The sequence below is a fragment of the Thalassophryne amazonica genome, chromosome 5, assembly GCF_902500255.1.
Source record: "Thalassophryne amazonica chromosome 5, fThaAma1.1, whole genome shotgun sequence".
Lineage (NCBI taxonomy): Eukaryota > Metazoa > Chordata > Actinopteri > Batrachoidiformes > Batrachoididae > Thalassophryne > Thalassophryne amazonica.
The window spans coordinates 110,143,430-110,387,222 of NC_047107.1; the positions used below are offsets into that span (position 1 = coordinate 110,143,430).

The 243,793-nt window shown below is 41.1% G+C and overlaps 4 protein-coding genes across 5 annotated transcripts in view; 3 read left to right on the forward strand and 1 right to left on the reverse strand.

Moving 5' to 3' along the window:
- fbrsl1 (fibrosin-like 1) overlaps nucleotides 1–19,004 on the forward strand; it is a 744,464-nt gene extending 725,460 nt beyond the window's left edge. The window contains 13 exon segments of the mRNA XM_034171080.1: nucleotides 1–29; nucleotides 197–292; nucleotides 4,023–4,094; nucleotides 5,123–5,152; nucleotides 5,429–5,500; nucleotides 7,139–7,157; nucleotides 7,160–7,198; nucleotides 7,201–7,269; nucleotides 8,472–8,555; nucleotides 12,866–12,949; nucleotides 13,735–13,987; nucleotides 16,614–17,449; nucleotides 17,452–19,004. The exon segment at nucleotides 1–29 is cut by the window's left edge and continues 22 nt beyond it. Coding sequence (XP_034026971.1) covers nucleotides 1–29; nucleotides 197–292; nucleotides 4,023–4,094; nucleotides 5,123–5,152; nucleotides 5,429–5,500; nucleotides 7,139–7,157; nucleotides 7,160–7,198; nucleotides 7,201–7,269; nucleotides 8,472–8,555; nucleotides 12,866–12,949; nucleotides 13,735–13,987; nucleotides 16,614–17,449; nucleotides 17,452–17,918 — 2,150 coding nt within the window. The 3' untranslated portion in view covers nucleotides 17,919–19,004.
- Nucleotides 19,005–58,538: 39,534 nt separating this feature from the next.
- On the forward strand, nucleotides 58,539–64,611 carry LOC117511117 (E3 ubiquitin-protein ligase CHFR-like). Its single transcript, XM_034171084.1, has 5 exons — nucleotides 58,539–58,663; nucleotides 60,802–60,925; nucleotides 63,129–63,228; nucleotides 64,260–64,369; nucleotides 64,466–64,611. Exons 2-5 carry the CDS (start codon nucleotides 60,817–60,819, stop codon nucleotides 64,570–64,572), a joined length of 426 nt encoding a protein of 141 aa, XP_034026975.1. The 5' UTR covers nucleotides 58,539–58,663; nucleotides 60,802–60,816; the 3' UTR covers nucleotides 64,573–64,611.
- Nucleotides 64,612–86,318: 21,707 nt separating this feature from the next.
- Nucleotides 86,319–111,561, forward strand: LOC117511116 (E3 ubiquitin-protein ligase CHFR-like). Of its 2 annotated transcripts, XM_034171081.1 has the most exons (18): nucleotides 86,319–86,438; nucleotides 88,601–88,724; nucleotides 90,943–91,042; nucleotides 92,075–92,184; nucleotides 92,283–92,342; nucleotides 95,471–95,665; nucleotides 95,880–95,954; nucleotides 97,586–97,760; nucleotides 97,956–98,110; nucleotides 98,874–99,036; nucleotides 99,127–99,326; nucleotides 99,428–99,544; nucleotides 100,069–100,152; nucleotides 100,450–100,520; nucleotides 101,058–101,145; nucleotides 107,273–107,380; nucleotides 108,143–108,215; nucleotides 109,657–111,561. In XM_034171081.1, the coding sequence occupies exons 2-18, from the start codon at nucleotides 88,616–88,618 to the stop codon at nucleotides 109,697–109,699; spliced, it is 1,926 nt and encodes a 641-aa protein (XP_034026972.1). In that variant the 5' UTR covers nucleotides 86,319–86,438; nucleotides 88,601–88,615; the 3' UTR covers nucleotides 109,700–111,561. The 2 variants fall into 2 exon arrangements, with proteins under 2 accessions (XP_034026972.1, XP_034026974.1); XM_034171083.1 differs by lacking the exon at nucleotides 95,471–95,665.
- A 4,100-nt stretch (nucleotides 111,562–115,661) lies between these two features.
- Nucleotides 115,662–230,370, reverse strand: si:dkey-112e17.1. The gene is made up of 11 exons (XM_034169603.1): nucleotides 230,217–230,370; nucleotides 187,054–187,393; nucleotides 186,426–186,930; nucleotides 166,243–166,294; nucleotides 163,456–163,561; nucleotides 160,657–160,799; nucleotides 140,479–140,829; nucleotides 140,059–140,164; nucleotides 137,260–137,402; nucleotides 117,196–117,417; nucleotides 115,662–116,372 (listed from the first exon to the last, which is right to left on the reverse strand). Exons 1-11 carry the CDS (start codon nucleotides 230,295–230,297, stop codon nucleotides 115,662–115,664), a joined length of 2,760 nt encoding a protein of 919 aa, XP_034025494.1. The 5' UTR covers nucleotides 230,298–230,370.
- Between the last annotated feature and the right edge of the window lie 13,423 nt (nucleotides 230,371–243,793).

Below are 243,793 nucleotides of genomic sequence, written 5' to 3' on the forward strand. Positions count from 1 at the left end.
TGGACAATCCATTCATCAGACATTCAAACGTGAGTCTGTGTTTTGTCACTGATTCAATTTCTTATTTGGATTTGACAGTAAAATCTTTCATGCACTTCATATTTGAGTGGTTCAGTAAGATGTGTATGGTTGGTGTGGTTGTAGTTGTGAGGTCTGTAATGGTTGCCTTTCGCCCTTCCGCCTTTTGTCTACCCAGTTTTTCCCCTCCTATCCGCCCACCATGCCAGGCATGCCGCCTCTGCTGCCACACTCAGGACCCTTCAGCTCACTGCAGGGAGCCTTCCAGCCCAAGGTTAGCCCCACATCCACTCCCACACTGCCACCACACAATCTGCAAACCAAGCACACAATGGAAAAAATAATAACAGCTCAAACTGACACAGAGAAACACCTGTGCCACACTCACACACATACCGTTCTTCTTTCTCAGCATTTTTGTCACATTTTTGTGAGATTGAAGAGGACAACATGCCCCAAAGTTGAGCTGTTTTGGAGTTTGGTGTCTTGATGAGGGGCACTTGGGGTGTTGAACCTCCCGAGGCTTCAGTTAGCAGCCAACTCTCTGCACTGACTAAGCTGGCATTCAATACGAGCACGAAAATGGGCTTGTGCACACACTGTTAAATCAGCGTCACACAGGACAACCAAACAGAATGCGAGTCACATCATGTCACAATCGGGTTGTATCTGTCAGGTGCTTTTGGCATCTGAGCGCAGTGGCTGCGATAATGTGTGACCTGCTGTCACACATTATCGACATGGAAACACTACAGTAGATACTGCTAGTGGTCAAAGCGGAGCGGTTTGACTACGGATTTCCATATGCACCCGGACATGTTGTTTTTCAAAGGAAAAAACAAAACTCCGCAGCTGAACCTGAAGCCACTAACTTTGGGTCAGGAAGATTTGTAGTCTACCAACACATACACAACACTCCATTTCCCAACCAGATTCACTATCAGATCAGTTTTGTTTCATCGCCCCGTGTGATGCTGGATTTAGTTTGAACACTTTACCTTTAAGGTAAGTTTAAAATTGTATCACTTCCACAACACCAACAACAGTTCTGCTCAGTTAAAGCCATGGTTTTTAGCCACAAGCCTCCATGAACCAGGTTTTCACAGGGTTTTGCTGTTACAGAGCACAAAAGTAATTAATTTAGGCAATTAGCAAATACGGTGTATCTGGAAAGTATTCACAGCGCTTCACTTTTTCCCACATTTTGTTATGTTATAGCGTTATTCTAAAATGTCCCATATCACGAGTAATGTGGGGATGAAGGTTGCACTCTCTATATGACTTGGGAATTTCACAATTAATGAGGAAAACAGGTGTTTTCAACTGTGGTCCTACCCTGTTTGCAAGTGAGGAAAACAATTGTCAGAATATTCCCACACCTAGTAATGGTTCTTTATTAAAGAGTACATGCGCCAGAGTAGCTGCTGAGAAAAAATAATGCAAAAACTACTTTTTTCCCCATAGGTTGTTGTGCATGACACCTTGCACAGAATACTGGACTGGGTGTGCTGTCTTGGATTTGGTGTCAGATTTATAAGCATCTGCTGGACACATAATGCGATCTACAACCTCACAACTATGACTTTAAAATCCTGCACACTGTAACCTTAAATCATGAAAGATGAATATTAAACTGAGAGTCTGTCAAGAGTAGCTCTTCATATATACTAGTACAGTGCCCATAAGAAGTTTGTATTGCTATATCAAATTGGGAACTAAAAAAAATTGAATTAAAAAAAGACCATCACCAGATCACTACCACGTAATAATGCCACATACCACCACCAGACCATTTAAATTCTAGTGTTGTGAAATGCCCTCTCCAGAACGCAGCATTTTCAAATGCCACCAGTTGTAATATAAATAATAAAAATCATAACCATTGAAAATACCTGTACAGTATTTAGCACAGTGCTTTAATTTTACCTCAAAATGTTTTATTTTGCAAATTATGTCTCATCATTTTTTTAATGGTTTATCTATTAAAGAGTAAAAACTGAAAGCCTGAAAGAAATTTCTGTAGGAAGAATTTTAGCAATAAGGGCAAGTGAGGGGAGAAGTGTTGGCTTCTTAAATACTTGAAAGACACTGGACTCATCGAGAGGATTTCGTCCTGCTATAACAGACTGATGCAGAAGGTGGCAGCAATGCAACAACAAGGATGCCAGCTGCCATTAAATGCCATAGAAGAAGAGAGGGTGCGCTTGATTTTATCCACAGGGTCACATTTTGAGAGGAGCACATTTTGTGTCAAAATAAAGCATATATATTATATATATATATATATATATATATATATATATATATATATATATATATATATATATATATATATATATATATATAAAGTTAGCAGTTTTATATGACAAAAAAAATGGAACATGGAAATCCATATACAAAAAGAGGTTTTACAAGATAGAGATGGAAGTACTAATGTTACAATGTCAAAATAAAGGTTTTGAAAATTAGTCCCAAAAATTTTCATAATTTCAATTTCAATTTATTTTAATTTATATAGCACCAAATCACAACAAGGTTGCCTCAAGGCGCTTCACACAAGTAAGGTCTTACCTTACCAACCCCCAGAGCAGCAGCGGTAAGGAAAAACTCCCTCTGAGGAAGAAACCTCAAGCAGACCAGACTCAAAGGGGTGATCCTCTGCTTGGGCCATTCTACAGACACAAATTACAAAACAATTCACCAAATGAACATACAGGAAATGTTGCCAGTGCACAGGACGGTTCCAGAACAGATACCACACCCATCCAGAGATGGGTGTGGTATCAAGCGTCAGAAAGACAACAAATACAGTGTAATTTGTCAGCATTAAGCAACAAGAAAAACAGAAGAAATACTAATAAAGGATGCACCCTGTCTGAAAGCTGAGGTCGATCTGACAAACAGAGAGCTAGGCGACGCAGATACACACATACACATACACGCACACAGACATTTCTTGCTTTATCAATAGATAATAAATATGCAAGCCAGTCGTGTTCCTGTACATCAGTGGCATTTATGAACATGCAAAAGAAACAGAATGGAGTAACACATGAAATAGCTGTTGACCTTGTTAGAATCTGGTTTTCCTGCCACTTCAGGGGACACCAGGGCAGCGCCCCCAGTGGTGGAAGACATACGTTTTCTACACACTACATGAAAACTAATAATGTTCTTGCTGTTGTTGTTTGCTGTTGTTTATGTTTTCTGTTTTGTATGCTGCTGGTGGGGAAAAAAGTCCCACAGATTGAGGAACTAACAGGGATATGAATAGAAGTTACCAGAAACAACTCCAGTTCTGATATGATCTGCAGCATTTAACAGTATTTTCTAATGATCTAAAAGACTGTTGTGAGAAAATAACTGCAGCAGCTGTATTAGAATAATACACATATTTTTTATGTCACTTATTATTGCAGTGGTTTAAAGCAGACATGATGGATAAATTTAGCTGACATAATTATGGTTGGGTAATATTCTTAAGATGCCTCTCTCTGGGATGTTAACAGTTTTCTCAGACAAACTCAGATGACAGACTGACCAGAAGTAATATGCAGCCTGTCAGTGTGGTGTACACCCAACTGTCCTCAGACAATGTTCCCACACCGGGCAGTCCCACATCACTGTGGAAAGGGACTTAATCTAATTTCTAACCATGCTACTGACATGCAAGTTGCCATTTCATCCGTCAAATGTCAAAGTTGGAATTGGTTGTTCTTTTCAGGAAAATGCCAAATTGTATCAAACACAAATCAGTCATTCGAAATCTAATTGGAGCTGAGTCATTTTGGGTCAAAATCTGCTCTGGAGCCCCAGTGGTTAAGATCTGAGTCCTAAATGAAATTTGTTGTTTTTGTCCGTTAGCATGGTAACACACGTTTTAGTGGCGCTCATCAGTAAATCCACTAGCTGATGTGATTGGTTGCAAGGAAAACCTGCATGAGAGTGAGTCACTGTGTCATTGCATGTGGATGACCAGTCACCATCTCTGTCTCTCTCTTCAGGCATCCAATCCCATCGATGTGGCGGCTCGTCCCGGAGCAGTACCTCACACACTCCTGCAGAAGGATCCACGGGTAAGGCTTCTTAACTTGTCTACCAATCAACCATTAAGGGACTGATTTGCTAAGATCGCAGATGAGTGCTGAATTTCATGGGCATTCTAAACTTTTGCACGTTGGGGTGGAGACAGTTTTGCAGGTGATTTACAAAAATAATTGTGAGCACGACAGTGTGTGGTAATGTAGCATAGAGAGCAGTATTAATGACCATAAGTGCAAAACAAAATTCAGTCAGCTACTTGCAGGTATGTGCCTTGTGCTTCATTACACAAACTCTGTCGCATAACTGAGCGAGTTCACGTGCTGGAAATTACACTTAAAATAAAATATCCTATTTCAGACATTTAATTATTGTTCCATCCAGGGTGTTTAAGTAGGCTGGTTAATAATTATGCTACGTTCCGCCGGTGGAACGCACAGACAGACCACTGGGCACACAAGCACAATGTAAAATGTTAACTCTCTGAATGTGCCTGACGTTTCCAATGAATGTTTTTTGTTTTCTTATCCTGTTCTGTGTATGAGGAGGCTTTGGCGTCTGTGCTGCTGGAACAGCAGTCTATTAAGTGCATGCCAACATTTCAAACATACAAAATACACACACTAGCAGCACCTGATAAATTCCCCTTTGACCTTCATAAATGATGTTTCTTTAATAATGTTAATGCGTGCAAACCTCACTTATTTACATGTTCCCTCCTCGAATTCCGCTCACTCAGAGGGGACACACAAGAAATTGAATATTCATTAAGGCAAGTGCACTAAATGGACAGTACATGCTATTTTGCACATTTGAAAGATGCGATCCTCAGTGGGCACTGTTAGTAAATCAGCATGCATGATTTTTTGCAAGTGCTATGGTGTTTGGATGTTTATACACATACACACTTTTAGCAAATCAGGCCCCAACTGTTCCCTTGTGAAATCCACACTTATTTTTGAAGGATTCTCTATTGAAATGTTAATGCATTAGACTTTTAAGTTCTAGGGTTTTTGTTTTCTCTTTGCTGATGACATTAATGATTGTCTCTTTGCTTGTACAGATAACAGATCCATTCAGGACGTCTGTCAGGGTGAGTGCTTGTCTTTGGACATCTTGTGTAGTAAATGGTTCACCTCTCTGGCCAGGCCACAAAGTCTAAACATTATCACTGATCAGAAAAGTGCAGGCTTTTTGGCTGTATTTAAGGTTCGCCATGAGGTCAGAGTTTGGTCTTCGTAATCAGTTGCTTGACTGAAAACTAATGAGTTCCTACTTTGCAGTTTGGCCAGAAAAATCCCCAAAACTCCTTCTCAGGTCCCCATATCAAAGCCGGTAGGCTAACCTCAGTGTCTCTCTAAATCTTTAGAAACCTGGCAAGTGGTGCGCAGTGCATGTCCAGATCGCATGGCAGATCTACCACCACCAGCAGAAAATGAAGGTGCGTCGGCTACATTAAGTCCCTACTGCAGTTAACCTTGCTGTCATGTAAAACATAGAACAGTATTTATATAAGGAAACTTGTCTTTAAGGAAGATCTTAATTTTCTATGAAAACAGAAATTTAACTTCAGTGTACTATTGACAAAGATGCATGACAAGCTTAGCTAAACCAGAAGCTGAATCCTAATTACAATATTTGTTATCAACAACATTTTAAAAGTATTTAAAGCCTCATTCGGATATCCTGTAACATGTCAATACAAACTTCATGTCAATACATGAAGGGGGGAAAATTCTAACCTCATAGTTTAAGATGTTTTAAACCAGAATTTTTTGCAGAAATTGGGGCATGGTCACTTTGACAGCTGCTGAGCCGAGCGCCTCCAAGTTTCACAGTGTCTGTAGCTCAAAGGCCACTCGTTGTTGTGGGGGGATGTGTCTGTCGTTTTGAACTTTTGTTACAGATACCTGCAATCACGTGGCTTGTTGTGGGGTGAAACATTATCAAAGAAAACCTGATCTTATTTAATGATGTATGCTAACAGCGTTAGCAGTTTAAGCAGCTATTGATAGCTTCATCAGTTAGGTCTCAGAAATGCACGATTAATGAGAATATAAGGGATTATAACCTTTAATGCCCACACCAGAGCAAACCGTTGGGAGAACCACTGCCCAGTCCTGAAAAATTGAGAATAAGCAGAGTAATTGCTGCAGACATGGATCTTTTGACAATTGATCTTTTGAAGATCTATTGGCTCTTCCGGGCCTCTATAGAAAACCTATGGGTGATGTCACCTATGGTTTGTCCATTATACTCTATGATAACATCCATCAACATTCCCAGTTTCACAACATTCTGTATTTGACAACATTTCTTTTTTTTTTTTCTTCTTTTTTTTACATAAAAATTGCTGCATTAACAAAGACGTTAGCAAGCTTTCTTCTTCTTTAAACTGAGAAATTGTTAAAATATTCAAGTGAGCTTCATTTAAAATATAAATCCTCATATATAATTTCTTTAAGGATGAGTTGTTACAAAATGTTAATGTAGTGTAAACACATTTATGAAACAGTGGGTTTTTTGTCTTGCCAATTAATGAAACAGATTAATTGATAATGGAAAACATGTTGAGTTGCACTTTGCTGGATTTGTTGTTTGCTAAAAGCTGCTTCTCTAATTATCTCTAATATCTAATGTTGGACCTGCTGATACTTAAAGTCAATCGGCAAAAAGCAAAATAGATCGATCCCTTCAATGAGCATATGTGCCTTTGTGTCACTGGAAAACCTTACCAATTACATGCTGTGTTGACTCGAACACATAAGTATTGATGCCAGAAGCTGGCTGTCAGTCACAGAGGCTGTTGTGTGGTGTCTGTTCTACTGGACTCTGAACCTCTGTTATGAAGGACTTAGTATACCACCTAATCAGCTTACATGTATTTGTTATGACACAGCTGAGCAGAATTAGAGACATGGAGCCTTTGCTGATGTGTCGGCCACCCACTGATCTCTGACCTGGTTTAGCTCAGGATGAATCCCAGCCCAGTCCTTGTTGTTGGAAATGTTTAGAACTCTTGCCAACTGACCTAATTTTTTTCACCCCTTACCTTGTTTTCTGCCTGTCTGAACTACAGCAAATGCAGCTGGATCCTCATAACTAGACATGAACGGGAAGCTTGATTTGTTCAGTCGACCCCGGCCCCAGGAGTCTTCCCAGGGTTCCCCTACCCTCATGACCTCACACGACCCCTCTTCTCCTCCACAGGTGGGTGTGGTCTTCAGTACCAGTGTTACAGATATGGTTCTGTTCTCTCAGCCTTCCAATACCATGATTTGTTTGCGCCTCCTCATGTGACTCTCTTAATTACGGTGTATTTTATAGCAAATTTTTTTTTCCGTTGAAGGGAGTCGGCTATGAATATGGATGACTCTTAGTTTGGTAATTGACTGATTCGCCCTGCGTTGGACGATAACAGAGAGGCAAACAGCCTTTGACTAGTAATTATTTTGTGGTATGTCATAGGCACTCCTGTAATTGTTTCTTTTATTAACAATTCATGAAATATGAGTGATACCAACAATACTTTTTCACCGTTTTCTGAAAAGCAAAAACCGACATCAGTAAGTAGATGTTGCAAATATGACTGCAGTAAAAGCTAAATATAAACATGAATTGTGCTGTTGCTTACAAGGATATTCAGAATGCCAAGAATGCCTATGTTTTACCACGGGAAAAGTAATCCAGTTTTTTTCCTGTCTCACTCACATCTTTTGGCTACTTATTAGGGGAGGTAAGGCAAACCACCCGCTTACATCCCCACCAAATATGATCAAATCAGGATCAATCAGGATGTTCCCAAAATAAAAAAATTAGCCTCAAGCCAGATATTCAAGGCGCCCATGATGGGTACCATAATATGATGTTTTGTTATTATTAAATCTATTGTTTGTTGCACTTGACTGTCATTTTAATGGAAAAACATCATTTGGCGCCCATTTTGGACACCATTTTTAATGTAATACTCATTAATTACATTATCTAGGCACAGCTGTATTGATTGTGACTGAAACTTGGAATATTCTTGAAAGTTAAGTCATTTATGTGTCATTTTAGTTCAACTATTATGGCCGCCATTGTGGTTGCTATGTTGAGTATTTGGCTTGAGGCAAGTTTTTTGGGGGGAGGGGGAACATCCTCACTCTGTTTTGAGGATATCGAAGGAACCTAAAAAAAAGTTGGTTAGTTTAGTTTGGGGGGGGGGATTGCGGTCTGAGCTCCACTCGTCACTCCACTCGTGACATTTATACCTTCCCGACACAACTCCAGTGCAAATCTTGAATGTTCTTGTTGACGTGTTACAGTTAAGCACTGCACCACTGTGCTGAATGACTCCTTGTAGATTTTCTGGAATTCTGATTAAATATTTCTCTTCTTGGTAATACTGTGACTTCTCTCTTCTCCTCAAGGCTCTGGTCACCCGCCTCCCTCTCCCTATGGCCCCACGCCTCACCCCAGTGGCTTCCTGCCTCCTAGCCATTTGGCAGGTAAGTGTAAGTAACTCCATGTTCATTATTTTATACATTCATCTCTCCCGCTCTGTCACACATTACAAACCATCACAGTGTAATTTTGTGATGCTTCTCGTTTTGATTTGAGCCTCAGTGTTAATGCACAGCTCATTTATGTGGTCATCAGCTAACCTTTACTTAACACTGAGGGAGACTGAGAGCTGGTTTTTACTTCACGTGGCTTTATGATGAATAGTCCGTGTGGCTCTGAATTCAGAGTTCATGTGTACAGCACACACAGACTGTTCTTGTGGTGGTGCTGTTGAACAGAGTTATTATGACAATCACCATTATTAAAACAAGAATAAACCCCAGTACCTATTAAACTCCTGCACCAATCATTCATCAAAGCCGTAGTCTGCTTTGTCACTTTTCCATCCTTGTTGCTCAGGGTTAGCATTGGAAACAATGTTCAAGAAGGTTTTTAGTCTCACACGACACCCTGTATATCATCCATAGAGTCACAGTGCACGGTTTGGAGTTGACTCCAGACTGTACTGAGAACTGAGGAAGTGGGCTGTAAAGGCACTGAGGGTAGACAAGAAGCCATTTTAGAGGAATCAGTGAGTATTTGATGCAGTGTCTTTGGTCTGTTGACCTTTGACCTGCTTAAAGAGGAATGGAAGTTCTGGGTTCCTTCAAATGCACACTTCATGCCGCCGCAATAATGGCAAGTGTCATGATATTGGACATGTCTGATGGCAGGGTTTTGTGGATCATCCACCAGCCAACTCTAATCCACCAAATCTCAGGAAGATTGCAAAGGTGGTGAAACAGCTGAAAGCAGGTAAAAGTGCAGAGACCTCAGGCAAGTGCAGATGCTGTTCTCCTGGCGCCTCAAGCAGTCAGCTTCAGTATGGGAGATAGGCATCTTTGAGCAGACTGCAGGAAAGGCCCTTTTGAAAGGAATCTGTGATCATCTGGATTTCAACAGCTGCAGGAGCTTAACACTGCTGTCTGTGTCAGACAGTTTAAATTTATTTCATTTTATATAGCGCCAAATCACAACAAAGCTGCCTCAGGGCGCTTCACACAAGTTAGGTTTAACCTCACCAACCCCCAGAGCAAGCACACAGGGTACAGTGGTAAGGAAAAACTCCCTCTGAAACCTCAAGCAGACCAGACTCAGAGGGGTGGCCCTCTGCTTAGACCATTCTAACAGTTACAAGGTTTTTATGAAGTTTCACAAAGCTGAAGAAACAGAAAACAGGTAATCAAAACAATGTCTGGCGCATCAGCTTCAGGCATGGCATCTCGCAGTCAGTCAAGCATCCCGTGGTCTGTAGCTGCCAAAGTTACGGACAAGGTACTTGTAAGCATCAGTATCAATAGGACTGAGTGCCAGCTGTTTGCTGCTGTTTACATGATCATGATGCAGCATGCAGGTGCCTCAGTGCTCAGGGCCCAGCAACCGGACAAGGCTAATGTCTGATTTATGCTCCTACAAGTATACAAATGTTAACATGATTGTGGCTGCACAATCATGTCAACATGGGCATGAACCTTTTGAAGTCCACCGTTGTGTTGGTGGGCGTTGCAATGTAGTTTACCGCTGGAATAGTGGGCGGGGGGCAACATGAAGAGCACCCCCCCCCTTTTTCTGGACTAATTTGTCCCTCAGTGACCCCCACTTCTTTATATAGTCATCAACCTCCAGACCAACGTTACATGCAATTTCCCTCCATGAACTTAATTTCATTGAATTTATTTAGTTATATAGCGCCAAATCACAACAAAGCTGCCTCAAGGCACGTCACACAAGTAAGGTGTGACCTTACCAACCCCTAGAGCAAGCACACAGGCAACAGGGGTAAGGAAAAACTCCCTCTGATGATATTGAAGAAGAAACCTGAAGCAGACCACACTCAAAGGGGTGACCCACTGCTTGGGCCATGCTACCAAAAAGGCTTACACTACAGAACACAATACAAAGACAATTGATAAGAGTCCATGCAGGCATCCAGTCCACAATCCTGGGGGGTGTCATCAAGCCACTCAATGGATCTGTTACTACAGCAGAGTCCATTCCGCTTCCATTCCAGAAATTATCTAATCCAGCACGTGGATCCAGTTGCATCTCCCGGACAGAGAGAAAAAGAAAACAGAATCAGTTGGCCAGAAAAACTCCACTTAAGATATGATTCATCAGCATTAAGCAACAGGAAAACAGAAGAAATACTAAGGTGGTCGCTGGCCACTAGCCCTAAGCTTCACTAACAGACCCAGACTTTATATAAATTTGAGGCCGTGACCCCCTCTGTTTACTAATTAAATGAATTTAAAAGGTAGGAAGCATAGTACTGTGGGTCATTTGAGCATCTTTTTAGTGTTTGGACTCTGTTTTGTAAAGTTGGTCATATTTGCAGACTTCCTGCAAATCGTTCCTCTATTTGATCTATGATTGAAATGTCATCGACGTGTGCACATCTAACACTTTTTAATATGATGGGCGAGGAAAGAGTGAAACAGGAAATGTGACCAGTCACAGCTCTTGTGGTCTCTGTCGTTTTGACGTGTAGTTTCGATTTTTGTGAGGTGCACGTTAGGCTATGGAGTGTGGCTTGGAGAGGGTACGCAGTGACATAGAGGGCTCTGCATCACTACACAACTGAGGAGACGGAGAAGCGTAAACCAGGCTTAACAGATTTCTCATGTATCACCTGATTGTGCCAGATAAATGGTTACATTCAGGAGATAGTGATGGATCTCCTGGGTGGTTGCCAGTTGTAACCCATGATGTGAATCAGCAATGAGCAACACCAGTCGATGCTCCTACACCTGCCTCGACCCTTGCTCAGACAACAGCTTGCAAACTATGAGATACAACAAGGTGTGTCTGTCCACGCATATTTCAGAAATTGCCCGGAATGCATCGAGTGAACTGTTCCCAAATGCAACTGTCTTTCGCCAATGGTGCAACCACATCTGTGTGAAGTAAAACCAGCGCTAACTGGGGGAGAACAGACTGGACAAGTTTGTTTTTGTTTTGTTGTTGTTTTTTTCCTGTAGAATTTGCCGAGGTCTTGTTCATCTTGACTGGTAGAAAGCAATGTATTTTCTGACATGCGCACCTTATGACAAAGCCTCAGGGCGCACTTGACATATTTGACAGACTGCTGTCGAAGTTTTGGAAAATTCAACTTAAATGGAAAAAGGCTTGGCATCAAACTGGCCCTCACTTTCTAGATAGACAGCTGGGAATGTCCATCATCGACTAAGTGGTAAGAGGCTTGTCGCACCGCTCTTTGAGTGTGTCACGTACCCAGAACGACTCCTGATACCTCTTTGTGACTGAACTTGGAGAAAAGAAGCCAGTGTGTCTATCCAGGATATTTTCACACTTGATTTAGTGTCTAAAAGCAAACGTTCCTCGGTAGCTTTAGTGACGGCTAAGAGACAAGTGACTGGCAGCAGTTGTGCAGTGACAGAAACATCATTCAAAATGAAGCCAGGTGATGTGATTGGGACCAGAGGCGATTTGAAAAGCCCTGCAACCCAACTCATTTTTATATTTAATACCGTTACCACCTAGTGCTTTCATAAATCAGTCGCTGTGACTTGGCCTTGCTTAACCCCATGTGTAATTAATGGAAACTTTTGTACACCTTCTACAGTCATCCCTCGTTTATTTCAGTTTACCTTTCATACCGGCAGCAGTGGAGGATTGTTGATGATGTTTTTCTTTCTTATTCGTTGCCTGTGGGACACAGTTGTAAGGTGACTTAACAGAATAAGCCCTCAAGTCAGTTCAGTTTCTGCTCAAGAAGTCATGCAACAGCATTTAGTGAGCAGATTCAGTCCAGGGAAATCTGGTTGGAAACAGAGTATGATTCTTCAGTTTTGTCTTTTCTGCTTTGTTAACAAACCCCAGTGCTGAACATCCTTCAAAATGAACGTGGAGAAAGTCTTGTTGAATTAAAATCTCCTTGGAATTATTAGATGATGAAATAATAAAATTGGAGGCATATCTGATCATGAGCAGATCAACACTGGAGATGTCGTCTCCAGTCAAATCGTGTACATGTGGTCTAGCCTCATTTATACCATTTAAAAACCCCTCTACCCTACCACACTCAGAGTCAGAATCCTTGCACACCACTCCAGTGAGTGGCAGTGAATCCAGCATCCAGGTGGCCTGGATACTGCAGGATTACTAGGCAGAGTGCTGGGGTGGCAGCGCTAAAAACCACAGCTCGCTTGTAAGAGAAAAGCAGAGTTTAAAGGGTTAGTGTGGGGGTGAACTTTACTAACCAGTCACCCCTTTTTGCTAATCCCTGTTTGGCATTTTGCAGATCCTTTCAGTCGCTCCAGTTCCTTTGGCGGCCTCGGGAACCTTTCAAGCAGTGCCTTCGGAGGATTAGGCAACCCCTCGCTCGGTAAGCGCTAGCCCCCTCTCCTCTCCACTACTACTACTTGTTTCAGTCTGTCCCTGTAGCCAGTAACAGAGCAGGGCAGAATTCAGACCACAGGGAGAGATGGGACGAGGAAAATCTCGAGACACTTAGCTGTAGTTTCTGTGTCCAAGCAGTCCTAGCCCAGGGAGGAGCAGCACAGCAGAACAATACACCAAAGGGAACCCCCTCCTGGTCTTCTTCCACCAGCCATGTCCCCACACAGCCTGGCTTTAATCTGGCCATGCTCCTGCCAACGTGCACTCCCGGCTCTGCAGTATGGTGGCAATTCATCGATTAATTATTTGACAAGCCACTTCTGCACCACTATGAATGCCCCCCCCCCCCCAGCATACTTCTCCCTTTTTCTTCATCCCATTTTTCTCTGCCTATTTGGTTACCCTGTTGTGTAAATGGATGTGATTGGAATAGACATGCTGTTTAATGCTAAGGCCTCCCTTGGCCTTTCACAGCCCTCAACTCCAGAGGGCAAGTGAGACTCCCCTGTTTACCCAGTACAAAAAAAAAAAAAACGGGGGGGGGGGGCCTTTTGTCCAACAGCACATGGGTAGAATTTTTTTTTACCCCCCGTTTGTGGGTGAAACCATTAACCTCAATCTCTTTTAAGCAGACCTTTATTGAGAGACCCTCCAGAGACAAAGACAAAAGCTGCTTTTCTTGTTCAGCCTTTCTCATCTTTGTGTCCTCAAGGAGGGTTTGTGGCCACGTAACTTTCACAGGGTCACACGTCTATCCCCTCTCTCATCCAGGGTCCAATAGTGTGTTTGGCACAAAGGAGGGTCCAGGAGGACTGCCCACGTTCGGCAGCCCCCACCACGACACCTGGAACAGGCTTCGACGCACCCCACCATCTTTTCCTACCCCTCCACAGTGGCCCAAATCTGCAGACGCAGAGAGAAGTGCTTCAGCCAACAGTCACGAGAGAGAGCGAGAGAGGGAGCGGGAAAGAGAGAGGGAGAAACGAGACTCATCCATTGGGAAAGAGGAGAAGGATAAAGACAGGTGAGTTTGAGCCAAATAGGATATTTAACTCATACAGTGAAGGGGGGGGTCTGAATGACTGTTTCTGATGACACTTTGCGATTTTGCATGAAATTAAACATCAGCAATAATGTAGCTATTAATAAATAAGCACTGTTGCAATTTGGCCTTTGAACTTTTGTAACAGCAGCCAGCAGGTGGTGCTGTGCAAAGAGTAAACCTGAGTCTCCAACGCCAAAAGACGTTCTGGCCGCATACGCTTACAGCCCTTTGGCTTTAGCCTCGTGGTTGAACCGTCAATTCTCCCAAGACAGTGACTGCAAGTTTGAATGATACAGTACACAATACACTTGCACTGACATGTTATAAATAAGTAAAAAATGTAATTCATTATTAATGAAGGAATGCAGCCAGGGCTTAACTCTTCATCCGCCTGCCTGTCTATCAACGTTGTTGTCAAGTCGAGCTGTGCTTTTCAAATTGTTAATGTCGAAAGAAGCATATGGACCAAAAGAAATACTAACGTGTAAGTTGTTGACAGCTATTTTTGAAATTATGTAGTATACGAGGGTAGGCTGAAAAGTTCTAAGGCTCCCCATGAAGGAGTAATGCATTAACTGCATTATAGTGAGCCTTAGAACTTTTCAGCCTACCTTTGTAATATGATAATAATGAAGTTAAAAATGTTTGAATACATTTCCAGTTGGTCTTTTGACATGTTGCAGTACAGAACTAAGTGTTTCATGTTCTGCGTCACTGTAACTGTGTTGGGACATTTAACATGGGTCAGGCTAGGTCCAGGAGCACGCGTAGTCTTTGATGGCATGTGTCGCTGCATGACCACATCACGGAACCAACCTGTGATTGGGCTGGAAACAACACGGACAGAAAAAGATTCCATCCCATGTCCTGAAAAGTAGCACATCCCATTGGCTTTTTCCACTTGCTGGGGTCGTCAGTGCCGAGGCACCTGTTTACTGGATCAAGGCCAGAGAAGCGTGCCGCATGACAAAAATGTTAAAGCTGACGTTGCTTCACAATGCAAGTGGTACACACACATCAGGCACAAAAGCTTCATACCATACCTGAGTACAAATTCCACCCACCTCACTAGGCAGAGTACTCTTGCATTATCTTACCTCACCATTTGTTGTGAACCCATGTGAAGTGAACCAATGCATTTACCAACAAAAATTCAGAGATTTTTTTTAAATGATTTGAGTATTTAATGTCAAGTTGGGACACTCTGATTAGCCCAAATTTCCAGCAAGCATTTAATTTCACCAGCAGAACAGAGAGATTCTCTCACTGCCAAGTTTGAGGACTGTTGCACAGCAATTATGTTACACCTTAAATAGCAGTCCACTTCCTTGTTTTGGTACAGTTTGTTTGCACACCATGCGGAAACTGTACTCATGTACAGTACACAGTTTTCACACTATACGGCTTTGGGGTCAAATTTACTCTGATCTGTGCCAGAGGCTGTGGTGTGAAAGCGTCCTCTGTATCCACAAGTAACCATTTGTTTGACATGGAGTCATTCCAGCAATATCCAGCTTTGCTCAGACTGCCAGTTCTTCCACATTATATACAGCAAGTGATCAGATCCGATCTGTGTGTCCGTGTGGATGCTATACTAACAACATAGTGCCCACCTGGGCATGTAAATGGTGTTTGGTGTGGCATATTTGAAAAAAAATTGGAGCATTGCCTAAAGCTTTTGCTCCGTTTCACTACAATTTTGCAGTCACACTGTGCGTCTGAAGCACAAGTGACCCAGAATGCATCCATGCATTATTAAGCCTGAAATACACTGCAAATGTCATGTCAGACATACACAACACATGCAACTGGACTGGGTTTCAGCTACTTTCAGCTGTAGCATCTCTGATCACTCTTTCTACAACTTCTCTTTGATAGAATGTTTATTCAACACTCCGTATCTTCTGTGACCGTTTTTAGATTTGATGTTAAAGGTTAGTTTGGGCTTGTGTGTGTGTGTGTGTGTGTGTGTGTGTGTGTGTGTGTGTGTGCGCCGTGAACAACCCCAACTGAACCTTGGCTGTCAGCTCACGTCATGTTGGAAGTTTGGTTTTCTGTTTTGGAGCAAGTGTTATTTTATTGGAGTGGGGGGGGGCACAATAATGAGCAGAGTGGTCAGCAGTGGCTGGGAGCGATGGAACTTGGGAGAGTACAGCTCCAAACTTCATGTCCATCAAAAGTGACACAGGTAACAAAACGCCCAGAACAATTCAAGATGATTCAATCTTGCAACATCGGATCAGATTCAGATTGGAAATGCACATAAATCAGATTTTTACTGGCAGTCTAAACACTGCCAAGGACAACCAGATGTCTCCATAGATCTGGTTAGAGTCCAAGGAATCTATCTTGGTGGATGCAAAAACAAACTGGATAGAGGGCAGAAATCCATTTGGGGGGTTTCTGGTTCCTCACTTACCTTCTCAAGTGCTGCAATCAGGGTAGCTATTGATTCATCATCCTGTGGTTATGGTACTCATTGTGGATGGTTACTGTTCAATACATCAATGTGTGATATTCCAGACTTTTATTGAGTTGAGATGGATTTGTAATCTGAATTATGTGTAGTAATTGACTAGCTTCCTCTTCACCTCTGCCATCACAGAGATTCAGTGGATCGCAACCGCCACTCCAACCGCTCATCTCCAGCTTCTGCACCGATCAACTACCAGATCAGCAGCCTGATACGTGCCAGCAGCCAGAACTCTAATGATTCGGGTCGCCATCATAGCGGCAGCGTAGACCGGGTTCGCGAGGCAGAGAAGGATCTGCTGGAGCGCCACAGAGAGTCCTCCACGCTAGTTGATGTTAAGGTGAAAGAGAGCCGCTCGCCTGGAAAGGAGGTGCTCGAGAGGAGATCCTCCGAAGACTCCATCAAACCTACTCAGCGTTCTCCATCTCCTTACTCCAAGGCAGCCCTCACTGAACAGGGCATGAAAATGGTCAGCGGGCCCCCACCTACACTCAAGGACAGCGAGAGGAAAGAGCCCCCACCTACAGAGCTCCTCCATAAGGTCAAAAATGACATGAAGATTAAGGAGGAGAGGAAGGAGGAGCAAGAGGTTATGGTGGTGAGTTCCGAACCCGCCTCCCAACCACCAGTTCAGTCTCTCCCTGTTCCTGTCTCCCAACCTGGAAACCCCCACCACAATCACCCACCTTTATCCCAGCAGCCTCCTCTTCATTCTCCACGTGGAAGCGACATCCCAGCACCGAGCCTACATGGAGTCCCCATGGCACACTCACTCCCTTTTTCTATGAGCACCATGCCCCAGATGGGCAGCCTAAATGTGCTCGACCGGGCCCGCATGGCTCCCTTCATGGGTGTGAGCCCTCTTGCGGTGGGTAGGGAGCGGCTACCTCACCCAGCCTTCCCTTGGGACCCTCTTAGGGAGGCGTACCGGAGCCTGGACCTGCAGCGCCGCATGGACTTTCAGTTAAGGCTGAGCAAGGACATCGCTTCCCCAGCATGTACGAACAGGAGCGTGCATATCGTGAGAGGGAAGCTCACAACTACTCTCACCACGAACACCTGCTGGAGGTGCGCAGGGAGCACGAGAGGATGAGGCAGCAGGCGGAGGAGCGAGAACGGCTTCACCTGAGGGAGGAGCTGGACAGAGCACGACTCCATCAGTTGCACCAGTCCCCTATGGAAGGCCACCTCCCCCACATGCCCCCCTTTATGCCCCACCTAGGGGGCATGCCCTACCCTAGACTCAGCCCCTCCACAGGACACAACGGCCCTCTCAACAGAACGCCCCCTACTGCCGCTCTCAGTGCCCCTCCTCCCCTTGTACCAGCTGGCAGCGCCAGGCCAGCCTCGCCCAGGAGGACTACTCCGCTTACAACCACCCAAGACCCACGGGACTACTCCCCATCTCGCAACCCGAAAGAGGTAGAGGCACGGTAGCTTCTGAGGAAAAGTGCACAGTCTTAGTAGACCGTCACGTGTCCCGCTCCCCCAAAACCGACACGTTACTATGAACAAAATGCACTTAAGCAGAGAAGAGTATAAATAAATCCCAGAGGAAAGGGTGTGATTGTACAAAGTCAAAGTGAGTCAGGCTGACTTTTATTTTTTAGTGGACTAAAGGTTGAATCATGTCTGTAAAGAGAACACACGTGTGTTGTATGTTTATATTATCCAACGTAAATATTTGATAATTATTAATATATTAATCTAATACCTTTTTTTCAGCTTTGTGCAAAAGAGAGGTCCTGAAATGAGTTTGTACATTTCCTATCCTTGTTCCATGTATAGATATCATTTCTATGAATTTAATGTATTTTGTGCTTTAGTCACGCCTTTTACAATATTTATCCCAGTTGATTGTGAGACATATGCATTATGACCCACTGTAAAGACTGGATTTTGGTTTCAATAATTTAACCTCATGGTACCAGGATATCCTCAATGACAATGTACGACGTTACATTATTTGTTTTGCCTTTGAGATATGCAGATAAATATATATTATGAGGTCTTTGGTCAGTCTCTGTACAGAAAACTGATGTAAATAACTTGTTGACATTTCTTTGCTGCAAAATTGCCTTGTAAATTTATTAGGCTTTTTAACCATTTCTAGAAAAAACAAAATTAAAGATGGGAATCTCTTACCTGGTGGATGTCATGGTAACTGAGACACCTGGGCTGCGGTAGGAGGTTTGAAAAGTGGGTGTTGTTAGGGGGTCATAAAGGATCATCAGGAATCTATGCAAAGCATCATCCAGCACCCTGATGGAGGCATCACGCGGGGGTGGGGGGGCAGTAGGTGGACAGAAACTCAGATTACCACGTTTATTTTCACCAATGGAAATAATGGAGTTACTCAGACTTCCAGGTCACAAACTGGACCACTCACGGACAGAAAAGGAGTACACATTCAGTGGGCGGTTAAAGGACTTTCTCTGTCAACATTGTGGTGTTGTGCAGTTGTTTTTCTTAGGCTCTTGTATACAAAACAAGTAGAATTTTAGGCGTGAAAAAAATGACAATGAACATTTATGGTTTAAAATGTACGGAATAAAGTTTGGACCTAATGTCATATGTTTGTGACTTTTTGCCACTTTTTTACTCTTTTTTTCACTTTTTTAGAGCCGGTAACTCTGTGTATAAGGAGCTGGCCTGCCAATATGTAGACCTGGGTTCAAATCCCCTCATTCTATGTGTCTATAATTTCCCAGTTCACCCAGCTGTCAAAGGGTACTTTTTTGGCTGGTGAAATAACCTGGATATGACTCACGTTCCATCCAGGAGGTGTTGTAGACACTCATCCACTTCACGCTATAGAATCTAGAGATAAGCAGGAGCACCAGCGGGCCTTAGAGTCTATACAGGACTTATTTCTTTGCGTTCCCATAATGCTTGTGCCTCCATTTTTAGCATTTAGACCATGTGATGGCAAAGCGTTCAGTGCACTTGCTTCCAAAACAGAAGCTTTGTGGTTCAAGACCACCTGTAACCATTTTCAATGTAAGGTGGAGTTACATCATAAAATGCATCTGGTGTAGAATTTGTACCAAATCCAACATGCAGATCCATATCATATCTGCTGTGCTGTGGGCATAAATGGAGAAGCCAAAAGAATGAGAAAGAAAGACTATTTGCTCATCGTGTACAAGGCTATTACTTTGAAATCATAAAGCCAACATACTTGGCTGGCAGAGTATCAGATCATTTGACCATAAACTGTCATACATGTGTTGCGGATCTCTTCAGAGGCGATCAATGAGATTGGGCCGTGGCATTACAGGGAGGGACTAATAGGACATCGATTTTGTATGAAAGCCGGTTTTGAGTGTTTGTGTTACAGGTAACCGGTATTGACCGGCAGCCCAGCGGCATATTGACCTGCGGTCTGGACTCATTAAGAGGAGCGATGCCTGGGAGGCAGGCTATCAGGTGGTGGAGAAAAGGCTGTTCTCTTCTCCTATGCCTCTTCTCCTCATGGTCCCCATTCATCTGTTCCTCTAATGAGGCCGGAAGATGCTCCTGAGTGAGCTGAGCAGGGAGTCCTAATGCGCTCCGTCCGGCTATTGACAAGACCTCAGCTCTGCTTGCTGCCTGTCTGCAAATGGATGTTTTATCCTGATGATGACCCGAGTCCTCGTTTTGCTGCTATGTGCCGTGCGGCCCACCAATCCTGTCCCATGGCATCAGCCTGTAATGATGGTGTGGATCAAACCGTAGCCAGGTCATTAGGGGATGTTACTGAAAATCAATGGTGGTCCTGTGTCTCATGCACTCCAGCAGGGTTTTTTTTCTAGAAGGGCCCCTTGAAAAGACTGCTTGAATGAGGCCGGTGTATTGGGAAGACTTGAATCACTATCACTTTCAATTTAGCCTCCCTGTAATTGAGCCACATATTCTACCGACGGGGTCCATCTGTCAGCAGCTTTCTTCATGTGTGCTTTTAGTCCTAATCATCCAGTCAACGGCAGATACTTAACACTTGGATTTGTTACGCCATTGTGATTTTTTTCCACCCCGCCCATTTTCGTGTAACTATTATTTACCAACCATGCCTTGATGGTCGAAGAAAAACACACGCCTTACATTTTCCCCCCCCGACTCAATCACTCTGTCCTGTGCTCAATCCATTTAACGCCCAAGTGTGGAATGGCCCTCCGGAGATGAAAAGCTCCATCAATTTCACTCATCGTCTGGCAAGGTCAATTTATTTCAGCACACAGTCCATCATAAGATGGGAATCAATTGACACATTGCAGAGCATATCCAACCCAAGATGGGTTATTACAGCGGCTGCAATTGTCAGCTCTTTCCAGCACTTTTCTTCACGTGTCCATGCTTTTATTTTTTTCCCCTTCTGCTTCTCCTGCCTGGCACTGTGATTTTCTGTTTCATAAAATGGAACATATTTCATATTTGTGCAGACACTGTTACAATGACAGACCATGCTGTGTCTTAAAAAACAACTATGATACAAGATATTTGCTTTTTAAACATTTCTCCTGGATAATCCCAATTAATAGGATACGCTGGTATCTGAAGTACAACGTGGTCTTATTGTTCCTCTAATCCCCATTCATTTATCTGTGAGAAACCTCTCAACACTGAGGGTTGGGGATTGAATTTCCACGGTCTCAAATACCTCCAAAAACCACTTGGCACAGATCTTACCTCAAAGACTGGAGCAGGCCTAAGGGTTTTTTTAATGGAGCACAATGGCAGTTAATAACAGTGCCAAGCTAATAAGATGGGCAACAAATGAATGGATGAACCCAAGCTGCTTTTCTCTCTTGCTCGCTCTTCCCCTGCTGATAAAATATGTATGAAAGTGTTTTTGGGCAGCTACATAGCGCCTCCATGGACTCTACGGCCAGTGAGAGCTAATGCATTTGTTCCCATTTGAAGGCTGTTTTGAAATGGAGATTGGTCATGAGAAGAGGCGGCCCTGCCATCATCACATTTGAACTGCTGGGGCGTCTGCTGGACCTGGTGATTTGGGAAACTGGCGTTGAAGCTCATCTCTCAGCGGGGGTTAGTAAACTCTGACGAGACCAATTCTTCACCGCTAAACTATATCTGAACTGTGAACTGAACGCGTCCAGTCAAGGACTTTGGCAGCGTGATGCCTCTCATGGCGCTCATTGTAGACCCGGTTCTTTTGACCACCTAAAAAGGCTAGCGGCATCCATCCATCTATATTGCGGCCTTTTTTTAGCCGGCAGTGTCAACAGAGCAGCAGCTGACACTAACCAGGCCAGTCAGCAGTTAAGGAGCTAATTTGGAAACAGCCAAATGGTGTGAATTCCAGACGCCGGTGACAAAGTGCTGTCTAATGTCTTCTGGACCTTTGACAAATATTCTCCCCCAATATGACCGCTCAGGCTGTTTGCAGAGGACTGCCGACATCACATGGGACCCAGAGAATTCTTCGGAACAGAGAGAAGCCCAGATCTGAACAGAGGGAAATTAAGAGGGATGGAAAAGGAGGACATCCAGAACACCGTCAGCCAAAATAAGTTTTCCAGTTTGATTTGATTTTGAGGATTTTTCCATCATTTAGTGGAAGCTCACAGTTGCCCACACTGGCCATATTATGTACACGAGCCATAAAAACGAATAACATTTATGCAGCTGGGTGCGTCTGGTGGTGTGTTCATACGGGGAGCCGCAGGATGGCACCGCGCCGCTGCACCGCTGTTTCTGTTCTATGTATGGGCACTGGAGAAGTAATGGGGAGGAGTGGGTGGTGGAAAAGGAGGTTCTCAACTGCTTACAATGAGGTTTTAAAAAAAAAAAAAAAAATCAAGGCAAATGGAGGCCATACGTGACTCGTCCAATTTGGCACGGCCAACGCGCATGATTAGCCGTAGAGACATTAATCAAAAGTGGCTCAGTGTTTGCAGGGGCAGTGAGCGGCACTGCCAGCTGGTGACAGCATGGCTTGTGTGCACGGGCCAAGATTGAAGTTTATTTGAATATGGCTCTCGCCATGACCGTATTTCTCCAGAGCTCAGTTAGCAGAGCGTTCTCTGGCTCATCACTGCGATCGACTCCCCCAGCCGCTTGGCACCTGAGAAGGCGGAAGTTTTTCCAAGCCGCAGAATGAGAATTACGATTTAGTCCATCCTCTCCGGTGGCGTGGGCATATTCATAAGCGTTTATTCTGTTTGACGTTGGAAGAGATGCAGCAGCTCGTTCTTGGCACCCAGGATTGAGGATTTCCTTTCCAAAATGAAATTATGGAATTGACAGAGAGGCTGTGTTGCAGTCTATGAACTAATAACACATTTAAAAATACAACATGCTGTCTTTCCACATAAAGCCCAGTGCTGTAAAACCTGACAAGCTCGTCCAACTCATTACCTCAAACCAATTAAGCAAAGTTAAATAAATCAAGTGTCAATAATTACTTTAGGTAAAAACCAACTTGACAGATCAGTGTTAAATTAACAGTATTTTCAAGTACACTGCACTGATTCATAACCATCTGGATCATAAAAGATTTGATGGTGGTCTTTGTCCTATAGATGTGCTATAATTCATTTTTCTGCCACTAGACAAACATCTCAGGACCAAAACACAGCATTGAACAGGTCTAATGTGTGTGGAGAAAAAAAAAAGATTCCACTCTGACCATATTCTTTTTCATAGGCTTTAATTATTCTTATAATTATTATTATTATGAATTATGAACTAGATGTCAGAATAAGAGATTTTTCTTCCATAATTTAGTATTTACATGACTTTGCATGTTCTCCCTGTTGTTCATGTGGGTTCACTCCCACTTCCAAAGATATGCTTTGGAACTTTTAAATTGGCCGTAGGTGTGCATGTGGGTGTGAATCACCCTTGTCTGTCTATATGTGGCCCTGCGATAGACTGCCGTCCTGCCTGGTGTGTCTACCCCACCTCTCGGCCAATGACCGCTAGGATAGGCTCCAGCTAGCTCCAGCAACCCCCCCCAGCCCCACCCGACTCGACCTGAGATTGGAGGAAACAGGAACAGAAGATGAATGGGTGAATCATGTATTTTACAAAAATCGTTCCATTCACTTGTGTATTTATTTATTATTTATTGTATTTATATACGAATGAGACGCTTTCATTGCTATGCTCCTTGCTGCTGTCATTGCTTCCAGAGTAGCTCGTATAGATTAGAGCTTCATTTTATCCAATTAGATACTGTCTCCAGGTGAAAACTCTTTGCTTAGGCCTTCAGAATGTCAAGAGAATCCTCCTGCTGTTAAACATATGAAGAAGATGCTCTTGATTGTCATATTCCTAAACCAATCAGATTTTCAGTTTGTTATGCTGGGCGTGTTGTTTAGCTAACCCTGGCCTCCTAGCTGGCTGCAGTTATGTTAGTGGTATGGATGAACTGAACATAGAGCCAGTAGGCTAACAGATAACGTAGCTTTTAAGTTCAAGTACTCATTCATTTAAACTCTCTTTCTTGGCTTTTAGATTTTAGGTGTAGGGGAAATGGCTGCAGAGCAGCAGAAAGCTTCTGGGCTTAAGATTAAAGAGGCTAAATGAACATTCATGATGAACTTTGCCCATGTTCAGAAGTGTTTCTCTACTGTAGCTTACAGTCGCATAGGTGGTAGAGTTGGACAGAGACACCAACAAGGGTGCCATCTTGGAAGTACTAATGTTACAATGTTAATCAAAATAAAGGTTTTGAAAATGAATCCTCAGTTCGTCCATATTTCATTTTGGTTTCTGTCTGGACGGTTCCTCGTTGTTTGCATAGTTCCCATAACGTTAGCATTCCATTTGACTCTCTAACCTCCAGCCTCGGTCCCACCGAATAATGAACTGAAGGAGCCACGCATGGGTGTGGGGTGATTATTCGAAGAATGACCCACATTTTGATCTATCACGTATCCACTATGAAGGTGCCACTATGCGCCTCTCTGTACCCCACATGTGCCGCATAGCAACCTCTAGTGAGCCACGACCGACCTGTCATTACAGCCTCGAATGGCTCGCATCAGCCACACTAAGCCACGTAGTGCCATGATAGCGCCATGATAACGCCATGTTGGCGCACGTTTAGGCATGAGTTTGGTCCAAACCTCCAGCCCTCCCACACCTGGTCCCTTCAAAGTGTGGGTTTTCAATTCACAGAAGCATTTAAAGATGTCCCTTCTTTTTCTTTTTTCTTTTTTTTTTACGCAGTCCAAAAATAGACACTCCAGCAGAGTTCCGCAGTTGTTCACTGTGTGCCAGGCTGCTGTCCACCTGTAATGCACCAGACCAGCTAGACCCGAACCACGGGTTCCTGGAGAGCCGCCTCTGTGCTCCTCGCTGGCTCCGCAGCTCTCTGGCTTTTCTTCTGCGGCTTTAAACATACAAAACTTTGTTTGTCCGTTTATTTCTGCAAAATTGCTCTTTTGTGCGCGCGCTGCTGTTGTCCTTTCATGGACAGCTGCCTCTGTGCTCCTTTCCATCCGTGGCTTGCTGGCTTTATTTTTTCCCTGGCTTTAAACAATCATTTTTACAACGTGAATCCACTTTTGACTTTGTGTTTGTCCGTTTATTTCTGCAAAAACGCTCTTTTGCGCGCGGTGCCGTTCTGCATATAGAATGAGGTGGCCGTTTTATTATATACACCTGTGGATCATATATATATATATATACTTCTTTATTTCTTCCGCAGCTTACAAGTCACCATGATACAACTTTTAACTTTGTGTTATGTCTTCAAAATCGCTCTTTTGCACGCATGCTGCTGTTGTCCTTTCATGGACAGCCGCCTCTGTGCTCTAAGTGGCTTCCTAGTCCAACATCTTGCACGAACGCTGACAATATCTGAACGGATCAATAACTAAAGCTCCGACCATGCAAGCTGAATGTATCATCCTTGTATCGCTGAGGACTCGTCTGTGTGGGACGATTAGCAACATTCTCATACAGAAAAAATAGTGGCAACTACTTTATATCCAAACATTTGTGGCTGGCCTGCGTGTGCACACACGTGGTTGTCAAGACAACCAGACCCTCATCTGCCGGTGCTGCGGGCATGAGGACTGGGCTGGCTGCGCTCGGTCTCTTACCTGCTGTCAGTCACATTGATTTCGTTTAAAGCATCAAGGTCAATGTTCACTTCATTTTTCTTTCATTAGTTTAATTTTTGTTTTGTTCCTTTTTTAGCACTCTTGTTTTGCAGGCTTTTCAATGATGGGAAAAGTGCAGTATCATTCGTCCACCTTTTCTCAGCGATTTGTGACTTTGTGACTTTTTTTCCTACATTCAGCTATTCCTGTCTGCCGTGTGGAGAGATACTTTTGTGCTGCAGAATTGAGCCAAACTTGGCACACTTATACTTTGACATACGGGGTGTGACATAGTCTGAGCACTGTAGTAGTAGTAGTTGTCGTCATAGTAGTAATAGCAGATATCTCTTCTTAATGCAGCTTTAGTCACACCATAACAGGTCACTGTCATCAACAACTGTACTGCAGTAACACACTTGCAGGCAAACAAATATTTGATGAAAATAGTTTTTCTGTCATCTGTGATGAAAGTGTGCAGCGCGTTGCTCGATAAGCACTGGTTTTAAGACTATATTTAATGTTTGTCATCAGGACATTAAGAGTCTAACATACACACAAAACACGAGCTGATACAGAAAAATCCAGAGGGATCATAGTCTTCATTAGGTTGTTGTTGTTTTTTTGACATTCCAGGCCTGACTCTGCCTGCGTCTTTGATAATTTTGTCTCGCAGAAACCAGGCTTTGAAAGGCTCTTATCTCCTATCAAGGCAGGACTTTCATGCACCGAGATAACAAAGTACCTTATCTCGCTGTGTTTGTTAGTGTCACAGCTTAAGGGTCTTGTTGTAACACTTGCAGTGGAGCTTGCAGAGGGGATTGTTTGCAGATTAGTCGACAGAGGCCTCTGGAGGTTGGGTTCAAAATGCCTGTCTCGCAAACATTCTTCTATATGCATATGGACACGTGTGTATCAGGGTAACTGGCGGGCACCACACATACAACAGTGACAGGTTGGTGACTTTAAACACCATGAGATGTTTACCTCATCAGACAAGTCAAAATTAAAACGTAAACAAGAGCAATCTAACATTCCTGATGTCCGCCAAGGGTTGATGAGGACTCAAAATCACAGATATGTGATTCACATCGTGACCCAGACTTTACCTGGATCCAGATTCCACAACACAATGCAATAATGTTATATGGATCCAGAATGGTCCGACTGATCAAAATGTTGCAATCTGATATTTAATGCACAAGCTGAAACAAAACAGAGTCTTCCTGATCTTGGTTTTACATCATGATGTCGTGTCCGTGAAGTATACTCAACAAAAATATAAATGCAACACTTTTGGTTTTGCTCCCATTTTGTATGAGATGAACTCAAAGATCTAAAACTTCTTCCACATACACAATATCACCATTTCCCTCAAATATTGTTCACAAACCAGTCTAAATCTGTGATAGTGAGCACTTCTCCTTTGCTGAGATAATCCATCCCACCTCACAGGTGTGCCATATCAAGATGCTGATTAGACACCATGATTAGTGCACAGGTGTGCCTTAGACTGCCCACAATAAAAGGCCACTCTGAAAGGTGCAGTTTTATCACACAGCACAATGCCACAGATGTCGCAAGATTTGAGGGAGCATGCAATTGGCATGCTGACAGCAGGAATGTCAACCAGACCTGTTGCTCGTGTATTGAATGTTCATTTCTCTACCATAAGCCGTCTCCAAAGGCGTTTCAGAGAATTTGGCAGTACATCCAACCAGCCTCACAACCGCAGACCACGTGTAACCACACCAGCCCAGGACCTCCACATCCAGCATGTTCACCTCCAAGATCGTCTGAGACCAACCACTCGGACAGCTGCTGAAACAATCGGTTTGCATAACCAAAGAATTTCTGCACAAACTGTCAGAAACCGTCTCAGGGAAGCTCATCTGCATGCTCGTCGTCCTCATCGGGGTCTCGACCTGACTCCAGTTCGTCGTCGTAACCGACTTGAGTGGGCAAATGCTCACATTCGCTGGCGTTTGGCACGTTGGAGAGGTGTTCTCTTCACGGATGATGCGAAGGAGATATGTTGCACTGCATGAGGCAAATGGTGGTCCCACCAGATACTGACTGGTATCCCCCCCCCAATAAAACAAAACTGCACCTTTCAGAGTGGCCTTTTATTGTGGACAGTCTAAGGCACACCTGTGCACTAATCATGGTGTCTAATCAGCATCTTGATATGGCACACCTGTGAGGTGGGATGGATTATCTCAGCAAAGGAGAAGTGCTCACTAGCACAGATTTCGACTGGTTTGTGAACAATATTTGAGGGAAATGGTGATATTGTGTATGTGGAAAAAGTTTTAGACCTTTGAGTTCATCTCATACAAAATGGGAGCAAAACCAAAAGTGTTGCGTTTATATTTTTGTTGAGTGATCCAGAATCCGGATCCAGATCACCTCTTCCAAAATTCTTCCAAGGCTTAGCACCAATGTGTGGTGAAAATTTGGTAAAAATCTGTTAAGTAGTTTTGACGTAAACCTGAAAATCAACAAAGTGAAGCATACAAATTGAAATCCTGATCCAGAATCTGGATCCGGATCACCTCCAAAATTCAGTGGAGTCTTCCATGCCCTAATAAGTATCTCTTGTGCAAACTTTGTGGGAATCCGTAAAGTAGTTTAGATGTAATCCTTAAAAGCCTCTATAAAGTGAAATCTTGATCCAGAATCCAGATCCGGATCACCTCCAAAATTCAGTGGAGACTTTCATGGCCTAATATCTGTCTGTGGTGAAAATTCGTCAACATCCGTGCAGTAGTTATGATGTAATCCTGCTAATAGACAGACAGACAAACAAATAAAATGCTGATGATTTTACTACGTCCTTGACGGACGTAATAACCCCAGATAAGCTTCAATGAATGTTGTTCTAAAATTAGGACATACCATTAACCTTTTTTTAAATGAGCTTCAACAGTATTTGAAGTACTCTGGGCAGTCTGTGAGGCCCGATCCCTAATCATCGCTCTGCAACACACAAGAGCAGGCAAAACTCTGGTGGCTTCAGCCATCTGGCTATCTCACAACAACCCTTAGCTACACAGTGGCTCACTCAGCCAACAACTGGGATGTTGAAGGCCAGCCATTTAACACATCACAACAACAAGCTCTGCTATCAGGCAACAGGCTCTTCTCAGGCCTCGTATCTCTGCCACTAAAGAATGTCTCGTCTCTTTGCCTCCACTGGCTGATTTAGCCCTGTGAGAAGAGGAAACGCCTGATTTATCCATAGACTGGACAAAGCCTGTGTGACATCACCCTATAGAAACCTGGAACTGCCGAAATGACATCCTTGTCTGGGCATTGCCATGTTGAGAGCCCCGCCCACACTGATTCACGATGACCTCATTAATGCATGAAGGGTTGGAGCACAGGTAGCTTGGTTCAGAAAAAAGCCTGAACTTCCCCCTCTTTGAATCTGTACCACCAGCTAACAGGCTAGCATGGGTTTGTGTGTTTGCCGTGGCTATGGGTACGGACCCGTATCTACAGAGACCGTTCTAAAGATACGGAGGGTATTCTCCGGTGACGTCATGTCTTACCAACCAATCAGAATGCACAAATATGTCCGTACTCGTGCGCACCTGTCATTGTATGCGTCGGTTAAGGTTTAAAGCCTTTGAAACAATCCCTGTAAGCCTTAACTTTCAAAGTCCACTAATGCTACTGTATACGAAATTCAATGGGAGCAGTGTGAGTTTGGTAGTTGGAATTTTTACCCCAGTTTGACCCACGCATGCGCAGATGCGTTGCGCACTTCGCTTATTCTCCTCGGTCCATACCTTTAGCAGTCCCGCAGAAGATACAGACGTACGTATCCTTAGCCACTTCGTTGTGTGTTTATTAAATCATATTTTTGGGGACTGTACAGTGGTTTCCCTCACAATTTGCTTTGGTGCGGGCATTAAAAGTTATACACCGCCAACCCGTTCACATTTCTAACCGTTTTTCCCCACTCGACGACACACCCGCCGAGGATCAAACTCTGGTTATTGGCGACTCTGTTTTGAGAAATGTGAAGTTAGCGACACCAGCAACCATAGTCAATTGTCTTCCGGGGGCCAGAGCAGGCGACATTGAAGGAAATTTGAAACTGCTGGTTAAGGCTAAGCGTAAATTTGGTAAGATTGTAATTCACGTCGGCAGTAATGACACCCGGTTACGCCAATCGGAGGTCACTAAAATTAACATTAAATCGGTGTGTAACTTTGCAAAAACAATGTCGGACTCTGTAGTTTTCTCTGGGCCCCTCCCCAATCAGACCGGGAGTGACATGTTTAGCCGCATGTTCTCCTTGAATTGCTGGCTGTCTGAGTGGTGTCCAAAAAATGAGGTGGGCTTCATAGATAATTGGCAAAGCTTCTGGGGAAAACCTGGTCTTGTTAGGAGAGACGGCATCCATCCCACTTTGGATGGAGCAGCTCTCATTTCTAGAAATCTGGCTAATTTTCTTAAATCCTCCAAACTGTGACTATCCAGGGTTGGGACCAGGAAGCAGAGTTGTAGTCTTACACACCTCTCTGCAGCTTCTCTCCCCCTGCCATCCCCTCATTACCCCATCCCCGTAGAGACGGTGCCTGCTCCCAGACTACCAATAACCAGCAAAAATCTATTTAAGCATAAAAATTCAAAAAGAAAAATAATATAGCACCTTCAACTGCACCACAGACTAAAACAGTTAAATGTGGTCTATTAAACATTAGGTCTCTCTCTTCTAAGTCCCTGTTGGTAAATGATATAATAATTGATCAACATATTGATTTATTCTGCCTAACAGAAACCTGGTTACAGCAGGATGAATATGTTAGTTTAAATGAGTCAACACCCCCGAGTCACACTAACTGTCAGAATGCTCGTAGCACGGGCCGGGGCGGTGGATTAGCAGCAATCTTCCATTCCAGCTTATTAATTAATCAAAAACCCAGACAGAGCTTTAATTCATTTGAAAGCTTGTCTCTTAGTCTTGTCCATCCAAATTGGAAGTCCCAAAAAACAGTTTTATTTGTTATTATCTATCGTCCACCTGGTCGTTACTGTGAGTTTCTCTGTGAATTTTCAGACCTTTTGTCTGACTTAGTGCTTAGCTCAGATAAGATAATTATAGTGGGCGATTTTAACATCCACACAGATGCTGAGAATGACAGCCTCAACACTGCATTTAATCTATTATTAGACTCTATTGGCTTTGCTCAAAAAGTAAATGAGTCCACCCACCACTTTAATCATATCTTAGATCTTGTTCTGACTTATGGTATGGAAATAGAAGACTTAACAGTATTCCCTGAAAACTCCCTTCTGTCTGATCATTTTTTTAATAACATTTACATTTACTCTGATGGACTACCCAGCAGTAGGGAATAAGTTTCATTACACTAGAAGTCTTTCAGAAAGCGCTGTAACTAGGTTTAAGGATATGATTCCTTCTTTATGTTCTCTAATGCCATATAACAACACAGTGCAGAGTAGCTACCTAAACTCTGTAAGGGAGATAGAGTATCTCGTCAATAGTTTTACATCCTCATTGAAGACAACTTTGGATGCTGTAGCTCCTCTGAAAAAGAGAGCTTTAAATCAGAAGTGTCTGACTCCATGGTATAACTCTCAAACTCGTAGCTTAAAGCAGATGACCCGTAAGTTGGAGAGGAAATGGCGTCTCACTAATTTAAAAGATCTTCACTTAGCCTGGAAAAAGAGTCTGTTGCTCTATAAAAAAGCCCTCCGTAAAGCTAGGACATCTTTCTACTCATCACTAATTGAAGAAAATAAGAACAACCCCAGGTTTCTTTTCAGCACTGTAGCCAGGCTGACAAAGAGTCAGAGCTCTATTGAGCTGAGTATTCCATTATCTTTAACTAGTAATGAGTTCATGACTTTCTTTGCTAACAAAATTTTAACTATTAGAGAAAAAATTACTCATAACCATCCCAAAGACGTATTGTTATCTTTGGCTGCTTTCAGTGATGCCGGTATTTGGTTAGACTCTTTCTCTCCGATTGTTCTGTCTGAGTTATTTTCATTAGTTACTTCATCCAAACCATCAACATGTTTATTAGACCCCATTCCTACCAGGCTGCTCAAGGAAGCCCTACCATTATTTAATGTTTCGATCTTAAATATGATCAATCTATCTTTGTTAGTTGGCTATGTACCACAGGCTTTTAAGGTGGCAGTAATTAAACCATTACTTAAAAAGCCATCACTTGACCCAGCTATCTTAGCTAATTATAGGCCAATCTCCAACCTTCCTTTTCTCTCAAAAATTCTTGAAAGGGTAGTTGTAAAACAGCTAACTGATCATCTGCAGAGGAATGGTCTATTTGAAGAGTTTCAGTCAGGTTTTAGAATTCATCATAGTACAGAAACAGCATTAGTGAAGGTTACAAATGATCTTCTTATGGCCTCGGACAGTGGACTCATCTCTGTGCTTGTTCTGTTAGACCTCAGTGCTGCTTTTGATACTGTTGACCATAAAATTTTATTACAGAGATTAGAGCATGCCATAGGTATTAAAGGCACTGCGCTGCGGTGGTTTGAATCATATTTGTCTAATAGATTACAATTTGTTCATGTAAATGGGGAATCTTCTTCACAGACTAAAGTTAATTATGGAGTTCCACAAGGTTCTGTGCTAGGACCAATTTTATTCACTTTATATATGCTTCCCTTAGGCAGTATTATTAGACGGTATTGCTTAAATTTTCATTGTTACGCAGATGATACCCAGCTTTATCTATCCATGAAGCCAGAGGACACACACCAATTAGCTAAACTGCAGGATTGTCTTACAGACATAAAGACATGGATGACCTCTAATTTCCTGCTTTTAAACTCAGATAAAGCTGAAGTTATTGTACTTGGCCCCACAAATCTTAGAAACATGGTGTCTAACCAGATCCTTACTCTGGATGGCATTACCCTGACCTCTAGTAATACTGTGAGAAATCTTGGAGTCATTTTTGATCAGGATATGTCATTCAAAGCGCATATTAAACAAATATGTAGGACTGCTTTTTTTGCATTTACGCAATATCTCTAAAATCAGAAAGGTCTTGTCTCAGAGTGATGCTGAAAAACTAATTCATGCATTTATTTCCTCTAGGCTGGACTATTGTAATTCATTATTATCAGGTTGTCCTAAAAGTTCCCTAAAAAGCCTTCAGTTAATTCAAAATGCTGCAGCTAGAGTGCTGACGGGGACTAGAAGGAGAGAGCATATCTCACCCATATTGGCCTCTCTTCATTGGCTTCCTGTTAATTCTAGAATAGAATTTAAAATTCTTCTTCTTACTTATAAGGTTTTGAATAATCAGGTCCCATCTTATCTTAGGGACCTCGTAGTACCATATCACCCCAATAGAGCGCTTCGCTCTCAGACTGCAGGCTTACTTGTAGTTCCTAGGGTTTGTAAGAGTAGAATGGGAGGCAGAGCCTTCAGCTTTCAGGCTCCTCTCCTGTGGAACCAGCTCCCAATTCAGATCAGGGAGACAGACACCCTCTCTACTTTTAAGATTAGGCTTAAAACTTTCCTTTTTGCTAAAGCTTATAGTTAGGGCTGGATCAGGTGACCCTGAACCATCCCTTAGTTATGCTGCTATAGACGTAGACTGCTGGGGGGTTCCCATGATGCACTGTTTCTTTCTCTTTTTGCTCTGTATGCACCACTCTGCATTTAATCATTAGTGATCGATCTCTGCTCCCCTCCACAGCATATCTTTTTCCTGGTTCTCTCCCTCAGCCCCAACCAGTCCCAGCAGAAGACTGCCCCTCCCTGAGCCTGGTTCTGCTGGAGGTTTCTTCCTGTTAAAAGGGAGTTTTTCCTTCCCACTGTAGCCAAGTGCTTGCTCACAGGGGGTCGTTTTGACCGTTGGGGTTTTACATCATTATTGTATGGCCTTGCCTTACAACATAAAGCGCCTTGGGGCAACTGTTTGTTGTGATTTGGCGCTATATAAAAAAAAAATTGATTGATTGATTGAGTTATCATACATTAAGTGCACATTACCAATGAAGCCACCAAGATCTGCTAAAAGTGCTAGCACCATTAGGATTCAACATTTAAAATTGACAAACGTTTCACTCGGCACAAATATTGCCACAGAGACATCTTAGATGTTCTGTTTTACCGCCCAAGACACCATATTATTTCAAGTGTTTGTCTTAAAATACTCCAAACAAACAGACACAGTGACAACGTAACAGCTAGCAACTGCCGCAAGCAGACTGAGTTACAGGCTAAAAGAGGAGGAGTCACTGGGCTCAGTCACTGTCACTCAAAGCAACCACACCCACACTTAGAACTTTACAGCTTAAAACGTCTTAAACTAAGAGGTTAGGGGAAAAAAAAAAATCAACCCTACAGTTGTCATGGAGGAGGAAGCTATAAAGACCAAAACCATGTTTTGTTCCAGGCTGTAAACATGTTTATTTCTGCTCTAAAATTGAACATTTTAACATGGAGTCCTATGGGAATGTGCTATATTTTGGAACCAGCCTGAAGCAGCTAGTCAAGGAACTACAATATTTTGACTTCCAGAAAGGTGTCAAAATATGGCATCAGAGTTTAGTGCTTTGATTGATCCAATCTGACACAAAATTGACTCCATACATGCTTCCATTATAATGATTTTCATCTTCACTTTTGTATTATTCTGGAACTATTTTGGAAGTGGGCACATCGAAATTTTGCTTCTGCTCAAGATATCTGTAAGTGTGCAAAGCCATTGTCCAGAAGAAGAATTCAGAAGGATTAAACCTGAATCCTAACATTTATCCTGATAGACCTTATCACAGTTCAGGTTATTGCACGTTGTCCACATGCTTCAATCTCGAGATTCCCGGATGCACAACACGGAAGCCGGACGGTTTCGGCATTGGCTAACAGCACAAAAGTCAGATTTGGCAAAGACGGACACTGAAAGACATTTGCGGGTATTGAATGAAGGAAGTGGCTATTCGCATGGCGGCCGTGTCCATAACTCTCATTTGGCTGTTCACACGGCAAGACTCTGGTGGTAAACCTTGGAACTATTTGTATAAACAAACATACTGCATTAAATGAGTTATGGACACGGCAGCCATTCGAATAGGGTCGGCCTTTTGCCACCAGAGTCTTGCCGTGCGAATACTGAAATGAGAGTTAAGGACACGGCCGAATAAAAAAAAAAAATCAAAATCGAAAAATATTAAAGGAGTTAAGACATCTTGAATGCAGTATGTTTGTTTATACAAGTAGTTCCAAGTTTTGCCACCAGAGTCTTGCCGTGCGAATAGCCAAAAGCGAATAGCCCAGACTGCAGCGAGACACTCCTTCTCGAATTGAGCATAACGTTGCTTGGCCTCCGTGAGTGTTCTGGAACAAAAGCTCACAGGTTTCAACTGTTCATTGTGATCTTGTAGTAATACCCCTCCTAAACTGTAACTACTGGCATCTGCGCTGACAATAGTTGGTTTTGTTACAACATAGAACGCTAGTACAGGTGACATGGTGACAAGCTCTTTGACTTTACAGAAGGCATTCTCTTGAGCACTGTCCCAAGTCCATGTAACATCGTGTTTGAGAAGATCATTTAATGGTTTGGTGACCTCTGAAAGGTTTGGTAAGTATCTGCCTAAGTAGTGGATCATGCCAAGAATTCGCCTCAGGTCAGCAACGTTCTTTGGTGCCTCAAGTTCAGTTCTGTGACTGCTTTTACTTTTGCTTTGTCTGGTCTAATACCGTGTTGATCAATACAATGTCCAAGGTAGTTCAGCTGATGTTGCCGCAGAAGGCATTTCTCGTTGTTTAGCTTTAAGCCTGCTTCCTTCAGTATTTTTAAAGTCTTTTGTAATCTCTCATCATGTTCCTCTGAAGTATTAGAGTAGATAAGTATGTCATCCATGTAGACTGCTACTCCATTCTGTCCTTTTAGAAGCTCTGTCATTTCTCGCTGGAAGATTTCTGGGGTGCTTGTGATCCCAAACGGTAGTCTGTTGAAATAGTATCTGCCGAAGGGAGTTATGAAGGTTGTTAACTTCGCACTGTCTGGATCAAGTGGTATTTGCCAGAAACCACTTGCAGCGTCTAACAAAGAAAACACCGTGGCACCTGCTAGCTTGGGCAAAATATCATCAACTGTGGGTAAGACATATTTTTCTCTTTTGACTGCTTTGTTGAGCACTTTCAGATCTACACAGATTCTTGTTTGTTCTTTATTTTTCTTCGGCACAGGAACGATGGTTGCACACCATTCTGTAGGCTCTGAAATTGGTTGAATGACACCACTGTTCACCATGCGATCGAGCTCTCTTTTCACTTTTGGTAACATGGGCACTGATACTCGTCTGGCAGTTGGTACACTATAGGGAACTGCATCTTCTCTCAGAGTTATCTTTATTGGCTTTATTTTCAATCTGCCAACATCACTGGGGCAAGAGTCGATGATTTGTGCAGTTTTGATTTCTTCCATTCTCTTAATTAGACCCATTGCAACTGCTACATTTCGACTCAAGAGCTGCTTTGAGGTCCTCTGATCACATTGACTTTGAATCTGAATCTCTTCTCACCTTCTTATTGTGGTTGCTATAAAATGACCTAAACAGTTCAATTTTCCTCCAGGGCTGTCTAACTTATTTGTTGGCTTTCTCAGTTTTGGCTTAAAAGCAAGCTTATTAAATGTCTCTTCTGGTATAACACTTGGCGTCCCGTCCTGGGTGTACCCCGCCTCGCACCCTATGACTGCTGGGATAGGCTCCAGCCCCCCGCGACCCTTAATTGGACTAAGCGGTAGAAGATGAATGAATGAATGAATTTTGTATTTATTTCATTATTTAACAATGTTTTATGCTGGATCTTGTGGTGTGCTTGCAAATGTTGTAGAGAGAAGTGACTGTGACATCAAAATAAAAAAAGAACATTCACATCTAGCTTGGCTAGCAGGTAGCTGTGAATAAAAAATACCTTTAACCCTACTGTTGCCATCTAGTGTTGTGGAGGACTGGGAATATGTGCATGGGTACTGCATGATTTTAAAGCCTTTTTTTTATCTGTTTTTAAATAACTATATACTTGTAAGGTTATTTTGCTCCTGCGATGGGTCGAATCTGGTTGTTGTTGGTTTATTAGCATTACCTTCTGCCCATTGTGTGCATGGCCACGGGTCGACTCTAATCTGCTGTGCAAACAGCTCAGCACAGTCTGCAGTCAAAGCTCACCAAATTCAAACTGTTGACAGCATGCCACGTCCACAATATTGTACAAGACTTGTGCAAAGTATGTTTTACCACATTGATCTGAACACGTCAAAAAAGATTCCTGCTCCAGACATTGGTGATACTAAACCCTAACACTGAAGATGGAGGAAATATGAAGTGTTTTGTTGACAACATTCCACACAAAACTGTCAAAATTTTAAACTAATGATACATCCAACAAAGTCTTTTTTGTGCTTGCTCTTTCCAAGTGTAGAGAGCTACAAAACAAATATATAGTTTAACAAATGTAGTAAAGAGACCTCATGAAAGAGCACAGATGATGCAAATAATTTAATTCAATAGCATTTATGTAGTGTTGATGCTTGGGGCAACCATTGTGATCTCGGGGAATGTGATGGGGTTCAGTTTGGGGCTGGGTTTTTGAGTGTCCCTGTGTCCTTCAAGTGAGTCGTTGTCACCTGTCCTATCTCCTCGTTCCCTGCATGTGTGTGTATATTTGTGTGGGCGTGTCGCTGCTGTTTGTGGTGTGTATGTGTGATCATATCTGTCCTCCGTGCGCCCCTCCCGAGTCACGTGTAGGTGTGAGTTCTGCGTGTATGTTACGTTCGTGTCACCTGTCTGTCGTGCTCAAGTGTGTGTGTGGGAGTGAGTGCACAAGCATGCGTTCTGCTGCCAGTCATGTGCCTGCACGTGTCTCGTTTGTGCGAGTGCGTGTCTGCCCCCATGCCGCCGTCTGCCTTATCTGGGTTTGTGTTTTGGTGTGCATGTGAGTGTGTGTGTGTGCGGGTGGATGTATGCATGTATGCAGTCCTCAATGTGATTCTCTGTTCTTCCGCCGCATGCAGCAGTCATGAGTATGCCTGACAGCTGTGTGCGGTGATTGACAGCTGGTCTGTGTCAGTGGGCTCTGCCCCTCGTGTTTTGATTGATTGGTGTTCTGTTTTGTTCCCCTCATGTCCCGGTCTTTCCGTTTGCTTTCATGCCACACCTGTTGTTAATTAGTTCGGTTTGCTTTTAAGCCACACCTTTGTCATTGTTCAGTGCCGGTTGATTATGTTTTTCCTGTTTCATCTGCCATGTGTTGCATTCTCCTGGTTCCATCTGTCTGCACCTGCTTATCGTGGTTAGTAAGTGAACTCCTTGCTGTTGTTTTTTTGGGACAGTTGTTTTTTTGTTATCACCTTGTTTTGACTTGCACTCAGATTGTGTTGGTTTTGGTTGTTGGTTTGTTCACTTTGTCATTGCATTTTTGGATTTTGCCATTTGAAGGGTTTTGTCACTGTTGTACTATCAGCGTCACTTTGGATCATTAATAGGGCTGCCCGATTAGTCGCTGAGTCATGATTACGTCGACTATCAAAATACTCGGCGACTAATTTAATAATCAAGTTGTTTATTTTTTTAAGCTTTGTTTTTATCTCAAACTGCTGCTGTACCTTTCACTGCCTTTCTGTCCTTGACACACATGCGCCGTAGTGGCAATCCGGGTAATCCGTGATGTCACTGGAAAAGTCATTCCCAAACAATAATGAAGCTCAAAAGTTCAGGAACATTCTCTCTCTCACACACACACACACACACACTCATCTTCAACCGCTTAGTCCAATCAAGGGTTGTGGGGGGCTGGAGCCGATCCCAGCAGTCATAGAGCACGAGAAGATGGGAGAACATGCAAACTCCACACAGAAAGGCCACAGGCAGGAATTGAACGCATGACCTTCTCACTGTGAGGCAACAGTGCTAACCACTAAGCAGCCCAAGTTCGGGAACATTTTAACCAAATTAAAGAGAAAAACATGCAATGCAAAATTTGCAAGGCAGAACTTGCCTTCCACTGCAGTACAACAGTGATGCAGACGCATCTGAGAAGGGAAGATGTGGCTGATTCTGATGAAGTAAGACAGTTGTCTCGGTAAGCTAATTGGCTAGTTAGCCGCTAACATTAATGTCTACAGTGATCTACTTAGCTGTAAACGTTAACATTAACAATGATTTCATTAGCCTTAGCACACCTATGTGTTTGCTGTAACATTATAACAGCGGTCATGTTTGAATAGGAAATGTGATACACCAGTGTTTTATAATGCTACATTACAGTGCTAAAAAATACATTACTCAAATGAACTATCGTCTTAATTATCTTTATTTTTTGTTTGCACATACCTTAAACACTTCAACCTTGAAGCTAATGATGGTTATTTAAGAGCAGCTGTTTGCTGGTGCATTAAGCCTCAATTTACGTCTGGAACGATTAGTCAATCAAAATAATCGTTTTGACATCAGGGGGTGTTGCAGTTGAAACTTCCTACCCATAACTGGGGTTACAACTTTAACATTAAATGGCGACCAATCATAATCAGTGAAGGACTGTTGGCCTGTCCACGGGTGAGCATAGACTCTCCTTCGTTTTACACTACCGAATCCGGGGACAAGCACCGGCACAAAAGGGCCTCAGGGCCCAGATAATACTTCTTCTCAGAGGGAGCTGGGTGTTGGAATATTAACTAGGTTAACCCTGGCTATTATTCATAAAAATGGGCCAGTGTAAAAAGATTTTGTGCTTCTACAAAGCAGCCACTAGGGGAAAACACCTACACCATTTTCCTCCCAACATGCTCTGCTGTTGTTCCATTGAGTGGCAGATGAAAATAAAGCCTTGTGTTCCATATCTTTAAATCTTGCTCTCTGACCTGATTACATCCTTATTATTCTACCCCATTATTGTTACTGCTGGTGAAAGTCCTGATAATGTGCAGTCACTCAGCAGATGCACAACCTGCTCATTGCCATCTTGGATTCTTTGTTGTCACTGAATGGTTTTTAAATGAAAAGCGCGAGTGGCCTGTAATTATAATTCTGGGGGTATTATGAAATCAAATATCACAATGAATGCAATTTTATTTGCTTGTAATCTCTCTCACCCAGGCTAATAGGCATTTTCAAAGGGCACGCTTGGTGGGGTTTAAACAGCAGACCGTCTCGAAACAGAATAGCTGCTCCACGCTCTGGCTCTGTTCTTTTGTCTTTGATATGCAGGCAAAGAGCTCGACAGTCAGGGAGACGAGGCAGATTTGTCGGCTTGTGATCTCCGTGCCTCTCTGACAAATGAGTGCCTTTGGCAGGGCTGCAGGAGGTGCAGCATCTCTGCCCTGCTGGAATCCTGATGAGACTCTCCAGATCTGCTGGTAATGAAGTCAGGATAGCCGGACCGAACTGCCGTTGCCAGAAATTACCTTTAATCAATATACATGCGGGTAATTTGGCACGCAAAAACTCCGTATTACACATTCACCTTTCCGTTGCTACAAATCCAGCAGATGAATTCACACCCTGAGCCCAAGAGAAGAGATTTAATTAGAGTGCACATTATACAGTGGCAGCTGGGAGGTTCTGAACTAATGTTAGTTTACTTGTGTAAGGTAAAGAAAATTTTAGCATGAGCTAGCTAAAGATAGTTAAACTGAAGGCAAAAATTAGAAGGTACCTAATGTTAGTTTATGGGGTGACTATTCAATATTATGAAGGCCCATTGATCCGAAGGTCCATCAGGCTGGATATGGACATGGCGTAATGCCTGACCAAGAAGTCCCTGAGTGGTGGAGGAGTGTGTAGTTGGCCACCTGGAGCTTTAGCATTTCTCTGCTACCAGGCCAGGAGTCCAACAAGGACGTGCCATGGAGAAACTTTCAAATCCCATGGAAGACTGGATAATGGAGAGGTGTCGCTGCTGTTTTGAAGTTTTTTCATAGCACTACTGTTGCTATGCTTGATTATGCCTCGTTGAATGGGACATTTCATCTTTCACTGTATGAAATACTCTTTCCATTGCACAAATGAAAAAACATTCATTATTACCTCCACCAAGGAGATTATGTTTTCGGTCGAGTTTGTGTTTTTGTTTGTCTGTCTGTCTGTTTGTCAGCAGGATAACTCAAAACGTTTTGAACAGATTTTGATGAAATTTTGTGGAGTGGTTGGAAATGAAAAGAGGAACAATAAAATTTTAGTGGTGATCCGGATCACGATCTGGATCCAGGAATTTTTTTTTAAAGGATTCTTCACCATTGCAGGATAGGGGGAATTTTGACATCCTACTTTCTAACTCCAAAAAAACAAGGCAGAAAGGCTTGAAAAAAAATTAGGGTGTAACATAGTCAAATGTTCTATCAAACAACAAAGTTTGGTGATGATCGGATCCAGATTCCGGATCTGATGATCCAGAATATGCAAAAATATAGGGAAAATAGAAAATGTGTCAGTGTGAGGTGACAAATGAAGCTAGAGATGCACAACTAACACCAAATTGTAGCTGAATCTGTACTGATGCAGTAAGGTGTCATCAGATTTGATGTAGCTTCAAATGTTATGGAGCTAGATCCAGAAGAAAACCGCCATTACCGAAAAATACAATAACTTTTGAACTAATAAAGACATAAAAGTGATTCCAAGTTCTAGTGGTATGTTTTCATGGTCAAGGATGTCAAATATAAAGGAAAGAAAAGTGTATGTATCATAGTTTTGGCTGTAACACTGAATTGTTGAATAGATCACTGTGCCAAGGAGGGAATCTCTTTAGGGTCAGTGACCCTATGGCCTTGTTTGTAAACAATGTTAAATACAACACACTGCAAAGTGGAAATTCCTCATGACAAACTATACAGGGCCGGGGAGCACAATAAATTTATTAGATGAAGGACTATCATTTGGCATTATTATATTTTAGTGGCAATGAATATCACTATCCAGATTACTTCACTTAGCAAAAGCAAAGTGATGAGTCAGCAGTATACTCAGCAGTGGTTAAGTTCTGGTTCAGTGCACATCACTGAACAAAGTACACAAGGTGCAAAACCCACTCCCAGGTGTTGATGAATCACGCCTAGGATCCAGAAAACCCAGAGGCTGACATCAGCACCTTACTGTCACATATATTCTGCTTCGGTGCACTTCACTGAATATATGGAAGGTGCACTTCATTATGTAGCACATGCAACACTTAAAAATAGTTCTATTTCAGAATTTACTGTTATTTATTTAGAGAAGTGTTTCATAAATGTTAAAAAAATTCATATATTTGTAGTTTAGTTGAATAAATTAAATTTTGTCTCTTATTTGTTTTTGTCTATAAGCACATGCAATATCAATACGAGTATAACACCTAAAATAGATCCTTGTCATTTTATATTTTAATAATTTATAAACAAGACAAATGAGGCTTACATTTTGGTGTGCATCACTGCTTCTTTGAGGTCAAGAGGTTCCAAACAGTTCAACACGAACTTTAAATAGCAATCCAATCCAAAATTGTTCTCAGTCAACTTGCAAAAAAAATGACGATGTAGTCTGTACCTGATGCTGTGGACTGACTTTGTGTACAGACTACTGTCTACTCTCCTCAGTCCAGCAAAAAATCATGACAGAAATTTGTTGAGCTCTTCATCCAACAGTGCTTCTACTTGAGACGGGTTACGGCGTACTAGATTTCTTTTTTATGTGTTAGAAGGATAAGCACCATCAGTAAGGTCATTCAAATTGTCATCTGTCACCAAAACTAGCCCCGCCATGTTTGTTTTTAAACTAAGCACCGTCGCCGTGTCAAAGATTGCGAGAGTGCCACTGTGAGCATGTGGTTCACCAATGCTTGATTGCTGCATGCACAAAAATGCAACACGTCGTGTTTTTACGTTAAGGCGGTCACAGTGTGCAATGGTGCAAAATGTATGGAACCAAAATTGCATGGTAAATGGAACAAAATTGCAAATGGGACAAATGATCAATGTCACGTTACATAGGTGTTATATAATGGCCATTACTAGTGGCTAGCAGGCTACATGGTGGTTGCCTTGACTTGCCATAGTAGCTGTCACTCAAAATGACAACGCATCTAATTATTGTAACTTTATAGCTGAAAATTGTTTAAATGGATGCGTTATGTAAAAATCAAATCCTGTACAGTTGTTATGCATAGGAAAACCAATCCTTTGTTGTATCAGGCTGTAAATGGGTTTGTTACTGCTGTAAAATTAAACATTTTAACATGGAGGTCTATAGAAAGCGACTTGTTTTTGGTGCCAACCTGAAGTTGGAAGGTTTGGCACCAGAGCCTGTCTCTTATACAGGTTTAACTCAGGTCAAGAAATGGTACAGTCCACTGTACTGATTTTTCTAGGTATGGATATTGGAAATACACAGTATTTTAATGCCTACAAGTAGGAATGATGCAGAAATGTTTTGAAACCCCTGCTCCCCCCGCCAACACTATTGTTTGTTTGTCATTCTTGGAGGTTCCAAGTCCTAATTAGAGAAGATCAGACCCCCACAGTACCCACCCCACCCCAGTAATTCAAACTATGCTTTTAATCATTGCAGTCATTATGCATCATAATGACGGCACATTTGAACTAAAAATAATAATCTAACACAACAAAGTGCTTGTTAAAGTAACAGCACGTTACTATTAAATTTTGACCACAACCGTGAACTCTTGCAATTTCTCAGCAGTGACATTTTACCTGTGTTCATATTTCATTAGACGGCCAATCTGGGATGCAATCAGCCTCCAGCCAATCTTCATTACATCAGAGTAGGGTTGCCAACTCTCTGAAAAATAAATAAGGGACACCTCACCGCCAGGGCCGACCGACCATTGCCTTCACCCTTCCCAGCGTCTGTGTGAAATGATTTTTAACCATTTGACTGTTGACTTGACCCTGAATTTAAGTAGATGCACACATGCATTTCTGATATGAACACATGGAAAACAAGTTATTTAGCAATTTATTTTTAGTGCAAAATAAATTTTCACTCACAATTTCAATATGAGCATTCTGTCCTGCTTCAAAGCATAAAATAAAAAAATTATTTAAAAATAAATCTGTTGTGCTATTGCTTAACTTAAAATTGTATAAATTAACAAAAAAACAATTGAAAATTTGCATCATCCAAAACAATGTAACAGTGCACATTTACACATTTAGTGTAATTAAAAAGTGCAAAAAATAAAGTCTGAAAAGTAAACAATACTTACAATACTAGCTGTTGTCGCGCACCTTTTCCACCCAGCCATTATTTTTGTATTTCTGTATTTTTGCATTCTTTTTTGTTTGTTTGTTTGTTTTTTAGGAGTAGTAACGACGTTACAGACATTGCTGTCCGTAGGCATATCTGCAGTGCCAGTGTCGGTGTCGGTATCGATATCAGCCATGCTGCTTTGTTATTGTCGTCCAGCGACCGTCGTCGGCTCATGACGTCGGTATCTTCTTGCGAGCAAATGTCCCTCGACCAATGAGATAAGAGCGATTCTGTATTGTCAACTCGTGTCTGTCAGCTCATTGGTGAAAAGCAGGAGAGAGGCTGGGATCAAATTTACCGTAAGTTTCCATATAAAGCGCCAGTCAATTCCATTGACATTTTACAGACTTTTTGATTCTCACAGAAATGCGGGACAAACTGCGTCCTGTTTCAGGTCAATACGGAACGCACACTTTTATTTCCAAATAAGGGACGATTCCGTTTTTCAAGGGACGGTTGGCAGCCCTACATCAGACTTAACTGCTCCACCAAGCACACAAATGCTGAAACAATGATTCGGCAGCTCTGCTCCTCTGGCTATTTATTTAATCTGTCTTTTGGTGTCTAAATCCGGTTTTATCATATTAGGAATTTAAAACTTCCCGGGAGGATAAGTGTTCTCATTTCAAAGCCACAATCACCACAATGAGCAGGAAATAGCTCATACTGATGCAGGGTATTCCCAGTGCACGCCGTGCAGTCCAACATGGAGCCTGATTTGATTTCAGCTCTTTGTTTCATACAGCTGATTTAGTGCTCAGACACAGAGCAAGAACTACCCCTTGTGGCCCACTTGGCCCAGTACATCATGGTTAATAGCACCTCCAGCTGTTTCTGGGCCCCTCCTGATAAGTTAACCTTGTGATAACATGCTAATGCCTGATTAATGTTGCAGTAATTAGACACAGCGTTTCACACCCTGTTAAGAGGACATCCTCCAGCAATTAGCCCGAGCCGGGGAGAGATAATTTCAGAGAGCGCAGCAGAATCACGTTGCTCGGTTCATCTCCATTCCCACTTGGCAACATTAAGGTTTATTTTGTCATTATTTTGTTTAATTGCTCGTTAGATGTTTAATACAGCTGCCACAAGTAAGCTTTGATCCAATTAGTAAATGCTGATTGACAGAGGGGATGTGGGACTCAGTAAGCAGCACTGTGTGACCCCATCAGACAATCTGCAGTGGATTCAGGTGTTCACCATTAAATCACAAATATGTTTATAATAGCATTATCTAAAGTGTGACGTTGTGCAAAAATCTTTAGATATCCTGCACTATGCAGCACCCTCAAAATGAGAGTGCTGCAAATTAAAAGTACTGTTAGATAATATCTGTGCTAATTATTTGTTTTATGTTAGCTATTAAGTATTTGTGTTATTTGTTTGGAAGTTCTGAGAAATATGTTAAGTTTTACTCTATCATCTGTCCAAGTTTCAGATACAGGAAGAGCTCCCCCTGTTGGTGAGAGCCAGTAACATTAGAAATGTGAGACTAAACCACACCTATGCTAACACCCACAAGGTATAAAAAGTGTTGTATGACTCATTTTAGGGACCTTTCACAAGATGGACACTGTGTGAGGGTCCCAGGCGTGGTTTCTAACGTGACCTTGAATAAACTCAAAATGAGGAATACAATGGTTTGGTTTTTAGTAAGGGGCAGAATTTTACATAAAAAGAACCAGGTAGAAATAACAGTACCCAGTGAGCTTTTTTACTTAGACAAGATGTTTAAAAAACATCTACGCCCACCGTTGAAAAAAAAAAAACTTTAAAATATAACGCAATCCAGGGTTTTCATGTATCCCATAATTCCTTGCGCGCCAAAGAGTCGCTGCAGTCAAAACAACATAGAGAATCCACATGATGACAATTATAAATGAATATTATACTACAAAAACATTTTTTTATGCTTTTCATCACATTAATAAGAGACTGCTGCATGATACCCTGAAAACTTGCTAAAACAATTATAATGAATAATCCGTGTCTGCTACATTTAATCTGCGTGGAATTTAATAAACGCAAACCAAATTTCAGACATATTATATATTAGTCTGGAACAAAGAGGACAAACTGTTGTAAAGAACAATAATCAAGACGTTAAAGAGCAAACTTCACTTTCCCCCAGAACGACATGATCAGGAAGCGAGCGTAGCTCACAGCAGCTCCCATTGAAAATAACAGACAGTCAGACTGTGATTCTCGCATGTTTACATAAAACAAATGCAATAAAAATGTCTATAAACCCAGACAATATATTCATGAGAGTTTTAGGCACAGTATAAAAATAGTTTTATGTTGCGATGTTAATGGTGTTGTCCGTGTGCAGCAGTTAAAGTGCATCGTGATCAGAGCGTCTCAATGCAGTTCTCAATATTACTGAGATCTCACAGCGCGGCGACCACTCTGAGGTTTTGCAGGATTTGAAAACCTCGACCGTATGAGCATTGTCTTCTTTATAATTGGCAGTTGTTTAATTAATTATTAAGAGCCTGTTGTCTTGCGTACAATTTTTACATGTTCAGTAAAACCCCTCAATCAATCAATCATATATAAATAATTAATGTTTATGAGTTCAATGGCACGAATATTTCATGAGGTGAAAGCTGGAACATACCATTCAACAAGGCCAAGTGGAGGGATCCACTCAGCCGTTACATAATTTCCTGTATCGGACCGGTTTCCATGACAATCAGTCTGAAACACATATTTTCTTTACAAACCAGAAGCTAGAAACACAATTAGAAAAAGCAAGTCAGATGTGAACGTACTCCATAAATATCTAAACAGCAGCTGAAAAACACACAGATTGAAAGCTTACCAGCTAATGACTGGACCATCTGTTAGCAAGTTCCTGCTCTGCTCCGGTGTTCTGTCGAGACACCGGCCGTCAGCTCGGAGGTGAGCTGAGATGAGCAGAGGAGGTGAAGTCACTTTTTAAAATTTTCTTTTGTAGGTGAACTTCACCTCCGCTGCTCAAGCGAACGGCTTCACTTCCGCTCTGACGATGAACTCTGTCTACGAGCCTTCAGCAGCTTTCATATTCGGGCGTTCACGTGTTTACAATCCCAATTCCAATGAAGTTGGGATGTTGTGTAAATGGGGATGGTCCTGTTATACCTAATCATGACACTCACCTGTTTCCAATTAACCTGTTCAACCTGTGGAATGTTCCAAACAGGTGTTCTTTGAGCATTCATCAACTTTTCCAGTCTTTTGTTGCCCCTGTCCCAGCTTTTTTGAAATGTATTGCAGGGATCCATTTCAAAATGAGCAAATTTTTGCACAAAAACAAAAAAGTCTATCAGTTTGAACATTAAATATCTTGTGGTGTATTCAAATGAATATAGTTTGAAGTATATATATATATATATATATATATATATATATATATATATATATATATATATACACGAGTATACAGTGAGGAAAATAAGTATTTGAACACCCTGCGATTTTGCAAGTTCTCCCACTTAGAAATCATGGAGGGGTCTGAAATTTTCATCTTAGGTGCATGTTCACTGTGAGAGACATAATCTAAAAAAAAAAAAAAATCCGGAAATCACAATGTATAATTTTTTAATAATTTATTTGTATGTTACTGCTGCAAGTAAGTATTTGAACACCTGCCAACCAGCAAGAATTCTGGCTCACACAGACCTGTTAATTTTTCTTTAAGAAGCCCTCTTATTCTGCACTCTTTACCTGTATTAATTGCACCTGTTTGAACTTGTTACCTCTATAGAAGACACCTGTTCACACAATCAATCACACTCCAACCTGTCCACCATAGCCAAGACCAAAGAGCTGTCTAAGGACACCAGGGACAAAACTGTAGACCTGCACAAGGCTGGGATGGACTACAGGACAACAGGCAAGCAGCTTGGTAGATGACAACAACTGTTCTGATTATTTATTAGAAAGTGGAAGAAACACAAGATGACTGTCAATCTCCCTCGGTCTGGGATTCCATGCAAGATCTCACTTTGTGGGGTAAGGATGATTCTGAGAAAGCTCAGAACTACACAGGAGGACCTGGTCAATGACCTGAAGAGAGCTGGGACCACAGTCACAAAGATTACATTAGTAACACATGATGCTGTCATGGTTTAAAATCCTGCAGGGCAGCAAGGTCCCCCTGCTCAAGCCAGCACATGTCCAGGCCCATTTGAAGTTCACCAGTGACCATCTGGATGATCCAGAGGAGGCATGGGAAAAGGTCATGTGGTCAGATGAGACCAGAATAGAGCTTTTTGGAATCAACTCCACTTACCATATTTAGAGGATGAGAACAACCCCAAGAAAACCATCCCAACCGTGAAGCATGGGGTTGGAAACATCATACTCTGGGGGTGCTCTTCTGCAAAGGGGACAGGACGACTGCACCGTATTGAAGGGAGGATGGATGGAGTCATGTATTGCGAGATTTTGGAAAACAACCTCCTTCCCTCAGTAAGAGCATTGAAGATGGGTCATGGCTGGGTCTTCCAGCATGACAGTGACCACAAACACACAGCCAGGGCAACTAAGGAGGGGCTCCATAAGAAGAATTTCAAGGTCCTGGAGTGGCCTGGCCAGACTCCAGACCTGAACTCAATAGAAAATCTTTGGAGGGAGCTGAAACTCCAAACCTGAAAGAGAAGATTCTAGAGAAGATCTGTATATAGGAGTGGACCAAAATCCCTGCTGCAGTGTGTACAAACCTGGTGAAAAACTACAGGAAACGGTTGACTTCTGTAATTGCAAACAAAGGCTACTGTACCAAATATTAACATTGATTTTCACAGGTGTTCAAATACTTATTTGCAGTAGTAACATACAAATAAATTATTAAAAAATCATACATTGTAATTTCCGGATTTTGTTTTTTTTTAGATTATGTGTCTCACAGTGGACATGCACCTAAGATGAAAATTTCAGACCCCTCCATGATTTCTAAGTGGGAGAACGTGCAAAATCGCAGGGTGTTCAAATACTTATTTTCCTCACTATATATATATATGCAGCTGGTCTGCTCTGTGTCAGCCTGATCCCCTCAGATCTCAGAAGCTAAGTAGGGCAGGATCTGGTTAGTACTTGAATGTGAGACCTCTTTGGAACACCAGCGGCTGTGTGTTTCTCCAGGTGAAACTGGAGTTGCGTCAAGAAGGGCATCCAGCGTAAAACTTGTGCCAATTACCAATGCGAATCTGGCTGTATCTGCTGTGGCGACCCCAAACCGAATGAGCAACATATATATATCGAGCAAGTAAAGTTAATAATTTGTTTATTATATGGCTATATAATAATATTTAATATAATATTTATTTACATTTTAATGGTGTCTGCAGGAGGGCGTGCTTGTGCGTGTACATGAGCTTTTGAGAAGGGCGGAGGTTAGCTTTGAGTTAGTGTTAGTGTGATTTACAAGATGCGAAATGTCTTGTAAATCACTCCAGAGGTGTTATTAGATTTCAAAAACAGCATTTTCAGTTTTAGAAGTGTTTATTTCTTGCCAGCTTTTACATAATATATGACAAAGAGGTTATATTTACCATAGAAGTAGAAAGATGGAATGCCAGCTTCTGGTTTCGGGGGCTGAGGTTGTGCTGCACATTCGCGAGAGGACTTGGGGTTCTTTATTTCCGGTCTTTTGCTCTGCAACCAGCACTTCATTCAGGTATTATAAACTCCAATGTTCTGCTAGGAATCAGCTGTTAATGCTGCGAAGGTTTGCAAACAACCGGTTAGGTTGAAAGATCAAGATATAACCCTCATATCCCACATGTCTGGAACTATTCAGATAAAATATATCTTGTCTCCAACAAGGTAAGTTTTAAAAAGACAGTTAAAGTCAATTTTATTCAGTCAGCTAAGGGAAGAGGAAGGCCACCCTTTTATTTCATTTTATTTTTAAATGTGATTTGTTGTCCAAAAGACTAGCTTATCTTCTAGTCCATTATTTTCTAGTCTGACTCTCTGTACTATTTGTTGTTGTTTTCTTGTCTGAAACTTGGTGCTAAATTTGTTGTTTACATTTCACAGGCATAGAGTTGCTATTCATTTTAATTTATTAAGATCTTATTGTTCTCTGTTCAATTTGGACTTACTTTATTTCATTGGTATCCCAGTGTAAATGATTATATATAAACTATACACTTATTGCTGCTTACATTCATTGATGAAATTTATAATGTCTTTGTCATCTGTACATGTTTAATCAAGCTCCTCGATGTTGTCAAGTTTTAGCCTCACAAGGACCCATAATGGAAATAAGCCTTTATGATTATTGTGCCATCTGTGTATCATTGATATATTCACCTTTCTGTGTTTATATTGATTTTACAAAATTAACTCAATCAATTCTGTAAATACTGAAGATTTCTGTTTTACTCTAAATACTAGAAAAAAAAGTTGGGCTTCAGATCTGTCCAACAAGGCTGTCCACATTGCCAGATTGGGAACTGCTCGACTCAGCACCCAACAGTTTGGTGAACACCCGCAGTGCCAGCCACACGGTCAGCTGGTGGTCTCCAGTGACAGTGGTCACCTGCATCATCCTGTCAACTGCTGTCTGGTAGAATGCCGCCTGTGAGACCTCCCAGCTGATCCCAGATATCCTGGATGTCTTGATGCAAATACGCAGATGCTTCTCTCGCAATGTGCACAGTTCTGAAACTACAAAACTTTTATGTCAGTTTAAATCATAAAACCTTGCTGGTGATTTTTCACAGTTTTGGCAGCTTGATAGATACCGAAGGCAGGTGTCAGGTCCTTGTACCCCCGATCTAGTTCTTTCGGTCATGACCCAATGCTCGTGACTATAGGGGAGAGTAGGAATGAAGACTGACCAGTAGATCAAGAGCTTCATCTTTTGGCTCAGCTCCCTTTTCGTCACAACAGTACGGTAGACCAATTGCAACATCGTCCCTGCTGAATCAATTCTCCGGCCAATCTCACGATCCATTGTCCCCTCACTTGCAAGACCCCGAGGTACTTGAACTCCTTCACTTGGGGCAAGAAGCCCGAGTAGACAATCCATAGGTTTCTTGCTGAGAACCACAGCCTCAGATTTAGAGGTGCTGTTCCTCATCCCAGCCGCTTCACACTCAATTGGTTCGATCCAGTGAGTGCTGGAAGTCACAGGCTGATGAAGCCAACAAGACCACAGCATCTGCAAAAAGAAATGATGAGACCCTGAGTCCACCAAACTGGAAACCCTCCGCTCCCCGACTACGTCTCGATATCCTGTCTATGAATATCACAAACAAGATTGGTGACAAGTCGCAGCCCTGGCGAAGGCCAACCTCCACCGGAAAGTAGTCCGACTTACTGCTGAGAACCCGACCACATCTCTCGCTTTGTGAGTACAGAGATTGGATGGCCCTGAGAAGAGACCCCCTCACCCCATACGCCTGCAGCACCTCCCACAGTATCTCCTGGGGTACCTGATCATACGCCTTCTCCAAGTCCACAACACACATGTAGACTGGATGGGCATACTCCCAGGCACCCTCCAGGATCCTTGTGAGAGTGAAGAGCTGCTCGATTGTTCAAAGATAAAGAGATAAGATAAACTTTATTGATCTCACAGAGAAGAAATTCACATGTTACGTCAGCTCTTAAAAAACACACAAGATGGGTGCAAGTAGAGGATAAGCAATAATAATAATACTTGTAACAGTACGAGACGTAAGAAATGAGGTAGAAATAGAATATGTATGTGAATACATATGTCAAATATGTATTCATATACATAATACGACGCGGGAGTAACATCACTCCGCTTCACGTCGTGGTGTTTTAGACTGTGTCGTGCATTCAAACCATATAATGCATGGCTTCTCGTTGTTTAATCCTTACAAATGTCACTCACTGGAAATACTGGAGCCAAAACTGACCATCTGTCAGTAACCATATGTCAACCTACACAGATTGTCCGTAAATTATATGGATTCTTCCAAGTTTCAGAGGCATACGGACATACAAATAAAGTCTTACGGATATTCAGGGTTTGGTCTGCAGCAGTTCTGTAATCAACCGTTTCTGCAGCGCGACTCCACTTTGATGTGTGAACCAAGTGAAGCAATGCTTCGATCCACTAGCTCGTTGGTTCTTTGATTCGCTGCTCTTCAGAAACGGTAAGTCCGCTTCTTAACCCCTCTCAAGCCATTAAAATATGGTGAGTCACTTTTGTGTGGATTAAAGTCACTAACTGGGACTCTTGTCTTGTTACAGTCAACGAACGAGAATCGTCCTCCGTTACGTTGTCACAGCTCCAAACGCTGCGCGGCTCTCTGCAGAGACAGAGTCCGGTCGGTATTAATAACTTCAAAACAAATTGGCGCTTTAAATAAATGACATCTCTTTAAAATGTTGTATTACAGACAAGAAACTACAATTGACTAAAATGTTTTTTTTTTCCCAAAATGAGACGTCCTGCATTCTTTATGAATTAAACTGATGCTGACTGATTGTAATTCACGTCAGCAGTAATGACACCCGGTTACGCCAATCGGAGGTCACTAAAATTAACATTGAATCGGTGTGTAACTTTGCAAAAACAATGTCGGACTCTGTAGTTTTCTCTGGGCCCCTCCCCAATCGGACCGGGAGTGACATGTTTAGCCGCATGTTCTCCTTGAATTGCTGGCTGTCTGAGTGGTGTCCAAAAAATGAGGTGGGCTTCATAGATAATTGGCAAAGCTTCTGGGGAAAACCTGGTCTTGTTAGGAGAGACGGCATCCATCCCACTTTGGATGGAGCAGCTCTCATTTCTAGAAATCTGGCCAATTTTCTTAAATCCTCCAAACCGTGACTATCCAGGGTTGTGACCAGGAAGCAGAGTTGTAGTCTTACACACCTCTCTGCAGCTTCTCTCCCCCTGCCATCCCCTCATTACCCCATCCCCGTAGAGACGGTGCCTGCTCCCAGACCACCAATAACCAGCAAAATCTATTTAAGTATAAAAATTCAAAAAGAAAAAATAATATAGCACCTTCAACTGCACCACAGACTAAAACAGTTAAATGTGGTCTATTAAACATTAGGTCTCTCTCTTCTAAGTCCCTGTTAGTAAATGATATAATAATTGATCAACATATTGATTTATTCTGCCTTACAGAAACCTGGTTACAGGAGGATGAATATGTTAGCTTGCTCACAGGGGGTCGTTTTGACCGTTGGGGTTTTTCCGTAATTATTGTATGGCCTTGCCTTACAATATAAAGCGCCTTGGGGCAACTGTTTGTTGTGATTTGGCGCTATATAAATAAAATTGATTTGATTTGATTTGTGTTGGGTTAATTGCTGGGTAATTTAAGTAAATATGTTTTGTTCAGTTGCACAGTGACTTTGTGCCCGTTCACACTACAGGTGAAGGTATTTAGTTATGGAATTAGGGGTTGTTTTTAAGTGTATTTGTGGTTGAGTTAATGCTTCTGCTTGCTGATGAGGAGGTGTAGTTAGATCTTAGTCAATAGTATTCCAAATGGCACAAACTAAAGTCACTTTTCCAGTTTGGAATAATGAGGCACAGCAAGAGGTTGAATATTTATTTATATATTTCCCCGTCTTCTTAATTGGATGTGGGGGGGAGTGGTTCTAGATGTTATACAGAAGGAAGAATGGGTGTTTCTTTTTTTTTATGTTGGTGGAGAGGGGTACTCCGTTTGTGGGGTATGAGGGTTCTCTCCAAATTGGCTTTGCTGCTTTGGGTGGGTACTTCGTCTTTATCCACACGGAGTATTTCCCCCACTGTACTTAAGAGGAGGAGAGAGAGGGGAAAAAAGAAAAAAGTGAAGGGGAAAAAAAACATTAATTTGTTGCTATACTTTAAGGTGGTTTTCCACAAGCAATGTGTTTATTTTATTATTATGTTGTTTTTTTTTTTTTTTTGTTAATAATGAAATCTCAATTTAATAAAAATTAAAGTTAAAAAAAGAACATCACTAGAGAGATCTGAAAATGCCTGAAAATGCACCGATGCTCCCCATCCAACCTGATGGAGCTTGAGAGGTGCTGCAAAGAGGAATGGTCAAAACTGCCCAAAGATAGGTGCACCAAGCTTGTAGCATCATATTCAAAAACATGTGAAGCTGTAATTGCTACCAAAGGTGCATCAACAAAGTATTAAGCAAAGGGTGTGAAGACTTATGTGCATAGGATTTCTTAGTTTTTTATTTTTAATAACTTAGTAGAATTTTGAGGGGGAAAAAATGAATTTACTCCATTTTGGTATGAGGCTGTAACATAACAAAACATGGAAATAGTGAAGTGCTGTGAATAGTTTCTGGATGCACTGTATCTTTACCATTTGAGGTCACATGAGGTCAACAGTGCCATTTGTCTTCAGTGTGACAAGTGATGGAATCAGGCAGGATTCACAATTAAACTGTAATATTCCTATTCCACCTACCCCAGTGTGTTAGCACAATAACTCAAAACAATATACGAGGTCTGTTAGAAAAGTATCCAACCTTTTTTATTTTTTGCAAAAAACCTGATGGATTTGAATCACGTGTGCTTGCATGAGCAAACCTTGAACCTTTGTGCGCATGTGTGAATTTTTTCACGCCTGTCGATTGCGTCATTTGCTTGTAAGCAGCCTTTGTGTGAGGATGGGTGGAGTCTCTCGTCGGATTTTCTTCGTGTTGAAGTCTCACAGGACATGCTGTGACATGCCACCTCTCCACAATTTCTCAAATAGTCACACGACTGAAAAGCCACCGAAAGCCGTCTGAATCTTCCGAATGGTGGAAGAGGTGGGCATCATTTTTCGGAGTCCAGCATGTCCTGTGACACTTCAACACGGAGGCGCTTTTGCTCCGTAAGCAGCTTTGTGCCGAAGCCATCGGCATGAATTTCGCTGCAACTCTTTTCATGGCAAAATCTTCTGTCACAGTGGAATGTGCCGAAAAAGTGCTGATGTCCACCTCTTCCGCAATTTCTCGGATAGTCACACGATGGTCCCGCATCACCACAGTGTTCACTTTGGAAATGATCTGGTCATTTCAGCATGTTGATGGCCGACCGGAGCGTGACTCGCTCTCCACCATTGTGCGGCCGTCTTTAAACCAGTTGTACCGCTCCTTAATCTGTGTGATGCCCATAGGATCGTCACCGAAAGCCATCTGAATAATCCGAATGGTTTCCACCTGGCTGTCGCCCAGTTTCTGGCAAAATTTTCACCCAGTTTCTGGCAAAATTTTCCTTGCAATGAAAATCCGCCGAGAGACTCCACCCATCCTCACACAAAGGCTGCTTACAAGCAAATGACGCAATCGACAGGCGTGAAAAAATTCACGCATGCGCACGAAGGTTCAAGGATGGCTCTGACAAGGACTTATCTGTGGTTTAGAAGCACCTCCTACCCTCACTTTTACTAGCAGGTAGCAGGTCCAGGTTTTGCAGCAATGTTTGGAGCATGTATATTTCATCTTAATAGGTGGAAAAGTTTCACTTGCACAATGACAACCCAGCGTGATCCACTTACTCCGTTGCTACCAAAACAAATGGCGACCGGTTGTTGTGCCCAGTGTGACTTGGTTAATAAGTGCTGTAGTTTTGTCTCCACGGAGCCACATTCCACAGAATGGTTGTGAAAGCATGTAATTCATTTGGTGTTGAGATGTGACTGATGTGTATGTGGTTCCTGAGCTGAGATAGTTCTTCACATCTTGTAGTGACATTCTGACAGACAACGGTACGTTTATATTAGAGGTGACGCAACTGCAGAGGCTTTACTCCTCGTTCCCATGGCAACCTTCTTCAGCAAATCTGCATCGTTCATCCTTTGCTGTTTTCATAACACCATCGTCATCATCACTTCCTGCTTCTTTTTCATGTTTATATCTTTCCATAGCACTTATCTAATCCTTTTCTCATCACTCTTTCTCATCTTTCTTTATTTCTTTTAGTCCTTGTGTGCTTCATTGTGCCTTATCTTTACTTTCTTCATTTCTGTTTATAGCCTTCCTTCTATGATTACTTTTTTATTGTTCCTTCTTTTCTTAAAGTTCTCAGCGCTTCAGTTTCTTTTTTGCTCTTACCTTTCTTTTTAAATTGAATTTGGACGTTAGTCATCAATGTAGCCCTGCAGCAGCTCTCTTTTTTTCCCCCCAGTAAAACAATTTCAGTTATCAGTAGTCACTCATTTTCTCCAGGAAGTGCATCCTTTAAGTTCTCAGAGTTTCTTGTGAAACTGTTATAAAATTAAGTCTCGTCCTTAATGGACAATATGTGGAAACATAGACTTACAATATTTAGAGTCACAAAGTTCCTTCATCCTGTGTGAAATCACAATAGCTGAGGTAGAAAAGATGGTTCAACAGTACACTAAGTTAAATATATTTCAGGAGAGTTTGTTACAGGTGGCCCAAGTACATTTTTGGTGGCACAAATGTAAATTTATCTAAAAACCATTCAGAAAAGACAATTTTATGCAAATTCCTTTAGCAAACAGAATAAAAATGTATAATGATTTCCTTAAATTTAACTTAATTCAAGTTATTTGTATTTTTGGGTGTGTGTCCATGCATTGTAAATGTTGTCCACTTTCCCCATGCACTGTGATGTGGTTTCTCCCTGTTCGACTGCAAAACACCTTGCCTCCTGCATTTGTTTGCGTCAAAGTGATGAGAACTGATCCAGGATCCCTTTAAAAAAAAAAGAAGCAGATGAGATGTTAGACCTGCTCCTATTAATGGTGAAGAACAAAACTCCAAAGCAAATTGTTTACATACTCAAAGCAGAGGTGGGCAATACCGGGAATTTTGGTATTGATCTGATACCAAGTAAATACAGGCCCAGTATCGCCGATATCGATACCGATACTTTTTCATATTTAAGCTTCATAGATCCAAAGGATCCAAAAGACCTCAGATAGAATTTCGCCAAACATTGTAAGTGACAACAAAATACTTTATTATCATAATCAACATTTTTTTTAAAAAAAAAATATCACACACAACTTAAAACAAAATCTCCTGAGGTAGAGGGCTGACAAACCACAATACAAGGGTGTGCTGCTCCGTGGTGTGTGACACAGAGCAGTGCTGCTCTTACAGACAGAGAGGAGAATTTGATGAGTCTGCGTGCGCAGCAGTCAGTGCGTGCAGGAGAGAAAAAAGCTTGAGTATCGATCTTTTGACACGAGAATCGTTCAATATCAATACCAGCGTTGGTATCGATATTATCGATATTAGGATCGATCCGCCCACCTCTAACTCAAAGTATTTCAGGCTCTGCTAGAAATTAAGGATGAGGAAATTGATGCTGTCATTTAACAGTATGACCAAACTCAACAGCAACTGCTTGTGTTTGTCAAGTGCTGAGCTGGAAGATGAAGCTTGCACAGTCGAGGTGTAACGATACATCATGAGTTATGATAACTGTATTGTGGAGCCTGTATGTATTTTTTTTGGAAGTGAATATTGTGATACCATGAAAAGTCAACTACTGCACAGAAGAAATGCCCTCCTGCAGAAAAATCATAAATTAATATCAAATATACAAACAGGAAACAGATTACATCACAATTACAATTTATACTTCAGAATAATTTGTTTCTTTAAAGATAAACATTCACTACAGTTTACCCTCAACATAGTGTGATCCATGATCAGTGTATATGTATTGTATCGGGGAGCTATTGCTACTGCACAGCGATAGAAACAAACTCACTTTACAAAAGATGAGACTCATCAAGCAGGAACATCAGAAAGAGTTGATGAAGTTAAAGAAAGTAATTCAGGTTTCTCCACTTTTATCCAATAGAAAGTAATAAAAGAGAGAGTACCATCAAAAAAAAAAAAAGTGAAAACTTTTCACGAAGAGCTTGTTCAGATTTCCACGAGACTCAAAGCAAATTCTGCTAAGGGTCCACCCTATCGGATACCAAAGTTGGACAGAAAAGGTTTGCATGATTATTGTTACTTGCGTAACTCCTCTTTCTCTCTCTTTCTGTGAAGAATTGTTCAGCTTTGTCCTCTCATCAAAATATTGACATCCACATGACATGATAAGGGGAGGTGAAGGCGGGGGCCCTTATGGAATCTGTGGGGTCGAACTTGGGCCATACTAAAATACAAAATGGGCGAAAAGGAGCAAAGTGGGGACTGATAATCACGAAATGGGGGTACAGTGTAACGAAATGGAGCAGTACATGTAGTAGAGGCTGATGCGCCATCTGGCGTTCAAGAGATGAAACTTCAATCAATGGGTCAGTCTGTTCCATTTTGTTATTATCAGTCCCCATTTTGTCCCATTTAGCTAAAAAAAAAAAAACTTAACAAAAATACTTAATTGAATCATATTTGGAGTCAGTCTGCTCCATTTCACTACATTTAACTCCAGTTTCATTATTATCAGTCCCCATTTCGCTCCATTTCACTTAAAAATAATTAAATAAAAGTAAATAAATGAATCATAATAAATCATATTTGAAGTCAGTCTGGGTCAGTCTGCTACATTTCGTTACTTTTTACCACCATTTCATGATTATTAGGCTCCATTTCACCCCATTTTGTATTTTAGTATAGCCGGTCATACTTGATTTGTATAATAATTATTACCATAATTTGTGAAGTTTATTGACGGTTGTATAATGTCTATTTAGGATGGAGGCACTCGGTTGCCTGTGGTAGGTAATTTTGTAGCATGTTTTTTTATTTCAGTATATTGCCCCCCCCCCCCCCCCCCCCCAAATATACTGATTACGCCCTTGAAATTTGGAACGCACGCGCGTGCGCGCGCGCCTCCTCCATCAGCTGATGTAAATAATTATGTTTGGTCGGAAGTGTTTCTGTTTCGTTGGAACATGAGGGGAATCAGCTTTTTCTGCACTTATCGGAAGGACAACGTCAACATTTAACGGTTTGGTGACCTTTTGTCGTTTAGCTGCCTTCCTTTTGTGGCACTAACGTTTTCCTTTGGAATCGCAATTGTGTAACAGTTGGCCTTAGCAAGCTTGTTAGCCTAGCATTAGGTGTGACCATATTTCTGCGTGAGTTGACTTTAAGCGTCTTTATTTATCCCGTTGTTTGTCACTCCGATAGTTAAAAACAGAGGTATTCTCCCCCTATTCTTTATCAGACAGCATGGTTGTTCATAAACTCTATACCCGGGAAGCTTTTGAAAAGCTATGCTAGTTGTTGCTACAGCCGCGTTCGACAACACTGTTTCCTGTCTCTCAAACTTCAGCGACTCTGTTGAAGCTTAAACTCAGTCTTGGTTTGTTGCTGAAGGTGCAAGTTGTGAATAACTATTACAACTTTACGAAATCAACAGTTGCTGTCGATTCGGCATAGCCTACAAAGATTGTAGTCGGCAAAAACTTTCCTACAGCAAAATCAGCCCCGTGAAGTTACTCCTTAGTTGTCTGAACATGGAGTTTGTTTTATTGTGGTTTTTGTTTGTTAGCACCTTTTTAAAAGTTTGTGTAATATTTTATTTGATTTAAAAGACTTGTGCTCTATTAATGTGTTCTTAAGAATTAAAGGGGTAATTTTGTGCATTGACATGGTAGGCTAACTCTCCCACAATACGCTATGTTCCATAGCAACCAGCATGAAGGGTAAAACAAAGTTTTTTTTGTTGTTGTTTGTTTTTTTTTCCTCATAGGAGGTTTATATACTGGACAAAGCCTCTTCCTGACGCCACCATTTTGTTTTCTATAGATACCTGGTGTTGCTGACCAAACGATCACCTCTAAAAATTGGTCTGCCCTGTCTTCATTGTGCCTTCACTGCACATGTGTCTGACCCTCTACACCCAAAGTGATCAAAGGGAGTAATTTGATTATTAACCATCAGATGACAAAGTAAAACCTCTTAAATCATTTTAAAGTCAGTTTTAAACAGAAATGAGGCAGTTTTAAGCAGAAACAAGGCAATAATCAGTGAGTTGCTACTGATGCTCTCTAATGACATAGGCGCAGCAGCAGCACATAAGACTCAGGCGTGCTACTGTGGCGCTCTGATCACTCCCTTGTCTTTTACTATGAAATAATGCTGAATTTATGGGGAAATGATTGTTGTGCCAAAGTTTCAGATATCTGTCGCTGAGATGGAGTGATAATCAGTGAATCACTGCTGACGCTCAGAAATAACACGTGCAGCGAAGAGAGGGCAGACCGTTCGGTCGGCGACACTGGAACAGCTGAAATGACACCCCTGTTTGGGTGTCGCCATGTTGAGAGCCCTGTTTGCACTGATTTAGGTTGAACTCATTAATGCATAAAGGGGTGGAGTGTGGGTGGCTGTGTGTGACAGAACAAGCCTGAACACACCCATCTTTTCAAGTCCGAAGTCCAAACCACCACATAACAAGCTACTGTCAGTTCGGGTGTTTATTAAATCAGATTTTTGGGGACTGTGCTGCGGTTCTCCTCACAATTTGCTTTGATGTGGACATTAAAAATTATGAGCCACTTATTTTCTCAGTAATCATATGTAAAGTGGGTCTAACAAATGAAGCCACCAACGGCTGCTAAAAGTGCTAACACCATTAGCATTCAACATTAAAATCGAGCGGCTCACTCAGCGCAAATATTGTCAGAGACATCTTAGATAATCGGTTAGGACGTTTCATCACACAACAAGCCATATTATTCTAGGTGTGTGAAATAAAATGCTGCAAACAAACAAATGGGCAGTGACAACACAGCAGCTGCTGCAAGTGGGCTCTGAGTTACAGTTGGAGGCTACGAGAGGAGTTGCCACTGAGCTCCGCTGCTGTCACTCAAAGCAACCACGCCCACAATCATACAAACTTTATATCTTAAAATATCTTCAACTAAGAAGTTACAAAAACATTCACCCCTCACGTTTCTAATTGCGTTTTTAGCTTCTGGTTTGTAAAGAAAATGTGCGTTTCAGACTGGTTGTCATGGAAACTGGTCTGATATGGGAAAATCAGCCAATCAGAGCGCACGTAGCATTGCAGCCATATAATATAATAAAAAAATATATATATATATTATATATATATTTATTTATTTTTATTTTTTACAGAAAAAATATCAGACGATGGAAAGTCACAGTCAAGGTCGACCATGGGGGAAACTGGTCAAAGTGGACTCCATTGAAACTGAAGTGCTGCTTTTTAACAGGGAATGCACTGTCGGGCGTAAAAAAGGTATGCTGATTTAATTCACTATTTATTGAATTAATGACAAATGCTGTATTCTGCAGGAAAAGCCCAGTTAACCTGTTTGATTGTGGTTTTCCATAGTCATAAATGTGAGGTTACAGATTAAGAACAGTCCTGTCTGAGGCACCCAGACGTAGCTGTCAATGTCTGGAGCTTTAAACACAAAGGCTTCTTTTGGTGCACCAGACGTAGACACCCCCCTCTGATGATAACAAAAGATGTTTATTGAGAAAGCGTGTATAGAATGTTAAGTAGGTTTTTAGTATGGCCTTTCCTTTGGAAAAGTTTGTGTGCTTTCTTCTGGATGATTTTTTTTAGTGTCACTGTCATGAAAAATTACCTTTTTTTTTTTTTTAAACACTCTGTTCATTAAACTTTTCTGTGATGACAAAAGCAATTTTATAGCCAGTGGCAGGTGCCACAAATATCAAAACAGTTAACAAGCTACGACAACACTACCCCACCCCACCACCGACACACACACACACACGCCAAACAAGCTAGTGGAAAGTAAACAAGTGACACAAAGAACCAGTGAATACATTAGTAAATAACATTAAAAGTAAATAAATAACATTTTAAAAAAGTATACATACAAACATGCGTGTAACATGTTAAGTCTGAGCTGTAAGGCAGATTAAGAGTGCTCCTGCACCTTCTTTAATTTCGGTGCTTAAAAGAAGTTCAGATGCTGCCACCTTGCTCTGAGGGTGATGGTGTCATTTTAAACTCTCTTCTACGCATTAAATATGTCTGAGTGGAGTGCTGTCTGTGGCCAGCCACCAAGGATGTGTAATGTTAGTTTCTTATTTACTTATCTATTAAAATCAACCTTGATTGATGTCTGACAAAAAAAAAAAAAAAAAAACTCCAAAGAGCCTTCTTCAAATTCAGTCCAGTATAGCTCATTGCTTAACACAACTAGTACAAATAAAATGCAGGCTTTTCTGTAAATCATTTTATTTATAAATTTGCACTTTAACACATTATTAGGTCTGTACACAGTAGTTTAATTGAGACCAGCACCTAAACACAGTTGTCCTCACCTTGTCAATATGTAGTAAAATACAGGGACACTTGAAGAGCTGCCATTATTACCTCTGCCAATGACGCTGGGTGGAGGTTATGTTTTTGCCCGTTTGTTTCTTTGCGAACAGCCTGGAACTTGCAATTTTTCATATACTGTTCTGAATTTTTTACAGAGGATTCATCCTGATAGCAAGAACTGATTCAATTTTCAAGGTCAAACTCAGGAAATGTATAGGAAAAATCCCTATCCTTTAACATTAAATGAATCTTCAAAAATTTGTAACTCTGTGAAAAATGATTGAATTTCTTTCATATTTGAGAACATTATGTTGGATGGTATCCTTTTTCGACTGACAAAGTTTGATCTGGATCTGATCCAAATTACAGATTTTGTGGACATTGAAAACCCCATTTCATATATTTTACATTAGATCTTAATCAAATGTTCCCCATTCCCTCTCATATTTAAAAGTGAGTTACAGACTAGCACTCACTATCAGTTGACAAAGTTTGAGCTGGATCTGATCCAGATTGTGGATTTTGTGAACATTTGAATCTAAGATTGAAAAGCCCATTTCATGTACATTTTGCATTATATCTCAATCAAAAGTGCCTCTGTCACTCATTGTGTTATGGTTTACCTACACCACCAAAATTGGATGGTGGTTCTAATTTTATGGATCCATTCTGAAACTTAATGGGTTCTTCGTTTTATGAAAAACAGCTGTATAGATTTTGCATAATCCTGCTGACAAATAAACCAACACATGAAAAAGCTCAAAACATGTTCTCCTACATATTAATTACACAGTAAATATGGCTGGCCTGCATCCCTTTTAGTTCAGATTTTTTCCCACTCAAAAATAGAATAAACCAGAGTGAAGAACCATAATTCGTTCCACACTGTGGTGAGAGAGACGACATCCTCTTTGTGTACATCCTCTTCTTTCATTTTCCTTTCAGTTAAGGGGATAGTCTCAGCCATAGCAAAACATTAGATATTTACAAGTTTTTCAAGATCTTTTGAAAATACATTTTCAGAAATGGGGCAATGGTTACATTTCTATACTTTAACAGAACTACTTAAAATAACATTGTCCTGAAAGTCTGTCTTATCCTGTTCATTGTTTGTATTTCTGAGGCTTTTTTTTTTGGCCAGGATGTGATCTATCCTTTCCAGCCAACAAATTGGTCTCAGGGGAACACTGCAAGATTGTACAAGATGAAAGCATGGGGTTGGTGTGGCTTGAAGACATGAGGTACAATATATAGATAGACCTATCAGTGAATTTCTCAGTCATTGCATGGTCCAATACGACAATTTCCCATGGATGAATACCAGAAATCTTATACATGAGTACTGGCCATTATAGTGTAACAATGCTAAGTCAACTATATCTCTAGAAATCTGAAGTACCATTACATTACATAACTGAACACAGTTTATTCTGTATCTCTCTAAAGGATATTACATTTAGTTTCCTTCTCTCTCTGCCACAAACACACACTGAAGAACAGCACACTAACTGGGATTCCGTTGCATTGCCATCATAAATGTGCTTTACTGGCTGTAACTAATCTTCTCATCATTGTTTTGATACAATGGCATCAGGTGCTATTTTGGACAGAAATCTCAGCAGCACCGTGATGGCAGGAATCGTATTTTGTGGTTATTTCCTCAAACAAGCCACAATGTATTGCACTTTCATTTGTGCAGCTTGTGTACTTTGAGCTACTTTTCACTCCTCCTCTTCTTGACAGGTTTGCAGCACAGTAGCTGCAATCCGCTTTAGTTTTAGCTCCTCAACGTCTGATGTATTGGAGTGATTCCATGTTTGGACCCAGAAGTGTGCTGAGCCTGCAGCAGGCTGTCTGTTTTAACAGGCTCCAGTCACGTGAACATGTGTGGAGCCGTTTTCCCTCCACTCACCCTATAACTGCAACTGCATCAAGATTTGCACCGTTATGACTTTAAATAGAAGTCACCATGACAGAAAATCATGTAAGAGGGGATTGAGCCCATCATCAAACTGGTGGGTGTGGCTATAGATCAGCTGGCACTCATAGAAGCAAATTGAATGTCATGTCTGCCAGTTGTGACTAAAATTAAAAATGCGACTTTGAAATAATTTCAGCTTCATTTGAAATCAAAATGTGTTTGAAAGAAAACTGATTTGTATTTAGATGTATTCTAATCTGTGTAGATGGCTGATCTGTCATTTCTGCCCTTTTACAGAACTGCTTGAAGCACTTTAGAGTGACATTTAATTGCATATTTTTCTGTCTGTAGCACAAATGGCACGGTGATTAATATGTCCAAACTTGTCAAGAAACAGAGGCACATGCTGCAAAATGGTGACGTCATCTACTTTGTATTCAGAAAAAATGAACCAGAACAAAGTGAGTTTTCCCGTCTGTTTCTAACCTTTATGTGACAATTTTGTGGTTGTTTAAATTTATAGGAGGAAAATATTTTTTCTTCTTTTTGCTATATAGACATTGCATATGTTTACCGCTCAATCACAGCACAGGAAGGTACTTCTCCAGATAGCTATGGTAAGTACTCCGGTAATTCATCATGCAGTATCCAGTCTTTACTGTAATTCCACAGCTACAGTGTCATGGAAAAAGTACCATGGATTGGGAAAGCAAAAATTTAAGTGATGACTGTACAAGTGGTGACACATGGATTGGTATGTTTTTGTGTGTACAGCTCCTGGTAGGATTTTCATTTATTTATCTTGGTCAGGAAAATAAGTTTGAGCCAGTTTCTTATTGGTGGTGGTTTTTGGTGGAGCATTGAAATTCAACACTTCTAGCACAACACTGCAGTTTCAGTTTGAACCGTGGCTGAATTTTCGAGCTGTTCGAAAATGCCCTTCATCCCGTCAAAACATTTGAGATATAGTGCTTTTGGTAATCTCTTGAATTTTTTGTATTTTGTTATGTTGTCATACAGGCCGTAACATCACTCGCAGGTTTTCAGAAGGACGGTGTGCTATTGTTGATGTGAACAAATTGTGTGGTACTAGCCTGGCATAATGCATAATCACACCATGCGCTAGACCAGCAAGTTGCATCACGAAAGCATGCGCTAGATCACATTTGTGTGGATCTGTGATCTTCACACTCCAGTTTGTCACTGTAAAATAGCCCATGAATGTCCATATCAGTGAAAATGAGTACAGGATTTAAGTCTGTTTCTGCAGTGTTGTCCAGGAAATTAAACTGCAGAGAAATTGCGAAAAAGGCTAATGTTACTGAAATGAAGCTGTACAATGTGGACTGGTACTGGAAGTAGCACAGTTGATGTAAGTTGTCAAGCTTCTGGAAAACCAGACAGAAACACCGTTTAAATGGACTGCGAAAGACGTTAATAATAATTACAATAATGTCCACAGTTTATTATATACAACTTGTTTAATAGTAGTCACAGGTCATGGAAGGTCACATACAACCCCTGGCAATAATTATGGAATCACCGGCCTCGGAGGATGTTCATTCAGTTGTTTAATTTTGTAGAAAAAAAGCAGATCACAGACATGACACAAAACTAAAGTCATTTCAAATGGCAACTTTCTGGCTTTAAGAAACACTATAAGAAATCAAGAAAAAAAAATTGTGGCAGTCAGTAACGGTTACGTTTTTAGACCAAGCACAGGGAAAAAATATGGACTCACTCAATTCTGAGGAATAAATTATGGAATCACCCTGTAAATTTTCATCCCCAAAACTAACACCTGCATCAAATCAGATCTGCTCGTTAGTCTGCATCTAAAAAGGAGTGATCACACCTTGGAGAGCTGTTGCACCAAGTGGACTGACATGAATCATGGCTCCAACATGAGAGATGTCAATTGAACAAAGGAGAGGATTATCAAACTCTTAAAAGAGGGTAAATCATCATGCAATGTTGCAAAAGATGTTGGTTGTTCACAGTCAGCTGTGTCTAAACTGTGGACCAAATACAAACAACATGGGAATGTTGTTAAAGGCAAACATACTGGTAGACCAAGGAAGACATCAAAGCGTCAAGACAGAAAACTTAAAGCAATATGTCTCAAAAATCAAAAATGCACAACAAAACAAATGAGGAATGAATGGGAGGAAACTGGAGTCAACGTCTGTGATCGAACTGTAAGAAACCGCCTAAAGGAAATGGGATTTACATACAGAAAAGCTAAATGAAAGCCATCATTAACACCTAAACAGAAAAAAACAAGGTTACAATGGGCTAAGGAAAAGCAATCGTGGACTGTGGATGACTGGATGAAAGTCATATTCAGTGATGAATCTCGAATCTGCATTGGGCAAGGTGATGATGCTGGAACTTTGTTTGGTGCCGTCCAATGAGACAAGGCAGAACTTGCCTTCCACTGCAGTACAACAGTGATGCAGACGCATCTGAGAAGGGAAGATGTGGCTGATTCTGATGAAGTAAGACAGTTGTCTCGGTAAGCTAATTGGCTAGTTAGCCGCTAACATTAATGTCTACAGTGATCTACTTAGCTGTAAACGTTAACATTAACAATGATTTCATTAGCCTTAGCACACCTATGTGTTTGCTGTAACATTATAACAGCGGTCATGTTTGAATAGGAAATGTGATACACCAGTGTTTTATAATGCTACATTACAGTGCTAAAAAATACATTACTCAAATGAACTATCGTCTTAATTATCTTTATTTTTGTTTGCACATACCTTAAACACTTCAACCTTGAAGCTAATGATGGTTATTTAAGAGCAGCTGTTTGCTGGTGCATTAAGCCTCAATTTACGTCTGGAACGATTAGTCAATCAAAAACGTTTTGACATCAGGGGGTGTTGCAGTTGAAACTTCCTACCCATAACTGGGGTTACAACTTTAACATTAAATGGCGACCAATCATAATCAGTGAAGGACTGTTGGCCTGTCCACGGGTGAGCATAGACTCTCCTTCGTTTTACACTACCGAATCCGGGGACAAGCACCGGCACAAAAGGGCCTCAGGGCCCAGATAATACTTCTTCTCAGAGGGAGCTGGGTGTTGGAATATTAACTAGGTTAACCCTGGCTATTATTCATAAAAATGGGCCAGTGTAAAAAGATTTTGTGCTTCTACAAAGCAGCCACTAGGGGAAAACCCTACACCATTTTCCTCCCAACATGCTCTGCTGTTGTTCCATTGAGTGGCAGATGAAAATAAAGCCTTGTGTTCCATATCTTTAAATCTTGCTCTCTGACCTGATTACATCCTTATTATTCTACCCCATTATTGTTACTGCTGGTGAAAGTCCTGATAATGTGCAGTCACTCAGCAGATGCACAACCTGCTCATTGCCATCTTGGATTCTTTGTTGTCACTGAATGGTTTTTAAATGAAAAGCGCGAGTGGCCTGTAATTATAATTCTGGGGGTATTATGAAATCAAATATCACAATGAATGCAATTTTATTTGCTTGTAATCTCTCTCACCCAGGCTAATAGGCATTTTCAAAGGGCACGCTTGGTGGGGTTTAAACAGCAGACCGTCTCGAAACAGAATAGCTGCTCCACGCTCTGGCTCTGTTCTTTTGTCTTTGATATGCAGGCAAAGAGCTCGACAGTCAGGGAGACGAGGCAGATTTGTCGGCTTGTGATCTCCGTGCCTCTCTGACAAATGAGTGCCTTTGGCAGGGCTGCAGGAGGTGCAGCATCTCTGCCCTGCTGGAATCCTGATGAGACTCTCCAGATCTGCTGGTAATGAAGTCAGGATAGCCGGACCGAACTGCCGTTGCCAGAAATTACCTTTAATCAATATACATGCGGTAATTTGGCACGCAAAAACTCCGTATTACACATTCACCTTTCCGTTGCTACAAATCCAGCAGATGAATTCACACCCTGAGCCCAAGAGAAGAGATTTAATTAGAGTGCACATTATACAGTGGCAGCTGGGAGGTTCTGAACTAATGTTAGTTTACTTGTGTAAGGTAAAGAAATTTTAGCATGAGCTAGCTAAAGATAGTTAAACTGAAGGCAAAAATTAGAAGGTACCTAATGTTAGTTTATGGGGTGACTATTCAATATTATGAAGGCCCATTGATCCGAAGGTCCATCAGGCTGGATATGGACATGGCGTAATGCCTGACCAAGAAGTCCCTGAGTGGTGGAGGAGTGTGTAGTGGCCACCTGGAGCTTTAGCATTTCTCTACCAGGCCAGGAGTCCAACAAGGACGTGCCATGGAGAAACTTTCAAATCCCATGGAAGACTGGATAATGGAGAGGTGTCGCTGCTGTTTTGAAGTTTTTTCATAGCACTACTGTTGCTATGCTTGATTATGCCTCGTTGAATGGGACATTTCATCTTTCACTGTATGAAATACTCTTTCCATTGCACAAATGAAAAAACATTCATTATTACCTCCACCAAGGAGATTATGTTTTCGGTCGAGTTTGTGTTTTTGTTTGTCTGTCTGTCTGTTTGTCAGCAGGATAACTCAAAACGTTTTGAACAGATTTTGATGAAATTTTGTGGAGTGGTTGGAAATGAAAAGAGGAACAATAAAATTTTAGTGGTGATCCGGATCACGATCTGGATCCAGGAATTTTTTTTTAAAGGATTCTTCACCATTGCAGGATAGGGGGAATTTTGACATCCTACTTTCTAACTCCAAAAAAACAAGGCAGAAAGGCTTGAAAAAAAATTAGGGTGTAACATAGTCAAATGTTCTATCAAACAACAAAGTTTGGTGATGATCGGATCCAGATTCCGGATCTGATGATCCAGAATATGCAAAAATATAGGGAAAATAGAAAATGTGTCAGTGTGAGGTGACAAATGAAGCTAGAGATGCACAACTAACACCAAATTGTAGCTGAATCTGTACTGATGCAGTAAGGTGTCATCAGATTTGATGTAGCTTCAAATGTTATGGAGCTAGATCCAGAAGAAAACCGCCATTACCGAAAATACAATAACTTTTGAACTAATAAAGACATAAAAGTGATTCCAAGTTCTAGTGGTATGTTTTCATGGTCAAGGATGTCAAATATAAAGGAAAGAAAAGTGTATGTATCATAGTTTTGGCTGTAACACTGAATTGTTGAATAGATCACTGTGCCAAGGAGGGAATCTCTTTAGGGTCAGTGACCCTATGGCCTTGTTTGTAAACAATGTTAAATACAACACACTGCAAAGTGGAAATTCCTCATGACAAACTATACAGGGCCGGGGAGCACAAGTAAATTTATTTAGATGCAAGACTATCATTTGGCATTATTATCTGTTGTGGCAATGAATATAACATATCCAGAATTACTTCACTTAGCAAAAAGCAAAGTGTGACGTCCCGCAGTATACTCAAGCCGTGGTTAAGTTCTGTGTTCAGTGCACATCACTGACAAAAGTACACAAGGTGCAAAACCCCACTCCCAGGTGTTGATGAATCACGCCTAGGATCCAGAACAACCCAGAGGCTGACATCAGCACCTTACTGTCACATATATTCTGCTTCGGTGCACTTCACTGAATATATGGAAGGTGCACTTCATTATGTAGCACATGCAACACTTAAAAAATAGTTCTATTTCAGAATTTACTGTTATTTATTTAGAGAAGTGTTTCATAAATGTTAAAAAATTCATATATTTGTAGTTTAGTTGAATAAATTAAATTTTGTCTCTTATTTGTTTTTGTCTATAAGCACATGCAATATCATACGAGTATAACACCTAAAATAGATCCTTGTCATTTTATATTTTAATAATTTATAAACAAGACAAATGAGGCTTACATTTTGGTTGTGCATCACTGCTTCTTTGAGGTCAAGAGGTTCCAAACAGTTCAACACGCAACTTTAAATAGCAATCCAATCCAAAATGTTCTCAGTCAACTTGCAAAAAAAATGACGATGTAGTCTGTACCTGATGCTGTGGACTGACTTTGTGTACAGACTACTGTCTACTCTCCTCAGTCCAGCAAAAAATCATGACAGAAATTTGTTGAGCTCTTCATTCCAACAGTGCTTCTACTTGCGACGGGTTACGGCGTACTAGATTTCTTTTTTATGTGTTAGAAGGATAAGCACCATCAGTAAGGTCATTCAAATTGTCATCTGTCACCAAACTAGCCCCGCCCTGTTTGTTTTTAAACTAAGCACCGTCGCCGTGTCAAAGATTGCGAGAGTGCCACTGTGAGCATGTGGTTCACCAATGCTTGATTGCTGCATGCACCAAAAATGCAACACGTCGTGTTTTTACGTTACAGGCGGTCACAGTGTGCAATGGTGCAAAATGTATGGAACCAAAATTGCATGGTAAATGGAACAAAATTGCAAATGGGACAAATGATCAATGTCACGTTACATAGGTGTTATATAATGGCCATTACTAGTGGCTAGCAGGCTACATGGTGGTTGCCTTGACTTGCCATAGTAGCTGTCACTCAAAATGACAACGCATCTAATTATTGTAACTTTATAGCTGAAAATTGTTTAAATGGATGCGTTATGTAAAAATCAAATCCTGTACAGTTGTTATGCATAGAAAACCAATCCTTTGTTGTATCAGGCTGTAAATGGTTTGTTACTGCTGTAAAATTAAACATTTTAACATGGAGGTCTATAGAAGCGACTTGTTTTTGGTGCCAACCTGAAGTTGGAAGGTTTGGCACCAGAGCCTGTCTCTATACAGGTTAACTCAGGTCAAGAAATGGTACAGTCACTGTACTGATTTTTTCTAGGTATGGATATTGGAAATACACAGTATTTTAATGCCTACAAGTAGGAATGATGCAGAAATGTTTTGAAACCCTGCTCCCCCCGCCAACACTATTGTTTGTTTGTCATTCTTGGAGGTTCCAGTCCTAATTAGAGAAGATCAGACCCCCACAGTACCCACCCCACCCCAGTTAATTCAAACTATGCTTTTAATCATTGCAGTCATTATGCATCATAATGACGGCACATTTGAACTAAAAATAAGAATCTAACACAACAAAGTGCTTGTTAAAGTAACAGCACGTTACTATTAAATTTTGACCACAACCCGTGAACTCTTGCAATTTCTCAGCAGTGACATTTTACCTGTGTTCATATTTCATTAGACGGCCAATCTGGGATGCAATCAGCCTCCAGCCAATCTTCATTACATCAGAGTAGGGTTGCCACCTCTCTGAAAAATAAATAAGGGACACCTCACCGCCAGGGCCGACCGACCATTGCCTTCACCCTTCCCAGCGTCTGTGTGAAATGATTTTTAACCATTTGACTGTTGACTTGACCCTGAATTTAAGTAGATGCACACATGCATTTCTGATATGAACACATGGAAAACAAGTTATTTAGCAATTTATTTTTAGTGCAAAATAAATTTTCACTCACAATTTCAATATGAGCATTCTGTCCTGCTTCAAAGCATAAAATAAAAAATTATTTAAAAATAAATCTGTTGTGCTATTGCTTAACTTAAAATTGTATAAATTAACAAAAAAACAATTGAAAATTTGCATCATCCAAAACAATGTAACAGTGCACATTTACACATTTAGTGTAATTAAAAAGTGCAAAAAATAAGTCTGGAAAAGTAAACAATACTTACAATACTAGCTGTTGTCGCGCACCTTTTCCACCCAGCCATTATTTTTGTATTTCTGTATTTTTGCATTCTTTTTTGTTTGTTTGTTTGTTTTTTAGGAGTAGTAACGACGTTACAGACATTGCTGTCCGTAGGCATATCTGCAGTGCCAGTGTCGGTGTCGGTATCGATATCAGCCATGCTGCTTTGTTATTGTCGTCCAGCGACCGTCGTCGGCTCATGACGTCGGTATCTTCTTGCGAGCAAATGTCCCTCGACCAATGAGATAAGAGCGATTCTGTATTGTCAACTCGTGTCTGTCAGCTCATTGGTGAAAAGCAGGAGAGAGGCTGGGATCAAATTTACCGTAAGTTTCCATATAAAGCGCCAGTCAATTCCATTGACATTTTACAGACTTTTGATTCTCACAGAAATGCGGGACAAACTGCGTCCTGTTTCAGGTCAATACGGAACGCACACTTTTATTTCCAAATAAGGGACGATTCCGTTTTTCAAGGGACGGTTGGCAGCCCTACATCAGACTTAACTGCTCCACCAAGCACACAAATGCTGAAACAATGATTCGGCAGCTCTGCTCCTCTGGCTATTTATTTAATCTGTCTTTTGGTGTCTAAATCCGGTTTTATCATATTAGGAATTTAAAACTTCCCGGGAGGATAAGTGTTCTCATTTCAAAGCCACATCACCACAATGAGCAGGAAATAGCTCATACTGATGCAGGGTATTCCCAGTGCACGCCGTGCAGTCCAACATGGAGCCTGATTTGATTTCAGCTCTTTGTTTTCATACAGCTGATTTAGTGCTCAGACACAGAGCAAGAACTACCCCTTGTGGCCCACTTGGCCCAGTACATCATGGTTAATAGCACCTCCAGCTGTTTCTGGGCCCCTCCTGATAAGTTAACCTTGTGATAACATGCTAATGCCTGATTAATGTTGCAGTAATTAGACACAGCGTTTCACACCCTGTTAAGAGGACATCCTCCAGCAATTAGCCCGAGCCGGGGAGAGATAATTTCAGAGAGCGCAGCAGAATCACGTTGCTCGGTTCATCTCCATTCCCACTTGGCAACATTAAGGTTTATTTTGTCATTATTTTGTTTAATTGCTCGTTAGATGTTAATACAGCTGCCACAAGTAAGCTTGATCCAATTAGTAAATGCTGATTGACAGAGGGGATGTGGGACTCAGTAAGCAGCACTGTGTGACCCCATCAGACAATCTGCAGTGGATTCAGGTGTTCACCATTAAATCACAAATATGTTTATAATAGCATTATCTAAAGTGTGACGTTGTGCAAAATCTTAGATATCCTGCACTATGCAGCACCCTCAAAATGAGAGTGCTGCAAAATTAAAAGTACTGTTAGATAATATCTGTGCTAATTATTTGTTTTATGTTAGCTATTAAGTATTTGTGTTATTGTTTGGAGTTCTGAGAAATATGTAAGTTTTACTCTATCATCTGTCCAAGTTTCAGATACAGGAAGAGCTCCCCCTGTTGGTGAGAGCCAGTAACATTAGAAATGTGAGACTAAACCACACCTATGCTAACACCCACAAGGTATAAAAAGTGTTGTATGACTCATTTTAGGGACCTTTCACAAGATGGACACTGTGTGAGGGTCCCAGGCGTGGTTTCTAACGTGACCTTGAATAAACTCAAAATGAGGAATACAATGGTTTGGTTTTTAGTAAGGGGCAGATTTTACATAAAAAGAACCAGGTAGAAATAACAGTACCCAGTGAGCTTTTTTACTTAGACAAGATGTTTAAAAAACATCTACGCCCACCGTTGAAAAAAAAAAAAACTTTAAAATATAACGCAATCCAGGGTTTTCATGTATCCCATAATTCCTTGCGCGCCAAAGAGTCGCTGCAGTCAAAACAACATAGAGAATCCACATGATGACAATTATAAATGAATATTATACTACAAAAACATTTTTTTATGCTTTTCATCACATTAATAAGAGACTGCTGCATGATACCCTGAAAATTGCTAAAAACAATTATAATGAATAATCCGTGTCTGCTACATTTAATCTGCGTGGAATTTAATAAACGCAAACCAAATTTCAGACATATTATATATTAGTCTGGAACAAAGAGGACAAACTGTTGTAAAGAACAATAATCAAGACGTTAAAGAGCAAACTTCACTTTCCCCCAGAACGACATGATCAGGAAGCGAGCGTAGCTCACAGCAGCTCCCATTGAAAATAACAGACAGTCAGACTGTGATTCTCGCATGTTTACATAAAACAAATGCAATAAAAATGTCTATAAACCCAGACAATATATTCATGAGAGTTTTAGGCACAGTATAAAAATAGTTTTATGTTGCGATGTTAATGGTGTTGTCCGTGTGCAGCAGTTAAAGTGCATCGTGATCAGAGCGTCTCAATGCAGTTCTCAATATTACTGAGATCTCACAGCGCGGCGACCACTCTGAGGTTTTGCAGGATTTGAAAACCTCGACCGTATGAGCATTGTCTTCTTTATAATTGGCAGTTGTTTAATTAATTATTAAGAGCCTGTTGTCTTGCGTACAATTTTTACATGTTCAGTAAAACCCCTCAATCAATCAATCATATATAAATAATTAATGTTTATGAGTTCAATGGCACGAATATTTCATGAGGTGAAAGCTGGAACATACCATTCAACAAGGCCAAGTGGAGGGATCCACTCAGCCGTTACATAATTTCCTGTATCGGACCGGTTTCCATGACAATCAGTCTGAAACACATATTTTCTTTACAAACCAGAAGCTAGAAACACAATTAGAAAAAGCAAGTCAGATGTGAACGTACTCCATAAATATCTAAACAGCAGCTGAAAAAACACACAGATTGAAAGCTTACCAGCTAATGACTGGACCATCTGTTAGCAAGTTCCTGCTCTGCTCCGGTGTTCTGTCGAGACACCGGCCGTCAGCTCGGAGGTGAGCTGAGATGAGCAGAGGAGGTGAAGTCACTTTTTAAAATTTTCTTTTGTAGGTGAACTTCACCTCCGCTGCTCAAGCGAACGGCTTCACTTCCGCTCTGACGATGAACTCTGTCTACGAGCCTTCAGCAGCTTTCATATTCGGGCGTTCACGTGTTTACAATCCCAATTCCAATGAAGTTGGGATGTTGTGTAAATGGGGATGGTCCTGTTATACCTAATCATGACACTCACCTGTTTCCAATTAACCTGTTCAACCTGTGGAATGTTCCAAACAGGTGTTCTTTGAGCATTCATCAACTTTTCCAGTCTTTTGTTGCCCCTGTCCCAGCTTTTTTGAAATGTATTGCAGGGATCCATTCAAAATGAGCAAATTTTTGCACAAAACAAAAAAGTCTATCAGTTTGAACATTAAATATCTTGTGGTGTATTCAAATGAATATAGTTTGAAGTATATATATATATATATATATATATATATATATATATATATATATATATATATACACGAGTATACAGTGAGGAAAATAAGTATTTGAACACCCTGCGATTTGCAAGTTCTCCCACTTAGAAATCATGGAGGGGTCTGAAATTTTCATCTTAGGTGCATGTTCACTGTGAGAGACATAATCTAAAAAAAAAAAAAATCCGGAAATCACAATGTATAATTTTTTAATAATTTATTTGTATGTTACTGCTGCAAGTAAGTATTTGAACACCTGCCAACCAGCAAGAATTCTGGCTCACACAGACCTGTTTAATTTTTCTTTAAGAAGCCCTCTTATTCTGCACTCTTTACCTGTATTAATTGCACCTGTTTGAACTTGTTACCTCTATAGAAGACACCTGTTCACCACAATCAATCACACTCCAACCTGTCCACCATAGCCAAGACCAAAGAGCTGTCTAAGGCCACCAGGGACAAAACTGTAGACCTGCACAAGGCTGGGATGGGACTACAGGACAACAGGGCACGCATCTTGGTAGATGACAACAACTGTTCTGATTATTTATTAGAAAGTGGAAGAAAACCCAGATGACTGTCAATCTCCCTCGGTCTGGGATTCATGCAAGATCTCACTTTGTGGGGTAAGGATGATTCTGAGAAAGCTCAGAACTACACAGGAGGACCTGGTCAATGACCTGAAGAGAGCTGGGACCACAGTCACAAAGATTACATTAGTAACACATGATGCTGTCATGGTTTAAAATCCTGCAGGGCAGCAAGGTCCCCCTGCTCAAGCCAGCACATGTCCAGGCCCATTTGAAGTTCACCAGTGACCATCTGGATGATCCAGAGGAGGCATGGGAAAAGGTCATGTGGTCAGATGAGACCAGAATAGAGCTTTTTGGAATCAACTCCACTTACCATATTAGAGGATGAGAACACCCCAAGAAAACCATCCCAACCGTGAAGCATGGGGTTGGAAACATCATACTCTGGGGGTGCTCTTCTGCAAAGGGGACAGGACGACTGCACCGTATTGAAGGGGAGGATGGATGGAGTCATGTATTGCGAGATTTTGGAAAACAACCTCCTTCCCTCAGTAAGAGCATTGAAGATGGGTCATGGCTGGGTCTTCCAGCATGACAGTGACCACAAACACACAGCCAGGGCAACTAAGGAGGGGCTCCATAAGAAGAATTCAAGGTCCTGGAGTGGCCTGGCCAGACTCCAGACCTGAACTCAATAGAAAATCTTTGGAGGGAGCTGAAACTCCAAACCTGAAAGAGAAGATTCTAGAGAAGATCTGTATATAGGAGTGGACCAAATCCCTGCTGCAGTGCTGTACAAAACCTGGTGAAAAACTACAGGAAACGGTTGACTTCTGTAATTGCAAACAAAGGTCTACTGTACCAAATATTAACATTGATTTTTCACAGGTGTTCAAATACTTATTTGCAGTAGTAACATACAAATAAATTATTAAAAAAATCATACATTGTAATTCGGATTTTGTTTTTTTTTTTAGATTATGTGTCTCACAGTGGAATGCACCTAAGATGAAACTTTCAGACCCCTCCATGATTTCTAAGTGGGAGAACGTGCAAAATCGCAGGGTGTTCAAATACTTATTTTCCTCACTATATATATATATGCAGCTGGTCTGCTCTGTGTCAGCCTGATCCCCTCAGATCTCAGAAGCTAAGTAGGGCAGGATCTGGTTAGTACTTGAATGTGAGACCTCTTTGGAACACCAGCGGCTGTGTGTTTCTCCAGGTGAAACTGGAGTTGCGTCAAGAAGGGCATCCAGCGTAAAACTTGTGCCAATTACCAATGCGAATCTGGCTGTATCTGCTGTGGCGACCCCAAAACCGAATGAGCAACATATATATATCGAGCAAGTAAAGTTAATAATTTGTTTATTATATGGCTATATAATAATATTTAATATAATATTTATTTACATTTTAATGGTGTCTGCAGGAGGGCGTGCTTGTGCGTGTACATGAGCTTTTGAGAAGGGCGGAGGTTAGCTTTGAGTTAGTGTTAGTGTGATTTACAAGATGCGAAATGTCTTGTAAATCACTCCAGAGGTGTTATTAGATTTCAAAAACAGCATTTTCAGTTTTAGAAGTGTTTATTTCTTGCCAGCTTTTACATAATATATGACAAAGAGGTTATATTTACCATAGAAGTAGAAAGATGGAATGCCAGCTTCTGGTTCGGGGGCTGAGGTTGTGCTGCACATTCGCGAGAGGACTTGGGGTTCTTTATTTCCGGTCTTTTGCTCTGCAACCAGCACTTCATTCAGGTATTATAAACTCCAATGTTCTGCTAGGAATCAGCTGTTAATGCTGCGAAGGTTTGCAAACAACCGGTTAGGTTGAAAGATCAAGATATAACCCTCATATCCCACATGTCTGGAACTATTCAGATAAAATATATCTTGTCTCCAACAAGGTAAGTTTAAAAAGACAGTTAAAGTCAATTTTATTCAGTCAGCTAAGGGAAGAGGAAGGCCACCCTTTTATTTCATTTTATTTTTAAATGTGATTTGTTGTCCAAAAGACTAGCTTATCTTCTAGTCCATTATTTTCTAGTCTGACTCTCTGTACTATTTGTTGTTGTTTTCTTGTCTGAAACTTGGTGCTAAATTTGTTGTTTACATTTCCACAGGCATAGAGTTGCTATTCATTTTAATTTATTAAGATCTTATTGTTCTCTGTTCAATTTGGACTTACTTTATTTCATTGGTATCCCAGTGTAAATGATTATATATAAACTATACACTTATTGCTGCTTACATTCATTGATGAAATTTATAATGTCTTTGTCATCTGTACATGTTTAATCAAGCTCCTCGATGTTGTCAAGTTTTAGCCTCACAAGGACCATAATGGAATAAGCCTTTATGATTATTGTGCCATCTGTGTATCATTGATATATTCACCTTTCTGTGTTTATATTGATTTTACAAATTAACTCAATCAATTCTGTAAATACTGAAGATTTCTGTTTTACTCTAAATACTAGAAAAAAAAGTTGGGCTTCAGATCTGTCCAACAAGGCTGTCCACATTGCCAGATTGGGAACTGCTCGACTCAGCACCCAACAGTTTGGTGAACACCCGCAGTGCCAGCCACACGGTCAGCTGGTGGTCTCCAGTGACAGTGGTCACCTGCATCATCCTGTCAACTGCTGTCTGGTAGAATGCCGCCTGTGAGACCTCCCAGCTGATCCCAGATATCCTGGATGTCTTGATGCAAATACGCAGATGCTTCTCTCGCAATGTGCACAGTTCTGAAACTACAAAACTTTTATGTCAGTTTAAATCATAAAACCTTGCTGGTGATTTTTCACAGTTTTGGCAGCTTGATAGATACCGAAGGCAGGTGTCAGGTCCTTGTACCCCGATCTAGTTCTTTCGGTCATGACCCAATGCTCGTGACTATAGGGGAGAGTAGGAATGAAGACTGACCAGTAGATCAAGAGCTTCATCTTTTGGCTCAGCTCCCTTTTCGTCACAACAGTACGGTAGACCAATTGCAACATCGTCCCTGCTGAATCAATTCTCCGGCCAATCTCACGATCCATTGTCCCCTCACTTGCAAGACCCCGAGGTACTTGAACTCCTTCACTTGGGGCAAGAAGCCCGAGTAGACATCCATAGGTTTCTTGCTGAGAACCACAGCCTCAGATTTAGAGGTGCTGTTCCTCATCCCAGCCGCTTCACACTCAATTGGTTCGATCCAGTGAGTGCTGGAAGTCACAGGCTGATGAAGCCAACAAGACCACAGCATCTGCAAAAGAAATGATGAGACCCTGAGTCCACCAAACTGGAAACCCTCCGCTCCCGACTACGTCTCGATATCCTGTCTATGAATATCACAAACAAGATTGGTGACAAGTCGCAGCCCTGGCGAGGCCAACCTCCACCGGAAGTAGTCCGACTTACTGCTGAGACCCGACCACATCTCTCGCTTTGTGAGTACAGAGATTGGATGGCCCTGAGAAGAGACCCCCTCACCCCATACGCCTGCAGCACCTCCCACAGTATCTCCTGGGGTACCTGATCATACGCCTTCTCCAAGTCCACAACCACACATGTAGACTGGATGGGCATACTCCCAGGCACCCTCCAGGATCCTTGTGAGAGTGAAGAGCTGCTCGATTGTTCAAAGATAAAGAGATAAGATAAACTTTATTGATCTCACAGAGAAGAAATTCACATGTTACGTCAGCTCTTAAAAAACACACAAGATGGGTGCAAGTAGAGGATAAGCAATAATAATAATACTTGTAACAGTACGAGACGTAAGAAATGAGGTAGAAATAGAATATGTATGTGAATACATATGTCAAATATGTATTCATATACATAATACGACGCGGAGTAACATCACTCCGCTTCACGTCGTGGTGTTTTAGACTGTGTCGTGCATTCAAACCATATAATGCATGGCTTCTCGTTGTTTAATCCTTACAAATGTCACTCACTGGAAATACTGGAGCCAAAACTGACCATCTGTCAGTAACCATATGTCAACCTACACAGATTGTCCGTAAATTATATGGATTCTTCCAAGTTTCAGAGGCATACGGACATACAAATAAAGTCTTACGGATATTCAGGGTTTGGTCTGCAGCAGTTCTGTAATCAACCGTTTCTGCAGCGCGACTCCACTTTGATGTGTGAACCAAGTGAAGCAATGCTTCGATCCACTAGCTCGTTGGTTCTTTGATTCGCTGCTCTTCAGAAACGGTAAGTCCGCTTCTTAACCCCTCTCAAAGCCATTAAAATATGGTGAGTCACTTTTGTGTGGATTAAAGTCACTAACTGGGACTCTTGTCTTGTTACAGTCAACGAACGAGAATCGTCCTCCGTTACGTTGTCACAGCTCCAAACGCTGCGCGGCTCTCTGCAGAGACAGAGTCCGGTCGGTATTAATAACTTCAAAACAAATTGGCGCTTTAAATAAAATGACATCTCTTTAAAATGTTGTATTACAGACAAGAAACTACAATTGACTAAAATGTTTTTTTTTTCCCAAAATGAGACGTCCTGCATTCTTTATGAATTAAACTGATGCTGACTGATTGTAATTCACGTCAGCAGTAATGACACCCGGTTACGCCAATCGGAGGTCACTAAAATTAACATTGAATCGGTGTGTAACTTTGCAAAAACAATGTCGGACTCTGTAGTTTTCTCTGGGCCCCTCCCCAATCGGACCGGGAGTGACATGTTTAGCCGCATGTTCTCCTTGAATTGCTGGCTGTCTGAGTGGTGTCCAAAAAATGAGGTGGGCTTCATAGATAATTGGCAAAGCTTCTGGGGAAAACCTGGTCTTGTTAGGAGAGACGGCATCCATCCCACTTTGGATGGAGCAGCTCTCATTTCTAGAAATCTGGCCAATTTTCTTAAATCCTCCAAACCGTGACTATCCAGGGTTGTGACCAGGAAGCAGAGTTGTAGTCTTACACACCTCTCTGCAGCTTCTCTCCCCCTGCCATCCCCTCATTACCCCATCCCCGTAGAGACGGTGCCTGCTCCCAGACCACCAATAACCAGCAAAAATCTATTTAAGTATAAAAATTCAAAAGAAAAAATAATATAGCACCTTCAACTGCACCACAGACTAAAACAGTTAAATGTGGTCTATTAAACATTAGGTCTCTCTCTTCTAAGTCCCTGTTAGTAAATGATATAATAATTGATCAACATATTGATTTATTCTGCCTTACAGAAACCTGGTTACAGGAGGATGAATATGTTAGCTTGCTCACAGGGGGTCGTTTTGACCGTTGGGTTTTTCCGTAATTATTGTATGGCCTTGCCTTACAATATAAAGCGCCTTGGGGCAACTGTTTGTTGTGATTTGGCGCTATATAAATAAAATTGATTTGATTTGATTTGTGTTGGGTTAATTGCTGGGTAATTTAAGTAAATATGTTTTGTTCAGTTGCACAGTGACTTTGTGCACGTTCACACTACAGGTGAAGGTATTTAGTTATGGAATTAGGGGTTGTTTTTAAGTGTATTTGTGGTTGAGTTAATGCTTCTGCTTGCTGATGAGGAGGTGTAGTTAGATCTTAGTCAATAGTATTCCAAATGGCACAAACTAAAGTCACTTTTCCAGTTTGGAATAATGAGGCACAGCAAGAGGTTGAATATTTATTTATATATTTCCCCGTCTTCTTAATTGGATGTGGGGGGGAGTGGTTCTAGATGTTATACAGAAGGAAGAATGGGTGTTTCTTTTTTTTATGTTGGTGGAGAGGGGTACTCCGTTTGTGGGGTATGAGGGTTCTCTCCAAATTGGCTTTGCTGCTTTGGGTGGGTACTTCGTCTTTATCCACACGGAGTATTTCCCCCACTGTACTTAAGAGGAGGAGAGAGAGGGGAAAAAAAAAAAAAGTGAAGGGGAAAAAAAACATTAATTTGTTGCTATACTTTAAGGTGGTTTTCCAAAAGCAATGTGTTTATTTTATTATTATGTTGTTTTTTTTTTTTTTTTTGTTAATAATGAAATCTCAATTTAATAAAAATTAAAGTTAAAAAAAAGAACATCACTAGAGAGATCTGAAAATGCCTGAAAATGCACCGATGCTCCCCATCCAACCTGATGGAGCTTGAGAGGTGCTGCAAAGAGGAATGGTCAAAACTGCCCAAAGATAGGTGCACCAAGCTTGTAGCATCATATTCAAAAACATGTGAAGCTGTAATTGCTACCAAAGGTGCATCAACAAAGTATAAGCAAAGGGTGTGAAGACTTATGTGCATAGGATTTCTTAGTTTTTTTATTTTTAATAACTTAGTAGAATTTTGAGGGGGAAAAAATGAATTTACTCCATTTTGGTATGAGGCTGTAACATAACAAAACATGGAAATAGTGAAGTGCTGTGAATAGTTTCTGGATGCACTGTATCTTTACCATTTGAGGTCACATGAGGTCAACAGTGCCATTTGTCTTCAGTGTGACAAGTGATGGAATCAGGCAGGATTCACAATTAAACTGTAATATTCCTATTCCACCTACCCCAGTGTGTTAGCACAATAACTCAAAACAATATACGAGGTCTGTTAGAAAAGTATCCAACCTTTTTTATTTTTTGCAAAAAACCTGATGGATTTGAATCACGTGTGCTTGCATGAGCAAACCTTGAACCTTTGTGCGCATGTGTGAATTTTTTCACGCCTGTCGATTGCGTCATTTGCTTGTAAGCAGCCTTTGTGTGAGGATGGGTGGAGTCTCTCGTCGGATTTTCTTCGTGTTGAAGTCTCACAGGACATGCTGTGACATGCCCACCTCTTCCACAATTTCTCAAATAGTCACACGACTGAAAAGCCACCGAAAGCCGTCTGAATCTTCCGAATGGTGGAAGAGGTGGGCATCATTTTTCGGAGTCCAGCATGTCCTGTGACACTTCAACACGGAGGCGCTTTTGCTCCGTAAGCAGCTTTGTGCCGAAGCCATCGGCATGAATTTCGCTGCAACTCTTTTCATGGCAAAATCTTCTGTCACAGTGGAATGTGCCGAAAAAGTGCTGATGTCCACCTCTTCCGCAATTTCTCGGATAGTCACACGATGGTCCCGCATCACCACAGTGTTCACTTTGGAAATGATCTGGTCATTTCAGCATGTTGATGGCCGACCGGAGCGTGACTCGCTCTCCACCATTGTGCGGCCGTCTTTAAACCAGTTGTACCGCTCCTTAATCTGTGTGATGCCCATAGGATCGTCACCGAAAGCCATCTGAATAATCCGAATGGTTTCCACCTGGCTGTCGCCCAGTTTCTGGCAAAATTTTCACCCAGTTTCTGGCAAAATTTTCCTTGCAATGAAAATCCGCCGAGAGACTCCACCCATCCTCACACAAAGGCTGCTTACAAGCAAATGACGCAATCGACAGGCGTGAAAAAATTCACGCATGCGCACGAAGGTTCAAGGCTGGCTCTGACAAGACTTATCTGTGGTTTAGAAGCACCTCCTACCCTCACTTTTACTAGCAGGTAGCAGGTCCAGGTTTTTGCAGCAATGTTTGGAGCATGTATATTTCATCTTAATAGGTGGAAAAGTTCTCACTTGCACAATGACAACCCAGCGTGATCCACTTACTCCGTTGCTACCAAAACAAATATGGCGACCGTGTTGTTGTGCCCAGTGTGACTTGGTTAATAAGTGCTGTAGTTTTGTCTCCACGGAGCCACATTCCACAGAATGGTTGTGAAAGCATGTAATTCATTTGGTGTTGAGATGTGACTGATGTGTATGTGGTTCCTGAGCTGAGATAGTTCTTCACATCTTGTAGTGACATTCTGACAGACAACGGTACGTTTATATTAGAGGTGACGCAACTGCAGAGGCTTTACTCCTCGTTCCCATGGCAACCTTCTTCAGCAAATCTGCATCGTTCATCCTTTGCTGTTTTCATAACACCATCGTCATCATCACTTCCTGCTTCTTTTCATGTTTATATCTTCCATAGCACTTATCTAATCCTTTTCTCATCACTCTTTCTCATCTTTCTTTATTTCTTTTAGTCCTTGTGTGCTTCATTGTGCCTTATCTTTACTTTCTTCATTTCTGTTTATAGCCTTCCTTCTATGATTACTTTTTTATTGTTCCTTCTTTTCTTAAAGTTCTCAGCGCTTCAGTTTCTTTTTTGCTCTTACCTTTCTTTTTAAATTGAATTTGGACGTTAGTCATCAATGTAGCCCTGCAGCAGCTCTCTTTTTTTCCCCCCAGTAAAACAATTTCAGTTATCAGTAGTCACTCATTTTCTCCAGGAAGTGCATCCTTAAGTTCTCAGAGTTTCTTGTGAAACTGTTATAAAATTAAGTCTCGTCCTTAATGGACAATATGTGGAAACATAGACTTACAATATTTAGAGTCACAAAGTTCCTTCATCCTGTGTGAAATCACAATAGCTGAGGTAGAAAAGATGGTTCAACAGTACACTAAGTTAAATATATTTCAGGAGAGTTTGTTACAGGTGGCCCAAGTACATTTTTGGTGGCACAAATGTAAATTTATCTAAAAACCATTCAGAAAAGACAATTTTATGCAAATTCCTTTAGCAAACAGAATAAAAATGTATAATGATTTCCTTAAATTTAACTTAATTCAAGTTATTGTATTTTTGGGTGTGTGTCCATGCATTGTAAATGTTGTCCACTTTCCCCATGCACTGTGATGTGGTTTCTCCCTGTTCGACTGCAAAACACCTTGCCTCCTGCATTTGTTTGCGTCAAAGTGATGAGAACTGATCCAGGATCCCTTTAAAAAAAAAAGAAGCAGATGAGATGTTAGACCTGCTCCTATTAATGGTGAAGAACAAAACTCCAAAGCAAATTGTTTACATACTCAAAGCAGAGGTGGGCAATACCGGGAATTTTGGTATTGATCTGATACCAAGTAAATACAGGCCCAGTATCGCCGATATCGATACCGATACTTTTTCATATTTAAGCTTCATAGATCCAAAGGATCCAAAAGACCTCAGATAGAATTTCGCCAAACATTGTAAGTGACAACAAAATACTTTATTATCATAATCAACATTTTTGTTTAAAAACAAAAATATCACACACACAACTTAAAACAAAATCTCCTGAGGTAGAGGGCTGACAAACCACAATACAAGGGTGTGCTGCTCCGTGGTGTGTGACACAGAGCAGTGCTGCTCTTACAGACAGAGAGGAGAATTTGATGAGTCTGCGTGCGCAGCAGTCAGTGCGTGCAGGAGAGAAAAAAAGCTTGAGTATCGATCTTTTGACACGAGAATCGTTCAATATCAATACCAGCGTTGGTATCGATATTATCGATATTAGGATCGATCCGCCCACCTCTAACTCAAAGTATTTCAGGCTCTGCTAGAAATTAAGGATGAGGAAATTGATGCTGTCATTTAACAGTATGACCAAACTCAACAGGAACTGCTTGTGTTTGTCAAGTTGCTGAGGCTGGAAGATGAAGCTTGCACAGTCGAGGTGTAACGATACATCATGAGTTATGATAACTGTATTGTGGAGCCTGTATGTATTTTTTTTGGAAGTGAATATTGTGATACCATGAAAAGTCAACTACTGCACAGAAGAAATGCCCTCCTGCAGAAAAATCATAAATTAATATCAAATATACAAACAGGAAACAGATTACATCAACAATTACAATTTATACTTCAGAATAATTTGTTTCTTTAAAGATAAACATTCACTACAGTTTACCCTCAACATAGTGTGATCCATGATCAGTGTATATGTATTGTATCGGGGAGCTATATTGCTACTGCACAGCGATAGAAACAAACTCACTTTACAAAAGATGAGACTCATCAAGCAGGAACATCAGAAAGAGTTGATGAAGTTAAAGAAAGTAATTCAGGTTTCTCCACTTTTATCCAATAGAAAGTAATAAAGAGAGAGTACCATCAAAAAAAAAAAAAGTGAAAACTTTTCACGAAGAGCTTGTTCAGATTTCCACGAGACTCAAAGCAAATTCTGCTAAGGGTCCACCCTATCGGATACCAAAGTTGGACAGAAAAGGTTTGCATGATTATTGTTACTTGCGTAACTCCTCTTTCTCTCTCTTTCTGTGAAGAATTGTTCAGCTTTGTCCTCTCATCAAAATATTGACATCCACATGACATGATAAGGGGAGGTGAAGGCGGGGGCCCTTATGGAATCTGTGGGGTCGAACTTGGGCCATACTAAAATACAAAATGGGCGAAAAGGAGCAAAGTGGGGACTGATAATCACGAAATGGGGGTACAGTGTAACGAAATGGAGCAGTACATGTAGTAGAGGCTGATGCGCCATCTGGCGTTCAAGAGATGAAACTTCAATCAATGGGTCAGTCTGTTCCATTTTGTTATTATCAGTCCCCATTTTGTCCCATTTAGCTAAAAAAAAAAAAAACTTAACAAAAATACTTAATTGAATCATATTTGGAGTCAGTCTGCTCCATTTCACTACATTTAACTCCAGTTTCATTATTATCAGTCCCCATTTCGCTCCATTTCACTTAAAAATAATTAAATAAAAGTAAATAAATGAATCATAATAAATCATATTTGAAGTCAGTCTGGGTCAGTCTGCTACATTTCGTTACTTTTTAGAACCATTTCATGATTATTAGGCTCCATTTCACCCCATTTTGTATTTTAGTATAGCCGGTCATACTTGATTTGTATAATAATTATTACCATAATTTGTGAAGTTTATTGACGGTTGTATAATGTCTATTTAGGATGGAGGCACTCGGTTGCCTGTGGTAGGTAATTTTGTAGCATGTTTTTTTATTTCAGTATATTGCCCCCCCCCCCCCCCCCCCCCCCCCCCCCCCCCCCCCCAAATATACTGATTACGCCCTTGAAATTTGGAACGCACGCGCGTGCCTCCTCCATCAGCTGATGTAAATAATTATGTTTGGTCGGAAGTGTTTCTGTTTCGTTGGAACATGAGGGGAATCAGCTTTTTCTGCACTTATCGGAAGGACAACGTCAACATTTAACGGTTTGGTGACCTTTTGTCATTTAGCTGCCTTCCTTTTGTGGCACTAACGTTTTCCTTTGGAATCGCAATTGTGTAACAGTTGGCCTTAGCAAGCTTGTTAGCCTAGCATTAGGTGTGACCATATTTCTGCGTGAGTTGACTTTAAGCGTCTTTATTTATCCCGTTGTTTGTCACTCCGATAGTTAAAAACAGAGGTATTCTCCCCCCTATTCTTTATCAGACAGCATGGTTGTTCATAAACTCTATACCCGGGAAGCTTTTGAAAAGCTATGCTAGTTGTTGCTACAGCCGCGTTCGACAACACTGTTTCCTGTCTCTCAAACTTCAGCGACTCTGTTGAAGCTTAAACTCAGTCTTGGTTTGTTGCTGAAGGTGCAAGTTGTGAATAACTATTACAACTTTACGAAATCAACAGTTGCTGTCGATTCGGCATAGCCTACAAAGATTGTAGTCGGCAAAAACTTTCCTACAGCAAAATCAGCCCCGTGAAGTTACTCCTTAGTTGTCTGAACATGATGGAGTTTGTTTTATTGTGGTTTTTGTTTGTTAGCACCTTTTTTAAAAGTTTGTGTAATATTTTATTTGATTTAAAAGACTTGTGCTCTATTATCATGTGTTCTTAAGAATTAAAGGGGTAATTTTGTGCATTGACATGGTAGGCTAACTCTCCCACAATACGCTATGTTCCATAGCAACCAGCATGAAGGGTAAAACAAAGTTTTTTTTGTTGTTGTTTGTTTTTTTTTTCCTCATAGGAGGTTTATATACTGGACAAAGCCTCTTCCTGACGCCACCATTTTGTTTTCTATAGATACCTGGTGTTGCTGACCAAACGATCACCTCTAAAAATTGGTCTGCCCTGTCTTCATTGTGCCTTCACTGCACATGTGTCTGACCCTCTACACCCAAAGTGATCAAAGGGAGTAATTTGATTATTAACCATCAGATGACAAAGTAAAACCTCTTAAATCATTTTAAAGTCAGTTTTAAACAGAAATGAGGCAGTTTTAAGCAGAAACAAGGCAATAATCAGTGAGTTGCTACTGATGCTCTCTAATGACATAGGCGCAGCAGCAGCACATAAGACTCAGGCGTGCTACTGTGGCGCTCTGATCACTCCCTTGTCTTTTACTATGAAATAATGCTGAATTTATGGGGAAATGATTGTTGTGCCAAAGTTTCAGATATCTGTCGCTGAGATGGAGTGATAATCAGTGAATCACTGCTGACGCTCAGAAATAACACATGTGCAGCGAAGAGAGGGCAGACCGTTCGGTCGGCGACACTGGAACAGCTGAAATGACACCCCTGTTTGGGTGTCGCCATGTTGAGAGCCCTGTTTGCACTGATTTAGGATGAACTCATTAATGCATAAAGGGGTGGAGTGTGGGTGGCTGTGTGTGACAGAACAAGCCTGAACACACCCATCTTTTCAAGTCCGAAGTCCAAACCACCACATAACAAGCTACTGTCAGTTCGGGTGTTTATTAAATCAGATTTTTGGGGACTGTGCTGCGGTTCTCCTCACAATTTGCTTTGATGTGGACATTAAAAATTATGAGCCACTTATTTTCTCAGTAATCATATGTAAAGTGGGTCTAACAAATGAAGCCACCAACGGCTGCTAAAAGTGCTAACACCATTAGCATTCAACATTAAAATCGAGCGGCTCACTCAGCGCAAATATTGTCAGAGACATCTTAGATAATCGGTTAGGACGTTTCATCACACAACAAGCCATATTATTCTAGGTGTGTGAAATAAAATGCTGCAAACAAACAAATGGGCAGTGACAACACAGCAGCTGCTGCAAGTGGGCTCTGAGTTACAGTTGGAGGCTACGAGAGGAGTTGCCACTGAGCTCCGCTGCTGTCACTCAAAGCAACCACGCCCACAATCATACAAACTTTATATCTTAAAATATCTTCAACTAAGAAGTTACAAAAAACATTCACCCCTCACGTTTCTAATTGCGTTTTTAGCTTCTGGTTTGTAAAGAAAATGTGCGTTTCAGACTGGTTGTCATGGAAACTGGTCTGATATGGGAAAATCAGCCAATCAGAGCGCACGTAGCATTGCAGCCATATAATAATAATAAAAAAAAAAATATATATATATATATATATATATATATATTATTTATTTATTTTTATTTTTTACAGAAAAAATATCAGACGATGGAAAGTCACAGTCAAGGTCGACCATGGGGGAAACTGGTCAAAGTGGACTCCATTGAAACTGAAGTGCTGCTTTTTAACAGGGAATGCACTGTCGGGCGTAAAAAAGGTATGCTGATTTAATTCACTAGTTATTGAATTAATGACAAATGCTGTATTCTGCAGGAAAAGCCCAGTTAACCTGTTTGATTGTGGTTTTCCATAGTCATAAATGTGAGGTTACAGATTAAGAACAGTCCTGTCTGAGGCACCCAGACGTAGCTGTCAATGTCTGGAGCTTTAAACACAAAGGCTTCTTTTGGTGCACCAGACATAGACACCCCCCTCTGATGATAACAAAAGATGTTTATTGAGAAAGCGTGTATAGAATGTTAAGTAGGTTTTTAGTATGGCCTTTCCTTTGGAAAAGTTTGTGTGCTTTCTTCTGGATGATTTTTTTTAGTGTCACTGTCATGAAAAATTACCTTTTTTTTTTTTTTTAAACACTCTGTTCATTAAACTTTTCTGTGATGACAAAAGCAATTTTATAGCCAGTGGCAGGTGCCACAAATATCAAAACAGTTAACAAGCTACGACAACACTCCCCCACCCCGACACACACACACACACACACACACACACACACGCCAAACAAGCTAGTGGAAAGTAAACAAGTGACACAAAGAACCAGTGAATACATTAGTAAATAACATTAAAAGTAAATAAATAACATTTTAAAATAAAGTATACATACAAACATGCGTGTAACATGTTAAGTCTGAGCTGTAAGGCAGATTAAGAGTGCTCCTGCACCTTCTTTAATTTCGGTGCTTAAAAGAAGTTCAGATGCTGCCACCTTGCTCTGAGGGTGATGGTGTCATTTTAAACTCTCTTCTACGCATTAAATATGTCTGAGTGGAGTGCTGTCTGTGGCCAGCCACCAAGGATGTGTAATGTTAGTTTCTTATTTACTTATCTATTAAAATCAACCTTGATTGATGTCTGACAAAAAAAAAAAAAAAACTCCAAAGAGCCTTCTTCAAATTCAGTCCAGTATAGCTCATTGCTTAACACAACTAGTACAAATAAAATGCAGGCTTTTCTGTAAATCATTTTATTTATAAATTTGCACTTTAACACATTATTAGGTCTGTACACAGTAGTTTAATTGAGACCAGCACCTAAACACAGTTGTCCTCACCTTGTCAATATGTAGTAAAATACAGGGACACTTGAAGAGCTGCCATTATTACCTCTGCCAATGACGCTGGGTGGAGGTTATGTTTTTGCCCGTTTGTTTCTTTGCGAACAGCCTGGAACTTGCAATTTTTCATATACTGTTCTGAATTTTTTACAGAGGATTCATCCTGATAAGCAAGAACTGATTCAATTTTCAAGGTCAAACTCAGGAAATGTATAGGAAAAATCCCTATCCTTTAACATTAAATGAATCTTCAAAAATTTGTAACTCTGTGAAAAATGATTGAATTTCTTTCATATTTGAGAACATTATGTTGGATGGTATCCTTTTTCGACTGACAAAGTTTGATCTGGATCTGATCCAAATTACAGATTTTGTGGACATTGAAAACCCCATTTCATATATATTTTACATTAGATCTTAATCAAATGTTCCCCATTCCCTCTCATATTTAAAAGTGAGTTACAGACTAGCACTCACTATCAGTTGACAAAGTTTGAGCTGGATCTGATCCAGATTGTGGATTTTGTGAACATTTGAATCTAAGATTGAAAAGCCCATTTCATGTACATTTTGCATTATATCTCAATCAAAAGTGCCTCTGTCACTCATTGTGTTATGGTTTACCTACACCACCAAAATTGGATGGTGGTTCTAATTTTATGGATCCATTCTGAAACTTAATGGGTTCTTCGTTTTATGAAAAACAGCTGTATAGATTTTGCATAATCCTGCTGACAAATAAACCAACACATGAAAAAGCTCAAAACATGTTCTCCTACATATTAATTACACAGTAAATATGGCTGGCCTGCATCCCTTTTAGTTCAGATTTTTTTCCCACTCAAAAATAGAATAAACCAGAGTGAAGAACCATAATTCGTTCCACACTGTGGTGAGAGAGACGACATCCTCTTTGTGTACATCCTCTTCTTTCATTTTCCTTTCAGTTAAGGGGATAGTCTCAGCCATAGCAAAACATTAGATATTTACAAGTTTTTCAAGATCTTTTGAAAATACATTTTCAGAAATGGGGCAATGGTTACATTTCTATACTTTAACAGAACTACTTAAAATAACATTGTCCTGAAAGTCTGTCTTATCCTGTTCATTGTTTGTATTTCTGAGGCTTTTTTTTTTTGGCCAGGATGTGATCTATCCTTTCCAGCCAACAAATTGGTCTCAGGGGAACACTGCAAGATTGTACAAGATGAAAGCATGGGGTTGGTGTGGCTTGAAGACATGAGGTACAATATATAGATAGACCTATCAGTGAATTTCTCAGTCATTGCATGGTCCAATACGACAATTTCCCATGGATGAATACCAGAAATCTTATACATGAGTACTGGCCATTATAGTGTAACAATGCTAAGTCAACTATATCTCTAGAAATCTGAAGTACCATTACATTACATAACTGAACACAGTTTATTCTGTATCTCTCTAAAGGATATTACATTTAGTTTCCTTCTCTCTCTGCCACAAACACACACTGAAGAACAGCACACTAACTGGGATTCCGTTGCATTGCCATCATAAATGTGCTTTACTGGCTGTAACTAATCTTCTCATCATTGTTTTGATACAATGGCATCAGGTGCTATTTTGGACAGAAATCTCAGCAGCACCGTGATGGCAGGAATCGTATTTTGTGGTTATTTCCTCAAACAAGCCACAATGTATTGCACTTTCATTTGTGCAGCTTGTGTACTTTGAGCTACTTTTCACTCCTCCTCTTCTTGACAGGTTTGCAGCACAGTAGCTGCAACCCGCTTTAGTTTTAGCTCCTCAACATCTGATGTATTGGAGTGATTCCATGTTTGGACCCAGAAGTGTGCTGAGCCTGCAGCAGGCTGTCTGTTTTAACAGGCTCCAGTCACGTGAACGTGTGTGGAGCCGTTTTCCCTCCACTCACCCTATAACTGCAACTGCATCAAGATTTGCACCGTTATGACTTTAAATAGAAGTCACCATGACAGAAAATCATGTAAGAGGGGATTGAGCCCATCATCAAACTGGTGGGTGTGGCTATAGATCAGCTGGCACTCATAGAAGCAAATTGAATGTCATGTCTGCCAGTTGTGACTAAAATTAAAAATGCGACTTTGAAATAATTTCAGCTTCATTTGAAATCAAAATGTGTTTGAAAGAAAACTGATTTGTATTCTAGATGTATTCTAATCTGTGTAGATGGCTGATCTGTCATTTCTGCCCTTTTACAGAACTGCTTGAAGCACTTTAGAGTGACATTTAATTGCATATTTTTCTGTCTGTAGCACAAATGGCACGGTGATTAATATGTCCAAACTTGTCAAGAAACAGAGGCACATGCTGCAAAATGGTGACGTCATCTACTTTGTATTCAGAAAAAATGAACCAGAACAAAGTGAGTTTTCCCATCTGTTTCTAACCTTTATGTGACAATTTTGTGGTTGTTTAAATTTATAGGAGGAAAAATATTTTTTTCTTCTTTTTGCTATATAGACATTGCATATGTTTACCGCTCAATCACAGCACAGGAAGGTACTTCTCCAGATAGCTATGGTAAGTACTCCGGTAATTCATCATGCAGTATCCAGTCTTTACTGTAATTCCACAGCTACAGTGTCATGGAAAAAGTACCATGGATTGGGAAAGCAAAAATTTAAGTGATGACTGTACAAGTGGTGACACATGGATTGGTATGTTTTTGTGTGTACAGCTCCTGGTAGGATTTTCATTTATTTATCTTGGTCAGGAAAATAAGTTTGAGCCAGTTTCTTATTGGTGGTGGTTTTTGGTGGAGCATTGAAATTCAACACTTCTAGCACAACACTGCAGTTTCAGTTTGAACCGTGGCTGAATTTTCGAGCTGTTCGAAAATGCCCTTCATCCCGTCAAAACATTTGAGATATAGTGCTTTTGGTAATCTCTTGAATTTTTTGTATTTTGTTATGTTGTCATACAGGCCGTAACATCACTCGCAGGTTTTCAGAAGGACGGTGTGCTATTGTTGATGTGAACAAATTGTGTGGTACTAGCCTGGCACAATGCATAATCACACCATGCGCTAGACCAGCAAGTTGCATCATGAAAGCATGCGCTAGATCACATTTGTGTGGATCTGTGATCTTCACACTCCAGTTTGTCACTGTAAAATAGCCCATGAATGTCCATATCAGTGAAAATGAGTACAGGATTTAAGTCTGTTTCTGCAGTGTTGTCCAGGAAATTAAACTGCAGAGAAATTGCGAAAAAGGCTAATGTTACTGAAATGAAGCTGTACAATGTGGACTGGTACTGGAAGTAGCACAGTTGATGTAAGTTGTCAAGCTTCTGGAAAACCAGACAGAAACACCGTTTAAATGGACTGCGAAAGACGTTAATAATAATTACAATAATGTCCACAGTTTATTATATACAACTTGTTTAATAGTAGTCACAGGTCATGGAAGGTCACATACAACCCCTGGCAATAATTATGGAATCACCGGCCTCGGAGGATGTTCATTCAGTTGTTTAATTTTGTAGAAAAAAAGCAGATCACAGACATGACACAAAACTAAAGTCATTTCAAATGGCAACTTTCTGGCTTTAAGAAACACTATAAGAAATCAAGAAAAAAAAATTGTGGCAGTCAGTAACTGTTACGTTTTTAGACCAAGCACAGGGAAAAAAATATGGACTCACTCAATTCTGAGGAATAAATTATGGAATCACCCTGTAAATTTTCATCCCCAAAACTAACACCTGCATCAAATCAGATCTGCTCGTTAGTCTGCATCTAAAAAGGAGTGATCACACCTTGGAGAGCTGTTGCACCAAGTGGACTGACATGAATCATGGCTCCAACATGAGAGATGTCAATTGAAACAAAGGAGAGGATTATCAAACTCTTAAAAGAGGGTAAATCATCATGCAATGTTGCAAAAGATGTTGGTTGTTCACAGTCAGCTGTGTCTAAACTGTGGACCAAATACAAACAACATGGGAATGTTGTTAAAGGCAAACATACTGGTAGACCAAGGAAGACATCAAAGCGTCAAGACAGAAAACTTAAAGCAATATGTCTCAAAAATCAAAAATGCACAACAAAACAAATGAGGAATGAATGGGAGGAAACTGGAGTCAACGTCTGTGATCGAACTGTAAGAAACTGCCTAAAGGAAATGGGATTTACATACAGAAAAGCTAAATGAAAGCCATCATTAACACCTAAACAGAAAAAAACAAGGTTACAATGGGCTAAGGAAAAGCAATCGTGGACTGTGGATGACTGGATGAAAGTCATATTCAGTGATGAATCTCGAATCTGCATTGGGCAAGGTGATGATGCTGGAACTTTTGTTTGGTGCCGTTCCAATGAGATTTATAAAGATGACTGCCGTAAATTTCCACAGTCATTGATGATATGGGGCTGCATGTCAGGTAAAGGCACTGGGGAGATGGCTGTCATTACATCATCAATAAATGCACAAGTTTACGTTGATATTTTGGACACTTTTCTTATCCCATCAATTGAAAGGATGTTTGGGGATGATGAAATCATTTTTCAAGATGATAATGCATCTTGCCATAGAGATAAAACTGTGAAAACATTCCTTGCAAAAAGACACATAGGGTCAATGTCATGGCCTGCAAATAGTCCGGATCTTAATCCAATTGAAAATCTTTGGTGGAAGTTGAAGAAATGGTCCATGACAAGGCTCCAACCTGCAAAGCTGATCTGGCAACAGCAATAAGAGAACGTTGGAGCCAGATTGATGAAGAGTACTGTTTGTCACTCATTAAGTCCATGCCTCAGAGACTGCAAGCTGTTATAAAAGCCAGAGGTGGTGCAACAGAATACTAGTGATGTGTTGGAGCGTTCTTTTGTTTTTCATGATTCCATAATTTTTTCCTCAGAATTGAGTGATTCCATATTTTTTTCCTCTGCTTGGTCTAAAAAAAGTAACCATTACTGACTGCCACAATTTTTTTTCTTGATTTCTTATAGTGTTTCTTAAAGCCAGAAAGTTGCCATTTGAAATGACTTTAGTTTTGTGTCATGTCTGTGATCTGCTTTTTTTCTACAAAATTAAACAACTGAATGAACATCCTCCGAGGCCGGTGATTCCATAATTTTTGCCAGGGGTTTAGATTCTGAACTGGGTGAGACAAGAACATGCCTTAGGCCCCATGTTCATACAGCAGTTTTCTTTTTTCTGGTAGGAGACTGCCCACAAACACTTCATCCAAGCAAGATTCATCCAAGAGATTGTGGTGCTGGGGGGCATGTAGCATGCGCATGGAATTTGTTTTTGTGACAACAGTAAAAGACAACAACTAGTTCATAATGTGTAGCGATTGTGAAAAGTGCTCACCCTCAGCAGGAAACTGGCATCTGTCCAGCCTGCTATCACTGAGTTCATATATAGAGACTGTAGGTGATGCAGTGACATGTTTCTGAAAACTGTCGGAGGGAAAGCACTCTGGGTGTGATTTGGGGTTTTTTTTTCCCCCTATTTTTTTTCCCTTCTCCTGGGCATGGCTGCATACACTCCATTCTTATTTAGAGCACATGACCAGGAGCAAAAAAAAACACTGGTGCCCAGAAAAAAAAAATGGACATGGGGCCTTAAAGTATCAAGTTCAACTACTGCCACTATTTCAAACATACCGCATTAGAAGCTATTTCTTCTGTGTCTGAGCAGACGGAGGGATGCCTACTTACAATCCAGTGTCTCCACCTTCAGACCTGTCACTGTCTGTGGAGCCAGTAATGCTGCTGGGCCCTCCTAGAGATCCTATGAGAGAGGAACCTCGGCCATCCACTTCAACGTCCCGCCTCTGCTTTAAAAACAGTAGCACCTCTGATCCCTTGACAGCCACGCCCTCCGCTGCCTGTGGTAGGTAGTATAAGTTCTGCAAAAGGTGCATGTGTGAAGAGTAGCTTGCATCAAAAACATACCAAATACCTTGTCCAACAAAGAGTAAAATCGGCCACGGAAGTTGTCGGAAAGGGAGGGGTTGTTCTGGTATCCTAAAAAAAAAAAAAAATGACTTCTATAAAGTATGTATAAACATTTTTTACCTTTTTTTTCCCCCCCTCCATTTTACCAGTCCAAGCTAACGATGCTGCCCCAGTACCAAATGAGAACCTGGAACCAGAAACCAAGAGGAGGAAACTCTGTGATGGTTAGTGTTACTTGAACATAAACTTGTCTTTATTTGATTACCTCATTTCATTTAATCCCTGATGAGACTAATAAAGGGCTTGTTGTCACACCCTACACTATCCCTTCAACCCAAAATCCATTGTGCACCCCCCCCCCCCCCCCCCCCCCCCCGATTCAACATCATGCTATGCTCACCAAGGCAATTAGGTTTTGTTTTCACTCTGCTTTATGTGTGTGTGAGTGTGAGAGCATTATGGCTGTAATGGCAAAGTTAAATGAAGTTTTTCTTTGTTTTAAATTAACCAGCATTTTTTTTTACATTGTACATCTTATTAATTCTGTAATATTACTGCAACTGTCCTCATTAGATAAAATTTTAGTGTAGTGGTAATGTCGAGAGAGCGGAGCGAGGGGGGGGTGGGGGGGGTTGGGGTTGTAGTTGGGGTTGTAGTTGGGGTTGTAGTTGTGATGGTGCAGAAGGGGGGAAGCTTTTGAAAATTCAAGCTAAAAATTGGCCATTCTAGGTGTACCCAAAGGGGAAAAGCCAGGTATGACAGCCCAAGTCCCTTCATCATGTCCAGAAGGCTGGGGAAGTTTGTTGAGTGGGCAATCTCATTCTGGGTTAGCCAGTACATGGCCCTCAGTGAGGCAGTCGGAGTCCGTGGACATTTTTAAGTCAAGACTTAAAACCTATTTATATTCTCTTTCATATGAGTAGTTTTTATTTTATGTTTTGTTTTTTGTTTTTTTACTTCTGTTTTTAATTAGGTATTAGTTTTTTTTTTATGTTGAACTGTTCTGTGTGAGGCATCTTGAGACGGCTTTTGTTGTAATTTGGCACTTTATAAGCTGATAAAATTAAAATTGAACATTTTATTGAGTCTTAAATAAATATGAAATTGGTTACTGGATCCTTAAACTCGACATAATAAACTCTACATGGTGGATCTTTGATCTCTGGACATAAACAGAAATAAAATCTGTTAGTTTTGGTCAAAAGCATTTCCTTTCAGACATTTATTGGCATGAGTGTCTTTCCATACCTATGAGCTGTGCTCGCTGCAGATCAGGTTTATAAAAGAATGCCGGACGTCTCATTTTGGGAGGAAAAAACGTTTAGTAGTTTATTGTCTGTATTGCAACGTTTGTAAGAGGTGTCATTTTATTTAAAGCGGTGATTCATTTTGAAGTTATTAATTCCGAGCGGACTCTGTCTCAGCAGAGAGCCGCGCACCGTTTGAAGCTCGTTTCTCGGCTGCAACAAGACAAGAGTCCCAGTTAGTGATTTTAATCCACACAAAAATGACTCATGATATATTAATGGCTTTCAGAGGGCTTAAGAAGCGGACTTACCGCTTCTGAAGAGCAGCGAATCAAAGAGCCACGAGCCATTGAATCGAAGCATTGCTTCGATTCACGCTTCAAAGTGGAGTCGCGCTGCAGAAACGGTTGATTACAGACGCTGTATTGAAAATTGTAATGGTACAAAATAAGCGTAATGGTCCAAAATTATAGCGTAACGGGCCATAATGCAAGTTATGAACCATTATCATACAAATAGGGAATTAGTCATCTGGGCCCCCAAGGTTGTCTTCCTCCTTTTTTTGAGAACCACTGGTGTTGCATGCTACTACTTGTTGTGTTTTACAGACAAGGATTATGCCACAGAATTGCCACAAACATCAAATGCAGAAGTGGCAGATGGAGACAAGGGCAGTGTTGGGTTGGGGATGTCTAAACTGCCAACTGAGGGAAGAAAGCCAGACAAGATGGAGGAGTCCCTGACCTGTATTATTTGTCAGGATCTCTTGCATGACTGTGTCAGGTAAGATAAAAAGGTTATTTCATTCTTTCTTTGAGCCGGTAACCCACAGGGCCTTTGGCACTCTAGTTCTCATGGTCATAATTTGTCATTGTTGCTGATGTCTTGCATAAGTCCACCAACTGGCAGTATTTGGTGATATCAGACAGTAGACTCTTTTGTGTGCATGTGTTTATTAACCGCCCTTTTCTTCTTTAGCTTGCAACCCTGCATGCATACTTTCTGTGCTGCCTGTTACTCAGGCTGGATGGAGCGATCATCTCTTTGCCCCACCTGTCGCTGCCCCGTGGAGAGGTTACGTAAGAATCACATTCTCAATAATCTGGTGGAAGCCTACCTCATCCAGCACCCAGGTTAGTGCAGCTGATGCATTTTGCATTTTGATGGTAGTTGTTTACATGTTTGCAGTAACTGGGTAAGATGTTTCAGCTCTTATCCTAATTACTACTTCTAGTTTCACATGAGTGAAAAGTCTTAAAGACCAATAAGAAGTCTTTTTGAATTAGAATGAACATCTCCTACCTGGATGACTGAGAGCTTTTGTTTGCTTCCCTCAGGGTGTGGGATTGTGCGTCATAGGAAATTTGGAATTCTTAGGTGCCATTTCCTGCGTTTTTTAGGGCATATTTCACCACAAAATGCAATCACAGAAAAAATACTTTATAACCTATTTTTTAAAAATTAATTTTAACTTGTACAGTCTGAAATGTGATGCTGTGACATTATGATAAGTTACAGAAAACATTTCAACTATCTTTGGCTAAAGGGGTGAACAACATTGCTGTACCTTGCTGAATTATGGTCTTGCAGAAATTTATCGAACTGAGTCACTTTTTGCTGAATAGAACATTCAGAAATGACATTCAGCAGGTTTTGTTTGTCTATGAAAAGGCCACCGCCCCCCAGATCTGCCCCGGGTTGGGTAGTACACACACATACACATTGTTTTAGTTGTAAACCTTATTATTCCATTAATGCTCAGATGCTTCAAAGGGGATGGGCAAAAAAATCAATACCAGCATGGAAACAAGGCAACCAAGACCTGCTTATTAAAGAGCTCAATGAGCGCTACATTTTTTTGTTCCGTTGCGACTGATGTTTGTGTTTTTGTCTCAGAAAAAAGTCGCAGTGAGGAGGATCTGAAGAACATGGACAGACAGAACAAGATAACTCAGGATATGTTGCAACCAAAAGTTGAGCGGTCTTTCTCTGATGAAGAGGGTAGTTCTGATTATCTCTTTGAGCTCTCAGACAATGACAGCGATTCTTCAGATGTTAGGTAAATAGTCCCCCCCCATTTTAAATTTTTTATTGTAAATCATGAGTAAAAATTGTCGGTGTGATGATTGATTGTGGTTTTTGCCTTCAGCCAGCCTTTGGTGATGTGCAGACAGTGTCCTGGTTACAGGAAGGATGTTGGTCAGATGCTTTTTGCTACATCTTCAAATTATTGGGTTCCTGGTTTTCCAGTCCCTTCACCTTTTCCTCCTGTGCCCACTCCATCAACTCAGGAATGTTCTGCAAAGCCCACAGGAGAGGAACCCTCAACATCTTCTAATCACCCCTCAGGTACCTCCACTCATGATTACCTGCAGCACTGATCATGAACCAGCACTCTGAAATCCCGCTTGTGTGTCTGTATCTTTTATTTTTTCCTTCTCTTTTCCCAGCTTTTCAGGAGTACCACTGCCCCCCTCAGGCCTATCATCTGATTTGCACCTGCTGCCTCCAGCCGATGCCAGACAGACAGGCGGAGCTGAACAGCCGACAGGTTATTGCACAGCAATGTGAGTGCTCCCTGTGAGGTAACACATGGACTGTTTAAACTATACATTTACAATTAGTAAAACTATCATCTGACAGTGTATGAAATGTACATACTGAGATATAGAAGACTTTGAGGATGAACTTCACTAGAAAATAACCATAATTTATATTTTTAAATTAGTTTTGTTCGTTGATGAAATGGTAATATTGGTTTGAATGCTCATGAAACGTTTAGTTCCTACAAACACCGGTGTCATTGCTGTCTGCTGTTACAAGCTGCTCCACTGCTTTGTGCCACATATCACCAAAGTGTGCAATATCTGAAATATGGGTTTAAGAAACACCTGAGTATTTGACACCCCCCCCCCCCACACACAGACACACACACACACACAAATCCTGCATTTTATCTTCAGTTGGACATTAATAAGTGCTACATGGAGGTGAGCTGAATATGTATGTTTAATCTCCATAAAACACCTCGGTATGGATAGACTTGTGCGCTCAGTGTTCATAGTTTTGACGTTGTGTTGTATGTTATCAGGTGCACTGTGCCAGCGGCCTTTCTGCCATATGTACTGGGGTTGCCAGAGGATTGGCTGTCAGGGCTGCCTGGCTCCTTTCATTGGTATGTATTTTTCAGCAAAACAGACAGAGACCTCTGTCTCTGTTCTATTGTCAACCATGGTTCCATAAATATAAATCGTACACATTCAGGCTGAAAGTACAATCATGCCCACATATGTAACATTTATATCTTTATTGATCATGTCCAGATGTCATACTAAGAACACGCTTTCATATAAGTCCTAAACTATAGTTGCATGAATGTCCTTTTATTTGCTATTGTGTGCATTTCATTTTCAGCTGGGTAGTTGGAAGAAAAAAAAAAGTTTACTAAAGTCTCTTTAAACCTTTCTTCCAGACCTAAATCTGACAGATAAATGCCTGGATGGTGTGCTGAACAACAATAACTATGAATCGGAGATCCTGCAGGTAAATGTTTTTTTTTCTCTCTCTCTCTCTCTCTCTCTCTCTTCATACCAAACATTCTAGTCACACCCACTGTTTAATGTTCTTATTTATTATTCTTTATTCACTGTGTTTCTCTGAAGTCCCACAACAGTTGAAATTATTCTGTACACCTCAACAGATTTTTCCATTTATTAGTCTCTGTTTGTATACTTCAGTGCTGTCAGATTTTTTTTTTCTTTCAATGATGGGGAGTTAATCAGTGAAATCACCTGCTGATGTGGTTAGTAGAAATGAAGATTTTCTCAATCTTTGTTGAGACTACCAGTTTGGTATTTGGGATGACTTTCCCCCACACGCAGACAATTTTTATTTTGAATAAATGAAATTGTTTTAAAAACAATTTTCTATTTAACCAAATTAAATGTAACCAATTTAAATTGATCAGAATATGAGACAGCTGTGGCAAGTATGAAAACACTGGGAATCAAGCAACTGGGCAAAAAGCCTTTTTGTGGTACTGTGCTGTATCATCCATGTGTGTGAACATTCTTTTGTCAGAACTACTTGTCCTCCAGAGGGAAATCATGGCGAGATCTGCTCCAGGAGGCTCTGCAGGACTTACAGCAGGGAACGTACTCTCTGACTGGTAAGCTGTCATAGCCAAAGATGCATATGCCATATTTGCACATCTGAGGGCCCACCTGAAATTAAATTATTTTTTAATTACAGTTAGTTTTTAAATTACAGTTTATGAAGCACCCACCTTAAATAAATTCCATGGTCACATTGTAAAAAGCAAAAAAAAACAAACAAACAAAAAAATCACTGTTTTTCTCGTCTCTGACACTTCTGACTTGTGATGATGTTATCAGTTTGACCTGTGCTCTTAATATGAAAGACTGTTGTGCAAGAAACAGGAGCTGTTCTGTGACAATGGTTAGTTTTGTGCAAGCCCCAGTCACACAGTGAAGGAGTTAGTTTCAGTTTTTGTCCAATAAAAGTCACTTTTTACATCTGCAAAGTCAGTTTCTTGTCAGCTGATGTCCAAAGTTTGACAAAGTTTTGTGCATGTTCAAAACTTTGTGGAGATAAAGCAGACACCTTTAACGCTGCCTGCATCTTTGCTTGCCGGTTTGTGCTCTGCTTGTTTATTTTTTTCTGCGGCTCTCTGATAGATCATTCTGACTTTCTGATTGACCAAACTCCAGCACCAGCCAAGAATGGCTCATTTGTCAGATCATAAAACACGCATGTCAGACCTGAAGCCTGACTGTCCATAACAATGCCGGACTCCATAGCAGTTTGTGGAAGTTAATGGAAATATGGGACTATCTTGCACAAAGTGGGGCATCTGGTCAGCCAAAGCAGGCCGCACGAACAGTGAAGAAACATGGCGTCATGCTTTCAGACCACCACACTGCTTAAATCAGAATTTGACGTAACATGGAGAAAACTGACTTCATGTGTTCATGGCAACAGTCTGGATGTTCCACTGTTCAGTGAGAGGCTGATGGGAAAATTATGGATTTATTATTTTTTTTAATCTTCATGAGGAGGATCCATGAACAGCAACAAACATATTTAACTGCAGAGTCGCCTGGATTTAAAAAGGGATGAGCTTTTGAAACCAGAATGAGAACCAGCATTTTCTGCTTTAATAGAAATGCTGTGCAAAATGTTTCAGTGAAGTATTGTCCGTGTGGTTAACAATGAAAACTGACTGTGCATGTGACTATTTATTTATTTGCTGCACCAGACATCAGTTGACAAGGAACACATTTAATAAATGACTAAAGAATGGGGGGAAAACACAGTGATTCTTTATTTGTGAGGAAATCAGACACTTCAAACCCCAATAATGCAGAGCAGCAAGGACATGAGGAGTAATATCAGTCACAGTGACTTTATTGTGACAAATGTTCCAAAAGTACAGAGGTGAATCAGCAATCTAAAAAAATCCCACAAAACACAGTGCAGCAAAATTGACTACAGGGGCGCCAGAGTGAAACAATGAAAACACTGGGCAAAAAGATAAGAAAAGGAAGTCAAAAGGAGCGATCCGGAGAACTGGTATTTACAAGGGAACCATGACAAGGAGCAAGACTCAGGAAACATTCAACAATGGACCAGCGCTGACAGACAAACGAGAAAGTGCTTAACTCATTGAGTACCAGCCATTTTCAAAGTTCAGAACATCCCAGTGCCAGGATTTTTCAGCATTTGAGTGTTTTTTTTCAAGACCCATAGAAAATTGAGTTCTGTGTCCATGTCAATAACAAACATACCAAAAGAAACTTCAGACTTTCCTTTATCATCAGAAAAAAAAAAGTTTGTTTGTACCTCTTTCCATTCTTTAGTAATTGTCTGCAGAACATGGGTGGGTATCACTAAAAATGCTGATTTCTGACAAAAAAAACTGAGAAAACTGGCTTTTTGTGACAAGCAACATTTCAAGGAGAAAATGTCTTTGATTATAATTGTTTTTGCTTCAGTGACATCTCAAACATTATGAAAAGTGATCCTATTGTATAATACACCAAAAAAAAAAAAAACCGTCAGGGGAGGGACTCCGTCTGTCTCTTCTCTCGGCGGCGCGTCTTTTCCTTCTGGCTCCCGCGTATCGGACTTTTTTTATTTTAATTTTTTCAAAAACCTGATGGATTTGAATCACGTGTGCTTGCATGAGCCTGTCGATTGCGTCATTTGCTTGTAAGCGGCCTTTGTGTGAGGTGTGTGTCATGCACTTGGCGTTTTTTCATTCCAAGGAAAAAGATGGAACGACTGGAGCAGCGCGACTGCATCACAGTTTGACAGCCAGCCAGGTGGAAACCAGTCGGATTAGGAGTGGTACAACGTAAGACGTCCGCACAACGGTGGAGAGCGAGCCGCGCTCCAGTCCACACTCACACTACTACCACCCACAGAATGGGTTCCCTTGTAATTACAACTCTAATTTTTTTACACAAGCTAGATCAGCTGATTATCCCGCCCCCCCCCATAAATAAATGTAATTGGCGCGATAACGCGTCTTTGGCGCTGAGCGTTACTATCTGAAAAGACGTGTTTAAGCATCAATGGCACTCAATGAGTTAAGTGACAGGTGGGATTGACAGCAGGTGGGGAGATAACGAGAGGGTGGAACTGAAGACTCACGTGAATGAAACAGAGTGCAGAGAAATAAATTATCGAACAGACAGTACCCTGTGTAATAATAATCATGAACATAAAAGAACAACAAGAGAGAAGGAAAATAAACTACAATAATCAACCATAACTGAAGTGGAGAAGAAATCACAAAACCAAGAGCCAGCATAAAACTTTAAAGTACAAGAGTGAAAGAACAACATAAAAAAAATATAAGAACAGAACACAAAGACTAATAATTAACACAGAAAAGCAATGTGAAAACTCCACATGCGAAGGAGGGCAAATGGAAGACACACACTACTGACAGGGGCAGATGCAAGGGTGGAACAAAAGGGACCAGACCACTGACAGAACAACAGATAAACCTATACAGAACATAAGACTAAATGAACACATACACAAAATGTAAGGAAAGAAACAACTGAATACTTACAGAATATGATAATACTTAAAGAATTAACTATCATGAGGCAAAACCAAAAAACACAGCCAAATAGGCTGCTGGGCGAACCACAACAATTTTATTGAAATGGGCCGTCCAGCAAACACTATCTGGTCTTGTTTATGCAAATGCCCACCCCCACTTCAGGCAGCATTTTGAATGGAATGCTCAGACACATGAATATGGTAGTTTAACCATTTCCATCAGTTCACAGAAGGTCTGAGCAACATGAACTTTTTTTCCCCATTAGGAACTAACACAGTCTTCTTCAGGGAGATGAGCAGGACCATGGGCCTGCTGTTGTTGACTTTGCCTCTTGGTGTGAGGAGTCTTTTCTGGAGTTAAATGTGTCAAAAACTAAAGATATGATTATTGATTTTAGGAAGTCTACCTCTTTTCCATCACCAACTGTTATTAAAGATGCTGATGTTGAGATGGTGGAGAGCTACAAAAATTTGGGTATGGTCTTTGATAATAAACTTTGCTTCGAACCTCATGTTGATGTTATCTCCAAAAGGGTTCAGCAAAGATTCTTCTTTTTGAGGAAGATGAGAACCTTCCAGGTTTCTTCTGAGATGCCTCTCTTTTATAGAAGTTTATTGAATTGGTTTTGACTTTTTGTATTGTTGCATGGTTTGGAAATTTGAATTGTTCCAATAAGAGTTGTCTTGGCAGAACAGACAGGTCCTGATAAAGGCTAATGCTATTCTGGATTGTCCTAATCACCCACTGAAAAAAAGAGTTTGATCTTCTGCCCTCAGGCCGTAGTTTTAGGGCTCCTATGAGGAGTACTAAAAGATTTCAGGTCTCGTTTATCCCCAGTGCAATTTCATTACTTAATGGCAATTAGCCTTTGATGTTCTTGTTTATTTTGCACTACTATTGCTTATTTGCACATCCACATATTGCACTTTTGTAATACTTTGTTTTGTCATGGATTCTGGATTGAATATTTGACATTGTATGAGTATTGTTTTTATTGTTTTTATTATGTTTGATTTTAGACTTTTAATTGGGTCTTATTTTCGCTGTTAATATTATCTTTGTGTACCTTGTCTTTTGTGTGCTCCTGCTGCAACACTAATTTCCCTTTACGGGACAATAAAGAAATTCTGATTCTGACCTGTCACACCTTGACTATTTAGCCAGCATATGCCAAGCATATTAAAAACACTGGCATATGCTGGCATACATCGAGTAACTTATGGATAAGGTTTGCGTAAGTTAAAAGCAGCTTGAAGAACACTGATATTCATCGTCATATGTAGTACGTTCAAAGATTTTGGGCATGCACAATATATGCGGGATGTATGCCAGCGTATGTCTCATACGTCCTACACACGTGGACCAAAAGTTGTAGGTAAGTTATGCGATTGTTGACACGTTAGTTGTAAGTTACTCATGTCAATATATGCCCATTGATGTTGTCCATTGATTGGCTGTGCAACTGAAAGCTGCAGTCATGTGAACAGTTCAGACCTTTTCAAATATTAAAACCTATACTAGGAAGGAAATTATTAGTAATGGAGTGGAAGTCTCCATCAGCCCCATCTTTTACTCACTGGCAGACTTCTCTTGGCCAACTAGCTTCTCTAGAGAGGTTATCTTTTAGACTATTGAACAGACTAGAAGATTATAATCGCAGACGGGGCCCCTATCTGGCTTATATTCAATTAACGACGTCTTCGAGCTCAAATACTTTAGGCATCTGAATAGGTTTACACAGCTGAAACTGTATGCCCAGATTTTGTTTGGTAGCTTTTTTTTTTTACTACTTTATTTATACTGATATGTATACATATGTATATTTGTATATTTTATCTATAGACCATTTCTGTTTTGTATTGTCTTCATTATTTAATTTTTGTTTGTGGGTTAAATGTTGTTACAGTTCACTTGAAGTCACTTGTCTAGGACCAAATCTGATATTATATGGATTGTTGTCTGTTTATTATTATTGTCTGAAAACAATAAAGGTTAAGTCATAAAGTTCGAGTACCCTGATCCAGTCAAAAGTAGGCCCTGGTTTAAACACTTCATAGTAGCCAACTTAACAAGCTGGTGTCCCAACAAAATAATCACGCGGACGACATTAAGGTATCACATAGTTTTATACTTTTTTTTTTTTTTCTTCATGACAATTTGCCTTCAGAAACACAGCTAGCCTATCTGGTGTGAAACGGGCATTATTGAGACGCTTCAAAGACGCCTTTTGTTGAAATGGCTAGGGAGCATTTCGATGCAGAATATATTCTGGGACGGAGGAAGGTGTTGTTAATTTGCAGTTTTGTCTATTTTTAATTTGTCACTATTTTGTCAGTGTTATTTTTTGTTGTTGTCTTTAAAAATATCTCTGGCCTGGTGGGCCACAAGGTCAATAATACTGCAGGTTAAACCTTGCTACTGCTTATTTACGTAATGAGAATAAATGTAAAGTCATGTCACTTGAGATTATGAACCCTGCTGCAGTTAAATATGGTATGTAGAATGGATACATTTTAAATTTCACACCAAGTTCTGAAAGCTGATTCCCACAATATCATAGTAGGTAGTGTCATACATGGAGCAAATGAGCAGCTGTACTGAGTTGTGTTTGTGTGTTCGTTGACTCGAATTCATTTCACCAACAGTATTTTTGGGGAAATTCTGAATTGTGTGTGTGTGTGTGTGTGTGTGTGTGTGTGTGTGTGTGTGTGTGTGTGTGTGTGTGTGTGTGTGTGTGTGCGTGCGTTTTGTATTGTAAACAAATACAGTAATTACCAGCAGAGATGTAGATTCCTTGACAAAACAAGCAGAAAATCACTTATTCTCTTCTGTCACTCAGTTTGTCACCAGGGTGCAGTGCCCCAATTCTTTGTCAAGAAAAATCCTTAGAGTAAAGAAAATAATTATTTTTTTGTCAGGTGACAGAGATGCAGTAAAGTCTAAGCTTCACAGCTGCAACAGGTCTGAATTCAGCTGCCACTATCAGAAAGTAGCTCTTCAGCTAAACACATTTTATGTCACAGGATCATTACAGGCTGGTGACATTAATGGTATAGCTTTTTCTACGTGATGACATGGGGTGATACTGCTGGATACATTCATACTGGTTCATCACCCAGCCATAGTGTTGTGTATGAACCAGACGTTCTTATAATGAAGAATGGAATAACTATGTTGTAATTGTGCTTTTCTCTGTCAGATTGTCACATTTCTGCAAACACCGTCCTGTGCCGATGTTGTGGTCTGCGAGCCTTCAAAGAGCTGGCCTACAAGTACAGAGAGAACATCCCTTCATCTGAACTGCCAGGTCGGTATTCACTCGTCTTTGGTCTATAGTGAAACAGTCATACAGAGGCAGCACTTACTCATCAGACGAGAGCCGCACACCGATGCTTCTGACATCAAAGGAGTGACTGTACGAGGTGACAAAAAAATGCAGAGATAATAATAATAATAAGGCCCTTTATGTAAGGCTTTGTGCATGAATGAATTTCAACTGGACACAAGTTTGTTCACTTTAATATAATTTGAGTGATTGAGTCAGTGGAATGGGACATTACCAAAATAAATACACCAGATGGCAGTAATGCAACATGAAAATGTGTTGCTGCCTTAAAACCACAAAGAAGTCACAATGAAACTTTTCATTGTTGGAGGTAGCGATGATTTTGTGAGGGGGAGGGGCGGCTGGCATTGGCCCAACAAAAAAAGTCATGGGTTCAAAGCCCACCATGCCTATTCTGCTACATCTGGTGTGAAACAATCTGTGGCAACAGCCAAAAGAAGTTAATTGTGAAAAATAAGACTTTGAATTTTTATTTTGGTTATAAACCAAAATCCACTCATTCTTGAGGGCATCTGTCAAACGTTTGATCCACAGACGTTTTGTCTGCCAGTTGGCAGGTGACATTTGAAAGATCAGGTGTTGCTGTTGAGTCCTTTTGAATCCCAGATAAAAATCTGAATAGTGTGCCAGCTTTAGGCAAGTTAAATTTTGGTTGAGAATGATGGAACAAATCATCCCATTTAATGATTTGTGTTGTAACTTCATTTAATGTCCTGTTGGCAGCTGCTGTATCGGCGCGTCCTGACTGCTACTGGGGACGAAACTGTCATACACAAGTGAAAGCACACCACGCTATGTGAGTCTAACATCCAAACCACCACAGAAACTCATGTTTTTTTTGTTTGTTTTTTCTCAAACCGTAAACACTTAAGCCTGATTTATGCTGCTCTGCGTTGCTACGAGCCGTTTCCTTAGCCTGACGTGCACCTCGCAAAAATTGAAGCTATACATTGAAATGCTAGACTGCACTAGTTTCACTCCAAATCCCAACATATTAAAATGGCGATTGCATTTCAATCATGAATCAAATAAATAAATAGAAGTCCTGAAATATGGCCACCTTTACAATACAGCATTGAAAAACTACAAAGACACTCAAATGGCCAGCAATTCACGGAGGGAAACTGCACAGAACGTTGGTTTGGAGGTCGCTGAGGGACAAACTGCTCCAGAAAAAAAATGACCAGCGGCAGTGACAATGCAGGTGGCAAGAAAGTCCCTGCCTTGTTCTTTACGTTGCCACAACCACCAACGCGACAGAGAACTTCGAAAGCATTGCAACCATGGCAATGTGATTGCATGGTTCTGGAGCTGTAGGAGCATAAATCAGGCTTTTGTCCTCTCTCCTTTGAGTCTCCGTAGGCTTACGTATCCACACTGCTTGCAGCTCCTGCATTTCACCACTGTGAGGAGCCCTTTCAGAGTACAGTGGTCCCTCGTTTATCGCCGGAGTTACGTTCTAAAAATAGCCCGCGATAGGTGAATTCCGTGAAGTAGTCAGTGTTTTTTTTACAATTATTATAGATGTTTTAAGGCTGTAAAATCCCTCAATACACACATTTTCTCACTTTTTGATCCTGTGTAAACACTCAAAGTTCAAACCTTAGTACAAAAATAAGTCCAGTATTATAGAATGAAACCAAAGATCAAAACCTGTTTTCAGGCGGCCCAAACATTTGTTTGAGAAATAAAAATAGAATGTTTTCCTATAAATAATTATGATGGCTTTTAGAACTAACAAATTTAATTTTAACAATCAACCTACGAGGTTGGACACATAAGAAATTATTAATAGTAACTGACCAGTATGTCACAGTTCCTGTGATCGTGCCTCTTCGTCGTGGCGCCGCTCCGCAGCATGTTTTTCCACCTCGGGGCAGGTTCCTTTTTCCGAGTGATATGGGTAGTTGTTGGCGCTCTTTTTTTCTTCTGATCGAGAAGATTCTTATAAACAGGCACACGCAGAACACAATGCGCGTGCTTTTTCGTCGCTGCTGGAGCGCTCTGCATCAAAACGGCGAGTGTAGTCTCTGGACCTGTTGCCAGATTTTGGCTGCAACTAAGCACAGCAGACAGTTTAAAAAAAAAAAAAAAAAAAAAGCATGCAAAATTGCACTAAAAAAAAATCTGTGAACTGGCAAGACCACGAGAGGTGAACCGCGATATAGCGAGGGAACACTGTACATCCAGTTTGTCAGCATGTCCACCTGTTAATGCCACCTGTCTTTTACTTTTAGGAAATTCAACCACATATGTGAGCAGACTCGCTTCAAGAGCTGAAGGAACACCCGGCTGAAGGACACACCCCAGACCCCATTCAGTGGTTGTTCTGGTCACTGTGGCCAATTGCCTCTTGGGGTATTTGTTCTTTTTGGCTCATTATGCAAAGACTTAGTACAGAAATTACAGTCAGCATCCATTTCAAATAATAACGTGACACCGGGCTGTATAGAATAAAGCTATGCACATTAATCTAACATGCTTTTCACACCTGAGTGAGCGTTTCTCACAACCCACAGTTTAAAATGTGATCAGTTCAGAGTCAGTGCGTCTGCATTCAGGCCACTTTTGTCTTATTCCATTCTGGAGCTAATTAATAGCAGCGTGTTTAGTTAATATCTTGTGACTCATGCGATGAAATGTTTAGAGTCCTAAGCGTCCGACAGCAGGCGCATTCATCGTTAAAGCGCAGAGCTCGCCTGCCGGTTGGACTCAGTGCCTTGGATTGAACGACATAATAAAACAGGAGCTGCTTTCTACGTTCACATTACTAAATTTTTAATAAGAATGCCTGAACTCTGAGGGGTTTTCTGGCTTTGCCCATGCAGGATTGTGTTCTCAGGCAAAAGCCAAAATCCATGTCGATTGAGTTCATGTTGGAGAGGGATTTGCATTTTGTAACACTGCCTGAGGATCCTCTGGATAATCATCTCTAAGGTGATTAAAGCAAAAGGGACTTTAAAAATTATTTTTCCTTCCTTCCAGTATTGAGGGCGAAACTGCGGTTTGTCAATGCATCGGGTAGCTTGTATCTGTTCAGCATGCTGACGGTTATCAAACCGATGTCTTTGCATGATCACAGATTCATGTTTTCCAGCCCGAGTTCTCGGAACCCAAAGTATTTGAATGTTTTCCGTTTGTCCCTGGTTGGCGGAGTCAGGTGTGTTTGGCCAGTCGACAACAGCTGGTTGAAAAATGTAGCAGGCCTGATTTGGTTCATTATGTGTACGTAGTGCAGCAGGGAGAACTGGAAAGTACTCTTGGGTCTGAAGACCAGGATTGGGGCAATGATGTCATAAATTGATTTTTTTTTTTTTTTTTTTTTTTTTTTTAAACTACACATTTGGTTGGATCTCTCTCTGGTTCCTCAGGTACAAAAGCTGCTGTTGTGTTTGCGATTGCAGGTGAAGTGTGTTTCTGATCACATCTGCGTTATCTTAAGTATCACCACCAAGTTTGTCTTTCATCATGTAAATGGGCACAGCTTATGTCATCTCCTGTAAATATGACAAATCAGTTATTTACATTGAACATCTGCACGTAAGCTACAGGCCTTACATATATTAAAGAAATAACCTTTATTTCAGCATCTTTGATTGTGTAGAAAATATGTAAGATGAATAGAAATGTTTGTGTTGTACAACTATGAAGATATTTGCACATAATTAACATTTGGAAATCTTTTGCAGGATTTTATTTTTTTTAGTCCACGTATCACCGGAAAGCTGTCTTCATCTGGCAGCTGCCAGCATTCTTGATAATTTTCAGAATGCACTTAGAATGTGTTTTAAAAAAAAACTATCCTCGATAGTATAAGTGCTTAACGTTGGATAACGGTGTGCTTGGTGAGTCCTGTTACCAGCAGTTCGAGTGGTGACATTTGAAGATGAGTTTACAAACGGCACCTTTTCTGCCTTTTTTCTGGCTGCCTGTTTGATATTTTTGTTCTGTGTTATTGTTCTCCTCCCCAGTGACGGTGGGGCTACACTGGCATTCCTTAGCAGCTCAGGCCCTCGGCACGAGCCCGGCTGAGTTTTAATTATTCCCCACAGGCCACCTTAAGCCCAGCCAGCAGTCTGGCTGTTAAAGAGGCTTTGGACGAGTGCTTTGCATTCTGCCTGAGATGATGATACTATAGCAAACTTTACTATGGACCAAACTGCTCAGGACAACCGCTGAGAGAAGAGGCAGGTTTATTCCACCTTGTAACAGCTCCTGGGCATATGTGAGCATAAACTTGACTCTTCCGGAGAGCAGAAATGCAGCTGTGGAAAGTGTATGCACTGCTAAGTTTGGACTTGACATTAAGGTTGGCACTCAAGCAAATAAGTGTTATTATCCCTGTTTTTTGGAATATGAGTGTTTAAAGATTTTTGAAATTTATCTTGCTTTGTCTATTATAAAACATTAAATCCACAAGTCTGATGCCGTGTTGATACTTATGCTGCGAATCCTCCTCAGTGCAGAAAATGGACTTCAGTCTCCCACTTAAAATGGACACTTATTTTTTTTTACCCGAGGCCAAACTATGGCCATCAGGTATTGCAAAGACTTTTTGTCTGTCTCTGTGCTCAGCATAAGTCCAGTCCTATTACTTCAAATTCACAGGAAGTATTCTTAGGACACAGACCTTGGACAAGTTAAAGATGGCTAACCTTGACCTATTTTAAGCAATCAAAAGGTCACATTCTTTCTACACACTCTTCCATTGATTACATGCTCATGCAGCTGAGGGTGTGTTCTATATTTTCATCTTGGGGTACTCTTTGTATTTATTTACCTTGCCTAAGTGGTTTCACAATGGGCCTGCAACCCCCCCTTAGGAATTATAATAACCACATCTCAAAATGGATATTTTCCATTCTAAATTCTGTAGTACTCTAATTTCCACATACAAAAACAAATATCCATCCATCCATTTTCTTCCGCTTTAGCCAGAGTCGGGTCGCAGGGGCAGCAGCTCAAGCAAAGCCGCCCAGACCTCCCGATCCCCACACACCACCTCCAGCTCCTCCGGGGGAACCCCAAGGCATTCCCAAGCCAGCTGAGAGATGTAGTCCCTCCAGCGTGTCTTGGGTCTTCCCCGGGGGCCTCCTCCCAGTGGGACGTGCCCGGAACACCTCTCCAGCGAGGCATCCAGGGGGCATCCGGAAAAGATGCCCAAGCCACCTCAACTGACTCCTTTTGACGTGGAGGAGCAGCGGCTCAACTCCGAGCTCCTCCCGAGTGACCGAGCTCCTCACCCTAAGACAAAAACAAATCTGATCAGAAAAATATTCAGACTGAAGACAGCCTCCATTGCTGCTGTGTAACTTGTGTTCTGTTTCAGAAGGATAATTGTTTTGTAAACAAGTCATTGTTAGTTTCAGTTAGTGGTTACGGTATGTGTAAGAGAGTTGTCAAATCATAAAAAAAAACAAACTAAAGAGAAATTATTTTCTTGGGGGTGCAAGCTGGAATCTATGTAATTTTTTTTGCGATAGTATATACAGTGCATCCAGAAAGTAATCAGTGCTTTACTTTTTCTACATAGTTATAACCTTTAAAAAAAAATATTTTTTTACCCCCTCGAAATTCTAATCACAAACCCCATAATAAAATTTCTTTTTCCTCAAATTACTAAAAATAAACTGAGAATTCACATGTGTATTCACAGCCTTTGCTCAATACTTTGTTGATGCATCTTTGGCAGCAATTACAGCCTCAAGTCTTCTTGAATATCAATCAATCAGTTCAATCAATTTTATTTATATAGCGCCAAATCACAACAAACAGTTGCCCCAAGGCGCTTTATATTGTAAGGCAAGGCCATACAATAATTACGTAAAAACCCCCAACGGTCAAAACGACCCCCTGTGAGCAAGCACTTGGCGACGGTGGGAAGGAAAAAAAACTCCCTTTTAACAGGAAGAAACCTCCAGCAGAACCAGGCTCAGGGAGGGGCAGTCCTCTGCTGGGACTGGTTGGGGCTGAGGGAGAGAACCAGGAAAAAGACATGCTGTGGAGGGGAGCAGAGATCAATCACTAATGATTAAATGCAGAGTGGTGCATACAGAGCAAAAAGAGAAACACTCAGTGCATCATGGGAACCCCCCAGCAGTCCAAGTCTATAGCAGCATAACTAAGGGATGGTTCAGGGTCACCTGATCCAGCCCTAACTATAAGCTTTAGCAAAAAGGAAAGTTTTAAGCCTAATCTTAAAAGTAGAGAGGGTGTCTGTCTCCCTGATCTGAATTGGGAGCTGGTTCCACAGGAGAGGAACCTGAAAGCTGAAGGCTCTGCCTCCCATTCTACTCTTACAAACCCTAGGAACTACAAGTAAGCCTGCAGTCTGAGAGCGAAGCGCTCTATTGGGGTGATATGGTACTATGAGGTCCCTAAGATAAGATGGGACCTGATTATTCAAAACCTTATAAGAAGAATTTTAAATTCTGTTCTAGAATTAACAGGAAGCCAATGAAGAGAGGCCAATATGGGTGAGATATGCTCTCCTTCTAGTCCCCGTTAGTACTCTAGTTGCAGCATTTTGAATTAACTGAAGGCTTTTCAGGGAACTTTTAGGACAACCTGATAATAATGAATTACAATAGTCCAGCCTAGAGGAAATAAATGCATGAATTAGTTTTTCAGCATCACTCTGAGACAAGACCTTTCTAATTTTAGAGATATTGCGTAAATGCAAAAAAGCAGTCCTACATATTTGTTTAATATGCGCTTTGAATGACATATCCTGATCAAAAATGACTCCAAGATTTCTCACAGTATTACTAGAGGTCAGGGTAATGCCATCCAGAGTAAGGATCTGGTTAGACACCATGTTTCTAAGATTTGTGGGGCCAAGTACAATAACTTCAGTTTTATCTGAGTTTAAAAGCAGGAAATTGGAGGTCATCCATGTCTTTATGTCTGTAAGACAATCCTGCAGTTTAGCTAATTGGTGTGTTCTGGCTTCATGGATAGATAAAGCTGGATATCATCTGCGTAACTGAAAATTTAAGCAATGCTGTCTAATACTGCCTAAGGGAAGCATGTATAAAGTGAATAAAATTGGTCCTAGCACAGAACCTTGTGGAACTCCATAATTAACCTTAGTCTGTGAAGAAGATTCCCCATTTACATGAACAAATTGTAATCTATTAGATAAATATGATTCAAACCACCGCAGCGCAGTGCCTTTAATACCTATGGCATGCTCTAATCTCTGTAATAAAATTTTATGGTCAACAGTATCAAAAGCAGCAATGAGGTCTAACAGAACAAGCACAGAGATGAGTCCACTGTCTGAGGCCATAAGAAGATCATTTGTAACCTTCACTAATGCTGTTTCTGTAATATGATGCCACAAGCGTGGTGCACCTGTCTGTCTCTGGCCCGTTGTGCCCATTCCTCTATGCAGCACCTCTCAGGCTCCATCAGGTTGGATGGAGAGTATCGGTGCATAGCCATTTTCAAATTTCTCCAGAGATCTGAAAAATTGACTTTTAAAATACATATTTACACATCACCTACAAATTTGTCACCGCTGTTCATACCCCCCAAAAAGCCTTAATTAGGTGTTGAATTTTTTGCTAATTGTCTGACAAACCCAAGACAGGTTAAACAAGTAGAAGACATGATCTTTATTATTAAAATTTCACAAAAAAAAAAAGTTTCAACACTTAATACTGTATTAGTAAATGCATTTACATCAGTTTGATTTCCCTTTGAGAATCCAGTATCAGCAGCACTCTGGCAACACCGATTAATGCTTAATGTAGAGAACACTTTTGGGTTACTAAAATAAAAATCATACTTTACACATTATTAGCCTGTACTTAAGAAGAAGAAAAAAAAAGACCTCCAGCTTACAGTGAGCAGCCTGAATACATTGTTTTTTGTTTTGTTTTTTTTAAGCAAAGTGCACTGGCTGCATTATTACAAACCTCACTCAGCGGTGTCTAACCGGTTCACAAATCTAATTTAAAAAGGGGTCTAAAGAGAAGCTGGAAGAGGTCAAAGTACCTGCTCAGAAATACCTTTTGTCATCTTTGCAGTCTTTGTCAGTCTTTGCACTGCCACAGCAGGCATCTGCACAAAAAGCAGCGTAACATATTCCTCCTTTGTTCAAAACTTATGGAAAAACAAGGCTGAGACCAAGGCCAACAGCTATGTTTTCATTTCATACAAGTGGGTTTCAGGATTAAAAAGTGAGTGACACCTTTTACAAAGTGACACCAGAACAGTTCAGGACCTTCAGCTCTGGTCACATCTGCTTGGTCAAAGTGTACGACTCTGCTGATTTGTTCAGGGACAGCTGGGTGTCACTGCCATCAGAGAAAGCCGGGTTTAACCCATAGATGGTGGGTGAAATGGTAGGCTGTGGAGTAACTACTCTGGATGCCTGGTTCCCCCAAGACTCCCACTCAGTTCTGGGCCCATGGAGGGAAAGGCTGGCACTTCCTGCAGCCATCCTGTTCTGCTCATATGACCCGCTGACTGGTCTGTTCAGCACAGCAGAGGAAGAATCCTGACCCTGGTGCTCAGCTTGGACTAGTGGCTGCCGGTCTTCCTCTTCACAGATTGCAAACACTGGCATGCTGATATGGTCCTCCTCGCCTGAGAAGTCAGACTTCTTTCTGGGTTGAACACCCTCACCCTGACCCTGAGGGCAGGAGGACGAACCTGACGTGCCCTCGGAGAAGGCGACTCTGTCATGAGACGTTCCCGAGGCCTTGGTAGAGTTGGTCATCCCAGAGAGCAGGCCGAAACACGGCCCTGTGAAGAGGGAGCGGCGCAAGTTGCTGGTGGAGTTGAGGCGCCGCTGCCTTTGGGCAGGCTGCGCCAGGGGGTAGGAGGCACTGCTGTGGGACGAGTCGCAGATGGGGCTGCTGCCTGCCTTGGATGCCAGGTGAACATCTGAGAAGACCTTCCTGGTATCACCACCTCGACCATCTACTACAAGACTGGACGGAGCCTGAAATGAGAGAAAACAGTTTGTTTCATATTTAATTACTTTGAGTCTAATGAACCAAAATATCACAGAATTAAGTCCATCAGTTGCAATAATAACGGTATGAGAACAGAACAGCCACTTCAGAACTTCGTTAGAAGTTCATTCAAGAAAACAAGATCATTACCTCCACTGAGGCTTTATAATGCTATGAACTGCATTCATATATTGGCCAACAACAGGTTTCTGTGTAAAGACTGATTTAATGGAAATGTGCAGAGAATGAAGCAACACTCCCTCTGTGCTCTGAACTTTTGTTCCCTTTTACACTGTCAAGCTGGATCCCTATGCATTGGTGCGTATGATTTCTGTTTGCGACAGCCCTCCCCTGAGAAATAGTTGCCCCTCATTTAGGAAGTGACCGCTTGACTTAACTTTTCTACTGCCATTCATTCTGCTTAATGCAGAGGAGGGAGGGTTGAGGAGGAGTGGCCGAAGAAGGAAGCTTTGTTTATATCCTGAATTGTGCAAGTGTGACATCAAAAAAGGCAGAATGCCATCATCCATGCACCTGTCAGTACAATGACTAAAAATTAATTTCAAATCAATTTGAATGACAATTTTGGGTCCCACCTGGAATAAAAGCTAAAAACAAAAAACTAATTTGGGGGGGTGGAGGTGATTTTTAAGTTCAAAATACAGCCACTTTTGCTGAAACGGATCCTGTAACAATAAATTCATTCTGAAAATAGATTATTTTTTCCTTTGAGGTTAATGCAGATAAATTAAAAGTAAAACCATGTGAGTGCTCCTTATAAGCATTGGGTGTAATGGTTGTGGTACTGACGCTGTCCACCAGCTTGGTGAAGGGACTGCTGGAGTTCCAGCTGCACCACTTCTTGTGTAGCTGTGGGATCGGCGGGATGAGGTCCTGAAAGGTGCGGACGCTCCACGCCCTCGGCCTGATGCCGGACGTGGCACCAGGAGGTGCAGCGGTACAGTCTGGTGAGGCCCAATCACCTGCAGGATTCGAACCTGTGTCACTATGCCTCAGAAACCTGTCCCACTGCTGAGAAACGTGTTTAAAAAAAAAACAAAAAAAAACAACAGGTTGTTGTCACCAAATCACATGAATTTATGAAAAATTCCTAACTCATATTTATATAACAAGCACCATACTTGTTACACAATTCATATTTTTTTTTCCCCAATATAGAATATTTGCCCCCCTCAAAATTCTATTCACAACACCCCACAATAACAAAATGGAAAAACTTTTCATTTATGCAAATGTATATAAAAAATAAAATCATATGTACATATTCACACCCTTTGCTCAATACTTTGTTGATGCACCTTTGGCAGCAATTACATTACCTTAAATCTTCTTGAATATGATGCCACAAGCTTGGTGCGCCTATCTTTGGGTAGTTTTGACCATTCCTCTTTGCAGCACTTCTCAAGATCCATCAGGTTGGATGGGGAGCGTCAGTGCCCAGATATTTTCAGATCTCTCCAGAGATGTTCAATCAGATTTAGGTCTGGGCTCTGGCTGGGCCACTAAAGGACATTCACAGAGTTGTCCTGAAGCCACTCCTTTGATATCTTGGCTGTGTGCTTAGGGTCACTGTCCTGCTGGAAGATGAACCGTCGCCCCACTCTGTAGCAGGTTTTCATCCAGGATGTCTCTGTACATTGCTGTATTCATCTTTCCCTCAATTCTAACTAGTCTCCCAATTCCCGACACTGAAAAACATCCCCACAGCATGATGCTGCCACCACCATGCTTCACTGTAGGGATGATGTCTGGCATTCACACCAGAGTTCAATCTTTGTCTCATCAGACCAGAGAATTTTGTTTCTCGTGGTCTGAGAGCCTTTCAGTTGAGTTTTGGCAAACTCCAGGTGGACTGCTATGTGTCTTTTACTACGGAGTGGCTTCCATCTGGCCACTCTATCATACAGGCCTGATTGGTAGATTGCTGCAGAGATGGTTGTCCTTCTGTAAAGTTCTCCTTTCTCCCCAGAGGAATGCTGGAGCTCTGACAGTGACCATTGGGTTCTTGGTTATCGTCCTGACTAAGGTCCTCCTCCCCTGATTACTCAGTTTAGATGGGTGGCCAGCTCCAGGAAGAGCCTGATGGAGCTGAACTTCTTCCACTTATGGCTGATGGAGGCCACTGGGCTCATTGGGACCTTCACCACAGCAGAAATGCCTCTGTACCCTTCCCAAGATTTGTGCCTTGAGACAATCTTGTCTGAGGTCTACAGACAATTCTTTTGACTTCATGCTTGGTTTGTGCTCCGACATGCACTGTCAACTGTGGGACCTTATATGGAGCCAGGTGTGTGCCTTTCCAAATCATGTCCAATCAACTAAATTTATCCCAGATGGAATCCAATTAAGTTGTAGAAACATCTCAAGGATGATCAGTGGAAACAGGATCCACCTGAGCTCAATTTTGAGCTTCCTGGCAAAGGCTGTGAATACTTATGTACATGTGATTTCTAATTTGTTTTTTTATATATAAATTTGCAAAAAAAAAAAAAAACCTCAGTCATTACGGGGTGTTGTGTGTAGGCGTTTGAGGAGAAAAAAATGAAATTCATCCATTTTGGCATATGGCTCTAACATAGAATGTGGATAAAGTGAAGCGCTGTGACGACTTCCCAGGTGCACAGTACAATAGCTGTAGTCACATTGAGTACCCACAAGAGGGTGGTATTGTCCAAGCATGTGAAGAGAAACCGGCATTATGCAGAGCAACACTACAAATTGGGTTTCACTGTTCCGGCTCCGATAAAGGTCTTTTCCTCCCCCCATCCCTCAGTGATCACAGAACATTTTCGGCAGAAAAGGCATTGTGCTTGATCAACAAAGTTAACACTGAATGATATTAAGTGGTGGTTGTCGATAAAAAAAGTTGTTAATTATGTTATGAGAAGGCAATGAACAGAGAACAAAGTGTCTCATCTCAGTCTGACCAATGAAAAGGCAGAAACAGTAATGGTCACGATCGGTTGACGTTACCTGTAAAGACACCTTGACACTTGTACAAATTTGATCCGTGCACTGGCATACAATCTTGCGTGCCAATGAGTAGACTGTTGTAAACTGTGTGAGGCCCTGCGCGCAAAGACACAGTGTTTGTGAATAGGTTGCGCAATGTTCATGGCTAGTTCACGCAAGTGGCACGAAATTTATTTGTGCCAGAAACTGTGAACATTTCAAAAGTTTCTTTGTGCACTGTCACACAGAATCGCACAGTTTGCAACGGTTTACTCATTGCCACAGAAGACTGTGTGCCAGTGCAGGGATCAAATTCGTGGTGGCTTAACAGTGCAAATAGTGGTTCTTGAAATGAAAGGAAGAAAAACACCTCTCGTTTTTGCACAGGTTCTGCACAAACTTGTCAGCATCCAATGCAGATTGCAGCCACCTCTCCCATGTTGGCAGGTAAGGTAATACGCAGTTTTGATGAGTACAGGAGGACATGCCTGAGTCCCCACTTGTTGAGTTCCAGTATGGTGCTCTTTAACTCAGCATGCTGTCTCAGCACCTCAGGGTTGAAATCTTTGTAGAGCTGAATCTCATGTCCATTGTAAGTCAGGTCACCCCTCTTAAGTGCCTCGTGAATCACCAGATCTTTCATTTGATAACGATGAAAGCTCAGGATAAGTGGTCGTGTCTTCCTCTAGAAGACGGTTTAGGGGCTGAGCTTTGGTGCGCCCTGTCCAATTCCAGCAGTGAAGCAGTCGAGGAGTGGGGGGGGGGGCAGATCCTCAATAGCTTGAGGTAAACCCACAATCCCAACATTATGGCTTCTGCTGCATTCTTCCAGGGCTGCCATCTTGGATTTTAACCACTCGTCATTTGGCAGTGCAGAGTACTCTGCCTTGAGCTGGTCCAAACACTGATCAAAATCAGTGTGCACAGATTCAAGAGAATTAATGTGTAAACCGTCGTCACACCCTGCTGAGTGGACACTGTCCAGCTCGGATGACAAACTTTCAAAATAAAGCTTCAAGTCTGCAGATACCACAGCTCTGTGGTCTTCCATCAAAAGGCTGATTTCCACTATAGTTACAGGTGCGGCAAGTAGTGAAGTTTCTCATGCGGACTTCCTTTTAGACTTGGACATTTTGCAGGCGATCAGAAGACTGTAAATATGATAAATAAAACTGGGATTCCAAGAAAAAAGTGCAAGGTTTGCAAGGCAAAAAAAAAAAAAAATTGAATAGTGCAGCGGAGTCTACTCCATAAATGCCATACCAGAAGTCCAAAGTTCCAATTTGTAAGTCAGCACCTAAATGCACCACAGTGGATGAACATTAAATTAAAGGCCAAACACATACCATCATGTCATTGATATGACGTAGTAGTGGTAAACATGGTTCACTTTAAGGACTGGTTACTCTGCGTCACTCAGTAAAGCGATCAGCGTCACTTGAGGTCATGCCCGTATATAGAGGGGGTTCAAAATATACAAAAATACATGCAAAAACTAATACTACTAATCATCATCATATGTGGATAAAATATATCAGCCACAGAATGAGCACCATTGTGTTTAACCACTTGTTTATTGTAGTATTTAACTTATTATGTCCGCATCAGCTGGGATTATCCTAGTAATTCTTGTTTGTCTTCTAAATCAGGGCCACACTGGGGAAACATCTCATGCTAGCACCCGTGGTCAGCCCTGGTGCACAGTGGTGCACATTATTCTCTGGCTGACAATTGCGCATGTTCCATGTGTGACTTCTTTGATGTTGTGGACTTTACGTATTTAATCTTGGAAAACATTGTACAAGTGGGTGAGTGCCCTGCTCAGGTTTTTTTTTTTTTCTCCTTTTGTATTTTTTGTTCTCATCAGTGGAGCTGGTAGGCGTTGTTAATTTTATTTTAATTTGAGTGTGTTGGATTTTGGATCTCGATGTGTGCAGACTCTGTTCTCTGTACTGAAGCAACATGCTGTTTCAACCCCGTTATACAACCCCTGGCAATAATTATGGAATCACCGGCCTTGGAGGATGTTCATTCAGTTGTTTAATTTTGTAGAAAAAAAAACGCAGATCACAGACATGACACAAAACTAAAGCCATTTCAAATGGCAACTTTCTGGCTTTAAGAAACACTATAAGAAACAGGAAAAATAATTGTGGCAGTCAGTAACGGTTACTTTTTTAGACCAAGCAGAGGGGAAAAATTATGGAATCACTCAATTCTGAGGAAAAAATTATGGAATCACCCTGTAAATTTTCATCCCCAAAACTAACACTTGCATCAAATCAGATCTGCTCGTTAGTCACGATACGATACGATACAATACACTTTGTCCCCTCAGGGAAATTTGTCTTGGACTCATGCTAAGTGCCTTTACAAAAGGAAAACAAACAGATACAAGTAAAAACACAACCACATCCATAACAAATTAATATGACAGGAAGTCAGGAGAAACACCATAAGTATTGCACAATTCCAGTTTTAGACATTATTGTTTCATTAGGTCTCTCTCTTCTCATTAGGTCTCTCTCTTCTAAGTCCCTGTTGGTAAATGATATAATAATTGATCAACATATTGATTTATTCTGCCTTACAGAAACCTGGTAACAGCAGGATGAATATGTTAGTTTAAATGAGTCAACACCCCCGAGTCACACTAACTGTCAGAACGCTCGTAGCACGGGCCGAGGCGGAGGATTAGCAGCAATCTTCCATTCCAGCTTATTAATTAATCAAAAACCCAGACAGAGCTTTAATTCATTTGAAAGCTTGACTCTTAGTCTTGTCCATCCAAATTGGAAGTCCCCAAAACCAGTTTTATTTGTTATTATCTATCGTCCACCTGGTCGTTACTGTGAGTTTCTCTGTGAATTTTCAGACCTTTTGTCTGACTTAGTGCTTAGCTCAGATAAGATAATTATAGTGGGCGATTTAACATCCACACAGATGCTGAGAATGACAGCCTCAACACTGCATTTAATCTATTATTAGACTCTATTGGCTTTGCTCAAAATGTAAATGAGTCCACCCACCACTTTAATCATATCTTAGATCTTGTTCTGACTTATGGTATGGAAATAGAAGACTTAACAGTATTGCCTGAAAACTCCCTTCTGTCTGATCATTTCTTAATAACATTTACATTTACTCTGATGGACTACCCAGCAGTGGGGAATAAGTTTCATTACACTAGAAGTCTTTCAGAAAGCGCTGTAACTAGGTTTAAGGATATGATTCCTTCTTTATGTTCTCTAATGCCATTTAACACAGTGCAGAGTAGCTACCTAAACTCTGTAAGTGAGATAGAGTATCTCGTCAATAGTTTTACATCCTCATTGAAGACAACTTTGGATGCTGTAGCTCCTCTGAAAAAGAGAGCTTTAAATCAGAAGTGCCTGACTCCGTGGTATAACTCACAAATTCGTAGCTTAAAGCAGATAACCCGTAAGTTGGAGAGGAAATGGCGTCTCACTAATTTAGAAGATCTTCACTTAGCCTGGAAAAAGAGTCTGTTTCTCTATAAAAAAAAAGCCCTCCGTAAAGCTAGGACATCTTTCTACTCATCACTAATTGAAGAAAATAAGAACAACCCCAGGTTTCTTTTCAGCACTGTAGCCAGGCTGACAAAGAGTCAGAGCTCTATTGAGCTGAGTATTCCATTAACGTTAACTAGTAATGACTTCATGACTTTCTTTGCTAACAAAATTTTAACTATTAGAGAAAAAATTACTCATAACCATCCCAAAGACGTATCGTTATCTTTGGCTGCTTTCAGTGATGCCGGTATTTGGTTAGACTCTTTCTCTCCGAGTTATTTTCATTAGTTACTTCATCCAAACCATCAACATGTTTATTAGACCCCATTCCTACCAGGCTGCTCAAGGAAGCCCTACCATTATTTAATGCTTCGATCTTAAATATGATCAATCTATCTTTGTTAGTTGGCTATGTACCACAGGCTTTTAAGGTGGCAGTAATTAAACCATTACTTAAAAGCCATCACTTGACCCAGCTATCTTAGCTAATTATAGGCCAATCTCCAACCTTCCTTTTCTCTCAAAAATTCTTGAAAGGGTAGTTGTAAAACAGCTAACTGATTATCTGCAGAGGAATGGTCTATCTGAAGAGTTTCAGTCAGGTTTTAGAATTCATCATAGTACAGAAACAGCATTAGTGAAGGTTACAAATGATCTTATGGCCTCGGACAGTGGACTCATCTCTGTGCTTGTTCTGTTAGACCTCAGTGCTGCTTTTGATACTGTTGACCATAAAATTTTATTACAGAGATTAGAGCATGCCATAGGTATTAAAGGCACTGCGCTGCGGTGGTTTGAATCATATTTGTCTAATAGATTACAATTTGTTCATGTAAATGGGGAATCTTCTTCACAGACTAAAGTTAATTATGGAGTTCCACAAGGTTCTGTGCTAGGACCAATTTTATTCACTTTATACATGCTTCCCTTAGGCAGTATTATTAGACGGTATTGTTTAAATTTTCATTGTTACGCAGATGATACCCAGCTTTATCTATCCATGAAGCCAGAGGACACACACCAATTAGCTAAACTGCAGGATTGTCTTACAGACATAAAGACATGGATGACCTCTAATTTCCTGCTTTTAAACTCAGATAAAACTGAAGTTATTGTACTTGGCCCCACAAATCTTAGAAACATGGTGTCTAATCAGATCCTTACTCTGGATGGCATTACCCTGACCTCTAGTAATACTGTGAGAAATCTTGGAGTCATTTTTGATCAGGATATGTCATTCAAAGCGCATATTAAACAAATATGTAGGACTGCTTTTTTGCATTTACGCAATATCTCTAAAATTAGAAAGGTCTTTTCTCAGAGTGATGCTGAAAAACTAATTCATGCATTTATTTCCTCTAGGCTGGACTATTGTAATTCATTATTATCAGGTTGTCCTAAAAGTTCCCTAAAAAGCCTTCAGTTAATTCAAAATGCTGCAGCTAGAGTACTAACGGGGACTAGAAGGAGAGAGCATATCTCACCCATATTGGCCTCTCTTCATTGGCTTCCTGTTAACTCTAGAATAGAATTTAAAATTCTTCTTCTTACTTATAAGGTTTTGAATAATCAGGTCCCATCTTATCTTAGGGACCTCGTAGTACCATATCACCCCAATAGAGCGCTTCGCTCTCAGACTGCAGGCTTACTTGTAGTTCCTAGGGTTTGTAAGAGTAGAATGGGAGGCAGAGCCTTCAGCTTTCAGGCTCCTCTCCTGTGGAACCAGCTCCCAATTCAGATCAGGGAGACAGACACCCTCTCTACTTTTAAGATTAGGCTTAAAACTTTCCTTTTTGCTAAAGCTTATAGTTAGGCTGGATCAGGTGACCCTGAACCATCCCTTAGTTATGCTGCTATAGACGTAGACTGCTGGGGGGTCCCCACGATGCACTGTTTCTTTCTCTTTTGCTCTGTATGCACCACTCTGCATTTAATCATTAGTGATCGATCTCTGCTCCCCTCCACAGCATGTCTTTTTCCTGGTTCTCTCCCTCAGCCCCAACCAGTCCCAGCAGAAGACTGCCCCTCCCTGAGCCTGGTTCTGCTGGAGATTTCTGCCTGTTAAAAGGGAGTTTTTCCTTCCCACTGTAGCCAAGTGCTTGCTCACAGGGGGTTGTTTTGACCGTTGGGGTTTTACATAATTATTGTATGGCCTTGCCTTACAATATAAGGCGCCTTGGGGCAACTGTTTGTTGTGATTTGGCGCTATATAAAAAAAAATTGAATTGAATTGTTTAGAAATTTGATGGACATGAGGACGAATGAATTTTTGAGTCTATTCAGTCTGCTCCGAGGGACTGTATACCTTCTCCCAGAGGGAAGGAGAGTGTACTCTGTGTGAAGGACATGAGCTGAATCCATCAGTATCCTCTGAGCTGCTTTCAAGACAGACTCTTCATAGAGTGAGCTGAGGGACTGATATTGTTTCTTTCCAATTATCTTCATTGCATTGTCAATTTGTCTGTTAACTTTTGTTTTAAGTTGTACAGAGAGGTTGCCGTACCAGACAGTCATGCCATATCTGACTAGGCTCTCTTCACTGCCTGGTAAAACAACAACATTATTTTTTGATTGACTCCATAGTATGCATCTAAAAAGGAGTGATCACACCTTGGAGAGCTGTTGCACCAAGTGGACTGACATGAATCATGGCTCCAACATGAGAGATGTCAATTGAAACAAAGGAGAGGTTTATCAACTCTTAAAAGAGGGTAAATCATCACGCAATGTTGCAAAAGATGTTGGTTGTTCACAGTCAGCTGTGTCTAAACTCTGGACCAAATACAAACAACATGGGAAGGTTGTTAAAGGCAAACATACTGGTAGACCAAGGAAGACATCAAAGCGTCAAGACAGAAAACTTAATATGTCTCAAAAATTGAAAATGCACAACAAAATAAATGAGGAACAAATGGGAGGAAACTGGAGTCAACGTCTGTGACCAAACTGTAAGAAACCGCCTAAAGGAAATGGGATTTACATACAGAAAAGCTAAACGAAAGCCATCATTAACACCTAAAACAGAAAAAAAAACAAGGGTACAATGGGCTAAGGAAAGCAATCGTGGACTGTGGATGACTGGATGAAAGTCATATTCAGTGATGAATCTCGAATCTGCATTGGGCAAGGTGATGATGCTGGAACTTTTGTTTGGTGCCATTCCAATGAGATTTATAAAGATGACTGCCTGAAGAGAACATAAATTTCCACAGTCATTGATGATATGGGGCTGCATGTCAGGTAAAGGCACTGGGGAGATGGCTGTCATACATCATCAATAAATGCACAAGTTTACGTTGATATTTTGGACACTTTTCTTATCCCATCAATTGAAAGGATGTTTGGGGATGATGAAATCATTTTTCAAGATGATAATGCATCTTGCCATAGAGCAAAAACTGTGAAAACATTCCTTGCAAAAAGACACATAGGGTCAATGTCATGGCCTGCAAATAGTCCGGATCTTAATCCAATTGAAATTCTTTGGTGGAAATGGTCTGTGACAAGGCTCCAACCTGCAAAGCTGATCTGGCAACAGCAATCAGAGAAAGTTGGAGCCAGATTGATGAAAAGTACTGTTTGTTATTCATTAAATCCATGCCTCAGAGACTGCAAGCTGTTATAAAAGCCAGAGGTGGTGCAACAAAATACTAGTGATGTGTTGGAGCGTTCTTTTGTTTTTCATGATTCCATAATTTTTTCCTCAGAATTGAGAGTCCATATTTTTTTCCCTCTGCTTGGTCTAAAAAAGTAACCATTACTGACTGCCACAATTTTTTTTCCCTGATTTCTTATAGTGTTTCTTAAAGCCAGAAAGTTGCCATTTGAAATGACTTTAGTTTTGTGTCATGTCTGATCTGCTTTTTTTCTACAAAATTAAACAACTGAATGAACATCCTCCGGGGCCGGTGATTCCATAATTTTTGTCAGGGGTTGTAGCTCCCAACGTGAACCTGAGTACTTTGTTTTTGGCAGTCTCCATAACTGTTTGCTGCGAATACCCTATACTTGAGACCAGTCACGCAAGTGCACAAAGTAATCCCGATGTATCATTAGATGGTCTCTAACAGCCTAAATCTAAGTTGTTATGATTTCTGTGCAACATGTCCATTAAGCCCCTCTCACATAGAAAGTGTGCGCATGCCACTTAGAGACACATGTAGCACTCAAAACAAACATCTCACTATTCACAAGGAACAAATCACACAGTTGCCATCACTCTTTTGGTCGTGTTCTTAATACTTTCAATTCAACTCTACGTGTCACGTGGCCTCCACTTACACCTAACTCTGCGCGCGCGCACACACACACACACACACACACACACACACACACACACACACACACACACACTGTGTGACAAGCTGAAACAGCACCAGGTTGTTCATAAACAACAAATCCATGATAAAATGGAAGAATTAAAGAAAGTTGATAAAACACTGGCCAGGACGCAGCAGACAATGTGCGATGTTAAACACCACAGAACGCCGATACAAGTGAATCCATGATGAGTGTAGCATGCCAATGATCGCCACCAAAATGCTACACACACTCCTGTGTGATAGGAGCTATAGTGTCAAATACTATAAGATGACTGTGACCACACACAGAGGCAGCAGGATGTGCCATGTGGTTTTCGCTCAGTCTGCAAAAACTGTTGGTCTGTGTCCTCCCTGTGGTGTGGTTGTATCAGACTCATATTGAGGGAGGCAAAGTCCAACCACGCAAAGGTGATTCAACATGGCAGACGTGTCATAATTGCACCCCATAGTTTCTGGAGTACAAGTTGCATGTCTCATAAAATACACTGAACAGGGAATAAACCATATGCAAGAACACTGGAGTATAAGTCCCACCTTTTTCTTTATGTAGAACTCACTTTGTAACAGTGTAACTGGGGTGAGTTCAACAACAGCGAGAACTCCATGTAACATGTGCAAACCACAGCCTGTGCCATTCTTAACCCTCTGGAGGTCCATGAATGCTCCGGTGCATCCAAGTGTACTTTTCTTCATGTTTCTATTAATATATCAGTGACCGGAACATCATTCAACCACTTCCTGAAATTGCAACTCATCTGTAAAATGCATCTCTCTCTAGATTATCTTTGCCTTACAGCCAATCCTAGAGGCTGGAGACGGTCACATGGTATATTCCTCCTCCCTGCTCCCAGCAAACCGATGTCAGACATTACTGCAGAAAGGTACCCACATTTATTTACAGAATATGGGAAGAAATGCTTGGAATCATTTAAATAATAACACTATCAATATCACTAATTACAACCCCAATTCCAATGAAGTTGGGACATTCTGTAAAATGTCAATAAAACAGAATACAATGATTTGCAAATCCTCTTAAACCTTTATTCAATTGAATACACCACAAAGACAAGATATTTTATGTTCAAACTGATAAACTTTGATGTTTTTGTACAAATATTTGCTCATTTTGAAATGGATGCCTGCAACACGTTTCAAAAAAAGCTGGAACAGTGGTATGTTTACCACTGTGTTACATCACCTTTCCTTCTAACAACACTCAATAAGCATTTGGGACAGAGGACACTAATTGTTGAAGCTTTGTAGGTGGAATTCCTTTCCCATTCTTGCTTGATGTACAACTTCAGTTGTTCAACAGTCCAGGGTCTCCGTTGTCGTATTTGTGCTTCATAATGCGCCACACATTTTCAATGGGCAACAGTCTGGACTGCAGGCAGGCCAGTCTAGTACTCACACTCTTACTACAAAGCCACGCTGGTATAAACACGTGCAGAATGTGGCTTGGCATTGTCTTGCTGAAATAAGCAGGGACGTCCCTGAAAAATGACGTTGCTTGGATGGCAGCATGTGTTGCTCCAAAACCTGGATGTACCTTGCAGCATTGATGGTGCCATCACAGATGTGTAAGTTGCCCATGCCATGGGCACTAACACACCCCCATACCATCACAGATGCTGGCTTTTGAACATTGGCGCTGGTAACAATCTGGATGGTCTTATTCCTCTTTTGTCTGGAGGACACAACGTCCATGATTTCCAAAAACAATTTGAAATGTGGACCTCAGACCACAGCACACTTTTCCACTTTGCCTCTGTCCATTCGAATGAGCTCGGGCCCAGAGAAGGCGGCGGCGTTTCTGGATGTGTTGATGTATGGCTTTCACTTTGCATGGTAGAGTTTAACTTGCACTTTAGATGTGAGCGACGAACTGTGTTAACTGACAGTGGTTTTCTGAAGTGTTCCTGAGCCCACGTGGTAAGATCCTTTACACAATGATGTGGTTTTTAATGCAGTGTTGCCTGAGGGATCAAAGGTCACGGGCATTCAATGTTGGTTTTCGGCCCTTGCCCCTTACATGTAAAAGTTCTCCAAATTCTCTTAATCTTTCCGATTATATTATGGACTGTAGATGATGGATCCCTAAATTCCTTTCAATAACATTGAGAAACATTATTCTTAAACTGTTGAACTATTTTTTCATGCAGTTGTTCACAAGTGGTGACCTCGTCCATCGTTGCTTGTGACGGCTAAGCCTTTTGGGGATGCTCCTTTTATACCAATCATAACAATCAACCTGTTTCTAATGAAGTGTTTTTTAGAGCATTCATCACTTTCCCAGTCTTTGTTGCCCCTGTCCCAACTTTTTTGAAATGTGTTGCAGGCATCCATTTCAAAATGAGCAAATATTTGCACAAACACACAGTTTATCAAATTGAACAGTAAATATCTTGTCTTTGTGGTGTATGCAATTGAATATAGGTTGAAGAGGATTTGCAAATCATTGTATTGTTTTTATTTACATTTTACACAATGTCCCAACTTCATTGAATTGAGGTTGCATTATTCAGTCTTTCACAAAAGGAACTGGATGTGAAAAAAACTATTTTTTCTTTTTCGAGTGGGTGGAGTGTCGTAGCTGTGGACTGACCCTGCAGAGGTTGGTGAGCAAAAACTACAAAAATGAACATTTTTTGTAGCAGAAAGCTACAAAAACAAGCACTGTGTGAATGTTTGGTCCAGATGTGTGCAGCCAAATCAATTTCTAAAATCCCTTGTGTGTTATGTGTCCCACTTCCAAATTAGCCATCTGTCTTGTGTCAGCATTACTATCAATGAATGTAATGTCATGGCACCAAGTACAGAAGCTCATTGGCAATACACCAGTTAATTCAGACCCTATACAATTTTGGAATATTTGTCCAATTGTTATACTATAAACCTAGGTTTCTATTTATTATACCCAAGAACAGAAAGATAAGTTGAAAATGTCTGTACACACACTCAGACAAAGCATTCAATTGATAACAGCTGTGTCAGAATACATCAAGTTGCACCATTTTGAGTGTAATATGTCAAAGATTTCACCTGTTGCCCCCATAGCTAATTACTGCAACCTGCTACATTTCCTGCTCAGACACGATTTACTCCCTGAACACTATTGTGTGCCACCTTACTGGATTACCAAGGCGGAAATGTACTGATTATCTTGGACCACTTAGTTCCGCAGCCAGTCAGCTGAGTGTGTTGTTACTACGTACCAAACTCACTCATTACTTAAGTATATTATAGCTGTCAAGTGCAAAAACAGGGACCTTGGAATCATTTCAGCCACATTTGCGGTGTTGTGCATCCAAGACTACAGGCATGCCATTATAAAACAAATGAAAGAACTAATAGATTCTGACATCATGGGAGAGCATTGGTCTTAGGGTTTGAACAGGTCAAGAAAAAAAGAACAAGCTCAGATAATCCCCACACGCACGCACACACGCACGCACACCACACACACACACACACACACACACAGCCATGAACACACACACACACACACACACAGCCAACAGTCTCAACAAGAATTACAGAGCTTTAGATTAAACAAAACAGCAACACGTAGGTCAAACACATAAGGTCAATACTAGGGCTAGACTCGAGGGTCCAACTGGACCCAATGCAAATCTTGCTGGAGTGGGTCGGTCAGAACCTTGCTGCAGGCGGGAGCAGGCAGCTAAAAATAAAAACTGTGGGAACAGAAGTGACAAGATGACTCAGTCTACAAAGGAGAATAGTGTAAAGTATCCATTCCACACACTACTTTCATGTTAAGTAATTTAACAGGAGCATCGGATATTAAAGGAGCGAAGAGAGAAAGACAGCGCAGAGAGTTACTGAATGTCTTATAAAGGGCACATGAAACTGTCTTTAAATTGAAAACAACCAAATAGTAACGCTATTCCTGATCAATGTGTCAAAAGACATACAGGCCAGGGATTCAACAAAACAATCAATCAATCTTATTTATATAGTGCCAAATCACAACAAACAGTCGCCCCAAGGCGCTTTCCCATGAATTTCTTTATTAATAGCCTAAATTACGTGTTTCCTCCAGCAGGACCAGAGAATACACAAAATCAATGCACCTCTCTATTTATTGTGCGCTTAGCGTTTAGCAGGTGTGGCCGGGACTGGACACACCCATTGCGGGAGCACGTGGGAATAGTCAGAATTTCAGCGGGAGCTGGAAGAAAAAATATAATCCCGCGCAGGACTCCTCCAGAAAGCCTGCTTGATGTCACCAATAGGTTTCTAGAGACCCAGAATAGCCAATATGAAGCTCACGTTTGGGTATTGCCACATTAACAGCAGCGGCATGATGACTATGGCATAAAGAGGGTGACGCATGGGTGGCATTTATTGTCATTTTTGGGCACTGGCGCGGTGGTTCTAAATGATTTGCTTTGGTGAAGACATTAAAAGTTATGACCCGCTGATTTTCTCAAGTAATCGTGCATTAACGGGGCTTAACGGATCAGGCTACTGACAGCTGCTAAAAGTGCTAACGGCCGTTAGCATACAGCATTAAATAAACCTGGAGTTTCATACAGTGCAAATATTGCAGCAGGGAATGTCCTTAGAAGATCCTTTAGGATGTTTCACCACGCAACAGGTCATATAAAAAAAAAAAAAAAAAAAAAAAAAAAAAGAACTCCAATGATAGACACAGCGACACAACAGCCAGCAGCCGCATCAAGCGGACACTGAGCTGAAAACACTATGAGAGACAGGGACACTCGGCTGAATCACTGGCACTCAGAGTGACCACGCCCTTAATTTTAAATCTTAAAACTGGCAGCAAGCACCAACAAGGAACAAGTATAAATCTCCTCTGTTCGCCCAAAAAAAAGTCCAAGAATTGAAAAGTCTGTGAGCAGCACAATGACTCATGGTCCATAAAATATGAAAAGTGATGAATGTGGCAAACAATATTGCAGTGTTGTGTTGGGCCAGGAGTCTGCGGACACATTTATTCTGTTTGCAGTTGGAGTAGACACACATCTGCTGCACATAGACGTTAGGTGGCTCAGCAGAGGTAAATTTAAGACTTTCTGAAACATTCAAACCATGCTGAATATGCACAGCTTTTGGATTTGAAAGCAAGTTTAAAAGCAAATTACATGTGCTATCAAGCAGGTTCCAACAGTGTGACCTGCAGAACTTTCTACACATGGAGACAGTAAAAGCACCAGAACACACAGTGGAGCCTAAGAGTGCACGTTATGATGATCACTTGCAGAGCATCTTGTCAGAATCTGACAGGCGCTTTACTGACTTTGCATCCAAAGAGCCTGTTGTCAGTTTTCTGTTTTCCATTTGGGGAAAAATATAGATGTGGACTGTATATCGTCCAAAGTGGCATCACCGAGTGCCTGCTTACAGCTACAGGAAGACACCAACTGTGACTTTCTCTTTGCCGACGACTGCGCATTGAATGCCAGTACACAGTCTGATATGCAGGAAAGCATGGACCTGTTCTCCAAGGCATGTGGGGACTGTGGCCTCACAATCTCCACCAAGAAGACCAAGTTCCTGCACCAGCACCCCAAGGAGCTCCCTACACTAAGCCCGTCATAATGTCCAACAGACAGAGACTTGTTGCGGCAGACAGGTTTGTCTACCTGGGATGCACCCTATCATGCTCATCAATGAGGAGGTGGCCTACAGGATTGCCAGAACAGCCTTTGGATGACTCAGAGACCGGTTTTGGGAGCGATGCAGACTGAGCCTGCAGACCATGTTTAAGGTGTATCATGCTGTGGTGTTCCATCCCTACTGTTCACCAGCAAAATGTGGACAGTCTACAGCCGCCAGACCAGACAGGTGAACGCCTTCCACATGGTTGCGGCTGCTGCTACACATCAAATGGCAGGACAAAGTTCTGGACACATAGGTACTCAAGCGAGCCCAGATGGAGAGCATTCATGCCACACTCATGCACTGCCAGCTGCGATGGGCTGGCCATGTACCTCACTTGGATGACAGCCGCCTCCCAAAACGTCTCTCCTGGGGAGCTCACAGAAGGGAAGCGATCTCATTCCCCTTGATGCCCTTGAGCACCATCACTGCTGAGGATGTGAGAAAAGAATTAGTTGCCTGTATCCAGGAAAGGCTGTGGGTCCTGATGGCCTCAGTCCCAGAGCATGAAGATGATGACATCCTCCACTCCCCTGTTGGGCTGGTATGCTGAGCCTGAAGCAGATGGTTGTTCCTGAGCAGTGGAAAACCTCATGTCTGGTTCCTGTGCTCAAGAAGAAGAATTCCAACACACTTAATGACTACAGACGTGTGGAGCTAACATCACGTTATGAAGTCACTTGAGAGGCTCGTCCTATGGCACCTCTGCACAGTCGTCGAATAATGGCTGGACCCCCTGCTTAAGGTGCTTAAGAGCTTAAGGTGCGCTGACACTTGCACGACTCTGATGCACGCACTTGCACAACCTGTATTGTGCAGGAGAGTAAACTTGCCTTTAACGGGTGTAGACTGAATGTGAGAGGGGCGCCGGCGCATGCCATTGCGCAAAGAGAATTTTGAAATGTTGAAAAAACTTTCACACATAAATGTTGTGCAACGTGGCGCGATCTGCTCACCAACACTATGTGTAGCTCATCAAGTGGAGTAAAGAAGAAATGAACAGAGCGACTGGTTGCGTCAGTGCACCGCATTAGAGCACAGCTCGTCTGAAGGATTATAATGAGATGTTAAATCTATCATCAGCATACTTTAACAGCTGCACACAAGAAGGAAAGAACATGCAACTGTTTTACCAAGCCACAACAAAGTAAATGTGACAATTACCTTTTTTTTGACGGCTCCAAATGCTTTCTCCAGCTCATTCAGCATGTGTGCGTGAACGGCTGCTGCTGGGGTGGTCCACTGTGATTCAGAAACTGATCAGAGACATTTTCAGCAGCCAACTTGCAGAGAAAATGATTAATCTGCTACAAAATAATTGTTTTATATATGCAGCATCTAGCACATAGCGCGTGGCAACTGGTGGAACAAAGCACGGCATCCAGCTAGGAACATAGCGGCTGGGATCGTCACGACGACGTGCGTGTAACTGCGTGCATCAAAGTTGTGCAAATGTCAGGGCACCTTTACTCTCATCTGGAGGAGGCAGGCAGTGTGAGATTCATGTTCTTTGACTTCTCCAGTGCGTTCAACACCATCCAGCCTGACTTACTCAACAATAAGCTACGTGGCATGAAGGTGGAGGCTCCACTGGTGGCCTGGATTACCAACTACCTCACAGGCCGCCCACAGTATGTGAGACTTCGGGACATTACATCCGACACCATTAGAAGCAGCATGGGGGTACCACAGGGGACGGTCCAACTAACAAATGTCACGCTGCCTTCACTGTGATCGGCAGTCGCCTTGTCAGGTCGCTCAGCGTTTTTGCATAAAACAGACTTCTAGTCTGTTTTGGCTCTGCCTATCTGGTGACAAAGTGACCACATATCTCTTGTCACTGTAAAATGGCCACTCTGATTGAAAATTAATGGCAGCTGGACCGTTTGCCTAAGTCTCTTGTAGCTAATGTGTCCAAGGGGTGACTGAGGTCCCAGCCACGCTTGACAAAATTGTAAGCAATGCAGTCAAAATACCCTCTGCTGGACAAACTATGCAATGACACCATTTCCAAGAGTGTTCATTTGGTAAAATAAAAGTTTTCATATCAACAAAAATAACACCGATACAAATGCGTTTGTGAAAAACTTGTATTACCTAATATTATGAGCCAACCAATATGAGTCATACTCTTAGAACTAGAGTTACATCCAACTTCATTACATTTCAGGTTTCTCCTTTATTTAAAAACACTTCTATTCAGATTAACCACAAAGTTTTATAGCACTGATTCTAGAACAGTCCAAATCTTCTATCAAAGTCTAATAAGATGGTGTATTATGTCCTGTAGGTAATAAAGATGGGGTGAAAGCAACCTCCTCAGTGGAAGTCATGAGAGGTGAATTCACTGAAAATTAAGTTAATTTTTTTTTCCTGCCTCGAATACTTCACCCTACTTACACTGCGGAAATTTGTGATCTCTTCATGAGTACACAACATAGTTTGAAACTTACTAAATCAGATTCAAAACATCATGCTCGTGCATATGTATTTAAGCTTTTTGCACGAAGCGATGTTTAGACCATGTTGTAGTCTGACCCTGTTTTTTTGAAAGCATTATGTACATGGATGCCTACATAGAGGTCACACACACCACACACACACAACCACACACACACACACACACACACACACACACACACACACACACACACCACACACACACACACCACACACACACACACACACACACACACACAAACTGAAGCTGGGAATCTGGCTCCGCTGATAATACTCCATTAGTCCAAGCTGCAGAAAGCTTGCCAGTCCTTCAAAAAGCTGCCAGAGCTGTTTTATGCCAACACTTATTCCAAGAGAATACAAAGGAGGATGGATGGGGGGTGGGGTGGGGGGGCTGTTTCTTTGTCAACGCACTTCCCCTCTTAATTATCCTCATTTCCCACTTACAGCATGTCCTCATAGTTTGCATACTTTGATATTGTACCATGCACATGCCAGTAAATAGGAACACTGGGTCATTTCAACGACATGACAGCCCCGTCACCGCTGGTCTTCCTTGGATTGGGGATAACGTTTCCAGAATGGGAGGATCACCCAATGAGTTTGAGCAGAACATTAAAAAGAAAAGACACCTTCAATAATCTACAACAAGGGTCACCAACCCCTTTCAGCAGTTCATCAAAAGGGTAAGAAAAATATCTGTCGCCTATTTATTACACAATTTCATAAGCTTCAGAATGCAACAGTGCTTCGATTTCCATTCCTGATCATACTGTACAATACACACTGGAGAGGCAATGCATAACCTACTGCCACATGAATCGTATTTTCGAAACGACTATTTAACACTTGTTTGGCTGGCCCTGTCACATATTTCAAAGTGACTTATGTCTAAAGGATAATGTATTATCATCTATGGCCACAAGATGGCACTGTATAATACATGACAACTGAGTCCTGCTCCTGTATGACCTGAATGAGGACAACACTGCCTCTCACAATAAAGCCCCTACACCGCACTATACCTGTTTGCACTTCAAGGGACAGTTACAACAGAGAAGGATGGTAAGGCTAACTGTATAATCGATTGTTAGAGAGGTAAACATGCACATTTCACTCTGCACGGAAGTGGTCCGTGCACCCGGACTTCTAATGATGTTTTCGCCTGCTCAGTAGCAACAAGAAGCAGTTTACGGCATTCTTTTTACCTTCTATAATAACATCAGTTAGGCTGTTGGCTTCTGCTTGTTAATACAGTGTGTGCGTGCGGTGTTGTGGGAAAACAAACACTTCAAAACATAAAAAAAAAAAATAAAGCCTAGTTTGTAATTAGGTAGACCACAAACACAACGCTTGTTATGAGAAATGGAGGGTGGATGGCGCATGACCAGGTGCTTAGAGGGAGCCAACGAGCAGCCGGGATCTCTGCACTTTTTAGTGCCATGTTCACGAGTGCTTGCAGACAGCTGACCCAACTACCCATTACAATACTGGCATGAGTTGAAGAAAGCAGCACAACAGTGTGTTGACATGTTACAGCTGCAGACATTTGTGCAAAATACCATATCAGGACACATTTGGCAAAGCAGCAATCAACTGCAGCTGGAGTCTGATAGAGAGAGAGAGGAAAAAAAACAAACATTCTCAGACAAATGACTGTTCAAAGTCAGTTTTTTCAATTAATGACGTAGTCTGCCACTGTTTAGGCGAATGTTACGCGTCAAACGGATGTGCCTGTGGTTGGTTAATGGGTCAGTGTCACACACCACCTGATGATATATTAGAAGCACAAAATGTTCAAGTAACACCCAAATGCCAATACTGCCTCACAATTATGGCCCACCCTACTGCACAATGATGACTGCCAATCAGAGATTATCAGCATTCTCTAGGGAGTACCATCAGAGATAAATGTACGGGCATGAAGCCGGTGTTACCGTATGAGAGGACAGCAGCGTTCTGCTTGGGCTGGGGGCCGACAACGCAGTGAAGGCATCGTCTGCACCAATGTCAAGCTCAGTCAAAGCGCTGGAAGAAAGCTTCAACTCTGCATTTTGGGAAATGTCACTAACAGCACCTCCTGAATAAGTAAAAAGAAAAAACACACACAAGAAAATAAAGACTCATGACACCAACAAGTTTGATAATCAATTTGTACATGTATGGGTTTTACTGACATGAAATGGAGCTTAGAGTTGTTATACGTAGATACCCGCATCATGGGGTATCTAAAACATCATGCATCATGGGGTGGGCGATATGGCCTAAAGTTAATACAGTCTTTTTCACTTACTGGACAGGGAGATATTATAATCACTGCATTACTCGGTTTACACAACATGACCCAGTTATTAATGACTTCACTTGAGCAAGAGTTTAACACGGACTATTTTCACATCCGTTCCTTTAAAGTTAAAATCTAGACAAAAAAAAAAAAAAAACTTAATGAATCCAAGATTTTTACAGTTTTAAATTCAACAAGTCCATGGCTGTATTTAATTAATGACCATTAAGGCTTAAATGATGCAGCAGCGCAAAAGTCTGCCAGTTCACACAACAACAGTCTACATCAGAGGTCTTATGCAGGTCTTCTTTGCAACCACCCCCTCCACCAGGTGATTTCACTGATTAACATCACTTTGAGCCGATGGAATCAGTTAATCAGTGAAATCACCTGATGCAGTGGGTGGTTGCAAAGAAGACCTGCATCCACTCTGCCCTTGCTGGAATGAGTTGAAGACCTCTGGTCTGGATCATGTTTCCCTGACTGCTTGGTTATGTCTTCCTGTGAAGGTGAATTTATAACCAGTTACAAGTAGAAGAAAAATATTTAAGAGGCACTCACTCGTATGTGGTGCTCAACAGGAGAGAAAAATTTCAATGGCTACACAGACCACTTCCATCTCCATCTCTGAAGCGCCAGTCACAATATCCTCAGTGCTAATCAAAACTGCACCAAAATCACCGATTTCCAAATTAATAGCCATTTGCTGATTTTCTCATTATGGTATTTTTCAATGGCATTATGAAAAGTGTTTCTGACCTGGGCTCTGTACCATAACACAAGAAAAGCAATTTCTTGCTTAGGGTATTGTGCAATCCACATTATGGTGCACTATCCACACCGGTGATGGCTATAACAGCGGCCAATTTGTTCTTTTGGCTGCTGTTCATACCAGACCGCGGTTACACATGCAATAATTGGAGGAGTGTATGATTTGAAACATGCAGAGTGGCCTCACATCAGTACTTCAGATTGTTCTGTACACGAGCTCTGCATTTTGATGCAAAATGCAGTGAAGGGAGCTCAGAAGGGGACTGGGGGAGTACTCCCTGTTGCTCCCCATGTTTTGTGGCTTAGATGCCACAATATACAAATCTCTGTGCCTGGGTTCAACTCCACTGAGAAACCTCACAGGGTTAATCCTGCAACAGGATTAAACCTGCACATTGCTCCAATACAAATATTTTCTATTCCAGTGAATGTTACTACAAAGTCTCCTCATCCATGTACAGCGTCCGCTTTACAGTCAAATGCTGAAGTCACTGTTATGTTGTATAGCTTTGGACATTGCATGTGAAATAACTATAATGAATAAACATATGTGAAAATAGTTCATGAAGCAGATTCTGCATAAACAGTCTCAAAACTGCTCTCATACCTAAAGCTTCTTTGATCTTTGTTCATGGACAGAAATCAAACAATGTTGCACCTTCCCCCAACATTTCCCATTAAACAGCTGGACTGTGGTCACCCCTCATACTTTCATAAGGAACCAAAAACGCTTTCATGCTTCTCATGATTACGTTAAAGTCAGTCAGTCACGTCCAGCAACACGTGCATGCCTGCAAAAACATGCACACACCAGAACCACATTTGAGAACATTTTGAATTTTACTTACAGTAAACAAATGGTTTAGGCAAGTATTGTTAAACAATTCTGTCATTATCAACATGCCATAACAAATAAATGTTCCTGGAGAAGTTATTATTGATAGAAGACAATCTAAAGTTAGGACAGTGCTACCTGTCAGTCTCCTTATCAATGTCCATCAACATGTCTGACTGTGCATCATGAAAAACAGTCCTTCACGTGTGATATTATTGTTATATTAGTCACACTTTACAATAAATGTGCAAAAAGTACTGGAAATAATGAAGAGTTACCCAAATGAATCAAGACTTCATTTTGATTAGTAAATCATTTAATGTGTTCTTTAAATAGAACCAAAGGTTCAATTAACCCTGAATTATGCCAACAGTTCCTCATTCTGAAGCTTTTGAAAGCAATTCCATCAATTTCTGTAATCTTTCGTGGTGTTTAAAAAGGCATCACTTTGTATGTAAACTGCTGACCCACTGAGAATCTGAAATAAGGCCATCTTGCAACTATTAATTTTAAGTGGTATTATGGACATACAAATCCAAGATTCTAAATGATGCAACACATTGTTTGATGAAATGGAGTATGTGCATTTGTAAACCAAGGTGTATGTAAACCTACATCTGTCCACAACAGTATAGTGAAAACATCAAATCATTCACCGACCATTGTTGGTTTACACCCAAGCAGCAGCACAAAAAGGAGTCTAGATCGATCCTCTGGCAATAATAAACACCATGTTAAACTTAACTACAAAGATCTCCATCAAATGGAGCCAAAATGTTGTAGATGCTGCAGGATTCTCTTAATGGATTGTGCTTGTAGGCCATTGGACCTATGCTTTTCCACTACCTGTCTGGTTCTCCCGCTCCACCGTCAGCTCCAGGTTGGTTTGATTATCAGTAATCAGCTGCAGCTCGCTGACGTCCACGCCAGCATTCTGGACCCTCTCTGGTACCTGCAGCGTGTTTTATCAGGGTATCACAGATCATTTTCATTGGTAACTTTGTACCTGACATCCAGAGGAGGGAGGGTTGAGGAGGAGTGGCCGAAGAAGGAAGCTTTGTTTATATCCTGAATTGTGCAAGTGTGACATCAAAAAAGGCAGAATGCCATCATCCATGCACCTGTCAGTACAATGACTAAAAATTAATTTCAAATCAATTTGAATGACAATTTGGGTCCCACCTGGAATAAAAGCTAAAAACAAAAAACTAATTTGGGGGGGTGGAGGTGATTTTTAAGTTCAAAATACAGCCACTTTTGCTGAACGGATCCTGTAACAATAAATTCATTCTGAAAATAGATTATTTTTTCCTTTGAGGTTAATGCAGATAAATTAAAAGTAAAACCATGTGAGTGCTCCTTATAAGCATTGGGTGTAATGGTTGTGGTACTGACGCTGTCCACCAGCTTGGTGAAGGGACTGCTGGAGTTCCAGCTGCACCACTTCTTGTGTAGCTGTGGGATCGGCGGGATGAGGTCCTGAAAGGTGCGGACGCTCCACGCCCTCGGCCTGATGCCGGACGTGGCACCAGGAGGTGCAGCGGTACAGTCTGGTGAGGCCCAATCACCTGCAGGATTCGAACCTGTGTCACTATGCCTCAGAAACCTGTCCCACTGCTGAGAAACGTGTTTAAAAAAAAAAAACAAAAAAAACAACAGGTTGTTGTCACCAAATCACATGAATTTATGAAAAATTCCTAACTCATATTTATATAACAAGCACCATACTTGTTACACAATTCATATTTTTTTTTCCCCAATATAGAATATTTGCCCCCCTCAAAATTCTATTCACAACACCCCACAATAACAAAATGGAAAAACTTTTCATTTATGCAAATGTATATAAAAATAAAATCATATGTACATATTCACACCCTTTGCTCAATACTTTGTTGATGCACCTTTGGCAGCAATTACATTACCTTAAATCTTCTTGAATATGATGCCACAAGCTTGGTGCGCCTATCTTTGGGTAGTTTTGACCATTCCTCTTTGCAGCACTTCTCAAGATCCATCAGGTTGGATGGGGAGCGTCAGTGCCCAGATATTTTCAGATCTCTCCAGAGATGTTCAATCAGATTTAGGTCTGGGCTCTGGCTGGGCCACTAAAGGACATTCACAGAGTTGTCCTGAAGCCACTCCTTTGATATCTTGGCTGTGTGCTTAGGGTCACTGTCCTGCTGGAAGATGAACCGTCGCCCCACTCTGTAGCAGGTTTTCATCCAGGATGTCTCTGTACATTGCTGTATTCATCTTTCCCTCAATTCTAACTAGTCTCCCAATTCCCGACACTGAAAAACATCCCCACAGCATGATGCTGCCACCACCATGCTTCACTGTAGGGATGATGTCTGGCATTCACACCAGAGTTCAATCTTTGTCTCATCAGACCAGAGAATTTTGTTTCTCGTGGTCTGAGAGCCTTTCAGTTGAGTTTTGGCAAACTCCAGGTGGATGCTAGTGTCCTTGGCCACTCTATCATACAGGCCTGATGGTAGTAGATTGCTGCAGAGATGGTTGTCCTTCTGTAAAGTTCTCCTTTCTCCCAGAGGAATGCTGGAGCTCTGACAGTGACCATTGGGTTCTTGGTTATCGTCCTGACTAAGGTCCTCCTCCCCTGATTACTCAGTTTAGATGGGTGGCCAGCTCCAGGAAGAGCCTGATGGAGCTGAACTTCTTCCACTTATGGCTGATGGAGGCCACTGGGCTCATTGGGACCTTCACCACAGCAGAAATGCCTCTGTACCCTTCCCAAGATTTGTGCCTTGAGACAAGCTTGTCTGAGGTCTACAGACAATTCTTTTGACTTCATGCTTGGTTTGTGCTCCGACATGCACTGTCAACTGTGGGACCTTATATGGAGCCAGGTGTGCCTTTCCAAATCATGTCCAATCAACTAAATTTATCCCAGATGGAATCCAATTAAGTTGTAGAAACATCTCAAGGATGATCAGTGGAAACAGGATCCACCTGAGCTCAATTTTGAGCTTCCTGGCAAAGGCTGTGAATACTTATGTACATGTGATTTCTAATTTGTTTTTTTATATATAAATTTGCAAAAAAAAAAAAAACCTCAGTCATTACGGGGTGTTGTGTGTAGGCGTTTGAGGAGAAAAAAATGAAATTCATCCATTTTGGCATATGGCTCTAACATAGAATGTGGATAAAGTGAAGCGCTGTGACGACTTCCCAGGTGCACAGTACAATAGCTGTAGTCACATTGAGTACCCACAAGAGGGTGGTATTGTCCAAGCATGTGAAGAGAAACCGGCATTATGCAGAGCAACACTACAAATTGGGTTTCACTGTTCCGGCTCCGATAAAGGTCTTTTCCTCCCCCCATCCCTCAGTGATCACAGAACATTTTCGGCAGAAAAGGCATTGTGCTTGATCAACAAAGTTAACACTGAATGATATTAAGTGGTGGTTGTCGATAAAAAAAGTTGTTAATTATGTTATGAGAAGGCAATGAACAGAGAACAAAGTGTCTCATCTCAGTCTGACCAATGAAAAGGCAGAAACAGTAATGGTCACGATCGGTTGACGTTACCTGTAAAGACACCTTGACACTTGTACAAATTTGATCCGTGCACTGGCATACAATCTTGCGTGCCAATGAGTAGACTGTTGTAAACTGTGTGAGGCCCTGCGCGCAAAGACACAGTGTTTGTGAATAGGTTGCGCAATGTTCATGGCTAGTTCACGCAAGTGGCACGAAATTTATTTGTGCCAGAAACTGTGAACATTTCAAAAGTTTCTTTGTGCACTGTCACACAGAATCGCACAGTTTGCAACGGTTTACTCATTGCCACAGAAGACTGTGTGCCAGTGCAGGGATCAAATTCGTGGTGGCTTAACAGTGCAAATAGTGGTTCTTGAAATGAAAGGAAGAAAAACACCTCTCGTTTTTGCACAGGTTCTGCACAAACTTGTCAGCATCCAATGCAGATTGCAGCCACCTCTCCCATGTTGGCAGGTAAGGTAATACGCAGTTTTGATGAGTACAGGAGGACATGCCTGAGTCCCCACTTGTTGAGTTCCAGTATGGTGCTCTTTAACTCAGCATGCTGTCTCAGCACCTCAGGGTTGAAATCTTTGTAGAGCTGAATCTCATGTCCATTGTAAGTCAGGTCACCCCTCTTAAGTGCCTCGTGAATCACCAGATCTTTCATTTGATAACGATGAAAGCTCAGGATAAGTGGTCGTGTCTTCCTCTAGAAGACGGTTTAGGGGCTGAGCTTTGGTGCGCCCTGTCCAATTCCAGCAGTGAAGCAGTCGAGGAGTGGGGGGGGGGGCAGATCCTCAATAGCTTGAGGTAAACCCACAATCCCAACATTATGGCTTCTGCTGCATTCTTCCAGGGCTGCCATCTTGGATTTTAACCACTCGTCATTTGGCAGTGCAGAGTACTCTGCCTTGAGCTGGTCCAAACACTGATCAAAATCAGTGTGCACAGATTCAAGAGAATTAATGTGTAAACCGTCGTCACACCCTGCTGAGTGGACACTGTCCAGCTCGGATGACAAACTTTCAAAATAAAGCTTCAAGTCTGCAGATACCACAGCTCTGTGGTTCCATCAAAAGGCTGATTTCCACTATAGTTACAGGTGCGGCAAGTAGTGAAGTTTCTCATGCGGACTTCCTTTTAGACTTGGACATTTTGCAGGCGATCAGAAGACTGTAAATATGATAAATAAAACTGGGATTCCAAGAAAAAAGTGCAAGGTTTGCAAGGCAAAAAAAAAAAAAAATTGAATAGTGCAGCGGAGTCTACTCCATAAATGCCATACCAGAAGTCCAAAGTTCCAATTTGTAAGTCAGCACCTAAATGCACCACAGTGGATGAACATTAAATTAAAGGCCAAACACATACCATCATGTCATTGATATGACGTAGTAGTGGTAAACATGGTTCACTTTAAGGACTGGTTACTCTGCGTCACTCAGTAAAGCGATCAGCGTCACTTGAGGTCATGCCCGTATATAGAGGGGGTTCAAAATATACAAAAATACATGCAAAAACTAATAACTAATCATCATATGTGGATAAAATATATCAGCCACAGAATGAGCACCATTGTGTTTAACCACTTGTTTATTGTAGTATTTAACTTATTATGTCCGCATCAGCTGGGATTATCCTAGTAATTCTTGTTTGTCTTCTAAATCAGGGCCACACTGGGGAAACATCTCATGCTAGCACCCGTGGTCAGCCCTGGTGCACAGTGGTGCACATTATTCTCTGGCTGACAATTGCGCATGTTCCATGTGTGACTTCTTTGATGTTGTGGACTTTACGTATTTAATCTTGGAAAACATTGTACAAGTGGGTGAGTGCCCTGCTCAGGTTTTTTTTTTTTCTCCTTTTGTATTTTTTGTTCTCATCAGTGGAGCTGGTAGGCGTTGTTAATTTTATTTTAATTTGAGTGTGTTGGATTTTGGATCTCGATGTGTGCAGACTCTGTTCTCTGTACTGAAGCAACATGCTGTTTCAACCCCGTTATACAACCCCTGGCAATAATTATGGAATCACCGGCCTTGGAGGATGTTCATTCAGTTGTTTAATTTTGTAGAAAAAAAACGCAGATCACAGACATGACACAAAACTAAAGCCATTTCAAATGGCAACTTTCTGGCTTTAAGAAACACTATAAGAAACAGGAAAAATAATTGTGGCAGTCAGTAACGGTTACTTTTTTAGACCAAGCAGAGGGGAAAAATTATGGAATCACTCAATTCTGAGGAAAAAATTATGGAATCACCCTGTAAATTTTCATCCCCAAAACTAACACTTGCATCAAATCAGATCTGCTCGTTAGTCACGATACGATACGATACAATACACTTTGTCCCCTCAGGGAAATTTGTCTTGGACTCATGCTAAGTGCCTTTACAAAAGGAAAACAACAGATACAAGTAAAAACACAACCACATCCATAACAAATTAATATGACAGGAAGTCAGGAGAAACACCATAAGTATTGCACAATTCCAGTTTTAGACATTATTGTTTCATTAGGTCTCTCTCTTCTCATTAGGTCTCTCTCTTCTAAGTCCCTGTTGGTAAATGATATAATATTGATCAACATATTGATTTATTCTGCCTTACAGAAACCTGGTAACAGCAGGATGAATATGTTAGTTTAAATGAGTCAACACCCCCGAGTCACACTACTGTCAGAACGCTCGTAGCACGGGCCGAGGCGGAGGATTAGCAGCAATCTTCCATTCCAGCTGATTAATTAATCAAAAACCCAGACAGAGCTTTAATTCATTTGAAAGCTTGACTCTTAGTCTTGTCCATCCAAATTGGAAGTCCCCAAAACCAGTTTTATTGTTATTATCTATCGTCCACCTGGTCGTTACTGTGAGTTTCTCTGTGAATTTTCAGACCTTTTGTCTGACTTAGTGCTTAGCTCAGATAAGATAATTATAGTGGGCGATTTTAACATCCACACAGATGCTGAGAATGACAGCCTCAACACTGCATTTAATCTATTATTAGACTCTATTGGCTTTGCTCAAAATGTAAATGAGTCCACCCACACTTTAATCATATCTTAGATCTTGTTCTGACTTATGGTATGGAAATAGAAGACTTAACAGTATTGCCTGAAAACTCCCTTCTGTCTGATCATTTCTTAATAACATTTACATTTACTCTGATGGACTACCCAGCAGTGGGGAATAAGTTTATTACACTAGAAGTCTTTCAGAAAGCGCTGTAACTAGGTTTAAGGATATGATTCCTTCTTTATGTTCTCTAATGCCATTTAACACAGTGCAGAGTAGCTACCTAAACTCTGTAAGTGAGATAGAGTATCTCGTCAATAGTTTTACATCCTCATTGAAGACACCTTTGGATGCTGTAGCTCCTCTGAAAAAGAGAGCTTTAAATCAGAAGTGCCTGACTCCGTGGTATAACTCACAAATTCGTAGCTTAAAGCAGATAACCCGTAAGTTGGAGAGGAAATGGCGTCTCACTAATTTAGAAGATCCTTCACTTAGCCTGGAAAAAGAGTCTGTTTCTCTATAAAAAAAAAGCCCTCCGTAAAGCTAGGACATCTTTCTACTCATCACTAATTGAAGAAAATAAGAACAACCCCAGGTTTCTTTTCAGCACTGTAGCCAGGCTGACAAAGAGTCAGAGCTCTATTGAGCTGAGTATTCCATTAACGTTAACTAGTAATGACTTCATGACTTTCTTTGCTAACAAAATTTAACTATTAGAGAAAAAATTACTCATAACCATCCCAAAGACGTATCGTTATCTTTGGCTGCTTTCAGTGATGCCGGTATTTGGTTAGACTCTTTCTCTCCGAGTTATTTTCATTAGTTACTTCATCCAAACCATCAACATGTTTATTAGGACCCCATTCCTACCAGGCTGCTCAAGGAAGCCCTACCATTATTTAATGCTTCGATCTTAAATATGATCAATCTATCTTTGTTAGTTGGCTATGTACCACAGGCTTTTAAGGTGGCAGTAATTAAACCATTACTTAAAAGCCATCACTTGACCCAGCTATCTTAGCTAATTATAGGCCAATCTCCAACCTTCCTTTTCTCTCAAAATTCTTGAAAGGGTAGTTGTAAAACAGCTAACTGATTATCTGCAGAGGAATGGTCTATTTGAAGAGTTTCAGTCAGGTTTTAGAATTCATCATAGTACAGAAACAGCATTAGTGAAGGTTACAAATGATCTTATGGCCTCGGACAGTGGACTCATCTCTGTGCTTGTTCTGTTAGACCTCAGTGCTGCTTTTGATACTGTTGACCATAAAATTTTATGGTCAACAGAGATTAGAGCATGCCATAGGTATTAAAGGCACTGCGCTGCGGTGGTTTGAATCATATTTGTCTAATAGATTACAATTTGTTCATGTAAATGGGGAATCTTCTTCACAGACTAAAGTTAATTATGGAGTTCCACAAGGTTCTGTGCTAGGACCAATTTTATTCACTTTATACATGCTTCCCTTAGGCAGTATTATTAGACGGTATTGTTTAAATTTTCATTGTTACGCAGATGATACCCAGCTTATCTATCCATGAAGCCAGAGGACACACACCAATTAGCTAAACTGCAGGATTGTCTTACAGACATAAAGACATGGATGACCTCTAATTTCCTGCTTTTAAACTCAGATAAAACTGAAGTTATTGTACTTGGCCCCACAATCTTAGAAACATGGTGTCTAATCAGATCCTTACTCTGGATGGCATTACCCTGACCTCTAGTAATACTGTGAGAAATCTTGGAGTCATTTTTGTCAGGATATGTCATTCAAAGCGCATATTAAACAAATATGTAGGACTGCTTTTTTGCATTTACGCAATATCTCTAAAATTAGAAAGGTCTTTTCTCAGAGTGATGCTGAAAAAACTAATTCATGCATTTATTTCCTCTAGGCTGGACTATTGTAATTCATTATTATCAGGTTGTCCTAAAAGTTCCCTAAAAGCCTTCAGTTAATTCAAAATGCTGCAGCTAGAGTACTAACGGGGACTAGAAGGAGAGAGCATATCTCACCCATATTGGCCCTCTCTTCATTGGCTTCCTGTTAACTCTAGAATAGAATTTAAAATTCTTCTTCTTACTTATAAGGTTTTGAATAATCAGGTCCCATCTTATCTTAGGGACCTCGTAGTACCATATCACCCCAATAGAGCGCTTCGCTCTCAGACTGCAGGCTTACTTGTAGTTCCTAGGGTTTGTAAGAGTAGAATGGGAGGCAGAGCCTTCAGCTTTCAGGCTCCTCTCCTGTGGAACCAGCTCCCAATTCAGATCAGGGAGACAGACACCCTCTCTACTTTTAAGATTAGGCTTAAAACTTTCCTTTTTGCTAAAGCTTATAGTTAGGGCTGGATCAGGTGACCCTGAACCATCCCTTAGTTATGCTGCTATAGACGTAGACTGCTGGGGGGTCCCCACGATGCACTGTTTCTTTCTCTTTTGCTCTGTATGCACCACTCTGCATTTAATCATTAGTGATCGATCTCTGCTCCCCTCCACAGCATGTCTTTTTCCTGGTTCTCTCCCTCAGCCCCAACCAGTCCCAGCAGAAGACTGCCCCTCCCTGAGCCTGGTTCTGCTGGAGATTTCTGCCTGTTAAAAGGGAGTTTTTCCTTCCCACTGTAGCCAAGTGCTTGCTCACAGGGGGTTGTTTTGACCGTTGGGGTTTACATAATTATTGTATGGCCTTGCCTTACAATATAAGGCGCCTTGGGGCAACTGTTTGTTGTGATTTGGCGCTATATAAAAAAAAATTGAATTGAATTGTTTAGAAATTTGATGGACATGAGGACGAATGAATTTTTGAGTCTATTCAGTCTGCTCCGAGGGACTGTATACCTTCTCCCAGAGGGAAGGAGAGTGTACTCTGTGTGAAGGACATGAGCTGAATCCATCAGTATCCTCTGAGCTGCTTTCAAGACAGACTCTTCATAGAGTGAGCTGAGGGACTGATATTGTTTCTTTCCAATTATCTTCATTGCATTGTCAATTTGTCTGTTAACTTTTGTTTTAAGTTGTACAGAGAGGTTGCCGTACCAGACAGTCATGCCATATCTGACTAGGCTCTCTTCACTGCCTGGTAAAACAACAACATTATTTTTTGATTGACTCCATAGTATGCATCTAAAAAGGAGTGATCACACCTTGGAGAGCTGTTGCACCAAGTGGACTGACATGAATCATGGCTCCAACATGAGAGATGTCAATTGAAACAAAGGAGAGGTTTATCAACTCTTAAAAGAGGGTAAATCATCACGCAATGTTGCAAAAGATGTTGGTTGTTCACAGTCAGCTGTGTCTAAACTCTGGACCAAATACAAACAACATGGGAAGGTTGTTAAAGGCAAACATACTGGTAGACCAAGGAAGACATCAAAGCGTCAAGACAGAAAACTTAATATGTCTCAAAAATTGAAAATGCACAACAAAATAAATGAGGAACAAATGGGAGGAAACTGGAGTCAACGTCTGTGACCAAACTGTAAGAAACCGCCTAAAGGAAATGGGATTTACATACAGAAAAGCTAAACGAAAGCCATCATTAACACCTAAACAGAAAAAAAAACAAGGTTACAATGGGCTAAGGAAAAGCAATCGTGGACTGTGGATGACTGGATGAAAGTCATATTCAGTGATGAATCTCGAATCTGCATTGGGCAAGGTGATGATGCTGGAACTTTTGTTTGGTGCCATTCCAATGAGATTTATAAAGATGACTGCCTGAAGAGAACATAAATTTCCACAGTCATTGATGATATGGGGCTGCATGTCAGGTAAAGGCACTGGGGAGATGGCTGTCATTACATCATCAATAAATGCACAAGTTTACGTTGATATTTTGGACACTTTTCTTATCCCATCAATTGAAAGGATGTTTGGGGATGATGAAATCATTTTTCAAGATGATAATGCATCTTGCCATAGAGCAAAAACTGTGAAAACATTCCTTGCAAAAAGACACATAGGGTCAATGTCATGGCCTGCAAATAGTCCGGATCTTAATCCAATTGAAATTCTTTGGTGGAAATGGTCTGTGACAAGGCTCCAACCTGCAAAGCTGATCTGGCAACAGCAATCAGAGAAAGTTGGAGCCAGATTGATGAAAAGTACTGTTTGTTATTCATTAAATCCATGCCTCAGAGACTGCAAGCTGTTATAAAAGCCAGAGGTGGTGCAACAAAATACTAGTGATGTGTTGGAGCGTTCTTTTGTTTTTCATGATTCCATAATTTTTTCCTCAGAATTGAGAGTCCATATTTTTTTCCCTCTGCTTGGTCTAAAAAAGTAACCATTACTGACTGCCACAATTTTTTTTCCCTGATTTCTTATAGTGTTTCTTAAAGCCAGAAAGTTGCCATTTGAAATGACTTTAGTTTTGTGTCATGTCTGATCTGCTTTTTTTCTACAAAATTAAACAACTGAATGAACATCCTCCGGGGGCCGGTGATTCCATAATTTTTGTCAGGGGTTGTAGCTCCCAACGTGAACCTGAGTACTTTGTTTTTGGCAGTCTCCATAACTGTTTGCTGCGAATACCCTATACTTGAGACCAGTCACGCAAGTGCACAAAGTAATCCCGATGTATCATTAGATGGTCTCTAACAGCCTAAATCTAAGTTGTTATGATTTCTGTGCAACATGTCCATTAAGCCCCTCTCACATAGAAAGTGTGCGCATGCCACTTAGAGACACATGTAGCACTCAAAACAAACATCTCACTATTCACAAGGAACAAATCACACAGTTGCCATCACTCTTTTGGTCGTGTTCTTAATACTTTCAATTCAACTCTACGTGTCACGTGGCCTCCACTTACACCTAACTCTGCGCGCGCGCACACACACACACACACACACACACACACACACACACACACACACACACACACACTGTGTGACAAGCTGAAACAGCACCAGGTTGTTCATAAACAACAAATCCATGATAAAATGGAAGAATTAAAGAAAGTTGATAAAACACTGGCCAGGACGCAGCAGACAATGTGCGATGTTAAACACCACAGAACGCCGATACAAGTGAATCCATGATGAGTGTAGCATGCCAATGATCGCCACCAAAATGCTACACACACTCCTGTGTGATAGGAGCTATAGTGTCAAAATACTATAAGATGACTGTGACCACACACAGAGCAGCAGGATGTGCCATGTGGTTTTCGCTCAGTCTGCAAAAACTGTTGGTCTGTGTCCTCCCTGTGGTGTGGTTGTATCAGACTCATATTGAGGGAGGCAAAGTCCAACCACGCAAAGGTGATTCAACATGGCAGACGTGTCATAATTGCACCCCATATTTTCTGGAGTACAAGTTGCATGTCTCATAAAATACACTGAACAGGGAATAAACCATATGCAAGAAACACTGGAGTATAAGTCCCACCTTTTTCTTTATGTAGAACTCACTTTGTAACAGTGTAACTGGGGTGAGTTCAACAACAGCGAGAACTCCATGTAACATGTGCAAACCACAGCCTGTGCCATTTCTTAACCCTCTGGAGGTCCATGAATGCTCCGGTGCATCCAAGTGTACTTTTCTTCATGTTTCTATTAATATATCAGTGACGGAACATCATTCAACCACTTCCTGAAATTGCAACTCATCTGTAAAATGCATCTCTCTCTAGATTATCTTTGCCTTACAGCCAATCCTAGAGGCTGGAGACGGTCACATGGTATATTCCTCCTCCCTGCTCCCAGCAAACCGATGTCAGACATTACTGCAGAAAGGTACCCACATTTATTTACAGAATATGGGAAGAAATGCTTGGAATCATTTAAATAATAACACTATCAATATCACTAATTACAACCCCAATTCCAATGAAGTTGGGACATTCTGTAAAATGTCAATAAAAACAGAATACAATGATTTGCAAATCCTCTTAAACCTTTATTCAATTGAATACACCACAAAGACAAGATATTTTATGTTCAAACTGATAAACTTTGATGTTTTTGTACAAATATTTGCTCATTTTGAAATGGATGCCTGCAACACGTTTCAAAAAAAGCTGGAACAGTGGTATGTTTACCACTGTGTTACATCACCTTTCCTTCTAACAACACTCAATAAGCATTTGGGAACAGAGGACACTAATTGTTGAAGCTTTGTAGGTGGAATTCTTTCCCATTCTTGCTTGATGTACAACTTCAGTTGTTCAACAGTCCAGGGTCTCCGTTGTCGTATTTTGTGCTTCATAATGCGCCACACATTTTCAATGGGCAACAGGTCTGGACTGCAGGCAGGCCAGTCTAGTACTCACACTCTTACTACAAAGCCACGCTGGTATAAACACGTGCAGAATGTGGCTTGGCATTGTCTTGCTGAAATAAGCAGGGACGTCCCTGAAAATGACGTTGCTTGGATGGCAGCATGTGTTGCTCCAAAACCTGGATGTACCTTTCAGCATTGATGGTGCCATCACAGATGTGTAAGTTGCCCATGCCATGGGCACTAACACACCCCCATACCATCACAGATGCTGGCTTTTGAACATTGGCGCTGGTAACAATCTGGATGGTCTTATTCCTCTTTTGTCTGGAGGACACAACGTCCATGATTTCCAAAAACAATTTGAAATGTGGACTCAGACCACAGCACACTTTTCCACTTTGCCTCTGTCCATTTCGAATGAGCTCGGGCCCAGAGAAGGCGGCGGCGTTTCTGGATGTTGTTGATGTATGGCTTTCACTTTGCATGGTAGAGTTTTAACTTGCACTTGTAGATGTAGCGACGAACTGTGTTAACTGACAGTGGTTTTCTGAAGTGTTCCTGAGCCCACGTGGTAAGATCCTTTACACAATGATGTTGGTTTTTAATGCAGTGTTGCCTGAGGGATCAAAGGTCACGGGCATTCAATGTTGGTTTTCGGCCTTGCCCCTTACATGTAGAAAGTTCTCCAAATTCTCTTAATCTTCCGATTATATTATGGACTGTAGATGATGGAATCCCTAAATTCCTTTCAATGAACATTGAGAAACATTATTCTTAAACTGTTGAACTATTTTTTCATGCAGTTGTTCACAAAGTGGTGATCCTCGTCCCATCGTTGCTTGTGAACGGCTAAGCCTTTTGGGGATGCTCCTTTTATACTCAATCATAACACTCACCTGTTTCTAATGAAGTGTTTTTTAGAGCATTCATCAACTTTCCCAGTCTTTTGTTGCCCCTGTCCCAACTTTTTTGAAATGTGTTGCAGGCATCCATTTCAAAATGAGCAAATATTTGCACAAACACAAAGTTTATCAAATTGAACATTAAATATCTTGTCTTTGTGGTGTATGCAATTGAATATAGGTTGAAGAGGATTTGCAAATCATTGTATTGTTTTTATTTACATTTTACACAATGTCCCAACTTCATTGGAATTGAGGTTGCATTATTCAGTCTTTCACAAAAGGAACTGGATGTGAAAAAAACTATTTTTTCTTTTTTCGAGTGGGTGGAGTGTCGTAGCTGTGGACTGACCCTGCAGAGTTGGTGAGCAAAAACTACAAAAATGAACATTTTTGTAGCAGAAAGCTACAAAAACAAGCACTGTGTGAATGTTTGGTCCAGATGTGTGCAGCCAAATCAATTTCTAAAATCCCTTGTGTGTTATGTGTCCCACTTCCAAATTAGCCATCTGTCTTGTGTCAGCATTACTATCAATGAATGTAATGTCATTGGCACCAAGTACAGAAGCTCATTGGCAATAACACCAGTAATTTCAGACCCTATACAATTTTGGAATATTTGTCCAATTGTTATACTATAAACCTATGTTTCTATTTATTATACCCAAGAACAGAAAGATAAGTTGAAAATGTCTGTACACACACTCAGAAAAGCATTCAATTGATAACAGCTGTGTCAGAATACATCAAGTTGCACCATTTTGAGTGTAATATGTCAAAGATTTCACCTGTTGCCCCCATAGCTAATTACTGCACCTGCTACATTTCCTGCTCAGACACGATTTACTCCCTGAACACTATTGTGTGCCACCTTACTGGATTACCAAGGCGGAAATGTACTGATTATCTTGGACCACTTAGTTCCGCAGCCAGTCAGCTGAGTGTGTTGTTAACTACGTACCAAACTCACTCATTACTTAAGTATATTATAGCTGTCAAGTGCAAAACAGGGACCTTGGAATCATTTCAGCCACATTTGCGGTGTTGTGCATCCAAGACTACAGGCATGCACATTATAAAACAAATGAAAAGAACTACTAGATTCTGACAATCATGGGAGAGCATTGGTCTTAGGGGTTTGAACAGTCAAGAAAAAAAGAACAAGCTCAGATAATCCCCCCACGCACGCACGCACGCACGCACACACACACACACACACACACACACACACACACACACACACACACACACACAGCCAACAGTCTCAACAAGAATTACAGAGCTTTAGATTAAACAAAACAGCAACACGTAGGTCCAACACATAAGGTCAAGACTAGGGCTAGACTCGAGGGTCCAACTGGACCCAATGCAAATCTTGCTGGAGTGGGCGGTCAGAACCTTGCTGCAGGCGGGAGCAGGCAGCTAAAAATAAAAACTGTGGGAACAGAAGTGACAAGATGACTCAGTCTACAAAGGAGAATAGTGTAAAGTATCCATGTCCACACACTACTTTCATGTTAAGTAATTTAACAGGAGCATCGGATATTAAAGGAGCGAAGAGAGAAAGACAGCGCAGAGAGTTACTGCATGTCTTTATAAAGGGCACATGAAACTGTCTTTAAATTGAAAACAACCAAATAGTAACGCTATTCCTGATCAATGTGTCAAAAGACATACAGGCCAGGGATTCAACAAAACAATCAATCAATCTTATTTATATAGTGCCAAATCACAACAAACAGTCGCCCCAAGGCGCTTTCCCATGAATTTCTTTATTAATAGCCTAAATTACGTGTTTCCTCCAGCAGGACCAGAGAATACACAAAATCAATGCACCTCTCTATTATTGTGCGCTTAGCGTTTAGCAGGTGTGGCCGGGACTGGACACACCCATTGCGGGAGCACGTGGGAATAGTCAGAATTTCAGCGGGAGCTGGAAGAAAAATATAATCCCGCGCAGGACTCCTCCAGAAAGCCTGCTTGATGTCACCAATAGGTTTTCTAGAGACCCAGAATAGCCAATATGAAGCTCACGTTTGGGTATTGCCACATTAACAGCAGCGGCATGATGACTATGCATAAAGAGGTGACGCATGGGTGGCATTTATTGTCATTTTTGGGCACTGCGCGGTGGTTCTAATGATTTGCTTTGGTGAAGACATTAAAAGTTATGACCCGCTGATTTTCTCAATAATCGTGCATTAACGGGGCTTAACGGATCAGGCTACTGACAGCTGCTAAAAGTGCTAACGCCGTTAGCATACAGCATTAAATAAACCTGGAGTTTCATACAGTGCAAATATTGCAGCAGGGATGTCTTAGAAGATCCTTTAGGATGTTTCACCACGCAACAGGTCATATAAAAAAAAAAAAAAAAAAAAAAAGAACTCCAAATGATAGACACAGCGACACAACAGCCAGCAGCCGCATCAAGCGGACACTGAGCTGAAAACACTATGAGAGACAGGGACACTCGGCTGAATCACTGGCACTCAGAGTGACCACGCCCTTAATTTTAAATCTTAAAACTGGCAGCAAAGCACCAACAAGGAACAAGTATAAATCTCCTCTGTTCGCCCAAAAAAAGTCCAAGAATTGAAAAGTCTGTGAGCAGCACAATGACTCATGGTCCATAAATATGAAAAGTGATGAATGTGGCAAACAATATTGCAGTGTTGTGTTGGGCCAGGAGTCTGCGGACACATTTATTCTGTTTGCAGTTGGAGTAGACACACATCTGCTGCACATAGACGTTAGGTGGCTCAGCAGAGGTAAATTTAAGACTTTCTGAAACATTCAAACCATGCTGAATATGCACAGCTTTTGGATTTGAAAGCAAGTTTAAAAGCAAATTACATGTGCTATCAAGCAGGTTCCAACAGTGTGACCTGCAGAACTTTCTACACATGGAGACAGTAAAAGCACCAGAACACACAGTGGAGCCTAAGAGTGCACGTTATGATGATCACTTGCAGAGCATCTTGTCAGAATCTGACAGGCGCTTTACTGACTTTGCATCCAAAGAGCCTGTTGTCAGTTTTCTGTTTTCCATTTGGGGAAAATATAGATGTGGACTGTATATCGTCCAAAGTGGCATCACCGAGTGCCTGCTTACAGCTACAGGAAGACACCAACTGTGACTTTCTCTTTGCCGACGACTGCGCATTGAATGCCAGTACACAGTCTGATATGCAGGAAAGCATGGACCTGTTCTCCAAGGCATGTGGGGACTGTGGCCTCACAATCTCCACCAAGAAGACCAAGTTCCTGCACCAGCAACCCCAAGGAGCTCCCTACACTAAGCCCGTCATAATGTCCAACAGACAGAGACTTGTTGCGGCAGACAGGTTTGTCTACCTGGGATGCACCCTATCATGCTCATCAATGAGGAGGTGGCCTACAGGATTGCCAGAACAGCCTTTGGATGACTCAGAGACCGGTTTTGGGAGCGATGCAGACTGAGCCTGCAGACCATGTTTAAGGTGTATCATGCTGTGGTGTTCCATCCCTACTGTTCACCAGCAAAATGTGGACAGTCTACAGCCGCCAGACCAGACAGGTGAACGCCTTCCACATGGTTGCGGCTGCTGCTACACATCAAATGGCAGGACAAAGTTCTGGACACATAGGTACTCAAGCGAGCCCAGATGGAGAGCATTCATGCCACACTCATGCACTGCCAGCTGCGATGGGCTGGCCATGTACCTCACTTGGATGACAGCCGCCTCCCAAAACGTCTCTTCCATGGGGAGCTCACAGAAGGGAAGCGATCTCATTCCCCTTGATGCCTTGATCACCATCACTGCTGAGGATGTGAGAAAAGAATTTAGTTGCCTGTATCCAGGAAAGGCTGTGGGTCCTGATGGCCTCAGTCCCAGAGCATGAAGATGATGACATCCTCCACTCCCCTGTTGGGCTGGTATGCTGAGCCTGAAGCAGATGGTTGTTCCTGAGCAGTGGAAAACCTCATGTCTGGTTCCTGTGCTCAAGAAGAAGAATTCCAACACACTTAATGACTACAGACGTGTGGAGCTAACATCACGTTATGAAGTCACTTGAGAGGCTCGTCCTATGGCACCTCTGCACAGTCGTCGAATAATGGCTGGACCCCCTGCTTAAGGTGCTTAAGAGCTTAAGGTGCGCTGACACTTGCACGACTCTGATGCACGCACTTGCACAACCTGTATTGTGCAGGAGAGTAAACTTGCCTTTAACGGGTGTAGACTGAATGTGAGAGGGGCGCCGGCGCATGCCATTGCGCAAAGAGAATTTTGAAATGTTGAAAAAAACTTTCACACATAAATGTTGTGCAACGTGGCGCGATCTGCTCACCAACACTATGTGTAGCTCATCAAGTGGAGTAAAGAAGAAATGAACAGAGCGACTGGTTGCGTCAGTGCACCGCATTAGAGCACAGCTCGTCTGAAGGATTATAATGAGATGTTAAATCTATCATCAGCATACTTTAACAGCTGCACACAAGAAGGAAAGAACATGCAACTGTTTTACCAAGCCACAACAAAGTAAATGTGACAATTACCTTTTTTTTGACGGCTCCAAATGCTTTCTCCAGCTCATTCAGCATGTGTGCGTGAACGGCTGCTGCTGGGGTGGTCCACTGTGATTCAGAAACTGATCAGAGACATTTTCAGCAGCCAACTTGCAGAGAAAATGATTAATCTGCTACAAAATAATTGTTTTATATATGCAGCATCTAGCACATAGCGCGTGGCAACTGGTGGAACAAAGCACGGCATCCAGCTAGGAACATAGCGGCTGGGATCGTCACGACGACGTGCGTGTAACTGCGTGCATCAAAGTTGTGCAAATGTCAGGGCACCTTTACTCTCATCTGGAGGAGGCAGGCAGTGTGAGATTCATGTTCTTTGACTTCTCCAGTGCGTTCAACACCATCCAGCCTGACTTACTCAACAATAAGCTACGTGGCATGAAGGTGGAGGCTCCACTGGTGGCCTGGATTACCAACTACCTCACAGGCCGCCCACAGTATGTGAGACTTCGGGACATTACATCCGACACCATTAGAAGCAGCATGGGGGTACCACAGGGGACGGTCCAACTAACAAATGTCACGCTGCCTTCACTGTGATCGGCAGTCGCCTTGTCAGGTCGCTCAGCGTTTTTGCATAAAACAGACTTCTAGTCTGTTTTGGCTCTGCCTATCTGGTGACAAAGTGACCACATATCTCTTGTCACTGTAAAATGGCCACTCTGATTGAAAATTAATGGCAGCTGGACCGTTTGCCTAAGTCTCTTGTAGCTAATGTGTCCAAGGGGTGACTGAGGTCCCAGCCACGCTTGACAAAATTGTAAGCAATGCAGTCAAAATACCCTCTGCTGGACAAACTATGCAATGACACCATTTCCAAGAGTGTTCATTTGGTAAAATAAAAGTTTTCATATCAACAAAAATAACACCGATACAAATGCGTTTGTGAAAAACTTGTATTACCTAATATTATGAGCCAACCAATATGAGTCATACTCTTAGAACTAGAGTTACATCCAACTTCATTACATTTCAGGTTTCTCCTTTATTTAAAAACACTTCTATTCAGATTAACCACAAAGTTTTTATAGCACTGATTCTAGAACAGTCCAAATCTTCTATCAAAGTCTAATAAGATGGTGTATTATGTCCTGTAGGTAATAAAGATGGGGTGAAAGCAACCTCCTCAGTGGAAGTCATGAGAGGTGAATTCACTGAAAATTAAGTTAATTTTTTTTTTCCTGCCTCGAATACTTCACCCTACTTACACTGCGGAAATTTGTGATCTCTTCATGAGTACACAACATAGTTTGAAACTTACTAAATCAGATTCAAAACATCATGCTCGTGCATATGTATTTAAGCTTTTTGCACGAAGCGATGTTTAGACCATGTTGTAGTCTGACCCTGTTTTTTTGAAAGCATTATGTACATGGATGCCTACATAGAGGTCACACACACACACACAACACACACACACACACACACACACACACACACACACACACACACACACACACACACACACACACACACACACACACACACACACACACACACACACACACACACACACACAAACTGAAGCTGGGAATCTGGCTCCGCTGATAATACTCCATTAGTCCAAGCTGCAGAAAGCTTGCCAGTCCTTCAAAAAGCTGCCAGAGCTGTTTTATGCCAACACTTATTCCAAGAGAATACAAAGGAGGATGGATGGGGGGGGGGGTGGGGGGCTGTTTCTTTGTCAACGCACTTCCCCTCTTAATTATCCTCATTTCCCACTTACAGCATGTCCTCATAGTTTGCATACTTTGATATTGTACCATGCACATGCCAGTAAATAGGAACACTGGGTCATTTCAACGACATGACAGCCCCGTCACCGCTGGTCTTCCTTGGATTGGGGATAACGTTTCCAGAATGGGAGGATCACCCAATGAGTTTGAGCAGAACATTAAAAAGAAAAGACACCTTCAATAATCTACAACAAGGGTCACCAACCCCTTTCAGCAGTTCATCAAAAGGGTAAGAAAAATATCTGTCGCCTATTTATTACACAATTTCATAAGCTTCAGAATGCAACAGTGCTTCGATTTCCATTCCTGATCATACTGTACAATACACACTGGAGAGGCAATGCATAACCTACTGCCACATGAATCGTATTTTCGAAACGACTATTTAACACTTGTTTGGCTGGCCCTGTCACATATTTCAAAGTGACTTATGTCTAAAGGATAATGTATTATCATCTATGGCCACAAGATGGCACTGTATAATACATGACAACTGAGTCCTGCTCCTGTATGACCTGAATGAGGACAACACTGCCTCTCACAATAAAGCCCCTACACCGCACTATACCTGTTTGCACTTCAAGGGACAGTTACAACAGAGAAGGATGGTAAGGCTAACTGTATAATCGATTGTTAGAGAGGTAAACATGCACATTTCACTCTGCACGGAAGTGGTCCGTGCACCCGGACTTCTAATGATGTTTTCGCCTGCTCAGTAGCAACAAGAAGCAGTTTACGGCATTCTTTTTACCTTCTATAATAACATCAGTTAGGCTGTTGGCTTCTGCTTGTTAATACAGTGTGTGCGTGCGGTGTTGTGGGAAAACAAACACTTCAAAACATAAAAAATAAATAAATAAAGCCTAGTTTGTAATTAGGTAGACCACAAACACAACGCTTGTTATGAGAAATGGAGGGTGGATGGCGCATGACCAGGTGCTTAGAGGGAGCCAACGAGCAGCCGGGATCTCTGCACTTTTTAGTGCCATGTTCACGAGTGCTTGCAGACAGCTGACCCAACTACCCATTACAATACTGGCATGAGTTGAAGAAAGCAGCACAACAGTGTGTTGACATGTTACAGCTGCAGACATTTGTGCAAAAATACCATATCAGGACACATTTGGCAAAGCAGCAATCAACTGCAGCTGGAGTCTGATAGAGAGAGAGAGAGAGAAAAAAAACAAAACATTCTCAGACAAATGACTGTTCAAAGTCAGTTTTTTCAATTAATGACGTAGTCTGCCACTGTTTAGGCGAATGTTACGCGTCAAACGGATGTGCCTGTGGTTGGTTAATGGGTCAGTGTCACACACCACCTGATGATATATTAGAAGCACAAAATGTTCAAGTAACACCCAAATGCCAATACTGCCTCACAATTATGGCCCACCCTACTGCACAATGATGACTGCCAATCAGAGATTATCAGCATTCTCTAGGGAGTACCATCAGAGATAAATGTACGGGCATGAAGCCGGGTGTTACCGTATGAGAGGACAGCAGCGTTCTGCTTGGGCTGGGGGCCGACAACGCAGTGAAGGCATCGTCTGCACCAATGTCAAGCTCAGTCAAAGCGCTGGAAGAAAGCTTCAACTCTGCATTTTGGGAAATGTCACTAACAGCACCTCCTGAATAAGTAAAAAGAAAAAACACACACAAGAAAATAAAGACTCATGACACCAACAAGTTTGATAATCAATTTGTACATGTATGGGTTTTACTGACATGAAATGGAGCTTAGAGTTGTTATACGTAGATACCCGCAATCATGGGGTATCTAAAACATCATGCATCATGGGGTGGGCGATATGGCCTAAAGTTAATACAGTCTTTTTCACTTACTGGACAGGGAGATATTATAATCACTGCATTACTCGGTTACACAACATGACCCAGTTATTAATGACTTCACTTGAGCAAGAGTTTAACACGGACTATTTTCACATCCGTTCCTTTAAAGTTAAAATCTAGACAAAAAAAAAAAAAAAACTTAATGAATCCAAGATTTTTACAGTTTTAAATTCAACAAGTCCATGGCTGTATTTAATTAATGACCATTAAGGCTTAAATGATGCAGCAGCGCAAAAGTCTGCCAGTTCACACAAAACAACAGTCTACATCAGAGGTCTTATGCAGGTCTTCTTTGCAACCACCCCCTCCACCAGGTGATTTCACTGATTAACATCACTTTGAGCCGATGGAATCAGTTAATCAGTGAAATCACCTGATGCAGTGGGTGGTTGCAAAGAAGACCTGCATCCACTCTGCCCTTGCTGGAATGAGTTGAAGACCTCTGGTCTGGATCATGTTTCCCTGACTGCTTGGTTATGTCTTCCTGTGAAGGTGAATTTATAACCAGTTACAAGTAGAAGAAAAATATTTAAGAGGCACTCACTCGTATGTGGTGCTCAACAGGAGAGAAAAATTTCAATGGCTACACAGACCACTTCCATCTCCATCTCTGAAGCGCCAGTCACAATATCCTCAGTGCTAATCAAAACTGCACCAAAATCACCGATTTCCAAATTAATAGCCATTTGCTGATTTTCTCATTATGGTATTTTTCAATGGCATTATGAAAAGTGTTTCTGACCTGGGCTCTGTACCATAACACAAGAAAAGCAATTTCTTGCTTAGGGTATTGTGCAATCCACATTATGGTGCACTATCCACACCGGTGATGGCTATAACAGCGGCCAATTTGTTCTTTTGGCTGCTGTTCATACCAGACCGCGGTTACACATGCAATAATTGGAGGAGTGTATGATTTGAAACATGCAGAGTGGCCTCACATCAGTACTTCAGATTGTTCTGTACACGAGCTCTGCATTTTGATGCAAAATGCAGTGAAGGGAGCTCAGAAGGGGACTGGGGGAGTACTCCCTGTTGCTCCCCATGTTTTGTGGCTTAGATGCCACAATATACAAATCTCTGTGCCTGGGTTCAACTCCACTGAGAAACCTCACAGGGTTAATCCTGCAACAGGATTAAACCTGCACATTGCTCCAATACAAATATTTTCTATTCCAGTGAATGTTACTACAAAGTCTCCTCATCCATGTACAGCGTCCGCTTTACAGTCAAATGCTGAAGTCACTGTTATGTTGTATAGCTTTGGACATTGCATGTGAAATAACTATAATGAATAAACATATGTGAAAATAGTTCATGAAGCAGATTCTGCATAAACAGTCTCAAAACTGCTCTCATACCTAAAGCTTCTTTGATCTTTGTTCATGGACAGAATCAAACAATGTTGCACCTTCCCCCAACATTTCCCATTAAACAGCTGGACTGTGGTCACCCCTCATACTTTCATAAGGAACCAAAAACGCTTTCATGCTTCTCATGATTACGTTAAAGTCAGTCAGTCACGTCCAGCAACACGTGCATGCCTGCAAAAACATGCACACACCAGAACCACATTTGAGAACATTTTGAATTTTACTTACAGTAAACAAATGGTTTAGGCAAGTATTGTTAAACAATTCTGTCATTATCAACATGCCATAACAAATAAATGTTCCTGGAGAAGTTATTATTGATAGAAGACAATCTAAAGTTAGGACAGTGCTACCTGTCAGTCTCCTTATCAATGTCCATCAACATGTCTGACTGTGCATCATGAAAAACAGTCCTTCACGTGTGATATTATTGTTATATTAGTCACACTTTACAATAAATGTGCAAAAGTACTGGAAATAATGAAGAGTTACCCAAATGAATCAAGACTTCATTTTGATTAGTAAATCATTTAATGTGTTCTTTAAATAGAACCAAAGGTTCAATTAACCCTGAATTATGCCAACAGTTCCTCATTCTGAAGCTTTTGAAAGCAATTCCATCAATTTCTGTAATCTTTCGTGGTGTTTAAAAAGGCATCACTTTGTATGTAAACTGCTGACCCACTGAGAATCTGAAATAAGGCCATCTTGCAACTATTAATTTTAAGTGGTATTATGGACATACAAATCCAAGATTCTAAATGATGCAACACATTGTTTGATGAAATGGAGTATGTGCATTTGTAAACCAAGGTGTATGTAAACCTACATCTGTCCACAACAGTATAGTGAAAACATCAAATCATTCACCGACCATTGTTGGTTTACACCCAAGCAGCAGCACAAAAAGGAGTCTAGATCGATCCTCTGGCAATAATAAACACCATGTTAAACTTAACTACAAAGATCTCCATCAAATGGAGCCAAAATGTTGTAGATGCTGCAGGATTCTCTTAATGGATTGTGCTTGTAGGCCATTGGACCTATGCTTTTCCACTACCTGTCTGGTTCTCCCGCTCCACCGTCAGCTCCAGGTTGGTTTGATTATCAGTAATCAGCTGCAGCTCGCTGACGTCCACGCCAGCATTCTGGACCCTCTCTGGTACCTGCAGCGTGTTTTATCAGGGTATCACAGATCATTTTCATTGGTAACTTTGTACCTGACATTCTCAAACTGTCTATTTAAGCTAACATCTGCCTGTTTTTGTCTTGTGCATAATGGTCTTGCATACCCAAGTGCCATTGCTCACTAAAACAGTATTTTACCTCCCACATGCTTATGATATGGCTCGTTTTAAAGATCTGGATCTCTAGTTTCTGAAGATGTGTATAACAACCATGTGAGTGCTACATAACTTTACCTATTACCTATATCATTTCAAACATGCCAAAAAATGTTAGTTTTTAATATCAAAAAAGAAAAAAAAAAAAGCGTATGTCCAAAGTCTTTAGCTTGGACATACTTTACAGCAGACATTCCCCAATCCCTACTCACTACAACTGTTGTTTCCTGTTGTTGGCAACAACTGTGTGAAATAACAGGTCTCTAGTCATAAGTATTTTGCTTCAATGAGACGTTTTGTGAGAAATAGTCCATTCGGCACAATTGGTCCAATTTTGTGCCAAAATGTGCCAAATTGCTTTATTTGCATTATATGTCTTCTTAGACCATTAAAAAAAAAAAAAAAAAAAAAAAAAAAAAAGAAAACACACATTTTCATGTTTTGGTAGCTACAAATTTCAATTCTAGCACTTTTTTTTTTTTCTTCAAATATTCATATTTTGCATTGTGACTATGCACTTTCTAATACCCCACATGCGTTCTGACCTCCGCCTGGCCTGTTATGCACAGTTATAGCAGTGGCCTCTGGATGCATGACTACAAGTCCCATAATGCATTGGAAAGCTTATTTCCTGTTCTACAACCCTACGTAGCCCAAATGCTCCACAAGTGACTTATTTTTTCGTGCGCCGACTGGATAACAGGCATTACGCAGTTGTCCTTATGGAGCGCTTGTTTTGGTCAAAGGGCTCTGCCGGGTGACTCCGTGCACCGACAACCCCAATCATGGTGCCATTTTGAAGCCAAGAGCAGTAGGAAATCAAGTGTACCTGTCGTAACTCAGTCATGGCATCAGCTGGTGTACAATAATGATAAACACGCTTGTTTTTTTCCTCTTTTTTTTTTTTTTACAAAAACATGACAAAAATGTACTTTGATGGATTCTTTCTTCAAACAGTCTTACTTTATGGAAAATACAACTACATATTCTTTTTCCGTGGATTGTTACGGACAAAATGAGCCCAGTCATGCCCAGATTTGGACTGATATGGACCTTCAGAACACCGGACAAGGTAAGAAGTTCTAAATTATGAATCGTAAATTCATCATAAATTATTGGTTATTGGCTTTTGTGGTGGATAGTTGACTTTGTTTGGATTATGTGGTCACTTTCTTTGAGGTGTCCTGATTCCAAAGAGGTATAACAAGTTGTAATTGTTTTCATATATACTGTGCAGTTTCGGACTTAAAACTAATTTGCGTAAAACCGCCCGCCGGCGGGTGGTGGAGGTTACAGACAGGGTGAATCCTGCATCCTCAATCCCAAACTTTTGTTAGCATGTTGCACTTGGCTTAATCAATCAATCAATTTTTTTATATAGCGCCAAATCACAACAAACAGTTGCCCAGGCGCTTTATATTGTAAGGCAGGCCATACAATAATTATGTAAAACCCCAACGGTCAAAACGACCCCCTGTGAGCAAGCACTTGGCTACAGTGGGAAGGAAAAACTCCCTTTTAACAGGAAGAAACCCCCAGCAGAACCAGGCTCAGGGAGGGCAGTCTTCTGCTGGGACTGGTTGGGGCTGAGGGAGAGAACCAGGAAAAGACATGCTGTGGAGGGGAGCAGAGATCGATCACTAATTGATTAAATGCAGAGTGGTGCATACGGAGCAAAAAGAGAAAGAAACAGTGCATCATGGAACCCCCCAGCAGTCTACGTCTGTAGCAGCATAACTAAGGGATGGTTCAGGGTCACCTGATCCAGCCCTAACTATAAGCTTTAGCAAAAAGGAAAGTTTTTAAGCCTAATCTTAAAAGTAGAGAGGGTGTCTGTCTCCCTGATCTGAATTGGGAGCTGGTTCCACAGGAGAGGAGCCTGAAAGCTGAAGGCTCTGCCTCCCATTCTACCTCTTACAAACCCTAGGAACTACAAGTAAGCCTGCAGTCTGAGAGCGAAGCGCTCTATTGGGGTGATATGGTACTACGAGGTCCCTAAGATAAGAGGGACCTGATTATTCAAAAAACCTTATAAGTAAGAAGAAGAATTTTAAATTCTATTCTAGAATTAACAGGAAGCCAATGAAGAGAGGCCAATATGGGTGAGATATGCTCTCCTCCTTAAGTGTTTAAATGTCACTAGTTTTGCACTATCTACAATTAGCCGACTGCCTCAGTTAATTTATTTGACCTCTGTGCTTCCTTCAACTGCACAGCTGTTCTTATCTTCCGCACACAATTTAACAAGACTGACATAGAATTTTTTTTCTTTTAGTGGTTTATCAGAATGTAAAAATCTGGGATAGTGTATGAAACGTGCTCTGCAGAACATCACATTCACTGCACCAGAAGGTCAATTTCCACCCTAGAAGAGAAACAGCATTCATTTGTTGGTGAGGTACAATGTGTCTGCATTATGAAATGTGTTCAAGACCCCTGAAGTAGGGCAAGTGGAGAGAAGTAAGATTTGGGAGAATGAGTAAAGTGTACAGTCGTGACCTTACCTCAGAGTTGGTGGCTGGACAGGAGCTGGATCTTTTTGGACACAGATTTTGCCTGGAAAACAAGATGACCACAGAGCTTTTGTTTATAATTACAGATTTTTTTTTTCAAAACAGTCCTTCATTTTTGCCAGTATCCTCGCAAGTAGACAACCCACCTCATTTGACTACTGGTGTAAGAAAAAACACCATTATACACAACTACACAAAATGCACTTGTATGTCTGGTGCAATTGTTTTAATCATTTGTAAAATAATTGTTTTTCTAGCAATCTAGTTGCACAAACCTTAAAAATACAATTGCTACAAATTTGGAAACATCAACACGACACTCTGTTCCAAACCTTCATAACTGAGCCCAACCTCAAACTTGTGAGAAATCAAAGTAAAATCTATGATAGCAAATTTCATCACGATCCCTAAAGTTCTTCAGGTATTCTATCACACACCTAGTTTCTGAGACACCACCCTCTAGTGGCCGCAATTACAATCAAAACATGCCCAACATCAAAATTCTCCAAGATCTTAGTGGGGTGACCTTCTGTATCAAGTTTCACCTTGATACACCAAGTCTTTATTAAGATATCACAGATACAAAGCAGCCACATGGAGACAGAAAGAAACAATCAAATTCCCAGACCTTCTCCATCTTTGATGACACACTGTACATAAAAATATACGGTACGTTCCTTGGAGGGGTGGCTGCTGTTGCACACTGGTGGCTAAATGTGAATGATATGGGGGGAACTCATGTACCAGTATAGCTACAACATAACCGTGGCCACTTCCCATTAATGTTTCATTCATTGTTTGCAACAGATGCACCAAATTCCATCAAGATCACGTAATACCAAAAATGTGATTCAGCACTTACACAACATGGCTACTCACGCTAGCCGTCAGTCACAGGAAGACCTGCAACTACTTGGAAAGACTTAATCACCCGTGCAGCATGGAGGCTCAGTGGTTAGCACACTTGCCTCACAGAAAGAAGGTCTGTGATTCGATTCCACCCATGCCCAGTTCCTTTCTGTGTGAAGTTTGCATGTCTCCTCGTATCTGCATGAGTTTCCTCCAGGCTCATTAAAGTCTGCTATTTTTTCTGCCCTTGACCACAGAAGCTTAGGGCTAGCAGCCGGCGATCACCTTAGTATTCTCTCTGCTTTCCTGTTGATTTACTACTGATGAATTATACCTTAGGTGTGGTTTTTCCAACTGACTGATTCTGCTCTTTTTCTCTCTGTCCGAGGTGCGGAGGGCGTCACACATGATTGGTGGCTATGAATCACAGGATGCTGGGCTGACCATGAGATATCATGCCTGAAGCTGATGCAGCAGATGTTTTGATTTCATGTTTTCCATTTCTTCAGTTTTGTGAAACTGTAAAAACTTTGTAACTGTTAGAATGGCCTAAGGAGTTGGTCACCCCTCCGAGTCTGGTCTGCTTGAGGTTTCTTCCTCAATCATCAGAGGGAGTTTTTTTTCCTTACCACTGTCCTGTGAGGCTTCATCATGGCGTTGCTTTTTGTTCTCCGCCATGAGCGGCTCCGTCCCCACGTGCGAATTCCTCCGCACATGTTGTGGCATGTCCAGCTCGTCCACAATTTCTCAGATAGTCACACGACCGAAAAGCCACCGAAAGCCGTCTGAATCTTCCGAATGGTGCAAGAGCTGGGCATGTCAGGGCATGTCCTGTGAGACCAACACGGAGGTGCTTTTGTCCCGCGCCATTAGCGGCTCTGTGGCAAATTCCGCCGCTCCTCTTTCCATGACAAAAACTCCTGTAACAGCGGAATGTACCGAAAAAGTGGTATGTCCACCTCTTCTGCCATTTCTGTAGTAGTCAGACGACGTCCCGGATCAACAGCGTTCAGTTTGGAAATGATCTGGTCGTTTCAGCCTGTCGATCGCCGCTCGGAGCGCGGCGCGCCCTCTGCCATTGTGCGCCGTCTTTAAACCGATTGTAACACTCCTTAATCTGTGTGATCCCCATAGAATCGTCCCTGAAAGCCGTCTGAATCTTCCGAATGGTTTCCACCTGGAGGCCTCTCACAGTTTCTGGAAAAATTTGATGCAGCAAAGCTCCAAATCGTTCAGACATTTTCCTCACAATAAAATCCGACGAGGGGGGTGGACCACTGCTCACTCAAAGCATGCTCACAGGCGAATGACGCAACCGACAGGCGTGAAAAAACTCACGCATGCGCACAAAGGTTCAAGCTTGGCTGATGCAAGCGCACATGATTCAAATCCATATAGTTTTTTTAAAAAATAAAATGGTCAGATAGTTTTCTAACAGACCTCGTACTCAACAAAATATAAACGCAACACTTTTGGTTTTGCTCTCATTTTGTATGAGATGAACTCAAAGATCTAAAACTTTTCCACATACACAATATCACCATTTCCCTCAAATATTGTTCACAAACCAGTCTAAATCTGTGATAGTGAGCACTTCTCCTTTGCTGAGATAATCCATCCCACCTCCAGGTGTGCCATATCAAGATGCTGATTAGACACCATGATTAGTGCACAGGTGTGCCTTAGACTGCCCACAATAAAAGGCCACTCTGAAAGGTGCAGTTTTATCACACAGCACAATGCTACAGATGTCGCAAGATTTGAGGGAGCGTGCAATTGGCATGCTGACAGCAGAAATGTCAACCAGAGCTGTTGCTCATGTATTGAATGTTCATTTCTCTACCATAAGCCGTCTCCAAAGGCGTTTCAGGGAATTCTGCAGTACATCCAACCAGCCTCACAACCGCAGACCACGTGTAACCACACCAGCCCAGGACCTCCACATCCAGCATGTTCACCTCCAAGATCGTCTGAGACCAGCCACTCGGACAGCTGCTGAAACAATCGGTTTGCATAACCAAAGAATTTCTGCACAAACTGTCAGAAACCGTTTCAGGGAAGCTCATCTGCATGCTTGTCGTCCTCATCGGGGTCTCGACCTGACTCCAGTTCGTCGTCGTAACCGACTTGAGTGGGCAAATGCTCACATTCGCTGGTGTTTGGCACGTTGGAGAGGTGTTCTCTTCACGGATGATGCGAAGGAGATGTGTTGCACTGCATGAGGCAAGTGGTGGTCACACCAGATACTGACTGGTATCCCCCCCCAATAAAACAAAACTGCACCTTTCAGAGTGGCCTTTTATTGTGGGCAGTCTAAGGCACACCTGTGCACTAATCATGGTGTCTAATCAGCATCTTGATATGGCACACCTGTGAGGTGGGATGGATTATCTCAGCAAAGGAGAAGTGCTCACTATCACAGATTTAGACTGGTTTGTGAACAATATTTGAGGGAAATGGTGATATTGTGTATGTGGAAAAAGTTTTAGATCTTTGAGTTCATCTCATACAAAATGGGAGCAAACAAAAAGTGTTGCGTTTATATTTTTGTTGAGTATATGTATGGTGTCATAGTGGTGATAATTAAGTCTTGGAATTATTTAAACACCAAAAAGTTTTCTGCTTTAAAATTGATACGTGGCATAATATTGACACCCATTTTCAAGACAACACTTCTTCTAGCCTCCCTCAATAGATCACCAAGAAATAGTTTCAGTCAGATGCGGTGTTCTTTACTTACGAGAAAAAAAAAAAAAAAAAAATCAGCATGTGTTTTTCGTGGCCATATTGGATGACAACCATTGTCAAAAGGAACCTTCCTCTATCCTGTCCCAAAATACCAGCCAGAAATGGTATGCACCCCTTCCACTTCATTGTGCAGGGGCATTAAACAGTTGTAAAATTGGGGGAGGGGGCTGTTGAGCAGCCAATGGAGTAGGTTGTGAGTTTAGAGGCTCCCACAGAATTGGGACTAAATTGTTATTTATTGCACTTTCAGAAACTCTACTTTTGAAAGTTACCCCATTCAGTTTTGTTGAGTATTTATTCCTTTTTAAAGGGTATTATGGCTGGTAAAAGCATGAAAACAGATGCCATAACAATACAACAAAGACCTGCCCCTCTGGTACTGACCACGACCTCAGGTACTACTTCTCCACCCACTAGCTTGACCTCGCCGCGGTCAGGGCTGCAAGATAGACGCTGATGCCTTGAACTGAGACAGGGATCCCAGCCTGGTAAAAATAAAATAGAGGAACAGGAAAATATTAGCTGGGGGTCAAGGGGGCAACGCACCCTGAAGCTGAAGCGATTTTTACATTTCAAGGTACTTTTGAAGACATTTCCTTGATATCAATTTTGCAAAAATGCAAGAAAACTTACCAGTGGTTTCTATTAGATGCCATAAACTGTGAGCTACACTTCTTTTTCATGCAACTGTACCACTGCATCAATAGCTCAGTGTTTTGTTGAGAAAATATCACCATATCAATATTAGCCATTCCAAGAATGTACAACAGCATCCATAGTTCATTTCAAATGTTCATTGTTTCTGTTGAGCCATTCACTTCACCATATCATTGAATATAAACAATGCCAAAATGTTCAACATCCATTGTTTATTTCATTAGTTCAATGTTTTGATTCGCTTGAAAATCTCTTCACTATATCACTACAAGGCATGAATATATGATAGCCATATACAAATGTACATGATGTATAGTAAAAACTTGACACATTTGGATTTAAATCTTTCTTTTTTTTGATAGATTGTACTGCAGTGGAATCTGATGATCTTTTCCTTGGCTTCTCTGACTTAACTGGCTTTCTCTTTCTTTTGATGTTTAAGCAGTGCCTTTTTGGAAAGTTTCTTGGCCACCGTTTGCATGAGCTTTTGTTTCAAGAGCACTGGCCAACAGTAGTATATATGCCCTATCATTCCTTACTAAGAATTGTAACTTATGAAAATAACTCACCAGGTAGTTTGTAATTCTGTTTTCTCAATCTCTTCTTCTCAACGTGCTTGCTTCCATCGCAATGTTGTTTCAGTGACAGCCAACCTTTGCCACCATAGTTTATCACCTTTCCATCGCACAGACTACAAAGGCTTTCCCCGGATCTTTGTGTTTGAAAATGAAATCTGAAAGCGGGCATCTGTTGACTTTTTCCCAACCATGACCAATTCCACGAATTCTTTATCTCTGCATCCAGTGCTGTCACCGTCCCGCTGTCTCTCTTATGGAGGATGTCTTTCTTCCATGACATCTTACAATATGAATACTCGCGTGCTCGCCCGAGCGAGCAACACATTATTATTATTATATGAAAACAAAAACACTGTGATACCAAACCCAAACTGTATTTTAACCTATTAAACATATAATATACCTAAAAATGTGACGATGTTTAGCACGTTTTCTAGTGAAAAATGCGGCAAGGGAGCTACTATTTCTGTTTTCTCATTTTATCACGCACAGTCTCGTGGTATTTTACTCCCGAGCGATCACGAATGTCAACGGAAGCAAATGACACCGACCAAAACATACGAAAGCTTGTCGGCACAAGCAATACGCATTCTGGTCATCTTTTCACCCATCAAAAGAAATGTTTTATCATCTTGGCTAAAACAAAAAAAAAAAATAGCAGAATACCGCTAAATAGCGGACGTCTGGGATCCCTGATTAGAGCTCCTAGCCACTTTACAACGGCACACTGCGCAAATTTTAAAAGCTGAGCTTCCAACCAGCTTTGGGAGACGATTTATCCACGATCAGAGCGGACGCACAGTCAGTGAAAACAGCTTGTAAATGAACTGCTTCAGATGCCAAACTGGCCTCCTTATCACCTTCTGCTCGCGCAGATGACGTGGCTGAACTGAGTGCTACAGTTGAACAGCTAACGGTGGAGTTTTTCATGTTGGAAAAGAAGTGTGAGGACCTTGGAGTCGAGATCTCGTTGGAACAACATAAGAGTAGTGGGGGTTCCACAGGACACGGTCACTGATACATCCACCATTGCGGCCCTGCTTAAACCCTTTAATCGTCAGCTCAGCCATTTGGTAGAGTACACTGATATCTACTACACTCTATTGAAAAATAGGAGGTCATTAACAACGAGCTGCTGCTGGATGGATCGCACCAAGCCTTCTAGCCGAAGCCCCTGACCCGGCGAGTGACCACGGCTCAGCATGTAAAAGTGAGTCAACAGCTGTCCACTGGTGATACTAGGATCTCCGTTTTTCCCGACCATACTGTTAAAGTGGGCTGAGCAGCTTTTAACAAAGTTAGACAGCAGCTACGTGGCATGGAGGTGGTGTGCTATGGTCTCTTTTACCCTGCCTGACTGAAGATCAGCTACAAAGGTGTAAAAAAAAAAAAAGACTGTTTCAGCAGACGACACCAAGGCATACAATGTGAAGATTAAAGTTGGGTGACATTTTTATACATTACCGAAAAGGTAAAGGTTTTTATACATCTGAAACATCTTAATTCTGGCATTGTATTTTTACAGGAGACTCATTTTAGGCTTAATGATCACCATAGACTTCGTTTTTCATGAACAGGTTAGGTCCATCATTCTAACGTTAATAATGAAGCTAGGGGTGTGGCTATTTCAATAAACAAAAAAAAAGTTTCTTGCTATTGAGTTTTATTGCAGATACTTTATCGTTGTGGGCACACTAATGCAAGTGATCGTGTTGTTGGTAAATGTCTACGCACCTAAATTTGATGACGTGGATTTCTCTACTACAACCCCTGGCAATAATTATGGAATCACCGGCCTCGGAGGATGTTCATTCAGTTGTTTAATTTTGTAGAAAAAAAAGCAGATCACAGACATGACACAAAACTAAAGTCAATTCAAATGGCAACTTTCTGGCTTTAAGAAACACTATAAGAAATCAGGAAAAAAAAATTGCGGCAGTCAGTAACGGTTACTTTTTTTAGACCAAGCAGAGGAAAAAATTATGGACTCACTCAATTCTGAGGAATAAATTATGGAATCACCCTGTAAATTTTCATCCCCAAAACTAACATCTGCATCAAATCAGATCTGCTCATTAGTCTGCATCTAGGAGTGATCACACCTTGGAGAGCTGTTGCACCAAGTGGACTGACATGAATCATGGCTCCAACACGAGAGATGTCAATTGAAACAAAGGAGAGGATTATCAAACTCTTAAAAGAGCGTAAATCATCACGCAATGTTGCAAAAAATGTTGGTTGTTCACAGTAAGCTGTGTCTAAACTCTGGACCAAATAACAACCTTCCCATGTTGTTTGTAAAGGCAAACATACTGGTAGACCAAGGAAGACATCAAAGCGTCAAGACAGAAAACTTAAAGCAATATGTCTCAGAAATCGAAAATGCACAACAAACAAATGAGGAACGAATGGGAGGAAACTGGAGTCAACGTCTGTGACCGAACTGTAAGAAACCGCCTAAAGGAAATGGGATTTACATACAGAAAAGCTAAACAAAAGCCATCATTAACACCTAAACAGAAAAAAACAAGGTTACAATGGGCTAAAGAAAAGCAATCATGGACTGTGGATGACTGGATGAAAGTCATATTCAGTGATGAATCTCGAATCTGCATTGGGCAAGGTGATGATGCTGGAACTTTTGTTTGGTGCCGTTCCAATGAGATTTATAAAGATGACTGCCTGAAGAGAACATGTAAATTTCCACAGTCATTGATGATATGGGGCTGCATGTCAGGTAAAGGCACTGGGGAGATGACTGTCATTACATCATCAATAAATGCACAAGTTTATGTTGATATTTTGGACACCTTTCTTATCCCATCAATTAAAAGGATGTTTGGGGATGATGAAATCATTTTTCAAGATGATGATGCATCTTGCCATAGAGCAAAAACTGTGAAAACATTCCTTGCAAAAAGACACATAGGGTCAATGTCATGGCCTGCAAACAGTCCGGATCTTAATCAAATTGAAAATCTTTGGTGGAAGTTGAAGAAAATGGTCCATGACAAGGCTCCAACCTGCAAAGCTGATCTGGCAACAGCAATCAGAGAAAGTTGGAGCCAGATTGATGAAGAGTACTGTTTGTCACTCATTAAGTCCATGCCTCAGAGACTGCAAGCTGTTATAAAAGCCAGAGGTGGTGCAACAAAATACTAGTGATGTGTTGAAACGTTCTTTTGTTTTTCATGATTCCATAATTTTTTCCTCAGAATTGAGTGATTCCATATTTTTTTCCCTCTGCTTGGTCTAAAAAAGTAACCGTTACCGACTGCCACAATTTTTTTTCCTGATTTCTTATGGAGTTTCTTAAAGCCAGAAAGTTGCCATTTGAACAGAGATTGGATGGCCCTAAGAAGGGACCCCCTCATTCCATAGTCCCGCAGTACCACCCACAATATCTCCCGGGGTACCTGATTATACGTCTTCAAGTCCACAAAAGACATGTAGACTGGATGGACATACTCCCAGACCCCTCCAAGATCCTTATGAGAGTGAAGAGCTGGTCAGTTGTTCCACGACCAGGACGCCACCCGCATTGTTCCTCAATCAGAGGTTCGACTATCGGCCGATTAATTATTGAAGCTATGCAATCTAATAAAGCTACAGGTCCCGATGGATTTATAATAGAGTTTTTAATGAAATTTAATGATAATTAGTACCCTTGTTTTTGCCTGTGTTTAATGAATCCTTGGAAAAGGGTGTGCTACCTCCCACACTGACAGGCTTGAATATCTCTCCCTTTAAAGACTGATAAAGTTCCTACTTCCTGCAGTTCTTATAGACCTCTAGCTTTGTTAAATGCTGATGTCAAAGTACTGGCCAAGATTCTTGCTATTTAGTTAGAGAAATTCTGCTCAGTATAATTTCTGAAGAACAAAATGGCTTTATTAAGGGTCGTCATTTATTTTACTCTCACTCTACTAAATGTATTTTATTCAACTCCTTCAAATTCACCAGACATTGTAATTTCATTGGATGCTAAGAAGGCATTTGATAGGGTTGACTGGGCGTATTTGTTTGCAGTTTAAAAAAAAAAATGCTTTTGGTGATAACTTTGTTAGTTGTGTTAAATTATTAAACAGATCTCCACAAGTGTTTATTTGCACAAATAATATTTACACTGAATATTTCATATTAGAGTGTGACACAGGTCAGGGTTGCCCTTTATTACCATCTGTTTTTGCTTTGGCCACTGAACCACTGTCCATTGCATTAAGGTCATGTCCATCATTTAATGGTGTTGTCCATAATAATGTTGATCACAGGCTATCATTATATGCAGCTGGTTTGCTGTATGTGACTGACCACACATTTACTCTGAGTATTCTCTCTATTTTAGATCATTTCAGTTCATTCTCATGGTAATAAAATAATTCATCAGAAAAGTTATCCTTATCCGATTAATGCAGCAACTCTGCAACTCCAGCAAGCTGATTTGCCATTTAAGATCTCCCATTCTGGTACCAGGTATCTCGGTATCTTTTGTCTCGGTCTTTTGTCTGCCCATTTTACCCCACTTATTCCCAAAACGAAATATCAGGAAGCAGGAATCGTATGCAGTACGTGTAAGCTTAAGACTCCGGTGAGGGCGGTCGCATCTCCTCCTCTCTCCTCTCCCTCTGTGCTTTTGTATCTCTGCTCCGACCTTCAAAAGTCCCAACTTCACCAGACTGAATTCTTCGAACTATATTTGGATTAACCAGTGAATTGATCAGCTGGTCTCTGAACACTATTGACACCATTTTTTCAACAAGGAAATCACAGCTGGGGGACCCTGCATGCCCATATGGAACCTACCCTGCGGGTTTGTTCTCGACGCATGGGAGAAGTGGTGTGTTGCATGCTTGTTACCACTCTCTGATGAGGACATCGAAGACTTATTTATATTTGGTTTTATTGTGGGAGGGCTGGTACTTATTGGCTTATGTGCTGCCCTGACCTACCGGAAAATTGGCAAGACGGCTGCTACCAGAACCACAACCCCTCACCTGTCCATCATGATTAATGAGTTGGGCAAGGCGATACAGTCTCAGACTACGTTAACCCTTGAACTCAGGCGTAAGTTGGATAACTAACATCTTGGAACAAATGTACACCTTGCAAAGGAAGATGTCGGAGACCAGGGAATACTCATTAATTGGATTTGGTCAGTCAGAGGAGCTGCAAATGTGTTTCTCTGCTCAACCCTAAACATGGCAGGCTTAGCAGCCTCCGAAGATCAAAACCCCCTGCTGTTTTCCTCCAGAAGAATTTCTACAGCCTTGGTGAACCATTCTGCCCTCTTATCTTCTGCCCTCTTATCTTCTGCCCTCCCCTACAGTCTGTTGTTGTCAAGGCAACTCCAGACATTATGCACACACTGACAGAAACTGATACAAGCTCATATGACCGATACAAACTCATCTCCTTGTTGATTTCAGGCATTTTTCCACACCTTTTATAGGACTGCGATGGTAGCGCAGTGGTAACGTTTCTGGCTGGCAATCAGAGCTTTTGTAAATTGCAGGTTCGAATCCCGTGGGTGGCATGTATTTTTTTTTCCACAGCAGCTGCGAGATGTGGTTACACATGCTCTAGCTCCTCGCACTGTGTTTCCACTGCGACGGTTTCGTGCACAAGCATGCACGAAACAGTCTTATAAGTTTGTCATGAGTCGAATACGTCCATTAATGTTGTCCATTGATTGACTGAAAAACTGAAAGCTGCTTAGGGGAGGTGATGGTCTAGTGGTTAAGGTGTTGGGCTTGAGTCCAGAAGATCATGGGCTCAAATCCCCGCCTACTGGAAAATCACTAAGGACCCATTGGGCAAGGCCTTTAATCCCCTATTGCTCCCGGTGTGTAGTGAGCGCCTTGTATGGCAGCACCCTGACATCGGGGTGAATGTGAGGCATGATTGTAAAGCGCTTTGAGCGTCTGATGCAGATGGAAAAGCGCTATATAAATGCAGTCCATTTACCATTTTGCTGTCCTCATGCAGTTCAGACTGTTACAAATATTAAAACCATGCACACAAAGAGTAAATATAAAGTCTTAATCTTACCTGGTCATTTCAGTCAGATTCATCATCGCAGCCTGATGAAAACTTATCCACATAAAGCATTCTGATTTTGAAAAAGAACATCTGAAAACCTTAAGCTCCTTGTTGTGGCTGAAGAAAGGTAATGTTTGAAAGCAAATCCTTCAGTGGTTTTTCTGCTCCCTGTGCATTTCTCATCCTGAACCAGAGCATGCCGCGCTTTGCACAACAGGAAAATTAACTTATTTTGAAAGTTGAAAGAGTCACAGCGCCTCATTCATTCATGTCAGCGTTTACCACAAACATTAGTCGACTCAACATTCTGCACATGATGAAAATGAATCCCATGAACTAACAAGACAAAAATAAAATAATGTTAAATTACTCTGTTTGGCCTCCGTCTGGAAGGGGCAAGGCTGCACGACAGCATACGTGCGCTCGATGATGCACTGGTCTATATTTAAGTGTTCCACCAGGCAAACAAAAGGGTTCTGCCAGTGGTGGAAACATAAATCAAGCCAGACTTAACTGTTACGACATGCATCATACCGTGTTACCGACACAAACCACTCTGAGGAAACAGGGCTGTCAGCATACGCTGGCTAAATCGTCATGGTGTGACAGCTGCATAATTTATTATACGTGTGCCAGCATATGCCAGTATTTTTAATAAGGTCGACATACGCTGGCTAAGTTGTCAAGGTGTGACAGAGCCCTTAGGTACTTTCAGGTTAGACAATGTCTCCAATTCTTTCTCCAATTTCCACACATTACCTCATAGACAGTCATTTCAGAAATTTCTAAGTCACATCTTGGATCTCTGATCAATCAAACTCTAAATTAAGGACTGCTTGAAGGGAGCTGGGACTTTGGCTCAGTGATGAATGGTGGGATATAGTTGTTGGTGAGCTAAGTCCAGTTTCATTTTGTCCTCATCCCACACTTACACCATTAAAGTCATTCATAAAGTTTATTTTTCAGTTAAGTCTGTCTGAAATCTACCTGTAGGTAGATAGAGCTCTACAGGGAGGGTAATACTGGTATTTTACAACAGGCCACAGAACAGGGGATTAGAGACCGTGCAAGGCTTGTGACAAATGTGGGTGTGGAATCCATTAGCTTAGCAGGGAAATTGGTGCAGAAAACCCACTGTGGTGACAGTGGATTTTCAGGGAGAGAAACTTATCAAGTTGAGACTGTTTCCGTAGACATGTCCTTAAAAATCATAGAGGGATAGGCTTTGCAAACTTAATACCCATTATTACATTGGATGACATTGAATTTGAGGATGGCCCGCTGGCTGTTCCAGCAATATTAAATATTTTGTGTCTGCTACCTACAATCCGCATGGAATGTCTCAAACCTAAACCTTCTTCCAGGCACCTTATATATGTTACTCTGGAACGACCCCTAAATCCGAACAGTCTAACTGTCAACCGCATTGAGGTCCTTAGTCTGGGTCTCATTAACATAAGATCACTGTCCTCAAAATCATTTTTGATTAATGATCTAATCATCATTTAGATATGATTGGGATATGTGAAACCTGGCTTAAACTTAGTTGTCTCTCCCTTAAATGAGGCCTACCCACCGGCGTACACAATTAGTCACATCCCTCGTGATGTGAAGCAAGGCAAGGATGTTGCTCTCATTTCTAAATCTAGGTTTACCTTATCAGCTGTTGGGGGTCACAAATATAATTTGTTTGAGCATCTGATTCTCTGCTCTGCCCACAATGCTACGTACTGCCAGTGTCAGAAAAATCAGCCATGTTATTTTGTCACTGTGTATAGGCCCCCTGGCCCATACTTTGAATTTTTAGATGAATTTGGCGCATTCATCTCAAACTCATCAGCTAATGCAGATAACATTCTGATTATTGGTGACTTTAACATTCATATAAATAAGCCTTCTGATCCCCTCTGCAAATCATTTATGGAAATTGTGGATGGATTAGGATTTTGACAATGTATTCAGGACTCGACGCACATTAGTGGAAATACTGGATTTGGTTCTCGCACATGGTATTGCTGTCACAAATATTGACATCATGCCTCTTATCACTCACTTATTAGGTTTATAGTTTTGCTGCCGTGTTTAGTAGAACAACAAACTTTATTTATCACTGCGGCAACGCATTAACTCCTCGGCTATGACTGAATTTGAAGCTAGACTGCCTGGTATCTTTGCTTCATGTTTGGAGAATGCCCAATCAGTAGACAGTGTTGTGGATAGTTTAAACTCAACGCTCAAAACTACACTCAACAAGAATCCGCCACCTCTATTAAAACCACGCCTTCCTAAAACACAGTCACCTTGGTTCAACGGTTACTTGCGTGACCTCAGGCAGAAGGCTAGAGGTTTAGAACGGAAATGGCGTAGCTCCAAATTATAAGTATTCCACCTTGCGTGGCGTGATGCTATCTTAGACTATAAGCATGCATTACTGGCTACAAAGCGGACCTATTACTCTGATCTGATCAACAAAAACAAGCATAACTCAAAGTTTTTGTTCGACACGGTTGTTCTCCCTTTTCAGCACAGGACTTCTTGGATTACTTCGAGAAGAAAATAAAAGACATTAGGTTGAGCATATCCCAGCATGCCTTAACCCAGCCACTACACCCTGCTATTGAGGTGGGTGCTACCACTGAGGTGTTACCTAGATTTACAGAATTTGATAGTATCTCAGTATTGATTATGGGGGGTCTGGGGGATCTCCCCCAGAATTTTTTTTAAAAGAGCAAGTCAAATTTTGTATATTCTGGCGAATTATAATGGGTATGAAGCCCTCTGAAAAATAAAACTCACTTCAAACTGTCAAGTAAAAATTCTTGGTCTTCTGTAGTATTTTGATCTGTTCTAATCCGGTAAATGCACCAAATGGGTGCTGTGTTGCTGGCTGTACAGTCAATAAAATACAAAATTAGGGCCTAAAGCAACAGACAGTGTTGTTCTGCTGTGCACAAAGTAACACTATCACCAGTTTTGAAAACACATGCACAGTGAGAAACTCAAAACTGTCTTATTCACATTTAATCTGTAAAATGCTCTCACTCCTAAAACAAACTAGGGCTGCAACTAACTATTATTGTAGTAATCAGTTAATTTTTTTTTTTTTTTAAACTTACATGTGAGTTTTGCCATTATTTCTTGGAGTTATTATTAAAAGGCCTTTATCATGCAACATCAATGTTTGAGCTTGTAATAAAGTTATGATGTAATATTCTCGTCAAAAAGAGTCCACAAAAGTATTTTAAAGGCCTGACTAAAGTGTAATATGTGATGTTTAATAAGTTATTTTCATGAAAAAAAGACACAAATGTGCAGTTTACTGCATTTTATTTTTTTCTTGTGTAAAAACACAGCTTAGGGCCCTGTCCCACTGGGGAGAGGATTAACTGCGCATGAATTGAGTATACAAAGTTCGGGCGTTCGTTGTCGTCCGCAACAAAAATGGCTAAAAATGACAAATGTCCCAGTATGAATTATGGATATATTAATGTATAGCGAATATATGATGAACAATCACGGTTGTATAATGCATGTAGTGAGGAAACGGATCCGACGCATTGAGATTATCACGGCAGTATTACGGGTGTATCATGAATGCATTGCGCACGTGTTGCGTGTGCACGGCATCTGCATTGTGGTCACAAATGAAGCGCACTCGCTCCTTTCAGCATCACTATTCACACCAACAATACAGCTTCTGGAGCATTTGCTGGACTTGCACAAGTTGATTAGAGTAAAGAACCAGTGAACAGGGTGAGTGGTGATGTCAGCGAGTCGCATCAGATCGCAGCTCGTCTGAATAACGATTATAACAAGTTAAATCTGTTATAAACGTAGGAACAAATACTGTAACAGCTGCAGACAAGAAGGAAAAAACACACAACTGTTTTATCAAGCCTTGACAATGTAAACAAGTCAAATTACCTTTTTAGATGGCTCAAAATGTTTTCTGCAGCTGGAGCCGTTCGCGCGTGCACACTCCAGCTGCAGCTTCCTCTGTGATTCAAGAGGTGATTACAGCTGTTTTCAACAGCCAATTTGCAGAATAAAATAATAACAAAATAATTATTTTATATAGGTAGCATCCAGCGCAGAGTGCGTGGCAGCTGGTAGAACAAAGAACGGCGTCCAGCTGTGAACACAGCGCATCTGATTTGCATCCACCGCAAATCAGATGCAAAGCTGACGTAATAAAAACACTTTATTCGTTTCCAGTCTGTATGCAGTCGCTACAACTTATTTTAGCTCGTGATGTGGACATGATGGGCGCAAAATATCCGTTTTACACACTGTCCCAGTCCGCTGCCAAACTGCAAATCCCTGTCAGTTGTGGATATCAGCAGATGACGGCGAATATACAGTGCATAGCTTGAGTATGTATATGTATGTATTGAGTATGTCATCCGCAGCCAAAATTTTGTGCAGCTCAAAAATCCTGGCAGTGGAAAAACGTGCCTCTGCGGATAATTGCGGACGTGTGCGGGTGTCGGCCGACTCATACAAGCATGTTTCACACATATTGCGGATGTTAAGCGAATATGAGCCAATTTTGTGCGCAATCCATATGCAAATCCTCCTAAACGCCAGTGGGATAGGGCCCTTAGATGTGGTTTGACCGAAACAAATTGTCATTAAACTTAAATAAAACAGGGATGAAGTGGAGGTTTAAGAGTCACTAGGTGTTCACAGTTAACAGTTATTTATTTATGGTCATTGTTACTTGGTTTTACCTTTTCTGTTGTGTTTTGTTTTATCAGGTTCTTTCTGTCTGTTTCTCTAAAATTGTATTGTAGCAATATTAGTTATTACTTTTGTTGTTGTTGGTATTATTATTATTACTATATAAATAAAAATAAATAAAAAAAATTACAATTTGTAATACATTTGACTCTTTTACGACAAAAAACACTAAGCCATTAATTATTTATTATACAGAAAACATGCACACAAACTGTGCTGAGATGCGAACAACTTAATGCTAACTTTAACATTGAAAACGCCATAGACATGCTAACACGTTAGCATCAGTCCCGTTAAGTTATAAAATACATCAACTGTTTTAGAAGACCATAACAGGTCGGTTTAATATAAAAAAGGTAAATATTACTCAGACATATGCTCTTTAGGGTTTTAGCGGGGGAAAATTAAGATAAAGCGAAACCATCGAAACAGTGAGTCGGATCAATGCTTCATTGGTTCAAATCAAAGCCACGCCTCGCTCTACTTGGGGAAGGTCTGCCAATATTCCCACGAAGACAGGGAGGAGAAGGACCGTGGCTCATGGCAAGCAGTAAACAGAGCGGAGAGGAGTGAAAATTCACACAGTCCCTTCCTCCGCAGGCCACGCTGACATTGCTGCTGCTTTGATTAGCGCAGAATGGGATGTTGCTTTGACAGTGAGACTATATTTCGGCCACAAAACACGCATGACACCACGTGCACATGCGTATGTGTGGTTAAATGGTGGAAATCCGTCGTGGTGATGGAGAACTTTAACCCATGGGCTAGCGTATTGCTATATTATGTTACTATGCTTTTTATTTATTTTTTAAAACTCTTTTACTGTGCTTTTTTCCATCTTTTAATTCATTTTATTTTGTTTTTTTTGTTTTTATTCTTTTGTGTGAAGCGTTTTGAGGCGACTCTTGTGATTTGGCGCTATATAAAACTGTATAAATTGAATTGAGGATAAAAAAACTTAAACTCACATTGGCACACATTTTTTTTTCCTCTGCTCCTGGTTACAAAATTTTTGGTCAAGTTATTTTTGCATTCTTTCTACTATACTGGGAACTGACTTGCAGCCTTGTCCATTAATTGCATTTTTGGGTCCCCAGATCAGTTCACTTCTTTACAAACGTTAGTTTTTCATATTATATCTACTGGCCAGACAACTTATTCTTCTGCTGTGCAAGTCTCCCCAACCCTCACTCTATCTATTAAAAAAAAGAAAAAAAAAATCTAATACACTTTGAGGGGTAATAGTGACTAGTTCTATCATAAATGGCAGCCGTTTCTTTCATATCTCACTGATATGCAGGTCGTACCTGACTGAGGGTCGGGTCATGTAGTTTCAATTATGTACATTTTTACTTTGTATACTCACTGAGCCGGGGTATATGGGTGTGTGTGGGTCAAATGCCAGTCTGAATAGAAAATCACGAAGGGCCTTTGGGCAAGGTCCTTAATGCCCTAGTTGCTCCCGGTGTGTAGCGAGTACCTTGTATGGCAGCACCCTGACATCGGGGCATTAGTGTGTAACGCGCTTTGAGCATCTGATGCAGATGGAAAAGCGCTATATAAATGCAGTCCATTTATTTATAGATCATAGGTGTCAAAGTGATTAACTCAGCCACATGGGGTGTGCAGTCAGTACATTCTGAGTGCCGGTCCCAAGCCCGGATAAATGAGGAGGGTTGCGTCAGGAAGGGCATCCGGAGTAAAACAAGCCAACCCAACTATGCAGACTAAGAATCGAATTCCCATACCGGATCGGTCGCGCCCGGGTTAACAACGTCCGCCACCGGTGCTGTTGCCCAACAGGGTGCCGGTGGAAATTGGACTACTGCTGGGCGAAGACGACGAAGAAGAGGAGGAGAACATTTCCACAAACAGTGGGACAGCATGATGATATGGGAGTAGCCCAGTGGAATAGTGCAGTTACAAGGAGTAGAAGGGTGGCACTAACAAAAAGACAGGAAGCAGAGCTGGAGGTGGCAGAGCTGAAGATGTTGAGATTCTCTTTGGGAGTGACAAGAATGGACACGATTAGGAATGAACATATCAGAGGGACAGCTCAGGTGGGACGGTTTGGAGACAAAGTCAGAGAGGTGAGATTGAGATGGTTTGGACATGTGCAGAGGAGGGACCCAGGGTATATAGGGAGAAGGATGCTGAGGATGGAGCCACCAGGCAGGAGGAGAAGAGGGAGGCCAAAGAGCAGGTTCATGGATGTGCTGAGGGAGGACATACAGGTGGTTGGTGTGACAGAGGAAGATACAGAGGACAGGGTGAGATGGAAGCAACTGATCTGCTGTGGCAACCCCTAACTAGAACAGCCAAAAGACAAAGAAGAAGGTGTCAAAGTGATTAACATCACTTGGAGCAGATGGGATGAGTTCATCAATGAAATCACCTGCTGGAGTTGGTGGTTACAAAGAAAAGCTGCACCTTCATTCTGCCCTTTCGGGAATCAGTTGGACGCCTATGGTATAGATGCTCATTTTATTCACCAATTCAGTGGGGGAACTCTCCCTTTAAACTCTTTGATACAGCTTGGTGAAACAGTCAAAACAGACGATACTACAGCCAAACTCATCCCCTCCACTTAGGTTCTCAAAATACACAAAAACAGATCGTGCACGGTTTCTTGTTGGGATCTTGTGCCAAACAATGCACTCTGTGACACACATCAAGTTTTACTTCCGTTCTCCACCCTCTCCCTTTCATTCACCCTCTGTTTTTGTGCACTGGGACTGATGCCAGGTGCTGCACCTTAAACGCCCTGCCGTCTAGAGTGAGAACACTACACATCAAGGAAACCGCAAAGTTACAACCAAACCCATCTAATCACCGAGGTTCACCACATCAGGGATTGGCACTTCCAGCTGAGTCAACATAACAAGACCGTGACTATTTGCCGACAGATTAGCTTTCATTATGGCAGAAATCTTAAACCAGAGTTGTGAACTTTCTCAGGAGAGTCTGGTTTGGGGTGCCATTTGAGATTTGATTTTCAATACCAAAGGTATCCACTCTTCTCAGAAATCCAATAAGCAAAAGTGGCCTCGCACAAAGACTGAGCAGGAAGTTCAACCAGACTGAATTTATTCCATTCAAATTTTCCATGTGTATTTTTATTTCTTATTATATGTGTAATACTTTCTGTACTGTAAATAAAGTATGTTTAACATAAACTACATTTAATTTCATTTGTTTATTTAATTATCTATATACATCTTTATCATTCGATCTTGGCATACTCAGCCATTTAGGGAACCTCGACTAAATTTTCAGTTCTTTGGTCAGTTTTCTGAGGTGGGGGGGCAAAGCTAACTTTATATAATAGTATCTCTGTCCACACAAATAAACTTTAAATGTTTTAGTACATATGTCAGGCTTGTACGTGGCGCTGTAACACATCCACAAAAAACAAACCAGACAACGGGAGCATGCACATAAGCAGTGTAAGGAGCGAATCAAAGTAACAGCAGACTGTTTCAAAGCAGCAAACTGAGTAAATGTATTTTACTCTGATCCGTTTTATCCCATTCATCATCACAGCCTGCGAAAAACGTATCCACAGAAGACTCCCTTTGGAAATACTTCAATTCCTTATCTTAGTGTTCCAGGTATGTTTCTTAGCCTGAGCTGAAGGAACCCACCACCACCAACACCAAAAAACATTTTAAGAGCTGAAAGTCCTTTCTGCAGTTATTTTAATGACATCACAGCGCTCCATTCATTCATGATCAGCATTCACCACAGCCACCTGTCTTCTCAACAACACGTCATTATTAATGAGTGGCTGAAATTACAGAGGCACTACTATGATATTTCAGAAATACACGGAGATGCGAATCCAGCATTTTTGACTTATCCACTCTGTGACCAGTTTTCAAAAAGTACTGTTTTCGTCCACTGAAAAAAAGACAAGTTAGAATGTAGCCGCCTGCTCCCACCCTTCATCTGAGAACGTGACTGATGCGTGCAGCGCAGCGAGGGAGAACTTTTGTTGGTTAGTTGGTTAGTCACGAAAAATGAAAGCGGCTTTTTACCCTTATCAAATATGCTTGCTTAATTTAATTACACCACATCATGACTCCTGATGATGTAGCTATTGCACATGTGCACGTCACTATAGCGATGCACAAACTATGTATCATGCAGCCCTAATTAGAAATTATCAAAGCCAACTTATAGGTTAGCTGTGCCCACCACTGATTGTTACACAGATGGTTCATAAACCGATAACACATGGTACAACATGCTTTTTCCAAACTTTAAGGTTCAGATCTGTACATCCATACTGAAAGAAGAGAATAGTTAACAGCCCAAAGAGAAGTTAATAAGTTCGATCAACTCTAACTTACAAACAACTTAATTCCTTGAGATGTTACCAATTACAACATTTTAAGTTGGTTCTTTTTCAGTGTAATAAGGAAGTGGAGCAATACATTTTACTCAATGAATGTCAAGGAAGGCATCATCTGTAGGTATGTTTGTTTCAGCAAATACTATACTTACATGAAATAATTATCTCTCACTCTTCTTTTCTAAATGGAGTTACTACACAGTACTTACCTGAAAACTATGCAGACGGCACTTGTAAGTATCATAGTCAAGATGGCAGCTCCACTCACAGCAGCCAGCAGTGAGCCAACCTTGTTGGTTGTGGCAGTGAAGACGTGCTTGTGTCCTCCTGGCTCAGTCAGATTGTGGTAGTGGAAGAGAATAGCAAAGCCACGGCCCCAGTGGGTGGTGGTGATAAGCTCCATGATGACTTCCACCATCTCATGGCTTGAGCCAAACACTAACTGGTTGTTGGGAGGACGGTTGGATCCACAGAACCTGGATGAGAAAGTGATGAGATCAGAGATGTAGAGAACGTCATGAGGACAAGTGTCCAGTCCAGACTGCTGGGCTTCGGTGCTTGCTTCTGGAGTATTAGTGGGTTGTAGTGAGGCAACTGCAGTCTCCTCCATAGCTTGGTGTGTGTCAGGACTGAGATTCAGGTCTTCTCTGAGGTGAAAGGAAGAGACAGAGTTGGCATTCTTGTGTCCAGGATGCACAACCCCAGGGAGAAAACCTGGGGATGAAGGTGCAGAAGATAAGCTAGAGGAGGCATCTGCAGATCTTTTAGCAGAATTTGAAATTTTAGCGATCTCCATCTTTGTGGACTGTTCCTGGAGCACAACTTCCTTGACCTCACCATCTTGGGAGGCCTGCTGTGTTTGTGCCCCATCACTTTGATTAACAGGACCTTCAGGTGTTGGTTTTGTTCCTTCTACCATTAAGCTGCCAGGTTTGAAAAACATCTCTTCGCCTCTTGCTTCTTCTTCACCATTACCAATAGCAGTATATTCCGCAGTTGACTCTTGGCTTTCAAATACATCAAAGTCAAATATCTCTAAAATAATCTGGTAGTTGACAGGAACAAAGAACTGCCAGACGCAGTGGGTCCCAGAGGAGTAGTTGGAAGGGAAGCCAGGTGACAGAATAAGGCCTTGGACATCACTTACATCCACTTTGGCTCCACAGTCAAAGTACACCTGTAATGTGAACAAGATTACATTAGTCATGTCCAAATTGTAGTGCAGCTCCTCTTGCACGCACAGTTTTTCCATAATTAATGTGGCTTGCACAGTTCAACTTCCAACAGGAAGAACAAAGAAAAAATACCAAGGATATGGATCAAAGTTCTCCTGGGGCCACCTATGTCAGCATTCAAGATACTCCAAGGTAGTTTATGCAGGAGGGTTGACCTGCATTATACGCATCACTCTGACATGAGTCACATTTTAATGGCAACCAAATGCTCCAGAGCAGTGGTACCAACTAAGCCACTCATCAAATAATACTTGTAGTCTCATTGTCCACTGGCATAAACCAGCTTGAAAACTGAACTATTGATCCCTGCTGCTTTGCCTTCATGTCAAAGCCTGTGCCTCACCTATAGTGCCTGCTTGGCCTGGGGAGGGCATTTCTTCAGAAATGCTGGCTGTAATTCTTCCCAGGTGTGGAGATGTGAGGAACTGGGGGCCCGAAGTGGGGGCAGATGTGTGGCTGAGCCAGAGAGTTGAGGACCAGAAATTTGTAGGGGGCCTGTAGGTTTATGAGCTTTCCTGTCAGCTGGAGTTCTGGACTGTGGGAATGAACCAGACCACCGTAGCAAACAGGTAAGAATCAAACACCCACAGGCAACGTTTGTACTCTGTGCTGAGCTAAAAAGCAAAGCATTAAGCTTTGACTACACAGGAAGATGGGACCACAGCAAAGTAAAACTAAGGCAAGCTTGGTCCATGTCTCCTGATGCAAATTCATCCGTCACAGACATTCCTGAGATGCATTTTAAGAACAAAGTCTTGCTGTAATTGTCAAACAGGACTGAAGAAGAGCTGACCAACCTGCCCCGAGGTCATCAAAATCAAATCAAACAGAGACCCCCAAACCCTCTATCACTCAAAGCACAGTATTTTCACACACATAGGAAGTCAGAGAATAACGGGCCTTTCACACTGAGCACACCCACGCATCACTCTAAAACCCATTATTGCAATGAGAAGAGTTGCACTAATGCTGCATCACAGAACGATGTGCAAAAACAGCTTGCATGACGCTCTGCCGGGAGCATGCACCGCCGCTTGACGTCAAACTCACCGCGGCCAATGTTCAACTCAATTCAACTTTAACGGCTGCGCACTGTTACGTAGCTTCACAAGTCCAATAAAAACAAGGCATCAGGCCAAAACATGCAAGACGGTGTAGAAATGTGTCAGAGGAACATTAGAACTGCTAATTTATACACAGCAGTTTTCTAAAGAAAATCTTTACAAATGTTTTTTTTTTTTACTTTAAGATTGATTTCTGATTACTGTAAATGTTGAAGTTAAAATGTATCTTGCATTAGAAAACTTGTAATTAAAATAGCTTTAATAAACAAAAAAAGATTGTTCAGAAATCTTTGATTTTCATCTGTGAATTAAAACCATAACTTGTCCATTGTTATTGTTTCAGATGAGATGATTTCTTGATTAACATGTTAATGAACTTTGGATATTTAGTTTTAGACAAAATAGCATGAAAAATAATTTGTACATTTTTAAGTCTGGCAGATTCATTCATTCATATCTGCATTTCAACCAGGAAAAAAGTCACATTAATAAATATAAATGTATCTTGCATTAGAAAGCCTTTATAATAATATATTTATTATAAACACAACAGGATGTAACAATGACAGTGTGTCTGTTAATTAGGATTTCTCAATGTGACAGACCCAGTGGTGGGCACAGCTAACCAAAAAGTTAGCTTCGATAACAGATAATCAGCTAACTAAAATGTTATTTTATAAAGCTAAACCGATAAGCCACCCAAAAACTTTTCGAAAGCTATACAGCTAACCAATAACTTCCAGTATTGTCTCCAGTACACTTGCAACTACTAACAAGCTGATTTTGAGTTTTAACACCACTATCGTTTCTGGCAGCATCAAAGGCGACCACAGACCCACAAAATGAGTCAGTACTTCTGTCTCTGTGCCCCCTGCCCACTGCTGGAAATACCTGTTTACTACATAGCTTGCAGCAGAGAAGCAGCTGAGAGGAGCAGTGAAGCTCAACTCTCTACTCAATAACAGCGTCACCATGAGGTGGAGGTCTTGGAAAATAAAGCAGTGCTGACTTAGGGTTTTGATTTATAAATAAAATGAATACCAATAGAATAACTCCATTAATGTCAATTCTGTCATTTTACAACGTTAAAATATAACATATCTTTTAGTTTTAAATAATGCACTAATTCTGAAGTTTTGTAACAAACACAGACAGATGGCAAAAGGATTATGGGTAAAATGTGCCTCGCTAACACTGATTGGTTGACTCATTAATTCTATGTAAAAACCAACATGTTAATGTGAGGTGTGTGTGTGTTGTGCTTACATTTTTTTATTTGTAAAAAAAAAAAAAAAAAAAAAAAAAAAAGTCAAGTTGTTATTTTGACAACAGTCTCATATAACCGCGGTCAAAATAAATACAACACTGTCATCTACTGGCATCTAGACGCTCATACTGCCATGAACACTGAACACTACTGGCCTGTAGAGACCGTGAAAACTTGCCAAAACAAAATTCCAGATAATCTGTGTCTGTTACGTCTAAGATGCGTGGAATTTAATAAACGCAAAATGAGTTTCAGACATCTTAATCGATTGCAGTGATTCCAACTGAAAATAATGGAGAAGCAACCTGGGCTTCTTCTGGCATTTTTACATAAAACAAACATTAACAATATCTATAAACCCAGAGAATATAATTATGACAGTTTTAGGCACAATATACAAAGAATTTAATGCTGTTGTCCGTGTGGAGCCTGATCAGACATCTCAAATGCATTTCTTCTGTCGTGAATGTACTGACAGTACCCATAATGCACCTGGAGACAGCATGACCATACTAAAACCTTAACAATTAGTGCAATACTTTAAAACTAAAACATATATCTCATATTTTCACTTTATAAAACTTCAGACGTGATGTTAATTTAAATAACTTGTCCGAAATTAGTTTGGTTAAAATTTTAACCATAAGTTAAAACTGTATGCCTCTGGATGACTTGGGTGATATTGCCAGCGTATCAGTATGGGGTCAAAAGAAATTGCTTTTTTTCTTTTCTGTGACCAGTTCTCCTTTTCCTGCAGAGGATAGAGCGGTTTCTTCTGGAACCAGCTCTCCTCCGTTTACAGAGGATAGAACTGCACATCTACTACAAAACATTTAACAGGTAGGTACTCAGCTGATTTTAAACTTAATAAATGTTTGTAACTATAAAGCTTTGTTCACCACGCCTCTAAAGATATGTTAGCGGTCTAAAAATTATCGGACCAAAACTCATCGGAAGATAATTGGTCCGATGATGGTTTTCAAAGTTATCTGAAAAGCTAATCCAAATGGAAACTTTAGCTTCGATAATTGGCGGTTAGCGGAACTGTGCCCAATACTGGACAGACCTCATGATGAAATCATTTTTCAATGTACCAATTTCAAGATTTAATTACATCCTCAGACTGTAATTGCTTTTAATGTTGTAATCAGGACAGAGTAATTACTAAAATATGAATATGACTATTCCAGTGATTGTGAATGCTTTCAAATTATGCACAATAGGGGTGGGGCTTCTACCTGTGCAAGTGTCTTGTTGACTGAGCTTTGACTTCATTGACACGTTCAATGATTCATTCATTTAATGTTAAAATATAAAAGAAAACAGCTTTTTCAAATAAATTAGTTGCTCTTTAAAGAGCCTTTGTTTTATTTAGAAGTGTAGCGGCAGGTGTAAGTTTGCATAGATGACCTGTGAGTTGGACCCTCAGGACATTTAACCAGATGAAGGTCAAGTCTGTAGCTTCAGCCTCTTGGTGAAGTTTTTGGAGACACTTTCCTCACATTTTGAAGAGCAGAGAGATTCTCTTCCTTCAGGTTTTGGTGTTCAGCTCCATCACTGTAAGTTTTGAAGCGCATCTGTATTTGCAAGGTTCTCTGCACAGCAAATGCTGAAATGTTCCAGATGTGAGACAAGTGAAGAAATAGTCAATTTTATTGTGTCATGTGTTTTTATTCTTCTGCTCTTTTGTGGTTTTGTCTTTTTATTGTCTTCTTAAATTTTTTAAATTCAATTTTCTCTGTTTTTCGGTATTGTGTTGTGTGAAGCGCCTTGAGGCGATCTCATTGCGAATTGGCGCTATAGAAATTAATAAATTGGAATTTGAAATATATTTCTTAAAATATAAATAAACATGAAACAGTGCTGTGCTATTTTTTTAAGGTCTGATTACTAGATAGTTCAAAATTTAAGCAATATAAAGTTGAAGTCGGGGCAATAAAATTTAAATAAAAATATTGAAGTTATATAAAGCTGAAACTGTTCTTGCAGTCAGGGCAATAACAATTACAAAACTATTGTGTAGATTTAATTGATAAAAATAGAAAACAATTCACAAATTTAAAAAAAAAAAAAAAATCACTCAGCTCAACTGAGTGATTCTACACCTAAAGGCTAAGCTAACGTTATCGAATAAAACGTCAGTGTTCAGAGGTGCATTAACGTCAAGCTTTATTTTCAGATGACTCACTCACCTCAGATAAATTTGCAGAAGCTCCCTTGCTCAAACTAGGTGTGTGTGTATATATCCAAATGTGAAGAATTTCAGACTGTGTGTCTGCTCGATCACACCGGCTGCTGTCTCTTGCTCTCTGAGCAAGTTTGTGGGTCTCTGGTTGGGCCGGCCGCTTCAGCTCTGCATCACTTGTAAAATGTAACCATTTTGAGTTTTTTTTTTTTTTTTTTTAAGGTTGGTAGACTGGATCCCTACATGATTTATTTATTTTTATCCCTGTTTCTCTGCGATTCAGCAGATGCATCTCAGCAGGAGGTTGAACATGCTAGCCTCGCAGTTACTGTTTTTTTTTTTGTTCGTTTTGTTTTTTGATTTTAAGTTACCGTGTTTGTGAAGCATTGTGTGTTGCCCAGGAAAAGCAAAACAGCAGCGGCTTTGACTGTGGGTACCTGGCCGACGGGTCAATAGTCACACCACATCGAGCAGACAGTGTGTTTTTTAATAATAGACAAACACACTGCTTCACTTTAAATGCGCAGTAAGTCTATTTCAGATGATCAGTGTGGAGCCTCACAACTCAGCCACATGGGGTGTGCAGCCAGTACATTCTGAGTGCCGGTCCCAAGCCCGGGTAAATGAGGAGGGCTGCGTCAGGAAGGGCATCCGGCGTAAAACAAGCCAACCCAACTATGCAGACTAAGAATCGAATTCCCATACCGGATCGGTCGCGGCCCAGGTTAACAACGTCCGCCACTGGTGCTGTTGCTCAACAGGGTGCCGGTGGAAATTGGGCTACTGCTGGGCAAAGATGACAACGAAGAGGAGGAGAACGTTTCCACAAACAGTGGGAGAAGAAGAAAACTAGAAGGGTGGAAATGAGAGTAGAGACTTTGAATGTTGGTAGTATGACTGGTAAGGGAGAGAGCTGGCTGATATGATGGAGAGGAGAAAGGTAGACATATTGTGTGTGCAAAGAGACCAAGTGGAAGGGAAGTAAGAGCAGGAGCATCGGCGGTGGGTACATGTTGTTGTACAATGGTGAGGACAGGAAGAGAAATGGTGTTGGGGTCATTTTAAAGGAAGAGTATGTTAAACGTGTGTTGGAGGTTAAGCGAGGTGTTAATTTGGGGGATGAAAATTTACAGGGTGATTCCATAATTTTTTTCCTCAGAATTGAGTGATTCCATATTTTTTTCCTCTGCTTGGTCTAAAAAAGTAACCGTTACTGACTGCCACAATCTTTTTTTTCTTGATTTCTTATAGTGTTTCTTAAAGCCAGAAAGTTGCCATTTGAAATGACTTTAGTTTTGTGTCATGGCTGTGATCTGCTTTTTTTCTACAAAATTAAACAACTGAATGAACATCCTCTGAGGCCGGTGATTCCATAATTTTTGCCAGGGGTTGTAGTTAGGGCTGGATCAGGTGACCCTGAACCATCCCTTAGTTATGCTGCTATAGACTTAGACTGCTGGGGGGTTCCCATGATGCACTGAGTGTTTCTTTCTCTTTTTGCTCTGTATGCACCACTCTGCATTTAATCATTAGTGATTGATCTCTGCTCCCCTCCACAGCATGTCTTTTTCCTGGTTCTCTCCCTCAGCCCCAACCAGTCCCAGCAGAAGACTGCCCCTCACTGAGCCTGGTTCTGCTGGAGGTTTCTTCCTGTTAAAAGGGAGTTTTTCCTTCCCACTGTCACCAAGTGCTTGCTCACAGGGTGTCGTTTTGACAGTTGGGGTTTTTCTGTAATTATTGTATGGCTATGCCTTGCGATATGAAGCGCCTTGGGGCAACTGTTTGTTGTGATTTGACGCTATATAAATGAAATTGATTTGATTTGACATAAGAATGGAGGAAGGTGCACACAGGTGGACTACATTCTTTATAGGAGATGCAAGCTAAAAGAAATCAGAGACTGTAAGGTGACAGGAGAGAGTGTCGTTAGACAGCATAGGATGGTTGTTTGTAGAATGACTTTAGAGGTAAAGAAGAAGAGAGTGAGCTCAACAAAAGGATCAGATGGTGGAAGCTGAAGGAGGAAGACTGTTGTGTAAAATTTAGCGAGCAGGTGAGAAGCACTGGTTGGAGGGAAGCAATTTTGGACAACTGCAGATGTGGTGAGGGAAACAGCTAGGACAGTACTGGGTATGACATCTGGACAGTGGAAGGAAGACAAGGAGACTTGGTGGTGGAATGAAGAGGTCCAGGAAAGCATAAAGAGAAAGAGGTTGGCGAAAAAGTTTTGGGATAGTCGGAGAGATGAAGAAAGTAGAGAGGAGTACAAGGAGATGTGGCTTAAGGCGAAAAGAGAAGTGGCAAAAGCGAAGGAAAAGGCATACTGCGAGCTGTACAAGAAGTTGAATAGTAAGGAAGGAGAAAACGACTTGTACTGATTGGCCAGACAAAGGGACAAAGCTGGAAAGGATGTGCAGCAGGTTACGGTGGTAAAAGACGCACATGGTAATGTGCTGACAAGTGAGGAGTGTGTGCTGAGAAGGTGGAGGGAATATTTCAAAGAGCTGATGAATAAAGAAAATGAGCGAGAGAAAAGGCTGGATGATGTGGTGAGAGTAAGCCAGGAAGTACAAGAGATTAGTAAGGAAGAAGTGAGGGCTGCTATGAAGAAGATGAAGAGTGGAAAGGCAGTTGGTCCAGATGACATTCTAATGGAGGTATGGAAATGTCTAGGCGAGATGGCAGTAGAGTTTCTAACCAGATTGTTTAATAAAATCTTGGAAAGTGAGAGGATGCCTGAGGAGTGGAGACGAAGTGTGCTGTTCCTATTTTCAAGAACAAGGGTGATGTGCAGAGCTGCAGTAACTACAGAGACATAAAGCTGATGAGCCACAGCATGAAGTTATGGAAAAGAGTAGTAGAAGCTAGGCTTAGAAAACAGGTGAAGATCTGTGAGCAGCAATATGGTTTCATGCCAAGAAAGAGCACTACAGATGCAATGTTTGCTCTAAGAATACTGCTGGAGAAGTACAGAGAAGGACAGAAAGAGTTACATTGTGTGTTTGTGGACTTAGAAAACGCTTATGATAGGGTGCCAAGAGAAGAGCTGTGGTATTGTATGAGGAAGTCTGGAGTGGCAGAGAAGTATGTTAGGGTAGTGCAGGACATGTACAACAATAGTGACAGCGGTGAGATGCACAGTCGGAATGAGACTCATTCAAGGTGGAGGTGGGATTACACCAAGGATCAGCTCTGAGTCCTTTCTTGTTTGCAGTGGTGATGGACAGGTTGACGGATGAGATCAGACAGGAGTCCCCATGGACTATGATATTTGCAGATGACATTGTGATCTGTCGTGAGAGTAGAGAGCAAGTTGAGTCTAGTCTGGAGAGGTGGAGATATGTTTTGGAGAGAAGGGGAATGAAAGTCAGTAGAAGCAAGACTGAGTACATGTGTGTGAATGGGAGGGAGCCCAGTGGAATAGTGCAGTTACAAGGAGTAGAAGTGGTGAAAGATGAGTTTAAATATTTGGGGTCAACTGTTCAAAGTAATGGAGAGTGTGGTAAAGAGGTGAAGAAGAGAGTACAGGCAGGGTGGAGTGGATGGAGAAAGGTGGCAGGAGTGATTTGTGACCGAAGAATATCAGCAAGAGTGAAGGGGAAAGTTTACAAGACAGTAGTGAGACCAGCTATGTTGTACGGTTTAGAGACGGTGGCACTAACAAAAAGACAGGAGGCAGAGCTGGAGGTGGCAGAGCTGAAGATGCTGAGATTATCTTTGGGAGTGACAAGAATGGATTAGGAATGAACATATCACAGGGACAGCTCGGGTGGGACGGTTTGGAGACAAAGTCAGAGAGGCGAGATTGAGATGGTTTGGAAATGTGCAGAGGAGGGACCCAGGGTATATAGGGAAAAGGATGCTGAGGATGGAGCCACCAGGCAGGAGGAGAACAGGGAGGCCAAAGAGGAGGTTTATGGATGCACTGAAGGAGGACATGCAGGTGTTTGGTGTGACAGAGGATGATACAGAGGACAGGGTGAGATGGAAACAACTGTTCTACTGTGGCGACCCCCAACGGGAACAGCCAAAAGACAAAGAAGAAGTGTGGAGCCTCATCCTCTTAAAGGACTATTTTACCCGTGTGTCGCATTGGAAAGCGGTAGCTTTAAGGGTTAAATTATTAGCTGTTACACGGCCTGAGCGCATGCTCTAGTCTTCTTCTGTTGTTTTTCTGGGGACATTACAGCACCACACACAGGCCTGGCATATGTACTACAACGTTTAAACGAAGCTTCGAGGCACAGAATTTGCCTCGATCATTTTTTTTTTTTATCAAATTATTCGAGTTATTCGAGTAATCGTTTCTGCCCTAGTTGTTGCATCCACTTTCTCAAAGAACACAAGCAAATGTGGCAGAATGATTGTGCAGCACACTCTGTGCAAAAGGCCCTAAAACAGCAGGATAATAGGATAACTACAAGCATATAAAATGTTTCTCAAACTATCACTGACCAAAACAGCCCCTTCTAATGAAGCAAAATAAAATTAATGTTGTTCAAGAAACTCTCCTTTATGGCTTGTCAAGTAAAAAGTTTTATTCAACGATGATGCACTGTTTTTTTCAGGTGCTCATTCAAATTTTGAGGGGCTCGTTCTGTAAAACACAGCCTCTCCACGGCACTGAACATGTAATGCTTCAGTGGAGAGCAGTGCCGGGGAGGACAGCTAGGCTACGGTAAGCGGGTAACTATGTTCTTATGATGATATTGGAATATATCAATATTAAGCCGCGTTCACACCGGGCGTGATGCGAGCGACAGGTTAGTGACAGGTTGCCATGTAATCCCTATGTAAGGACGTGTTGTGGCGCCAAGCCACGCAGCGCAACGTGATGGACACAAATGAAGCGATTTTGAGTGATTAGCGCGTTTGTGGCGCGATATTGCGTCGCGTTGCCCTCCTACCTCAGTTGAAAAATATGAACTTTTTCATCTTGTCGCGCTGCAATGACCAATCAGGGACTGGATATGTAGTGACGTGGAGATGTCTGGAGTTTGACTTGAGTTGGATGTGAACATGTCCTGTCTCTGGTAGCCAGCCTGTCAGCAGGACTTATGTCCCTTTTGTCCTTTATTTCACAATTATGACAGAGTTGGGGGAAGAGTGAGCAGCAGCACCACAGCAGGGGCAGCAGAGTTTTTTTCTTTTTTGTCACGAATCGTCCTTGAAGATTATTTTATTTATTAACTACACAGATGTATAATAAAACAAATGGTGACTGGTTTATAAACAATTATGACAGTTTTTGGGGGAAGAGTGAAGTGCAGCCCCACAGCAGGCAGCGGAATTTATTTATTTATTTTTTTTAATTGTTTACATGTGCGCGCGTGAACGGGACAGGAGGTCCTCAAACTGCGTCCTGCAGAGGCGGAAGGACCGCTGAAAGCGGCCATCATCCAGACACAGCAAATAATGATACTCCCCGAATTGGGAACACCTCATGACGTTTGTCAGCTTTCCACAACAACTCGCTCCGTGTGATCAAGGTCCGTCACGTTAACTTGACTGACAACTGGAGCCGGTGAGCGGAATGGAAGCTCCTCCTATTTGATGACGCACTGGGGCGAGTTTTCGCAGCGAAAGCAGAGCGACACACCGGGCGATGGTGGCTCTGGTCGTGCCCGGTGTGAACGCGGCATTAGAGTGATCCAGGAAGTGTCTGAGAGCAACTGTGAGTAAGGAGTTCACAGAAACCTTTATCTTTGTGACCCCGTTGCCAGGTATGACACAGTCTTCTAAAAGCTGTGATTTGTTGTCACAAAAAGGGAAACAGAAAAAAACAAAAACAAACAAATGGGCTCCTAGTTATGTATGGACAGTAAAATCAACTGATCATATAACCTGAACTGTATTAAGAAATGTGTAATTGTGAAAATAATTTAATGTCATGAAATTCAGTCAAATTAAATGAATTGTTACACAGTTTCAAAATGTTTGAACGTACCTCATTCACATGCTGATTGCTATATTGATTAACTCTCGTAGTGTGTGAGAAGCACTGGTATGTGCTGCAATCCAAAGTGAGAGTGGAGATTGTAGCACACAAGGGAAGTTCTCCTCAAACAGGGGGCTTAGGCTATGGATGCTAGTATCGCTTACTTTGATATTAATAATTGGATGAATGTTATAGAATTTACATTTTTCCCCATAACCAGGGATCACAATGTTGTGATGACCTTCATCTCAGGTGGTATTACGTTACTACACTGGGTGGAACAGTAAGCTTATTTCTGATGAAGTCAACCACAAACATTATCCCTGCACCATCAAGCCGGATGCGTGTTACTCAATCGCTGTCATTCAACATACAGAGAATGGCTCTCTGTCCTTCTGCAATCTCATCTGTTTAAGACACTCTTCGGCTTCTTAAGAGGGATGACTTATTTGTGCTATGTGTGAAGGGGCCCTAAGAGTTACTTTTAGCCTTAGGATGCTTTGTGAATATGACCCTAGTGACCTATAACTTGACTGAAAAGGCAGATAATATGCCCCCATTAAAAACAAAAATTCACACCAATTTTTCCACCCTGGTTAGAGTAAAAAATAAAATTAAAGGTTAAAAATTCTACATGATGACAAAGAAGTGTACTACCTTTCCCATCAGGAGAAGCAGCCGAGAGGACCCCGGCACCCCAGGATGTGCATGCTAGACCACACAAGAAGGGTATAAGTGTGGCATCATGTGCAAAGGACATAGGACTTTCTTATAATGCCAAACATCTTCCTCACTTATGTTACATCACAGGCTGTGTCTCTGACAATCGGCAATTACTCAAGGACACGTTTTCTCACAGCATAACAATGGCCTGCAGTGATCCGTTTGTCTTGAACAGCGAAGATAATACTTTAAAAAGTGACAGTAATTACTAAAAGGCATGCTGAAAGTTTACATAAGAGCTGGCTGGTCAGATCAATTGAATTCACTGAGCACATAATTACTTGTTCAGTGGAACACTGTACGATTCTGTGATTACCAGGAGGCCCCACACAAATGGCTTTGTTCTACCGCATACATTTTGGGTCAGTAAATCTTCAACAAATGAAAATTGGCGTTTAATTACATCATGACTTGTGTCAAGAGTTCAGTGAATGAAGAATGCATGGATGTCTAATGTAGGAATAACACTCCAAACTGTGCTTTATCATTTTAAAGTGCTTTCAAACAAGAGGTTTCAAAGTGCTTGAAATACATTGAAACACAAACTGAACAATTTACAAGCCAAAACAAAACGCATTGGCAGGAACAAAACCAAAACAAAATCCCAATAAAACATGATCACAGTGAGTTAAAGAATAAAACAATCTGCTAATTGTGAATAATGAGTAGTGTACCTGGGCATCAAAGGCTGGGTGTGACATTAAGTAGGCATTTTTGATATACTCCAAGCGCCAATCTCCGCAGAGAAACACAAAAAAGTGAATATTTTGCTAAATGACATGACAGACGAGAAGTATTTATCTTCATCAATATATAAATAATGAATGTTTATGAGTTCAATGGTAGGAATATTTCATGAGGTGAAAGGGGAAATGTTCCATTCAATGAGGCGAACGTTGAATGGAACATTTCCTCTTTCACCAAATGAAAACCATTCATTATTTGTTTTATATAATGGCTAAAAATTTGATATTTTATTAATTTATAAAAAAGAGAAAGGGACCTACATTTTACATTTTGATGTGCGTCACTGGTCCTTTGACGACAACAGATTCCAAACACTCCAACACAAATTTTAAATAGCAGTCCAATCCAACCCAAAATTGTTCTGTCTTGCAAAAACAACTTGCAAAAACAGTCAGATATTTCAAAAACAATGCTGACAATGTAGTCCAAAGCTGATGCTGTGCACTGAGTTCTTCATGTATACTGCCGTCTGCTTTTCTCAGTCCAGCAAAAATTCAGGAAATTTGTTGAGGTCCTCATCCAACAGCGATTCAACTTCACCTAGAGACATTCCAGACGGCTTACGGCGTACTGGATTTGTTTTTTTCTTTTGTATTAAAACAATGAGCAGTGTCAATAAGCTGCTAAGCGCTGTAGCTGCTAGTGTGCGTGCACGGTGCTCACAGCGTGCAATGGTACAGATCATATGGAACGAAATTTGCACGCTATACAGAACCAAAATTGCACACTATGGGATACAATGGGATGAATGATCAATATCACGTACGAGTAACATGCAAGGCACCAATCAAATGACAAGGTCATAGAAAAGTTTTATGCATGTTAAATTTAGAACCTAAAATCTTTTATGAAGTTGCTAGATTATCATTAAGTTCTTGGGGTGCAGTCATTGACTAAACTTTGGGCTATGTAATGTAAAGCTTGGTTCACACCGCAGGATAATTAGGCCGATATCGGACCCGATCTTCCCCTTCTGACAATCTTAAGGACGCCCCGACAATCGTGATGACGCTAAATATAATCTTATCAGATATTCCTGCTGTGTGTGGTGTGTTAAGAGCGCTCTGATCTGCTCGGAAGGACGTCAGGGGCTCTCTCTGATCGCAAATCGGGGATATTCAACATGTTGGATTGTCTTGGCCAGATATGGCAGTGTGTGTGGTGTCATCTGACCACAAACAAGCACATAGCCTTTTGAATGTGATGTGTAGCCAATCAGAAAGGGAGGTGATGGACGTACGGAGCGGAAAACAAAATCAAAACAGCCGTTCTGACTTTCCAGAGAGTCTGGTGACGTGCCATCTCCACTCCTTTAAAGAACACCTTTTCATTTTCCTTTTGTATCGTTTTTTTTTCTCCTGTTTTAAACAGTCCACAAACTATCTCCATTTGTTTACTCTGAAGTCACATTTAATCTCGAGAGATTTTGTGAGATTTCCTGTCTGACCTGGAAATGTTCGTGTGTGAAATCTGTTCGTGTGTGGTGTTGTTGACTTCAGCGTGTGGCTGAACACCACACACTGTGCGACCAAACCTGTTAGATCTATGATTTTTTTTTTTTTTTTTTTTTTTTTTTTTATCTCCACGTGTGTGGTCTCTCAGGTTTTGGAAACCTACAGATAATTTTAAAATCCTGCCGTGTGAACCAGGCATTAGTTAACATTTTCATAAAGTCAGTCTTTTAAGCTATCAAAGTTGTGCTGTTTCCAAAGTGTTTTTAATGTTGTTCTATTGTTTCACATTCTGTATTGTATTGACTTAGAATACCTAATGCCATGAATATATCCATTCTGATAGAGTAGGTGAAAGTATGTACCTCTAAAGCTCATTTGTACGGAACCCGGGAGGTTTCCTTTAATTGAGCCCATGAATTAATAAAACATGCGCACATTTTCCTTTCGTTCAAAATGAACTCCATAGTATGACCTAAATTGTCATCCTCACGACTGGGAGACGCTTTGCCCTCAGCATCCTTTTTTAATGTGCTTAAACTCCAGATGATGCCATGCTGGGCAGCTTGTTCTCTATATGTCCTTTTGTGCCCAAACCATGATGATATACCCTGACCAGATCCATTTCTAATGGGGAAATGTTACACTGTCTCCTGGTTTGTTGACTAATAGCCAACATTTATGTGTCAAGACAATACTGAATGCAGGTTTTACAAATTGTGGCCACGTTTAAGTAGATCGTGCCTTTGTTTTACTCGAACAATGCTTAAAACGAGCACACAATACAACAAAACGAGCACACATTCTCTCCACATGCAAAACATTTTGCGATGACACTTCCAGGGCTCCGTATATTTGCAATCTGACAAAAAACACCCACCACAAAGTAGTAGTAGTTTTATAAAGTTCATTGTCAGACTGCAGCTGTCAACCTTAAGGCAAGCTTAGGGCAATGATTCATAATGGATTTAAATGTTCACACTTCTTGAAAATAACAATCTTTTAAAAGTCCCTAACATTACATAAGATGACAACAGCTAATGTTAGCATGAGCTGAGAGCCTACTTTGAGCATTTTATTATAGATATTTTTAATCATATGGCTTGCTGTGCTGTGAATTCATCTAAAACGTGTGCTCCAGGATTTCTGTCGTGTGAAATTTTCATGCCATTTAATTTATATTAGCAACGCTAGCAGGTATCGTAGCTTAACTGACATTAGCAGCACTTCAAACCAAGCCAAACAGTCTACCTTCCAAACTAACAACAGCCTGTTAGTTTTATTTTGTACTCCGACAAGACACTGTTCGCCCCACCTAGGTCACTCGGAGCCCATGCTCCACGTCTTTACCCATTTATGGGTGGCTATTAAGCTATTTACAGAAACAGCATGGCTGCTCATTAATTAAGTAGTACAGAAGAACAAACTAGAATATTATGTTAAGTGCACAATAACAAACGTTTTCAACATGTCCATTACAGCGCTCAATGACCAGTCTACAGCACACCAACTCTGTTGTAGATGGGATCAAAACTCACTCACTCACTCATCTTCAACCACTTGTTCCAATTAAGGTGACTCAAAACTGTAGGTTTATATAAGCAACACACGCATTTTCATGTTTATATACAAGACAGAATCTGGCATCTTATCTTATAGTCAGCCCGTCCTCAGCAATAGACTTTTAATGCCTCAGTGGACAACACTGCCAGCCAAGCTAATGCTGCGTTCACACCGGGTGCGACACGAGCGACTGCAGCCACAGGTTGCCATGTAATGACGTGTTTTGGCGCCAAACCACGCAGTGCAATGGACGCAAGTGAAGTGATTTTGAGCGCTTTGCGCGTTTGTAGCGCGATATTGCGTGGCGTCACGTTGCCCTCCTCCCCAAGTTGAAAAATCTGAACTTTTTCGTCTCTTTGCGCCGCGATGACCAATCAGGGACTGAATATGTAGTGACGTGGAGATGTCTGGAGTTTGACTGAAGATGTGAACATGTCCTGTATCTGGTAGCAGCCTGTGAGCAGGACTTATGTCTCTTTTGTCCTTTATTTCACAATTATGAGAGAGTTTTTGGAGCGAGCAGCAGCACCACAGCAGCGGGGAGCGGAGTTTGTTTTTATTTTTATTTTACGTGCGCGCGCGAGGGAATCGTCCATGGAGATTTTAACTTATTAACTACACAGATGTATAATAAAGCAAATGGTGACTGGTTTCTAAACATAATTATGACAGAGTTTTTTGGGGTGGAAGAGCGAGCTGCAGCAAGCAGCGGAGTTTTTTTTTTTTTTTTTTATTGTTTACATGTGCACGCGTGAACGGGACAGTTGGTCCTCAAATTGGGTCCCGCAGAGGTGGACGGACCGCTGAAAGCGGCCGTCATCCAGACGCAGCTCCTGCAGCAAATGATGATACTCTCTGTATTGGGAGCTTTTCACAACAACTCGCTCCGCGTGAAAGGTCCGTCATGACGTCGAGCGGAATGGAAGCTCCTCCTATTTGATGACGCACCGGGGCGAATTTTCACAGCGAAAGTACACCCAAGCAGAGCGACACACCGGGCGAAGGAGGCGCGTCTGTCGCCATGCGACCCCCGCAAATTTGTAGCGTCTGATCGCGCCCGGTGTGAACGTGGCATAAGACTCCAAAGTAAGCAGCTACCTGTATAATCTGTAGGGTTTTTTTTGTGGTTTACTGAGGTAAACATGCACACATGGTGCACCCGTGGATGCAACTGGACACGTCTAATGAGTGTTTTTAGATTGCCCGATCCAATAATACTAATTATACAAATGAGGTGTTTGAATCCTCAATCAATAATGCACCAAATTAAATTTGTTTTTCTCCGGAGAAAAAAAAGAAAAAATAAAGCCTAGGTTGACAATGTCAAAGCTACCTCTTCCCAAGTTGGTCTTATGATCCATGAGGGCAAGACCAAGATCCTCAAGATCAACACAAAACGTGGGGACCCAGTCACACTGCATGGAAGCGAACTGGAGGAAATGGAGGCCTTTACATATCTGGGCAGCATCACTGACAAGCAGGGTGGAACAGACACAGATGTCAGAGCAAGAATCGGCAAGGCAAGGGCAGCATACTTGCAGCTGAAGAACATATGGAGCTCCAGGGTGGTATCGACTTGCACAAAGATCAGGCTAGACAACTCCAACTTCAAGTCAGTGCTATTGTACGGAGCCAAGACACGGAGGACAACAAAGACCACCACCAGGAAAGTACAGAGTTTCATCAACAGCTGCCTGAGAAGAATCCTGCAGATCCACTAGCCCAACACCATCAGCAACTCAGAAGTGTGGCAGCATACCAACCAACTGCCAACCGAAGATGAGATCTGGCGCAGAAGATTGGGATGGATTGGGCACACCCTGAGGAAACCAGCCAGTAGCATCACCAGATGGGCGCTGGTATGGAACCCCCAGGGAAAACAAAAAAGAGCACGGCCAAGAAATACCTGGCAACAGGACCTTGAGGCAGACAGAAAGAAGATGGGATACACCTCGAAACAACTGGAGAGAGCAGCCCAGGACAGAGGAATCTGGTGGACTGTTGTTATCAGCCTATGCTTCGGGGGAACGACAGGCATAATGATGAATGACAAGGTCAAACTTGCCCTTTTAAGTCTACACTTGAACAACAACAACTGAATGGGACACCCAAGTTCAACAGGAAACTGCTTCCATAGCACTGGGGCCCGAGAGACAAAGGCTCAATCACCTGCCAATTTTTTTTTCGTTTCGTTACCTGGAGAACACATAAGCCAGCTCCCTGAGAATAAGGGCTTGAGTTGGCACATGAGGCTCAACCATTTCAGTACACGTTAAGGCAGTACTAAACCAATTCAGTATCTTATGTCAACAGCAAAGCCTTAAAATCTACTCTTGCACAAACACAGAGCCACTGTAAGGAGTCCAACACTGGAGTAATATGGTCCAAGTTCACAGATCTGGTTAAAACTCTAGCAGCCCCTCTTTGTGATATCACAGGTCACATAACAACGAAGGGCTAGGGTGCCCGAATTCATCTTTTTATTTGCTTGGTGATCAAATTCAGGATCACCGTTTTATTTTTCAAGTATTTCTTTCTTTGAGAAAGGAAAAAAAAAAAAAAAAAACTGTCAATTCCCACAGCTCCCTTTGCTCTGATATTTATATTTTGGGGGCATTAAACAATTTCAAAGCAAATATCAAACCCAATAGTCAAAAATATGCTTTAAGAGACAACTAGAGAGGGGCCTTAAAAATATTAAATATTTGAATAAGTCATGCAGCCGGGAGTTAACATCATCCTTGGATCATGCCGTTAAATATGGCATACCTCAGTGTTTTACAGCTGAGGAATTTCCTTCAGACAGCTCACATATGAGGTTAGAACGGAGACGATGAAAAGCCATTATTTCAAACCGATACAACTTACTGACGGGCGAGACATCTGAATCATGTGTCGCTACATTAAATACAGCCAATGATATTTCTGATGAAAACTGCAAAGAGCCCAAAGACAGACAGTCAACACAAAGTTTAAACTAATCCTGGCACATTTCATATAACCCCGTAACTCCCACAACACCTATAAGGTTGAACAAATGGTACAGAAATAATACTGACAGGTATAAAACATGAACAAAGAAAGCCTGCAACATTTTCATCAAAACAGAATTATTGCACTGGTCCCCCCCCCCTTTTTTTTTTAAACCAAAACAGTTCTTGCATGTCATGTAAGAGACTTGGTCAACCAAATATGAATGAGTAAATGACTGGCTTGTAGATTTATGCACACCCATACCTTCAGAAAGTGTCATGCATATTGTAAAGGGCAAAGTTTTAATGTTTGCAGAAAGACCGAGGCTCTTCAACCACGTACAAGAACGTCGCTCTGTAGAACAAAAAATGGACACACATGGAGGTGTGCAATATAACTGCAGCAACTGATCACTTAGTGTGATCTTATGGATCAGGACTTCAGATGAAAAGGGAAAATATGTTGATTTCTTTCTTTCTTTTTTTTTAATTTGGAAATTTTTCCAATGAAAGAAAATTTTGAGTAAAGTGTCGGCATGTACAAGAAGAACAACTGCCCTCCCATCCCATTTTTCCTGAGAGAATATAGGTGAACCAAACAGAAGCTTCTGTCTGTGCAGACGATCCCACTGTGCAAACTTCTCAAAATTGACTGGCTTCTGCTGAAGTTCTCCTCTTATACACAAACTGCCTTGGAGCAGCTCATAAACAAGCAGGCAGGCCCCTCAAAAAGGGGGCAGGAATCCTCACGAGACTCGTTTAGCGAAGGAGAAAAGTGACACGGCTTCACAGGCAAGTACTCAGGTCGCACCAGTCAGCTGTGGATGTATTACCCATCAAGCTCACATCATCAACTCCGCTCAAAGATTATACACATTCTGACATGAAATGGTGGGCAGCAGTTATTCTGAATATCTCTCAAGGCTCAGATGCCCCATTTTGTAATTTCACAAATTCTTTCCTGGCGTGAAATTGGGTTGCTAGATGACAGACCCCACAGTTTCACCAAGTGTCATAAAAACCCAGTTCAGTTTGAACCATCCTGCTAACAATCTGCTAATCAACCATTAAAAACACAACTGACCTATTATTATTCAACTACAAACACTCCAACAGGTCCTGACACTTTGTGGGCCTGCCCCCAAAGTAAAGAGCTAATTGGATGGTCAGTCTGGTTTGCATCATAAAGTCATTAATTTACATTAGTAAGTAGGTCCCATTGGCTTCTCCAAGTTTCCATACGTTTCACAGCATATCCGAAATGGATCTGTGTTGATTTGGCACGTTTTAATACCAGATGCCCTTCCTGATCCAATGCTGTATTACATTAAGAATGGGCAGGGGTGCTCTTGAACCAAGAACCTTCTGCTCTCTAAACAAGTTCACCAACATCCAAGCAGTTCATCCCACACTTCCACATCCTGAGCCAAGTCTTTCAATTCTTTCTGGGGGATCCTGAGATGTTCCCAAGCCATCTGAGAAATACAATTTCTCCAGTGTTTCTTGGGTCTTCTCCCCAACTGGACGTGCCTGGAAGACCCCCTAGGGAGACTGCCATGGGGCATCCTCACCTGATGCCTGATCCACCTCAGCTGGCTCCTTTTGATGCAAAGCAGCAGCAGCTCTACTCAGAGTCCCTCCCGGAGAGTCAAGCTTCTCAACCATCCATGAATGTAAACTCAGATACCTGACGGAGGATTCTCATTTCTGCCGCTTCTATCCCTGACCTTTTTCTTTTGGTCATTATCCAAAGTTGATGAACATAGATGAGGATAGGAGTGTTAACTGACTGGTAAGTCGAGAGTCTCGCCGTCTGCCTCAGATCCTTGTTCACCATGACAGACCAGTACAGCATCCATAAAACATTACACAGCCCCAATCAGTTCATCAAACTCACGCCCCGCTCATGAACAAGACCCAAAGATACCTAAAGTGCACGTCACTAGTAAATAAAAGGTCAAATGAGCTAGCTATTCTAAATAAATAAAGAATTATGAAAATACTAGTGTATTTTTTTATTTTTGGTGCTGTATGCCCAGAGAAATTAACCTAAACATGGGGAAAACAGCTTGATTTCACCTGCCTCAGATAAACAAACGCTCAGAAATCTCAAGCTGTGAGGACTATGAATTTTGGCGACACCATCTCCAGTCACATCTCTAAAATGAATGGGGGACGTAATTTTTTACAATCAATCAATCAATTTTTTTATATAGCGCCAAATCACAACAAACAGTTGCCCCAAGGCGCTTTATATTGCAAGGCAAGGCCATACAATAATTATGTAAAACCCCAACGGTCAAAACGACCCCCTGTGAGCAAGCACTTGGCTACAGTGGGAAGGAAAAACTCCCTTTTAACAGGAAGAAACCTCCAGCAGAACCAGGCTCAGGGAGGGGCAGTCTTCTGCTGGGACTGGTTGGGGCTGAGGGAGAGAACCAGGAAAAAGACATGCTGTGGAGGGGAGCAGAGATCGATCACTAATGATTAAATGCAGAGTGGTGCATACAGAGCAAAAAGAGAAAGAAACAGTGCATCATGGGAACCCCCCAGCAGTCTACATCTATAGCAGCATAACTAAGGGATGGTTCAGGGTCACCTGATCCAGCCCTAACTATAAGCTTTAGCAAAAAGGAAAGTTTTAAGCCTAATCTTAAAAGTAGAGAGGGTGTCTGTCTCCCTGATCTGAATTGGGAGCTGGTTCCACAGGAGAGGAGCCTGAAAGCTGAAGGCTCTGCCTCCCATTCTACTCTTACAAACCCTAGGAACTACAAGTAAGCCTGCAGTCTGAGAGCGAAGCGCTCTATTGGGGTGATATGGTACTACGAGGTCCCTAAGATAAGATGGGACCTGATTATTCAAAACCTTATAAGTAAGAAGAAGAATTTTAAATTCTATTCTAGAATTAACAGGAAGCCAATGAAGAGAGGCCAATATGGGTGAGATATGCTCTCTCCTTCTAGTCCCCGTCAGTACTCTAGCTGCAGCATTTTGAATTAACTGAAGGCTTTTTAGGGAACTTTTAGGACAACCTGATAATAATGAATTACAATAGTCCAGCCTAGAGGAAATAAATGCATGAATTAGTTTTTCAGCATCACTCTGAGACAAGACCTTTCTGATTTTAGAGATATTGCGTAAATGCAAAAAAGCAGTCCTACATATTTGTTTAATATGCGCTTTGAATGACATATCCTGATCAAAAATGACTCCAAGATTTCTCACAGTATTACTAGAGGTCAGGGTAATGCCATCCAGAGTAAGGATCTGGTTGGACACCATGTTTCTAAGATTTGTGGGGCCAAGTACAATAACTTCAGTTTTATCTGAGTTTAAAAGCAGGAAATTAGAGGTCATCCATGTCTTTATGTCTGTAAGACAATCCTGCAGTTTAGCTAATTGGTGTGTGTCCTCTGGCTTCATGGATAGATAAAGCTGGGTATCATCTGCCTAACAATGAAAATTTAAGCAATACCGTCTAATAATACTGCCTAAGGGAAGCATGTATAAAGTGAATAAAATTGGTCCTAGCACAGAACCTTGTGGAACTCCATAATTAACTTTAGTCTGTGAAGAAGATTCCCCATTTACATGAACAAATTGTAATCTATTAGACAAATATGATTCAAACCACCGCAGTGCAGTGCCTTTAATACCTATGGCATGCTCTAATCTCTGTAATAAAATTTTATGGTCAACTGTATCAAAAGCAGCACTGAGGTCTAACAGAACAAGCACAGAGATGAGTCCACTGTCCGAGGCCATAAGAAGATCATTTGTAACCTTCACTAATGCCGTTTCTGTACTATGATGAATTCTAAAACCTGACTGAAACTCTTCAAATAGACCATTCCTCTGCAGATGATCAGTTAGCTGTTTTACAACTACCCTTTCAAGAATTTTTGAGAGAAAAGGAAGGTTGGAGATTGGCCTATAATTAGCTAAGATAGCTGGGTCAAGTGATGGCTTTTTAAGTAATGGTTTAATTACTGCCACCTTAAAAGCCTGTGGTACATAGCCAACTAACAAAGATAGATTGATCATATTTAAGATCGAAGCATTAAATAATGGTAGGGCTTCCTTGAGCAGCCTGGTAGGAATGGGGTCTAATAAACATGTTGATGGTTTGGATGAAGTAACTAATGAAAATAACTCAGACAGAACAATCGGAGAGAAAGAGTCTAACCAAATACCAGCATCACTGAAAGCAGCCAAAGATAACGATACGTCTTTGGGATGGTTATGAGTAATTTTTTCTCTAATAGTTAAAATTTTGTTAGCAAAGAAAGTCATGAAGTCATTACTAGTTAAAGTTAATGGAATACTCAGCTCAATAGAGCTCTGACTCTTTGTCAGCCTGGCTACAGTGCTGAAAAGAAACCTGGGGTTGTTCTTATTTTCTTCAATTAGTGATGAGTAGAAAGATGTCCTAGCTTTACGGAGGGCTTTTTTATAGAGCAACAGACTCTTTTTCCAGGCTAAGTGAAGATCTTCTAAATTAGTGAGACGCCATTTCCTCTCCAACTTACGGGTTATCTGCTTTAAGCTACGAGTTTGTGAGTTATACCACGGAGTCAGGCACTTCTGATTTAAAGCTCTCTTTTTTTAGAGGAGCTACAGCATCCAAAGTTGTCTTCAATGAGGATGTAAAACTATTGACGAGATACTCTGTCTCCCTTACAGAGTTTAGGTAGCTACTCTGCACTGTGTTGGTATATGGCATTAGAGAACATAAAGAAGGAATCATATCCTTAAACCTAGTTACAGCGCTTACATCAGAGTAAATGTAAATGTTATTAAGAAATGATCAGACAGAAGGGAGTTTTCAGGGAATAGTTAAGTCTTCTATTTCCATACCATAAGTCAGAACAAGATCTAAGATATGATTAAAGTGGTGGGTGGACTCATTTACTTTTTGAGCAAAGCCAATAGAGTCTAATAATAGATTAAATGCAGTGTTGAGGCTGTCATTCTCAGCATCTGTGTGGATGTTAAAATCGCCCATTATAATTATCTTATCTGAGCTAAGCACTAAGTCAGACAAAAGGTCTGAAAATTCACAGAGAAACTCACAGTAACGACCAGGTGGACGATAGATAATAAATAAAACTGGTTTTTGGGACTTCCAATTTGGATGGACAAGACTAAGAGTCAAGCTTTCAAATGAATTACAGCTCTGTCTGGGTTTTTGATTAATTAATAAGCTGGAACGGAAGATTGCTGCTAATCCTCCGCCCCGGCCCGTGCTACGAGCATTCTGACAGTTAGTGTGACTCGGGGGTGTTGACTCATTTAAACTAACATATTCATCCTGCTGTAACCAGGTTTCTGTAAGGCAGAATAAATCAATATGTTGATCAATTATTATATCATTTACCAACAGGGACTTAGAAGAGAGAGACCTAATGTTTAATAGACCACATTTAACTGTTTTAGTCTGTGGTGCAGTTGAAGGTGCTATATTATTTTTTCTTTTTGAATTTTTATGCTTAAATAGATTTTTGCTGGTTATTGGTAGTCTGGGAGCAGGCACCGTCTCTACGGGGATGGGGTAATGAGGGGATGGCAGGGGGAGAGAAGCTGCAGAGAGGTGTGTAAGACTACAACTCTGCTTCCTGGTCCCAACCCTGGATAGTCACGGTTTGGAGGATTTAAGAAAATTGGCCAGATTTCTAGAAATGAGAGCTGCTCCATCCAAAGTGGGATGGATGCCGTCTCTCCTAACAAGACCAGGTTTTCCCCAGAAGCTTTGCCAATTATCTATGAAGCCCACCTCATTTTTTGGACACCACTCAGACAGCCAGCAATTCAAGGAGAACATGCGGCTAAACATGTCACTCCCGGTCTGATTGGGGAGGGGCCCAAAGAAAACTACAGAGTCCGACATTGTTTTTGCAAAGTTACACACCGATTTAATGTTAATTTTAGTGACCTCCGATTGGCGTAACCGGGTGTCATTACTGCCGACGTGAATTACAATCTTACCAAATTTACGCTTAGCCTTAGCCAGCAGTTTCAAATTTCCTTCAATGTCGCCTGCTCTGGCCCCCGGAAGACAATTGACTATGGTTGCTGGTGTCACTAACTTCACATTTCGCAAAACAGAGTCGCCAATAACCAGAGTTTGATCCTCGGCGGGTGTGTCGTCGAGTGGGGAAAAACGGTTAGAGATGTGAACGGGTTGGCGGTGTACACGGGGCTTCTGTTTAGGGCTACGCTTCCTCCTCACAGTCACCCAGTCGGCCTGCTTTCCCGGCTGCTCGGGATCTGCCAGGGGGTAACTAACGGCGGCTAAGCTACCTTGGTCCGCACCGACTACAGGGGCCTGGCTAGCTGTAGAATTTTCCACGGTGCGGAGCCGAGTCTCCAATTCGCCCAGCCTGGCCTCCAAAGCTACGAATAAGCTACACTTATTACAAGTACCATTACTGCTAAAGGAGGCCGAGGAATAACTACATAACTACATTTCACACCCAGAGCAGAAAAGTGCGGGAGAGACAGGAGAAGCCGCCATGCTAAATCAGCTAAGAGCTAGTAGCTACGCTAAGCTAGCGGATTCCTAAAAACACGCAAAGTGAATAATGTGTAAATAATTTAGAGGTGATTCAGCAGAAGGAGTGCTTTAGTTAAGGCACGTAAAGATTACACTGGGAAACAAATTGTAATCTAGATAACTAGATCAATCTAACTGCGCAGATTAAACAGCTAACAGATACAGAAAAACACCGCTGTGCTTCGGAACAGGAAGTGATACAATACCGCAGTGAAATCACTGATTTTGTGGACTTTGATGGTGAATACGTCAAAATGGTTAAGACGTGTTTTTCAAGGATGTAGTCACACGACTAGTGTTGCTTATTAGGTGGACAGATTTTCCCAAGATATTTTGAAGAGGAAAGTGAGAGTTTTCTTTTTATTCACAGTTTTAGAGTATTCCAGAATCCTTTGCGTGCTGTGGAGGGAGGCTTGATAATGGTTCAGCTAAATGCTAACTTTAACATTGAAAATGCCATAGACATATTAAAGCGTTAGCATCGGTCCTGTTATAAGTTATAAAATACATCAACTGTTTCAGAAGACCATAACAGATCGGTTTAACATAAAAAGGTGAATATTACTCACAGACATATGCTCTTTAGGGTTTTAGTGGGGAAAAATTAAGATAAAGCGTAATAAAACAAAGAACCAACGAAGCAGCAGATCGAAGCATTGCTTCATTGGTTCAAGGTACAAAGCAAAGCCACGCTGTAGAAACAGTTGATTATCCAGACCCACTGCAGGGTCTGTAATCAATGTAGAGAAATGATCATTTTCCTGACAAACACCCCCAAAAGCAACGGCCACTCTGAAGGACCGATAAGGGAATCGTTAAGCAAAAAGGCTATTGCTGTCGATGGATCGAATCATTTCTTAACGATATCCAAAAAGAACTGGTTCCTGACACGCAACCCTAACAGCAACATGCTTATATTATATATATAAAACTTACATTAAAGACTCGTGATTATCTTAGTTAAACACCTAAATACATATTTTGGTTGAACTCACCTCCATAACAATACAATGTTGCAAACAAGTTGCTTGTTCACTCCACCACCCGCAAACATTTGCTTACACCGACAATGAAATCTCGGCCTCCCCAGCGAGAACGTGATTACGCGTGAGATTTGACACAATAAAGGCATCAATAGTGTGTCTTGTACAAACGGCACAAGTGAAGCCTTACCACAGCGTGGGAATGGCCTTCAAAACATGGATCTAACCACGGCTTTTATCTTTTCCTTACGTATGGCCAGGAGAAAATTCTTAGAGTGTTTCCTCTCACAAAAACGGGCCATGTTTGTGGTTTGCGCTGCAGCATCGGACAGTCAGTCTCGCTGGGGAAGCCACTTCTGTGATCACAGAGTCAGAGACAAAGGTAGCATGGCCCAAGCAGAGGGTCACCCCTTTGAGTCTGGTCTGCTTGAGGTTTCTTCCTCAAATCATCAGAGGCAGTTTTTCCTTACCACTGTCACCTGTGTGCTTGCTCTAGGGGTTGGTAAGGTTAGACCTTACTTGTGTGAAGCGCCTTGAGGCAAGTTTGTTGTGATTTGGCGCTATATAAATAAAATCAATTGAAATAGAAAGGTGACGACGTGTGGCTGCTGTTAAGAGGAGAGCCGTGACATAGACCAGCTTCAGTGTTTGTGTTATTGGTCAAGCTGAGCTAAACCGATGGCTAAGCGCTACAGAGAGCCCCCTCAGCAAGTCTGGAGAAGGAGGGTGACACAGGGAGCCATTTTTCTGTGGACTGAAGACAGCACCTCACAGCAGAACAATAATTCTACATGGATTTGTGTGAACACAGCAGGAGTGAAATCAGACTTCACGGTATGTAAACATTATTCAACCTTATTGAGAGACATGCAATGTTTTTGTTTTTTCTGAATACACCACAGGTTACAAAGAGGTGGAGATGGACAAATGTTGACTGCAAAATACAAGAATTCGATTTGAAAGAGAAATTAAAGCCATATTACATTTGGAAACAAAAAAAAATAAAATAAAATCCCAGAATGACTATGTGTCCTAGAGTAACTCACAAAGTAGACTCTTGCTGAAGACAGGTGGCGTGACCTTCAAACAGCACTTGAGGTTACATCACTTATGCTAAAAATAGCTCAGAATCTGTGCTCATTTTTTTAGATGCTGTGTGCTTTTTTAATTTTGTCAACTACATCAGGACTTGCACAGCTAAGAGGTTGAAAGTAATGATTCATAAGCTGGTATATATATTATATTTTTTTAAATAGTGTTGATTGGAGTACGATATTCCCTTAACCCGCTGGATTCATCTAACGTGGAAAGTCTCCCGTGTCAAGTCACATGACCGAATTCAACAGATGTAACATCCGATCTACAATGGTTTAAGTGTCCATTTGAATGTGTTGAAAGTGCGGACTTCAAATTACATACCAGTTTTTACATTCTGTTGATAGGCCTAGTATAATAGAACCATAAATAATACTAATTGCAGCTTTTTCCTGATATATATGGTCAGTTTGGGTGCGCATATTTGCTGAAAATGCACACCAAACAGGAGTCTGACTTCCCTTGTTCAGCCAGTTCCGGCAAACTGCAGGAAAGGGAGGTTTAAAAAAAAAATAAGGCATCTCCGCTTTACCATTAGTGGAAAAAACGCACACCCTAAACCAATCAAATCACCAACCACAAGTGGTTGCTGAGGACATTCTGGTAAAAAAAAAAAAACAAAACACAACCAAAGGCAGACAAAAGTGTCAACACTACCTCCAGGTGGACAACAGGAAGAGTGACACGCCTATGGGTGAGCCCTGTGTCCACCGTCTTGTTTTGGACAGGAATTACTTTGTGAGTGGCACAAACAACTTGCGTGGTATCTTATTGTTTTGTAAATAGCTGTACAATAGTGTATGTAACTTTGTTGTTTGCGACATGTTTTTGAAATTTACAATTTATATTTGCATTCTAAGTTATAAAAATGGTTTGTTAAACACGTTTGTGGTTTTTACAGTAAAAAAAAAAAACTATTTGGATTTTGTTTTGTGTGAATTTAGGTTCATTGGTATTTTCAGTTTTTTTTCCAGCATAACCTCACCTGTGTGACTACAGTTTTTCTTTCATTCTGACAACCAACAAGGTAAAGTAAACTGTTTTTTAAAAAGGTAATTTAGGAAGGTAAAACTAAAAGTAACAGTCAATTATACCCTGGACTCCAGAGGGTTAAACCCCTCCACTTGGCACTTAGGTCAGTCCAAGAGCCCAAACACAAAGCTCCAATTTTCTTGCAAAGATACTTCATTTTTGACAACTTGCATTTATAAAACCTTTTCTCAAATATAGCTACTTTAAATGCAAGAAGAGCCACAATCCCATTCAAACCAGTTTAAAAAGCATTGTAAACAGTTTTTTTCCCCCATTTAAAAAATCTAGATCTCCTGTTTAAGCATTTGAAGCATTTTCCAACCCAAACATTCCATCCATGTTTGACAGTTTGTCAAAGCAGAAAAGGAATACAATTCTCATATTTTTCAAGAAGAAACATGACTTTTTGCCAAGTTAACCAATTAGTCAGCCATCAATATAGCAGACAGTTATTCTGTCACCGAACTGTTTAAGCACAGTTTACAATTTTTTTCCTGGATAAACACTAATGAAAGATGTTTGGTTTAGAACAATTATCCATAATGACAGCAGTGCTAATCAGGCAAAACGTGAAAGCAGAACATTTTACAAGAACCTGGAACTCTTCAATGCAGCCTGACCAAAAAAAAAAAAAAAAAAAAGATGCTTCTTTTTTTTTATAAAATTCAACTGCAGAGCTCTCAGCAGAAATCCCGTGGCGATGGCTCAACCTTGAGTCAATCCTGCACAAGCTGGGAAAAGCATTGATACTCGAGCTCAGGACCTTATCACATAGTCGTCCCCCCGTGATGTCAACGCCTGCAACGGTTGGTTCTCGTGGTCACTGGTTGTAACAGTACCGCTACCGCTACTGAGTTTACAAACAACTGGTGGCAGCCTGATTAAACTCAGACATCTCTGGGGTCGCCCCCTTGGCTACTGTTGCACCAACTAAGCACATTCTATGCGCTCGGCCTGGAACTTCATGAAAGCCCTCTTTGAGACCACGTACATCTAATCAATGTTTCATTTACAAGGCCAACATGGACAAGTAAAACGTTGAAAATAACTACCACAAACACACAGATATGCAACTGGGTGGGAGAGAGCGCACTTGCAGTCTCAATCACTTCCACGTTAGCGGTGCACAAACCATTTAACATTATTTCCTGGAGAGAGAGCTTCTGTAGCCATAAAAATAAGGCATGTGGTATCTACCCCGTGGTGCAACATGACCTTATCTTCACAGTGGTTTCACCCAGTTTGGAGAAATAATTTCCAGATTCTGGAATGTGTTCCAGTGAATGCATTCATGTTAATTAGTTTCTCAGCAGACCCTCAGAGGCACCCCACTATGCAAGGCTGCACACAGTTAAATGCATCAGTCAGAGCGTAAACTGATTATTGCCGTCATATTAAGCCGTCAACATAGTAATAATTAGACTTTTTTTTTGTAATTATCCATATATAAATTCTGTGATGTGAAAAGCTTCTAATTCTATATTTGAAAACAGCACCACCAGAAGATCTTTGGGTACGTAACGGGGGAGATGATAGTTAGTCAGATGATAGTTTATAGTCATGGATTGGATCAGGAAAAAAAAGAGGGTGACAAATATACCAGCTTTCAATTTATTAAATAACTGAGAATAGGGAATTTTTGGACATGGGCCTAAATGAAAACAATGTTTATTTAATATTTTTAAATAATACAGAACACCTAAAATACAATCTAAAAGAAACTGAAGACTGTAAAGTGGTGGCAGGAGAGAGTGTAGTTAGACAGCATCAGATGGTGGTTTATAGGATGACTTTAGAGATGAGGAAGTAGAGAGTGAGAGCTCAACAAAGGTTCAGATGGTGGAAGCTGAAGGACAAAGACTGGTGAAATTCAGTGAGCAGGTGAGAGAGGCACTGGATGGAAGTGAAGCAATTTTAGACAACTGGAAAAGTACAGCAGATGTGCTGAGGGAGACAACCAGGAAGGTACTGGGTTTAGTGACTGTCGCAGCTCAGAATGTCGCTATGTGTACGCACGCCCGTGAATGTGACAGAGGTGTAGCAGAGAGCTCTCACGACAGACGAGCCCATAGCACCTTCACAAAAATACCAAGCTCCCCCACAGCACCTGTAGAAAAAAAAAAAAAAAAATCTCTGGAGCCGCCACTGGTTACCACGTTAACAGCAACAGTTATTGTACTGTGCCGTTTATGATAACCTGACTGGTATTGTGAGAGAAGCCCATATGCATCTAAAAAACATTTAAGTTGTTCACCGACCAACTTTTCTAAAACTTTGGAGAGAACACACAATTTAGAGATGCACCTATAGTTGTTAACTACAGAGGGATCACCGCCTTTCAGCAGGAGAAAACCATAAGCAGACTTCCATATTCTCAGAATCTCATTTTCAGAAAGAGTAAGATTAAAAATATGGAACAGAGGTTCTGCTATAAAATCTGCAGCTGTCCTCAAAAAGAAAGGCTCAAGGTTGTCAGGTCCGGCAGATTTACTTAAATCCAGCTGCTGTAAAGGCCTGTGGACCTCATCTATAGTGGGGCAGCATGGCAAAACAATTGTTCATTTTGTGATAAAAGCATGAAATTTGGCACACATATTCTAAATTAACTAATGTTTATTTTCAGATATGGAGCCATCCTGGAGCTGAGCTCGAAAGAGCTACAGGGTCAATAAAGAATTACACAGAGGTCAAAATTTAAAAATGCTCCAATCATGTTGAAAACTATACCACATTATTTGTCTGAGCATAATTCCAAAAAGGTGTAGTTTGGACTATCTATGAGTGAATGTTCTGGAGTTATGGGGTAAAAATGGTGACAAAGATCAGTTTCAGTTTGTACAGAGGTCAAAAGTTAACGCTGCTGCAATTTTGGTAAAAAGTGATGCAAATTATTGGTTGAAATAGAAGGATTCATAAATGTAATAGTTTTGACTGTGTTGAATGCTTGGTCTCCAAAGTAAAAAGGTCAAACAAGGTCGACATCCATTTGTTCAACCCATAACATAACTAAGCATGACAGATGGTGCAAACCATTCCTTTTTACAATGCTATTAACTCAACCAATAATTTTCTTCTTTTTTTTTTTTAACCAAAATTTGAGCAACTTTAACTTTTGACCCCTCTACAAACTGAACTGACCTTTGTCACCACTGGTTGCTGGTTTATTACCCCATAACTCCATGGAATTCAGTCATAGATAGTCTAAACTATACCTTTTTGGAATCATTATGATCAAGTAATAATACAATAACATGCTTTTGGGGGGCGGTATGTATTTTCAGAGTCCCTCCGTCCATGCCTAGTTGTCCAAAATGACCGATATTCGCCTGAGTTGGACGAGGGCAAATATCGGTAATATCGATAATTATTTGCATAATTATCACTCACTGAGATACACAACACGTGGAATTACATTAACAATATTTAATGTCATAGCAGGGTGGTGGCCAAGTGGTTAATGCGCTTGGTTTCAGTTCGGAAGGTTCTGGGTTCAAATCCCACCCCTGCCACATTTCTCCATGTAATGTGGAGTTGCGTCAGGAAGGGCATCCGGCGTAAAACTTGTGCCAATTCAAACATGCAGATCCACCTTGGATTTGCTGTGGCGACCCCAAGTGCAAACAAGGGAGCAGCCGAAGGGACTTACTTAATGTCATATCAAAACGCACAACACCCAGCAAACGCATACATAAAAAGTTGGCTCACTTTAACTTTTATCGTGTTGGCTGGTACCGCGCTGCTCTCCAAATACGCCAGGGCGTCCTCATCAAGCTGGCTGCTTTGGCTGCTGTTCATTGTCGTACTATCCATGAGAAAATCATCCGGAATATCCATATTGGGACGAACACACACTTCTCACCTTTTCATCTTTTCCCCTGCAGACAGTTCTTGGGCTGCGCACTATGACGTCATCAGTTTATGCACAGCAGGCGGGTATTAGGATACCCGCCTATTACTGCGGCCAAGTATGGACTGGTGGCGTAACTGTAAATCTATGCTACCGGCCCAGGAACGCCTCAGTAAGTGATAATGTGGTATAATTTTCATCACAACTGGAGGATTTTAAAATTTTGACCCTGTAGCTCATTAGAGGTCAGTCAGCTCCAGGATGGCTCCATATCTGAAAATAAACATTAGTTAATTTAGAATGTGTGTGCAAAATGCCATGCTTTTAATCACAAAATGAACAATTTTAATGTAAATTTTTAGTTAAGCTGCACCACTACTACGTCAAAAGGAGTCAGATCAAATCCTGAAGCCATAGCATTAATAGCTGGTGATAGAGGTTTTGTGTGCATAGAAGAGTTCTCACATTTTAAATAATTCATGAAAATTATTCCTATTTTGTTGTGCTAATATTTACTTATCAAGTTCCCCAAAACATGAGCTATGACATTACTTTTGTGAAAGATTGTGTTTCTCGGCCCTCGATCTGGCCAGACATGTACAGGAACGTCAAGTCCACAATGAATTTGCTTTCTGCAGTGCTGACCATTCAATAAGTGATTTCAATTTCAGCATGATTAATATCAGAATGCAAAATGGTGAAACAGGAAGTGCCTCTGTGTGGAGAAACTACATGCACTCATGAGCTCCCTCCTAGTTTAAACTTCTGAGTCCATTATGAAGCACAATCAATTGAACCCATTTTTTGTCAATACACAAATTATGGCCTTAAAGAAATAACAGGGTGGGCCACTCCAACAAGATGCAGCTGTTACATAGCGCATATCTCAAAGACAATTTATTGCTGCAAAGACTGAAGACTTCATCTCATCTAGTGTCTATAATTTTAGTCATTATAGTGCTTGACTATCACACCCTCTGAGGAAAAGAGTAAACACACAGCCACCAGAGCTCCAACTTCAACCGCTATAATATTTTTATTCTAAAATGTACATCAGTAAGCAACTCCCAAAGACATTATTCAGTGAAAAACAATTGCAACCGTCTTCTGAAATTGTAAAACCACAAGTCATGATTCTGTCTTAAATCTGCACAAAACAATAGTATCATAAAACTCTGGCACATTTTTCCTCACTGTCAAAGTATCTTTCTGACCGTGACCTTTTTCCTCTGTCAGAGCTGCACTGCAGCTCATCGGTGATAGGTTTATCTATTCGCAGACCATGTGCAAGTCCTGCAGAAGACATTAAGGCTGACCCAACAACTTGATTTTGTGCTTTCAGCCAAGCTAATGTGGCCCACCCAAATTATGCACCACTGGCCAGCAGAAAAACTGCATTCTTAAATTCATGATGCAGCCACAGCCTGCAATTATCCAATATTTTTATAACTATTAATCAACATTCCTACTAGCACAGTTAAATACTCTCATCTACTGTTTGGAGCCTTTGTTCATTTCAGAATGTGGGTTTTTCTGAAACCAGTTTAAAACCAAACTCATATCTTTGTGGAAACCCCACAGTGACTGCAAAGGTATCACCCACTTCCACAGTTATAAGGATGGCATTTCAATCTTTTAAATTTTACTGTCTATACAACCATATACAGTATATTTATACAAAGAAATGGTATTCTCCAGATATGTATTAGATGAAAGTGGTTGATTTGTGTGGTAAGAAGGTGTTATACTTGAACTTTTTGTACTGAAATATGTAGGTGGTAACCAGCTTGTATTGGGAGGAAATATTTGTTTTCTTTTAATTGTAATTATGAGCTGCTGTTGTTCAGATTTTGTTTAGAGATGAATCAATCAATCAATCAATTTTTTTATATAGCGCCAAATCACAACAAACAGTTGCCCCAAGGCGCTTGATGAATGTTTATGAACAGGCACATATGCCTGGTTTGATTCAACTTCATGGAGGGGTGTAGGCGTAGATAAGCTTTGCTTCTGCCTACGCCTTTAGGCACCGTGTACAGTGTTTATTTTTTCTCTTTGATTACTTTGAGTTTTGCTGTTGTATACGAGTGAAATTTTGTTGCATGTGTCTAATAAAGTCAATTCAATTAAAAAAAAAAAAAAAGTGTCGTCCATGTGGGCATTTGCCTCCGTCCACTACTTGTAGAGCAATGCACCACACCTTTTACACTCTCTTTGCAGGTAGTGAGTCCATACGATGGGGACACCATGTTGTTTTTTCGGGCACCAGGCACTCACCTGAGAGCCCCCCCCACCAGGTCTGGCTCCAGGAGGTGGCCCCAGTTTCCTAATCTGGGCAAGGTGATTCTATAATCATCTGTTTTAGTGTATCGCCCTGTGTTGGTCTCCTCACATGGGTCCAATGTGCCAAGGGTGGCCAAATCAGGAGCCAATGCTCCAGACAATACCCAGGACCGCACAAAGCCCTCCACCGTGATAAAGTGAATGAATGAATGAATTTATCTGGCACACAGACTCAACAATAACAAAAAATTGATACACAAGACAATTCCACAGTGACATGCGCAACCAAAAGGGGGTGAGCAGAAGCAAAGCTTATACAACCCCTAGCAATAATTATGGAATCACCGGCCTCGGAGGATGTTCATTCAGTTGTTTAATTTTGTAGAAAAAAAGCAGATCACAGACATGACAAAACTAAAGTCATTTCAAATGGCAACTTTCTGGCTTTAAGAAACACTATAAGAAATCAGGAAAAAAAACTGTGGCAGTCAGTAACGGTTACTTTTTTAGACCAAGCAGAGGGGAAAAAATATGGACTCACTCAATTCTGAGGAATAAATTATGGAATCACCCTGTAAATTTTCATCCACAAAACTAACACCTGCATCAAATCAGATCTGCTCGTTAGTCTGCATCTAAAAAGGAGTGATCACACCTTGGAGAGCTGTTGCACCAAGTGGACTGACATGAATCATGGCTCCAACACGAGAGATGTCAATTGAAACAAAGGAGAGGATTATTAAACTCTTAAAAGAGGGTAAATCATCATGCAATGTTGCAAAAGATGTTGGTTGTTCACAGTCAGCTGTGTCTAAACTCTGGACCAAATACAAACAACATGGGAAGGTTGTTAAAGGCAAACATACTGGTAGACCAAAGAAGACATCAAAGCGTCAAGACAGAAAACTTAAAGCAATATGTCTCAAAAATCGAAAATGCACAACAAAACAAATGAGGAACGAATGGGAGGAAACTGGAGTCAACGTCTGTGACCGAACTGTAAGAAACAGCCTAAAGGAAATGGGATTTACATACAGAAAAGCTAAATGAAAGCCATCATTAACACCTAAACAGAAAAAACAAGGTTACAATGGGCTAAGGAAAAGCAATCGTGGACTGTGGATGACTGGATGAAAGTCATATTCAGTGATGAATCTCGAATCTGCATTGGGCAAGGTGATGATGCTGGAACTTTTGTTTGGTGCCGTTCCAATGAGATTTATAAAGATGACTGCCTGAAGAGAACATGTAAATTTCTACAGTCATTGATGATATGGGGCTGCATGTCAGGTAAAGGCACTGGGGAGATGGCTGTCATTACATTATCAATAAATGCACAAGTTTACGTTGATATTTTGGACACTTTTCTTATCCCATCAATTGAAAGGATGTTTGGGGATGATGAAATCATTTTTCAAGATGATGATGCATCCTGCCATAGAGCAAAAACTGTGAAAACATTCCTTGCAAAAAGACACAGTGTCGATGTCATGGCCTGCAAATAGTCCGGATCTTAATCCAATTGAAAATCTTTGGTGGAAGTTGAAAAAAATGGTCCATGACAAGGCTCCAACCTGCAAAGCTGATCTGGCAACAGCAATCAGAGAAAGTTGGAAGTCCATGCCTCAGAGACTGCAAGCTGTTATAAAAGCCAGAGGTGGTGCAACAAAATACTAGTGATGTGTTGGAGTTTTCTTTTGTTTTTCATGATTCCATAATTTTTTCCTCAGATTGAGTGATTGCTCCAAGTGGAGGAGTTCACGTATGTTGGGTTCTTGTTCACAAGTGGGGGGTAAGTTGGCGCTTGAGATCGATAGACTGACTGGGGCTGTGCCTGATGTTTTACAAATGCAGAAACAAGCGTCAGAAATGAGAGTGTATCTGCGCTTACACTCCAGGACAGGATGAGAAGCTTGAATATCTGTGTACAGCCACTGCTTCTTCTGGCTTCTTTCATTGAAAGCAGTCAGTTGAGGTAGTTCAGGTATCTGGTGAGGGTTTGTCAGGCAGCTCCAAATGGGAGGAGACCCCAGGGAAGACCCAGTACATGTTAAAGAGATTATATTTCCCAAGCTGCCTTGAGAACACATCAGGATCCCCCAGGAAGTGTTAGAGCAGTTGGCAGAAGATAGGGAAGTGTGGGTTGAGCTGCTTTGTCTAGTGTCGCCGTGACCCAGACAAGCATCAGAAAACAAATGAATGAATGAATATATAAACATTTTCAGGATTTACCACAAAGCCATTTCTCAAAAGACAGAAAGAGGGAAAGTGGAGAAGACAGAGGGTGAGAAAAAAAATAACTTCAGCAGAACCAGTGGTCTGGTTTTGAAACATGAACTGGTGCCGTGCATCACAGCATTCGACATACTTCTCCATCAATATTTCACCTGCATATTGCCTACACACGGTAGTGTCCACAAAACACTCAATGGGCCTCATGTATCAAAGTTGCGCACTTGTGGCGTAAATTTACGGTGTAAATTTGAAGTACACCAAAGCTGCCGTGAGATGTATCAAGCAGTGCGCACCTGCCCATTTCCAGCGTACGCCTGACGCGACCTTGATAAATGCGGCGGGTGAAAACAATTGTAATTATAATAAACACGCCCATAAATATTCAGACTCCGCTTCAGACACACCTCCATTTTACGAAATGGAAGCCAGGAAGACGGCAAAGAAAAAGAACTCCACCAATCACGACGCGTGCCAAAAGAGCGTCAAAAGCGGCCATCGTATTAATTGTTTTGTAGTATAATCAAAAAAGTGTTACAGTGGTCCCTCGTTTATCGCAGGAGTTACGTTCTAAAAAATAGCCCGTAATACGTGAAACCGCGACGTAGTCAGTGTTATTTTTTACAATTATTATAGACGTTTTAAAGCTGTAAAAACCCTGTAAAACCACTTTATACACTTTCTCAATCAGGCATGAACATTTTCTCACTTTTCTCTCGTGTGTAAACACTCTCAAAGTTCAAACCTGAGTAGAAAAATCAGACCAACCTGTTTTCAGGCCCAAACATTTGTTTAAGAAATAAAAATAGAACGTTTTCCTATAATTATGATGGCTTTTAGAACTAACAAATTAAATTTTAACGATCAACGTACGAGGTTGGACACATAAGAAATTATTAATAGTGACTGACCAGTATTTCACAGATCGCACCTCTGCGTCCTGACGCAGCGCCTTTTTCCACTCACACCTCGCTGCAGGTGTCTGTTTCCAAGTGACAAACACAGTTATGAGTAGTTGTTGGCGCTCTTTTTTTCTTCTGGGTGAGAAGATTCTTATAAACAGACACGCAGAACACAGAACACTGTAAAAAAAAAAAAAAAGGCATGCAAAATTGGACTAAAAACTCCGCGAAACGGCGAGGCCGCGAAAGGTGAACCGCGTTATAGCGAGGGACCACTGTATTCTCTTTTCACATGTCAATAATTCTTGACATGTGGATATTTGCTCGCTCAATTAATAAGACACGCCTAATTTTTCAGATTTCTTTATTCTTAAAATGTATTTATTTATTTTATTGTAACAAACGAATGGAGACAACACAACCTGGTTGCAGCACGGGCGAAGGGAATGACAACACTACAGTTGTAATTATCAATTTCATTGTCTAAAACGATCACACCACATAAAGTTAAGCTCAGCGCTGCTCTGGCTCCAGGCTCTGGAGAAAAAGGCGAGCAGCGCTTTCTTTGTGGTCAGCGCTGTGGCCACGTATCGTGCTCGAGACCAGCAATCCTGCAAAAGCGGGATTTGTATTGATTATTATGTAGTATAATCAGGAAAGTGTTATTTATGTAACATATGCATTGATTTGTATGATGGCACTGTTTATCAGGCCGATCATATTCATTTTTATGTGGATTCCAGCGCTGGTTCATTTTGGTGTATAATTTACGCCACCTCTCGACCTGGTGTATATTTTCAGCGCAGCGTACGCCAACGACCACATTGATAAATGCCAAGTGGCGCAGCCGTTTTGGCGTACACCCCATATACGCTCAAATATCGCTGTACGCACGTTGATACATGAGGCCCAGTGAATAAATGCATACAATATGATGTTGGTACCATGAAGCAAGCCATAATACAAGGCATAAACACTTGTCTTGGGTTTTGGCATTTGTTTAGATCAACAACTGAAGAACATGACACCAAAAAAAGCATGTTTGATGCAGTTTGGAAAAGGCCACGTGTAGTATTTCTGTGTGCATAATCCAATACGCGGGTGTCCCAGTGCTCCTGCGGCACACAGGTGTAGAGTACATAATGTTTTCTTGCAACAGGAAACACCACCAACACAGCAGACATTGTATTTATGCCATAAAACTGCATCGCTTGGAGAACAGATTCTGATTTTGCTGGAAGAACTGATTCCATTTTAGCGTAGATTGTCATCTCATTTTTAATAAACAACTACTTTTCTGTTCTTTTTCTTCCTTTTACCACTTTACCATTGTTTCAAGAACTGGCTTTATGACATCACAAATAAGTAAAACAAATAGACCCCTGCAGCTATCTGTCATCTTGGTTGGCAGGAATGAATCTTTCTGGTTGCCACAACAACAAGCAAAATTCAATTACATTTTTAAACACTGTCTCATTGCAAACGTTGTGGCTTCATGTTCAGCATATGGCGACACCATTCAGTTTGAGAAAAATAAGACTTTTGTTCTGCAGTTTGCATGTTCTCCCCGTGTTTGTGTGGGTTCCCTACATTACTTGAATTGGAAACTTTAAATTGTCCGTAGGTGTGCGCACGCATGAATGTGTTTGTTTGTCTGCATGTGGCTCTGCGACAGACTGGTGTCCTGTCCAGGGTGTACCCTGCCTCATGCCCTATGCCTGTTGGGATAGGTTCCAGCCCCTCGTGACCCTTAACTGGAGTAGAAAATGGACAGCTCGACTTTTGTTCTACTGATTTCCAACAGTTTGAGAGACAAGTGCTAAATGATTGCAGCAAAGTGTCAGGGGAGCTGGGAGCCACTTTCAAAAAGCAGGCTAATTTTGCCAATATTTCCCCAACACTAACTTTTTCATTTGAACACCATCAGATAAGTACGATAAAGCTGGAAAAAAGGCATAGTTCTAATTTTTAAGCCTCATACAGGCTGCAGGATTCCATCCCTGTTGAGACAGTGTGCTTGTGCCATGTTGCAGGTTCATAGATAAATTATTGTCTTCTTCATGTGCGATCATTTGTTCCTTTCTACAAAATTTAGTCAATTAATTAAGTGTTTCAATCAATATAATGCCAGACCTGTTGCTGCTCTTCTAGTCTCAGCTGCTGGTTAGGTGTCCACAGGATGTGTTCTTCATTGTGATACTTTAACAGTGAAAAATTTACAGACCAGAATTAATTACCGTTGGGTCACTTTCAGACTGGATATATGCACATACAGGTCTGGAGAAGAGCCCTACAGGTAAATTTTGGCTCGATTCTGTATTATTTGGTCTCCAGTCATTTTAGACGCGGTGGCAAGCTGAACTGGTTTTACTTGATGGTTGTGCAGTTCCTGAACAAAGGGCATTGTGTTAAATTATCCATGCAGACTGTCTGGATTCTGCATGCCAACTAATGAACATATTACCACAAATCATTCCTCAGCTTTACCACCCACAGAGAGGCAGATTTGTGTTTGTGCTTTACCATAATGATATCCCTACTTGTGTTCGAACAGGCAGATCTATCTTCAGTCTTGTCAACCAACATAGGAGCATTGAAGATCACACAAGTTCACAGGTTCTATGGTTTAAAGCTCCTCCTCTGTCAGTTGACAAATGGAATATTGTCTAGCCATGCTCAGGGATTTTTTTTTTTTTTTTGGAGGGGGGGCAGCCTAAAATTAAGTACACTAACATTTGCCCAAATTCTCTCTAGCAACCTTTTTGTACAAGTAAATGGTAGTTCCAACTACCTGTAACATCCTGCGGCGTGTCAGTTCCCACCACACATTTGAACAGTATTCTGTTATTAATCTTGGTTTACATTATTAGCTCAAGGTGCAATTTATAATTCTTATCAATTCCTCCAAGGACTCTGAATAATTTATGCACAGCTGTGTGACTGTTAGCCAACTTTAATTAAACTTAAAGGCAACAGGGGTCCATCCATCCATTTTCTTCCACTTCATCCGGAGTCGGGTCGTGGGGGCAGCATGTCAAGCAAAGCCGCCCCGACCTCACGATCCACACACACCTCCCCCAGCTCCCTCTGGGGAAACCCAAGCCACCCAAGAGACGTAGTCCCTCCAGTCACCCTATCTCTAAGGGAGCCCCCAGCCACCCTGCGGAGGAAACTCATCTCGGTTGCTTGTACTCGCGATCTCGTTCTTTCCGTCATGAGCCAAATCTCATAACCATAGGTGAGGGTCGGAACGTAGATCGATCCGTAAATCGAGAGCTTTGCCCCCCTACTCTGCTCTCTCTTCACCACGATGGTCCGATACAGCGTCCACATACCGATCCATCTATCGATCTCACGCTCCATCCGTCCCTCGCTCGTGAACAAGACCCCGAGATACTTAAACTCCTCCACTTGAGGCAAGGACACTCCACCAACCTGAAGAGGGCAAGGCACCTTTTTCCGGTCAAGAACCATGGCTTTGGAGGTGCTGATTTTCATCCCAGATGCTTCACACTCGGCTGCAAACCACCCCAGTGCACGCTGAAGGTCCTGATTTGACGAAGCTAACAGAACCACATCGTCCACAAACAGCAGAGGTGAGATTCTGTGGTTCCCAAACCAGACCCCCTCTACACCCTGGCTGCGCCTAGAACCGGTGACAAAGGGCTAGAGCCTGACCGATATATCGGCCAGCCGATATTATCGGTCTATATAAGCCCTTTTCAAAGTTCTCACTATCGGCCGAAATTTTGCCGATAGAACGCCAATAATTTCTCATAAACAGAACAGTTACTGAAATAATGTTTGTGTCGGCAATGTAAAATGTCCTTGCACCGTTTGTCCAGTGGATGGAGCTCTGACTCCATTCAACTAAGAGCTGCTTACACCCCTGCTTAAATGTGTTCATCACCGGCCCCCGTAGTTCACCGTCACACTGCACTGATCGGCTGACAAAAGCATACAAGTACGTTTAGAAGGATCTATATCCTTATCCTGAACCTATATCTAAGTTGCAGCAACAAGAGGTACAAGATCAGATGTATTTCACAACTCTTTCTAAGGATATGTATTTGCTAATTTCACAAAGGTTTAATTCTTGATTGCATTTTTTTGAACTTGAAAATTCTTCTCTGTTATAAAGTTAATCAATATGAGGACAAAGCTTCAGCTTTTAGCTCATACCTTTTTTGTTAAGGGTCCAAAAAAAGAACATTTTATTAATTTAAAATAATATAATATAATATATCGGCTGATTTATCAGCTCTCGGCAAATCAGCCGATTTATCGATTATTGCCATTTTTTTCATCCAAATATTGTTATCGGCATCGGCCTCAAAAAATCCATATCGGTCGGGCTTTACAAAGGGCAGCCCTGACAGAGGCCAACGTGCACTGGAAACAGGTTTGACTTACTACCGGCAATGTAACCAAGTCCTGCTTGGTTTACAAGCCAAATGATCACTTTGCAGGTCTCGACAGTTGAGACCTGGTGAAGTAATCAATTTATTTCAGTTTATTAATTTATATAGTGCCCATCTCACACATAGTTGCCCCAAGGCGCTTCACATAACACACAATTTATGACAACACAAAGTAAAATCAACAGGTCTCAAGTGATGATTGAAATCTTGGAACAAATTTGATTTAAAAATGCAGAGAGTCATAAACACATCAAAATATAATACTGGTGAGAAAAAAGTTAAGGAAAAGGCAAGCTACAACTTTAAAATAAAGAAGAAGACAAAAAAAGGTGGGGGAACATGTCCCCATGTCCCCGCTGCCCCAAGTTCCTACACCCATGAACAGGGTTGTTCCAAACTGCTGTCATCCCATCATTCTACAATCTTTTTACCAAACTAAATTACAGCTCAGAGGTCAGTCACCTCCTGCACCAACTGTGCCATAAAAAAGTCGAACATGACTGAGTGAAAGGAAAAAAAACAACTCCCTGGCGTGTCTGTTCGTCTTTTGATCTTGAGCACGTGTATGTCAGAGGCAAAGAATTTAAGGTTAACCTGCTCTCAGATGGGTTCCCATTTTGCAGTATTCCTGCACCACCACATGCACTCACTAAAACATGCATTTTAAAACACGAAGGTGAACACGTGCAGAAATTGCGCCGGTGTCACCATGAGGAGGATGATAAAAGGAAATCAGAAAACCTGGCCGTGGCTACCGGTCCTGACAAGATTTTGGCGTATTTTGGTCTCTACAATATTGCGACATTGAATTTGAATCCGTCTTTTCCAAAAACCTGTTTAACTATTAAGCGGGCTGCAGGCTACATGTGCGCGCACTTGCTAAATGTAATTAACGCCTTCAAATCCCAAGATAATGTAGTCTTAAAGCAACAGAGTGTTTACCACACAGACTTCGCTGTTATTTTTTTAATTAGTTTTACATACAGCAGAATAGGCGTGAAGGACGTCCGCCAAACTCAATTGAGATTTGTGCACATTTACTTAATGTTCAGCTATTCCGTATTATTAGCACCAATTTGATACGTTTCATCTCACTTGTAGACATTTAATATCTCACTTGTACATCCAATACGATAGACATAATTCTTGCAGAGTTTAAGAGGCATTTACAGTAATTAAATTTAAAGTTTGATAAAACAGTGTTTCCTTCCAATGAGTTGTTACGGAGTACGAGGATGGCGTACTTCGAGGGAACAGATGAACTGAGTCGAAACCTGAAGTCAAACTGGTGTCCTTTTCGATATCAGGTGTACGCCGAATTCAACAGACGCCCTTCACCTTTTCTTCAAATACATACACCACACTTCACCGGGTCTGCACTCTCGCCCAGAAGCGAACAACTCCAGAATGTCAAGATTTATGAGCGGAGTTTGTGACACTGTTAACTCTGTACAAGTGAGGACAGCATGAGAATTATTCTGGCAGCGGAAAAAAAAAGTCAGCTTACTTTCTGTGCAACACATCCCATCACGAACAGCAGATAGGCTGTGATAAAAACTTGCGTCCCGAGAGACGTTGCGAAGCTCATTTTGGTCTGGTGGTGCAGTTTTCTGCAGTGAACCGTATCCTACTGCTCTTGTCTGATTCACCTGAGGTGTCGGGAGCGCGCTTCCATCGGTCACGGGCGAACTGTGAAGTGAAGTGCCGGAGCAGAGCCCGAAATACTTCATGAACTGAGTGCAAAGCAACGACAAACATTAAAAAAAGTAGTGTTTCATTAAGGATTGTGTATTTGAATTATTATTTATAATGAAATGTAAAATTTTAGGTTTTGTTTTGTATCAGATTGCATCCACTGCAGGCTGCGTCATAATATTAAAAGTAAAAAGGTGTAGCTAGACAAAAAAAAAAAAAAAAAACTAGTAAAAAAGGATTGTAATTTATAGCAACACGAATTAAAGCAAAAAGAAAACATTGTTAACATAAAAACCTCTGTACTGTGCAACAAATTAAGTTTTAGGAAGCTGTCTGGATGCTATGTATTTATTTATTTGCTTGCTTGTTTGTTTGTTGCTGGCCTAACTGAGACCTCCATACTTGGTTTCTTTCCTTTCTTTCAGAAAAGATGTTTTCTCAAGTACAGCAGAGGGCGATGTTTCACCAAAACACAATTTGGAAATGAATGAAAGACATTTAATATATATATATATATATATATATATATATATATATATATATATATATATATATATATATATATATATATTAAATAAAGCTGATTGTGCTCAAAACTAATCATCTCTTATTTGCACCAAATTTCTGCTCATTTGTTTTTGAGCTATTCTGTTAACAGACTAACAAACAGAGAAGAAAGATGGGGAGAAAATGCATAAAATAATGAATATACCCATGTAATATAGATTTAAATAAAATCATTTACGTCTGTGTTCCAACTCCAACCACATTTCGCCTTTTATAATGTGACCCTATACGGTGCATATGGAAAGTATTCACCGTGCTTCACTTTTTCCACATTTTATGTCACATACAGCCTTATTCAAAAATGGATGAAATTCTGTTTTTTACTTCAAAATTCTACACACAATACCCCATAATGACAATGTGAAAAAAAAACGTTTTTGAGATTTTTGCAAATTTATTAAAAATTAAAAATTAAGAAATCACATGTAAACACAGTGCCATTTGGTATTTCACACATTTTAATTTGTTTGTCATTTCAAATGCAAAAAAATGAAAGCAAATCTCTACAACTTGATATAAATTAATTAAAAATCTAAAAGCCAAGATCATGGGTTGCATAAGTAATGTAACACTTTGGTATAATACCTGTAAATGGGGCTGGGGCTGTGGATGTTCTGAGAGAGACAGGAAGAGACTCATCATTTGCACCCAATAGAGGTGGTAGGTGAGAGGAAGATGTTAACTAAGCTGACATAAATTACGGACAACCCCTCTCACCCCTTACATGAGACTGTGGGAGCCTTAAGCAGCTCCTTCAGTAATAAATTGCTGCACACTCAGTCCAAAACAAAACACCTCAGGTCATTTATTCTAGTTGCTGTAATACCTCAAAATGTTTTTAGCACTATAACCACCTGCTGATTTTGCACAACTTCTTCCAGCTGTTGTGCTTTATTACATGCACAACTGTGCAATTTATCCTGTGAAAATTTTTTACTATATCTATATATACTTATACATACTCACTTATATTCTTTTTTTATTTTATTTAGTACAGTATGACTCTTGCTGCTGCAACAAACGATTTTCCCCACTGTGGAGTCAATAAAGTTTCTTATCTTAACTTATTTTTCATAAATAATCCATTTTATTGCCAGTTTTTTCAGACAAGTCAGGGGATGATACATGAACATTTCCAAGTGACTAAAAATGTCTTGGATGTTATTTACATCAGTTATGAAGAAATACAAACAGTATGGCACTCTAGAGTAAATCTGTGTGGAGAAGTGTTCTAAAAAACTGAGTGACTGTGTAAGAAGGCGACGAGTGAGGAAAGCCACCAAGACACCCAGACAATCTAGAAGAAGTTATATGCTTCTGTGGCTGTGATTGGAGAAATTGTGCATAGCGCATGTTTTGCATTTTGTATCACAATTTATACAGCTTCATGATGAAGTGGTACAGAGGAGGGTTTTCTTTCACCAAAATATCAGATCTAGGTTTGCATCTCAGATGTAACTTCTGGCAAATTGTAGCTGAACTTTCAGGTCTTCTTTTTAAGAAAATCCTCCTCTATACCACTTCATCTTGAAGCTGTATAACTGGGGAAACAAAATGCAACACAGTGAGAAACATCTAGACTTTCAAGTCCAGACTTAAGACGTACTTATTTTCCCTTTCATATGGCTAGCATACTGGTACAGTTTTGTTTTACGCTTTTTACTCTTTTAATTCATTTATTAGTAATTGGAGCGGGCTGCGGCCTCAACTTTACCTAAATTCTGGGTCTTTTAGTGAAGTTTAGGGCTAGTAGCCGGCGATCACCTTAGTATTTCTTCTGTTTTTCTTGTTGTTTAATGCTGGCAAATTATACAGTATTTTTGTCTTTCTGATGCCTGATTCTGTTTTTTCTCTCTGTTTAAGGTGCAGCTCCATCCAGAGATGGGAGTTGTATTCGTGTTGGCGATCCTCCTGTCCTGTGCGCCAATAGCATTTCTTGTATATTCGACGGGAATTGTTCTGTAATTTATGTTTGTAGCATGGCCCAAGCAGAGGGTCACCCCTTTGAGTCTGGTCTGCTTGAGGTTTCTTCCTCAGAGGGAGTTTTTCCTTACCACTGTTGATCTGGGGGTTGGTAAGGTTAGACCTTACCTGTGTGAAGCGCTTTGAGCCAACTCTGTTGTGATTTGGCGCTATATAAATGAAAATAAATTGAAAATGAAATTGAAATGCCTCACATTCACCCCGATGTGAGGGTGCTGCCATACAAGGTACTCACTGCACACCAGGAGCAACTAGGGGATTAAGGACCTTGCCCAAGGGCGCTTAGTGATTTTCTGGTCAGGGTGGGATTGGAACCGAGGACCCTCTGGTCCAATCCCATATTCAGTATTAAACTACAACATGTTAAACTACAACCCCAAATCAGAAACAGTTGGGAAAAAATGGAAAAAGCTATAGAAATAAACAAATCCTTACATTTATTTTTACTTCTATTTCATTACAGACAGTATGATATGAACCCAAGATATTTCATGTTTTGTGTGCTCAGCTTAATTAATTTGTTAATATACATCAATTCATGTATTTAAGTTCAGCAGCACATTCCTATATATATATATATATATATATATATTTCTTGAGACACATCAGGGAATGGCTACATGAATGTTCCCAAGTCACTGAACATATTCTTGGACTTCATTTACATCAGTCATTGAGAAATAAAATTAGTAAAGTGCTGTATGGTAAATCTGTGGCAAGCAGACAGTTCTTAAATATTTAGTCACTGTGCTGGAAGGAAACTAGTGAGGGAAGCCACCAAGACACACAGACAATTCTGAAGGAGTTATAGTCTTCTGTAGTTGTGGTTGTGGTTGGAGAAACTGTGCAGAATGCAAATTTTGTCTGTTGCATCACTGGTGAAACAGCTTCATGGTGAAGTGGGATCCAGGAGACTTTTCTTTAAACAGACCCTGCAAAATTTCACCTGCAGTTTGCCACATGGCACATAATTTAATCTGTTTTCATGTTTTGTACTCCACTCCAACATGTGAATGGGGATGCAAAAGACATCTGGGAATGTTGCACCATTCCCATTTTGTCCAAGGTTTTTGACTTCACTGGTCAGTCTAATGAATTTCTACGGAGCCCTGGAAGTGTCATCGCAAAATGTTTTGCATGTGGAAAGAATGTGTGCACGTTTTATTATACTGTGCGCTCATTTTATTATATTGTGCGCTCGTTTTATGATATTGTGCACATGTTTTAAGCATTGTTTGAGTAAAACAAGGGCACAATCTACTTAAATGTGGCCACAAATTGTAAAACATTGTCTTGACACATAAATGTTGGCTATTAGCCAACAAACCAGGAGACAGTGTGATACATTTCCCCATTAGAAATGGATCTGCATGGTTAGAGTATATATGGGCGCACAAGGACATATAGAGACCTGTAGCTACCCAGCATGGCATCATTAGAATTAGAATTAAAGGAAAATGTGCGCATGTTTTATTAATTCAAGGGCTAATTAAAGGAAAAGGTGCGCACGTTTTATTAATTCGAGGGCTCAATTAACCCTTGTGTGTTGTTTGGGTCTGTGGGACCCATTTTCACTTTTGTTCCAAAGAAAAACAGTCTTCTTCTTATCCTTGCGGCTGTTCCCATTAGGGGTCGCCACAGCAGATCAATTGTTTCCATCTCGCCCTGTCCTTTGTATCTTCCTCTGTCACACAAACCCCCTGCATGTCTTCCCTCAGCACATCCATAAACCTGCTCTTTGGCCTCCCTCTTCTCCTCCTGCCTGGTGGCTCCATCCTCAGCATCCTTCTCCCTATATACCCTGGGTCCCTCCTCTGCACATGTCCAAACCATCTCAGTCTCGCCTCTCTGACTTTGTCTCCAAACCGTCCCACCTGAGCTGTCCCTCTGATATGTTCATTCCTAATCTTGTCCATTCTCGTCACTCCCAAAGAGAATCTCAACATCTTCAGCTCTGCCACCTCCAGCTCTGCCTCCTGTCTTTTTGTTAGTGCCACCGTCTCTAAACCATACAACATAGCTGGTCTCACTACTGTCTTGTAAACTTTCCCCTTCACTCTTGCTGATATTCTTTGGTCACAAATCACTCCTGCCACCTTTCTCCACCTACTCCACCCTGCCCGCACTCTCTTCTTCACCTCACCACTTTTAACAGTTGACCCCAAATATTTAAACTCATCTACTTTCACCACTTCTACTCCTTGTAACTGCACTATTCCACTGGGCTCCCGCCCATTCACACACATGTACTCAGTCTTGCTCCTACTGACTTTCATTTCCCTTCTCTCCAGAGCATATCTCCACCTCTCCAGACTAGACTCAACTTGCTCTCTGCTCTCACTACAGATCACAAAGTCATCTGCAAACATCATAGTCCATGGGGACTCCTGTCTGATCTCATCCGTCAACCTGTCCATCTCTATCACCAACAAGAAAGGAGTCAGAGCTGATCCTTGATGTAATCCCACCTCCACCTTGAATGAGTGTGTCATTCCTACTGCGCATCTTACCGCTGTCACACTATTCTTGTACATGTCCTGCACTACCCTAACATACTTCTCTGCCACTCCAGACTTCCTCATACAATACCACAGCTCTTCTCTTGGCACCCTATCATAAACCTTTTCTAAGTACACAAACACACAATGTAACTCTTTCTAGCCTTCTCTGTACTTCTCCATCAGTATTCTCAGAGCAAACATTGCATCTGTAGTGCTCTTTCTCAGCATGAAACCATATTGCTGCTCACAGATCTTCACCTGTTTTCTAAGCCTAGCTTCTACTACTCTTTCCCATAACTTCATGCTATGGCTCATCAACTTTATACACATCACCCTTGTTCTTGAAAATAGGAACCAGCACACTTCGTCTCCAGTCCTCAGGCATCCTTTCACTTTCCAAGATTTTATTAAACAATCTGGTTAGAAACTCCACTGCCATCTCTCCTAGACATTTCCATGCCTCCACTGGAATGTCATCTGGACCAACTGCCTTTCCATTCTTCATCCTCTTCATAGCAGCCCTCACTTCTTCCTTACCAATCTCTTGTACTTCACCTACTCTTGTACTGACTTACTCTCACCATAACATCCAGCCTTTGCTCTTGCTCATTTTCTTCATTCATCAGCTCTTCAAAATATTCCCTCCACCTTCTCAGCACGCACTCCTCACTTGTCAGCACATTACCATGTGCATCTTTTACCACCCTAACCTGCTGCACATCCTTTCCAGCTCTGTCCCTTTGTCTGGCCAATCAGTACAAGTCCTTTTCTCCTTCCTTACTATTCAACTTCTTGTACAGCTCGCAATATGCCTTTTCCTTTGCTTTTGCCACTTCTCTTTTTGCCTTACGCTGCATCTCCTTGTACTCCTGTCTACTTTCTTCATCTCTCCGACTATCCCAAAATGTTTTCGCCAACCTCTTTCTCCTTATGCTTTCCTGGACCTCTTCATTCCATCACCAAGTCTCTTTGTCTTCCTTCCACTGTCCAGATGTCATATCCAGTACTGTCCTAGCTGTCTCCCTCACCACATCTGCAATACTTTTCCAGTTGTCCAAAATTGCTTCCCTTCCAACCAGTGCTTGTCTCACCTGCTCGCTAAATTTCACACAACAGTCTTCCTCCTTCAGCTTCCACCATCTGATCCTTTGTTGAAAAGGACACATCTTCTTCTGTTCTTCTTCTTTACTTCTAAAGTCATCCTACAAACAACCATCCCATGCTGTCTAACGACACTCTCTCCTGCCACCACCTTACAGTCTCTGATTTCTTTTAGCTTGCATTTCCTATAAAGAATGTAGTCCACCTGTGTGCACCTTCCTCCACTTTTATATGTTATCCTGTGCTCCTCCCTTTTCTTAAAGTAGGTATTCACCACAGCCATTTTCATCCTTTTTGCAAAATCGACTACCATCTGTCCTTTCCCATTCCTATCCTTGATACCATATCTACCCATTACTTCCTCATCACCTCTGTTCCTTTCACCAACATGCCCATTGAAGTCCGGTCCTATTACTACTCTTTCATGATTGGGCACACTCTCCACCACCTCATCTAACACACTCCAGAAATCTTCTTTCTCCTTCATCTCACAACCTACCTGTGGGGCATATGCACTGATGATATTCATCATCACCCCTTCAATAAAGATCTGGGCTGCTTGTGATGCAACTTCATCATATGCTTGGAACTTGCAAGTTTACACAGGGAAGCCGCATGGAGGAGCTCCTGAAAAAAAATCAAGACATAGTCGTCCTGGACCTGACTCAAGGACTCAGTGGACACAACATCGCATGTGATGATTTTTTTACTTCACACAAGCTGGGACAGGAGCTGCTACCAGCAGCAGCCCAGTCTCACTTTTTTTTTCGTGCTCCCGTCACAAAATGATATGCAACACACACACAACAAAACTCTGCCCCTCATGTGCTGTATAGGCTGGTACGGAAAAGCAATGTGTTCAAAAATATATATGTTTTGTGCACTGTAACCTGGTTGAATACCGTTAAAGTTGAATGAAGTTCAGAGATATCAAAAATTAATTATGACAATTCTGAGACCATTTGTAAATTTGTTCTAGGCAAACCACTCAAGGGTGATTCTTTAACTACGGGCACTATTGGCCTTGTAAATGTAATTTCCACCACACCATTGCCTTACAATATAAAGCGCCTTGGGGCAACAGTTTGTTGTGATTTGGCACTATATACATGTGCTCTGATGTCACTGTTTATCTCCATAGAAACTACCCAAACAATCTTTCATACAAACTGTTTAAAGGGGCAATAGTGTTGTGGTGGAAATTACGGCAATGGTGTGGGACAACTACATTTTGTTTAAAAAAATCACAACAGTTGTATGACATCGAATACCCCAATTATGTTTTGATTATTTTACTGATATTTTATTCAGAGATATTTTAAAGCATTAGAAAAAACGTTTCTTTACCATTCATTTTTATCATTGAAGATCAAAAGTCTGGGTGTGGGACAAGCACAAAACGGCAATATTTGCATATAATGATGCTGAAAAAGATAACTATAAAAGTGTGAAATTTCCCTTTTTTTCTGTTTTACATACAATATGATCAAAGGACATAATAAGTGCCCGTAGTCTAAGAATCACCCTCAAATCTTGATCAAAGTTTTTTTTTTTTTTTTTTTTACATGTTAGAAATCGACCAAAAAACGGCTGGCGCTTACTTATGAATGTAAATTAACAAAAGTAATGGGTAAATTAACCATGTATTATGTTTATATTGCTTGTAAATTAAATGAATTAAACCTCTGTTGAGGATTTTAACAAAAAATGTTTTGAAAGTATTGAATTACCTACCGAAAAATGCAGCGGGTCCAGCAGACCCACGAACATTAGCAGAATAACAGAAATATGAACAGGACATAAGGGTTAAAGGAAAACGTGCGCACGAATTATCACGGCCAGGAAAACGTACGCACGTTTTATTAATTTGAGAGCACGTTTTATTCATTCGTGGGATCAATTAAAGGAAAACGTGCGCACAAATTATCATGGCCAGAAAAAAATATCACTTTAAGTGACCTCTCCCGGGTTCCGTAAATTTCCTACAGAGGGCGCAATTTCACTTCATTTCACCTGTTTCATGGTTTCATCATATGAGATGAAGTCATGTAAAAATGTTTGCGCTACAGTAACTGTATGAGATATCTTATTCTTTTTAGGCAGATTATCATACATGTAAAAGCAACACTGATCTTAAGATCACCTCCCATATTCACAGCTGATCAAGATGCGATGATGTCATCACAAACAGATCAATCAATCAATCAATTTTTTTATATAGCGCCAAATCACAACAAACAGTTGCCCCAAGGCACTTTATATTGTAAGGCAAGGCCATACAATAATTATGTAAAACCCCAACGGTCAAAACGACCCCCTGTGAGCAAGCACTTGGCTACAGTGGGAAGGAAAAACTCCCTTTTAACAGGAAGAAACCTCCAGCAGAACCAGGCTCAGGGAGGGGCAGTCTTCTGCTGGGACTGGTTGGGGCTGAGGGAGAGAACCAGGAAAAAGACATGCTGTGGAGGGGAGCAGAGATCGATCACTAACGATTAAATGCAGAGTGGTGCATACAGAGCAAAAAGAGAAAGAAACAGTGCATCATGGGAACCCCCCAGCAGTCTACGTCTATAGCAGCATAACTAAGGGATGGTTCAGGGTCACCTGATCCAGCCCTAACTATAAGCTTTAGCAAAAAGGAAAGTTTTAAGCCTAATCTTAAAAGTTGAGAGGGTGTCTGTCTCCCTGATCTGAATTGGGAGCTGGTTCCACAGGAGAGGAGCCTGAAAGCTGAAGGCTCTGCCTCCCATTCTACTCTTACAAACCCTAGGAACTACAAGTAAGCCTGCAGTCTGAGAGCGAAGCGCTCTATTGGGGTGATATGGTACTACGAGGTCCCTAAGATAAGATGGGACCTGATTATTCAAAACCTTATAAGTAAGAAGAAGAATTTTAAATTCTATTCTAGAATTAACAGGAAGCCAATGAAGAGAGGCCAATATGGGTGAGATATGCTCTCTCCTTCTAGTCCCCGTCAGTACTCTAGCTGCAGCATTTTGAATTAACTGAAGGCTTTTTAGGGAACTTTTAGGACAACCTGATAATAATGAATTACAATAGTCCAGCCTAGAGGAAATAAATGCATGAATTAGTTTTTCAGCATCACTCTGAGACAAGACCTTTCTGATTTTAGAGATATTGCGTAAATGCAAAAAAGCAGTCCTACATATTTGTTTAATATGCGCTTTGAATGACATATCCTGATCAAAAATGACTCCAAGATTTCTCACAGTATTACTAGAGGCCAGGGCAATGCCATCCAGAGTAAGGATCTGGTTAGACACCATGTTTCTAAGATTTGTGGGGCCAAGTACAATAACTTCAGTTTTATCTGAGTTTAAAAGCAGGAAATTAGAGGTCATCCATGTCTTTATGTCTGTAAGACAATCCTGCAGTTTAGCTAATTGGTGTGTGTCCTCTGGCTTCATGGATAGATAAAGCTGGGTATCATCTGCGTAACAATGAAAATTTAAGCAATACCGTCTAATAATACTGCCTAAGGGAAGCATGTATAAAGTGAATAAAATTGGTCCTAGCACAGAACCTTGTGGAACTCCATAATTAACTTTAGTCTGTGAAGAAGATTCCCCATTTACATGAACAAATTGTAATCTATTAGACAAATATGATTCAAACCACCGCAGCGCAGTGCCTTTAATACCTATGGCATGCTCTAATCTCTGTAATAAAATTTTATGGTCAACAGTATCAAAAGCAGCACTGAGGTCTAACAGAACAAGCACAGAGATGAGTCCACTGTCCGAGGCCATAAGAAGATCATTTGTAACCTTCACTAATGCTGTTTCTGTACTATGATGAATTCTAAAACCTGACTGAAAACTCTTCAAATAGACCATTCCTCTGCAGATGATCAGTTAGCTGTTTTACAACTACCCTTTCAAGAATTTTTGAGAGAAAAGGAAGGTTGGAGATTGGCCTATAATTAGCTAAGATAGCTGGGTCAAGTGATGGCTTTTTAAGTAATGGTTTAATTACTGCCACCTTAAAAGCCTGTGGTACATAGCCAACTAACAAAGATAGATTGATCATATTTAAGATCGAAGCATTAAATAATGGTAGGGCTTCCTTGAGCAGCCTGGTAGGAATGGGGTCTAATAAACATGTTGATGGTTTGGATGAAGTAACTAATGAAAATAACTCAGACAGAACAATCGGAGAGAAAGAGTCTAACCAAATACCAGCATCACTGAAAGCAGCCAAAGATAACGATACGTCTTTGGGATGGTTATGAGTAATTTTTTCTCTAATAGTTAAAATTTTGTTAGCAAAGAAAGTCATGAAGTCATTACTAGTTAAAGTTAATGGAATACTCAGCTCAATAGAGCTCTGACTCTTTGTCAGCCTGGCTGCAGTGCTGAAAAGAAACCTGGGGTTGTTCTTATTTTCTTCAATTAGTGATGAGTAGAAAGATGTCCTAGCTTTACGGAGGGCTTTTTTATAGAGCAACAGACTCTTTTTCCAGGCTAAGTGAAGATCTTCTAAATTAGTGAGACGCCATTTCCTCTCCAACTTACGGGTTATCTGCTTTAAGCTACGAGTTTGTGAGTTATACCACGGAGTCAGACACTTCTGATTTAAAGCTCTCTTTCTCAGAGGAGCTACAGCATCCAAAGTTGTCTTCAATGAGGATGTAAAACTATTGACGAGATACTCTATCTCACTTACAGAGTTTAGGTAGCTACTCTGCACTGTGTTGGTATATGGCATTAGAGAACATAAAGAAGGAATCATATCCTTAAACCTAGTTACAGCGCTTTCTGAAAGACTTCTAGTGTAATGAAACTTATTCCCCACTGCTGGGTAGTCCATCAGAGTAAATGTAAATGTTATTAAGAAATGATCAGACAGAAGGGAGTTTTCAGGGAATACTGTTAAGTCTTCTATTTCCATACCATAAGTCAGAACAAGATCTAAGATATGATTAAAGTGGTGGGTGGACTCATTTACTTTTTGAGCAAAGCCAATAGAGTCTAATAATCGATTAAATGCAGTGTTGAGGCTGTCATTCTCAGCATCTGTGTGGATGTTAAAATCGCCCACTATAATTATCTTATCTGAGCTAAGCACTAAGTCAGACAAAAGGTCTGAAAATTCACAGAGAAACTCACAGTAACGACCAGGTGGACGATAGATAATAACAAATAAAACTGTTTTTTGGGACTTCCAATTTGGATGGACAAGACTAAGAGTCAAGCTTTCAAATGAATTAAAGCTCTGTCTGGGTTTTTGATTAATTAATAAGCTGGAATGGAAGATTGCTGCTAATCCTCCGCCCCGGCCCGTGCTACGAGCATTCTGACACACAGATGGTGCTTCAGATACCTAAATTATTTTCTGAAGAAAAAAGTAGAGGAAAATCATGACTTTTTAAATAGGTACTGATATTAAATTAATTTATGTTGTTGATAAATAAAAGGGGGAAACTCCTGGATTTGTTTTGTTATTTTGTCATTTCTTTAGCATTCTTGCAACTCAACTTACAGTTGTGGGAACATGCCAAATTTTATTTTATTTTCTATATCACATTTAATCATTTTGTACATGTGAGTTATCCTCTGGTTTGGCTGCATTCATATGACTGAAATGTGACATTTTCATGTCAGTACCTTGTACACTGCTTACACAAGGGAAGCGTCCCAGACATGTGCCTCTCATCACAGCTACAAGTATTGCCATGAAGTTCAAAATGATGGTCAGGTGTATCCTGTTTCCACTGAGATGTTTCTACAGCTTAATTAGAATCCACCTGGGACAAATTCAGTTGATTGGACATGATTTGGAAAGGCACAGATCTGTCTACATATAAGGTCCCTATCAGGCTGGATGGTCAGAAACTTCTGGACACAAATGCACAGCTTGAACAGACAGCTCAGGTTGTAAAAAGGCTTTACTCGGGTGGATAGCAATGGTCGGTACACAAGAAGGCAGCCTATCTGTGCTGCGTGAGGCAACAATTACAACACATTCAATGGGTAGAACACATTCACGCACACCTACAGACAATTTAAAGTTTCCAGTTCACATAACCTGCATGTCTTTGGATGTGGGAGGAAGCTGGAGCACCTGGAGTGAACCCACACAAAGACTGAGAGAACATGCAAACTTTACACAAAAAGGCCACAGGTGGGAATCGATCCCATGACCTTCTTGCTATATGAAGCAACAGTGCTAACCACTAATCCACCGTGCTGTCCCAGCCCTACCTCAGTTTGAGTTGGGGTCACGTATATTCAGTTCATAGATGAACCTACTAGAGTTTCTGAGACAAACGAGTCTATTATAGACTTAGTACTTGTGTCTGATGCACAGAAAATTGCACAAAGTGGAGTAATAACGTGTGGATTGAGTGATCACACCATCACTTATTGTACTAGGAAGGTATCAAAACAACAAATAGGCTGTCATAATACGGTACGTGTAAGATCAGGCAAACATTACTCCAAGGCGGTATTTGTAGATAGATTGAATGCTGTAAATTGGGCTCCAGTCATTGACAGTAGTGATGTAGAAAGAGCTTGGTATAATTTTAAGAAAGTGTTCTTGGGTGTTTTGGATTTGTTAGCACCATAGAAAACTGTTAGAATAAAACAACATACAGAAAAATGGTTTACCAAGGAAATTTTGGAATGCATTATCAATAGAGACAAGGCACTCTGTGAGTTTAGAATATCTAAGGATCAAAGTAAGTTTAATGAGTTTTAAAAAGTTACGTAATACTAAGGTGCAGAGTTTGTCTGATGCAGCTAAGGATAATTATTTTCGCGAGACTGTGGTGAATCATAAAAAGATCCATAAAAAGCTCTGGCAGTCCTTAAAGGAACTTGGGGCTAATACAGCGAACAAAAGGTGATGGTCTAGTGGTTAAGGTGTTGGGCTTGAGTCCAGAAGATCATGGGTTCAAATCCCCGCCTGACTGGAAAATCACTAAGGGCCCTTGGGCAAGGTCCTTAATCCCCTATTGCTCCCGGTGTGTAGTGAGCGCCTTGTATGGCAGCACCCTGACATCGGGGTGAATGTGAGGCATAATTGTAAAGCGCTTTGAGCGTCTGATGCAGATGGAAAAGCGCTATATAAATGCAGTCCATTTACCATTTACCAAAAAGTCTTGAAATAGATGGGACAGTTAATTTTGATAAAGCAGCGGTCTTAGGTTTTACATCTGTCGTGGTTAAATGGTTTAAATCTTATTTGTCAGGTAGAAACCAAAAGGTTGATG

Bases quoted from the DNA above. Each gene is read 5' to 3' on its own strand.
- LOC117511117 (XM_034171084.1), top strand. From the start codon at position 60,817: ATGGAAAGTCACAGTCAAGGTCGACCATGGGGGAAACTGGTCAAAGTG. The intron at 63,229-64,259 runs GTACAATATATA...TTCTGTCTGTAG, and splicing joins GTGTGGCTTGAAGACATGAG to CACAAATGGCACGGTGATTA. The intron at 64,370-64,465 runs GTGAGTTTTCCC...TTTGCTATATAG, and splicing joins AAAAAATGAACCAGAACAAA to ACATTGCATATGTTTACCGC.
- LOC117511116 (XM_034171081.1), top strand. From the start codon at position 88,616: ATGGAAAGTCACAGTCAAGGTCGACCATGGGGGAAACTGGTCAAAGTG. The intron at 95,955-97,585 runs GTTAGTGTTACT...TGTGTTTTACAG, and splicing joins GAGGAGGAAACTCTGTGATG to ACAAGGATTATGCCACAGAA. The intron at 100,521-101,057 runs GTAAATGTTTTT...TTCTTTTGTCAG, and splicing joins ATGAATCGGAGATCCTGCAG to AACTACTTGTCCTCCAGAGG.
- si:dkey-112e17.1 (XM_034169603.1), bottom strand. From the start codon at position 230,297: ATGAGCTTCGCAACGTCTCTCGGGACGCAAGTTTTTATCACAGCCTAT. The intron at 166,295-186,425 runs GTAAGTACTGTG...CTTGTTTTCCAG, and splicing joins GCCGTCTGCATAGTTTTCAG to GCAAAATCTGTGTCCAAAAA. The intron at 160,800-163,455 runs GTAGTGGAAAAG...TTACTTATTCAG, and splicing joins GGAGCGGGAGAACCAGACAG to GAGGTGCTGTTAGTGACATT.